The sequence below is a fragment of the Zosterops lateralis genome, assembly GCF_965231275.1.
Source record: "Zosterops lateralis genome assembly, chromosome: 4".
Taxonomy (NCBI): domain Eukaryota; kingdom Metazoa; phylum Chordata; class Aves; order Passeriformes; family Zosteropidae; genus Zosterops; species Zosterops lateralis.
In genome coordinates, this window is record NC_139765.1 from 59,598,787 (window position 1) to 59,873,560 (window position 274,774).

At 41.5% G+C, this 274,774-nt stretch overlaps 8 protein-coding genes across 12 annotated transcripts; 4 read left to right on the forward strand and 4 right to left on the reverse strand.

Moving 5' to 3' along the window:
- Positions 1-1,086: 1,086 nt before the first annotated feature.
- On the forward strand, positions 1,087-63,285 carry LRRK2 (leucine rich repeat kinase 2; the record flags this gene model as incomplete). Of its 2 annotated transcripts, XM_083859673.1 has the most annotated exons (51): positions 1,087-1,246; positions 1,345-1,430; positions 5,617-5,723; positions 8,905-8,993; positions 9,378-9,512; positions 11,167-11,301; positions 14,752-14,883; positions 17,199-17,318; positions 18,439-18,563; positions 19,113-19,192; positions 19,936-20,042; positions 21,648-21,777; positions 22,318-22,442; positions 24,028-24,161; positions 25,825-25,969; positions 26,246-26,385; positions 27,730-27,858; positions 27,945-28,115; positions 29,366-29,621; positions 29,847-30,035; positions 31,435-31,556; positions 32,323-32,392; positions 32,838-33,058; positions 33,594-33,844; positions 34,935-35,083; positions 35,794-35,887; positions 36,897-37,083; positions 37,466-37,647; positions 38,159-38,388; positions 39,372-39,499; positions 40,555-40,773; positions 42,904-43,105; positions 43,727-43,815; positions 44,391-44,578; positions 45,499-45,653; positions 46,008-46,154; positions 46,308-46,499; positions 47,283-47,429; positions 47,761-47,861; positions 48,034-48,224; positions 48,883-49,043; positions 49,858-50,028; positions 51,389-51,489; positions 51,959-52,153; positions 53,142-53,335; positions 53,626-53,698; positions 54,513-54,697; positions 55,475-55,627; positions 56,356-56,564; positions 59,577-59,651; positions 61,590-63,285. In XM_083859673.1, 51 exons carry the CDS (start codon positions 1,087-1,089, stop codon positions 61,709-61,711), a joined length of 7,599 nt encoding a protein of 2,532 aa, XP_083715799.1. In that variant the 3' UTR covers positions 61,712-63,285. The 2 variants fall into 2 exon arrangements, with proteins under 2 accessions (XP_083715799.1, XP_083715800.1); XM_083859674.1 differs by lacking the exons at positions 1,087-1,246; positions 1,345-1,430; positions 5,617-5,723; ... (6 more) ...; positions 19,113-19,192; positions 19,936-20,042 and adding an exon at positions 20,669-20,746.
- Positions 63,286-71,063: 7,778 nt separating this feature from the next.
- Positions 71,064-95,299, reverse strand: ERGIC2 (ERGIC and golgi 2). 3 transcript variants are annotated; one of them, XM_083859841.1, is made up of 14 exons: positions 95,214-95,299; positions 89,811-89,956; positions 86,842-86,950; positions 85,327-85,373; positions 84,245-84,315; positions 83,643-83,683; positions 82,827-82,928; positions 81,235-81,330; positions 80,435-80,490; positions 79,375-79,473; positions 78,168-78,265; positions 74,709-74,871; positions 73,769-73,848; positions 71,064-72,979 (listed from the first exon to the last, which is right to left on the reverse strand). In XM_083859841.1, exons 2-14 carry the CDS (start codon positions 89,914-89,916, stop codon positions 72,914-72,916), a joined length of 1,134 nt encoding a protein of 377 aa, XP_083715967.1. In that variant the 5' UTR covers positions 89,917-89,956; positions 95,214-95,299; the 3' UTR covers positions 71,064-72,913. The 3 variants fall into 3 exon arrangements, with proteins under 3 accessions (XP_083715967.1, XP_083715969.1, XP_083715968.1); XM_083859843.1 differs by having other exon boundaries at positions 95,220-95,291; XM_083859842.1 differs by lacking the exon at positions 95,214-95,299 and adding an exon at positions 92,214-92,353.
- A 5,158-nt stretch (positions 95,300-100,457) lies between these two features.
- On the reverse strand, positions 100,458-103,177 carry LOC310909057 (splicing factor 3B subunit 2-like; the record flags this gene model as incomplete). The annotated part of the gene is made up of 1 exon (XM_083860620.1): positions 100,458-103,177. One exon carries the CDS (start codon positions 103,175-103,177, stop codon positions 101,186-101,188), a length of 1,992 nt encoding a protein of 663 aa, XP_083716746.1. The 3' UTR covers positions 100,458-101,185.
- Positions 103,178-115,670: 12,493 nt separating this feature from the next.
- On the forward strand, positions 115,671-156,897 carry LAMB4 (laminin subunit beta 4). Its single transcript, XM_083860080.1, has 34 exons — positions 115,671-115,857; positions 117,097-117,254; positions 120,230-120,365; positions 121,999-122,072; positions 122,699-122,887; positions 123,035-123,098; positions 123,643-123,857; positions 124,698-124,818; positions 125,453-125,641; positions 126,296-126,475; positions 127,162-127,271; positions 127,756-127,835; positions 128,803-128,953; positions 129,879-130,010; positions 130,727-130,912; positions 132,068-132,189; positions 132,894-133,014; positions 133,938-134,115; positions 135,478-135,621; positions 135,844-136,075; positions 137,686-137,843; positions 139,361-139,585; positions 140,685-140,905; positions 142,074-142,170; positions 142,489-142,864; positions 143,213-143,373; positions 146,469-146,674; positions 147,549-147,752; positions 149,314-149,458; positions 151,249-151,450; positions 152,009-152,147; positions 152,378-152,554; positions 153,532-153,685; positions 155,037-156,897. The coding sequence occupies exons 1-34, from the start codon at positions 115,824-115,826 to the stop codon at positions 155,174-155,176; spliced, it is 5,421 nt and encodes a 1,806-aa protein (XP_083716206.1). The 5' UTR covers positions 115,671-115,823; the 3' UTR covers positions 155,177-156,897.
- A 3,017-nt stretch (positions 156,898-159,914) lies between these two features.
- LAMB1 (laminin subunit beta 1) lies at positions 159,915-201,885 on the forward strand (the record flags this gene model as incomplete). Its single annotated transcript, XM_083860621.1, has 32 exons — positions 159,915-160,175; positions 162,321-162,456; positions 164,442-164,515; positions 166,360-166,548; positions 166,654-166,717; positions 168,264-168,466; positions 169,744-169,864; positions 170,028-170,216; positions 170,492-170,671; positions 171,090-171,202; positions 172,061-172,140; positions 174,651-174,786; positions 176,864-177,022; positions 177,727-177,854; positions 178,304-178,427; positions 178,963-179,167; positions 179,327-179,470; positions 179,562-179,793; positions 180,293-180,456; positions 180,893-181,117; positions 181,965-182,182; positions 182,289-182,385; positions 191,268-191,637; positions 193,284-193,468; positions 194,632-194,873; positions 196,343-196,546; positions 196,906-197,050; positions 197,770-197,977; positions 198,144-198,285; positions 199,125-199,301; positions 200,520-200,679; positions 201,572-201,885. Coding segments are annotated over 32 exons (5,412 nt in total), but the record flags the coding sequence as incomplete, so codon positions are not given.
- A 3,182-nt stretch (positions 201,886-205,067) lies between these two features.
- DLD (dihydrolipoamide dehydrogenase) lies at positions 205,068-220,160 on the reverse strand. Its single transcript, XM_083858756.1, has 14 exons — positions 220,054-220,160; positions 219,060-219,135; positions 218,207-218,286; positions 214,580-214,648; positions 212,702-212,771; positions 212,235-212,335; positions 211,765-211,908; positions 211,501-211,602; positions 210,213-210,403; positions 208,602-208,772; positions 208,041-208,230; positions 207,532-207,669; positions 206,176-206,265; positions 205,068-206,073 (listed from the first exon to the last, which is right to left on the reverse strand). Exons 1-14 carry the CDS (start codon positions 220,090-220,092, stop codon positions 206,008-206,010), a joined length of 1,527 nt encoding a protein of 508 aa, XP_083714882.1. The 5' UTR covers positions 220,093-220,160; the 3' UTR covers positions 205,068-206,007.
- A 26,042-nt stretch (positions 220,161-246,202) lies between these two features.
- Positions 246,203-263,327, forward strand: SLC26A3 (solute carrier family 26 member 3; the record flags this gene model as incomplete). Its single annotated transcript, XM_083860622.1, has 20 exons — positions 246,203-246,333; positions 247,142-247,281; positions 247,394-247,504; positions 247,596-247,753; positions 248,511-248,675; positions 249,368-249,520; positions 250,276-250,358; positions 251,177-251,324; positions 251,456-251,569; positions 251,659-251,736; positions 252,163-252,258; positions 253,171-253,277; positions 253,537-253,606; positions 253,695-253,787; positions 255,185-255,280; positions 255,917-256,150; positions 257,837-257,891; positions 258,379-258,524; positions 259,296-259,361; positions 263,238-263,327. The coding sequence occupies 20 exons, from the start codon at positions 246,203-246,205 to the stop codon at positions 263,325-263,327; spliced, it is 2,334 nt and encodes a 777-aa protein (XP_083716748.1).
- Positions 263,328-266,053: 2,726 nt separating this feature from the next.
- On the reverse strand, positions 266,054-274,403 carry CBLL1 (Cbl proto-oncogene like 1). Of its 2 annotated transcripts, none has more exons than XM_083859283.1 (6): positions 274,365-274,403; positions 271,669-271,836; positions 271,223-271,320; positions 270,899-270,982; positions 270,043-270,116; positions 266,054-269,504 (listed from the first exon to the last, which is right to left on the reverse strand). In XM_083859283.1, exons 1-6 carry the CDS (start codon positions 274,375-274,377, stop codon positions 268,463-268,465), a joined length of 1,479 nt encoding a protein of 492 aa, XP_083715409.1. In that variant the 5' UTR covers positions 274,378-274,403; the 3' UTR covers positions 266,054-268,462. The 2 variants fall into 2 exon arrangements, with proteins under 2 accessions (XP_083715409.1, XP_083715408.1); XM_083859282.1 differs by having other exon boundaries at positions 271,223-271,323.
- Between the last annotated feature and the right edge of the window lie 371 nt (positions 274,404-274,774).

Genomic DNA, 274,774 nt, shown 5'->3' on the forward strand with positions numbered 1-274,774 from the left:
TGGAAAGAAGAGGAAATATTAACTCTGGCTCAAGCTGTCCAGCTCAGGAATCTACAACTGCAAAAAATTATTTACTGAAGGAACTACAAGTGACCCAGGACCTCGAGCCAGCTGGGAGCTGGAACAAGCAAAGAGACTTCAACTACACAATATTTACTATCAAGGCAGGTGGAAGATACACACTGAAGGTTTCAGACATCTGTGGTTTCAGCAAGAGTAACATAGTGGGGGCAAGAAGGACTGTGGTGGGTTGACTCCATCTGGACACAAGCTTCTCAGCAAAGCCACCCTCTAACTCCTCTCCTTATCCAGGGGAGGGAGTGAAAACATAGCGAAAGGCTCAGGGGTCAAGGTAAGGGCAGGGAGAGATCACTCGCCAATCACCATTACAGGCAAAACAGACTCAACTGGGGGAAATCAGTTTATTGCCAAACAAATTAGAGTAGGGCAATTAGAGATGGAAATGAAGTCTTATAACACCTTCACCTCTCTCCTCCCTTCTTCCAAGGCTCAACTCCACACCCTCCCACAGGGCACAGCCTTTCAGGAACAGACTGCCTCAGTGTAGGTGTCCCACAGGGTCACACACCATCACCCCAAAGCCCATCGAGCCCATAAACCAAACCCAGCCACTGCACACCGCCCCCCGGCCGGTGTTTACACCGCGGCGCTGCAGGGCGGACCCGGGCCCAGCTCGGCAGCTCCATTGGGCGGCCCTTCCGTCAGTCACTGAGGGGGAGCTGCCCGCGGCCCTGCTCTGTCCGCCGGGCGCCTGCGCCAGCCCCGGGGCGTTTCCCGGGGGTTACCGGGGCCGCCCTCCCCCCTGTGGGGGCGGTCCTGGGCCGTGTCCATGGAGCGGCGCCGTGGGAGGGGCCGGAGGCCGCGGCGAGGGCGGCTCGGGAGGGCCGGGTGAGGGCGGCACTGCGGGGCCGCAGCGGCGGGACAGGCCCGCCCAGGCAGCCCGGCCCAGCCCAGCTCAGCCCAGCCCAGCCCAGCCCAGCCCAGCTCAGCTCCGCCCGGCCCGGCCCGGCCCTGCGCTCGTCCCGCCGGGCGGCGGATGGGCACGGAGAGGGCGGCGGGTCGGCCATGGCCAGCGGCGGCCCCGAGGACGGGGAGGCGGTGGCGGGGGAGGAACAAGCCCTGAGGAAGCTGGTGGTCCGGCTCCAGAACGTCCAGGAGAGGAAGCGGCTGGAGACGCTGGTGCAGACCCTGAGCGACCTGCTGGAGCTGGCGGCCCGGCAGAGCGGTGAGCGCCCTGCCCTGCCCAGCCTTGCCCAGCCCTGCCCTGCCCGCCCGCCGCCGGCCCCTAACGCTGTGTCTCTGTCTGTCTGTGTCCCCCCACAGCTCCCCGGCTCTTCAGCGGCAAAAACGTCCACGTGCCCCTGCTGCTGGTGGTGGATCTGTACCCGGGAGCGGCGGGCGTGCAGCAGGTCAGGCCCGGCCGGGGATGGGCGAGCGGCCATTCCTGGGATAAAAGTTCTTGTTCCGCTTGTTGATCTCTCCTTGACTTGCTGTCTGTCTCCTGGGCCGCTTCATCAAGTGCTCTGAGCTGTAGAAGGGCGCTGTCACCGCTGGCGCTTAAAGGGACCAAGCGTTCCAGCTTACTGCAGACGCCGCTGGCTGCGTCTGTTTTTACCGGCAGAAGGAGGAGAAATAGAAAATAAAAGTTAAGCCACGTGAATACTGTGTCATGTAGGGTTCTAAATTACCAGTAACGTTGTCTTATATAATTTTGACGTGTCCGTATTGAATTTTCCCATAGTTAGATAAACTTTTGAAAAGCACTGTTCTTACTATGAATTCATATATATGGAGCCATATCCTTGAGACTTGTGCTAGCACAGTTTTTTAAAGGCACGGGGGGGTATTTTAGCTAAGGGTTAGTTCTGCAATTTAAGGTTCTGCCTGCCTGCTCCTGTAATTTTAGCATTGGCCCATTGGGACTAGGTGTGGTGCTTGCACAATTTGATGTTATACTTATGGTACAGCTGCCAGACTTGTCATACGAAACAGGTCCTTCCTGGCAGGCATATATTAAATTTCTGACTATGCTGTGCATAGAGGATGTTTATAAGCTCCAGATTTCTGTGCAACTCACTTTATTATTATTATTATTACTAAGCTCATTTATATAGTTACAATATTTTGGGCATGTTTTGGTTTTTTTTCAATTCAGCTCAAAGGTAAAACATGAATTATACTGCAAATACTTCTTAAATAATAATATATTTTAAGGTTTTGGGGTTGGGGGTTTTTCTGTGTACTAGACCTTAGCTAGAGGTCAAAAGCCCAAAATCCAGATTACATATGAAATTGTATTTCTGCAGTGATTAATCTGAAATAACAATGATCTCAGGTTTTCTTTGAAGACTAAATATTTATGCAGTGTCTCAAGGTTTTATGTATTTTACTGTTTGATTGTCAGGTTGTGAACAAATACAGGAATATAAATCAGCAGTTGTTTTCAAGAAAAAGCACGTTAGATATATAGCAGTTTATAAAACCTCTGCCCAGAAGTCTAAACTTGGAAGTAAAACATCAATCACAACAAGAAGTAGGTGTGAAATGATAGCACAAAACTCCCAGAATTGCATAAGGAAGATAGTGATTAATTTTCATTTTAACTCTCTTAAAATACCTCATTCTAATGCAGAATTTAAAAATTAATTTTAATCTTCTACCTGCCTACATTTGCATTCATCTGGTGTTTCAGTTTAGAAGTTCTGCACCTCCTTTGCACTATGATGTGTTGCAGTGGAAAATTCATAGCCAGTGCAAAGCTCAAATCCTATTCCTCATAAAATCTCTTGGGTAACTCTTCTTTCTCATTCAGTTTTGATGTTTACAAACATTCACACTATGTAAGTAGAGCTCTGTCTTCTTGCTTCATTTACCACTATTTGTTTGTAATCTTTCCAAATAAATTCTCACTTTACAGAGTGACAAAGTAATGTGGTCCTGATTTCAGTGCAGTCTCTTTGCAATATTAATGATCTTTTATTGAATAAGTCATCAACCATCCACCTTTTACTTTTGGCATTGTAAAAAAATTGACTCACATAAGAGAATAAACAGTCAGAGACGTACCTGAAATGAGAATTTTCTTTACCTCCCCTCCTTAACTGGTTACAAAGCTTTATGGGTTGCTGCTGTTCCACTAACTTGTTCAGGGTTCATTTGCTTAGTAGATCAATATTTCAAGTATTGGCCCTAGTCAGACTGCAGGCAAAATCCCTGTGAGCTCCTTCACAAATAGGAAGGCACTAGTGTGGAAAGCCAGTAATTCCTGTAAGTAAAATACATATCTTTACGTAAGTAGGGTAGTTTTCTGCAGTTTCTCTGTCAATGATTGGAGCTGAGAAACTCTATAGCAAAATATGAGTGCACTTGAGTAAAGAGCACTCAGCAGAGCTTTATTGTCTTAAGTAGATGGTGGGACCTGATGTAATATAAATTAATTGCATGCTAGCAACAAAAAAGATCTGATTTAAAAATAATGAGTTTCAGTGCTGCTACTGTTTCTGTATCTAAGTTTAAGTCTTTATAAGGACATCTTTGTTTGCTGTATTTCCTTTCCCTGTAACCTTTAAGATTTCTGTTATTTAAATGACCCTTGCTTTCTTACTTAATTATCAAACAGCTAATACGCTCTCTATTATCTCACGTTGTGATTTTAATATTGTAAAACAGACCATGTATCAGCAGGTCAGATGTTTCCATTGGTCTTCTCTGGATCCACAGTTCTGATAAATGTCAATATTGGAGTCCTAACAATCCAAATAAAAATGTTCAGTGGGAATATAAAAATCATCAGAAACAGTTAATACAGAAAGGAATTTTCTAAAGTAATTAAACAAATTTCCATCAGATTCTAAATTTAATAAGAACAGTTAGGATACTCTTACAAAGTAGGACTTCTAAAATTCATGTTTTCTAAGGAATAAGCAGTTCATCCATTAATAGTCACCTCTACAATGTTTTTGAAATTTGTACCTGATTGACTGTCACCAGTAAACCATATTTTGCTTGGAGTATGGAAATTTAGGGAATTACGTATCCTCTTCTTGGACTGATGGTTACTAAAACTATTCATTGTACCTACACTTAGTTACTCAGTTACACAGACCAGCCTGAATGTCTGTGTAGGTGATTTGTAGTCTTATGCAGGGCAAGGCAGGTTGCTATCCAGGGAAGAGAAGTGCATGGAAGTTGGCTCATAGTCAAGCTCAATCTGCAGACATTAAGGTTCTAATTGGCTTAAAACGTTTGTCTCTGCAAATCTAAACTGAAACAGAAACAAAAGTACTGCAGATATGTGTTCACACTGCAACCAAGTGCATGAAAGACCGAAGTGGAATTCCAGTCCCCAGGGAGCTGCATCACCTTTTGCATGCTCTACAAAGCTGTCAGGAAAGCTGTCTAGATTCAAGCTCATGCTGTTCCTGTGGGTGACTCTACACAACCAGACTTGTAATTCAGTGTCTGTAGTCTTACTGATTACAGGGTTAGGCATCATGCACTGTATATGAACTTTGCTGTTAAACTCTTTGGAGGTAGCCATTTACATTCCTGTTGTTGGCTGTCCCATCTTGACCTCTTTGCTTTATGTAACTCTTCTGTGAAAAAGTGATCCAGTTACTTATTGTCTTCTGCCTTGCCTCTATTCTTAAAGCACAGGGGCCTGCTTCCACTTTTTTTATTTACTTACAGGCTCAAGGAAACTCACATGCCTTGTTATAATTCCTTTTTGTAAAATCTGCTTCATCTTGACTTTTGACATTTCGCAGTTCACAAGTTTTCTTTCAATACAGAGAGCTTTTCTTTCATCACTTATTTCTCTGTACAGATTTTGCTTACTGCTTCCTCACTGCAGCCTATTCAGTCATATCAGCCTGTAAACATTCATAAGAGAGCAGTTTTCTCCAATACAGAAGATCAGAGAGGAGTGTTTTTAGCTTATGGCATTATTTACAGATGTTTGAAAGTCAAAGAATTTGCATAGGACGGAGCAGGTAGTTATTAAGAACAAATACATTGGGTTTAGTTGTCTTTCACTCTGTATGATCTCAAAACTTCTGCTGCCTTCATTTTATTTTGAAAGCACAAAGTACTGAGGGTTGATGGCAAGAATACGAAATGTGTGGTAATTGTTTACATATCTCATCCCCATTTAAAATCTTGAAGTTCTTTAAAAACCTGCACTTTATCCTTACAATTTGCAATTAACTTCTTATGAAAACGCGCATTTTTCATTAAAGCTGAACCTCCTGTAATAGTGCAGGAGTTTTCCCTGGCTAGTGATAACATACTATGGATCACATCATATGTTTCTGTCTGTCAGCAGCTCATTTAACTGTGTGCCCTTTATTCTCAAGCAGTGCTGAAGCAGATTGAGAGTGATGTGTTCCTGCAAGCAATGCAATCAGAATCATTAGCATGTGTTCTACTTCCATCTTTTAACTTTCCATGCCATTTGTCTTGTGTTAATTAATTTTCCCTTAATGATTTAGCTAGGTAACAGAACAGCTGTCTTGGAAAAGCCAAGGATATTAGAAGACAATGTAGAAGTTCCAAGCAGAATATCTATTGTAAAATATCTGCATTTTTGTTTTACAGATGGGCTGGTCGCTTCTTTGCAAATTAATAGAAATTTGTCCAAGTACTCTACAAAACATAGCTCCCAAGGATGTTGGGAAGGACTGGGAAGTACTGGGTGTTCACCAGTAAGTATTTTGTATACGAAGAATCGGCCAGAATGCTTGGTCATTTTGGCAGCATATATATGCAATGAAATATATAAAGTTATTACATCAGCTTTTTTGTGCATTTTTTCAGTCTTCAGAATGTGACACACAAATAGGGATCTTATCTGTGTATTTAAGTACCTCGTGCAGAAAGTAAAGGAGATTGAGTCAGGCCTTTTTTAGTGACACTAAAGGAGAGAACAAGAAGCAAAAGGCCCAAATTGAAATGTAGGAAATTCCACTTACATATGAAAAAAAAAAAACGTCCTAAGTAACCTTTTTGGCAGAGGCAGTATTACCTGGATGTTTGTGTGTGTTTTTTCAAATGTCAGGAATTATATCCACAAGCCTAAAGTAGTGTAAATTGAGAAGAGGAGGTTTTGTCACACCTGTTATTATTGTCTTAAAGGTAAGTATTTACACTGATCGCCTCAACTACCTGTGAATTCACTGGATACAATTACCTTAAGAAGGGATGGTTTGTTCTGTCTTTTTAGTAAATGGAGCAAATTGTGGTTTAGACTTGCTCAGCCCTCATCCGACAGCTGTCAAAGGAAGCCTAAGCAAGTGTTTTCTGGATGTCTGTGGTTGGATGGCATGAACACCCACATAGGTTGGCTGAATTGTTGCCCAGTAGCACAAATGCTAATTGTAGATGTGGGCACGATGCACATGGGAGTTGGTTTGGGGGCTTGGTTGGGTGTTCTCACTCTTGGACAGATTGTTGCTTTTAGGGCTGATAATGACAGCAGCAAGTGCTTACAGCCTTATAACGCCATGAATCTGCCTCCATAGTCCTCACCACACCCTTCCTTGGAAAGGTTGCTATTGAAAAATAGCATGAAGATCTATTTTGATTTTGTGGGGGTTTGTTTATTTCTTTTAGAGTGGCTAGAATACATGATCAATAGGGGAATTCAAGGGGAACTCCCTTGAAAGATATGTTGGCAGCTTTTGTTGGAAAGCAAAAGTGATTTGGGTTGCTTTTCATGAGCAAGAAATAACTGAGCTGAAGCTGCACATGCTAGTTACAATTTCTTTGGCAGCTTAAAAGCTTTTAATTGACAGAAAGTTATCCTGAGAGGTGGAGATATTACTGCTCATTCTCAGGTCCCAGAAGAATTACTTTCTGGGACTGATCTTTCCCACAGCCTCCTCAGCGCCCACGCTGTGTGTGCGGTTAACAAAGCGTCCTTTTCAAACTTCACTTAAGATGTGATGATAGCATTGCTGTACATGATTCTTTCTCAGTACCAATATTCTAGCCAACTGTGTATCCCTCTCTGATGTGTTGACAGTTTTCCTTGCTGGGGAGAGACTTAGTGGGGGAGTGGGCTCAGGCATTTCTGTCAGTGCCAAAGGCACAGCAAGCCAGCTAAATTATGTCTCATGTTCCTGGAGCATGGATTGTACTAGAATTGCAGTGAATCAGCACCATAATGAATACATGCTGTTTACAGAAAGGCAGGAAACAGTTACAATAGAGAAGAAAAGGTCAATTTTTTTGGCAGGAGATCTTCCCTTTTGTGTGTGTAACTATTTTAGGAGAATAGAAATATTAAACTAGAAAAATAATTTCTTTCTTTTGTCTCTCAGCTGTGATCCAACTTGACTACAGTGCAGTTCTATTTACAAATGGTAGTTTGCTATTGATTTAGGTGTTTTTGACAGTGTAATAAATAAATTGTTGCTATCACCCCGAAGAGAATGAGAATTTCCTTCAGTGTATTTGCATTCTTTCCACAAGCTTAAATAGATTTCATGAGATGTTTTGTAATCTCTTTGGTTAAGCTTTCCTAGAGCAGAAGTTTAGAAAGGTTTTTATCCTTCTTCTTGGTTATACTTGAAATGGGAGGATATATGGGAGGGAATTCTCTAAAGGTAAATTTAGAAAATTGATGTTATACCTATAACTGATGTTATCCTCTTATCATATTTTGTGTCTCATGTCTACTTTGATCATCATAGCTACAACACTAGTGCTACAACAGAGAAGAGAGAAACTAGTAGCATCATAGTATAAAGGGAAAACACTGATACATTTATTTCAGCTTATAAATTTAGACTTCAGCAAGGCAAACAACATCACTGCCAAATGTGGGGTATGAAATTTGGATGAAGCTTCAAGTGTTGCTTATGGTTTTCAAGACAGGTCAAGAATATCAATTAAAGTATCACAAATGACTACACAATCTATTTTTATTAGATATTATATATGCAGAAATTCACATTTGAAGATTATAAAAATTACAGAATCAAGCTCTCTAAAATAAGAAAAAGTTAAAAAAAAGTTTCTTTAATTTCTTGTGTGTAAATCTATGCATTTTAATTTGGTTTTTAATTACACTTCTCCCCATTTTGAGAGATGTGCTTCATTCAGTGTGATATCCCTGCTTTAAAAAAATTTTTGAAGAGGTGTTACAGATTTTTAGTCACTATTTTACAGATAGTAGTTTGAGTAAAGTATGTTAAAAATACCTCCTGATTTTTAAGTGCCCAGTTTGATACACAACCTGAATTTTGCAGTACTTGGCATTGTTTGGCTTTCTTTGTTTAACAAGTCAGAACAGACTGACAGAAAGTAGAGTGTGCAACTGGCAGTCTAGAAAATGTTTCCTTTTAGTGATTTGTTCAGCATCATGCAAGTGCTGTAGGGCTGAAAAGCAGTGTAGAGTTCATCAAGATGCTGTTCAAGTTCTTCAGCTGGGAAACCGCTGCTTCTCTTCCACCAAACCCTCAGTTGTTCAGTGTAACTGAGCTCTTGCTGCAAGCAGGGCTGTACTGTCCACACTCCATGGAGCTCCACAGACCAGTGCTCTGGAGTGTAACCGTCTCCTAAATGACTCTGCAGAATTAATTCATATATTAAAATTAATATAATTAAAAATTATACAAATTAAAGTAAATTGGATAAATTATACACCAGTATTTTAATGAACTATGATCATAGTTGAAAGTCCAATATTATTTCAGTGGTAACTTGAAAAAATGTGAACTGAAATAAAAGGAGTTTTTTTTAATTATTTGAGAGCTTTTTAAGGTTTTGCTAATTTCTGTAACTACTTCTGTTTCCAAAGTAAATGTTTGGTAAAAATTTGTGTGTGTCAATATTTCTTTAGCTGTAACTCCTTTTTCCTTTCTTTTTGTCTTTATTTTTTAGGCAGATTCTTAAAATGCTTACAGTCCACAAAGGAAATATAAATCTTTCAGTAATAGGACTAAAAGCATTAAATCTACTCCTCATGTCAGGTATTGTGTGCTTTACTATCCTATTTACTTTCCTATTTTGCCTAAGCCTTTAAAACACAGAGTTGATACAAAGTGTGTGACTGTACATGACAGACTGGATTTTTATTAAGTAATTTTTCATTTGTACTTGTATACAAAATAATAAGAGTACTATTTTGCACCTTTTTTACCAGGTAGGTATAAATTGTCTTTTGGTGGTAAAGTTTTAGAACATCAGTACTATTGTAAACTTAAGAGATAATTTTGTCAAGAGTTATGCAAGGCTGGATTTGAACTGTGAGAGTAAATTTTAAGGATAATATTAAAGAATTCTGGATTTTATGGTGTTTCAATAAAAATGTTGAGAAGTAATCAGTGGAACATGTAATCTCTTTTGCTGTTCAGATATAATTGCTTTCCTGCTCTTGGAAGAAGAGGTGGATGTGTTTTCCTTGGTATTTCATGCCATGCACACCTTCCCTAAAAATGAAGAGATCCAGCAGCATGGATGTAAAGCGTTACACAAACTTTTTGAGAAAGGTATTTTATCTTATAGTTTATGACATTAGAAAAAATTATTAGATTGGGAGAGATGGCAACAAATTTTGATGCAATAAATGAACTTTTCCATTCCACATTGGTTTGTGAATTATGTCTGTTCTTAAGTGAGCTAGTGCAAAACAGATTTTTCCAAGCAATATCATAAATTCTATAAATTAGAGCAATGAATATGACATCTTCAAAAAAATCAAAATGTCCCTTCATTTTTTAACTCCAGAGTTAACTGAAAAGATGGGATTTAACATTGGTCAGTAACAGGAATAAAGAATAGTGATGTTTGATATTAATTCTCAAAAACAGGATTGTGTATTTGAAGACTGGTAAATTTTAGTAACGTGAACAGTTCTAAAATCAAGCAAAATGTTTTTACTTTAGAAAAATACTTGATTCTGCTTTTTACCCTGACAATGCTAAAAGGTGATCATGTGCCCATACTCTATTCCCATTTATTCTGAAAAATGAAGTCTCCATGTGTTGAATTTTTGCAGAAATCTCAGGAACTGTGCATGTAATGGCCAGAGGTCCCCTTGTTGTAGTCCTCTTGCTTTGAACTGAGTTTCTTGATTCAAAATAAATATTGAGAAATGCTATTGCTCTGCTGTACTCCTTTGCTTCAAAAATGGTCTTCAGTTCTTCAGATTAGTCTTTTTGGCACCATTCTATATTGCGTTTTTAAGTATTTCTCCTATGTGTGTGCTTGGAATTATCTTGTCTGTTCCTTTTCCTCTTCCTGTCTCTAAATACTTTTGCCCTGCTATACTTTCTCTTAAGTCTCAACAAAGGTCTGAACTTCTTATGTTTTCTGTGCATGTTTTTTGTAAGTGTCAGATTTTCACAGATCTGGCTGCAGGTACAGACCTGCATACCTTCTTGATGGCAGCACCAATGTGACAAGTTCCTAGGCTGCTCTTGCCTCAATTTCTCTACCTCTGAGCCACCTTGTCAGTTCTTGTTATGTGGGTGTTTGCATGACCTTATCTTGAACCAGATTCAGGAAACACTTCTGCTTGTGAAATTTAAAAGGTGCCCTTTCTCATCCTGGGTCAGTTCCCTTATCTGGTTCACTGCACAGCCACACAGTTATGTCAGTATGAATAACAGAGGCCAGAAAGGGAAAACCTTAAACCATTACGGTAAGATATTATTGAAGTGTGGCTTTATGGGAAAAAGTCCATTATAAAGAAAAAAGAAAGATTGAATAAAATCAGAGTGTGTGAAATGGCATTCCCTATTTTTTTTTTTTCACTGTATGCTTAGCTTTTCCCTCACTTATATACTGTACTGGTTTGGACTATCTGTGGAAACCCGGTTTGGACTATCATTTTCTGAAAAAGACTAACCCTTCTAAAATACAGATTCACAAGGTAGCATCTAAAAGTCAGAACTCTATTACATGAAGTGTAAGCTAGAAAAAGATGTTTATAAAGTAACTCAGTTTTTAGTTTAAAAAGCCATAACCGTTTAGTTAAAAAACTTTAAACTACAATTTTTTAGTTAAAAAGGAGAGTACTTTCTTTGACACATAGAAAATAAATATAAGGAAACTTGATAAAAACAGTTGTCTTTTCTCATGATGTACCAGGATAAGAATTATTTCCTCAAGACATCCTGTATCTCTTGCCTTTCAATTTAGTTCCAGAAGAGCAGCTGACTGAATTTGTTGAAAGCAAAGATCATATGATCATACTGAAAGTATTTAAAGAGTTTCCAGAGAAAGAAGAGGTGATTCTTCCTGCCCTTTATTCATTACATTCCTTAGCTGGTCCACGTAAGTATTAGAAGTTAATTTTGATTCTTCTTCTCTCACAGTGGGCATCAGCTCATGCTTTCTGTGATTGTAAAACGTAATCTTTGCATGATTGCAAAAAAACAGTGAGAACTGGTTGGGAATTACCAGACTGATCACCTTCCTGTTTTCCTTGGGAAATACCTTTTTTTAAAATGGGATATTTTTTATATTTAACCATTAAAGCAGAAATCTCTCCTAAATAACAGAAAAATACTTTCTTCCCCTTGGTGTAAGTAGTAGCAAAGATGCTTATCATGGTTGTAGAGACTCAAGTTCCAGACCCAGCCCTGTTATCTTTTATTACTTGAAAAAATAAGATACATTTATTGACTAAATAAATCTTCAATGAGTTCAGGTTATAGGTAAAGAATATTCTTGGCGAAGTTTGTCCCACAAAGGGAAAATTGCCCATACAAATTCAGTAGCCAGGCCTGGGAAAAGATATCTGAGTTCAGACACCTGCTGTGGTCATTCAGTGGTGGCTGCAATGGCAAACGTAGAACTGTGCACGTGGTAGTTTTACAGTATCCTCAGCTGTTGTGCAGTAAGAAAATGTCTTTGTTATCTCTTGTCTTCCAGTAACAGCATTCCCTGTTATATACCAAATCAGATCCTGAGAAGTGTGTTCGATGATTTGTGTCAATTTGTTGACAGCAATCTGATCTTGTTGACACAGAGGCAGCTTTTGTCAACTTCCTGCTGACAAACTTGGGGAAGCATAGAGCAGGGTTCTGCTCTCCATGGCTTTCATGAGGTGCATAATGTACCTCCTGCAAATGTGTATATTTACAAAGCCTTGCTCATACATCCTGTCTGGCTCTATAGGAACTGTGCTGACCCCATGAATGCCCACTGAACAAAAACTAGATGGCATGTCCCACATTTCATCAGACTCCAAGCTACCTAGTTCCCATTTCTCAAAATTTTTGCTGTTCCAGTTTGTGTTTAAAAAGTTTAGCATTCCTTGAGTTAGAAATAATTTTACCCTAGCCCAGAAGTTACTGCTGCTTTCTTAAGGAAGACGATGCCAGATTTTAAGTCCTTTTCAAAACAGTAAATAGCCATACAAAGTGTAAGAGGAGAAGGCATGAAAAAGACCTGCTCTAAAGTAGGTATTTAATACTCTTATTTCTAATATGAAATATTGAAAATAGCCAGAGGACTGTTTGCACATGAATGTGCAAAGCTGGTATTCATGCTCTTGGTTGTTGACATCCTCCAAGAACTCAATGAAATATATTCCTTTAAGGCCACCACGGAGAAGATAATTCAGTGTAAATACACACTGTAACTTACCAGTAGCAAAATGTCTCCTCATACCCTCAAGTTCAAGTCTCTCTTCTGAATGAGTACCTCACTATGCCTTCTTTCATTAATACATACTTAGACTTGGTTCTGTGTGGTGTCATAAGAAATTGTAGGAGAAGAGTTTATTCCAGTGCCCTACAAGAACTCTTAGATCTCAGTAGTATTTGCAGCAAAATGCTTTGCTGCTGGCTGTCCTCCAAAGTGGAGTGGTGGATCACAGAATGTCGCCCATCTAAACAGCAGGCATAGGGAGCCAGCCAGGCTTGGGCTTTGTTTAGTAGGGAGAAACAGTCGCCTCAAGAGGAAATTTACCTAACCCTAAGCTGGGATGAGTCGCCATACAGAGTGCTCAGGTCTCGTCATCAATTGTTGAGAGAACCCAGTTTTGGTGGTTAAGATTAAATGAGATTTGTTCCACCTCTTTTTCTCTAATTTGTTCTGGGAAATGGCAACTCCCTGCAGGAGTGCCATTGCTTGGATCTTGCAGATTTCAACATGCAGTTCATTATGCTGTCTCCATAGTGGTCAGTTTTGGAATTGTCTGACTGTTTTACTATATTCATAAGTATCACCTTTGAAATCATAATTTACTGTGGAGCGATGCAGTACTATCTTGTGGAATGTGTGCTTTCAGTTGAGAATGACATGATAAATCGCTGTCCTATTAAAGCATTGTGAAAGATACCTTCCTTCACTATCAAATAGAGTGCTTCAGAAATGCTTCCCACTCAGAGCTTGCTTTTTCATCTGGTAGGTAGTCATTATTAAATATTTAGAGATGTATTATTTTAAAGATTTGCTGCTCTTTTAAAAAGGGTAATTATCTTTAATAATATAGTTGTGAATATTTCTGATGTTGTATCCAGGGAAGCCAAGCTGTTGAAAGAACAATTAAGAAGATTTATAGAAGTCAGCAGAGTAATGCTACCTCCTTTGGAGTTGGTGACAGGACTCTTCCTTCATTCATTTGGCCCAGGATTTTGGCCAGGATTTCTTGGGTTCATGTTCTGTCTCATACCCTGGATAGAAATACTACAAGGATGCTTTCATACACCGTGTTTTAACTACCATAATGCTGTTTTGCCTGTAATTACTATATGTGAGATCACTCTGTCCTCAGTTGGAATGGATACATTCTGTCTTTATATGGGCTCACGTGATTGACCTGTTGGATACTATATCTGGCCTGAGTAGTAAACAGTAAACAGGGTGAGAGTGACCAAGCTCTGGCACGGTTTTCTTGGAGGGGCTGTGAAGTTCCCATCCTTGGAAATACTCAGAAGCCATCTGGACAACCTGTTGTAGGGCAGCCCTGCTTGAACATGTGGGTTGGACATGGTGACCTTTTAGCTGTTCCTTCCAACATCAGCCTTCTGTGATTCTGTGAATTACAGGGTGTGCAATGGCTTTCAAAATATTGCAGGAACAGCATGATGAATGTTTCAGTACCCTCAGTACACAACAGGTGTACAGTAAAACTAATTTATATAAGAATAATAACTTCCTAACCTGGCCCCTAAAATAAGAAGGAAAACTTAGAAATACATGGTTAAATCAAATAAATTACTACAAAATAAATTTTATGAAAAAAAAATTCTCAAGTGTTTCCTAATTTTATGCCCCTGGGGATATTATTGAAATACTGTAAAATGTATACTTGATCACAATCACATTAGAAACACCATTTATAAGATTGATATAGTATTTCTAGAACAATTTGTTCACATTTAAGAAAAAAGCTACCTAATATTAGTTTGGGAGGAGGTTTCTGTTACATGGCCTGATACAGAATGGGAGAAAACCAAAAATGTTAATCTGAACTTTGACTGCACTTTGAAAACCACTGGCTAGATAGGAAGAAAAATCCTAGCAGTTAAATTACCATTCTCTAGGTGAGAAACATTGTTTTAATGACTAATTTCCAAATGTACGTTGTCATGTATGTCTTTTATGGCCATATCAAAAAATAAAGTCACTTTTCTTTAAAGATGCAAGGAAAAACTGCAATATAGTCACAGTTCTCTAAATAAATCTATTTAACTAAAGTCTGAATTATAATCCAGTCAACGTTTTTTCCCCTCTCTCCTAATAAGCAGTTTTTGTTTCTGTTTCTTTCTTTAGCCAGCAATGTTGAAGTTCTCATGTCGGGAAATGTGCGCTGCTACAATATTATAGTGGAAATGATGAAAAGTTTCCCCAGTAGTGAAACAGTTCAGGAAGTCAGTTGCTGTTTGTTGCACAAGCTTACATTGGGTAAGTTCACAAAGTTGTTTATGTAAAGTCAGCTTATTCTGACTGTGTAAGAGTTGGAGTTAGCTGGGAGTGTTACAGACAACAGATGCTATTCCAGTAAATCCTCAGGTGCTGCATAGATCCTTGTGTCTAATGATCCAAAACCCCAGCCACAGTCAATATGATGTCTTTATGTGGTAAATATAAGTAACAATGAGAAGCTGTCATAAAAGACTCAAGTTAGGGAGAAGTAATGAGACAAAAAAGGGTGAGAAGCACAATAGGAGAATGGGAAATCAGTAGGTCTGATTCTGTATAAAGTTATCATAGAAAAGAAGAAAATTACTTAGAGATTTTGTTTTTTGATATACCAGTGGTGAATGTGTGAAAAACAACTGGTGCTACAGTATTAGTTGAATAGTGTTCTCTATAACTCTGGCTTTCCTCCTCGCAATGCATTTGCCGTCAGACCTGTGCTGCATTCCTGAGAGCGATGATGCCTGTCACTGTGCTGCAGCTGTGAATGAATCACTGGGTTCTGGACTTGCCTTGCCTTGAACAAAAGTACTTTGGTTGTCTGAGCTAAAATGGGCTGCTGTCACATCAAGAGAAATTATGTCAGTGGCAAAAAGTTGTGCCTTTTAGCAGCTCTGTTCTCACACTTCTGTTTGCACACATAGTAGGAAGTTCAAATAAAAATAAATACATTTTTCCCCCGCTACATTTCCCCACTGTGAGCAGCTGCCTGAGCAGCCCTCACTTGATGGCTGTTTTTTCTTCATTGAGAGTTAGACCTCCCAGTTTTTGCAGGTGGTGGCCTCAAGCTACTGCAAATGCTCGTGTCAGTGCATGACTCACCGTTGTGAACTCAGTCTCATCCTTTCACCACCTGTTTCCACTTCTTTGTGCAGATATGGTAGAAAATACAGATCAGACCTGAGTGCACCCCAGAGCAATTTCCCATTCCCCTTCAGAAATCCAGAAATTATTTTTAAGAAAATATGGTGGCTGCTGAGGTGGTAATTGCAGGGTTTTTTTGACAAGAGGTGATGCTAACCTTGAACAGTTTGCTGTGCAAGGCTAACTGAAGACCGGCAGGGAAATCAAGCACTTGTAGGGACACAGCAACTTGGTTGACAGGCCTTGATCTTGCCATGAGTGCAACCAGCCTGGTTTCAATCAGATGTTTGCCGTGTGTTTATGCTGACCAACAATGAAGAGTGGCAGAAAGATCCACTGACAGCCACAAGACCCATTTCTTCTGGAAATAGTATGGAAGATTTTCATATGTATAGCCAGTGTTGCTTCCAAGATTGTTCTGATGGACACTGTCTTCCTAAACCCATGTTAACTGGCAGTGAAATGCTGAAGTCAGCATCTACTAGCTTCCAAAATCACCATCATGCATTCTTGCTAATCTGGTAATGACTATCCTATGTCTTTGGAATTTTAACAGCCACAAGTCCAACAGAATTACTCATCACATAGCCTAGGTTTATTAATTTCTTTAGGTAAGTAATACATTTACACAAACATACCTTTTCCATTAAAATATGTTCAGAAATGGCAATGCTGATGTAACATGACCACACAACTGATCTTTCATGTTGCTACTCTGATTCTCATTTTTGCTAATCAAGATTTAAATGAAATTGAATATCAAAATAGAAGCCATAGCTTTTAAACCATATTTGACAAAGTGAGTGTTGGTCTATTATTTTCTGCATCATACTTCCAAACAAGGAAATTATTTGAATTTGCTTGATTTTGGAGAGTGCCTTATATTCAGCCTATAATGCAAAATACTGTACAACTTATAATAATTGTTATGCTTTAAACATATTTATTATCCAAAGGCTTTCTTCTGTTCCAGAAGGAATCTATTCTATATTTATAATGCTGGCCTTGATTTATTTATGAGGCGGGCAAAACCAGAGAATAAACTAGGGTTAAATTACTTGTGTCATAGGATAAATCAAATCATTTCAGGAATTCAGGACTAGGACTGCATTTCCTTCCTGGCAGGAAGTATACAAGTGATACACCAACTGTTTTTTTCTGATTTTGATGACAGTGTGTGTTTCATTTTGCATTAAACCTCTGTCTCTTGTAAAAAAACAAAAAAATTAAAAGGCCCACAAAGAATGTAGATCCCAACTGTTTTTTATCCTTAACTTCTCCTTTCCACAAATAAAATTCGGGTGTGTCAAGCCTTGTAATAAGAAAAACAACATTTGGTACAAAGTTTTTGCATTGTGTGCTGGGAAATTTATGTTAAATACATGTAAAGCTCTAGATATGTGTTTGTATTAATTTGATATCTTATCTGGTTTCAGGAAATTTTTTCAATATCCTTGTATTACATAAGGTTCCAGAAGTCATTGTGAAAGCTGTTACAACATATCCTGAAAATGCAAAGTTACAAGCTGCAGCTCTCAGTTGTTTAGCTCTTCTAAGTGAGTAAATCTCTGTCTACTTGTTATTTTTTTCATTCTAGTAATTTCCTGTAATAATATTAAACTCCATTTCTTTAACACAAAAGCCTCAGGCAGGACAGCTTCAACAAAGCTGGATTTCCAACATGATTACAGTTTCACTATGGTGAGACTGGGTTCATATCATATGCCCAACATCTGCACAGTGTTCAGGGCTGGCAAGTTATATTGATAGATCTGAACAGAGCAAACTGTTTATTCACAGACAAATTTTGGAGAATCCCTTCTCAACATCAAGTCTCCAGTGATAACAGCACTGATTTGATGTTACATTGGCCAGGTGTGGCAATACTCACATTGTGGCTGTTGATAGCAACACAAAATCAATGCTTGTACTTGAGTTCTGAAATCAGTTAAAAGATGTACACTTTTCCTCAAGTACAGTTCAGACAGAAATTAGTTAGCTAGTGGGGAAAAGCTAAGAATCTGATCCTCTTTGTCCTTGAGTATTTGTTCCATATAAAAGTCAGTAGAAATGCTGTTTAAGAATCCCCAAAATAGCAAAGATTAAAAATCAGTACACACACCACTTTGCCTCAGATATTATGCTCAGTGTGGGTATCTCTTTCTTTCCCTTAATTGCTGAAAAATCACCGGTAGAAAATTATGTGTTTCGAATTCTGTTGCACTTTCTGGGACCAGATATTTCTCTCTTAGCAACTGCAATTTGCATTTTGTTTTTTAATGGCATTGCTTCAGAGTGTAGATGGCTCTGTAATGAGTGGTTCCATGCAAATGATTCACAGTTATATTTTATGTCTGTGGTATTTTGTATGTAAATACACAACAAAAAGAGGTACATGCAGGTCTTTTCAGAGCCAAAGCCTAGACTGGTTTGTAACTATGTGACTCATTTACTACACTAAGCTTATGTTTTTAACTCCCTTAATAACCTTGAGGACATTTTACCAGTCTGTCTCAGAGTTTATATCAAAAGATTTCTCCCTTCCCAGAAAAGGCTTATCTTCCCACTGATCTTCACACATGGCCAGTGTGAGTGCCTCCATAACTACAGAAAGGTTAAGACATAGATGTTTTGTTTTCACAATAAGAATTTATTGTAAATATTTTATATTTCAAGCTGAAACAATATTCTTAAACCGGGACTTAGAAGAAAGAAAAGAAGAGGAGGAGGAAGAAAAGTTATGCTGGCTGGAAGCATGTTACAGAGCATTAGAACTGCACCGAAAAAATACAGATGTGCTGGTGAGAAATTATGGATGGTGGGGATATGAAAGACTGTATTATGTATTGAATAAAATGTTTAGAAACTTGCTTTTCTCATCTATCTCCTCAGGCAAAAAAAGACCTTGATGTTTGGATTAGATTTAGAATGAATCTTACTTTTCTTGCCTTTCTTTGTTCATCTCCGTAGGTTTTAGTTACTTCTTCAGATCAAATGTAGGTAGTTAAGATGAGGCTTGTACCTGAAACTTTGGCCATGCAAAGATTGTTGTTTATATACCTTCTTTGTATCCAACAGCCAAACACAGGCCCATCAGCAGAAGAATTAATCTTGGCCTAAAATAGATATCAAAATGCAAATCAAATAATGAGATTGTTGTACATGTTTGTAACTTGGGCCTATCTGAGCTATAAAGAATGTTACAGTGTACATTTTATTCTATTTCTGCGTAAAATACTTTGTACGTCTTTTGTGAAATGAAAAGCAGTCAAATTGTTTAAGTTTTTCCATATATTTTTCATCTTCTAGAGGTGTATTTTCTTAATCTTTTTGTCTTGGCTTGTATTTAGGAGGCTGCGTGCTGGGCTTTGAAGAATCTCTTTCTGTATCAACGCAACCTCCATGAGAAGATTGGAGATGGAGATAATCAGTCAGTGTTGTCTTAAACTGGATTTTTGGAAATGAAAAAAAAAAGAGTGCCTGTTATTAAGGCATTTGATGTTTCACTTTGCAGTTATTTTTAGTTTTGTAGTAGATTAAATGCATGATGATCAACCACATCTGGGAAAGTTTCTTCCAAAGTGTGCTAACCTTGACTCTGGAAAATCTGCTAGTGTTTTCATAAAGGGTCAGAATACAGCCTATTAGAGCTAATTTTTACAGTCCATAAGGAATTTTGTCTTCAGTTGCAACAGAGATTAAGAATGTAAGAATTGGGAAAACAGACAAGATTAAGATACCTAGCATGTGGGGAGTGTAGAAAAGCAGTGCTCATTTTCCCACAAATCAGATGATAAGGCACTGTAGAGGAAATGCTGTCTCATTAGGGAAAATCTACTGGGCATGGATAAGACACAAATTTCCATTTTACTTAAACTATTTCTCAGAGTTCCTTAAAATTTTAGTTGCTCAATTTCTAAGCCTGTTCATACCCCTTTCCGGACTGCAGGTCAATTGGAAAGTGTGGTTCCAAGGAATTCAGTGAGATTCAGACTAGACAAAGTTGCATAGGTTACAAAGGGTTTTCTGTCAGCTGTTGCTCTGGAAACATATTAGAAACCAAGAGCAATCACCTGAAATTTTCATTATGATACCTTTTAGGAAACTGAACTGTAGTTATGAAGTAAGTGCTGTAATACAGTCCATGTGCAGTGACTTGTTTCTCTCTGAAAGGTTCCCAATAGACAGAGCAGTGATGCTCTCCATGCTGATGCACTCCTCTTCAAAAGAAGTGTTTCAGGCAGCTGCTAGTACCTTGGCAATTTTGTCACAACAAAATGGTAAGGGACTTTAATTATCTTTTCTTTCTCATTCAGCAGAAAGTTATTGCAAAAATATTAAGGAGAATTTAGTGTACTTTTGAATGAATACAATACTTCCTGTGATTAGAATATTATGTTGTGATAAGTAGGAAGTTTATTCCTTGCTTTGTAAAAGTTACTGTTGGCAAGTATCAAAAAATGAGGAAATAAAGAGCTCTCTTCCAGTTTATGTGTTGCAATTGCTACTTTTTGGAGCAGGAGACATGAAAGAAGTGTGCTCTCTTTGTATGCTTGTTTAAATATTTATCACATGTTTGAATTTCGTCAGGAGCAGCATTTGTTGTAAAATCACATGAATAAGGAACACAGCCCAACAAATACCACTTTCTTGCTTAACACAGTCCTGTTGACTTCAGTGGATCAAATTATCTAGAAGCTTAAGCACGTGCATCACACTTTTCAAGATTGCTTTGCTCCTGATTGTGTCCCTAACATGGTTTCCTAACTTTTTTCAATTTGCAGACCCCTTCAAAATTTTTCAGTGGAGATGTGGACCCCTGTGTAGAGTATTTAAGCCTACTGACAGTTGGCTTGCTTTTATTAGATAACTTTCACAGAATCCTTTGAAATGGTTATGGACCTCAAGTGGTTTGCAGACTGCACATTGAAAACCACTGGCTAGATAGGAAGAAAAATCCTAGCAGTTAATTATCATTCCCTAGGTGAGAAAGCATTGTTTTATCACCAGTTTATTGAGCCATCCAAGTACATAAAACCTAACACAGAAAAGGATTTATAATTGTTTATGAGATCAATATGTATCTATACTGCGAAATAGATCTCATAAATGAATGCATACTATTGTCATACCAGGTACTTTCATAACATGTCATTGACAAGTGGATCTCTTATTCCTTTTGGGAATCTAAAGCAAGTTCTTCTTCTTCTTTTTTTAAATTATTATTCTCTTTATTCTTCCCCTGAATGAATGTTCTTACAGCAGAAATGACATAAAGAAGGTTAGTAAAACCTTCTGGCATAGTGCAGTATTGCTTGAATTAACCATCTGAAATGGATGTACTGAACTGGGAAGAACAAGATTTGGTAGTAGTTACTATAATAATTTTAATAGTGTTCTAATTTTTATTAGTTACAGTTAACTCTACAGCATGTGTTTGGATATTTGAATTTGCAAAAAAATTAATTAAAAACTAAATAGAATGAATAAATGTGAGTTCATTTTTGAAGTTTAATTTTGGAAGTTAGAAGGTTTTTTAAAGTTTTAAGCTCTAGCTTTCCTACATGATCACAGAATGCAATTAGAAGGAATAAGTTTAGGAATAAACATTTCTGAAGTATAAGTAAGGCTATACATTCCTCTTTCCATAGGTTAACTTTATCTAAGTAAAAATAGCGGCTGTATAGAAACTTACTAAAATTATGTGTTTGATTAAGCTATGCAAACAGAAGTCAGCTTCAGCTCAAATTGTTCCCCATTTTAATGTATACTATTATGTCTGTTTGGTGAGGCAAAAGCATTGGAAAAAAAAAGGAGGAAAAAAATGTTTTTGAGAACTACACAGAAAGATTTACTTACAGGATACCTGGTATTTTGTGTTTTAGTAAATATTAGGAAGACACTTCTGGCAAAAGGCATACATATGAATGTTTTGGATATTATGAGGAAACATCCACATTCTCCTGAAGTGGTTGAAAGTGCCTGCAGGATTCTGAATCATGTTTTTGAAGGAAGGTAATAAAATTAGAAATGCACGTCCACTTCCATGGTGAAGGGCTTTGAGATTCTGTGCCATGAGTGATTACATTTAAATTGTTGACTGATAGTAAAATTGACCACAGACTGACAGCCCTGTTTAAGACATGGAATTTTGTAAGCCCTTAAGCCCTGTAGTCAAAAGCCCAAGTGAGTGTTTGTAGGGAGCTGCATGTTCTTCCCTTTGTGGTTCTTGAGCAGAGAGATTCAAATAGACAATCACTGGGTGGTCTCCCCTCCTGTTAGCCACACTTAATTCCACTGAGAGATAAAAAATTTCCCTCAAAATTACCTCTGATTATTAAAATAGCATTTTGTTAATACTACCTTCTTGTTGGCTAGACTGAATTAATGGAATGGCATGAATATAATTTGATATGATGAAGGAAAGTACCACAGTTTAATTTATGTTTCAGATTTAGTGTTCCAAAAGGTTATCACATAGTGTTAATTAAGGACAAACACATGTAAAATTTAGAAATGCATTCTTTTTATTTATTTTATTAAAATTATTTTCAGTTTCCCTCATCTGGATGTAATGACAGTAGCAGTATCAGAAGTTGTAAAAGCCATGAGGAAGCATGAAAAATCACTCCCTGTACAACTGGAAGCTCTTCGAGTCCTTTTACACTTCATGATGCCCAGTAAGTCATCCAAAGGCATACACTAAATCAGAAAATAGAATCAGATAGCTGAATTTTAGTCTTTCTTATCTAATGAGACAACTTTTAATGGGACTTCAAAAAGTTATTGCAGTTCTGTACATAGCAGAGAACAGCTGGAAGTCTTTAGGAATGTACAAGATGGGAGAAAATATTTGAGGTATTGAAGGTAACAAACCAAAATTATCACTGCTGATTTTCTCTTGATTTCATCAGTGAAGAGTTAGCGCCATTACTTCTAAGGAATTCAGGGAATGAGTGTGGAGCTATCAGTGTCACTGTGGTTTGCATCACGAATTCCCTTTAAGTGAGAGCAAACCATGATAATAGCATGAGCATTATTGTGTCACAAAATGCTGTTTTGATAGTATCTCTTGGAAGGAACATAAAAACTGGACAGTGAACTTCATATTTAAAGATATAAAATATACAGTTATATACTACTTTCTAGCAGAAAGGAGAAACCCTCAACCAGGACACTAGTTTAGAAATTCTTTTTCCAAAAAAATGCTCTTTGTCAACAATCCAGAGGGGGCAAAAATGTACTTTAGTAGAATTTTGGAAAAGTTCTAACTCTTTTTGTCAGTGTAGCACTATATATCCTGCTTTCTACCTCTGATATTGAGTGTAGGAGTACAGGCATGGGGTACTGATTTCTTTCTTTAGAACAAGTTTTTGCAAAAATCTCTCCACAGTTTCAGCTGAACATTTACAAAAGTAATAACTCTGAAAATAGTAACATGGTTAATATGCAGACTGATTGCAGATTTTCAGTTTCCTTCTATTATTTGAATTCTAATCCTAATACTCTTTTTTCAATGAAGTGCAAGATTTAGACTTGATATATGTGTTCTAACATGGAGGCAAGGCACTTTGATTGCCAGTATCCTGGAAGTGAGGCCCTTCTAAAGTGTAATCAAACACAAAGAGCACCAACTGGATGTTGAAACTTGAAGGTTATTTAGGGAATAAAAAAGTAATTCATGGGAAAAATAGTAATCACAATAAATATGAATGCTGAAGTGACTTTGAAAGCATCTCTGGGTACTTTCTGTAGTGTCACTTGACTGCAAGTGCCAAAAGCTACAGGAAAGGTAAATCTGAAAGATCTTTCTCTGTTTTTTTTGTACACGCTCACATTCCACTTAATGCCATCTGTGTGTAAAACTTGTTCTATGATGTGCTGCCAAGTGAGCAAGAACAAATAGTTTATAGCTTCTCTAGAGTGTCTCCTTACCAGAAGGAAGAGGCATTCTGAAGTAGGTATCAGAAAATTCCTCACAAAAGTAATATATTGCAATGTACCTTAGAACAGATTCTTTGGCACGTAAGCCATGAGCAAATATGTGGTGAAATTTTCCTTTCAAACACAATGTACTCATATTACAATGTAAATCTGGAGGGATTCCAGTCTCTGCAACACAGTGTTCTTAAAGTACCATAAGGTCTGAAATACACTCTCTGAGTCACCTCAGTGTTCATTTGATTGTTGGATCATATTATTGGGTTGATGGTGGGGAGAATATGAAATTGCTGTTCTGATAAAGGCTGTTTTCCTTTGTTGCAGATACAAAGAATGAACACCAGAATGGTTCTTCCAGAGACATGGGAGATGCTGCTTTTGCACTCACAGGAAAAGTCATTAAAAGCCAGTGTCTGTTGGAGGGAACTCACTCATTGGTGCTTAATGCTTTAAACAGGGTATAGTTAAACCTTTATTCTAATGGATTTTGTCATTATTTTACACTTGAAACAGTGAATCATTTGTAAGTTTTAGTTCTGCGTTGACTTTCCTACTGATTTGGTAGAATTAATCTTATCTCCCAAGTTTCATGAATCTTTTAGGGTTTCTTTTCACTTCCTTTTCTGGAGTGTATTAGATGAATCCTTATACAATAATTCCAAAGGATATTTATTTTTTAAAAAAGCTAGTTTTTCTTTCAGGGATACAATTTATTTGGTATTTCTTTTTTCTTAAAACAGACTAGTGTATTTATGAAAAGTGTCCTCATGCCTACACCTCAGCTACACATTGAACTGAGTGGACAACTCAGTTGTCTGCATTCTTTTCACTGTTCAACTTTTTCCAGCCCCTGTAAAATAGAATGATCACAGTGTCTTGAAGGAGAAGCTGAAAAATGAAAGACTGAAGCAGACTCAGTCTATGCAAAGGAAACTGGGAACTTTGTACAGCAAATTAACCTTAAATCCTAGTGATCAGAAATGTTTAACTTCATGGCCTTCAGAAGAATCTAATCTCTACAAGGTTTTCAAGGTTCTCATGATCACAATCAAAATGTAGCATTTCCTAATTTTTTGGAAGTCCCTCTCAGGAATTTTAAGCTTGCCAGATGGATTCTTTCAAGGCAATTTATGTCTCTTACATTTATTATAGAAGTCAGAGCAAGTAATGTATCAGTGAAATAATTTTAGAGTGTCTAAAGGATATCTTGACCCAAAGATATCAGATATAGGAGCTAACAAAGGAGGTAAAATAATTTTTGCTTCAGAAGGTCTCCAGTATTTCATGATCATCTTGGTTGCATTTTCCAATGCAGTTTGTTTGTGGTTTGGAGTACTACGATATCAGCCAGAGAGGCTAGAAATTGACACCTTTAATTAAAAACTAGAGACAGAATAAGGAGGAAGATGGACATGACTCCATTGAAATAATTTAAATAATTTTGCAGATTTTTGATGGCTGTGACACTCTCAGATCTAGGCCTCATCTAGGTTTCCTCCATCTAAAAGTGGGGGGTGGTAATAGGTATGTTCAGATCTTTTTCTTCTCATATTTTTTTCAGTTGACAGCATGTTTATCACTTGTTCCAGCTCTCCAAAAAACAACAACAACAACAACAACAACAACAACAAACAAAAAACAAAAAACAAAAAAAAACAAAAAAAAAAAAAAAAAAAAAAAAAAACACAAAAAAAAACAAAAACAAAAAACAAAAAAAAAACACCAACCAACCAAAAAACCCCCACTTTTCACTTTTTTTTTTTTTTTAACCTCAAAGGAAGTACACTTTCTCCCTCTGCTTGACTTAGAAAAATGGTGTAAACTTATCAATGAGAATTTGAGGGGAAAAATATACAAATTTTCATCAGAAAAGTAGCTAGGGCATATTTTCAGAATCAAAGATGAAAATCTGAGGAAGTTATGAGCAGCCAAAACTGATGGTTGATCAGAAAATCTTTTTGGATTTGTGATTGTTGTAATTTATTGTCATATCAGCTGTAATTTCACATACTTAAGAACAAAATTCACTTGTTACAGAGCAGCTTTAAGAACAAGCAACTCTTCTGTTGCCATTGTAAACAGAACAACCTTGATCTGATTTTATCTTTCTTTCTCCATTAGTTTATTGGAAATCCTAGCATTCAGAAGTGTGGATTAAAACTACTTGGTTCTGTAGCTGAGTGCACTGGTGCACTAGAAATTTTAACCCAGCAAGGAGCTACTGACACTGTGCTTCACACCCTACAGATGTATCCAGGTGACCAAGGTAGGGAAGGTGGCAGAATGAGAATGGCAAGGCAGGAGGGTTTGTAACAGACTTGTTGCTCTCTTTTGTGCTGGATGTGATGTAGGTTGCATGGCAAGAGAAGGCTGCAGTGCTGCACAGTCCTCAGATTCACCCACATTGTAGTTATGCCTAGCCCTATAATAGCTTGTGCAAGTAACTTTCTGGAATGTTGCTAAAATACTACTTAAATTGTGGGTTTATTCCCTTCGGAATGTCTGAATTATCAGTGTCTGAATATATTTATTTTTCTTTTAGACATACAACGTTTGGGTTTGAGTCTTCTATGCTCTTTGATTACAAGGAAGAGTTTGTGTATTGCAAGTATGCATGTCCTGGCAGCAGTTCTGGTTTCTACTCTGCGACGATTTAAAGAAGTCACTGAAATCCAGATGCATGTATGTGTCACTTCTGTCTGTGAAGATGAAAACAAAACTCACAACTGTAGAAAATTATTTTAATATACCTATATTTGAAGTATAATTCTGTATTTTACTTACTTGATTTTGATTTTATTGAAATTACTAGATTAGTATAAACCTTTGTAATTAAACTGAGACATTTATTGTAGAGATGATTTTCTTGGAGGCATATATTCAATCCAGAATGTGTAAGCATAGGTTGCTTATCTAAAACTTCTGAGATCTGCAAACTAGAACAAATTTCTCATTCATGATCCATTGTTCTGTCAATCTGCAATCATTTCATGAAGTGACCATCATTAGAGTACTGATTGTCCTTTGAGAAGTCATAGAAGATAACTTAGTTCCCAGCCTTGTGGCCAGGAATAAACTTGGTGTAGGAATGCTGTATTTAAGAAAAGATATTACTGGAATACTATCAGACTTTGGACCCACATCTGTATATGGAAGGAAAGTTCTTTGTCTGTTAATACACATTTAATCCATGTGTTAAGTTCTGTTTCCTCCGCTTCAGAAGTTTTCCCTGTTTGTTACCAGTTTCATTTTTCTATTGGGATAGAGTTTGCATGTGACATCAGCTTTCTGTGAGAGTTTCTATGTTTGTCTTTCACATGAATATGAAAATATCACAAATACAGGCTCCCTTCTTTGCTGCTGTCTTCCCCTCAGCCTTTCCACATTTAGCTTTGCAACCAATGTAGAGAGAAATAAAAATAATGTGCTAGAATTAGGAAGTTACTTTAAGTGATGTAGTTTCAGTTGGGTTTGGACAAAGAGCCCATTATTTACTGAGTTCATCCTTCTAGGTTAACTTTACTTGCAGAATCATGGGATAATTTTGTATTTCTTCTTGGTTTTTAGATACACCTGTTAATTTTTTCATTTAGTCTAATAGTTATTTTCAAATTCAGGGATTACAGAGCAACACACTGGAACAGGGGATGTATCTTTATTCCATATCCTTAGAAGGAGATCTTTTCCTCTTTACATTTTCAGGAAATCACAAGTACATTTGTCACTGCCAGGCAGGACATTGCCAGATATTATGATGCATTTTTGACTTTTCAAAATGTCCGTTAATATCTGTTTAAGTGGGTCAGCTAAACAAGCATGAAGCTACAGGTATAAAAACAGAGATAAGTGCTATTTCTGCCTTCTCTCCCAAACTTCTCCTATTTGTTAAGTATTGCATGTTTAAAAGTAAGAAAAAAAAATCAAAGCACAAATCGTGTGGTTAAAATTTGATTTTGTTTTATGACCTGTTTTGAAGTGACACTTTTTAACACTGTACTTCTTTCCATGTTCTTGTTGTGTTCTTAGGGTTTTCATGCAGTCTTGGCAATCCTTGGTTTGTCACCTTGTTTTGCAAAGCTGCTGGTAAATGAATCATTTGACACAGTCATTTTCCACCAGATGTCTATGTGTTTCACAGACCAGCGAGATCAACAGGTATCTTCTTCCTCTGACAGTTCCACAGCTGAAAAATGTTAGTGTGTTGTTTTGTCCTAACTTTTATTGTTTGTCCTCTCATTCAGTTTCAAAGCCTGTGTTGTAAATGTTTTGCTAAAATCACTGAAAATGATGATATAAAAAATACTATGCTGGAAAAAGCATGTATGGAGAACAATAGTATTATGGCTGAATGTTTACTTCTGCTGGGAGCTGATATTAATAAGAAGACAAAGACAAACTCTTTGATCTATCAGGTAATACATGGAAATATATATATAATTTTATTGCTTAAAAATCTGTGCTTTTGGGTTCCTTTCTGTTGTCATTGTAGTATTTATTTGGCAGAACTCAGAGAACAGAGAGGCTGCTCCCACTTGCCCACAAGTGCTTCTTGCTAGCTGTGACCACCTTTAAATTTAGTTCTTTTCTTTTAAGTGATATGCATAAGCACTTCTTCATTTTGGTTCAGTGTCAAAGTTTTAAATAGTGTGAGAGAACCCCACCAATACTGCCTGAAGGGAATTAGGAAGTGTTCAGTTCTGCTGGTAGAACTGTCTGGGTGATAAAGCACAGCTGAGTTTGGAACTGACCATCCATTCATAGAATGTGAGGTAGGCAAATCAGTGTTAGCAAACCACGGTGAACATATTGAAGTAACTGGAAGTATTTGTAGAAAATATTTTTAGTATTCACAATCAACCCTGGTCTGTGTAGCAATGCAGACTTGGAGACTGGGAGGAGCTGACTGAACTGTAGAAATATAAAAGTTGGAAAAGACCTTCATGATAGTGAAGTCCAAGTTTTGGCTGAACAACACCTTGTCAATTAAACCAGAGCACTAAATGCCACATCCAGTTGCTTCTTGGACACTTCCAGGGGTCTCCACCACTTAGGGTTTTAATGCTTAACCACCCTGTCAGTGAAAAAATTCTTCCTGATGTCCAATCTGAACCTACCTTGGAGTAGCTTGAGGCTACTCCTGTTGTCCTGTCACTGGTTGCCTGGGAGAAGTAGCTGATCTCTACCTAGCTACACTCTCCTTTCAGGTAGTTAAAGCCAGTAGAGCTGAGCTCACCATCATTAGGCAAGGCTTGATGAGACTAACTATTGTTTCCTGTTTATTAAATATTCAGATGATAACCCTTAAGTGTCTATTTTCCCCTAAACAGATAAATAAATAGAGTTGCAATAGAGCACATGCAGTAACCAAACTAGATAAATTACTACTCATGTCTGCCTGAAAATTGTGCGTACTTATGACAAAAATTACAATTGCAGTTCTAAAGCATTTGATACAATTGTGCAAAGCCTTCATGAAAGTGGGAATTGATACTCAGATGCCTTAAGGCAGGCATATGCTCCAAGGAGTAAGGAATTGCATAATTGAGTAAGAGGTACAATCCTTAAAATAAGTCACTCTGAATTTGAGACAAGCATCTTAATGCAGTCTGAGCTGTTTAATGCTTCATATTCTTGGTTTGTTTAAATTGCTTTTCTCTATTAGGTTTGTGAGAAAGGAAATAATCCTAAATTGGTGGAATTGTTGTTAGCCAGTGGTGCTCGAGAACAGGATGTTCGGAGTGCTTTGACCATCAGTATAAAGAGAGGAGATAGCCAAATCATCAGCTTGCTTTTGAAGAAGCTTAGCCTTGATGTCACCAACAGCAGTATATGTCTTGGAGGATTTGGTTTTGGCAGATTAGAGCCTTCCTGGCTCATTCCTTTGTTCCCAGATAAACCTACTCAAACAAGAAAACAGAGTGAGTATATATAGAAATTGCTGTACAAAATGTGTCAGTATCTTTTGATGATACTATGAATGTGTTTTAGTTGAAGACTTTCAGTTGAGATTCTCTTCATGGCATTCAACTTGCTATAGAAAGTTTGGGAAAACTTGAAAATAAATCAAGTAATTTCTGTTATTTTTTGAAGCTACTTAGATTTCTTGGAGATTATTCTATCTTTTCCATTTATTGTACATACAGATGCAGGTTCTGCACTGGCAAGGATGGTGCTCAAATTCCAGATGAAGAACATTTCAGAGGACAGATCAAGAGCCTCCTCTGATCCAAACTTGTCTGAAGATGGTGTGGATAGAAACTATGATTGGAATTTCACACCTGACCCATTAGTGGAAAGTATTTTTCCTTTGAGTGATGATATTGATAGTGAAGGTAATTGTTTTCTTTTCTTTTTTGCTTTTTGTAATCCCAATCAAATTTACTAGGGCTAGACTACAGCCATAAATCAGTTGCTTATTTGTATTGGAGATTTAACACCTCCCATGAAGAAAAAGTTTTCTATCTAAAATTTTGTTTGGGGTAACATTAGAAAATAGTTTGTGGTGAGTATGTGCTTCATCTACAAAACTAAGACCTTGAAGAATATTATTCATTTTTACATTTAGAATTAGTTTGTCGTGCATTCAGTTTTTTGTAGAGAGAAAGAGTAAGATTCTTGCAACTGAATTTAGATTTTGACTTTTTCTGTATGCTTCTGAGCTGCCTTTATAGTCTATGACAAAAAGCAAGAGCTTCAAGAGCCTAATTTGTTTCATCATAAAGTCAGGTGTCTTGTGATCTAGAAACTCCTCTGTTCCCTGGGTAGTCTAAATAAAGTTTGTACAACTAGATCTGGTATAAAGGACTATGTTAATAACAAATAAAGTAGGTGAAACAAGCCCTATCCCAAAGATAACTAATTGATCAGAAAGTGTAAATGACAGGTTTATGTTCAGCCCAACACCATTCTTTGTCACCAGGACATTTGAATGACTTTAACTTATAGAAAGGCAGCATTTCTGTCTGTAATACCAGCAACTTAATAATCAGAGTACCCTTATTTTTTAACGTATCTTTTTTGTTGTTCAAATGTTGCTCTTGTTTTAGAACAGCTGGTTACTTAAAATCATCACAGATGAAGAATTTGAATTTTGGAATAAGAGAATCCTAAGGAACTTTTTGATTCTGCTTTGTTCTTTTCCCTATATCATTCAGCACCACTTTTAGTGTCTGTAGGTCTATTTGTTCATATAGAAAACTTGTTGTTATTATTAAAAAATGCAGGAGTGATTTTAGGAGTTTTAAAAGTAGCTTTGAGAAGAGGGACATCAAATGTCTCCAGATAATTACACCAAATGTCTCCTAAATCACCAAATCCAGAGTGGCATTTGATATTTCATTCTCAATAAATGTGGGAGTGCAAATTTATCTATTGAAATACAACCCCTTCCCATTTTAAAAATTTATTTACACTGAAGTAGCAGAAAGATGTGCTATTAAACATGCACAATAATCCCAACCCACTGGAAATTTTGTATCATAAATCATCAGTGCAGGTCCTGTAATCACCTGCAGGTCCTACTTAAAGAATGTCAGGTGAGAATGGCCCCTCTGCTCTAACACACACTGACAACATTCTTGGCCTATTGCACACAGAATTGACTAGTGAGATCCTGCCAGTATTGATGCTTTTGAAATGCATTTCTTTGTATGTCAGCATCTGTATTACAGTTGAATTCTGAGCCTCATCTTTAAATACCTTTTCTTACCTATTTCTGTTCCTGTGTTCAAGGAAGTGAAGGTTCACTTTTTACAAAAAAGAAGTCCAATTCCATTGCAGTTGCTGATTTATATTGTAGGGAAATGGCATGTCAGAGAAGTTCTCCTACTTTAATGCGACATTCCTACTCTGTGGTAAGTCAGATCCGTGCTCCTTCCAGGTTTTTAAGTCCATCTACATAGCCTACTCCAAAATTGTTAATAATCAAGTGTTAGGAAAGATCATGTAACCATATGGGCTTTATCTCACTGTTGCTATTCAGTTTTTCCTTCTGTTGTGGTGTATGGATGAGTTCATGTCAGCAAAAATTGATGATCACTAAAAAGTAGACACCCTTTTGAAGTGTTCAAATTTCCAGTCTGATGTTCAAATGGAAATACAGGGATCATGGGCCCATTTACAAAGGCTTAATTTTCCCTTAGTCAAGCAGATCTTCGGTAATGATCAATGGAGAGAGATTCCCATTGAGATTCCATTGAGATTCACTAAGAAGACATAAGAGGAAAAATTGGTGGAATCCAAGTCAGATTCCTTCAGTAGGAGCTTGTCTCTTTCCACTGACTGTAAAGGGAAAGTGGAGAGACTGGCTTTCCTACAGAAAGTTATATTTTGTAATACTCTGCTCTATCCTATTACTGCACCCTAGTGAAAGTCAATCTGGGTTGCCAGAAATGCACTACTTCCATTGCACTTTAAATTTAACATTCTTTCATATTGCATGGATTCATATGTTTGATAAAGATGTGACCTATTGTTATTTTGAGTTTAAGTGTATAGTTTCTTTGTGTTCTCCCTGTAAGCTCTGATAAAAAGAAATCACAATAAGAAGAGTTTTACTGAATTTAGATTATTTCAGAACATGCATGTGTTTCTAAATGCTTTTTCTCTTGGCTTTTGCAGGGACCTGGCTCAGATTATGAACCATTAATGAAACAAAGACGAAAATTCTTGCTCTCAGATGAATCCCCCAGTAAGTGAACTATACATTTTAAGGTATATAACAGATTTTGCATTCTTTAATGCTTTCACAGGCATAGCATGCGAAGATTTGAGACAGATTATATATTTGTTTAAGGGAGGATGCATTTTGGAAATACTACAGTGAAGTACAAATAATGCATATATAGGGATTTTTATTTCTTGGGCTCCACAAATAATTTATGTAGGCAATGGAATTTCACGAGTGCTCTTATTAGCTTTCAAAAGCTCCTTCTGTTGTGCAGGGCATAAACATTCACCTCTTCTCCTTCCTGTCTTATAAATTTCTGTCTTAATAGAATTCTTCATGAATTTGGATCTTAACCAATATCCAAACAATCACTCTATTCTGCATCTTTAGATCTCAAGTTAAGTGATCATAATTTTACCTAAGCGATAAATAAAATCATGGTATTTTCACATTTTTGTTTTAATAGAAGGCATCTCAAAATTGTCATCACATCTAAGATCATCAGACAGTCTTTCTTCATTGATCTCAGAGAAAGAATATATTAAATCACTAGATCTTTCATCAAATGAGCTGGAGAACATTGATGCCATCAGCCAGAATAGCTGCTTAACTAGTCATCTGGAACACCTTGAGAAACTGGAGCTCCACCAAAATGCTCTTACAAACATTCCAGAACAACTGTGTGAAGTAATTTTGCATAATTTTATATAAGACAAGTTGAAATTTGTTAAAATAAAGTGTAGATCTCTAATAATGTAATCCATATATAGTGTAATAATGTATCCGTAGCAATATTACTTAAGAATATGGGTGTATATTTTGGCATGCCTCATACATTTACTCAACTTTCATTCAGTGGATTCATGTTCATTAGAAATAAAAGTGTTTCCATGGAATTGTTTTAAGTCATTTACTGCAGAGAACTGCTTTAAGATGTGTGATATTAAGTAGCATAATAATGGCATTGGAACAGAAAACTGCAGGCAATTAATATCTTAAATTTTATTAAATGGAGCTAATTGTTTTTGAATAATGCCCTATACTTTATTTTTTCATAGAAATATTATAGGTCACATTGGTATGATTGCTATTTTCTGCTACTTTTCCATGTGAGATAAATATAAATAAATTAATAATTAGTATAAAAATATAACTCAATTAGAAACATATAAATTCATATTTTCTTTTAAATTTTTACAAATAAATTTTCCTTTTCTTTCAGAACTTGAAATGCTTGACTTACTTGGATTTGCACAGTAACCGGTTTACTTCTTTCCCAACTTACTTACTGAAAATGAATTGTATTGCAACTCTTGATATCTCACGAAATGACATTGGGCCTTCCTTTGCTTTGGATCCATGCCTCAGATGTCCAACTCTAAAGCAACTTAACCTTTCATACAACCAGCTGGTGTGCACTCCTGAATTTCTTACAAGTGTTGCTGAAAATCTAGAACAGCTCTTGCTGGAAGGGTGAGTAGCATGAGTGAATGGACTGTAGCAAAACAAACATAATAGGAAAGAACAGATTTGTGATGCAGAATGATGACTCTTAAAGCATGCAAAGGATTGAAACACTGACATTGTCTTCCAAATGTGTAAATTGTTACAATTTTCATAGTTGGATTGTGAAGTACAAGACATGAGAATGACTTTGGACCTTGACAGAATCCAACAGCATTGCTGTTCCAGTAACAGACTAGATATGTTGTAGTTCAGTTTCTTTCTGCTACCACACTATTAATCCACAGGGCTGTGTAGTCTGACATATTGATACACAATGAAGTTTCCACTGTATTTCATATGCATAAAAGCTTCTCTGGAAGTACTAGTAATGTAATTTTAGATATTGGTATGGATATGTTTTAAATGACAAAAACAGATAAAACAACTAGCTTTTTCTTTGCCAGCACTTACTATCATATTTCTTAGTGAGGTAATTTGTACCTATGTGGAATTCTTAAGAATGCAATTGGTCATAGCTCTGTAAACTGCAGAGACTATCTCATTCATTTCCTACAATTTATGCTAAATAAGATAGTGAATTTTGTTAGTAATACTACCCTGGCAAAACAGTGTATTTTTGGGATCTTTCTCTTCCTCTTTCTGGTGTTCTTCTCCCCAGAATACATTGTGTAAAATTATATACTCATCCTGAATTGCATTCCATACAAGAATCCTTTTTAAAAAAAAATTGTTAGGTTGTCATTAATTCTGTTATTATGATATTGAAAACACATATTTTTAGTATGAAGAACCTCTCACAAATGCAACAGTTCTCTTTGTGTGGGATTGAGCTCCAGTATGTAATCAGAAAATTAAACATTGCAATAAATTTTGACACTTGGTCTCCAAATTGATTAAACTGATATTATTATCAGTCATGTTATTCCATGTTGCCATATGTACTAGTGTTTTTGCTGACTGGTCAGTTTTTACTTAGCTGGAGCTTTCTTTTTGTATTACTGGTGTAAAGATGATTTTGTCAGATCAACTCTACTTTCACCTTTTACCTAGTAGTTTCTAAATAAAAAGTGGTTTGTCTTTTTTCTTGTTATCGTAGAAACAAAATTTCACACTTATGTTCACCCCTATGTTTGAAAGACCTGAAAACTTTAAACATTAGTAAGAACAGTATTTCATCCCTTGCTGAGAATGTCTTCATGGGCTGTACAAAACTGGAGCAGTTCAATGCCAGGATGAATGTTCTTGGTAAGTATCTGTGAAAATAGGATTCACCTTCTAGAAACTGTTTTCAAAAATTCACAAAACTCCTCTGCCACCAACATTTGGAATCTTGGGAGGACAGAAAAGAGTAATACCACATGTACTTGTCCTTCTTTATACAGTTTCCTGAGCATCACCTTTCAATCACTGAAGCACAGAGTATGCTTCCAGTCACTTGATCTGACTCACCTAACTCATCTTGTTCCTATATTTGGAGTGCGTGTTGTAAAAATGATTCAGTGTACTTGAGATTGTACGCACTGTTGAGAAAGGTTCAAAGAAGAGAAAATAATTCAGATTTAGCTTGCAAATCCAGCAGTAATACAGGTTTAATACTGTACTGTAGTACATAGAAGCATCCTTGCTTGTACCAGCAATAGTGTGTCCAGCAGGACCAGGGCACTGATTCTCTCCCTGTGTTCAGCACTAGTGAGGCCACACCTCAAATTCTATGTTCAGTTTTGGGCCTCTCACTACAAGAAAGATGTTGAGATGCTGGAGTGAATCCAAAGAAGGGCAGAGGAGCTCGTGAAGGGTCTAGAGCACAAATCTGATGGGAAGCATCAGGGGGAACTTTATCAGTCTCTACAACTGCCTGAAACGAGGCTGACCTTTTAGTCTGTATAAACTCCAGTTTTAAAAATAATTTAAACCATTCTTAAAAATCATAGGATTAACCTCTTTTTCTGCTCTAGAAAAACTACCTGACTTGTCATCCAGCATAACAAGTTTGAAATTATCCCAGAACTGTTTTATTAATGTTCCAGAAGCAATTCTTCTTCTACCACAGTAAGTTACTCTTTTATTCGTTGATGTTAATGTCAAGTTCTTGATAAAGAAAATCTGATGGAAAATTGTTGTTAAGCAGAAAATTCTGCATGTTTTACTGATTTTCAGGGAATCCTCACTGGTTAAATCCAGAACTTGGTTGCTTTTAAATTGAAGACAAATTAGTCACATTTTCTTCATGATTCTGAAAAATTCTGTTCCTCTGATTTGAATCATTATTGTTGAAAATATATTCCTTGACAGCTGAAGCTGACAATTCTTGCTGAGAATACTAGAATTAATCTCATATTTCCATGGAACCAACAATAAAAATATACCAGCAATTTTTCCTTTTTGAGTTCTGCAGACTTTTGCACAAGACTCCTGAGATTAGTTTTTCACTTCCCAAATAACATGAGATACTCATTCTCAAAGAAAAACACTTCCTCTAGAAGGAGTTGTGATAAAGATGCATGTGACATTTATTTTCCTATACCTTCAAAGCATTACTTGTGTGAAAATTTGACTTCTGCTTTTTTAATAGAAATTGCTGACCTTAACAGATCACTAGAATGAGATTGTGGAGGGAGTGCTTGAAAGGGGTGATCCAATAGGTGTGGGGAGATGTGAGTGCTGATGGCACCACAGAGAGAGCAGATCCACAGAATAGGGAATTTATATTAATTAAATTAGCATGATATTGTACAATTTCAGCATGCAAACATTCACAGCAGCAGATTTAATGGATGTGTTGAAAAAAATAATGCAGTTTTTGGGTTCTATATCTTCCAGCTTAAACAAATCAAGAAGGTGTTGAATGCATTTTTTTTTGTCCAAAGGTGTCAGTTAACCAAGTAATTTCTGCACATACATGTATTTGAAAACATATCTATTTGGATTTCACTCAGAAAACCATCTCTTCTGATAGCTAATCCATTTGTTTATTAAAAATTAATACAGCTTTGGTTCCAGTAATCTGGGTTATATTTTTTCATTTGCTAACTTCTCTCTTTCATTTTCATGTTTTTAGTTTGCGATCAGTAGATTTAAGCCAAAACAAGATCGTAAGCCTGCCTGGACCGATGCACTGGAAGTCACTAAATTTAAGAGAGCTGTTATTTAATCATAATCAAATAGGTGTCTTGGACTTGAGTGAAAAGGCATGTGCATGGTCTAGGCTAGAAAAGCTACACCTCTCCCACAACAAGTTAAAAGAGGTAAAGTGTAAGATTCTACCTTAAGAAAATTTAATTGCTTTTCAGTTGAATGCAATTTTTCAATGTTCATTTGATTTTCATGTCACCTCTCATACCATTTTACACTGTATTAGTGAAATGGTATGTAAGTGCAAATAGTACTCTGTGAAGGAAAATCGCTGTATTCTATTCAGTTTTTCTTCCTGGAATGTGTCATATAATCAGTTTGTATACTGAATTACTTATAAGGTCTTTTCTCCCTTACTGTGGGTATTAGGCCTGTTTAGTTAAAAAAAATAACTACAGCAGTAAAAATAATACCTGGTTCTGTTAAATAATTAATATAGTCATGTTCCTCATTTTTTTAAACATTTAATTGTCCATTAAATGTTCTTTTATTTAGATTCCTCCTCAGATTGGCTTCCTAGAGAACTTGACTTCTCTGGATGTAAGTCATAATCCTGATTTGAGATTCTTTCCCGATGAAATGGGAAGACTGTCCAAAGTCTGGGATCTTCCTTTGGAAGGACTCCATCTTAATTTAGACTTCAAGCATGTAGGATGCAAAGCCAGAGACATTATAAGGTTTGTTGCCCCATTGTTCTTGAATATTCCTGGTTTGCTTTCTTGGGATTTGCAGTAAGCATTGAGAAAGTAACATGCTGTTTTGAAAAGACATTCTGGTTTGTCATATGAAATCCAGCATGTTGTTCTGTGGAAGGTTATGATAACAACACACACAGGTAACATAGATAAGAGTGGTTTAGACCATACTAGTATTACCTCTTGAATTTGATGCTTCTATAAACTGTGCAATAAATGGTACTTACCAATTATTTGTAATATGTTTGTTGTGTTCCCCAGTGCACTGCACAGAGCACAATTTTGGGATAATTACAAAACAAAAAAAGACATATTCTGAATTAAATTTTAGCTTTCAAATCAGAAATTAGAGTAGACAGTTAAAAGAACATAATAGCAAAGATATTGAAAATTTGAAGAAAATGGTATGGGTCTAGATTTTTCTTGGTCTTGAGTTTGTTGGTCTTTTTCTCTGTTATACACTTCTGTGAGTTTTGCAAACTTTTTCTACCAGATTTCTTCAACAACGACTGAAGAAGGCTGTGCCTTACAACAGAATGAAGCTCATGATTGTTGGAAACACTGGCAGTGGGAAAACTACCCTGCTACAACAACTAATGAAAAGTAAACGAACAGAATTGAGCTCTCCAAAAGCTACAGTAGGCATTGATGTGAAAGACTGGATCATTCAAGGGAAAGGCAAAATGAAGAAGGAGCTTATATTAAATGTGTGGGACTTTGGAGGTATTTCCTGACTTTATTTTCCTTTACTGTTGTCTTTTCTAACACTTTAATGCATTACTTATTCTTCAAGTCAGCCTGTGGTAATTCAAACTGGGGACAGTAGAATTACAAGCATACACCAGAAGTCCAATGACCAATTAAATGAATTCTGTAATTTAGCAGCTAATCCTTTAAATTTAATATAAAGCCTCAGGAATTTCTTATCACCAAATGTGGTTTGACCACTCATTTCAACTATAATACTTCAGAACAATCATTTCAGAATAGTAAGAAATTGCTTATAATCACCATAAGAATCTTTCATTCAACTCTGTTGCTCCCTTTTGTAGTCCAGGTCTCTCCAGGCTCTGCAGTATCACAGGTTTGTAAGGTCACAGAAACAAAACACTTAGGACGAGTCTTTGAACCTTGTATTTCTGGAAAACTTTCTAAGTTTGGGGGACTACAGAAGCACTTCTAAAATCCAGGGCTGTTTGAGGCTATAGAAAAGTTAAACAGAGATCTATCATCTAAATATAGTCTATCACAATGCATAAGCACAGACCAGCACCATTCAAGCTGGATGTCCAAGTTTAGTTGTAATTTTGAGTGCTTAATTATGTGAATTTTTGGTGTTGGTGAAAGTATAGGAGAAAGGAAAGGAAGAAGGTAGAAGAAGAGGAAAGAGTGAGGGAGAAATTCAGTACTGGAGTTTTAAAAGAATCACAACCTTTTAAGTTGTCTATGCAGCAACCATGTTTATCCAGTTAAATCTTAGACTTGACATAAAACCAGTGTATGTGTTTTAACATCACACTTCAATCAATGAGTTACCACAGAGTGCCTTCCTAAAATTCATAGTTATTATGAATTTATATACATTTCTGCAAACATTAATTTCATCTATGAACTTGTTGTCTGGGGACATGCGTTCTTCTGTCTTTTTGTGATCTGAAGATGTTGAGTCAAGGAAGTACTAAACAGTGGAAATCTTTGATCATTAGGACAAGAAGAGTTCTACAGTACCCATCCTCATTTCATGACCCAGAGGGCTTTATATCTTGCTGTTTATGATCTCAGCAAAGGACAAGCAGAGGTGGATGCTATGAAGCCATGGCTTTTTAACATCAAGGTGAGACATGCAGAATGGAATTCTTTCTGGGAAGCTGAAGGTGAACAGCAAATTAACCATAAATATTTATATAGGGGAAGAAGAAAAAAAATTCTTCAAAAAGTAAGGATAATAATATTAAACAAGAATTGAAACATATCATGTATTGGATATGAAAGTATTTCTAGGCATAAAAAGGCATGATCAGCACCATTTTGGACTTAAAATTGTACAAAGTGATGTGCAAAAGAATAGTTTGTATATTCTGGAAATATTTTGAATTTACTGATAAAAATAAGAAAGGAGTAGTATTAAAGAAATAATGTGTTAAATAATGTGTTTTCTTTTACACCAGTATAAATTTTGGGGAAATCACAATTAGACTAATTTAAAACTGTCTAGATACAATTTTGAAATCATGCTAGTATATGCTTAGTATCTTATTATTAATAGGAATGATTCCAGCACTGAGATAGGGAATTGACCTGAGAATCTTCCTGTGTATTTGTCCTTCTTTTAAAGTGTTTATCTCCATTTATGGATCCATTCCATGGTGAGTGAGCATTACTTGTCTTTTCTTTTGGTAGGATGCTTAGCCATGACTGGGCAATACACTCACAAAGAGAGTTTTTTACTGATCATGTTGATGAACTTGTCTTTTTCACTCTTTTCACCTTAGGCAGTGGTACAGGACACAGCCTTGCAATCAGTTTAGTATTGATGAAAATCACTTCTGATGTGTTCTCCTTTGCTGTGCAGTACTTGCTGATGTTTCACTACTGCCCTGTTCCAATGATGGCTAGAAAAGTACCATTTCTTTTGGCTTTTTTTTTTTTGTTGGATGTTCTTAAGGAATAATGTCCCTCTATTTTACTGCCAATAGTGTTTATCTGCAAAGAATGAAATCCAGATGTACACACCTTCTTTGCAGAAAAAGCTGATTTTTTACATATTTCTCTTTTGAAATAGACAGCTCTCTGAATGTTTGACTAAATTGCTCACATTTTATGTGAATGTAAATTACTAAAATCAACATTGGCTATTGAGGTAATCAACAGTATGGATCTCCCTAACAGGCTCGAGCATCAACATCCCCTGTCATTCTTGTTGGCACTCATTTGGATGTTTCTGATGAAATGCAACGTAGAGCCTGCATGAGTAAAATTACTAGAGAGCTGTTGAACAAGCGAGGCTTCCCAGCAATCCAGGATTACCACTTTGTCAATGCTACAGAAGAATCTGATTCCATTATCAGACTCCGGAAAATCATCATAAAAGAGAGTCTTCACTTCAAGGTAAGCTACACACTGCTTTTAATGTTGAAAAGATCCTTGTTTGACTTAAGGGGATACATTTTTGAACATTAATACACAATTAAATAAATTTCCATGTGATAGCAAAGTCATCTTGCCTCCTATAAAATGTTACATATGGGGAAATAATGAAAAAAAAATTACTAGGTTTGTTTTAATTTGATTTTCTTCCCAAAAAATTAATTCAGTAAAAATCCCAGCTAAGGTGTGTTTTCAAGCACTAGGACCATAAATCAAGTATTTAATTAAAAATGAGCCATATTTGTCTTACAAAGAAATTTAATTAAAACCTTGTTTCTTGGGCAGCATCATGTAATTGCAGTAAGTACTGCAAGATTTCAGGGGACAGGAAATATGATATTGTGGTTTGTGAAAACCAACTGATTTCCCATTTACTGATTTCATTTTACATCATATGAAACTATTTCTATAAAGAGGAAAGTGAATTAAAGCAGGAAAAGGAAATCCTGTGGACTGAGTGATCTTATTAGATTGGAATATCTGCACTTGTGATTCTTTTGTCTCCAAAGTCATCCCAACTCATTCCCTGCTCTATCCTTAGTCACAGCATGAAGCCCTAAGTGTGAATGAAGAGACCAGCCCAGGCATGGAGCTTATAGAAAGACAGGATCTTGTCTGTAATTAAAATAATATACTTTTTAAAAAATTTATGCAACAACAATGCATATTTTTCATTTATGTCATAACATACTGAAGAGAAAAGGTGATGTCCTGTGCTACTTAAATCAATGGCAGATTGTACCAGAACCCAAATTTCTTTTGAATGACTGCTTCAAAGATTTTATAGAGTAAATGATATATTTATGAAACTAGCCTCACACCAGTGGTGTTACAAATGAGTTAAAGTGTACACACCTCTCTTGTTTCTTTTAGGAATTAGGAGCTTAGCCATATCCAAAATCTCCCTAACTTCATTCCACAGTGCAAGAAAACCAGTCCTAAATGGCAAGGAGGTGTCCTCTTCAAGTGAAATGGGTTCATTCCTCTTCTCATACATCCAGTAGGCATTAATAGAGCTGGTGTTTTTTTAATGTGGCTCTGTCTCACCATACTTATTCAACACTCCAGAGAAGTTCTGATTTTTGAAAAATGTTGTTTCTTTAGTGTCTGCATCTTTTGAGACTATGACTTAACTGATGTTTAAACTTCTACACAGATGTAAGGTGGTGAGATAATTACCATAAATGGTGTAGGTAGTTGGTGAAAGGAATGTTACAAGGGATCTGCTTAGAGATTAGACAAAGTGAGTTAAGTATTCAGCATTGTCATCAAGTACTCTGAAGTCTTTGAAATTGCACAAGGTACTAATTTCATCTGCACAAGGTATTTGTGCAGATGAAATTATTATATTTTTGACACATTAAAAACATCACAGTGCATTGGTGAGAGAAAGATTACAGTTAAGAAGCCAGTTTTGTAAACATTGGGAAAGCTGTTTCCCATTTCCTCAAAAAAGTTAGTAGGTCAGCACACATGGAGAAAGGAAGACCTGACTGGTACTAGTGATTACCAAATATCAAAAGGTGTCTGAAGGAAGGAACAGAGGGTCAGGAAACAGGCACAAAGCAGCCATTTGTGTCACTCATGTGGCTAAATTTATTTCATTATATTCTCTGACTGCCAGCAGTGGAGACTTTTAATCAAGCTACTACCCTCTTCCCCCCAGTTTACCTAAAGACATGGCTAGAGGTATTACATATTACAAGAAGTATAGGGTTTTTAAATTAATTTGTCTATGTGTTAACTGAAGGTGTAGATATCATCTGTTTGTACAGTGAATATTTTCCTTTCACTTTGAACCAAACCTTCTCTTTGAAATAGCATCTTCTGAGAGACCTCATTTATTATTTTTAGTGTACAAGTAATATGAAAATATTTTGTTCTCTGAGTATTTATTCATAGAAAGATATTATAATTCTGAAAGAAATATTACTTGCAATTACCTTTCAGTAATCATGTTAGTCAATAAATGCGTGTTCTTGTTCCTTTCTGCTACTATTGAGTGGGCGTACACTTTACATCGTAGTTTTATTTTCTGCATTTCACATGAATGAGTTAATACATTTAAGATTATTATTCCTAATTTTACAGATCAGAGATCAACCAGTGGTTGGTCAGCTAATTCCTGACAGTTACCTGGAGCTGGAAAAGAGAATTTTGCTGGAACGTAAAAACGTCCCAGTGGAATTTCCTGTAATTGATCAGAAACGCTTGCTGGAACTGGTACAAGAAGGCCAGTTACAGCTGGATGAAAATGAACTCCCTCATGCAATTCACTTTCTGAATGAATCAGGTAAAATACTCTCTTAAATGTGTGTTTGCTAGCACTTTGTTGCAAATCTGCAGCTGACAGATCGGTACATGTTTTTAAGTCTTTCACAAGGTTGCCACAAAATGGTAAGCTGAAGTGTCTGAGCTTGGGTAACATTAGTTTGTTAAACCACATTGTTAGGACGGAAATTCCATGACGTGAAGAATCAGTACTGTAACAGTTCATATCTCTTGCTCTCTCTTACCCCTCCTTGAAAACATTCTACTGCTGGTTTGGAAGCACAGTCACTGAAGAAAGATGCAATTGCTCTGATAGCTCAAATAGAATAGTGGTTAGAGGAACACATGTAACAGCTTATCTCAGTGCAGTACTGACTTCCTAAGATTAAATAATAAACTGCACAGAGCTTAGCAAAACAGCAAGTCAGATTGAAAATCAAACAAAAAGTCAGAAAATAAAGGTAAAGCTGAGCAAGCTGTGCATGCACTCTACTCTTCTGAGCTATTGCATAAATATAACTGTATTTATTATTCAAATTGTTTATGTCAAGTCATATAATAAAAACAGCCCAGAGTGGAGTGCTTACTTTGCTTAATATTGATCTTGAGCAATGTATTGCTAATTACAGTATTCTTTGTGCAGGTGTTCTCCTTCATTTTCAAGACCCAGCACTACAGCTAAGAGATCTGTATTTCGTAGACCCAAAGTGGCTGTGTAAAATCATGGCACAGGTCAGACTGATTACTTTTTGTGTATACATTTATGGTATATTTCCCCCTGTCTAAAGCCACTGTAACTCCTCAGTGTTCCTTCTTTGCCATTTCTTTATTGTTTCATGATCTGGAATTTTCTCAAGGCCACATTTTTTTACCCGGTTCTTTCTGTTTCTCTTGCATTGTGGACAACTGACTGAGTCATTGCTTTTCTGTTCTTACATTGTAATGTCCAAAATCATTTAAACTGCAATGGACACAAGAATATATGTAGAATGAAAAACCCCATGTATGCAAGGTAATCCTGCAATATGTTGCCACAGGTTGAGATGAAAGCAGAAACTTTGGGCTAAAGGCTGTAAGAAGATGGAAGAATTGTAATTCTATGCTAGGTACAGATGGCAGAGAAAAGTGAGTGGATATCGAGTTGGAATGGGAGAGCAGCAGACTGACTGCTGAAGTGAAACCATCATTGAAATGTTGATCTAGAAACACTCTCAAAATTTATTTTATATATATCCAGATTTTCTAACATCTGAAACTTTCATCTAGTGATGAATGTATACCTGAAATTGTTTGACTTTTGTTAAAAGATTCTGATGGTGAAAGTGGAAGGCTCTTCTAAATACCCTAAAGGAATTGTAAAGCGTTCAGATGTGGAAAAATTCCTTTTGAAGAAGAGCAAGTTCCCTAAAATCTATATGTCACAATACTTCAAGCTTCTGGAAAAGTTTCAGATTGCTTTGCCATTAGGAGAGGACCAGCTACTTATCCCAAGCAGGTAAGCAAGGAGCTAAACCCACAAATGACAGCCATAGAGATAGATCAAAATAGAAGCCTCCCATCAGGCTAACTAGTTTCACTGATCATCAGAGCAATTCAGTACATGAAAGCATGATGCATTCCTTGTATATTACATTTTAGTAAATGCTTTCAGAAGAGACATGTTAAACTGATCTTGTAGTAGATAAAGCTTATTTTCTATCAACATGGTAGCTAAATGGAAACTATAACTGATAGAGTACTTTATGAGGATAGTACTTCTTTTACAGTTACCATGCTTCAAGACTACAGCAAGGAGATTATAATTTAGCTTCACACAGCAGTGTGCCAGCATTACAGATATTTATTGTAATATAAAAGATAACAAAGCATTTCTGTAACCTATTTGTGTGAACTCAGAACCACAGAGAAGTTACTCAGAGGCAGTATCTCCTTCCAAAAGTGTAGATACTAAATGTGGTGACAAAACAAGTGTTATGACTTTGAATGTAGTTTTTTTGTTTTATCTGAAGCAGATAACTCAGTTTCTCTGCCTCAGTTACAGATTTCCTTATTGTGTTTAGTAATGTTTATGTTGCCAAATGGAGAAAGTGTTGCATGGCTGCATTGATTAGGATTTTTATGTCCTTCAAAGCCCTGGGATAGGAAGATTTTATCTGAATGACTTACCAGCCTTATGTATGTCTCAGATTTTTCTCGTGTTTGCATTAAATATCTAATGATCCATTTGTAAGGTGCTGTTGGGTTTAAATTACAGTCAGAACTTCACTTTGACACAAGCAAACAGAATAAAACACTATCTGTTAGATTCCTGACCATTCATTAATAAATAATGCATTTTACATGATAAAGAATGTATGTCATCAGCTCAGATATATTACATCATCAAATACTGTCTTAATATTTTTATTCTTTCAGCTTGTCTGATCACAGACCTGTTATAGAGCTTCCCCACTGTGAAAATTCGGAAATTATCATCAGGCTTTATGAGATGCCCTACTTTCCTATGGGATTTTGGTCCAGGCTGATCAACAGGTTGCTTGAGATATCACCTTACATGCTATCAGGAAGAGGTACAAATCTTTATCTTCAAAAGGAATAGTCTGCAAGTTTGCTTTGAATGCAAACACCTGTGTGAAGCTTTAGTCCCAACACTGTTTTGCTTTAGCTAAATTCTGGACATTTCACAAATGTAAGAAAAAGACTGTGGTCATTTTTGTAACGTAGAAATATCCAGGAACAGATAGTGCCTGATCTTCAGAGTGGTGAACAAAGAAAGTAAAGGTTGTAAGTGGTCCATTTCTCTCCTTCACATGCTAGATATAGGGGAAATCCTTATGTTAATGCAATATTGCTATTTGCTTAACATTTTAAAATTGATATTCATATTGGAGATCAGACTTTTAATCTAATTTTGTGTTTTCTAGAGCGAGCTCTTCGTCCTAATAGAATGTACTGGAGACAAGGCATCTACTTGAACTGGTCTCCTGAAGCTTATTGTCTAGTGGAATCAGCAGTATTTGACAACAACCCAGACAGTTTTTTGAAAATTACAGCACCTTCTTGCAGAAAAGGTTAATTATTCCTGAGTCTGAATTTTGCTCCAGTTTGATTGCAGCTTGGCATTTTGGTTTGTTGTGCTTTTGCCTTCAGAATATAGAGTTTATCTTTGCAATTAAAAGTATGGCAGGTTGGGTCTGTAATTTCCCTCTTTTTGTTTCTTAAAGGGTGCATCCTTTTGGGGCAAGTTGTGGATCACATAGATTCTCTTATGGAAGAGTGGTTTCCAGGTTTGTTGGAAATAGATGTGTGTGGTGAAGGGGAAACACTGCTGAAGAAGTGGGCTCTGTACAGCTTTCAAGATGGTGAAGAACACCAGAAAATACTACTTGATGACTTGCTTAGGAAGGCTGAAGAAGGTATATATTAATGTTATTTGAGATATATAGAGGTACATTTGTTCTACACAAATACTGTGCAACGTCTGCCTTATAACATTTGGGTACTTCATGTTATTTTAAAATGTATCATTTCCATCAGAAAAAATTACAGTGTAAGTCAAAAGCAACTTGGGTTTTTTATGTAAGAGCTATCTATTATATATAAGTATAGAATATGAGACAGATTGCATCTACTTTGTGCAGTTATATAAAAATAGTAATAATGGAAAGAATACTGATAATGCAGCTTCAATCTTGGAACTGAATCCAGCAGATAGTAAAACTAATACTTGATCTCTTGGTTGGATCACATAGCACAGTAATTTAAAAGACAATATTCAGTATGTCATTCTACATGCTAACAGCATTCTTTCTTTTTACAGACAGAAAAATGATCTCTTGCTTAGTTCCATGGTGTTACATAGCAGCAGATTTTTTCACATATGATTGATACATATATAGAACATTGAAAATACTTAAACATGTATGAGCCAAGAATTTGAATGGCAAAGTTAATTAGTATGTATGTCTGTATTTTTATATATATATATATATATAAGCACATATATGAATCTAATTTTAGATACATTGATCTTACTCATTCTCAGAGATCTTCATGCCTTTCAGTGCTTTTTCAATGATGCCTACCCTTCTTTTTTTTTTTTTCTTTTTTTTTTCTTTTTTTTCTTTTTTTTTTCTTTTTTTTTTTCTTTTTTTTTTTTTTTTTTCTTTTTTTTTTTCTTTTTTTTTTTTTTTTCTTAGGTGACCTTCTGGTAAATCCAGATCAACCAAGACAGACAGTTCCAATTGCTCAGATTGCTCCTGATCTGATACTGGCTGATTTGCCTAGAAATATTATGTTGAACAATGATGATCTGGAATTTGATGAAGCTCCTGAATTTCTCTTGGGTAAGCATTATTTTGTAGAGTGTTTTTTTTACAAAGATTATGTAAACAAATCTATTGAAGTCAGTTCTGCAACATATGAAAAGCATTTTAGAGATTTCTTTTCTAAGATATGTATTATTTTAAGGTATTCCAAATTTCAGGTTATTGAGTTTTGAATTTTCCATTAACTTGTGCACTAGGACACTGGTTTTCATGTGTTCAGTTTACTGATCATGAATCTTAACACAGTAGATGATCCACATATTTTAAAACCAAACCCTTTCAGCTATTATTTTTGAGAAACAGTTGTTATCCTTTTTTTATAATACTCTTCAATTTTATTGTTCCAAAGGTGATGGTGGGTTTGGATCTGTGTACCGGGCATCCTATGGTGGTGAAGAGGTTGCTGTAAAGATTTTCAATAAACATACTTCCCTCAGGCTCCTCAGACAAGTAAGAAATACTGCCTTTTTTCCTGTAGTGCTGTTCTTGGAATACCAACCTTAGTGAAGAGTTTTAAAAGTTTGAATAAATTGCAAGTCCTCACTCCAAAACATTCCTCAGTTTACTTCAGATGTAGAGATTATGCTATCTGCACTATTTGATCTGATTTTACAATTTACAGGAGCTTGCAGTGCTTTGTCACCTCCACCACCCCAGTTTAGTGTCTTTGCTGGCTGCTGCAATCCGTCCCCGGATGCTGGTGATGGAATTGGCCCTCAAAGGATCTCTTGATCGTTTGCTTCAGCAAGACAATGCAAATTTGACTAGAACACTTCAGCACAGGATAGCTCTACATGTAGCAGATGGCTTAAGGTAAATGTGACTTCTGTATCACTGTAAAAACAGGATATTGTTTCAAAGATGATATACTGCAAATGAAAATCTTCTGTTCCGTCACATCTCAAGCAGAATATTTCCTGGGTCAGACAAATCCTTGTATTTTTATGGTTGATTGGCTGATATGTAACACATACTTTCATTACCTGTTTTTTTTCCTGCTAATGAGTGATGCTCATACAAACAGAGAAATTGCAAGACTCTTGGTGCAATTTCCATGTGGCTGTTGATTTTTTACCAAAATGTCAAAGAAATTAATCTAGTGCATTTTCTGAAAGTCCATGAATCACCTCACCCCATTGCAGTGTAACTTTAAAATGATAGAACCTGCAAGAGGGTTAAGCTTAAGGTTCTAAGATGCATTTTTCAAGCTATCAGTGACTCTTCAGATAAAACTTGGTACTAAAATACTGCAATGTAAATAGTAAAGTGGTAAACAGTAAATATATTTCAGACCAATTCTAAAGTCATTATCCAGTAAGGCTGTGTCATGCTGGTGATGTTTGACATTTATAACACAATATTTCATGTTTGACAGTACAATTTACTGTTGTAGGAATAATGCACTCAGTGTGTGTATACAGATGCATCCCTAACTTAGGAATACTTTCAATAAATATTTTTTGATTACTAGGTACCTGCATTCAGCAATGATCATCTACCGCGATTTAAAGCCTCACAATGTGTTGCTTTTTACCTTATATCCCAATTCAGCTGTTATTGCAAAAATAGCTGACTATGGCATTTCCCAATATTGTTGCCGAATGGGAATAAAAACCTCCGAAGGCACACCAGGTAGGAAAATATGATTTGATTTAAAGTCCATTATGTTCAAAAATAGCTAATATATTTTTCATGTAGTCTGTAGGAAGTAACTCAAATCTATATTCTAGTCAAAAATCACAAAAAGTAGTCCTAATCATATTACAAGTTGTGGTGCCAGATTTATACCTCTTGGCCTTTCCTCCTGTTCATGTTTTAACACCTTTTAGAAGAATCAAGGAGTATATTAAAGATTTAAAAAGAAGAAATTAAATTACATGCACTCATAATAATTTTTTGTTGTCTTGTTTAAATATGGTTATTGTGATATTGAAATTATATTGCTAAAATCTTTTACTTTAATTTCCAGTAATGCATACATAAATCTTAATTCTTTTTTAAAGGGAATAAATATCTTCACTGTCCCCCAGCTTTAGAGAGAACCCTATTAGCATCCATTCTAAAGCAGTGAACAATTCAACCACTTTGAAAAGTTCCTTTAGGTCTTTTAAATTGTTCTTGAGGGCGTCACTTCAAGTGTTAAATGTTAGACCTTCAATAAAGACTGCAGACTTGCCCTTGATTTTCAGCATTCATTGATAAAATAATTATTTTATATTAAAAGGAGCAAGAGCTCTGTTACTGATGTACTATTTCTTTTCTTTATACTTACTGCTGGTATTTTTGGACAATTGCCAGATACAAGCTATTGCCAGCCCAGAAATAGCTTGATGTTTTTCCTTGTACTTCCTGTGTCATTTTTATAAATAATTGTTTACTTTTTAAAGTACAAATATGGCTTCATCTTGATATGAAGCGTGCTTATTAATGAATGATTTATTTGTAGGATTTCGAGCACCAGAGGTTGCCAGAGGAAATGTTATTTACAATCAGCAAGCTGATGTTTATTCATTTGGCCTGCTGCTTTATGACATTTTAACAGGAGGAGGAAGAATAATGGAAGGCTTGAAGTTTCCAAATGAATTTGATGAATTAGCAATACAAGGAAAATTACCAGGTATGCTTCGTTTCTAGAAGTTTTAGTGTTTGTTCTGCCTTTTCCAGAAATAAAATATCTTGAGTTATCTTGTATCTAATAGTGATCATAGAAGGAGACTTAGAAAAATATAACATTCTTCATATTCCTTCAGCATTACAATATGTAATTATTGTAATTATTGGAAGGAAGATTAAACAGGATGCCAGGCTGAACATGATGTAATCATTTGGACAATATAACTCAGGACAATGTTACTTGGGCAACTTCTGCCAAAGTGTTGAGAGCTCTTGAATTTTTATAGCACTACGAGATTAATGTCTGGTGTTCTTATTTATTGCCCAGCAATAGTGGGTATACTCATGAAACATTATTTAAAGAATGTTTTGCTCCATTTAGGAAAGAGCAGCATCAGTCAGTCTGGCATAGCTTCTCCATTTTGAGAGTGTTCAAACATTTTCTGCTCCTTAAGGAGAACAGTCCAGTTCTAAGCTCAGACAGTTTCCACCCCCTTCCTGAAGAGGATATCCCAGGAACTGATGACTAAGTATCTCTTAAATGCAGCTGTATTGACTGTATTGTAAGCTCTGTGGAATAATTGAAGTATTCGTTTCTGGAGGCGGTACAGTTCCTTCCACTATGCTCGTAATTTCTGTATTTCCACCAAAAGAGGGGCTGGCTGATCTCTCAAGCAAACATTGCCTGTCTTTTGCTGCACTGAATATGTTCATTTGGAGGTATTCATCACTAATGTTACCTCTGTCTGAGGTAGAACTGGAATATTTGCTGTGGATTATGATGAACTAAAAGGAAAAGCAATACAGGCACCATCATGAATGATTTTTTTCTCAGAGAGTTCAGCGGCTATAGTCATAGGATACATAATCCAAGCACTAAGTGGGAATTTAAACTTCCATGTCTTGTAAATGCTATATGGAATTGTTTATCTCTTTGCTGTATCTTTTATTGGAAGTTCATCTATATTCCATATACTCAGAAGAATAAATGTGGAAAACAGTGTTTACAGGAATTTGAAAGACTGTTGACTGGAGTGACATACCCTTGAATGGTCAGCATTAATGGAAACACAACCCTCCTATATCTGCAATTCAGTCCCAGGGACAGGGACATCAAAGAAAAAGATAAAGCAAAATCCATTTGCTTTAATTGCTATTAATTAAAAGGAGTCTAGTTCTAGCATTTCATCCTCCAACATATAATGGCAGATGAGCAATTCCAAGCTGTTCATGCTGACATTTTAACTAAGAATGTGGTATTTCTTAGAGCAGCTCAGTAAGACATTAGATGAATTCTAAAAATAAGAAGGTTAGTTAGAACTATGGTAAATACTATTAACAAGTTATGTAATTTTACCTTCTAGATCCTGTCAAAGAATATGGATGTTCCCCCTGGCCTGAAGTTGAAAATTTAATTAAAAAGTGTTTGAAGGAAAACCCTCAGGAACGACCAACATCTTGCCAGGTATTACTTAGTTTATTTATTTAATTTTTTTATGATAGACACCAGTACAAAGTTGTGGTTTCTGAAAAGGAATCAGGCATTTGGTTAATGAGAAGCACAGGTTTCTTCCTGTTGTTCTATTCTGAGATGGAAACTGCCATGAAATATTACCTGCTCTTGCCATCCAGAATAAACTGTTTCATTGAAATCTACCAACCACATGTTCTAACTCGTTATTTTCCCCTGTGTTGCTGTGTAGCAATTGTAGTGAAACACAATTCAAGTTACTTCTTGGTCTTGACCAGAGCTATGCAAAAAGGAGTTTTTTAAATAGTATCAGTGCAGTTACACATTATTCTGTGGCAGTACAAAGGACCAGGTCTGCTGAGATACTGTGTCCATATCTAAAAAATGTTGTTATCCATTGCTTGTTATTTATCGCTGTACAAGCCGTTGTTGTCACCATGGGCATGCTGTGGCTGTTTTATAGGTTTATGAGATCCTGAATTCTGCAGAGCTTATCTGTTTGATGAGGTATGTGTCCATACCCAGCACATCTACAGCAGAGTGCATGGTGGCTGCCAATCAAAGCTGCAAGAAGGCAGGAGTCTGGATAGGCAATGGGAACACAGAAAAGGCACAACTTTCATTTGTTAACCTAAACACAGATGGACATACTTGTGAGGTATGTGGGAAAGTTGACATTTATTCTATTTTTTCTGGCAGACAGATGTATTTCAGAAAAATTAATTGCATTTTTACAGCAGGATATTACTTCTGGAAAGCTAAGCTTTGAGAGAACAAATTGCTTGTAAATTAGTCATCATTTTATTCATGAAATGAAGTAGAAAAGCTTTTTACTCTCTTTCCGCTATCCAGCCTGAACTTTCTCATAATACTGCCTTTCCATTACTGGATTACCTTCTTCTACTGAGATGGAAACTATTTCTACCATGGAGACCACAGAAAGGAGTTAATAGTTGGGTAGACCTTCATATCTTTACCTCCTTTTAACAATCCAGGTTGTCTCTTAACAGCTTCTCACTTCCCACAAAAGCCATCTCCTTGTGCCACTTTGGTGATGCCCTCCAGCTCTTTTCATTTGATTTTGGTAGATCTCAGTTCTATCCCATCAGCAAAGGGGAAAGGTTTTACCCAGGACTGATGTGCTGTGATGGACATGTGTGCCAGAACTGAGCATGATTCATCATCAGAGTTGTTTCAGTTCTATTTCCATTTGCCATCTGTTGACCATGATACATCTGAATTGGTAGCTTTGATATAAATTATATGGGTTGTTTTTCTAAAAATAAAATGAGAAAAAGAAATATTGGGCTAATACTTTCATTGTTAGCAATTAGTATTGCAATAGTTGCATTTGTTCAATTTTCTGATGGCTTCGAGACCTCGATTAGAATAAAAAGAATACCTTTTTTGTCAGCATTCAGCTGAGATATTTTCCTGTGTACTTTTTGAGGGGTCCTTCCCAGCACTTTGAAAATAGGTGGCCCTGTTGATGATGTACTCTGCTAATAGGGAATTAGATTTCTTAAAGGGGAAGTTAGGCCAAGGGAGTCCATAAAGATTGTGCTGTATTTTTATCATCAGTAATTTACTAGCATTTACCATTACTGAAATCACGACCAAGTTGTTTTTCTTCTTTTCTGACTCAGGATATTGCAGACAGTAAAATTATAAGTTTGGCCTTAGTGACTCTTCCTACTGAGAAAGAAAACTGGATTGTAGCAGGAACCCAGTCTGGTTCTCTGTGGGCAGTTAACACAGAAGATGAAACAAGAAGGCATCGTCTGCAGAAAATGTCAGATTCTATCACTTGTTTATACTCTAATTCTCTTTCAAAGCAAAGGTATAAATTAATTTTAAATGTTTTGAGTTACATTCTGAAAATATTGCTAAACTGATGTGTTCAGAAGATTACATCTGTATACTCTGCAGTTTGTTCTGACAACTGCTTGTTTTGCCTGTTTCCACTTAATTTTGCACCCAATGCAACTGGGGACTACATTCATGATCACAAGGGTTGTGTTTGCTTTTAATGTTCAGTTGAATACTTGAAATACTAGAGACTTCTCATTTTAATTTTTCTTCTTACCTGATTAAGGCATTTCTAGAATTAATTATTTTATTTTGTTTCAGCAAACAGAAGAATTTCTTCTTGGTAGGCACAGCTGATGGCAGACTGGCAGTTTTTGAAGACAGAGCAGTAAAGGTAGACTTGTTCTTTGCTGTCTGTTCTACAGAGCGTTATCAATAATATCTAAAGCAGCTACCAAGAGTAGCTTTATTTCATGCCATTAATTTTTTAATTGCTTCTTTAAAACTGAAATTAATTTTCTACTGCAGTCTGAGAGGAACTGCACATTTTACAATAACTGCTTCAAACAAAAGAGTTAAGAGGTGGAAATTTCCTTTGAAAGGCCTGGCAAACTGGCTAGAGACTGACATTATTGGTTGTTGTTAAGAATAGTCTAACTATAGGAGTTTTAATCTCCTTTATTTATTGCTGTAATAGCTCCATTTTTCTGTCATCTAGTAAATTTTTATAAAATAGCTATGTTCAAAAATAAAACATGGTTTAGGTTTTTTGTAGATCAGAATTCTGCTCGCAGAACAGAAAAAGAAATACTGGAAGCTGTATTAGGTGGCACCTGAGTGTTTAGTTCCTGACCATACACATTTAGGGCAGTTATGGAGTTGCAGTGCATTTCAGAATTAGAATATGGTCCAGTGTAGGATGTCTTCAAAGACATAGGTGTATCTTCCCAACCAGTTCTTCATTGTGTCAGGGGTTGCAGAGAGTGTCAGTCCCTGCCTTGGCCTGTTCCTGCTCACAGGCTGTCTGCTATGGGACATCTGTAATGGGAATATGGTGCTTTTCAGTCAGTAACATTCTGGGAATGTTCTGAACCATCGGAAAATCTAGATGTGTAAATTTAATTCAGCAGGCTGTGTGACCTTGTTTTAACAAGATTCTGAGTCTGTATCTTCCTTGTTTCTAATGCAGAGTGTATTTTTTCTTGCAGTGTAAGGGTGCTACACCTTTGAAGATAGTGACTATAGGAAATGTTAGTACACCCCTGATGTGCCTAAACGAATCCTCATGCTTATCTGAAAAAAACGTAATCTGGGGAGGCTGTGGAACAAAAATCATTGCCTTAACTAGTGACTTCTGTGTTCAAAAGCTCATTGAAACAAAGACTAGTCAATTGTAAGTTTTTGATTTTTCTAAGTGATGTTACTTGGCTCATTTGTTTTCATTAAAGATTTCTGACAGTACTTTGATGTAATGTCTTGTTCCAGAGCTCATTCTTTGAGTTTGCTTGTTTCTGTTCTTTTCTTTTGGTAATGGAGATGAAGTATCAGTGAGTAACGTTGAAAGTCTTTCTTGCTGCTTTTAAACAAGGAAGATACATTTTTGCTCCATAAAGGATTGATGAAGTCAATGTCTATGCAACTGATCAGTTTTCTTCTCCAGTTGGCCTAGTCCAGGTCCTGTTTAGTTTACTTAGAATTACACATACATATTTATCATAGTATTTGTCCTTCCATGTTTGTCAGTATGATATGTATGCATATCCTTGCCCTATATATATTTAATCACATCAGATTGCTGACTTCTGACTATTTAGAAATTATTGAGTGAGGGTGTGGGAGTTTTTGATGTAATTCTCACATGGGCAAATCCTACTCCGAAGTTAAGGGGCGTTTTTCCTGAGCAGGGAAAACAGTGTTTGATGAGAAAGATTTATTAATAGACTTTGAGCATTAATGTGCCTCCGAGGGTGTCATCAGCCTGTTATTGTGAGAATTTTTGTTGAACTGTAGGAAGATTAAAGCAAAGCCTTTCAGTTGTATCTTAGCCTAGTTTGATTTTAAGACTGAATGGTTTTGCAAGACTCAGAGGGAAACTAATCCCACTCATAGTAGTCAAGTTTTTCTGCTAGGCATTTTCTGCATATCTAACTGGAGTTCTTCTCTCTTCTAGGTTCTGTCATAATGCTTACAGTGATGCAAACATTATTTCAATAGCAATAGACAAATCCATCTACTTGGCAAAGAAAAACAGCCATTTTGTGGAAATCTGGGACAAGAAGACAGAAAAACTTTCTGAATTAATTGACTGCGCACATTTTCTTAAGTAAGTGATTTATTTCAGATTGTTGGCCTGGTGGATAGGAAGCTGAATATCAGATTGCCTTCTCTACCATAGTACCCTAACCTGCCCGAAGTAAGGGATTTGCCTAGTTCATTGGGCAAGTGTGTATTTCCTATTCTGACTTTTGGCCCAGAACTTCAGAATATCCCATGCAGAATCTCACTTTTTAAAGGCCCTTACTGTATTTCCCAATTTCTCTATGATGTCAAGATGACTCATTTAGCTCAAGAAAGAAGAAAGACTTTTGCTGTCCTTCATGTACTAAGGGTAATGCAGCTACTTCCTACATCCCCTGAACAAGAATGACTTTTCAGTGCACAAATTCAGTAGGAAATCAGATTTTTATTAACTGCAATAGCTTTTTCATTTGCATTTAAATTGTTCCTCTGCCTTAACATGCCAAATCCATTTCTTTTTTATGGTGAGGTTAGGAGCAGGTGTAGGTGTGCTCTTCCTACTTTGCTGTGACATCAACCGCCTGCAGACAGGGGCAGAACGGAGAAGTGTTCCTGCCTTCTGTTTAAAGGTCTTCTGAAATAGACTAGATGGCTCTTTAGAGTCCAGTAATTTCCATCCTAGTTTATTTGCTTGAGAATTTTGTGATTTGACTTGGTGAATGATTGCTTAAACATCTGATATTCAGTGTTGTTTTAGCAGCTGCAGAATAGGGTGCCACCGAATTCCAATGCAAATTCTTTCCATACTTGTAGGAACAAAGTGGAAAAATTAAATAAGGAATCAAAACATAAACTGGCTTACTCTGGAAGAGTGAAGACCATTTGTCTGCAGAAAAATACTGCACTGTGGATAGGGACAGGAGGAGGACATATCTTGCTGCTTGATTTGTCAACGCGTCGTCCTGTACGAGTTATAGACAAGTTCTGTGATTCTGTTCGAGTCATGATAACAGCTCAGCTGGGTGAGTAGAACCTTCAAGTGTTGAGTACTTTGAAATCATTGCTAAGTTTAGGTTTTCTCTGTACTGCTTGTTATAGTGTTCCAGGAACAGATTAGCATTATCCAGGATTTGTTCATTCATTCTACTCCACGGCTGTCATCTTCCATCAGTGTCAGGCTCTAGGGTGTAAACTGAATACCAGCAGGCTGAATACCTGTGTCCACATAAAGCAGCAGCTCCTCCCTGACTTGTCACTGGTCTGCACACGAACCCCACACCTTCACTGCACCCCTGTACTGTGTTTCAGCACAGCTCTCACCATGCTCTGTCATGTGGTCTTCTCTGACATGTGTCTGCCTGTGTTCTTTCTCCATCTCAACTGTTACACTTTTGGCTTCTCTCTCTGTGGACCATACTGGATTTTAATAATTTTTCTTTCATTGCTTATTGCCTATTTTTCTTCTCCCATCCTCATTCAGGAATGGTTCTTTTAGATTTGGGTCACAGGTAGATCATAGCAGAGCTGGGAAAGTGCTACACACCTGGAGGTGTGGACTTGTGTAGATGTGCTGCTGCTGTGGTCAGGGACAGTTGCTTTGAGCTGCTGTAGGCAGACAGGAGTTGTGGGGTTTCAGTGGTGCCCATGAATAGCCAGAGGAATGCAGATGAGGAAGGGACACTCCTTGGCTATTGAAACTTCCTTCACCTGTACATTGTCCTGCACCTTTCCCCAAAGTAGTAAAGACCATATCAACTCAAGTTTGTGGTACTGCTGTGGTGAATATATTCAAAATACACATTGCTTCAAAAAGTACTTTGTGGCATGACATGAGGATTCCCATCACTTTCCACTGTGTTTTGGAAAAAACTCGGGAGTTTCCCTGTCAGTGTTATTTAAAGGGTGTTTGCTGTCAAAACAAACAAACAAACAAAAAAACCAAAACCAAACACCCAACACTGATGCTGTTGTGAATTCAGCAGCACACTGTAATTCTGCTAGCAAATACCACAGTTGCAGGCTGTGAGTGTTTTCTCCTTACCATCAGGAACTTATTCTGTGGGCTGTTTCTTCCTTTCTGGCACCAGAAGAATCCATAGATTCCAGTCAGGTCATAGTGCTGGCAACCTTGTATGAGTCAAACATACCTCACCTACCCCTGAGTTGCCTTTGCCTGAAACAGCAAGTGTTACAGTCTGTTCAGAGCCCAGCTGTTAATGGTGCAGCTACAGCTACAATGTTACTATTATAAAGGGACATTTTATTTTTAGTATTTTGTAAAGAATAATTACTATGAAAATGTAATAATTTTTGCCTCGCCGCTGTCATTGATAGGGAAAATACATTGTATAGAGTAGTGTGATTTAAAAAAACCTTGAGGCTCAGTCACTTGAATGTTTTTAATCAAAATTTTATTTCTAGAAAAATTAATATTCAGAAGTTTAGCTGCATTTGAACAAATCTCAGGAATGACAAATAAGATTGATATATGCAGTTTGATGTGTACTTTTTTCTTTTGATCATGTTTTTGCAGCAATTATTTATAAGGGCTAGGGTTTTTTTCCTAAATTCAAGGACTTGGTTTCTACTGGAATCTCTGAAAATGGCACTGAGGCTGCTGAGCAGTTTTACAACAGTACCACATTGCTTATATGAAATAAGAGAAGATAGAGGGAAATACTTTCATGTGAAATAGTTCTGTTTAAGGTTAAAATGTATAATGTCAAGCAGAGGTAAATATTTCATGAAAAAGAGATTTCCAGACTTTGAGACATTAATTTTACCTGTACTTCCTATATGAATGTGGAAATGCAATGTCATTTTCCAATTCTCTCACCTAATACATTGATGTTGAATAGGCATGAGACTTACTATAGAGAATAATTTAGATGTAAATCTGTAGTTTATTTTGCAAGTGCAAATTTAGATTTCTATATAGTAAGACAGGACTTAGGTCTAAATAAGAAACATTATACTTAAGTTCCAGTCACTTTTGTAAGGAGTGTGGATAGGAGTGGCTATAGAAAAAAATCAAATTTATGAAAAATCTGAGCATGGAGGATGTGTATGGTTCCCACCATTCCTCATCTACTCTGACCAGATTTACATCACTCTCAGAGGAGATTATTTTGCTGACCTCCTTGGGGCAGGAAAAACCTCTCTCTACCTCGCAGAGCTCCCGCAGCATGTTAAAAAACTTCCCCACTGCAGCTTTCACAGTTAAGCCACACTCCAGTCTATTTATGCCCCAGAAACTGCTCCTCTCCTCATCTTGGCCCTGGGAGTGTCAGGCTCTGGTGTGAGGTGCAGTACTGCAGTGAGGTGTCTGCACAGTGGGGGCTATTCCTTCCCTGGCCTGCTCCTGACCCAGGGACATAGGCAGGGTCTTCGGCAGTCTGCAAAGTATCTTTGCAAGACATTTATAGACATGTCATGTTGGAAATAAGTAGGAAGTTGATATTGAAACAATGGAATATTCTGATTATCCTTTTGTGATCCAACCACTCCTGTCTTCCAGGCCTTTTTTTGCATTATTCAGTAGGTATCTTCTTACGATCTGTCCCCTATTCCACTTCTCACCCATATGCCATCATAGGTTTAAGACTTCTAGTTCATCATTTTTACTCCTTTTTTTTGTCATATTTGGTTGGATTTGTTTTTTCCTAACTGAGCTGGTACACTTTGCTGTGCACTGGGACTTCACTTGCAGCCTGTCCCTTTGCTGTGACATCTGTTTCCTGTGACTCTGCCGCCTCTGCCTGTGCTGTATAATAGGGGCTTTGTTCTTGGACTTGTTCAGCAGGCTGGTGGGCTGATCCTGTGCTTATGCCTTGGAACCCTGATAAACCCTGACATTAAATGGAGATGGGAACTATATTGTCTGTGTCTGGGTTTTTCATGGTTAATGATTCTGAATAAAGGGTCTGGTTGATTAAACTCAGCTTCCTGTCCTCTTAGTGCCTTCATGTCATCTTCTCTTAAATTACAAAATTCACATTAAAATTAAAATTTGACATTTCATTTCTTTGAAAAAGGGAGCCTCAAGAATGTGGTCCTTGTTTTGGGATATTGCTATAAAAGTGACACCGAAGACAACAAATATCACAAAGGTATCTGAATTGTGTTTTATTAACTTGTATTATTAGTGGAGGAGACACTGTTGTATTTGACTACTCACTGAGAGTGAAGAGTTGATTATCATTTGATACAATTTTATTGAAACACTACTATTAAAAAACTATTAAATAGTTTTAATTAATATTAAAAACTATTAAATAGTTTTTGTTTTCTTTTGCATATCGGGGCTTATACAAACTAAAAGCAACTTCCAGAAATGGATCAGAGGAAGCCACTGTTTGAAGGATATAATACAGTTTGTTGGGAAACTGCATTTGGAGAGTAAATGTCATTGTCTAATTGGAGAATGTATCAAATGGATTTGCAGAGGTGTCTGTGCTAGGTCAGGAATCCCCAATATTTTCATGAGTGATGTGAATAAAAGAATAGTGAATGTACTTTTCAGATTTGCAGACAATTCACAGCTAAGACAAACTCACTGGAGGGCAGGATTAGAGCTCAAAGTGACCCTGACAAACAGAACTAATGGTCTGGAAGGAAACAGGACACAATTCTGTAAGGACAAATGCAAGACCGTTTATTTAATTTGGAATGATCCGCTGTACCAGCATGAGGAAATAAATGATCAGCTTAAACAGCAGTGCTGCAGAAAAAGGTCAGAATTGATCAGAGGCTGGTCATGAATCAGCCATGTCACGTGAGTGCAGATGAGGCAAACACACTCTCACACCATGAAAGTGGTGTCTGTAAGACATGAGTTAATTCTTACACTCTGCTGAGTGCTAATATGGTCTCTGCTGGAGGAGCCTAACCATTTTTTGCCGAATGATCTGGAGTATTAGGAATAGTCTAGAGAAGACAAACGCAACCTGTGAGGAAATGTTGCAGGGAGTTAAATTGATTAATATAAATGAAGCTTAGAGAGGACATGATAATAGGCTTCAAATATGTAAATGAAGAGAAAGAGAATAAAGACTTCTACATATTCCCTGTGGGTAGGATAAGCACTAACAAGTTTCTGTTACAGCAAGGGAGATTTTGGTCAGACATCGGTAAAAGCTTCCTGACAATTAGGATAGCAAAGTGCTGGAAGATGGAAAATCTGCATCTTTAGATTTTTCTAAGAAGAGTTAATGTTGATGCTCTGATCAATGCCCTTCTTCACCTTTATCTCATCCCAATTTCAGTGACTCCTAAAAATGTGGCAATGATAGTATAAAGTTAAGGAGGACAAGTATAGATGAGCTGCCTGAAATGAGTCAAACTTTAGAGCATTGGGTTTACATTGTGGTATTCCCCAATTCCTGTAACCATAAGAACATTTATTGGCTTACTAGCATTTTTATTTTATTTAAGAGTGACATTAACTACAGAGAAGAATCAGAGACTCCAGAATCCTTGGGGCCTTAGTTTGTAAGCCTCAAGTCATATAAGTGTTCTCAATTATCCCTATTCTACCAAAACCAGTGTGAATTCTTAATGAATAAAGAGTTGTTTGCATGAATGGAGATGGAAGAAGTGACCTTTTCTCAGTATATTCACTACCTTGTGAAATCAGTTTTTATTTTACAGTGAACAGGATTTGACTCTCACAGGCATTTAGGTATATCTGCTTGGAAAGATGGAGATGAAATTTTAACAGGCACCTCAGTATTAGCCTTAGTTGTAGGTCAGGTCAGTACCTTAAGGCCCACAGGCACCAGAAATGGTTTTTCAAGTACTTCTAAATGGGATACTCTAAATTTAGGAGCTAGAATCCAAATCATTGTGCAGGTACAAACAGCCTGTAACCCGTAACAGCATCACCTCACACATGAAGTGTCATGGAACTTGTCTTCTGGGTCCTAAAGATCTCACTTCATTGGATAAATTTATGAGTAATTGAGAACAAGCAGATAAGCAAAATCATTTCTAATTATGCAATAATTCATCTCTGTGGCAGTTTTCAAATTTTCTTTTTTTTTCTCCAGAGTTACAATCCTGCGTCTCAGTGTGGGACATTAACCTGCCTCATGAAGTGCAAAACCTGAAAAAACACATAGAAATTAGACAGGAATTAGCAGAAAAAATGAAGAACTTTTCTTTGGACTGAAAAGTCACCCTGCAAGTGCCATTTTTTTCTAGTCTTCCATCCAAAGATACTGTGCAATATTTACAACTTCTTCTTCCTATTGTTTTTAACCTAAAGCAAGAAGAAAATTACCATGAGAGTATTCACGGGATACAAAGAAGAAGTTATTTGTAGTATTTAAAAGGACAGAAAACTGTTGATAATTTCTGATTCTAAAATGGTATCATGTATCTGTTGTTTACCTGTGAAGTTCTGCTCTCTGCAACTATGGCTCAACTTCAATATAACATTGTTCATCCAATTTTTGATCCCAGTTAAACTGGGAATAAGCCAAGAGACTATAAATGGCTCTAATTTACTTCATTATCTCTACTGAGTTGACACTCTAATAAGAAGCAAAATTTAAGCCTCTGTGTGTTTACGGCAGTTTGCATGTATGACTTTGCTCCTATGATTCATGGTTTAGTAATGTCAGAGCTCGTGACCCTATGAAAAAACATCATGTTTTATCTAACAGCAGTGTTTAAAGGAATATATAATTACTCTTTGAAAACAACAGGCAGAATTGTCTGTTTCTTCCATGAATAATTGACTTTATTTTTCATTATGACCAGAAAAACCCCATTGTGCTACAACAATGAAATAGCTCCAAATTAAACACACGGTGAGGCTTCCCCATGTGAGTGTCCTCCTGCAGCTCTGCAGTCTGCCTGCTCCTAGGAGATGCAGTCACACCACTGGGATTGCTGCCAGTCACGTAGCTCTTGTGCAGCTCTCTTGGAAGAGAGAAGAGAAAGCACAGGATGAGTGCTCTGATCTAAATGCTGCTTTGACTTGCTCTTAGCCCAACTTGCTTGTTTGCTTACCTCAGTTTAAAAAAAAAAAGGGAACTTTGGCTTTGATTTTTCTAACATGCAAAGTTTCCACTTATTCATTCTTCTTTGAATTTATGTTGTTTTGGGGGATAATCAGGGCAACCTTGAGGAGTGTAAGAAATGACTGCCTCTTCCAAATTTGTTTCCACACATCATCATTCAAGAGTCACTTTTTGCTGCTTTCTGTCTGTAAGTCCCAGCTGCTGCTTACAGCCCACAGTGACCTGCTCTAAGGAAGTGCCTTATTTCTGTCCACCTGAAGACAGATGCCGTTCTCTTTTTTGGATACCAGAAGAATTCACAGGGTGCTCTCAAAATCTCAAGGAGTAGAGAATCCAGAGCCATTCCTGAGTCCAGGGAGCTGAAAACAAGGTTGAGCAACCAAAAAGTTCTCAGTTTTTTGTTTGGTTGGGTTCGTTTTGGAAAATTACATGCTGGGACAACAGCATTTCTTGTGTCCAACTCTAGCATTGTTCTGTTTTCTGCCAGTCGTGGAATGCATACTCAGGATTTTTTTCAGATATGCATCCCAGTTTCTATGTATTCGTGTAATGTATGTACTGATAAGAATTTGCTATTTATATGGAATTTTATAACTCAGAAAATATATATTATTTTAGAATGAATATGGTTGTTTTTTAAAAAGAAAAGAATATATGCATTGTGATTAAATTTATTTGTAAGTCATTTTGAAATGTAAGCCTAAACATTTCTATTAAAACTGTGCTTTGTTAATAATGTAAGTCTACTTTCTCATCATTGAATTTTTAAGGAGGGGCTTTTCTGTCCAGCTTTTCTGGCATTTAATTCCTTCCAGATGATGAAAAATCCTGGCTCTGCAGGTATTATTGACAGCTGCATTCCTGCTTGTGCTCTGTCTCAGTGTATGTCTTGAGCCCTTTTCCCTTTCCCTGTTTGTCTTCTGCTTGGTGTTCCTGTGGTCTTCCCCAGAGATGGGAGGTGACCTGTAAGGAGTATTGTCCCTATGGTCATTCCTCACCTCTCCAAGATTCTGGATAACATTGATCCAGAGCCTGAATCAGGTCATGTATTCAGCATTACAGGGAAGGTGAAGAATAAAACAAACAGCAGCCAAAAGAGTCAGGAGCTCATTGCAAACTTGACTCAGCTGGCCACTGCTGATTTATCTGTGGTAGAGAGAAAAATTCTGTCATGGTGGTAGCCCAGGGACTGTTTAGCAGTACAGAACTCATTCACACAGAGCACAGTGATCCTGCTGCATCCTCACCAAATACTTTTTTTTAGTACTGCAAGAAAATATTTAGAGAATATCTTGTGTTGGTGCTTCTTTTTAGAAGCGCTCCGGGACTGGCATCCCCTCCCCAGCTGACACCTGCACCAAGGGCAGGAACAGCACCATTGAAACCTGCACTATAAGGAAACCTGTTTCCAGAAATATCTCTACTGACAAACTATAAGGAAAGAGGGGGGGAAAAATGTCCATAACTTTGTGTTCACTCTGGTTTCATTGGAGCTGTTTGAAAACCAGTGGAAGCTGATCAAATAAGAAGACAAGTTCTGTCAGATATAGTTTCTTGCATACTTAAGATAACATCCAACGTGTGACAACAGATAACCCATACTTCAGAAAAGAGCCTGTTTGCTCATGGGAAGCAAGCATGTGGTGTGGTGTGACTGAACACCTCAGCCGGGACAGGTGAGTAACCCCATGTCCCTCAGTGCACTAAAGGGTCACTGGGGTTTAAACATAATGGCAAGGAGACAGAATGTACACAGTGAACTGAATGCTTGATTGAATACTGTTGGGGTTTTTTTGAAGTATCTTTCCCCTCCTGTGCTACTGACTTTAATTAGAGACATTCTTTTTTATTGGGTGCTTGCTCTGATAAATTACATATGCAGATTCACCTGGTCATTAATTTTAACCTCATTTCTTTTACAAGCAGTTCCTGTCAACCCCCTGTAAACAAGCTGCACAGCCTGATTTAATGCACTTTGGGTATTTTGTCCTGGCATTCCTCTGAACTCTCATACTGCCTCTCGTGTCCCATATTATTACCCTATTACTTCTTCAGGCACCACTTCGGGGCAAAACTGGGACACTTTAAGGGAGGAGAGAGAATGAGGCCTCTTAGTTGTGGCTTAACCCCCAAACGTGGGCATTTGCAAGACTAATAATCCATTTTACAATGGATTCAACACTTCAGATACCAGAGACATGAGAAAGTAGTAAGGGAAAACAATGAGTCTAAGTGAATGAGGAAAAGACAGTGACAGTCATGTTTTCCTATTAGTCTTCCAAGTAGAAAAGCATAGGAACAATTTTCTTGCTTACTTTCTGGCTTTTGTCATTAATTAAAAAAAAATCTGGAAAGAGCTTTCTTTACCTGCCTTAAGAGAACCAAATTTCCTGATGAGAACTAGCAAGTGTTTTGTTATTTCTGTCTCAAATCAGTTCTTCATCCATATTATGGACTCATCCCAGGACTGAACTGACCTGCACATTCTCTTTCTTGTATAAAGCCTGCTTCATGGCCTTTGAACAAGTGTAACTCACTGGCTGCCAGCATATTATTTGATAACTTTTCCAATTTTTTTATTTCATTTTTTTGGGTGGGCATGTGTCTTTGCAACAATTAGTTTATAAATACAGAGTAGCATAAGCACATGAAAATGGAGAATCATACTTACTGCATATCTGTATTTTAACATACATTATTTTAAGAGGAAGAAACCACAAGATGTGTTCATTATTGTTTTATTAGCAAAGGGAAACATCATTGAGCAAAAATTTTGAAGTGAAATTTCTAACAGACAGTTTCAGGAATGTTCTTTGCTGCACCTGCGAGATGTGTAGGCACTGTGAGAACAGCTGTGCCTTGAGCTTTAGGCACCTCAGCAAGACTCCTCAATACTTACACTGGTCCTTGTTCAATTAAGTAGCAGAATTACAAGAATTATCAAATGCTGATAGAACTTTATCCCCTGCAGTGACCTCAATGCTGACTGGTACCTACCTTTTTACATGGATTGTTTGGACTGAGCAGTAAACTGGAATTATTTTTTAAGGTCATTAAAATTTATGGTTACACCAATAGATCTATTTAAAAAACAGTAGTTTTTTTAAACCATACCAATATGATTCTAGTAAAAATATTATGAAAGTAAAAAAGCAGGCAAAGACCTTTTCTTTTTTCCCTTTCTACTGTGTTGCTTTGCCTTTCCTGCTGCCAGAAGTTTAAGTGCTGCCGTCAGTCCCTACAAAGGCTGTCACTAATTAGTGAGGAGAGACTTATAAAATCAATGTGCTGTCTCTGGCGTACGTAATTATTTACTTCCCTTCCACCACAGCCCATTAGTGTCACTGACCTGAAAAGTTAAAGCGGACAGAAAAAGGGGAAAGAAATTAACATCTCCTATGACCATTTCAGTGTTTTGCCTTTTCTGAACCATTTTTTCCTGTGCCTTTTTCCGTGTTTTTCCCTGGCCATGTCCTGGCAGTGGCTCCCGAGGCCGCCGCTGTGCCCGGGAGAGGGGCGGGCTCTGCTGGGGGGCCGTGACACCGCTGACACAGCCGAGAACCATTCTAGGGGAAAGTGCCAGGGGAGACAAAGCAAGGGGGGGAAAGAAAGAGAAATAGATAAATATCAAGCAGAAGCTGGCAGCGCCAGTGCTGAGCAGCCGAGGGCAGCGCTGCAGGGCCCGGCTGTGGGGCTGCCAGTGCCGCCTCAGGGATCCCTCAGGGCACAGAACGCGGCCAGACCGTGCCCGGTGCTCAGGAATCCCCGGACAGGAGCGAGCAGGCTGGAATCCCCTCCAGCGGCACTGAGGGGCATCCCACCGGGAGTTTCCAGCCCCTCCCGTGCCAGAGAACATTCTTCTCTCAGCTCACGATCAGTTTTTCCCCCAATGTTCTCTCACCCCGGTTTGGCCCGGCCCCGGCTCCTCTTGGGGCGCCCCAGGCCGGCCGGGCCTGCACCATCTCCCCTCTGCAGACCTGCTCAGCGGGGACAAAGGGGACAAAACCCTTCAGGACAAGCTCTCTTTCTAAGTGCAGGATGAGCTCCAACCAGTCACAGCAGAAGGGGAGGCCCCGGTCAGCCGCAGGCAATGACCGGCAGGGCAGTGCTCAGCCCTCAGAGCTCACCCAGCCCCGGCACAGCGGGCACAGCGGGCACGGCGCCATCGCGCCCTGAGGGCACGGCGGGTCCCTGGGCCACAGAGCGACCCGTGTGCCAGAAACACCTGCCGCTTTTCACTATAAATACATCAGCGTAAGGTCGGTGAGCCTCAGTTCTGCTTTTTCTTGCCACGACACCTCTGCAGCTGCCTTGAAAACATCTGTTTTCTGTGGAGTTACGAGAAACATCCACCCCCACCACCATCTGCCAGGCTCCTGGGCTCTGCAGTTTGGACTTTAATTCAACTGAGCTAAGGCTGAGGCCCAGAAATGACAACTTCATACCAGTATCCTCACGGATCACAATAAATAATTATTTTTTTTAAGCTGCAGAACTGCTCTCAAAGCAATGAGCAGCAGCAGAGGCTGCAGCTTGCACAAAGAGGGTGGGTTTGGGGGCTGCTGATGGAGGACCAAAAGCCAGTCCATTCCACCCGAGGTGATGTTGGCCATGTGAAAATCATTTCCTCTCTCCACAAGCCTCCAGAGACTGCTACAGTAACCACTCCTTTACATTAGTCAAGCACCATTAGGTTCAAGTGAAATTCAAAGCACACTGTTAAACCGCATATGCATAAGTAAAGGTTTAATGAGCTTCCTATAACTCCAATGAAGTTCGACATTCGCAAAGTGAATTTCTAAACTTCAAGGAGAGGTGCCCACTGGAGCCCACACTGGCAGCTGAAGCAGAGCACCAGCAGCACCTGATGCAGGCAGAGCCAAAGGCTGGGGCCACCCTGCCCTGGGCAGGGGCCCTGCTCAGCTTAAATGCCACCGTTGTTCACAGTCACTTCTAATAACCAACCACCAGCCAGGGAACCAAGCTTCAGTAAACAGTAATTTTCAAATATTATCCATGAGTCAAAACTCAGCTCAACCCATTTTTTTTTCTTTTCCAAAATAGTCCTATGTGCTGAGCACTCAACAACTAAAAAATCTCATGGCAAAATACACTCTTACCTTGTAATTACAGGAAAATTTTCAAGGGGTAAAACCCAACAACCCCAAACCCTTTCAGTTCTATTTTTATGGCTATTACAGCTAAATCCAGGAAGAGATACAAACACCTGGGCTCTGCAGGGAGTCAGAAGCAGCTGCTGCAGAGCAACTGTTCCTGCTGAAGGAATCTGAAATCTACTTTGCTGGAGCTGGGGATGGAAGTGGGGCAGGGGAGTGCAGGGCCCAGCTCAGAGCAGTGTTTGTGGCAGCTCCTCTCTGTGTCAGTGCAGGCAGAGACGCAGGCAGAGACACAGGCACAGCAGCCTGGCTGGAGCTCTGCTCATCCTGAGCCTGCCCAGCAGCTGTTTGCCTCGGCCTCTTGCCCCCAGACCACACCAGGGTCCTCCTAACCCCAAACCAGTCTGGCTTTGTGTTTCATTTTTCACAAATCAAATTACTGGTCCTGCAACTCTAAATATTTCCATGTATATATGAAAAAAAAACAAACAAAAAACCCCAAACCAAGCCACAATGAGATTTTGCTTGAATTTTGGTAAGTGGAAGCCCCACAGAGACACGTTTTCAAAGTGTGCCTTCAGCTCTCACCCAGGGAAGGCTGCACTGCCCAGCCTTGAAGGTTCATGTTTTGATGAATTCATGGACCAGCTCTCACAAAACTCCTCTGGAAGGCAGGGAAAGGTGACACTGCCTCTCTCCTGGGCCAGCAGCAACCAGAAATGCTTTGGAAATGATGCTAAGCTACAGCAGAAGGAAAATATGAAGTATTTCATATGCTTTTAACTGGGTCAGCTCAAACGCATGCCAGTGCTCTAGCAAGGTGAGCCAGGGCAGATGGTGGACAGACCTACACCATCAAACCCTTGCCAGTGCACAAAACGGAGTAGGCAAAGTCTCTTAAGGCTCCTTGAAGCATTAATTGCTAAACATTAACTTTATATTGCAAGCATGGACATTTTCTCTAACCAACAGGTCCACTGCCAAGGCCAAATATCAGATACAATTTACATTCACTGAGCATTGGCAGAAAAAAAAGTCTTTACAAGAAGTATCTTTGCACCAATCTGAGTAAGGAAGTCATAAATAAACCCCAACTTCAGAGAGAGAAGAGATCTTTGTAAGTATCCCCAAACAAGCTGTTTTCCTTTCCCATCTTCCCAGAAGAAAGCTGCAGCACTTGGCTGCCTCTAAAGAAATAGGGATCAGAGACCTTTAGTATCATCAGTGACACCAGAGATGTGACAAGGTGATCACATCCTCCTGCTTCAGTGTTACTGCATCATTACACAAGACATCCTTAGCAACAGGTCCTCTCACAGAGAACTCAATAGCAAAAGGGCAAGGCAACAGCTGCCTCCCTGACCTTGGTTTTGTCTGTTCAGTTAATCACAGCTGCATTTATACACCAAATATAATCTGCCTCTGACTCTTCCTAAGCAACTACACCCTCTTCTTAGGGCTTGGTATGTCAAATCAGACCCTGAAAAGCTTCAAAAGATATTGCACAGGGCAGGAAGGAAAGTCGTTGCTCAGTTCCATGCAGGACTGACGCCATCAGCACATGCCCCTGTCCTGCCATGGACCACCCCAAACAGCCACCCAGGCAGAGACAGGGACTGCAGAGAAAGGCCAACCCCCATACCTGCAGTACAGGTCCCCCCCACAGAGCTTTTGAGAGGAAAAAGAGGTGAATTTTCTTTCAAATTACTTACCTGTTTCTAGAATGAGAATTTCAGGGGAAAGCAGCTTGGGTTTACTTTTTAAAAAATGTCTGCCATATCCCTTAACCTAATTCCTTTCCAGCAACAGACAGACGTTTATTTCTTCCCCATCTCTCTACTAGCAAGAGCTCCAGAACATCTGCTAGAAGTCAGGGAAAAGAATGAAAAGGCCTTGAAATAGGAAAAATTCTATTCCTATACCCACTTCACAGTCTTCTTGTGGTGTGTCCTGCAGTAGCACCAATGCACAAAACAGGTGGTAAGAAAGACGGCAGCCATAAAGTCCAGTGACAGCCATGGCAGCCTGACTCTCACAGCCTCCCCACCACACTGCCCACCCACACCCACCACAGCCCCTCATTCACAGCTCAAGAGCACAGCACACTCACCTAGAAGCACTATTATAAGTTACATTAATTTACCTCTTCTCTCAGCTCATGATCAGTTTTCCCCCCGATGTTCTCTCAGAGCTGCAGGTTTTGATCTCAGGCTGTCTCTGCCCTGCCAGTTTGTTTTTTCTGCTCTGCCTTGTCCACAGAGCTGCCCCAACAGCCTCCCTGCCCACTGAAATGTCTCATCCCACCTACTGCTGTACCATAAAGCAGCAACCCCTTACTGAGGGACTCCTGCAGTGCCAGGGCTGGCTATAGCCTTGCCATTTCCTTGCTCTAATCAGAAATCTTTTGTGAAATTCACCCAGGAACACAGTAGTGAAGTGTCATTGTACTCAGAGATTTTATAGCAATTTCTTGTCAGCTGTGTGGTGCTGGCTCGCAGGTGACATGGCCGAACATGGTCTGTTCTGTTAAAAACCCAGACCTGTGTTTCCCCTTGAGCCATAAAACTGCCCCTGGAGCAATATCCATTCCCATCCCCTCCCCACTCCTTGGGGCTGGCACTGGCTTCCCACAACACTGGGGTGAGGCTCAAGGGTCCCAAGGCCCCCCCAGGCACAGCACTCCAGGTGTCAGAGGCAGGCACAGGGACAGGGCCCTGCTAACACATGGGCTGTCCCTGGGGGAGCAGAGCAGCAGCAGGCACAACCCAGACCACACTGCCTGGGAGTGGGGAACAGCTGTTGGCCAGACAGACACTGGTTTGCAAATGGTGGGCTATGAACACACCTGATAAAGGTTAAAACTGTCTTCCCCTGGGCTCTCTCTCTTCATCACTGTGTGTAACAGCAAAGGATAAAAATACATCATTTTGACTATCTTTCCTAACCTGAAAAATGGTATTTTCATCTGCTATCCCCCTTTCAGAAAATACACATCACATCAACATCTGGGCGTCTGTTTCCCTTGGGACACCCATTCCTCCCATTTTTTCATCCTACACTCACTTTTGCACAATGCAAATAAATGTGGTTCAAAAAGTCTCCCTCCAATAAAATATTATTTTCTCCAGGACTTCCCTGCACATGCTGGTTAAGGTACTGACAACACGTGGTGCCAGGGTCAGCAGTACTGCTAGAACTACCAAACCCACTTGGAGAGAAAGCAAACAGCACAGGGTCAACTGATCTTGCATTCACTCTGCAATGCACCTCACATCTGCAAGCTGATCATAAATTTTCTTCCATTAGCAACCAGCCCTCACACAAGCTTTTTTTAGATGAAACAACATGAATATGCCACACAAGGATTTAAGACACATCAAGCTGCTTGGCTCTTTTATGTGAGAATAGAAAATAACATTTAAAGTTTTGCTACAGAAAGTCAATTGAGATCAGTCTCTCCCACCAGTACAGTCTGTTCCAGGCAGATAAGAAACAAGTGTTAGGAAAAGCCCAAAGCAGAACCAGTCTGAGCAGAAGTAGAAAAGAAACCTCAGAAGGAAACACCCAAGAGAAATGGGAACCAAAGAGTTTCTGAAGTTGCTGGAGTTTTAATCAGTGTTAAAAAAACAAAGCACGAAAGAGAAAACCCCAAACCTGGCTGTCATCCCCAAGGACCTGGCTTCCTTGAACTTTTTTCTCAATAGCTAAATTCAACAAAAGTCTTTCCTTATTTCTCACATTTACTATTTCATTTCTTTTCAGGAAGCCCTTCACTTTGCATAGCAAATCAGCTGTGTTATTAACACTATGCTCATCAACAAAGTTCAAGTGCCCTATAAAGTACATTAATGGAAGTCAGCAAAATCTGACACCACCACAGAGATTTTTTTTTTTCTGTAATTAGTCCTTTTAATTAAAATATTAATTCCATGGTGACTAAGGCCAGGATCAGCATCTTCTAACATATTATTTAATCAGTTTTGCTGAGAAGGAATTATATTAATAATTTTTTACACTGGTGGAGTAACTGTTCAACCACAGGTGTACACCAGTAGTTCAGCAGTAACATGATGTTCTGTTTCTCAAAGCACCATTTGCATTAATAACATTCTTTCTCAGCAGCATATTTACAATACGATATTGCTCTCTTCATTTAATTTACAAAAACCTTCATGAACAGCAAGGATTAGTTCTGCAGATCCTCTCATCACCTGTCTGCAGCAATATGATTCAGATTCCCTGGAGTCACCTACCACCAGCTCCACACTCCCTGCCTGGCCAGCAGACTTCCCAACTGCCCTGAACTGGCAGCTTCTTGCCCCCTTCTCCCTTCCTCTCTCCACTTCCTGCACGTGGATGCTTCCATGGCTCCCACATGAGCAGCACCGCTACAACAAAGATTCCATCAAAGCAATTTCTTTACCAAGAAAGAGGCATACAAAGATTTCCTGATTTTCTTACTAGGAAGTCTTGCATTTTATCAAAACTACAGTCAAATGCCTTACTTAAAGGGCTTCTTATTTCAAGTCCAAAAGCTGTGCAGGCTGGAGTGCATTCTTGGAGTCCTTGGGCACTTCCACACCAATGCCAGAAGTGACACTCTCACTTTTGGCACAGTGGCTGTGTGGAAACACAGAGGAACTCCTCTGCTCCACATGTTTCTTCCACTAAGGAATGGTGGAGCTGCAGAAAGGCAATGGCTGTGACCATCATGGCTTGGGCTCCGCCTCTCTTACTCTCCTCTTCTTTAGGATTTTCTAGGATCGCTGCCCCTCAGCATTATAAAAAAACAAGAAAAGCCAATCCCCCATTTGCACACTTAAGAGAAACTCCAGCTCTGTTCATGTCCCTCTGTGGCTGCTGCCAGCCCTTCCACACAGCCCACTTGTACTCTTTTCTCCTTGGGGCCTGCAGCCTTCCCAGGCATCACTAAGATGCTTCAGTGGTCATGGGCAGCCACCACAAAGATGTTCAGCTTGACCACGAATACTGTATTGGCAGCAACACTCCTTCACTCCCCAGAAGATCATCCACCTCACTGGTCTCACAATTTCCTATGTCTCCACATGCACTCAAAGACAAAAAATTACACAAATTGTTTTGTTGGAGGTGGTTTTTTGTAAAGGCTTCATTGTTTTGCTGCCCATCAGCACTGTCTCAGCATATTGCACAGTTTTCTTTATTATAAAAAAGTCTGTATCAGGCAGGAAGAAAAAAATTCTCAGGAGGCTAATGTGTACTATTCTCTGTAATTAGAGGTAAGTGGTTGCTTGTGTGGCCATCAGGAAATGGAACCTGGTGAAACAAGAACAAGGTGTTATTAATGGCTTGACCAGAAACAGAATCTCCACCCTCCCTCCTCAAAAACACACACTTTATTATTCTTGCACATTTCCTGGATGGCTTTTACCTGGCCTCTCATAGAACTATTATACAAATTTGGTTGCCTTCTTTCCTCCCTCCCCACTCACATAACATTGCCAGCTGGCAAACTTCAACCAAATTTGGCAGAAAGGCAGAGGTCTCAAAGGCTATCTACAGGCTTAAATGGGAAAAATAAAAGTAATATAAAACCAAGTAGTTCCTAGAGAAGCAATTCTCTTATTGCCTAATGAAGGGAAAGGTGAAGGCTCTTTGACACTGCTTGGCAGTAGCCTGCAGAGCAACAAGGAGCACCAGTGAACCCCTGCAGCACAGAGTGCCTCTTCCTCAGTGTGCAGGCCAAGCAAAAGGGTGTGTGAAACAAAAACCGGGCCAGGGAGACCGACCAGACCTGGGAAACATGTAATTTTTGGAGAAATATGAAAAAAAAAAAAAAAAGAATACAGTAAGGACAATGAAGGGAATGTAGGACATCTAAGAGACTCAGCTGCATTAATTCAGTTTGTTAGAGAACTCTGCTTATTTACATTTTTGGTTTTCCAACTATTTTTAAAAGCTGTTGAGTCTCTGCTAATATGCATGTCAACGGGAGGGTATATTGCAAATATCTTAAATTCTCCTGGGACCAAGTCCCAAAGTTGTCCTTATCATCCATCCCCAGCTGTACCACTTCGAGAAATACTTAGAGGAAGTTTTCCTTACTGATGTGGATCTGTAAGAGCCCAGTCTGAAACGGCAAAAAATAATTTCTGCTACAAATCTTCCAAAGCCATGTAAAATTCCTGCAATGTCAAACAAGATTTAAATTGTCACCAGTAGCAAATATGTATTATTTATGGAAGCATTGCAACAAAGCTATGCACCATACTTAGACAGGACACAGTGCAGTAAACCCATACATTAAACACTGAGAAATTAACTTTAAGAATGGAAATATCAAGGGCAGGGCAGGGGACAATTCTAACATTCTGAAATCCATTACGAAAGCAAAGCTACCAAATAAATGTAATTCCCTCTGCCAGCTTTCATGGGTGAAAATACACTGTGTGAGACAGAAATACTTATTTTGAAAAGCAGCTCTTAGATTGAAGCCACTTTACTGAACTCTCTTCCAACGAGAGGCAAGGAAAGAAATAACTTGTAATCCAGACATCCTATTATGTCTTGACCAGTAAGTGAATTGTGCCTTTTCAACTCAGTTTATTTTCTTTGATGAAGAAATCCATCAGTATATTCACAAGGAAAATCTTCCCAATTACTTCAGATAGAAATTTTATGTCAACTTTTGTCACTGATTTAATTACTGGATCCCAACAATAGGAAATACACAGAGTATCAGTATGTGTGTGTGTGCACATACATATAGATAGATATCTATATATCTATAGACATACAGCCTTGCTCTTCCAGAAATAAATGAACTTTGCTAGTTACCAAAAAGGAAACAACAGGCCCTCAGAACACCAGAAATGCAATACTGGGGCACCAAAACTGAGCAGCTTTCGTGGCACGTTTCAATGCACACAAACGAGAACTTTGTCTTAAACCTGTTACAAGGACTCCCTGTAACTTATCCATAGCAATCACCATGATTAAAAAAAACCCAACTATATAACTTAAGAAAGAAGGCACTGATAATCACCTGTAGTTGAAAAAATTCCACCAATAATGCCACAGAGCCTCACTAAGAACTGCCAAAAAGGCATGTGTTCTTCTGTCACTGTCACCATCAGTGAACTGATGTCGTATTTCATGAATATTCCTGACACCCCATGGCTGCCAGCTGCATGGTTAATTACTCTTTCCTGAAAGAAAAGACAGAAACACTTGTTATTAGTCACAAGAAAATCAGTCTTACAAGATGAGATGACAAAGAGTTATTTAAGCAGGGTTAGCAATGAACAGAAAAATGGGGAGTATCAAGGTCACTTTGACCAGTACCTTCTAAAAGTCAAACATTGTGATGTAAAAATTTACTTTCCTGGTCACTGGTCTGCTGTGCTGCGTATCAATATTCCCTATTGTGCTTTGGTACTATTCTCTCAAGACTTGCTCACATGGTCCTTTAAACAGGATTTTTTTAACTGCATTGGTGCTGGTACCTACAAGGACAATGCCACAGTCTGGGCCTGGCCTGTGAACTCAGGGGAGTGCACTGGCCTCAATGAGATTCACATTGCCTTAGCAATGGCAGAATCCCCAGAGGATTTATATAAACCATAGAATACCAGGTTGGGAGGCACCTCCAGGAACACCTGGTCCAACCTTTCTTGGCAAAAGCCTCTTTATAAACTTTCAGTCAGTTACATCATATCAGACAAGAATCACACAGCAAGAAATACATCTCGGTAAATAAAAAAACACCCCAAACTCGCTATGACTACCCTGTGCCTCAGCCCCAATTTGAGAAATTTATAGTTTCTTCTTTCTTTCATTTGCCAAATTCTCAAACCAGAAGACACCAAAGAGGAGAGTGTGGCTGCTATAAATAGCTACTTTTTAAGAAAGGTTTCAGGAGAGAACACGCCTCAACACAAGCTTCTTTCAAAGGTTTGCTGTAATTTTGTTGTTATTGAAAGGTGCTGATAAAGACACTGCCAGATAAGTCTGGCTGAAAATATTTAAGGACAGGAGAAAAGAACATAATGGACTGAAGACAAACTCAGCCATGGCTAAGCTAGTAAGAACCCAGAAGACAAGATAAGCAGAACTGAACAGAAAAGCAATATATCACAGCTCCATTTCTCTGTATATTTAACAGTTTGTGCTCAAAAAGCATGCAGAATACGGTACAAAATAAAAAGCAGAATACCACTTTGGAAAATGCAGGTAAAGCAATTTCTTCAGTTAGCTAACATTGTCAAAAACCATACTGCTTTTTATGCTACCACACCAAAACTAAAATAATGTCAAAATAATGTATCAGTAATGATAACAGGTCCCAAAACCTTTGCAATGGTTAAATAAACCAGTAGAAAATGCTCTTCCGTATTTCAAAGCGTGACAACTGCCAGCATTTGGAGATAGATGATCAGTCATACTAAAAAGGAAGAGAAGACTGAAGGTAGTTAAACAGAACCTTGCCACTGGCAAAGGACAGAACTCTGCTTTTGTTTACTTTTCCTCTGTTGTTTCCCTAAGCCTTACTGGTCTTTTGAGGTCAAATGGTGGAAAAAGAATATGAAGTAAAATAGAACACACAAAACTCCACCCTTGAAAGAAACAGAATTCTTTTTCTGCAAACCATTTTGATCTGCTTCCAGCTTCTACTGCTGCAGAAGATTTAAACCTTTTGATTGCTAAAATCTGCTAAAAATTACTAACCTTGCATCAGTGAAGCCTTGCTAGAATTAAATATTTTTAACATAAATAACATAAATAACTACAGTATCTCAACCATCAAGAATAGTGGAGAAGGTCCAGGCCACACCTCTCAAACTCTGCTTCCCCATGTGCCCAGCACTGGCAATTAAACCTCACTGCATTCAGGTTTGAGCCATGGCCATCTGACCACCTTTTTTCACATCTGCATATGTGCCTACTCTTTCAAAATAAATGCACTAAGGTGTTCAGTGAATAGTTGTTCTTAGTAACCTTCTCCAGTTCACCTAATAGGAGTATTTGGTTCCCTAAGATTAAACACAAATAAGCTTTGGAGGCACCAGCATTACCTACTGAGGCAGGAGAGCAAACAGGTACATAATGGACACTTTATCTATTATTCACAGGCCCTTCTCCCAAGCAACCTATGGTTGTAGCTATTTTTATAAAAATACATCCCCACAAAAACTGAAGAGCTAACCTAGACTGGACAGTTAATTGAAAAAACCACTGTTACACAAGAAGAGAGAAAAAGTGAATATAAGATGGAAAAAAAGGAACAAGAATAAGATAAACTGTTGACTGACATCATACAGAAGTTTAAGGAATGCTTTAGTTGTTGCAGATTGTGCAGAGAAAACACAAAGATTGCTAAAACGGCAGGAGGTGGGAGTATACTGCATTATGAAATTCCTTTTCATTGTCTCTTTAGTCCAGAATTTTGGAGTAAACCTTTCCCCTCAGTGGCCTGCATGTCCAAAGTTCAACACCAAAACATCACCTCTATCTTACTTCCCCTACCTCAGTATTTTTCAGAAGCACAACATGGAATTGCTAGAAATAAAAAATTCTTCTCCCTTGGAGAACATCACAAGCTGTAATACAGTGAACTGCCATCCTAATAATAACCATATTTTCTTTCAACCCAAGGCTTTCTCTTCACCTCTCACTTTATCTGTCATTTTTAATTAAACTTTTCACAAAGAATATTTTTTTTTTGCTTTTGAATAAAAGATGAAAACAGAGTTCAGTGTCTGAAAATAAGACATGTAGCCAGTATACCCAAACCTTTTTAGTCTAGTCTTTAACCTAGTCTTTAAATTAGTACTTTATGATGTATACTACGCTGCATTAACTACCCTTATTATGGATTCAGAACTAAAAGCCTCTCAAAACCCAGAAGTGGAAGCTCTCTAGGCCTGATAGCAATTAAATTTGGTGGTTCAACAAAGATTAAACAAGACAGCTGAGACACATACTGTGTGTTCAGTTTTTCATACAAACTACCTGTTTCCATTTCTTACACTCCTCAACCAAGGATATTCAAGTGAGCTGCATCTTTCTTTGCTTCTCACACAGATAAAAAGCTAAAGGTGAATTAAATATCTGTAAAGCTACACACTGGGTTACAGACCTAAAATTTGGAGGATTTCACCACCACCACTATTAGCATCCAGTGAAGTGGAAATTACTGTCTATCATTAATTCTAATATCAGACTCCAGATTTTCAGATGCAGAATTAATAGAAGAAGTTTGCATGTGTCACCAAGAATATATATTTTTATATATATAAAAAAGCATCACTGCTGTATGATTTACAGAAAAATCTCGTGTACTAGAATGATCTACAAAGAGTGTCTTCATGGTTAGAGCATTAGTCTCTTCATGGTGCTAGGGCACTTTTTAAAACCATGGTACCATTTTCACATTTGAACTTTTGTTATGAACAATTACTTTTAGATTTTTTTATCACTGTGTTTTTTTCTTTCTTCTACTTACCCTTTCTGTCACGGAAAATTGATGAGTTTCTGCTGAAATTTTGTACGTATGGAGTTTGGTTGGCACAACTGTGATAAAATATTGGAACATCTGATTGTCTAGAAGAAAAAAAAAATCTTACTGTTGAATAAATCAAAGAAATAATAAATCAGCTAAGCCATTTGCACTAGGGACATTCTTCAAGAAATGCCAGCACTGCCAAAACTACTTCAGTACCATCTGCACAAAGTCAGTTTCCACGGAAAAGACACATATGTCCCATTTATACTCAGAAATTTAAATTTTTCCCATGTAATGAAAAGACTCACTAAAGTCAGGCCACTGACAGCTTCAAATGAAACACACAGGTAGTGTTTTCCAGAGCTCTAGAACAAGTTTCACACTGTCACATGTTTCATGATATATACAAATCTCAGAGTGGTTGGAATAGATTTTGGCCATTAAATTGTATCTACAGTGCTGGAAGTCCTTCTAAACTGGTTACAGATATTCTCCTGATTACACTTCTAGAGAATTCTTCTAGAGACATCAGCATGCTTATGCATTTGACTGCTCTCTGTGCAATTCCCTAAGGGAACAAACACCAATAGATTGAAGCAATTTATTTCAACTATTCTAAACCATTCTGGCTGTAAGAGCCAAGGAACCGACTGGCTTTGAGACAACAGCAGCTGTAGGTGGTTCTGGGTTCACTCTCACAGGGAATGCCAGTGGTGGGATGAGGCAGGTTGCTACTCTCCTTTATTTATACACGAGGAAACAAAGTGCTACACAAACCCATCCTGTTGTAGTCTCGCAAAACACACTGTGGAAGGGACAAACCAAATACAGGAACAGAATCCAACACTCCTGGTGCTATTTTTTAAACCAAATCAGGCTTATTTTTCCCCATTACAACAACAATCAGATCTGTGATTCTCCACTGTAACACACTGCTGCAATATGGTCAGACATAGCGTAACTTCAACATAACAAACCTAGAAAAAACTGCAAATTGCCTTCAAGGAAACAGCACAGAACAGCAATGTACATATTAGAAAGAAATACCCATTTAAGGTGCCATAGATACCTGAACAGGGCATTGCTTGCTACCAAATTTAGCCTGACATGCTGCTTGTCAATCACAACATTTATGAAAAATTATAATACTTTCAATATAACTATTGGGAAAGTCAACAAAACAAGATTTTTTTAAACACACACTTACGATCTGATGCAATTTTTTCTGTTCCATCCAATGGATTAATAATTCCTGGAATAAGCTCACCAAATGACAAATGGTCTATTCTATGGGAGAAGTTATAGGCTGAAAGACAATATAGAGAAATGAAGCATTTTTAAACTAAGAGATTCTGTACTTAGAGAAAAAGATGCACCCATTCTGACAATTAATTTGGTAAATTAATGCATTTACCAAACACCACTGTACACATCACTGGATCTACCCACATTTTAAAGAAAACTCAAATCCAAAATATTTAACAAAAAGTTAAATTTTTCTAGAAAAGAGCTTCTGAACCAAATTGTAGCTATATTTGAATCAATGGTGGAGCTGAACAGAGTTATAATTTTATAACAGAGAATTTCTAGTTGGCCAAATACTTACATTATTCTACAGTTCGCGTTCTTGTAAGCAATTGCACTAAAAAGACTAAAATTTAGTAAATCAAATGCATACAGGAAGTATAAGGCAGCTGCCAAGTTACTACATTGCCTGTTTTGCAGGTACTTAAGATGCATAAAATTATTAAAGTTGTGTTAACATAAATTCATGAGCAGACATTTGGAGGCTTAACCAACTGTTTAATCAAGTTAATTTTTCACAGTAAGTCACCTTTGCCTCACATGTAAGTAAGGCAGCAACACACATTTAATAATATCTCGACTCATAATCCAAAAATTAAATTTCTAAGGAAAAAGCTCAGAAATTTTTAACCTTTTAAAAAAGTCTTTGAGGAAAGAGGTAGTTTGGACTGAAATACAGGAATTTTATATGGTATCTATGTTACAGCAAAGTACATCTGAGATTCCAGCGTTATCATTACTATAGAAGCAACCTAAGATAATCCTAATAGTGTTAAATGTATGAAAGCAAATTGTTATGGAGTCAGATCACTGCAAAGAATATTCTTCACTTTTTTTTTTTTTTTTTTGCAATGCAATTGCACAGCTAGAATATCTTTAAAACAGCAACCTAACATGACCTAGGAGACAGCAGTGTGACTGAAATGAACCACATTGGTACGGAGATGACAGAAGGAACTTACACTCATGGCTTACAAGGGCTGCCAAGTGTGCATGGCCTCGAGGGTGTGGTATTGCCCTGAAAGAAGCAACAAATGTTTTATTAATCCACACAGGACTATGTAGAAAAACTACCTTTCCTCCTCTATTTCAATAAATGCTTTAAAAAATACATACATATCCTCATATGTATAACATAACATATAATGCTTAAATATATGTAGCATATACGTATGCTTTAAAAACTGATACCTATTTTGCATACCTATATAGAACCCAAATATGACATTTTTATTACTGTCAAGTACAGACAGACTGAACAGTAGGGTCAGGAATCTTGGACTCACAAAAACTCTCTTACACAAAACTAGTGTCTTGCATTTTTAGAAATATCAAAAACCCATCAAGCCACTATGTTTTTGGAACAGTCAACAAGTCCTGCTATATGAAAAGCTGCAGAACTGCTCAAGTGGCTAACAAAAGTTTGACCATATTTGTTCCATGAGTAAGCAAGTTAACTGCACTCTGTATTTGCTCTCTGACAAAGCAATTTTCAAGAGTTTCTGTCCTATAAAATACTGAAATTCATAATGACTGCTTTGCATGCAACAATGCACTGCACAATTTTGGTAATTTATGAACAAAATTAACAGTGCAAGAATAGGTATTACATAGAAAAAATATCAAGCATGAGTCACAGGAAGGTCAATAAAACCCAGTCATTAACTGAAGCATAAAAGCACACAACACATATACATACATGCACTATATAGAATGTAGAAGTCAAGAGATTTTTTATTTTCAGGAATTGAACAGAACATACTTGCCCACAGTTATGTGAAAGTTCCCTGCCACTTTATTGACATAGAGATGACCATGAATTCTGCATGCATCTGGAGACTGTAATGAATTATCTTCCCTGTTTAAATAAAAACAACATTGAAAGTTGTCACTGTCTTGCAGAAATAACAGCAGTACAGTTAGAGCTCGTTTTCCTAGCATAAAGATACAGCATTAGTATCTACCTGTCCTGATTGTATTCTTCTGGAATTATAGCAGAGATGGTGGAAGGGAGGGAAACTAGTAAAGGTCAGTTTGATGAAACCAATGAGTTTTCATTCATACTTGTATTCAGAGATCTGGCCTACAAGACTTGGCTTATGATAGCTGAACACATAAACAGAGAACATTAGACTTATATAAGTATATCTGCCCCAGGGATTTTTATTTTCTCACTTCCTTCTACCAAAAATGGCTCAGTGGGAAAATTTTAATGCTACAGTGAACAGAACCAAATACATTTCGTTCACATTAACAACACTGTAGCAAGAAGAGCTTTCAACTTTATTTTTTATAAAAGCTTTCACTCCTCACTCATGTTATGATGTCCACAAAAAAATCTATTTCCAAAATCGGCTCCTTAGGGGGAGATGGAAACCAAATTTTTTTCAACACATCTCAAGCATAAATACCATTTCAAATACTGCACTAACAAGCAACACAAAGGCACAGAAGGACTTAATTAATCTGAAGACATCAAGCAAATGAGAAAAAAAGATTTTTTGAGCCATCTATAGGCTTGCCTTAGGAAGAAAAAAATCTGTTTGATCCCCAGACAGGGAGATTACGACACAGGGAGTGTGTATAGCAGCTTTGGTGCTTGTTTTGTTTTACTCAGTTTTTGTTTTTGTTGTTGGTTTGGGGGGGGGGGGGGGGGGGCGGGGCAGGGGCGGTGTTTGTGCCGTTTCTAAGTGGAGAGATTTTCAGCTTTCATGTAGAAAGTGTTTTTCCCTTGGGGGAAAAAAAATCACACAGCATCTAGATTCAGCAGACCAAACATACTATGCACTAATCTCTTAACATTTCCAAATAGCTGGAATTAAGTGAAAACAGTAAGGTTTGTCTTTACAATCTTAACAGTGCTATCTTAGACACAGGAATTTACTAACAAAACACATTTGTATTCAGAGGTCAATTCTTTTAAAATTATGAAGCATTATGACACAGGTAATAGCAGCACTGCTTTTAAAAGCTGCTGGACAGAAGTAGTTTTAAAAAAAGACACTTGTTTAGTATTGCTCTGGCATTACTAATTCCCATTAAGAAGGAGGCATCAAACCACGTGGAATAAAAAGGTGTGTGCATATGTTTACTCGTGTCTGTGTATGTATGTGTAAGCACACACACAAAACCTGGAAACCTTCTCCAGTTTGGAAACTCCAGAGGTCTTCATAACACAACAGCTCTCCAAATCAAATATCGAGTACACTATTTTAAAATTCATTAAAAAGGAGTGAGATCTTTTCTTACAACTTTGTCTTCTGAGGCTGGGGTGGAATCATAACCACAATAAAATATTAATTCATACGGTTGGAGGAAAGGAGAATAATGACATAAAATTTTAGATTTTCTTACCGTGGTGGTGGTGCTGTAGAAGCACTTTTAAATGCACTTTTGAATATCACATCTTGAAGAGAGTGTTCTTCCTGCAGCCTACTCTGAATTATTTGCAGCATCCTAAAGATTAGAGACAAGTGTAAATGCATGCAACAGTAAAACAAAACCCAGCTTCACAATTCATTATTGGCTTCAATTGCAGGCTGCAAATCAGGAACTTAGCAAAGTTGATGACAGTAATAAAGCATTTCATTAAACTTTGGGAATAATATTTTATACAGAATTTAAAGCTCAGGTGTTCACAGCAGTGTGTTATCTAAATACCAAAACTAGCCAGACCCCCAGATAAGCTTCAGTACTATTACAAAACTATCAGTATAGTGGGCACATAGAACACAAGACATTAACGTGATAAACTGTGTCAATTAAGTTACAGAAAATAATTAATTTGGTTTTGCAAGAATGTGCCAATTTGTTACAATGGCTCATTTTTGACAGTTAGATATCTATTTTACACACTTGATTCCATGATTTTAACTTGTGCTACCAAACATTCATTTGGAAACAGAAGCTGAGTGAGTCCACACATCCTGGCTTGCAACTGCATGACCCCATTGAACAGGTAAGTCCAAAGCAAATTTTCTTTTTCCATAACAGAGATCTTAAATAATGAGGAAAGCAAAGTAACTTAGTATCTTTTCGCCCGATTGCATTCTTAAATTACAAGCAGGAGCCGGTAGACTCAAGACATAGTTGTGTCATGTAGTTTTGGTGTACTTCAAAGTCACTTCCAGCACAAATAATAAACCATAAACATGCTCCTCAGTGCTTTACCTTTGCAATTCTTTTTGTTGTGGGGTGAGCTCAAATGGTACCTGAAACAAAAATAACACATCTAATAAAACATACAGAAAGCATCTCTTCCATGAAACACAGAAGAGAACTGGAGTGTGGGTACAGAGCTATAATCAATTTCACACTTGGTACCACCTAATAGTTTATGAAAGGACTTTGCAGTTTAAATAATACGTTTTGTGCTCAAATATAAAAATTTCTATCCCTTCCCACCCAGAATTGCGAAGGAGCAATCTCTGAAGGACAAGCAGGTGCAGATTGCTTATTTCTAGGCTCATCCCACATGAAGCACTAAAGACAAGCTACCAGACCTGCTATATTTCATCAGCATTAGAGGATCACTAGTAACATCTGTTCACCAAGTTCAAACCTAAATATTTCTTAACACAAATGTACTCAAGTAAGTTCAATTGCAATTAATGCCCAACTGTACCGAGACGCTATGGCCCAAAGGGATCAGCTACAGATGATCAGAATGTTTCTCTAAGAGGTTGGTGGAGAAAAAAAGATGCAAGCAAACCAGCCCAGCTTTGCAGCAAGAGGAATTCAACTTTCAAATAAAAAGGTAAGAATCAACTTACTGGTTCATAGATTAACCCATCTGCAGAGGCGACCATTGTTTCTGCTAAATCCAGAACATCAGCCCCCACATCTATTTTAACACAGAGAAATATTAAGTCACACAGATGATCAAGAACAAGCAAAAAAAAAAAAAAAAAAAAAAATCAAATTGAAATGAAGTTTCACAGTACAGTGATAAACTTTAGTATATGTTATTGTTCCTTCAACCTATTTAACCTTCAGCATCAGCCAATAGACACTGACCAAAAACTCTTCAGATTTGCAGTATTTTCTCATTGATTTAACACCTACAGAGAAGTGGTATGAACCACACATAAAAGCTTTCTAGTATTTGCTATATATAAATATTTTCTCCTGTTCTACAAGCACTGAATAGATATCAAGACTAGTCAAAACAGAGGATAAAAGTTTATGTGCAAAAAAACCCAAACAAACAAGCAAAAAAACAACAAAAGCCCCACTGATGTACTATACAAGTAATGCAAGGTTTAAGCTAGCAAAAAAAAGTGAATCCTGAAAATTTTCTTGTGTTCCTGGTAGAAATAGTATTCTCTCTTCTCAGTCCAGGACAAGCAAGACTGAACACAATAAAGGTTCAGTATCTAAATGATGTCAAAATAATATTAAGTATTGCCTTTAAAAAGGAAGGCATTCTTCTTATGTTCATAAGGGGGATGAACTTATGTGATGGTTTCAGAGCTGTTAAACAGCAGATCAGCTTAATATACCCCAAGATCATAAATAAATAGGAATTGTTATAGATCCCTGCTGCTGAGTTGTGTCTCACAGTGAGCTTTTGAAATATTTCAGCTATTGAGAGACTGAACAACAGATCCTGTTCCTGCTGACAGACAAGGCAAGGTTCAGTGAGATGTGAATGAGATGGCGCAGATATTCTTTACATTTCTTACTAATTCCTTCAATGAGTCATATGCCATCAAAATCACTACATGCCATTAATATCAGAAGAAATGACACTGGTAAAATATTCTGAACAATATCCAACTATATAGTGAGCAATACAGTTGCTCTCTGAAGAGGCTTTAAAGTACTTAAACACTTTCATTGATGGAATACTTACATTGACACCTCATGGCAACTGTAATATCAATATTGATCCTTAATTTACTGGAAAGAAAAAAAAGGCAAAAATCCATTCAGTAACCCTGAGTATATGTATCAAGAAAAAATCTCAGACTACTTGCAGAAATGCAGTCAAGTATCAAAGTTTATATGAATAAATATAAAGCTGTTTAAAATGTGGGTAAAGTAACATGGATTTTTAGAGCACGTTAAAGCACTTTAACTTAAAAGATAACCTCCATCACACCAAAAGTCTGACTGTGTGGCATTCCCCAATATTCCAGACATTTCCTATTGGTTTTCATGTTAGTTTCACAAAAGTCATTTGAACTATAAGGAATAAATCCCCCCACTGTAGTCACAGGGCTCTGTTCTCAGGGAGCTTCCTCTGGGTCTTAGCTGACCACAAACAAATCACATAAGCAAGGGATTCAACACTGGCTCAACTTGGGGTCAGACAGGGTCAGTAGAGAGAAGAAAAGCAGTTAAAATTATACCAGTCTCCATTGGTTCAAATTGCCAAGAACCACAGGCTGAGTGATTAGCCCACATCAAACTGGGGAATCTGTAGTAGGACATACTCCAAATCCCATAACAGTCTCTTAACTGACAGACTACCCTTCCTGTGTGATAGCTTCACTTGGGATATAACCTACTTTAGCAAAGACCTAAATGTGAAATCCCAGCTGTCTGAATAGATTTACTATCATCTGAGCTTTTGATGCATCTCCTTTAAATTTTTCCTTTTTTTTTTTTCACTACAGAAACCTTCATTATTTCTGGTGTACAAGACATCCAATTAATACATGTATCTTTAGCTTGTTACCACAGCAACTACCCAAACAGCTTTTAAAGTTATTTCAGTTCAGTTTGTGGTGCCTGGCGATGGGCCAGTGCCAAACCACAACGCAGATACGCAGCATTTAAAGGGGTTCAGGGCACAAAATCTACATTAACTTCACAGGGACTCATGGGTGCCTGGCCAGCTCTGGAAAAAAGGCAAACACAGTCCTGTCAGGCATGTGAAACCATCAGCAAATCTTCAGAGGGGCTGTATCTGGAGACTAAATCAGTGGCAACCTCTAATAATGCAGTCAAAATTCTGAGCGCTTCAGGTTCACCTGCAGCAGCACAAAGTATGATGGCAACATACTAACTGTATGAACTACAGAAAGCCTCCAGCCAAAATGGCAGGGTTTACCTACCAGATGCTGAGTTACATCTTAAAATGTTCTCTGAATTGTTAGCAAGTAATTCCTAAGGGAGCTCCTCCAATAACAAACCTTTACTATTTTGACTTCTTCATTGCAGAAATCTCAATTTATCTTCATCACAGATTACATAGAAGAAAAAGGCCCAAAACAACCAACGGATGAAAAATCAAATCCCTGTAGTATTTAATTTGTGATTTCAATTATAAATTGCTTTCAAGTCACATGAACATTTTACATCTATTCTTTCCTGAAATGCAGACAAGTAACATTTTAAAAAGAATTCTAATGAATAATGTTACCTAGTAAAATCCTTGTCTACTTCATATTCATATTTCATCCATGTGTCCTGGTACACCATGAACTCCATTATAGTCAGGAAAGCTATTGTTGTAAATGCTATGAGAGAAACTGGCCAGAGGAAAAAAAAAAAAAAAAAAAAAAAGCAGAAATTCAGACTGTGAGAAATATTATTCAAAAACATAAGCAGAACAAAATTCTAACAATTCCAGAAGTTGAGCATTACCAGTACAACACTGGTATCTTTAATGTATAAACCCAAAAGCTGCTCTTAGAGAGCTATTTTCATACTGGCAGTATCTGGTTTTAGACAAGATTGGAAAACAGTAAGTCCTACCTTTGCATCAAGAAAGCACTTTTTAAGTACAGTCAAATAGTGGAATGATTAGGTGGTTGTGAAATCCCCGTACGGAAAATTTAAGAATAGGATAGATCTTCCTCCACATATAAAATGCACACAAATCACTGTCAGGGATGGGCTAGGAAAACACCATCCTAAGTTGTTCCAACATGAAAGAAGGAGGAAGTGCACCTTAAAATCCCTTCGAGCCTCCAGTTGTCTACAAGTTAACTTCTTATAACATTTTTTTTTAATATCAAGTTTTAGACTCAGAAGCTAGCAGATAACAGAAATAAGATACATTATATTACTTGTGTATAGCTGCATAGTCATGACTCCCACCCCAATATTTCAAACAAGTCTCCATCTGGCAACAAGCAACAGGCAGCTATCCATTCTACCAATAAACGAAGAACCTGAAATTATTTTTAGGAGGAAAACTCTGGCAACAAGCAACAGGCAGCTATCCATTCTACCAATAAGTGAAGAACCTGAAATTATTTTTAGGATGAAAACTAATTGGTGTATTTTAGTGGTACATGTGCTGCACTCATCTCCAAGGCAGCCTACTCCTCACACTTGCACAGTTATACAATGCAAGGGGAAGCTCACCCTGCTGCACAGTCAGAAACGCAGTAACAGATGCACAGAAGTACCTGCTATGCCCCTTTTATTGTATCATGGCTTTTATAAGCTTGAAAACACTTCCGTTTTGAAGCACAGTAGCAATTTGCACAGCTTATTGACACTGTAGGTTTTTTTCATTTAGATTCTGTGGAATATCTCTGTGGAATCCATGAAGGGCAACTTGAGACAAAACAAGCTCATTGCTCACAGGCTTCAACTCCCAACACAGTGGTCCCCAAGCCAGAGGTGGGAGCAGAGAATAAAGACACTGCCCTTGGGGATTAAGAAAAAAGCTACAGACTGTTGTATCCATCAGCAATGTTTCCAGTTCTAGCTTCCAGCTGACACTATGTAACAATCACACACATGAAACCCTTCATGTCACCTGCACTAATCAGTTAATTATTCTGGCTCTCAATTTCCTTCTGGAACCAGTAGGCCAAGTGTACCCTGGATGTGCAACAATAGGGAAGCTGGAGCCATATCATCTATCCAGAGCTACACAAACACAATTAGAGCCATGGCTGCTTTCTGAATAATTCTGAGCAAACAAACTTATGTGTGGATCTGAACAGGAAAATAAAGTCTTATAGAATTTTCTTTCCTGAAGGGTGTCCCAGCCCCAGGGCTGGAGTCTCAGACCGTCTGAGAGACCTGCATTTCTTTTGCAATGGGTTTGAAGGTCGTGAAAGTCTGAGAATAGTCTTGGAATGTTTTAGATCCCTATCACATTAGAAAGGAAGCCTGACACTTTAATCCTGAAGGAAACAGGAATACTATATTCAGATTTCATAATGGCACAGAAAGACAATCCTATATTGTCATTTATAAGGTTACTGGGGTAAAACCAAAGAATGTTAAAGTAACTTCTGGTATTGAGAAATCCTTAAGGCATCATTCACCAAAGCAAAGGTCTCATGAAGGATGGTGCTATATTACAAAAAAGGGTTTTTTAAGCATTTGGTGGTTTTATGCAGATTACAACATAGAAACAACACACTTATTTCCTCAGGGACTGGGACTAACATTAGCAAAGAATTATTTAAACACTTCTTAGAGACTGTTTTATATAGGATAATCCTTTAATTATTAACAGTGCACTTGAGGAAACAGCAAAGTAATTTAGAACCTTCTGATATTTACTTCTACACTGTAAGTGGCATAACAACTTCAAAGGTTTATCTGTAAGTTTCAATTGCTTCCTGAAGTTTTTATTCAGCTGAATTTCAGGCATAATCACACATGAGATATTCGTCCTCCACTTCTAAGTGCCAGCAGTTCCCTATCTGCAAATAATTCCAACAGTCCAAGAGATGAAGTCACTATCTTCAGATCAGGCTATCTCTAACTCAGCTCAACTTAAAGACACAATTTGATGATCAGATACATAAAGAAAGGTTTTTTTTACAACTCCAGCTTTTTCAGAGAAGCTCAAGTGACTAACAGGGACAGTACAAGCACATGTACTGGATTAAAGTGTTTAGTTCTTCGAAGGGTTTTCCTTACTCTTAAAATCAAGTACACCTTCAAGAGAAAAGCTTTAGAAAACTGCTCTTAAGCCTGATGCTCAACTTATCTGTCTCTGGAGAATATTTTTTTACTTTTGCAAAAGCAGAGTGTTGAATCCCACCATCATTTCAGGTCATGCCCACTCAGTCTCACTCAGAAACCTGACACTAAAAAAAGAGCTTGGTGAGACAACAAATGAGAAAGTTTTATTACAGCCTTGGTACAATGCACTTCCAGTTGCAACTGGTTAGAGGTTTTTATTTTTAACCTTTACACTGGGTGGAGTCTCACCAGCTCTATACAAAAATCTCCCTTCAGATGAGTGACGGATGCATCTGTTTGGATAAGATACTGTGTCTTTAATTGAAGAGGATGAGCTCAGTCAGTCCACCAAAGAATTCAAGAAACCAATTTTGGCTGGTTTCAAGTGAACACAGATGCCTGTTTTCCTCATGCTGAAGTTCCTATCAAAATCAGCATCTCAACAAGGCCTACCTGTGCCTCCACTGGCTGAAGTCTCCACATAGCTTTCAGGAACCTTTGGAAAGGCATCCAATTCTTTCATCAAATTCAAGGTCTTCTTCCGATTCAGTCGCCTCATCTTCAGCAGACTCCTCCACCTCCTCCTTCATATATTCCCTCTAATTTGAGAATAAATTGTTGTCATTGAAAGACAGAAGCAATACTGCTCAAACTGACTGCCTTTAACATACAGCAATAATTAGGCCATTCAAACCCCAGAAATATGTTTTCAAGAAACACACACTAGACAACTGGATGGTCACTTTTGCTTCAAGCAAACTGTTAAGACTGGCCTGGACACCGCTGCTTTCAGTCCAGCCACAGCCAGCATATTCACCATTTAACTACTATGATTAACTTCTTTCTCAATTAAGTTCTTATTGGTAGTGAATATATCACATTTTAAATTTAAAAAAAAAAATTCAAACTCAGTTCTGGAGTAAATTTGCTAAACAGACCTGACAGAGCATGGAAGTCACTGACTTAGGAGGAAATATCTAATATAAACTGCATAAACTTCAGAGGACACCAGACTGCTCCAGGCTCCTACATTCAGTCAATGTGGGCACAAACTAAATCTTAAAGGAGAAAAATGGTGCATTTCACATTTTTACAGGTGTAGAATATTATGATCATAAAATGACCATTTTTTTCCTCTACAAAAATACCTCTCCAAGCAAGTTAGGCATCAAATCCAAACTCCATCCTTCAGAATCATTTCTGTACACGACATGATCTCTGCTTGGAGTCATGTTAAGCAGCGGGATGAGAAAAGCAGCTTGCCCTGGAAATACTGTCTTAAAGCATTTCCAAACCATGCAAATATGCTCACAGCCTGGTCCTGCCAATACACTGCAAGTTTTAACAAGTTGACACTGTTGTTTTTCTTCTGGGGAACTGCTGAACTTCACCCTGAATTTCTGAAGCTATGAAAACCATCATGCATTTACTGTATTCTGAGAATCTGTCATCTTATTGTTTTCTATTTAAACACTCTAAGGTAGACAAGCTAACCTACCCTGCCAACACATGAGACAGCTCTCATCATCATCTTGTAGAAAAACCTGTGAACTCATCTACCCTGTTTCAAGAGAACATTAAGTCTCTGGCATGTCCTAGCGAAATTAGTCAAGATCTATTCCCTGCTCTGCCTCCTCCTGGTGCTGAGAGGGTTTGTACCATGCAATAACAAAGCAACAGGCTCTACTGGAAACTAAAGTTCACACAAGAAAAATCATCTATGCCTACAACTTTCTCATTACACAAACTGACTTCAGACACAGACTCTGCACTTGGCCAGGCTGCAGAGATCAACAAAATGGTACCACGTGGGTCACACAGGATTGACAGAAATCCCAGAATGGGCAGAGAAGATAAGTGCTGGAACAGGCTTTTGGTTATAGAGCATTAAAAAAAAAAAAATCAGGAAGCAAGGTTCTGTCCTTACTACACCACACAACTGTTTTAAATAATTAACTCAGAGTAGCTCAAGGACAAGGTGTAAAACTTCAGCGCACAGATATGGCAAAGCAGCTGCCTGGACACAAATGAAGCCACAACATTCGTTAGCACAGAGGAAACACCAGCGGGGCTTGCCTGTTATCCTGCACACAGAGCAATGAAGCCAACACAGCAGCCTTTCCTTTTCCCCGTATCTCCCCTGCTATCGCGTGTGTAACAGCACACCGTAAAGAGGCACAAGATAAACACTGGGAATTTGAGAGCACTTTACTAAAAAACTTTCTAAATCACCCTGCATCAGTAAATATGTGGATTTTCGTAATCCAGCTAGAAATATGCAATCTGTCCATCGGTTTCTTTAATCCCATACAGACAGACTCACTTTCAGCTACAAACCCACATGGAGACCTGATCCCTTCACATTTCCCATCCCTGCCCATCTCCACACACATACTACAGACACGCCAACAAATCTGGAGTCCAGTGCTAGGAAAGTAAGGCAATATGAATCCAAGAGCCAACTGCGTTAGGAAACTAGTATTATTATTATTATTCACGATCCGTAAGGGACAAAGGACAGCACAAACAGCACTCCAGACCAGCGGCCCGCTCGCAGCCACGGCAGCTCGGACCCGGCTGAGGGCTCGGGCACTTTTCCCTCCTCAGAAACTCGGCAGCGAAGCCGCTCGGGCGCGTCCCAACACCCGCTCCGGGGGCGCGGAGCAGCCCCACGCCTGAACCCCCTGCCGGGGGCTGGGCCCTCGCCTGAACCCCGAGCCGAGGGAGGCTCGGCCGCCGGCCCGGAGCGCACACACCTGTGCGGGCCGCGGGCGCTCCCCGCCGCCGCCACGCACCGGGAGCCGCGGGACGGGACGGGACAGGCCGCGCCCCCGCCGTCCCGCCGCCCTCCCCTACCTGTCGCTTCTGCCGCCGCTGCCCAGCGCCGCGGGCGAGGCCGGACGGGGGGGACGAGCCGGAACGCGCTGCCCGGCGCCCGCCGCGCTGAGCATGGCCCCGCCGCCCGGGGCGGGCTCGCTCCGCCGCTCCCGTCGGCCCGCGGCTCCCGCCGGGCGTCGGCGGCCCAGCGCCCCGCCCGCCCTGCGCGCATGCGCGCCGCGCCTCGGGCATGCGCCGGCCGCCATGGCCCGGGGCGGGTGAGGCGAGCGGAAGGGAGCGCGTGGAGGGGCTGAGGGCCGGGACCCGCCGGGGCCGGGGAGCGGAGCCGGGAGCAGCCGCGGGCTGACCCTCCAGGGCCGTGTCCCGCCGGAGCCTGCCGGGGAGCGGAGCAGGGACCACCCGCGGGCTGACCCTCCGCAGCCGCGGGCAGTGCGGCCCCGCGCCCCTCGCAGCGCTCCCGGCACAGCCGCGCAGGCCGCCCCGCAGGCGCCCAGCCATGGCAGGGCCACCCCCGCCGGGACTGAAGGGACAGAAACTGCTCCGGGAAATCTGTGACCCTGCGAGGTGTTCAGTGATCTTCTAAAGCGGTGGATGTCGAGTGCTTTCCAAAGCAGACTGATTAGGGCTGTCACGCGGCTCGCAGTGTTAATACTGATTTGGACACTGTGGACATAGAAGCAGGCGGCGTCTGAATGAGGCATCTTGGATTAACTGTGAAGGAAAAGGCTTTAAGACAGTGGCCTCTCATAGAGGGGAAGGAAAGATTTTAAGCTCACAAGTCAGTCTTGAGACTTGAAGTGAAAAAAGTAAGAGGGCTCATGTGTACCCAAAATCTCAGTCCTTTTCCCTGCACTAGTGGAATTAACTAAAAGGCACTGCCTCTCCACAAGCTTTATGCCTGAGTAACTGCAGCATTAGTTCGTCTCCAGATTTTTCTTTACACTCCTAGCAACTCTCATCGTGCTACTGCCACCCTGCCCACAAGTAGCTGACCCAACCTAGACACCTTACAGCCAAAAAGGGAGCTCTCCCAGTATCTACCAGGGAATACTAACATCTTAGATGATCAAAATTATTCAGAAAAAGCTGCTTAATATAAGATTTGTATATATATATATATATATATATATATATATATATATATATATATATATATATATACACCAGACATTTATCTTCATAGATCTGGAAAAAAAAGAGACACTGAAGACTCTAGTATTTTTGATAATGAGGCAAAGCAAATAAAACCCACACCATAGAAGCACAGATAGTGGTGAATTCTGCAGCATTAATTCAGATTTGCTCTTTTTAATGGTTTGGAGGAAAAAGCAGGTCCATGACAAGAGTCTCAATAGCATGCCAAAGTATACACAATTTGAATTAGACAACTCTGGGTATCTACAGCATTTGAGAATAAAAGGAGCCTGAAATAAGAAAGGAGTATGAACAATTCAGAGTATTTTTTACTTTTTAGGGATAGGCAGGAAGGAAACAAACATGCACCAACATGCCAGCGTTCTCACTGAATTGTGATCAGTCTGTTTCCATCATTTTAGCAACTATAATAGCAACTGGATCAGGCATTAAAAAAAAAAAAAAAAAAAAAAAAAAAAAAAAAAAAAAGGGAAGGGAGGGGATGTACGATATTACAAGAGATAAATAACCAGGCTAAAAATATGTTTATTGTACATTTGTTCCCTCATCTCAGAAAGAGCAGGCAGCTGTAGCTCCAGTACATAAAGCTCTTAGTTTGACATGCCTAGGTCCTGGGGTATAATTCAGCAGCCAGGGATTTTTCTGGCTAAGCCCTATTTTCCCTTGAAATGCTCTTGGCACTGAGGCTTGGAAGAAGAAACTGATAGATCTGGTTATTAGCTGTGCAGCAGAGATGCTCAACAGATGTTTTCACAGCAGACAATCTCATCTGCTCACAGACAAACATGGGCTCAGCCTTAGGGCTCAACATCACACTGGGATGGCTCTTACAGAGGAGTGGCACAGGATAAAATTCCTTGCAGCTTTGCACCACCATAGTCTTATTTATAATTACAGATGGCTCCATGAGATTTTATGAAGGAAAACACAGGAGAAAAAAAAAATCAGAATTTAGGAAAATCAGAAAAAAATTATATAGGGAAAACACTGTCCATTACGCTAACATTGTATATTTGCACTGTGCTAAAGAGACACAACAGTGATTGTACTGCACTCATCAAGTACCAGACTCCTCCAATTCAAACCGTGCTCCTTTCCTTATGCCTTATGTTTGTTTTCTGCTCTCCTGATCACACCTAAGTCATGGCAGCCAAAGGTATCTGCCAAATAACCTCAGGGAGCTTGAGGAGGAAGAAATCCAGCTGCCAAGAGCAAACCATGCAGGTAAACCAGCAGCCTGCCCTTCAGCTGCTTCTTTACACCTTTGTTTCAGTTCAGTATTTAACAGGATCCCAAAGCACCCCAAGACTTAAAATGCAGCCACCTATGCAAAATTGCAACTGTGTTCCCAAAAACCACAGCACTTCTTAACACTGGTGGTTTATGAAGTCCCTTGATGTGTGCAAAGAGAGGAAACCACATCTCATATCTGTATGGTTTAGCAAACCACAAATTACATAGGGCGGAAAATAATTCCCACGAGTATGGGCTACAAAGAACATTGATATCAAAGACAATAACAAAGGGGACCGTAGTAGACCAAACAAGAGAAAACAAATGTAAACATGCACAGATACCGCCCCCCTGCGCCTCAACACACTTCAGCATTAGTTACAAAGCTGGAAACCGTGTGCAGGATATACAAACTAAAATAAAAGCCTGGATAAAGTATGTCGAGACTAAACACAAGCCCCCATCGTTTACTACTGCTACAGTCGCCTGCACAGGTGGTTCCCGATAGCTGAAAAAGCATTTTGCTGGGGCGAAAGGGCGAGGAAAGGCTGGAGAGCATGAGCGGGATCGGCCAGGAGCGCCTGCAGGGGATGAGGCAAAGCAGGGATTCAAAGAGAGCAGCTGCTTTACCAGGACCTGGAGGCATCGAGGTGGCATTTAAGGAAGGAGGAAGAGCAGAGGAAACAGGTGCAGAAGAGCGAATATGGAGATGAACGGTGGGAGGGGCTGGAAAGGGGGCGGAGGAGAGGAAAGTCCTGGAGGATGAGAGGTCGGGACTGGGAAGATTGGAAAGGATTTGGCAGGAGGGAGGGGCAGCGAAGGGACGATGGGGGCGGACAGCGGCGACCGTGCTGTCTGAGGACGGCCAAGAGGGGCGGCCCTTGGGGCGGGATGGGGATGGGGATGGGGATGGGGATGGGGCGGGAGCGCCTCCGGCCAATGGGGAGGATCCACGCTCCAGGAACCGGGAGGAACCGACGGGAGCGCCCGGGGCACGCCCGTTCCCTGTTCTCCGTTCCCGTGGCCGGAGGCGCCGAGTGCCCGGAGCCGGCGGGGAGCGGCCCCAGGCGGTACCGCAGGGGGGTCACCGCCGGGTTTGCTCACGGGCTGCCATTCCCTTGTCTGTCTGTAGCTGGGGTCAATAAAAATTAGCTGTTGATGAAAGACTTGGTCTCTCTAATCTTTAACATCAGTTTTCCAACTCAACCCGGCTTCTGGTCCTGAGAGATCCTTTTTAAATTATCCTACGGAAGAGTTCTTGTCATAGGGTCTCAATATAAGAACCATCCTGCTCACTGAAAGGGGGACGATGTTAAAACTACTGAGGCAATCTGAAGCAATCCCATTTCCCATTAATTCATCGTGTAAACAGAATGGTTTGTTCTACATAGTCACCACTGTTTTCATACATAATTACTTAATACTACAATTTTTTGAATGATAAATTAATCCTAATTCTTACATTGAACATTTCTGTGACTTAGCTAACAATTAAGATGCAATTTATAGAGCTGTTTCATGAAGCTGATGGGGAGCTCCCAGGGCAGCTGAGATAAGAACTGTGTTGTGCTGCAGCAAAATACTGTGAAAGCTGTGGTTGAAAAATGTTACAGTGGGTAACATCTTCCTGGGTTTTTTATCCTTTTCCTAAGAGTTTAAATTGTTTGGTGCAGACAGATAACTGACTGGAAGTTGTGTCTTTCATTCAGCAGAGATTTGCTGTATAGAGCAATGTTGATAGATTGTATTGTATCTGTGGGGAAGAAAAGACCATTGCTAACTGAATTCTTGTCCAGATTACAAATGTCAGGTTGGTAATAAAGCCTGCTCTTTCACTGCTTGGCTATTTTTAGTAATTACATCATGATTACAAAACAGAAATATTTTGTTAATCGATCAAGTTACATAAAAACACTAATCCTTCCACATAAAGTTCTTGAATTGTCTAAACATAGCACAAGGCCATATGAGAAGACAAAGACACACTAGCATATGTTGTGACCTTCAGTATTTCTTTTATTTTAATGTTGTTTTCTGTTCTTTGGAACACAGTTTTCCTGAAAAAAAACACATGACTGTTAATAAACAGGTTTCTGACAGTTTCTTTGAAGCTGCATTCACAAATATACTATATATTACTCCTTCGCTTAGAGTCCCAGCATAAAACTCAAAAATATCACTAGCCTTAAAAACATGGATGGTAGGAGTTATTTGGCCTTCTGCAGGATTACCTGGCTGAGAATGGTGTTAGCTGGCATAGTGGAGGGACAAGAACCATTTGCTGTGATAAAGGAAAACACATTGCTATTTGTTACCTGCATTAAAGACATGTAAGCCTTTCTCAGGGTTTGGGAGAGGCCTGGATAAGCTGTATATGAGGTGATGGTGATACTACAATATTCATCAAGAGTATGACATAGCCTTGCTAGTATTTTATTTAAAATATTCAAGTTGTCGTGACCCTTGTGGTGTTAGAATTATACTAGTAGTATGCATATAAGGTGATGTTTAGTCAGCAGAAATTGGCCTATTTCCCCAAAGTTATTGTAAACTCTGTGTAGTACACAGAGTTTGGGCTTTGTACTTGATTGTTTGGGCTCTGTAAATGTCATACACAGGTAGAAGAATTATAGAAGAAAGGCCTTATGAAATCAGGCCTCACTCTGCTAAAACTGCCAAAGCTGGCCTGTTATTTCTTCTAAGTGCAGCTAAGAAGCAATTTGCAAGTTCCCACATGAAGCTGTTTTGAGAATGAGAAGTTCCTTTAATACAACAATCTGTTCCATCCTCCAGGACTTTCTTCTCCTCTGCCCCTGGTTTGGTGAAAACCAAATGGAGTAAGATTTGTCCCATGAGAACCCACAAAGGAAAAATATAAACATACCTAGAGAGAGAAAATCTGATAGACATATACAATAGCCCTTACTGATTAATGAACTTCGAGTTTCGTTTTATTGCTGACCAATTAGGTTTAACACAGTGCCTTCTGATATTTCCTATAAATATGAGCTTTGTGCATAAAGAATTGGCTTTCTGCATGAAGAAAATGGAGTCTCAGCTGATTTATTCCTATATATGGTGACCCTATGGTGACCCTGAGGATGTGATCAATGCAAGATGAACAGCCTGTGATGAAAGAAGGTGAAATGAGCCAAGCTGACCACGGGACTGGATGGTGAAACAGGACTTAGAATGGAATATACAAAGTCATGAAAGGAAGACTGCAGCTGGCTGTTATTACAGCCAAGGTGGTAGCAAACAGCAGCCTGCAGCAAAATGAGACACAGCTGGTGAACACAGCCACCAGCAGCATCGCTGGCCGCAGGAACAAGGGCTGGTGATCCTGAAACATTCTCCAGCTGCTTATAGAGTAAGTTCCTCACCGATCCTGCAGCTGACTGTAGCCATAGCCTTTTGCTACTTTGTATATTCGCTGCTGGAATGTCTTTTCCTTCTGATCCACCATGGTGTCCCTCAGGGGTCTGTGCTGGGGCTGGTTCTGTTCAGTGTTTTTATTGATGATATGGATGAAGGTATTGAGTCTTTCATTAGTAAATTTGCAGATGACACTAAGCTGGGAGTGTGTGTCGATCTATTGGAAGGGGGAAGGGCTCTGCAAAGAGACCTGGAATGGCTGGATGGATGGGCAGAGTCAAATAAAGATGACTTTTAGTAAGTCCAAGTGCTGAGTCCTGCATTTTGGCCACAATAAGCCCCTGCAATGTTATAGGCTGGGGACAGTGTGCCTGGACAGTGCCCAGGTGAAAAAGGACCTGGGGGTGCTGGTGACAGCAGCTGAACATGAGCCAGCAGTGTGCCCAGGTGGCCAAGAGGGCCAGTGACATTCTGGCCTGTATCAGGAATGGTGTGGCCAGCAGGAGCAGGGAGGTCATTCTTCCCCTGTGCTCAGCACTGGTGAGGCCACACCTGGAGTGCTGTGTCCAGTTCTGGGCCCTCAGTTTGGGAAGGACATTGAAATGCTTGAGCCTGTCCAGAGGAGGCAACAAGGCTGGTGAGGGGCTTGGAACACAAACCCTGTGAGGAACAAATGAGGGAGCTGGGGCTGTTTAGCCTGGAGAAAAGGAGACTCAGAGGTGACCTTATCACTCTACACTTCCTGAAAGGTGGTTGTAATCAGGTGGGGATTGGTCTCTTTCTCCAGGCAGCAACTGACAGAATGAGAGGACACAGTCTTAAGCTGGACCAATGGAAATATAGGTTGGATATTAGGAAAAAGTTTTTTTACAGAAAGGGTGATAAAGTACTGGAATGATCTGCCTAGGGAGGTGGTGGAGTCACCATCCCTGGATGTGTTTAAAAAAAGACTGGATCTGGCACTTGGTGCGATGTGGGGTTGGACTCGATGATCTTGGAGTTCTCTTCCAATTGTGAAAAACGAGGTTCACTTTTTGGTAATTTTTTAAGAAATATGTTTAATAAAAAATTAAGACAACTAGGAGAGAAAAAAGCCAAGCACAGCCAGCTGGGTGACTTGGCATTCAGCCAAGTCCACACTTTGCTATCTCAGAGACATTCATTAAATACCCTTTCTATTGTATCAGTTTATGAATATTCATATTTTTCTATAAACTGGTTTCCATATTCCAGGAGCTGTTTTGCATGGCCCCTCCTTGGGTCCGCCTTTTTAGAGCATGTGTGTTTCGTGGCTGTGTCTTTATTATTGCCTCCAGCTTGGGCCTTAGTCTGTGCTTTCTTCAGGTGGTAGATGCTGATAGTTGGTCTATCATTAGCAGGGTCTTCTTTACATGTTCACTGGATGTTATCCTGACCAAACAGACAGTTTAAGCATACTACATCAGTTACTACCACTATGCCTAATTTTCTAAAAGCAGAAATAAAAAACTTATATCCTATATCCTTACCACAACATTATTAACCATATAGCACACATCTTGCGAAAAGCCAACTTTATTATATATATATATATATATATATATATATATAACACAACCTAGTGATTCTGTGTGATGCTGTGTGTGAACAAGCAAAGACAAGAGCCAGCCGGTGAAGCAGAACCCGGGCAGCGAGTGCTCGGGGCCGCAGACGGCGCCAAAAGCATAGAAACGAAACGGAACTCCCGGGAGAAAGCGCGCACCGGGGAGAACAAAACTGCGAATTGCAGAACGCAAACGCGGTCCCGAAGCGCGGAGGATGCGCGGCCGAAAGAGGGTCGCGGAAGGTGAGGCAGCCTAAGAGTGAACGGTCAAGAACAGGAAAATACATTGTGTCTGTTGAGGCGAGGGGAAACAAGCCGCAGAACAGAACCGCGATGTGGGAATGGCACGCGGGAGCGGCCACCGCGCGGAAACGTAAAGAAAGGCGAACTGTGAGTTAAAAGAGGCAAAATACGCTGGGAAAAGGACAGGGAAAGTACGAGAAGAATATGCTGATACCTTCGTTACTGTGTTGTGTGGTGCAGGGGCCGGCCCCGATGCGGCAGATGTATTTAGTGTACCCCGAGCCTGCACTGCCCTGTGTGTGTGTCCCAGCCTGGTGATGCTCGGGAGCGGCCCCCGGGCCGGTCATTGTCCCTTCTATCCCGGGGCCGGGGGTGGCGAGAGTCGAACCGCGTGGAGAAACACAGTACCGGGAGCCCGGAACCGCAACTGTGCGTGCGCTTGCAAAATTACCTCCGCCACGATAAAGTTACCCACCCTCCTCCGATGGCGGGGGCCGCGGTCTCTGCTCTCCGGGAGCCGCGGCGGCTGCGGGGGCGGCGGGGTTGGGGGGCAGTCAGAGCGGGTCTCGTCCTGCAGAAACCCCCCGAGCCCCGAGCGCAGCGGCTCGGTGCGGAAACTGCGGGCCCCGCGGTGCCGGACAGTGCTTTTATAGCAAAGCCTCTGTCTGGCCCCGGCGGCTCCAGCGGGGTTGGGCCCTGGGTCGGCGGGTGTCCCGCGGAACTCAAGATGAGAGCCGGGAGCGCTTTGTGCTTTTCTAGCGTTTTCTACATTTGTCTTTTGGTATTTTTCCCCTTACGGTGTGCAGTTTCTAGGGTTTGTTTTTTATTGCCTATAGAGGTGAGCGGCGCCGGGCGGTCCCGCGGGGTTTTCCCTTCCCTGCCTGGCGGCAGCGGCTCACACACCCCACACCCTCCCCCTCCTCTCTTCGGGGCCACGCCTGCCCGTCGCTTGGACCGGCTGGTCTGTATTTAATGGGTGTTCATCTAAAAGACATGTAGTTATAGTTATGGGGCGGCGCGACGGGCCTTCCCCCGCCCCGACCGCTGCAGATCTGGGTTTTTGTTTGGTTGGGTTTTTTTTTTTTTTTTTTTTTTTTTTTTTTTTTTTTTGTTTTGTTTTTTTTTTTGTTTTGTTTTGTTTTGTTTTGTTTTTTTTGCGGTGGGGACACCACCTTTTATTTACAAAACAACGGGGACAGGCTAGGGACAATGCCGGGGACAAGGGTAGGGGAGAAGGACGGGGACAGTGCCACCACACTGTCCCCAACACCCGGACCGTGGCCCCGGCTGATAGCGGGGGTGACATCCCCCCGATCCCGGGGTGGCACCAGCCCCTGGGGGGTGACAGAGGCCGGTGAAGGGGGGCGACAGAGAGGTGATAGCGAGGGGACAGGGGTTACATCTAAAACTTGAACTCCTTGTACTTCTTGCTCCTGCCGCGGGCGTCCTGGGGCTGCGCCTTCCGCTTCTTTTGCTTCTGCCTGGCGGCGTGCTCCGCCACCATGTCACTGAGATCCTCCTTCTCCGCCCTCTGCTCCTGCATGTGCTGCTCGTACCTGTGCGCCATGGCCCTGGGGTCCAGCTCCAGTTCCTCGGGGGCCAGCGCCACCTCCACGCCCTGGGCATCTGTCACCGGCCCCTTGAGCGCCGTCACCACAGACAGGTCGTAGGTGTGGCTGGAGCCCATCATGGCCGTGCCCACAATTGCCGTGCGTTTTTCGGGGACCACCGTGAACAGCTGGGGGGTCTCGCTCCCATCCATGGCCTCCTCGATTTTCTTCTTGCGGAGCTCGATCAGCTCCGGGGTCTCCATCCCGGCCGGCTCCGAGGAGAAGCCTCCTGGGGTGATGAACCCAGTCTCCTCAGGTTTCTCTTCATCGCTCTCCTCCTCCTCCTCCTCCTCCTCCTCAGACTCCTCATCCGATGGCTCCAGCTCCCCCCAGGGCGTGCGGTCGACCTCCTCCTCCTCCTCCTCTTTCCCCGGGAACTCGGCGGTGCTGGTGCCGAACACGTCCCCGTAGAGCGGCTTTCCCGTCTCATCCACAGGGGCGTGGTACCCGAAGGCGCAGCCCTCGGGGATGGGCGAGTTGAGCCCCGGGATTTGGAGTTTGGGGTACGAGGGGGGCGGCCCGTAGCGCTGCATGGCGATCAGCCACGGCGGGGGCACCCTGTGGGCGTTCGGCCCCAGGGGCATGCCCAGCACCACCCGCAGCTCGTCCGAGAGCTCACCTGGCTTCTTCTCCCTGAGCCGTGTCTCAAACTCCTTCCCCTCGTAGTAGAGGTCCCCGTGGATGGTCAGCCTGGGCTTGGTCTGCCACTTGAAGAAGGCGTCGTGGAGCTTCTGGTAGTCGATGTTGATCTTGCCCATCTTGGGCCGCACCTTCTCCCGCATCTTGGACTTCATCGTCCTCTGCTCCTCCTTCTCCTGCAGGGCCTCGCGCGTCTCCTGGATGCCCGTGCGCCTGATGAACTCGGGCAGCTCCCAGGGCGGCTTCTCGATGCCCCTCTTGCCCTGCAGGTATTTCCTCTTGAAGCACCAGTGCCGAGGCACGGGCACTGAGTTCCGCGTGGCCTTCAGGTGCACCAGCAGCCTGGGGTCCTGGGCGGTGACATCGTGCATCTCCACCACGTCAGGGCGCGCCACCAGCTGCTTCAGCTCAGCCACCGTCAACCTGTTCATGCGCCTCAGTTTCTTCTTGGACAGCTTGGGGACCTCCTGCTTCTTCTCCTGCTCATCCTCGGAGGTGTCCCCATCGCTGCCCCTGGTGCCATCCTTGGGTCCCTTTTTCTGGGGGTCCCTGGTGCTCTCTGCCTGCTCTGGCTCCTTTTCCTTGTCCTTCACTTTGTCCACCAGCTTGAAAGCCTCAAAAATCCTCTTGAAGAACACGAAGTTGGGGTCGTTGATCTCAGGCTCCTCAGTCACATACTCGACCTCCACCTTGGGGGTGTCCCCGGGGATGGGCTCAGGGTCCCCCCGTGGGGAAGTCAGGGTTGGGGGCCCCTCCCGGGCCCTGCCCCTCCCCTGCTTCTTCTTGTGGTTGCAGCGCTTCCGTTTCCGCTCCTTTTTGGATGTCCCCGTGTTGTCCTCAGCCTCAGAGGCTGATGCTGATGCCCAGAGCTCCATCTCCATCTTGTCCTCGTTTGAGACCCCTGGAACCATCAGCAGCTCCTCCTGGCAGCTCTCTTTGAGCTGCAGGACCTTCTCCAGTGCCTGGGGGATCTTGGGGCCCACCCCGGAGTCCTCAGCATCTCTGTTGTTGTTGCCAGGGGGTGGAGGGGGCCCATGGGGCCAGGGGGCTCCCATGGGGCTGCCTTGGGGGGGCAGGGGGGTCCTGGTACCCGTGGGAGCCCCCCCATGAGGGGCACGGGGGGGAGGGGTGGTCAGCTTGGCCATTGCCACCATCTTACCTGGCCCTCTCCGACACCCAGCCAACAGCTCTCCTCCCAAGATTATTTGCAGCAATTAATTTTAAGTTCTCAACTAAGTCCTGTAACCTTGAATTTTATCTGTAGCAGTTCTTTAAAGTTTAGAAATAATTAGCTCACAAAAAAAAATTTACTGCTCAAGCAGACAAAGTTAGGATACAACCTGACACCCTGTTGGTTAGGGTGTTGGTAGCAGTCCAAATAAATAGTGGCTGCAGTCCTCCTGGATCTGTTGAAGCAGTGATGCTGTAGCAGTATGAAGTTTTCCTCTTCAGGTTGAGTGGTGGTGTAGAAGGGTCTGGTCTTCCTCTGGGAATCCAGTGGAAAAAGGCTGCCTGTGGTGTTCCAAGTCTCAGATTATATCCAGGTAGAAATGCTTGTCTCCTCCCCCTGGATAGAGCATCTCCCAATGGGATGATGTGATTTTATCAGTCATGCAGTGAGACTCAATGGCCCATTAACAGAAGATATCTCCTGGAGGGAAGATGGGTCCTGGAAAAGATAAAGGACAATGCCCCACCTGGTTTTAACAGCTGGCCCATTAACAGAAGACACCCTCCCCACCCTGCCCCCCCCACCCAGACTTATGAGGAATGGGTTATACAGGAGATAAAGAACACTGCCCCACCTGGTTTTAACAGATGGTGATAACTACATATTTCTGGTTACATCTTGCATTGCAGGCTAAGAAAACTAAATATTACTTTTCTACATTGTAAGATATATAGTTGTTTTCTTTTAAGAGATAAGAATGACTCTGACTAAAACAGCTGTGATGAAACACTGATAAACACCTCTTGTGAATAAAGAAGATACAGTGTGTTCACCCTTGATTTTGTTAAAGATGCTATTGCTTGTTACAATCTCTGCTGTTTTATCTTCCATAGATAACACAAAAGAGTCTGTGATGATTCTACATTATGGCTGTTACTGATTGCAAGTTGTTTCAGTGTTTTCCTTTGTTTCATTTTACTGTCACAGGTACATGACTGTTTAGAAAGGTGTTATCTCAACTTCCTAAGACAGTTACTGCTGATATATTGATGACCTGATATGAATTTACTGATTTTATAATAAACATTATTCATAAGATGATATTACTGTATTTATAGTCAGCCTCTTATATGCCTGAACATCTCTTTGTGTAATTATCTAAAAGGCACGTGTCATTTCAGGATCCTTCTTTTTTGTTTTCTAGCAGCTTGTGCATTTCTTAGACAAGGTTAGCTCTCTGGCTAGTCCCTGCAGCGTCTCTATGGTTTGACCCAATGCTGTGTCATAATTTTAAGTATTTTTCAGAGTTCCAAGAAAAGATATCTGAGCTTTGTTGAAAGTCTCCTCTGAACTGCTAGTCTTGTGGCTTTTCCCAGTTATTATTACAGAGGCACTCCAGCAGTTTATTGTGTTTGAAGCATCTCTATCCTGAAGGAAACTTCAGAGGGATCCAACTACTAGGTGGTTTGATTAGTCTTTAACCCCAAGGCCTTTACTCATAACTGCTGTTCTTAAGAGCCTTGTTTTAAAATGTGTTTAGGGAATTCCCTCTCAGTTGGGGCTTGGGTGGTGGCCAGGCCCTGGCTCTACCTGGATGGAGAATTTGCCAATAAACCCAGGTGTTTTCTACATCAAAATTAGATTCAAGTCACTTTGATTTGGCAATTTGACCATTTATATATGACAGCTGAACCTATTTATAGAGAGACCTTGGGAATTATTATCTGGAAATAATTATCCAAGCCCTCACTAAATTGAGGTTTGTCAGCTGTTTGAAGATTCTGGGATGATTTTAGAGATACAGTATTTCAGATATTCCTAATTACCTAATTTCACATGTATTATTAATTATGTTTATTATCTGAAGTATTCTTAATTGTCATACCTGACTTATTCTTGATTGCTGGCAGTTTCTTGTTCACTATATGTATTGTTTTGCCTTGATGTTTCTTCATGTTCGTAACCAAAGACATATATCTCATTTCAAAAAAAATGAAAAGAAGGGGAATTTAGTGTCTTAAGAATATCCAAATAATATAATATGTATATTAGAAATTCAGACAACATATGATTTTGAATAATACAATATTTACACTAGAAATTTGGGAAAAAGATCATCAAATCTAAATCCCAATTGAATGTGCAACAGCAAAGCCTAATTGATTAACTGACTTGAAGAGAGGGCGTGTTTGTGTTTTATCATCAGCTGGTTCAAAGCGGTCACCTGTTCATTCAATCCGACATGGATTGCCTCCAAGAGAATGAGGGCCAGTGGAAAGACAAATAACCTAATCACCTTGCAGCCCCTGTGGCCAGAACACAAGAGAAGTAGGACCGCCAAGAAGTAGCTGTGTCTGCAAACTACAGAGGCAATTTGCCAACAAAAGCCTTAGGTCATCATTGTGGTATAATGTTCCCACTAACCTTCTTCAGTTATTCCCTGTTTCAGGATCCAGGAGGACATTCAATGATGTCAAAGATCAACATTTCCAGCTAATGAATTTTCTCCCAAGTCTCAACTATTTGGACTTTAAAACAACGATAATTTATTTCCATTTCCCTAAGAGATTTTGGACGTTATTCTTTTGTTTTCTCATGCTGTGAAACCCTGTGTTAATGATGTGATAGAATTTGATCTGTTTTGTTGATAGTAATTGGTCTTTTATGTATCTTATCCCATATCTAATAGATAACCAGTGATAAGCTTAATGAGATAGTACCCTCACAAGAGCAAGCTGTTTTAACATCAGAACATATGAGCCTTTTTTAAATTAACAAAAAGGGTGAGATGCCGTAGACAGGTAGAAAAATTATAAAAGAAAGGCCTTGTGAAATCAGGCCTCACTCTGCTAAAATTGCCAAAGCAGGCCTGTAATTTCTTCTAAGTACAACTAACAAGCAATTTGCAAGTTCCCAAGTGAAGCTGTTTTGAGAATGAGAAGTTCCTTTAACACAACAATCTGTCCTGAGGGTGAAAAGCAAATGTCCGTGTAAACAATTAGATTTGTCCCATGAGAATGGAAAACTGTAAACATCTAGAGAGAGAAAATTTGATAGACGTGTACAATAGCCCTTACTGACCAATGAACTGAGTTTCACTGTATCACTGACCAGTTAGGTTAAACAGTGCCTTCTGATATTTCCTATAAATATGAGCTTTGCGAATAAAGAATTGGCTCTCTGCATGAAGAAAATGGAGTCTCGGCTGATTTATTTTAACATTTAAGAAATCAGACATTTGAGTTCTTGTTGGGGGTTAAATTTCTTCCTTTTTTATTTATGATTTTTTTTCCCCCCATGAGTTCCCAGGAGACTAACTGCTGGGTACTTGTGGGTGCTTGACCAAAACCAAGAGGTGGCCAAAAGCCGGGAGAGGAGTGCAGTGGTGCAGTGTCGGGCTACACTTCTCTGGTCTGTGAGTTTCCCTGGGAGGGGCAGGTGAGGGTCGGGGCTGGGGCAGCTCCGGGCATCTCGCTCTCAGCATGGGAAGGAGGACAGCCAAGCTGCTGCTTACTGCGGGGAATTCACTGTCACTACCAACTCCGGTCCTAGGAGATCTACCACCATGTGTTTGTGTGCCCAGGAGTTCTGAGCTCGCCGCCTCCTGCCCTGCTGGCCTGGGCCAGTCCTGTCCCGCCACCGCCGCTTCCTTCGGCCCGGGCTGTTCTGGGTCTTTTTGCTGCGCTGTAGCGCCGGTACCCCTTGCCCTGCCGGGACATCCCCACAGCTCCAGCTGCCACCGCTGAGCTTCTGGTGCATCTCATCTGTTAAAAATGGGCAGAGATAATATTTTTCTCCTTAAAATGCCTTTATTAATCAGCTTTTATAAGGGTGGCTCGAGGGAGGTTTTAGCCCTTCCGGGTTTAGCCTTGAGGAGGAGGGTCTTGGTCAGCTTTGCAGTCTGAAGCTCCTGCAAAGCTGGGAACTCCCTCCTCGCTGGGGGTCTAAGGAGTTCTTCAGCGGCTCGGGGTGAGGGGGGCACTCTGGCAGGCATGGGGGCTTTTCTCTCCTCCGGCTGCTTGGGGGGGTGAGGTTTTCAAAGAGCCCCCCTCTTTTTGCTTACCAAGGTGGCTTCTCATTGTTACATTACAAAATAAACATTCAAGATATTAATAACGTATTATACAATAACTAAGGGTCTTAACACTTTAAATTCAACATATATGTACTTAGGAGCCTTCTAATTTTCATTTTCTTCATCATCCACCAGCCTGGGATTCCTGCTCCTTCCTGCCGTTCCAGCTTGGTGCTCCCCAGAGCCCTGCAGGGGCACCGGGGTCAGACCGCCCCGGGCTTTGTGTGGCCAAACCTCCGTCCCCTCCCGTCTGGGCCGAGGCCGCACGAGGTTCCCGGTTCTGTTCTGTTGTTAATGCTGTAGTTGTTGTTTTGTTTGTCTTGTTGTACATACTAGCAAAGAACTCTTATTCGTATCCCCATACCTTTGCCTGAGAGCCCCTTCATTCCAAAATCATAGTAATTCGTGGGGCAGGGGGTTACATTCTCCATTCCAAGAGAGGCTCCAGCTTTTTCCTGACAGACACCTGTCTTTCAAACTAAGACAGATCTCTTGTAAATTATTCCTATGATGTTCCAGCAGGCCAAACAGATTATAAAGGAACTCTTGGCAAATTAGTACAAAGGTTTTGCTTTTATATGAATGTTATTTTGATTTTAATAATAAAGAACATGAACTCCATACATTGCTGAGGGATTAAAAAAATAATCTTATCATGCTTGTACCTTTCTGTAACAATTGGAATATGATTGGTGAGAGCTGAACCTTGCAAAAATAAGAACTGGTTATTAAGCTTTATCTAGTCAAAGTGTAATCTGGCAATCACCAGGGTTTCAATTAATTTTCAGGACACTTCTGCAAGGCAATCAGAAGGATCAGGATACTATTAGGTGAGCACTTCATCATGGGCCTTACTAGGTCCAATGCATTCTAACCCTTCAAACAGCCACTGTATTTCTGACTTGCCCACTCTTGGAACAGAGACCCTGTAGCCATGTGGGTGGATTGCTCTGGTGCATTTTTAGCCTCTGTTCCTGCATGGCAATGCGTTTTTATTAACTGCTAGTACATGGCACTTCTTTTGTGCCCATCTGTCTAAACCACAACTTTCAGCTACAACTTTGGACACATTCTCTGTAATCCCCTGCCCAGCTCTCTTCACATCTTGCTTGCCCAGTCTCTGTCTCTCTGATTACCTGTGGACCTTCTCAAAACATTAAATCTTTTTGCTGCCAGGGTACCTGAATCAGCTGCTTCTCTTCTCTCTCCCCAACTTCAAACTGATCCTCACTTCCCCAAAGCTCTGATCCTTTTCTCTTTTCCATTGCAGGCTACTTACTCTGTGAGATATAGCAGAGACCCTGAAGTGCCATCTGGCTCAGGGTTCACAGACAGCCACTCCCTTGACCCTGCTGCCAGGACCTTGGGTAGTGGTCACAAACTGTCTGGTGAGAAAGGACGGGAAGCATAAGCAAACCAATTGTTCTTGAAATGTCCTCCACACAGGTGGTCAGCAGGGGAAAGATTGCTTCCTGCCTTCTTCTGACCAAAAGGAACTGCCTCAATAATGGCTTTTGAAAGCAAGAGACATTTCCTTCTCCAGCTTTTGCTGGCATTTGCTGTGCTTGGCTGGGTTTCCATCATACCCAGCTGCTCCTTCCTGGTGGTGACAACACTTTCCCTCCATTTGACATGAGAAGATCAGCAAAGTGAAGTAAGACAAATTTTTTCTGCTTTCTTCCATCTGGTGTAATTAAATACTTTAGAGAAAGCAGAGCTTATATATTTTTGATCCTGGAGAAGATATATAAATCTATCCACAAGTTCCCAACTAACTAGCATGCAGTGTTCTGGCTGTGCTACTGTTATGTTGGTTATATCATTAGGATCCATGACAAAATCTAATTATTCTTCTCACTTATGTGTGACTTCTGTGTGATGCTTCCTGTGTTTGTACAGATTCCAGATGTTACAGGATAGACACAGTTAAAACTAAACAGCTGATAGTCAGCCAGCCATCTTTCTGTCAGGCTTTGAGGTAGTCAGCATGCATATAATGGTAGATTTCACAGAATCTCAGAATAGTCTGAGTTGGAAGCCTTCGTATCAAAGTTCATTTGACTGAAAATGAAGAATCTCCAAAATGTAAGTTTAGCTGTTTGTATTGCCAAGAGCTCAGGATCATCAGACTCTTGTCTGCTCTGTTCTCACTGTCTCTGCAGCCAGGAACCTCGTGGGTGATCACAGGAGAGGGGCTGTGTGAGGATGCTGTAGTGGTGCCCAGACAGACACCATGCCTGTCACAGGTGTTGGTAACATCAGATTTATCAGTTATTTCTCCATGCAGACAGATCTTTCTGAAGCTACTGCATTTTTCTGAAGATTTATTAATTTCAGCCTAAATGTGCTTTTTCTGTCTTCTAATGATCTGTGCTACTTTTATTTTTCCAGTTATATGAGAAAGAAACTCTTCCAGCCAATGAAGTAAGGAGAAAGAAAAGTGATTTCAGTCCATTTCACTTTTACTAACCAAAATGAATGTAAATGAACCAAAATTGTTTTATTCCATGTCAATCTGAAACGTAATATTTAATTTTGAAGTCCTTGTAAAAAAATAAAGAGAAACTACGAGGGCAGATTTCTTTCATTTAAGAGACCGTAGTTCAGGTTCTTCCCAGGAGGGTGGAAAAGTTGATTTCACTTTGTGCTTCTGACTGGAGGACTAGAGCCAGTGGCTTCCATGAGAACCCTAACCATTGAGCTCTGGTAGCTCTGCAGTCAATGCTTTTGCTGCGGCTGTCACTGCTGTTGTCCTCCAGTGGACTTGATCTCTCCGCTCTTTGCACTTCTCAAACTGAAATTGTCATCCTTCTCTCTGTCAGGTTCTCCACCTGATGATCTCAATTTCTTAGGGGTTTTTTTGGGGGGAGCTTGTGAAATGGGCTGTTTTTCCTTTGATTCATTTTAAAATTAATTTTAAATTCAATTTAAATTCATTTAAAGCCAAAGGTCTTTTGGCTTCTAATTTTTGTTTATTCACTCCCTCCCCCCACCCCAATAAAACCCTCCAAACATACATCCAACTTCCCAAATGGACTGTAGTACGAAAGTTTTCTGCATTGGTAAGAAAATGTTTCTAAGCCAGTGGGCCAGGGGTTCCTCAGGGGCCAGAAAGATTTTCTGAGCTCAAGATAATTTCTAAACAACATCAACCTTTGCAGAGGAATTTACTTTAACCTAGAGAAAAATACTTAGGACAATTTAGGCTGACATGTATGGAAAATCTAAGAATAGGGACATAAAACAAGACATGGCCACAAATTTGGACAAATTAAAACAGGACAGTCTTTTCTTAGCATTTTCAGCAGTTCAGAGACCATTAGCCCAATAAGAACACTGTTATGCCCTATTAACAGATACTGTGGTGCAAAAAGCTTTCTGGTGAAGAAGCTTCATGTTTAAGGTTGCAGTAGCATATTCCTTTTCTTTTTTCTTTCTAGTTCTCTCTGCTATGCTTTCCTGTGCAATAATCCATTTTTTTTTCTCTTAAATTTAGGGACAATAACTATTTCTGATTAATAGGCCAACAAAGCAAGGAAAAATTAAAAATTTCAAGCCCTTGTTTATAGAGATGAGAAGGTTCCTAGAAAGAGTCTTGTCAGTTGTACTGCATGAACTCACTGAGAAAATTAACATGAGACTGCAACAAGGTATGAGACAGATTTCTCATCCTCCCAGTCCTACTGCCAGCAGGAAAATGTCAGGACCTTAGGAAATAACATGAAACATTGTGTCTTGAATAGATATAGCTTGACTAGCGCTTTTAAAATCACACTGGTATTTTAAAATAAATACACTGTCTTTTTCTTTCTTGTGCTTCAGGAATGTAATTCTCCAGTTTAGTATTCCTGCTAAAACTACACTGCTGCTTCCCCCTCCCCACCCCTCCAATTGGAGGCACAAAAGGCAAGGCTCAGAGTCTGAGATAAGAACAATTTACTGGAAACAGCAATGAGATAAGAAAATCAACAGTAAGAGCAACCATATTAACAACAGAGGTGTACAAAAGAGGGAGTGATTCACCTGCAAAAATGCTCACCATGGACTCCTTGACAAATAAGCGATGCTGGAGGGATTTCCCCTGCCATGCTTTTCCTCCACTGAAGGAAGGAGAGTCCCAACCTCCTGCCCCTGGCAGCGACCTGAGTTGGTATTGAACAGTATCAGGGTCCTGGCCATGTCCTCTCCCAGCTACTGCAAAAAATTAACCTGTTCTGGCTGAAACCAGGACAGTCTTTAGTGTTGATTACTGCTATCAAGACTGTGCCTGCCAGGGAGATAATCTTCGTGTTGAAGCTGCATTTCTGGTTTGGGGTGGAAGAATCAGGCTTGCACACTAAAGGTGAAGGGCACTGTGGAGTGCTGTGACTGTAAGAAAAAACTTCTCATAAATTAAAAATAGACTTGACATCCTTTTGAATTGTGAAAAAGCTCTTTAAAATATTTATTAAATACAAGTTTGAAAGTAGTGTTTGCTTTGGGGGGCACAATGTGGAGGAGCAGCCAGCCAGTGGGATATGGGGGCAAGGAGGCTGAGGGGTAGGGTAGTCTTTCTCTTCTGTCATGTCTGAGTTCTGTAGCCTATCCCTCTGCTGTTGTTAGCTCTCTCCCAATCAGATTTATCAAAAACACTCCTCCTCTTACCTGACAGTAGCTTACAATTCATTCTGGTTTTATTATTCAGTGCTACATTCTCCCAATATGTAAAACCACAAAAAACTCAGTCTTTGCCTTTGAGAAGTTGTACTTTAGGCATAAGATAGTCTTGAAGAAATGAGGGCAGAAACAAAAGAAGGAAGAGAGAATGTAGAAAGGTAATTTTGATTTTCAGACCATTACATTTTGTTGAAGATTTTGGCCATGAATGGGATTCATCTCATTGTAATTGCTTAAAATACAGGCATCTGTTCCAAACTAAGGAGCTGGGCTGCCCATAACCAAAGGAAAGCAGCAGAGACCTCCAAAAGGGAATTCACCCTTTAAGGTGTCAAAAGAAGGTGGTGGGATGAACTCTGTAGGGTTCCCTGTCTTTCTCCATTGACATGAAAGAAGTCCAAGTGATTTGTTTAGATTAAATACTTACTTTTCACACAGCAAGAATAATCCTAGGCTGAAATAATTTTCTTACTGAGAATTTAAACTGATGACTCTACTCCTGCCCCTTCCCTCACTGCTGGTTGGTGTCTGTGAAGGGAATATATGCTGCAGTGCCAGCAATTCCCATCCTTTGTGTGTACTGAGGATATGCCTTGGGCCTAAGCAAATGACAACCCTCAGACCTGTGATGACTTGAAAAATCACACACCAGTGCTATCTACCCTCCAGCCAGCACGGGACGAGTGATGCATTATAAATCCAGATCCTTTACCAGTGCAGAGATTAAAGCAGCAAGAAAGAAGTTTCTTAATCCCTGCCTGAAGCAGTTTAAAACCTCCTTCTTGCTTGGGGTCCTACATAAATCAGAACACAAGACTGGCTATATTCTGCAAATAAATCTTCCTTGATATTTACTTCTCGCATAACTTCTCTGTAACAAATTCTGAATTCTCCATGAAATATGCTAACAAAATGTCAACCATTTTATAATTTAGTAGCATCATAGTAATAATACTTTCTTCAGTTATATGTGTCTCTTTCAGGCAACATTTGACATACTGCTTGCACATAAAAAGTAAAATTAATATCTTAATATATCATTTAATCTTTTCCCTAATACCACAGCCCACTAAGTATAAACCATCTGTACAATAATTAATCATGCATGAGTGCAAACCAAATACAGATTAAATCAGCTGAAAATGTCTCTCCCAAGTAATTTCCACATGCATTTGAGGAAAATAATTTCAAAAAAATTGAGTATAAGAATTATTTCTGCTAGAGTTAACAATCATAATAATGGCAAAGGACACTTAGTACTGAGCATTGGAATAGGATTAAAGAACACACCTCTCTTCTTTTTTTCTGAAAGAGTATGAACAACCAAAATAAAAGGCAGTGATTAATTTATAAAATATATTTTGCTCATATAGAAAACTTTCTGTTTAAGGATGTGTGATGATACTTGACAGACTATCATCAGTTAAGCCTTACAGTCAGAGGAGAACTGATAACAAATCAGTTTTTGATTTGTTAACAACTGTCACCTCTAAAATTGTGTATCAAGGCAACCTGCCATTGTGAAAACTAGAATCATAGTGCCACAGCTTTCAACAAAGACACCAGAAAACAGTGGCCAGTTCTGCACATGAGCTGTTGAGCACCATTTCAGAGCTGCTCCATCACCATGTTGCCTCTGACCAAGCTGTACCCCACACATCAATCCTTGCCCTGTGCTTGCTGCTGGGGACAGTCACAGGCAAAACTTGTGCTGAAATGTAAAGCCATGACTCAAGTTGCCCTGTTGTCTTCAGATTTAAATTGGGAAAAACCTAGTGCTCACACTGATGATCCAGGGTTTGAACTATTTCAGGTTTGGGTCAATATGTCCACACAAGTGCAATCACAGCTGTCTGGCAGGCATGTTTACAGTCATCTCAGAACCCCAAACAGCCCTCCAGACCATTCACACTTCTGCTTAGGAGTAATTCACACTTCTGTGAGGAGTAATCCTTTTTAGCCCATGCTCGCTCAGATAATACAGAGCCACTAGACTTCTGATGTTAACTAGCTAGAAAGACTTTGATGTTTGGTTTCAAACCGGACCAACTGAACAGATGTTTAATTAAACAACAGACAAGCTGTTGTTTGCCAGCACTTTAAGAATCCTAGCCTTCTGTTTTCAGTTGCATGTACTTTTTCTGCCATGAACTTAACCTGTCACAATCGTCTTTCAATGAATATATTTGCTGATGCCAGAAGCAGAAAGAGTTCACAAATCAAGCTTTTGACAGCTTGCAGGCTGGGTCTCATTCTCACCTACACCTTGGTGCCTCGGGGGACGTGCTGTCTTCTCCAGCTGAAGTGCACAGGTATGCCTTTGCTTGCTTCCCTCACTCAGCTCTGTTCATTCCCAGCTGCGACATTTGGCTGCCTGGAACCCAGGTAAGACCTCTTCAGTATTTCATTTTACTGTTAAGCATGGAACCAAAGTATGTTGGGGTATTTCTGGTCCTTGTTTCTCCGTTAAAGGGAGTCAGGTTTAGAGAGTACCACTGGTATTGCATGTCACAGTGTTAGGGTGGGAATTAGATGTGTACCTGCCAAGATTGCTCACCATGGGCACCTCTATTTCACTGCAGTGCTGTCACAGAGCCTGCAGCTTAAATCATCTCTGAGTCTGTCCACTATTCTGACAGAGCAAAGTCCAACACTGGAGGAAAATATTTGCTCAATTTTGCCTCAGACATTGGATCTATGGCCAGGTGTCTCTGTAGCCAGGGAGCCAGGCACAACTGCATGGATGCTCACCAGCATCATCTCCCTGCCACATGCCAGGCTCACTGTGTTGTGGCAGATGAGAGTAGCTGCAGCAGCATGAAAGTGTGGTGACCTTTGCTACCTTTCCCTGCCTGTGGTTGCAGAGTGTTCATCTAGGTACAGCTGTTGTGTTGTAATAGAGCTCTATGCACCCAGCCCACATGGAGCCTGTAACATCTGAAGTGTTTTTGTTTATGTTCCCACTACTCTGGGAGTGTATTTCATTTATGCTCACTCAGCACAGTGGGGCTGTGAGAAGGTGAGGAACGAGAACACAGCTGGGAAGTGGTGCTTGGGGCATGCTCATACAGGGATGTCACAGCAGCTGGAACTGTTTCAGGACACACCAGCCTCACTGGTTCCTACAGGTGGAGAAAGAGGTGGAAGATGCAAAGATGGGGGCAGGTTGGTTTGGGAGTTCTGCTTGGTGGCAGGATGCTGGATTGTCTTTTATACCCATGGCTGCCTTTTGTTTATCCAATGGAAGTTTTGTGTTGGCAAGTCTCACTTTCCTCCAGGTAAATAGGAAGGATCCCACAATGCCACAATTAACCTCTCTTGGACTCATGCTGAGGTTCCCCCGTACAAGTTTTTTGCATTGATGCTGACATTACCTGGTTTCCTTCACTACAGCTTAAGGTGCACTTACTTCTCTGACAAAATTCATAGCACCTGACATCAGGCATTTCTCAGTGGCATCTTCATTAGGATCTCTGACTATGTTTTAAGTTAATGAATACAAACAAGAATCTTCAGAGAAAGAGCTAGACCTCTGCAAATAGCCCTGCTGAATCCACTTAGAATTAAGTTGGTTTTATTTGAATACTCCAGTATTTTAGCTGATAGCATTCTGGTTATATTTTATACTAAGTGTGAATATGTTTTCATGGTATTCTCTGAAAGCCTTTGTGAAGTGCTCCTCTGCTTTCATCCCATTTTCAGTGCCAAAATTTCCATAATGAGATTTCAAAGCCAGAGTTTCCTTTTAGTCTTTATATTTTTATTATGTCTCTGTCACTTTACCAAAGGCTGGTTCTGGGTACACCTGTGTGCCCTGGTAAGAGAGAGCACCAAGTGATGGAGCAGTTTTTATCTTACAGCAGTTCCAGTCAGAGTTTGATGGGGAGGCATGAGGCTGGGACTGGCCATCTTGTTACACCTCAGTAAGTACAGATGCTACAATTACTCAGGCCAATTTTGAAATATTATCATGTGATTTACATACCTCTCGAAGGTTTTGCTAAAGCACTTCTCTTAAGAAAATGCTATTGGGAAACACGTGACAGTGAATCCTTATTCCCCACTCTCCTGCCAGTGAGGCATCTATGAGTGATATGAAATAGTTAAGTGCAAAGAAAACATACATGTTGTCATTGAGTCTGATTCAGGTTCTGAAAAGGGCAATCAACATCTACTAATGAATAATGAGCTAATGAGTAATATAAATTTGTATAACTAAAAAGAGCAGGCTAACTAAACATAGGCACTGCTTTACACCTAAAGAATTGTGTCACTGATCTGAATTATAGCCTAAACCATAGACTGAAATCTGGCTATAAAATGCTCTATTTTTACTGTTGTAGTTGTATTTCTAGTGTTCTGTGGGATCTTCTAGTAACAGTTGTTGGGGTTTTTTAACTGCACCTTCTCTAACAAGTTGAGCCAAGTAAAGCTGAATGGATATAGCCTCCAAGGTACCCATTCCTTTTCAGAGTTTCAGGACAGAACTTGTTTAAAAGGAAAAGCCCTGTAAGGGAAGTCTTAATATAATGGGGAAGATACTGAAAGTTGTTTCAGGCAAAACAAACAAAAAGTCTTGCAATTATTCAGAGAATTCTGAAATACTCTGTTTGTTTATTTATTAATAACTACCTCATGGAGTCTGAGGGAGTTCTGATACTGGACTAGGGATTCATTGCAAATTAAAAGAAAAATCTGAGGGACCCTGATGTCAATCTTGGTCTCAATCCTGGTCTCATTTCCACCATTATAACTGGGAAATCAATAGAAATAAGTGGAATTAATTTAAATCTATCTCTGTTCACTGAGTCAAATTAAATTCTCACTGTTCTTTTGTAGGATTGTTGGCAATGGGTATGTCAGGGCAGGAAGTATAATAAAGTATTGCTCATGGCAGATTGGCATTTTACTAAAAAAAATGGGCTGAAAATATAAGTTTAGCATAGATTTGCAATATGCTAGCTATATATTTTTTAAATTATTTTGCAGCAGGTTTGTTCATTACTGAAGTTCTTTTTAAAATGTATAAGTAAGGACAAAAGGGATACAGGCAAAGGTAATTGAGTTTTCTGCTTGTGTTTGGATTTAACTGATTTTGTCTGGAGAATGCTGCTGGCTATACAAAACAATATAATCTTTCTTTGACCTTCTTTTATGCTCAGTGCTGACAAGACCCCAGCATGCACAGCATGACTGTGATGCTGGGTCCTGCCACCCAGCCCTTGGGGACCTTCTCCAGGGCCGCAGCAAGCAGCTGACAGCCTCATCAACCTGTGGGATGAACAGCCCTCAGAAGTACTGCATTATAGGCTACCTGGAGGTTGGTTTGCTCTTTCTTGTTTAATAAACTGAACTCTTCTTACTAACCATATTCTCCTCTATGTAGGGAATTTGCCCAGACTAGGAAGTTTCTGTGGGAGTTATCTGAATAATTATCAGACAGTGTGACACTAAGTCTGGTGGAAGACTGTGCCTCACTCAGCACATATGGAGGGTTTGGCAGCAAACAGCCTCCGCAGTGATGTGTGTCTTCTCAAGGGGGAGAAACATCCCTGAGATGCACAGGGATTGAGCACAGGGATTTCTGAAGGAGATTTTCTCTTCAAGTCCTCTTCCCACTCAGGCCCCAGAGGTGAAGCCCACGGTCTGTGTGTGTGAGTGCAGGGGGAGTGGGGCCCCACAGGCTGCAGGACCTTCTCTGGAGGACATGTCCCTATGGTGCTGAGACCTGGGGCAGCCTGTTAAGAGATTCACACCATACTCTCCTCTCTTTTGATCTGAAATGAGGCCAATGTTGCTGAAAGCAGAAATCTGCCTCTGAAAAGGAAATGTTGTGGTCCAGGCTTTGACTGTGTGGGTGCGTCAGCAAATCCAAAATGTGTCTGACCAGAGGGATGTCTCTCACTCTCTGGCTGCAGTGATGAGGGGTAGCACTGGGTATATGGAAGGTGTGCAGAAATGAGGATTTCCCCCTTCTACATCCTGGAGGACTTGGCCCCACTGAGCTAATAAATTGTCACAAATAGAAATATTTTCACTAAATAACAGCCTAGGTGAAGAGGAAGTTAAAACACACCTTAATTTATAATCAGTTGAAAATAATTATAGTTTATGACCTTCTAGCTTAATGTTGTGACACATTTGCAGAGTAAGGTATGGACATGGAACCAAGCACTGCGCCAAATTGCACATTGTATCCACAGTTTTCTGCAAAATGTAAATATTTTTTTCCTTTGTTGAAATATCCTGAATCATCTTTCTGACCCTAAAGCTGGATTGCCTTTTATACTTGCTTTTTAGGAGGAGATCAAAGAGCAATAAAAAATTTTAATATTTTAATTTGCCTGTACTTATCCTTTGAATTGTGTAAATACAGATTCATGAAAAGGAGCAGCTGTTCTGCAATAATCCCTGTGATTTAATGCTGCTTCAACATACCTTGACCCCTGGTGGGTGTCTCCTGAAAAGAGTGAAAACTACAAACTCTGCTGCTTTGCAGAGCTTGAGAGAGAGAGAGATGCTCTGGCAATATGTTCTGTTCCATCAGCTTGCCTAAAATATGTCGTCACCCAAAGTGCATCAGAGTCCCACTTCACTTTCAATTTGCTTTCTCACTAGCACATTTTGAATGCTTTGCTGGAGGCAGGCCAGGAAGTTTTGCATCTCGCATCTTGTAAACCAAAGTTCTTCCTCTCCCAGTTCCCCTCCTGATGACCTGTGTCACGTTTCACAAGAGCAAACCTTAATCATGAAAGTGGGTATTAGTCAACATGGCAAGCTACCAAGAGCCAGGATTTAGCTGGAATTCAGATGAAGGAAAAAAGAAAATTCAGCTGCTTTGCATTTGAAAAGAAGCACTACAAATAATTTTTAGTCTTTCATATGTTTTACTGTTTTTAAAACATAGGTTAAGTGGGTTTTAGCTCATTGATTGGATTTACTACTTACACATGTTTTGAAGGGAAAAGACAGGGCATTCAGTGTTGAGGAGAGTATAAAGCTGCACAATTTACAGGCAAATGGGATCTGCCAGACATGTACATGTATGTCTATATAAGCCAGAGTGTGAGTGTGCATGGTCCTTCCAACTGCTTCAACAATCTGAGCTCTCCTTACCAGAGCTTTGTGAAATGAGATGACAGAGTATTTTTTTAATTTCTCTCTCATCTTCTAAACTGTGAATTCATACACTTGTCAAGTGTAGTCATAGAATGACTGAATACAATACATATTTACCAGATGTAAAATACATTAATTATACCATACCTGTAAATCTATATATCTTCATTTATTTAAATGCAAATAATTGCTAGGTGATTTCATATTGCAAAAATTTTAAAACCATTCCCAATTCTTCTCTGTGGATCCTGAGTGTGCCCAGTGGGGTGCCTCTCCACCCATCTTCTTCTGGTTCATTTCCAGCCTCCCAGCCATGGGCACTGAACTCATACCTCCTCCTTCAGCTCCCTCTGGGTGCTGTGTCAGCTCCTCTTCTTCCTGCCACTGTCCCCACCAGCCAGGGACACAGCTTGGGCATTGCCTGTGCTGTGGCTTATTCCCACATCCTCACACTCAGGCTCTGCCCAAATCTCCTGCAATCAGCCTGTGCAGTGCATCCACCTCTGCCCACCCTGCTGAACATCCCCCTGGGACCCTGCTGGCTGTGATGCCTGCTCAGGCTCTCCATATGGCTCAGCACAGGTCATCTCCCGGCCCAGCATGTTAATTTTGTCACCTCTGCTTGGTCTCCTGCCCCATCACCACTTTATCACCTTAAACAGGAACTCCTTGCCCTCACTATCGAAGCCTCTCATTCAGAACTGAGGTAGTGGTTAATCATTACTACCTTCATCTTCTGCTTGTAACATTTTCAAACAAGACCCTTGTATCCTATTGATATCCTGATTTTTCGTCTTTGCATTGGTTTTAAACTTTCCCAGTTTCCCTATGCTTCCAAAGACACTGACAGTGGTCAGGGTGGAGGTGTCATCCCAAAGCAAGTACTTACCTTGTACCTGGTCTTACTGAGATCCCTTTCCCACAACTGAAAAATTGTAATTTTTATAAAGTAACTGGGGAAGACCACAACCAACACTTACTATGTGCATGCTTTGTGCATATGATGGTTCTCTTGGGTTTGTATATGAAAAGCCTGATTGATTAAAAGCACAGGCATCCAAGGCAACTGGCAGATCCAAGCCTTGCAATGGCATAAATGTAGGTACATCCACCTAATTTTTAGTGAAGACTCCAAATTAAGCTTTTATTCTGCTCTTTTTTTTATTTTTTTTCTAGGCTGAAGAGAAGTGCTTTCTCTGTGATTCCAGATACCCATATAATCCCTATACCCAGCACAACAGTCACATGGTGGAAAATGTTATCACAACGTTTGACCCTGAAAGGAAAAAGAAGTGGTGGCAGTCAGAAAACGGTGAGTTTCTTAGAGAAAATATTACTGCAAAATGTTACTGTGAGATTTCTTTATGTAATTTGCTTTCACAAAGTTGCCTTCATGAAGAGATGAAAAAGCCTGCATATGTTCTTTGATTAGGTAACACTGAATGATTTTAACTCATTTGTGTGTAGCAAGATAAGATTTGAGAAAGTCTCTTTTTCTATGGACAAGTTTTAAACTCAGCACCTCCAAGAGCTGACAAGAGGACCTGTGGCAATGCTGGGTTATACATGAAAGCCATGTATTTTCCACAGGGTGTCTGCCCTGTGAATTTTTAGAGAATTTTCATTAGGGGCAAAATATATATTTGCCTACAGATGTTATGTAAATATGGTGTGCAAAACACATATACCTGTTTTAAAAAATATTTTTAAAGCACTAATAGTTTAGGAAAAAATTCAATAAAGCCTGGCTATCAGTTCCCCTATTCTGATACTCCCAAGTTCCTTTTCTGCAGGGCTGTTCTTGATCCATTCATCCCCCAGCCTCTATTGATACTGGGGGTTGTCCTAACCCAGATGCAGAACCCTGGCCTTGAAAAATCTTGTCAGACTCCCAAGGGTGTACATCTCAAGCTTTTCCAGGTCCCTCTGGATGGTCACTGATCCTTCACATGTGTCAACAGCACTATTAGGCTTGGTGTCCTCTGCAACTTGCTGAGGATGTGTGGGATCCCAGAACTGATCAAGACAGTATCCTTACAGCTTCTCTGGGAAGACATGCCAGGAGGAATAATATTTACTCTGTATTATTTGACATACAGTGATTATGTGGAAAAACATTCAACTGAATGGAAATTAAGGCATGGAAAAAAAAAAAGACAGTGTGTTACTTCTATTTTGAATATCCAAGTGAAAATTCATAGGCCTTGTTTTTTCATGGATTTTAGCAAGGGTCTGTCACCAGCTTTGGACACCACTGCCAATAGAGCTGTGGGCCAACTGTAAGAAGAGGTTTCCTTGTTTTCTCTATCTTTCTTCTGGGATGAGATCTTGTGCGCAGCCTGGTCACAGGAATCCTGAGATGGCACATGCAGATGTGAAAAACGGGGATATCAGCTGAGCTCCTGCAATGCTCTACAAAGAATGTGTAACTTCTGGAGGTTTTTTCCCATATTTGTTGCAATTTTGGAAGATGTCTGGTCCAGTAGTTCTGCTCATAAAAAATTTCACATTTGGAAGTATAGAAGGGTTTAACAGTTCTGTTTAGTGTGAAGAAAACACCTGATTTTATTAGTGCTCTTTTTCTTTCTTAGCAATAAGTAAATTATTTGAATGGATTTTAAAAATAAACCTAACCAGATCTAGAAACACACAAACCCAGAATGCTACTGTGACCATAATTTAGAGTCTGAATTGCCTGAGCAGGACCTTCAGCCACCTCCTGCAGTCTCAGTGACATGCAGCATTGCTGGTGACAGTGCCAGGAAGGCAGCACGTTGTATTGCCCCAGAGAGAGCAGTCCAGCTGCACAGGTTTGTGCACAGGGGATGCCATAAAGGGTCTAGCTGCTCTGCTGGAAAAGGCATCTTTAAATCCCCCATGGGAAAACTGTCTCAGCAACCCCTTCAATATACACATTGTACACTTCATTTTCATTCTCTTTTCAGGCATTGACCATGTCAGCATTAGATTGGACCTAGAAACTTTATTCCAGTTCAGCCATCTTATCCTGACCTTTAAGGTACATCTTTTACCAGAGGTTTTATGTAATGTTATACATTAATTACTTAACCACAGGAATAAAATGCTTAGAGAGGCAATGAAAGCTCCATCTTTAGAGGTTTGTAAGAACAGATTAGATAAACACCTGTCAAGTATGGTTAAATTATAGCTGATCCTGCCTTAGGGGAGGAGGATAGACTAAGCAGCTTCCTATTCATGTGCCTTCTGGTCCTATTTTCTATAAATCCGAGAATTAAAACTGAAAAAATACTTTGCAAAATTAAACTCTAAAAACGTAGGACATATCTGAACTGCAGTTGCTCTTTCGACTTAGTTCAGCTTATGTGAATCTATTATGATCCAGATGATTACAAATTTTTTTTTAACAAAATTCCTATTGTTATGGTAAACTTCCTTACTCAGCAAGTAATCACATATCTATATGAAATCTTACCTTTCTTTTTTGCTAGAAAGAGGTTTTAATGAGATTTTCAGCAACCCCGGTAACCATCACAGTGGCTGTAATGAGCCTATAAGCTCTCAAATACAAAATTTTAGCATCCTCCAAAGAGGAATAGCAATATAACAACCCTTGAGGTATCTTATTAATGCCTGCTTAGGCAATTCTTGAAATGTTTCTTGCAGACATTTCGGCCTGCAGCAATGCTGGTTGAGCGCTCTACTGATTTTGGTCAGACCTGGAAAGTGTTTAGATATTTTGCACATGATTGTGCAGCTTCTTTTCCCAACATCTCTTCTGGTCCAGCAAAAAGTGTTGGAGATGTTGTTTGTGATTCAAGATATTCAGACATCGAGCCCTCCACTGAAGGCGAGGTACTGTCAAGTGTCTGTTTGTATGAGTTCAAATGGTATGTGGAATTAAAGAGTCTTGTCTGTGTCTGCTCAAAGCAGAGGCCTCTCCTTTGATCCCTTTGGTGGCCGCTCATCCCATCTCTAGAGCTTTATTGATTTGTTTTGCAGGTTGTTTTAAAAGCTTTGGATCCCAGCTTTGAAATAGAAAATCCATATGTGCCATATATACAAGGTATGGATGCTATGTTTTGTCCAGAGACTCTTCGCTGGTATTGTTTGTTTTGTACACTGAAAGGGTTAACTGCTCAGCTGGTGTACGTCAATGATGTTGAAAATTAGGTACCTAAAGACCTTAGGGAGGCATTGTATTAATAAATGAAATGGGCCAGTCTTGTTCTCTTGTTCTCTAGCCCCGGTGGCAAACAGCAAAGCTCTGCAGAGCACATCCATGAAGCTAAACTGTCTTTCCCTCTGGATTCAGGCCCAATCCACACTCCTTTCTGAGAGCAGTCCCAGAGGTACACATGAACCCACAAACACAGTGGCTGGGGAAATGCAGAGCCATACCAAGCAGGATGCTAACATTTATGCAACTGTGTGCCAGGAGAGAGTCCCTGCACTGCCACTGTAGGCATCACTGATCTTGGCCAATAGTGGGTCATTTTCATTATTTCTTCACAATGGGAAAACTCTTGGATGACTGATTCAAGATGAGGATTTCATACTGTTCATTTTAGACTGAACTTGGGCTCCTGATCTCTCTTCTCTCCATCCAGATCTCATTACAATGACAAACCTGAGGATCAATTTTACTAAACTCCACACCCTTGGAGATGCTCTGCTTGGAAGGAGGCACAGTGATCCCCTTGAGAAGTACTACTATGCCATCTATGAGATGGTTGTGCGGGGCAGCTGCTTTTGCAATGGCCATGCCAGCCAGTGTGATTCCATGCAGAATTTACGGGGAGATGTTTTCCATCAGTCTGGGATGGTGGGTCCTTACTGCTGTCTCCAAGAAGGGGAGTCTCGATTGGTATTTTGTGAGAAGGAAGAGATAGAGGGAGGGAGTGGAAGATCTCTGATAATCTTTGGATTGGCCACTTGCAACTGCTAGTTGTTAAATGTTTCAATGCAGATTCTTCCTTTAAAACCCTGGGTTAGAATGCACAGAAGGTGTCTTTGTTGGCACTACTGTGATGTTTGAAAAGCAACTGGGACAAGACATGCAGATAATAGCAGCAAAATTCCAGAGCTGTAATGGTGCAAATGTAATGCAGTAAGTAGCCTATGGCATGTGCAGACTTGAATGGCCACTTGTTGGGTGCATTCCACACTCCAGCTGGGCCTGGAGGCTCTGCAGTGGGAGAGGAGGCATTGACACAAAGAATAGCTGATAATGCAAAGCTAACCCATGAAAAATGGATTATTAAAAATTACAGGAATGTGATTGCAAGTTCTTTCTCTCTGGGAACAAGAGTTTTTTCTCCTGGAAAAAATGTATCTCAATGTGAAGACATGTAGGGAGAGAGAGGATCTAAAATCTTTGATATCTCTATAAGTAATTTTTTTCTATATGTTGCTCAATGGCTTTAAAACTATTTGGTTAAAGTTTGCAGGTATTCTCCAGACCTTTTATTCAAATAATTGAAAATTATGTCAGCTGAGGGAGCCAAAGAGCTTCAAATTTTCCTGATCTTTCTGACTTACGTTAAGCAGATATTTCTCCTCTCCTGTCCTGTCCTGTCCTGTCCTGTCCTGTCCTGTCCTGTCCTGTCCTGTCCTCTCCTCTCCTCTCCTCTCCTCTCCTCTCCTCTCTGTTCTCACATTACAGGTTCATGGGAGATGTATCTGCCACCATAACACTGAAGGTTTGTCTTGTGAAAGATGTAAAGATTTCTACAATGATGCTCCCTGGAGGCCAGCTGAAGGAACACAAGATAATGCTTGCAAACGTAACTCAAACATATTTTCCTTTTTAATAGCCAGGACTGGGTGTGGCACAATCCCAGTCCAATCCATAATGGGATGGCCAGGTTGTTGGGAGGGAGACTTTTTCATGCCTCATCCATTAAAACAGATTCCTGCATCCATAAGTGCTGTGTTATGCTACAAGAGGAAGAGCTGATTCATGTTCTTATTCTTCAAATAGAGGGGAAAAAAATAAAGAGAGGAAAAAGCAGCTAATGCAAAAAAGATCAATCATTGATTTGGACAGTGTTTTTCATGTGAGTGAAAGAATTTAGACAAGGCTAAATTATTTATTTTCACAATAATGAGTAATGTAGTATTCACAAGCATAATATATTTGGGTCTGCAACAAATATTCAGCTAGAGATTTCTTCAGCAGAGCAGTGTTCCCCACTGCATATCAGGCATAGTCACCTGCATTTCCAAGTTTAGGATACTGTCTGTCTGAAGACTCCAATGTTTTTCCCCCAGCTCTAACACACAAGGCCTGGGAATAATCTTGCTGGGGATTGAAATCATACAAGTAACCAGTAACCCTGTGTTAAGTGTAGACAGCAATGTGGGCAGACCACAATATTTCCATGATGTGGAATTCCCCACTGTTTGCTGTGGTTCCAGGTTGTAACTGCAACAGCCACTCGAGCAGGTGCCACTTTGACATGGCCGTGTACCGCGCCAGCGGCGGCGTCAGCGGCGGCGTCTGCGAGGACTGCCAGGACAACACCACGGGCCAGCACTGCCACCAGTGCAAACCTGCCTTTTACCAGGATCCTCTCAAAGCCATCTCAGACCCTGGGGCCTGCCTCCGTAAGCTTCCCTTTTTAACTTCTCTGAGGATGGCTCAGAGCAGGGCTGTTCTGGTTGCCTTTGCTCTGAGCCCAATGGCCACCCCCTGCTTAAATGTCCACATGGTTGTAAAAAGGTTACAAACCTGTAACATCCAAACTGCCTCACTAAGTATCTGCACGGCAGTATCCTCCAACCAGCACTGTAAAAAGAGCTGTATATTCCAACTCCTTGCTGAACAGAGCTGAGAAACACAGCAAAGCCATAATTTGTCTTGAACAAGGTCAATATGAATATGAATAGCAGTAGTGATGTTGCTTCTGTGACCTTCAGTGATTACAGAAGAGACTCCAAAGTGATGAGAGGAGTAAATAACTTTTGCTAGATACCTCCCATATGCAAGAAAAATAATCTTTCAGACCTGAAAGCTCTTCTTCTGAAAGATGACCTAAATTCATTATTAGGATGAATATATAGGATGGAGAAAATGGAGAAATATATAGGATGAATTATATAGGATGGGGAAAATGCTCTGAGTGTTATTTAGTTGTAGCAATGATTGGATGAAAAGTCCTTCGGGAGCCAAGGGCAGATTACCAGCAGCTCTGTCATTGCATTTTCGTGCTTACATCTACATATGGTTTTTTTAATGTGTCTCCTTGCCCCCGCCTGTAGCGTGCGACTGTGACCCTGCGGGGGCCATGCCCGGGGCCGTGTGCCAGAGCCGCACGGACCCCGCGCTGGGGACGGTCGCGGGTCGCTGTCCCTGCAAGGAGAACGTGGAGGGCGCTCGCTGCGACAAGTGCAGGGCCAACTACTACGGGCTGAGCGCCAGCGACCCCCTGGGCTGCCAGCGTACGTAACCACCTCTTCCAGTCTCCTGCCCAAAGCGTTCTTAGGGCAGGGAGGTGCTGAATGCACAGATCCACACATTGATGCTCTGCTTGAGTCACGAAATACCCAGTTGCCTACTGTAATTTAATGTCAACATAATTCAAGGTTTCTGGTGCAACATCCATGACTGAAACAATGCAAAATCACTTTCAGATTGCATAGTATGATATAACAGATCAGGCTATTGTTAATAGAAGGGTTATTAAATATGCAATTTAATTGAAAAGGGATGTTGAGATAACAGGAGCTGTTGCCTTGCCAAGACAACTTCCAGCCAACCTTTCCTCTGAGAAAGGCTTAGGGAAAACACATTCCATACCTGCCCAGGTGCACTGAGGGTTTGTGAGCACGTTGTGCCCACACCAGGTGCTCAGCCACACGCAAGGGCTGCCCTGCAGATCAGCACACAGCACTTTGCAAACCACTGCAGAGGCCTTCTGCCAGTGCCTCTGCTCCTCCCAGAGAGGAAATTCCCCATTTCCAAGGGCAGTCTGAGGGCTGGAGGGTGCCAGGGCACATTCATCTGCAGAGTGTCTGTGTGGAGGATGGAGACTGCCTGCCATGCTGATGCCACATCTAACCTAAATGCCAGTCCTGCTGCCATCACTGGGGCCTGCAGAGGTAACTGCACTTTTCTGTCTCTGCAGCCTGCAACTGTGATCCCCTGGGCAGTTTGCCCTTCTCCATCTGTGATCCTGCCACAGGAGAGTGCCTCTGCCAGAGGTTCACCACAGGGAAACGCTGTGAAAAATGCCTTGTACGTACTCAGTTTTTGGTTTCACTTCCGCATGTGGTTTTGGAAGTCTCCTCACCCATCTCACACCTTTTCATGGCTAGAAAAGTAAACAATTAGCCAAAATTCAAAACAATTTTAACAATTTTATAGCTGTATGCTCCCATTTCGCATTGACACGTCTGCTTCTCTTTCACTGCTCCCAAATATTTGTGCAGTCAAATTGCAGGGGGAGGAGCACTCCCAGGAAGGAAAGCAAATGTAAAATTATTTCCTTAATCCATCTTTGCTGTTTACAGAGATTTGCTTATACAAGTGGGTATAAGTAAATATCTGTAAATATCCGGCTCTTGCAGTGGCTGAGCACCCCTGCTATCCAGTAAGAGAAGCAATCTCCCATGGCCAAGCACAATAGTGCTCCACAGCATTGTTCATCCAGCAGAACGAGTTTTGTTTTGCTTTGCATACTTAAATATTTGCCATAAAAGAACCTTTCTCTTCATACCAGGCAGGATACTGGGGTCTTGGCAACAGCTTGTATGGCTGTTCTCCATGTGACTGTGACATTGGTGGATCCCAGAATAACTTGTAAGTTAAAGTTCTTCAAGTTTTTTCTTGGTATTAATTTTTATAAACTCTTAGGCTAGATTTTATGGTTAGGTTAATAAAGTCACAGTAAGATAGGAAAATAGAATGTAGCTGGAATTTCATCATATACAAACAATGTAAAGGTAGGTATGGATCTTGGAAATTTATTTGTGGTAAGGGGATTTACCTATTTCCTTTGAAGACAACCTTGAATCAGGTTGAGCCAAGATGTGTTTAATATGAAATATAAAACATATGCCTTGAGAGAACAAGAGGCCCCAATATTATTAGAAATTAGAAATAAGTTAGAGGTGACATTTTTAACCTAGCTTCCTACATCAACCTTAAATGCTAGAATTTTTTCTCTGGCTCCTATTAAAAATGTATAATTTTAGAAACAAGGTTGGTTTCAGTTGGGCTTCTCCAAAAATCTATTGGGCAGGGGTCTTCACTGCTGTTAGACTTCAGACAGAGGAGCACACAGTCCCATGCTGTAGAGCAGCTCCTTGTGAGCAGGTAAATCACCTGGTGTGTTACATATGCATGTAAGTATATGGAAACATTCCATATCACGTCAAAGGTCCTTCTGATGTCATGTCCTGCCTCCATAATTGTGGGTGACAGATTATTAAGATTCATGATATAGTGTGATTCTTATAGAAAAAGATACAAGAAATGATACAGGAATAGACAGTAACAGATGCTCAGGAAAGGATCGGTGCTTCAGGTATGGAACAGACAAAGACAAAGCAGGTTGTGGACTCTGAAGTCATGGAAAAGTAGCATTGAACAAATCCAGCATCAGAAACAGAGGAGGTGGATGATAGGAAGAAGTTTAGTAATGGAGGTAATCCAGAAGTGGGAGAAATTAAGCAAAGGTGGAACGAGAGTGACTCTGAGCTGTCCCCATGTTGTGAGGACCCAGCTGTGCCACATTCCTGTCCTCCCTTACCAACTCCTCCCGTAGGTGCTCGCCGACGGACGGTCAGTGCCAGTGTCTGCCCAACATCGTTGGCCACCAGTGCAACGAGCCAGCCCCAGGATTCTTCTTTCTGCCCCTGGATTATTATATTTATGAAGCTGAGCATGCAAAGCCGCTTCCTGGCTCTGCACCCTTGGTAAGTATTTGGCTTTTTAGGTGTTGGACTGAGAGACGATCATTGTGGTGGTGACACAGGAGCCAAGGATGATATCCCTTGCTTGGGGAGCAGCTCTTTAGCAGGAAAATGCAAAGCAAGTCCCTTGACCATCGTCAGTTTGTCTTTGTTTTTCATGGACATGACTATTCCATGACTGTGGCTGTTAAAAAGGGACAGTCACTACAGCGTGGTATGACCTGCAAAGCTGCCTTGCTGCTTCTAAAGTGCAGGCTGGTCGAGCATGAATTAGAGAAATTATTTTAATTATTTAAATTAGAGGAAAGTGTTTGAGTTGCCAATAGCTCTCATAAAATGTTTTATTTCTGGGAATCTCCAACAAGGGAAGAATCAAATTACTCTCTGCTCCATTGGACTAATTCCTGTTGCCTTATATAAAGGCATTGATTGTAGCCTAATTTCCTCAAGAATTTGGCATCCATCTGTAATGTTTTTAGAAAAATTATTTTTTTTTCCTCTTTCAACATGGGGATAGTTGTTCCCCATGCTGAGTGCAAGCCTGGAATGCATCCCTTCCTCTGTCTATGCTTTTGCTAACATTTTTTTCTCTGGCATGTTATACAGAAACTATAGATAAGGAATATAAAAAAAAATGTTTATTTGCAGGTCACATCCACAAATATTTAGCTATAATCATAATCAGTAATTATCCTACAGTCCAATAATTAAATGGAAAACAGATGTCTGGGGCACAACTTATGAGGGAAAAGTGCAAGTTAATTTTAAGGGAGTGAGGGAAAAACGTTTTCAGCAGCTGCTGGGCCACAGTTTAGAGTTTCTCCCAGCAGAGAATAGATCTTGTTTTAAGAATGTGGATTTTCATTTAGTTGCTTACCACACTTCAACATTGTTGAGACAGTGCTGCTCCTCTTTTATTACTTCATAGGTTCAGCCAAGCACTCTTCCAAGGTGTGACATCTACTTCCAGAAGAAAGGCTATGAGTTCATGATTGAAAATGGAAAGATTGTGTTAAACAGGAACAAGAAACGAACTGTAAGAAAATCTGGACTCGAACAGGTAAATTAGTACTTGAGTAGTTACCTAAGTTTACACTAAATAATGAGATTTTATTTTGTAACAAAGAGCAGGAAAATGCCTGAACACATGGGATTCACAGTCTTAGACATTACAATCCTGACATAAATCAATTTTTTGGTACGCAGTTGGGTAGGGCATTTTCTTATTCACACTGACAGGCTTGCTCTGCTATGTCCCGTGCCTTTGTAGTCTCAAATTCCATGAATTTTTGGAGCAGAAAAGTCCTTATGAAAGGTAATTTTTTTTTTTATTGGGGTCAAGACTTTTCTAGCAAGTTTACCAAGACGTTAGCATGGTACCTCCTGCACTTAAATGCGGCCATTTTAAGTATTGATATTTATGTATCCAGCTTACAATGAAAGGTCCAGCCATGAATGAAATCAGGCTTACTTTGTTTAAGGTTTGCAATGTGAATGTTTGGAGATGCCAGATATTCAGAAGTGAGTGGATTATTCTAGTCCCTCTTATTGCTGTTGCTCCAAAGTTATAGGAAGCTTTTCTTTACATATGACCCTAAATACCCTACCTTTGGGAAAATTCTTAGATTGTCAATCTTGAGCTTGTTCAGAAAATGAGACCGATGGCTTAAATAAGCAAACAACGTGGCAAAAATATTTCCTTTATTTTTTCTGTGTTTGTTTTTCTTTTGTAATTTGGCTCTGTGTGTTGTTGAAGATGTCAGTGTGTCGTTGCAGGGCATGGTGCAGTTTGGGCAGGACTGGGACTCAGCAGTGGTGCTCCGGCAGCCCAGCGCCGGCCGGGCTGTCACCTGGACAGGACACGGCTTCGCCCGCGTCCCCAGCGGGGCTGGGCTGAGGTTTGCCATCACCAATGTCCCCTTTGCCATGGACTTTGATATCACAGTTCGTTACGAACCTGAGGTACTTGTGATGTTTTGTGTGTCTTGTGATGTTGTGGTAGGTGCAGGGTCTATTTCGTGAATAACAGGATGAGCAACTAGTCCTATTCATTATATCTAAAATTAAAATGCTTGTCTTTTCACCCAGTAACAAGTTGCCTTACCGACCAAGTAATATGTCCTCCACTGACCCCCTTTCCACTCAAATATGAAAAATCAGCACTAAAAGTTTTCTAAGCATCAGCTAAGATTTCATCTTCTGAATGTTTCTCTTTTGGACCTTTTCCAAACAAATGGAAAATGCAGTTCCTTTTAGACAAGCATCCTGTATTCCTAGCTGGGATTTTTTGGGCAGTAAAATGTGCACAGGCAGGAGTGATCTGCGTAGATTATTTATCCAGGCCTTTTGCAGGCATCCTTCTTCCCAGTTGTTCCAGCTGGACTCTGAAATGTGTAAAAATTGTAGGAAAATAGCCAAATTACTATTTTTTGCTTGAAGAAGATTTCTTAATGATGATGACATGTCTAGGGAAATCTGTTAATCCAAATCTGATTAAACTCAGGTCCTCACCCATGTCTTCAAAAACACAAGCAAGTGTTTTATTGGTACCAGCTTTTGTATACGCCTTACTCTTTTGCAATTCTCTGGGACTCTCTCACAAGTCAAAATTTTCCTGCTGTCTATTGTATTCTGCTCTCTGACTGTTACTCTGAGGCAAAACAATCTCACAGTGTCCTGAAACATGGGAACAATTTTTCAGTGAGATGGTTTGAGGTAGCTTTTTATATCTAAGGATTGAAGAGTTGGGTTTTAAATACATTTGTTTCAGTCTTTTATGTTTATTATTTCTTATTAGATGTGTGAGAAGGCAGCTAATGAAGGATATCTCCAGAATAACACTGTGCTAAGAAAAGAAACAACTCCAATGACTCTAACAGAGCTGTTTCCATTTGAATCAGCTGAGGTTCCATTTCCGCCTCTGCTTTTCATTAGCCATTGCAAATACAATGAATTTTTCACAAATAACATAGTTTTCAGTGCTGTAAAGAATAAAGAGAAAATCTGTTTTGTCACTGCAGTGTGCAGTCTTTCAGATGGCTTTCATTAATCCTTGCAAAGAGACAGCAGGTTTTTCAGATACAAAATATAGCCATAACTTTTGTCTTTTGTTTATAGTTCTTGGAAGACTGGCTTGCAAGTGTTGCCATCCAGCCTGCTGGTATCTTGTCAGGTCAACACTGCAAAAACAAGGTTCTTTCACAGGAGCCACATGAGTTGCCTCTCCCAGCTACAAAGAGGTCTGACTGTTGCTGTCTTTTTGTCGGTAGATCTTCTATGTACAAATCATTTACTGAAGCACTGCAGGGCAACACATGTGTGGGAGACTGGGAATATCAGAAACACATGTGTGACCTTTTCTGTTGCTGGCACACCACAATGCTACATAGGCTCTAAGGAAGAGTCTGATGCCCCAGTCCTGTCTGGCAAAGGTTTGCCAAACCCAGGAGAGCAGACTGAGATCCAGCTGGGGTTAGTCCTTGCTCTGGTAAAGAACCAACTTCAGCTGCTTCAATATAGAAAGGAAATATTGACTTAAAGTCACTGTCCTAGTCTATTTTCAAAACCAGCTGTTCAGCTTGGACCTGTATAAAGAACAGAGAGAAGCTAAGAGGATGTGACCAATGTCTTGATCAAATAGGGGCAGGAAAGGATGAAAATGAACAGCAAGTTGCAAACCCCTTGCTTGAAGTAGTAAAACCTCTCATTTTCAGTTTAATCTCCCCAGGTTTAAATTGTGCTTGCTGAATCACCCAGCAGACATCTTGCCTCTTTCCCAAAGCCTGCAAGCACGGGGCTGGGTGTGCTCCTCACAGCAGCAGGGCTTGCTCCAGGCTGCAGGCATCAGTTTATAGGCACAGAGGGAAGGGAGAGCTCACAACATCCAGTAAATTTGCCTTGTCTTGACTCCTGGCTATAACTGTGCTTCATTTCTGCTAAACAGGATCTCAATTCTGCAAACTCCAGTCTGCTTGGAGCCAGGAACAGAGTATTTTGTGGATGTGTATTTTTCTCAGCTTTCTGCCTCTGACAAAAAGGCAAAATCATTCATCTTGATTGACTCAGTGAGTAGTTCTGTCACAAGTCCCTTGAGGTTGTATTTATACACAGTAGGTTTTTTTACAGACTTATTAGAAGTGTTTTAGAATAATTTATTGTGTGTTTAAATAGAAATTCAGCTTCTGTTTATCTCCATTGGCACTATTTGCATATTTTTGTATGGAAAGGCAGAATTCTATCAGGTTAAAGTTTCATGGAGCAATACAACAACTTGTTGCATACATGGCACGTATCTCTATCTGTTGTTCATTGATTATGAGCACAGTCCATATATATATATGCTGATAAGATGGTGTGGCTATGGATATAAATTTGTGCAGCTCCTCATCACTTAGGTTTTTAAAAATATCTCTCATTTGTCAGGATCATGGCTATTTTTAAATATGATATTGGAAAAGTAAAACTAGTTGTGTACCTCCTGGGAATCAGGTCCAGATATTTCCCAAGTTTCCATCAAATCAGGAACTGGGTGTTGGTTTTGGGTCCTTCTGTTGAGAAAAATATTTTTAGGTCTATTTCTCTAATTATTCCTGTAGAACTGGGCCTGACAAGGGCTGGCTATACTTGGACATAGAATGTTCATCTGATTTTTCTCTATCACAGTAATACAAGTAAAAATTTTGGCCAGATACTGCTTTTGGAGTCACTAACACAGCACAGCAAGACCAGTTCTGCGCATATATCAGAGAGGTCTTATTATAATTTTATTTTTTTAAACACAGTCTCTTTTATTTGAAGAATGCAGGGAATGTTTAGACCTTCAGAATAAATGTGAACATAGATGACAGAATGGCACAACTGCAGATTTGGAAAACCAGTGCTCCAGGCCTCTGTCAATGCAATGGAAAGCACATTAAGAGATTGTGGGAAATTCTGGTTTTCAATATGTCTAAGCAAAAATGTTTTCTTTTCTCTCTTAACGACAAAGCTTGGACTTATTCCCAGAATCAGCTCTGTGGAGAATTTGTGCAGTGAAAAGGATTTAGATGAGTACCAGAAGTACCACTGCATTGAAATTGCATCTGAAGTTGGGCCTCACGTCCTGCCCGAAGCGTGCGCGCGGCTCATAGCGAGCCTGTCAGCCCGAATCCACAACGGCGCTGTGGGTAAGGACCAGCCTGCACAGGCAGCTCCTTTGGGCAGTTGCTGCTTTTCCCTTGAGTTTGTAGGGTTTGTTGACAGTAGAACTCTCAGCCCACACTGATGCAGAAGTGAAGCTGGTCAGCATGTGATATCCATGGATGCGCAGGGTATATCCCGCTGAACCCTCTGTGTGCTGCAAACACCTCTTGGTGGCATGAATCTTGGAGTTCATCACTCCTGATGGGCTTCATGGAGCAGCATGACAGGGATCATGCCAGTGGTTTGTGTCTTCTGAAAAGTATTTGAATCAGATGGTTTTACTATACGGCCATGGCAGTAACTTTCCTACTTTTCTAGCTACTGTGAAATGACAGAGAAGTTTCTAAGCCTTCTCTCTAGGTGCTGTGGGCCAGTTGAATGTCTTAGTTCAGATTCCAGACATGATGGTATGTAAGTTGGTGTACTGGAAGAGATTCACCAAGAAAGCCTTGATGATATTCCAGCAAGAAGGCAGTGGCAGGTGGGGTTTGAAATTCCTAGGCAGCCTCCTGGACTCACCATGGAAAGATTAGCTGGGCTCAGGGAATTTCCCAGGTATTTGGTGCAGAGAAATAGGACTTCTTTGCACTTCCAGTAATGGGAGAGGCCTTTCTGGACAAATTCAGTGGCCAGCTTCTTTCAGGAAGCCTAGCAGCAATGCCTCCAAAGTGACAGCATCTACTTGGATTCGGCAATTTTTAGAAGGATTGATGCCTCACTCTAACATCTAGTGATGAGGTCATGGCTGTGCAACCAGTGAACCCCTCATGTAGTCTTGGCTGTGCTAGCTCCCTATTGGCCTGATGCCTAAAGTGACAAGATTCTCCCAATGAAATGTGGCACTTTGGTTTTCTAGTGCTTTCCAGAGCATCCTGGGCAAACATCCTCTGTGGGTTAGCAGAGCATCTTCACTCAACAAGTTAGTCCAAGATATCCAGAAGGAAACAAACTGTACATAGAGGCAGAATAAATACAGCTTGTATTGTACAGGTTATGTCCGGTGCTCCAGCTAGATGCAGATTTATAGTAAACCTTTCTAGACTTCAGGATGTCTCTATTTGGATCTGCACTTTGCTACTCCCTTTCTGTCCTACCCCAAATGTGTGCCAAAGGCAATGCTTTGAATGTGGCAACTGCAACACCAAGACTTGTGCTGATGCCTGGTATACCACCACTGATGCTACACCATCAAATGATCTAAACTATGGCCATCAGCAGGTCAGTGAACCCCTGAGAAGAATAATCAAGTTCTTTCTACCTATTTTAAAGTGTGAAACTGCAAGCTGATGAGAGCAGTATGACTCTTTGACAACCAAACTAGTTCTGATTTTCTTTTTCCTTGCCAGCCTGTAAGTGCAATCCCCAAGGGTCGCTGAACGCCAGCTGTAGCAAACTGGGGGGCCAGTGTCAGTGCAAAGCCAACGTCGTGGGGCGCTGCTGTGACACCTGCTCTGCAGGCAGCTACGGCTTCGGCTTCCACGGCTGCTACGGTGAGTGCCCTGCAGCCAGCACCACGACCAGTACCACCAGCTGGCGTTTCACACATACCCCCATTTTTAGGGCTTTGAATACCAGATTATGTGTAAAGCAATATAAGAAACGTTTCCACGAATAACGCATTTTCCATCCCTGCTGCCTTTGAGCAGCGTCAGCCATGAGATGGGTGGGTAGGAACACTTTAAGGACACGGCTCTGCTTTCGGTGTTTTCCAGCCTGTGAGTGCCACCCGCAGGGCTCGCTGAGCGCGCTGTGTGACCAGGTGACGGGGCAGTGCTCCTGCCGGCGGGAGGTGGATGGGCAGCGCTGCAGCCGCTGCCTGCCGGGGTTCTTTGGGTTTCCCCACTGCCGCCCCTGCCCCTGCAATGGCCACGCCGAGCTGTGCGACCCTCGGACCGGGGAGTGCCTCAACTGCCGCGGCTTTACCGCTGGGAGCCACTGCGAAAGGTCAGTCCATGGGCAGGGCTGCAAAGCTCCAGCAGACACTGCGGGTATCCAACATGCCTGTGCAGCTGGGGGCCTGCAGCTCATCAGTGACCTTAACAGGAAACATGTACCTAAACCAGGATGAAACTGGGTCTGGCTGCTGAATGTCAGGTACCTGTTTCTTAGGGAAATGCACGTGGGAATGTGCACGCAATGCCTGTGGGTGGCCTGCAGGCAGGGCATGCACCCAGCACTGCAGCAGGCTGCCTGCAAGAAGGCACTTGAGACGTGGAGCCCCCATAGCACCGTGTACTTGGAGAGATGCACAAAGCGCTGTGTGTGGGATACTGACTCCTGCCAGGTTCCAAATTGCCAGCTTTCAGATTTAAAATTCAGCATGAGGCAAGCCAAGAGGATGAATATTGTGCTGAATACTCATTTTAATACCTGCAATTACCTCTAATGAGTCTACTAAGTAAATGTGCCCACTTTGCTGGTTGTATTAGTTCCGTACCACCAGAAAATTACTTTTCCCACATGTTCCAGCTCCATTCCACTGCTCCACTGCTCCTCTTTTTTATTTTGTACACTGGCAGCAGTAACACAGTTCAACATGGGCATCGAAATTAAGTTTATTTAGTTTGATTTGGCTGGACTGTACCTTGTCATTCATTCTTAAGAGGATTTCCTCATGAAACCTGATGAGTTTTTCCTGCAGTGCTTTTAGACAATACAGTCTTTGGCTGTTCTACTCGTAGATGGCAAACAGATTAAAAATGGAAGACTGAAACACTTTTTGCCCTGTGGCTTTGCAGGATCTCCAGACCCCAGGGGGAGGATAATCAGATAGCCAAGTCTTTTATCCTTGCCTGTATATGTATGGAGAACTGTGCTCCCATTTGCCACAGTGAAGCAGATCAAAGACTGAGGATGGTTCAGAAGCCTCTGTGTTGCTGTTGCTGCAGCTGTAGGACTTTGGGGGGTTGGGATGCAGAGGCAGCAGTGGTGGGTAGGGTGGCTGAGCCACCAGGGAGCCCCAAAAATCCCCACCAGTTCAGGTAACAGCACAGCCACCAGCACCTCCAAAGAGCCATTACCCCACATTTGCAGAACATTTCAAACAGAGCATGGCTCAATACATATGTTGCATCTTAAATATGAAGTATTCTCTGAGTACTCTTAAGGAATCGTTGTTTTTTTTTGCCTGTGCCAGCACTTTTTACTGGCATGCCAACCACTCTGTGTGTGTGTCTGTATGGAAATAGATTAATATATGTGCTGATAAGTAAATATACAGAATTTTTATATGGCAGCTTTTAGCTGCCTATGGAGAGCATGTGTGATATGCCATATCATAATCATTTAGATTAAAATTATTCCAGAGTAGGTGAAAGTTTTCACAAACATTTCTTGAAAGGAAAACATATGTCTTTCTCTTTTTGCTTTGGATTTTGAGAATGCCTCTCTGATTTTCTATTTTAGAACACCTTTGAAGCTTGATATATCTCTACCAATTGATGGAGATAGCATTACAATGAGCTGGAATACTAATTTCAATATATACATATAAATTGATTCACCTGCAAAGAGCACTTGACAATTTGTCCTGTTTGTGTTGACTGCTTTGGCAGGTGCATGGATGGCTATTATGGAAACCCTCTGAATGGAGAACCCTGCCACCCATGCATGTGCCCAGGGACACCTACAAGCAATAGGTATTTTGCACATTCCTGTTACCAGGACTCCCAGTCTGCACAGATTGTCTGTAATTGTCTCGAGGGATATTCAGGTATGAAGCAAAAAAAGGACTGGTTTTGATACTACTAAAATTAATGTAAGAGAAAAAAAATTATCATTCTCCACCTGTCATGTGTTCAGAAATGACAATGAGGTAATGCTAATAAAACAGTTAAGAAGAGTTAGCACTCAAGTTTACTGACATTATGTGGGTACGTTCTGACTAGGAAAATGTGAAATGTGCAGTTAGTGTTTTAAAAAGGGATTAATTTATGTGGATACAGAGAAGTCATTAATTATTCTGATGTCTGACTCTCTGGAAATCCCCTTTTTCAGGAGCATTACATTAATCTGGTGGGGAGAGGGGAGGAGAACTGCAATTGCTTGTTACCTCTGAAAAAGAAGAAATTCAAGCCCAAATGGGAATGATTAGGGCATCAAAAAGAGCTGATAAGATTTCCTAACCCAAGAAAACCTTTCTCCATATAGAGGAAACTCTGACATTATGCCTAGAAGTGACTGTTTCATGGTTCAAATGGTCACCTTAGAAATGGGGTTTCAATTCTCAGCTGTCTCAAATGCAGATATTTTTGCAGCAAACTGATTCCTCATTTCCTCTTGTTGGCTTAGGCTGAATTCCTGAAGGGAAAGCTGAATATATTTCCCTTCCCTTAGGCATTAGAAAGATCTCCTCTGATGAAAACAAAGCTTAATGGGAAGCACTGCTGAAAATTAAACCAATGCTGTCATCTTTACTTAGGCAAGGTTCCTTTATAAGTCAAGAGTGGTTTTACTTAAGTAATTGCTGTAGGACCAAAGTGATTCATTTTGGTGCTCACCCAGGGGGGTTCTGTCCTCACAAATTACTGCACTCCTCAGTTTTGGACTTTATTGCCCCTGCTCCTTTCCAGCAAGACTCTTGGTCACCTTTGTGGCAGTGGTCTCACTTTCTCAGAGACTGAGAAAGGCTCTGGGTCCTGAGGAGCACAGTGAAGGAACAGAGTCCTTGGCTGAGAATGAACCAGTGGGTGGGTCCAGAAACACCAGTCTGGGTTTTCAGTCTCAGCCCAGAATGGTTTCTGAGATGCAGAGGTAGCACCCGAATCAGGGCAGGCATTGAGAGAAAATGCAGAAATAGTTGTAATGCCAGCAAGCAAGGACAGAGCATCAGAGTTCATCTGAATTCCTGGGTACCCCCCCTCCAATGCTTCTGTCAGGGGAAAATTCTGCAAATATGGCTAACCCTCACTACTGCTATTGAATGGACTTCAATGGAAAAAGATCCTTGGAGGTGTTGTATGATGGGGAACCCATTTGATCTCACTGAAAGGAGTTCCTTGGTATAAACAACTTGGGATGAGGAGGGCATATTTCCATCAGATTTCAGCGGGGAAGATATAATTTAAACTGATCAGAGAATTAAAGGGCAATGATCTCAAACAGGTGGATATTTTCCATTGGAAATGTGCATTTGAACAGACAGTCTGAATATTTTAATAATATTACCGGAAATTACATGTTTCACTTGAATTTCCATCAGCCAGCAATATGTTTACCTTCCTCTGGCAGGCAATCAGTGTGACGAGTGTCCTAGTGGGTTCTACAAAAACTCCAGCAGCCCTGGGCTTCACTGTGCACCATGTCCCTGCAATAACAACATTGATTTGACAGACCCAGAGTCCTGTAACAGGGTCACAGGGGAATGCACCAAGTGTTTACACAACACCCACGGAGCAAACTGCCAGTTCTGCAAACCAGGTTATTTTGGCTCAGCCCTCAATCAAAGCTGTCAAAGTAAGTAACAGCATTGCACTGTGTTTTACTACCAAAAAAATGTTTTTAAAAAATAGGCTATAGGGAAAGGCTAGACCTTGGAGGGAGGACAAAACTAAAGCAGATAAATAGAGAAAAATATAAGAATCACAAATATTTACTATTTACTAGATATAAATATATCAGTGATACAAATAAAATGGCATCTAATTAAATTCTTTGTCATCAAAGTCTCACTAGATCTCATACTGAGTATCACTCCTAGGAAATACTCATTTGTGAAATGAAAGCACTACTCTGTTAGAAAAATAAATGTGCATTCAGCTTATTCAGGAAGGAATCAAAAGTAAAGAAATCAGTGATAATTTTTTATCCATGTTGCTGGCTGATGCCAGCTAAGCTCAGTTAGAGCTCAGTTAACCAGATGATCCCTTGCTGAACTTCCTGCCTGACCAGTTGTTTTCATTAAGTGGCTAGAGTGAGAATGTTCAAGCAATTTAATAGATTCCACAAGAACATGTCAGTAACTCAGTACTTTGAGCAGAAGAGTAAGAGTGTAAGAAAAAGCAAGGAAGACTTCTTCCCAATTTTTCTTTATACTCGCTTTTGCAGATGGGCCTGATTGAGGATTTAATTTTTATGCACAATTTAATTATAAGTATAGTCAAGAAACTGTTTTTCTGGGAATCTCTAACATACAGTCCAAGCCCATCCCTAGTTCATTCTTGGAAGATGTCTGTTAGAAATCGTTAAGCAGCAACTTTTGGCTCCTCACAAGGAAGGCTTATCTTACTTGGCTTACTGGGGATTCCCACGCTGGATAATGCCTACTGTAAATCAACTTATCCTTACCCAACATGTTTAACATTGCATTCTAATAAGATTCAAAATTCACTGAGCCTTCATTTTTTGTGCCTGTATTAAAAGAGTTGAACATTCCCAGTAAGTTTTCCCAAAGCCATATATAGGTTATTACAGAAAGACAGGTAATGTGTATGAGATTAAACACATTCAAGGTCACTAAAAGTAAACCTACTTTAAAAAGTGTGGGCTTTATATCCAGCTCTGATGTAGCTGTCTGTATTACTGCCTGCTGTAGTAATTGTCCTTCTTTTTCCAGGCTGCAGGTGCAATCTGGCAGGTGTTCACCCTGCCATGTGCCCGGCAGGGGACGCAGCCTGCCTGTGTGATCCAGCCACAGGAGCTTGTCCCTGCCTGCCCAATGTGCTGGGTGCCACCTGTGACCAGTGTGCCTCTGGCTACTGGGGCCTGGCTACTGGGAAAGGATGTCAGACCTGTGACTGTGATCCAAAAAACTCCCAAAGCAACCAGTGCAACCAGGCAAGAAAATTATTCTGCTTTCCAGGAACCAGGCTGCTAGTGTTTTGACATGGCAAAGTGGGGACCCTCTAATAAATGAGGACTGTTTTTTTGTCACATTCCCTGAAAACAAAAAATTCTTTGGAAGTTTGTAGTTGGTGCAGTCATACTGTAAGTCATTAAATCAAAAGTGTTGTTCTGATTATGTGACTTTGCATGTTGGTCAGCAATTTCTCTTTGCATGTTGTTTCTTTGTCAAATGGATCTTAGAAATACTTTGAAAAGAAAAAAACTGCCTCATAAATATGCATATATGGAATGCAAGCTTGGACTCATGAGTCTGATGAGTATTTTTTAAGTGTTTATTTTCATAACATAGCAGCTGTGGCCATTACATTATGGCTACTTTGGCCATTACATAATGACCATCATCCCTCATGTATCGTACTGCTAGAGTACCTTTTCTCATCTTTAATTCCTGTGCACATTTTTGGGCTGGAATGTAGAAAAACTTAAATAGCATTTCAGAATAGAGAGGTGAAATTGTGGTCCCATGGAGTCAACAGCAATTTTGCCATTGACTTCAGAGCACCAGGAGCTTATCCTAAAGTCTTGCTGATGTATTTGCACATTTTTCTTTCAATGCTCTCTGTTTGTTCCAGTTTATTCAGTAGATTAATTTTTTTATAGCAAATTTAGTTCTTGACCTCAAAGAACTACTAGTGGTTATCAAAATTGTAATTCCCTGGAGTTTAATTTAATAGCTGAATTATAAAATATTTTTTCTAGGGCATTGTGCATCATATACCCTCAAGATTTTCAATTCATATATCACGTAGTTTAAAGTTGAAATGTTAAGATAAGTACTTAGATTAAAAAATAAGTCTGTTTTGCAAAAGAAAAGAATCCTCTTTGATCATAGTGAGAGGATGAGTTCTCAAACAGCATCAGTAGACTAGATCATACAGAATCTCTGACATTAGTAAAGTAATGTAAAGCCATTTCTCAGAGTGCATTTTGTTTTCAGGACATTCAGGAGGAAGACAGGAAAGTTGGGCCAATACTGTGTAAGCCATGGTGTTCAAAGACTGTGGGCAAGCAGTGTTTCTCAGTCCTTGTACAGCTGAAATAATGTATATCCAACCTTATGGCTCTGCTGGAAGTTATTCAACCCTAACTGTCTTTACAGCTTACAGGTCAGTGTCCATGTAAGCCAGGTTACAGTGGAAGATGCTGTAACGAATGTGAAGAAAACTACTTTGGCAATCCTCAGATGCATTGCATTTGTAAGTATTATTAATTGAGACAACTGGCTTGACATAAATGCTTACCTTTTATATTCACAGGGGAGACAGGGCATACATGTAGAGAAACAGCCTTTCATATGTTTGTGTGTATGAGATGGACAAGTGTTTATGTATTTATCTATATTGGTATTTCAATGGTTAAGATGGAAGTCAAAGATGAAGAATTGTCACTACTGTGCACTCCACCTTGTTCCAACTCAAACACTGGTTTGCTTTTATCTTGAAATGCACCTTTTTCATGCACTAATCCCACAGAAAAGGAACAACTGGATGTAACCTGCTGTTCCTTTCTTGCAGCATGTGAGTGTAACCTGGAGGGGACCCGCCAGCCCAGGTGTGACAAAGCCACCGGCGCCTGTAACTGCCGTGCCGGTGTCACCGGCCGCCTCTGTGACCAGTGCGGCCATGGCTTTGAGAAGGACTTTCCCTCCTGCCGTCAGTGTCATCTTTGTTTTGATCAGTGGGACACTGAAATTGCTGCTCTTGCTCAGACTGTGAAGGGGTTAATGAGGTTTGCAGCAAAGCTGGAAGATAAAGGAGGACGGATGCCCAGCTGTGACATGCGCTTCAAAGCCTTTGAAGATGCCATTTCTGAAACTGAACGCATTTTGAGACATCCTGTCCTTTCACTGGAGGCCCTTTCAGGCATCAGGGAGTTTCAGGGCTACCTTCAGTAAGAGCTAGGTTGCTCCTGAAAAAATCTCTTAGCTAAGAAACTGTCTTCCCCAGAGTCAATCAGCCATCCCTACATATCAAGTCCCACAGATGCTGGTCTACTAAGTTACTGTTTTCAATAGATCTGTGAACAAAATCATCCTTAATATATGCCTAACCCATACAGACATACACCTAAATGCTGGAATTTTCCAGTTCATACTAAGAGTTTTCTAAATAAGCCATACAATTAAATGTTTCTGCTTATTTATAAAAGTATCTCTTGCCCTCTAAAATATTATGTAACTCAGTTCTAGTTTAGAAACAGTCTGGTCTGACTTCTGCATAACTGTCTTTTCCCCTTCAGACAAAAATTTGCACAGATGAATCCCCTTCACAGTTTGCCCTTTGACTTTCCTGACTTCAACAAAAACATAGAAGATATTGGAGAAGAAGCCAACCTAGTGTTTGAACTTCTACGACAGAAAATACATCTGCATCAAAATTTTCAGTACTTGAACTTCAAAGGTAAGCCAGCAATGAATTAAAATGGGTGGACATTTTCCCTGAAGTTTCGGAATGCTTTCTCATTAAAACATACAACATTTCAAAGATCCCTAGATTTTAGCTTCCTATGGTAGTACAAAAATGTTGACACTAACAATATTTTATACCAACTTTCCAAATTCTCTTCTGTCTTAAAATGCTGTGATTTCTAGCATTCCAAATTTCAGATGCATGTGCCAGGGTCACATCAGTCAGAAGTCTCATAAATCCAAATGCTTACCTCAGGATATAAAAGAAACAGTTTCAAGTACAGGCTCACATGCAATAGAACAGCAAAGGATTCCCCTCTCCATGTCTGACTCCTCTTGCTCATAGGAATACCTAAAGAATCTTGTACAGCAATGGTTTGTGTAATTAAAGCATAGTGTCATAGTGCAGCTTCTTAGTGTTCCCATGGGAAAATACTTGACTATTTGGGACAGAAGTAGCTCTCCATCATCAAAAATGTGAAAGCAAAACTGAGCTCCTTGGCATTTCTGAAAGAATCACATGCTCTGCACTTAGGCTAAGTATAGTCTCCATCAGCTGCTAATAGCTGTAATGATGATGTCCCACACTGGTTTCTGGAGAAAAATGGGGATGTATCAGGCAGGGATCTTGAACAGATACACTAGACCACCCACAATGGCAGGAGATGGTCAGCAGAAGCCTCTCCAAAGAGATGGCTGCCACGATATGAACCCACAGAAGATAGGGCACTCACCACAGAAGACACAAGCTACAAACAATGCACTCCCATTTACTGTTCCTCTGTGTTTCATTCAGGCAAAAAAAAACCGGCCCAGACAAGTTTGTTTGTTTGTTTGTTTGTTTAAAAAAAAAAAAAAAGTCAACAAAATGCGAAGTGGAGGGAATGGAAGAGGGGAAAAGAGGGATTAACTAAGATTTAGGGCTCCCGTGCTCTGTTGTACTTGGCAGCCCCCTGGGGCAGCTCCTCAGGTCCCTCTGCAAGCAGCCAGCACAGCTCTCCCAGGCTCCATTTCTCAGTTCAACTGAGCCTTGCACAGACTGAGAAAGGCAGAAAGGCAAAGAAACAATAAATCCCAGGGAGGTCAGTGGACGCAGAGCTGAAGCATCCATGGTGCTCCCTGGTCACATTCCAAACCCGCTTCATCTTTTGGCCTCTGGAGACAGATAAACAGCCCTATAAAAAGCACATGGGAGTCTGGGGAGGGGAAGACCTTGAATTTAAGATGAATTTCCTATCAAGGCCACAAATATTCATTGGTTCTGCTACCAAGCATCTAATAGCACAAAAAATAACATTTCCCTCAGGATAACCAGCTTTTCTGTTACCCAGGAGAGAGACTGGCTCCTCACTCCATCTTCCTTTCAGACCAGCAGCATATCCTATATATGGCTCTGTCTGCTTTTTCCTCTCCTTTTTGCTGGGGTAGAGCAGGATATGGCCACATACATCATCTGGGGTGCATCTGGCACTTGTGCCCTAAACACACAAGGAGAATGAGCTCCTGCCTACATCTCTTAGCAGAGGATCAGGAGCTGGAGTTTTCCTCACAGGTATACATTCAGCTAGATGACCTAGAAACATCAATATCTAATGATAAATTAAAACCATTGGAAAAACCAAGACACAAGTCCTTAAAAGAATGTTTGCAGCCTGAGATATCATTAAATTACGGCTTTCCAGCACTGGCCCTCAGCTTTGCAGCTGCTGAGGTACAGTAATGCAGCAAGAGAAGATTCCTAGGCTGTAAATCAAGCCTGGACTAAGACACTGTGTTTAATGTAAAGGAACTTGGAATCTCTACAGCTCCATCAAAAACCAAATGTGGAAAATGCATTTAGGCCAATTAATGGAGAGCTGAACCACTGTGAAATATTCCTGCAATGGAATTGTTGCACAAAAAAAGTATCTGGCTTAGATGAGGAGTTACAGCAGTCCCTTGCCAGGTATTTTGTATTAAGAGCTAACTTTAAACCGTATATTTTTTCCAAGAATTACAAGATAAATAAATAGCCCTGGTTCCACATGATAACTAAACATTGTTCAGCTTCAGTCAGAGCACAGCCAAGGGCTTTAGAGTCTGAATCAAAACACAAAGGACTTGAGTGTCTTGTCTTTGACTTCAACTAGTAACTGAGTTAGTTACCAGCACAAAGAGAGATGTTAACCAGAGACCTCTAATGCATTTTCACTTTCACATCAGTTCTGCTCTGGACATATTTCTGCCTAGGAATGTGGGGACAAATCTGGGCTCTCTGGAGATCTGGGAAACCTCGACAGCAGCAGTAACAGATTTAAATTATGTGTGTTGCAAAGGGCCTGAATCTTTTTCTCAGGCTATTAATCTGCAAAAAATGTAATATTCTCCAACTCTTTTGAGCCTACTTAAGGAAAAGCTTTCGCTAACCAAACAAGACTCTTGCTGGAAAGCATTTTTTGCCTGGCCCATGAGCTTATCGTGGAAGTGCTTTTTTTTTTAATGCATCAGTTCTGAAACTGGATTTTCCAGAAACAAAAAGCCCTCATATATTCCCATTTGTAATGTCAATTTTGGTCTCAGTCTAGCCAACCACTTAATTCTTGGGTGCTATGCTGAACAGAAAGAACAGATGCTTTCCTGACTCACAATCAGGGAGCTGATAATTTCATGACAACTGGCAGAAACAGTTTTCCTGCCTAAAACATAATAAATGTCAGGAGCTTTTATCCAATCAACAATGGCAGCAATGCATGAGCTATTGATGAATACAGATGAGTAGCAGTTAGTGACAATAATGGGATCTCCTTCATACTTTTGTCCATTCTGTTGCCTTCTCAAACACCTTGGCATCCTACGGATGACACAGGATCCACCATATAGTCATCTAGTTTAGCAGGTTTTATGAGCATCGATAACTATTTCTATTTGGCAACTGGATAAGTAAAGGATGAAGAAGCTTGGCTGAGGAAATGACAGTTCCTGTCCTGCCCCACTGTCCCAAATCAAACACCAGTGAATCATCTGTCACTCAGCAATTGTCCAGAATTCAAGTAAATGCCCACACTGAATCAAATGCATTTGGTACTAAACCCTGTTCTGTTGGTACAGAGGCCGTCAGCAACATTAGGAAACACTCTGAAGTATCATTGCTGGCAGAACAGAAGACCAGGGGGACAACCCCTCTCATGGGACACTCAGAGTACACCAGGAACAACACACTCTCTATGTTGGACCATCAGGTCTTAAATGCAACCAGTGTGCTGCAACAGCTCAGAATGATCAAAAGCCCTGACATCCAAAACTTGAATGAAAAGGTAGGTGATGTGGATTTTGAATGAAAACTAAAAAAAAAAAAAAAAAAAAAAAAAAAAAAAAAAAAAATTTTTTTTTTTAATGTTGCAGTAGGTTTAATTTTAAAAGGGTGCTTACATGCATTTTTAAGTCTGGAAAATGGCACTTCCTTGCCACAGCCATGCAATCACACCAAAACCAGCTGCATTTCTCAGTTATTTCCAGTCTTTTGGAAGCCATTGTTCCCAGTACAAGGAACTGTTTAAGCACTCTCTATTTCGGAAAGATTAACGCAAACCTCTTCCATGAGGAAGTTAAACTAAGCAAAGTGATTTTGTCCTGGAGTGGGTAGGGAATGCTTACACATCCTTTGTGTCACCTCTGTCTGGTAAAGAAGGGGGTTTCTCTTCTTCTGCAGGGCAGAAGTAAATACCTGATAGCAGCAATTCATGACAAATCTGGAAGAGATCATCCACCTAAGCCTTTAGGTTCCATATCTGTGTCAAAATACATGGAGGACTAGACATGGCACCTTGTTCTGTTAGAGGTTATCTGACAGAAAAAGCCATTGACCCATGGGCTGGATATAGTTAGAGAACGGTTTCAGCCCTTTTGGTAAAGAAGAGTGAAGCAAGGGTCTTAGTGCAACACATGGAACCTAAAAAATGGCTCCTGCAAGGATGCTCAGAGCCATGGGCTGCCATTGCATCCTTCAAATCAGGGGAGAGGGACCTGTAACTGGCAGTGATATCCATCTTTATAAGGATCAGATGCTGTGTCTTAGGGAAAATCCCATGCTATATTCAATGTTCATATGATGTCAAACATCTTCCTTCCCTCAGGAATGTATCTCAGGCCCCCAGAGAAGTCCTAACACAAATATCTTCCATATTGCAGATCTGTGGTATTCCAGGAGACCAACCATGTGCCACAGCAACCTGTGGAGGAGCTTTGTGCCAGGATACTCATGGACTAAGGCAGTGTGGTGGCCCAGACTGCACTGGAGCTCTTCCTCTCTCCTCTGAGGCCTTCAGGAAAGCTGAGGAGACTGCTGTGTTGCTAAATAACTTGACTACTCAGCTGCAGGAACCTGAGAATCAGGTGTTGTATATCAAACCTACATTTGTTCAGTCAAATGGATGGAGGATGAGATTTGGGAGGTCACAAATCTGAAAAAACTCACCTGCTCTTTGGACAAAGAGCAGTGACATAGTGATGGGCTCTGTCCCAACAACACAGACCTACCATGATTCAGTGCCAGGTGCCAACCCCACCAAGAGATTGGCTTTAGGTAGATCTTCTTCCTCACAGCTGCTAAGATTTCAAAAGTCATGGTGCCCTGTGTCTGTGGGAGCGGGTTTTTTCAGGCTAGTATTGTCTGTATTTTTAGTGGGAAAGATTCAAATGGCACCATTTGTCAGTAGCCCGACATGCTTATTGCAATGGGATTACTGCTGTGCATGGCAGTAAGCTCTATTTATATAACTGCATACTACTCTGTTTGACAATAAATTATTTTTGAAAATAATTTCAAGATGAAGCTTTTCTGCCCCCAGTGATGTTTAGGACGACATCAATTAGTTGACTATACTGCACAGTAGCAGTGAAAAATTCAAGCTAAGTGTGGCCAAATGCAACATATGCCAAGGAAACCAAACAGACAAATCCCAAAGCACTAGTAAAGAGTTTGTTCTTATTAACAGTCAGAGATGATGCCTGTTACAGTTATAGGCAAAGCACATTTTCCAGCAGAAATTACATTCTGCTGTGGCTTTGTCCTGTCCCTGCAGGATGCCTGGGCATCCATTTCCTCTTTTTAAAATACACGAGACGCTGCATCGCAGCCAGCGGGCTTGGAAATGAGCAATTGGGGCACCGCCCTGGGGCCCCAGGACTCGGAGAGGCGGCAGCCAAAGGCAGCGGCGGGGCTGGGGAGCGCCAGCCGGACATCTCCTCTGCTGCCTGCAGCCCCAGGCACCTCCGGGATAATACGAGTGAACTATTTGGAGACATTTCAGAAATAAAAATATCAGCATTTTTCTCATTGCATGGGGAAAGACCAAATCTCTTCCCTCCGCAGGCCACAGATGTACCTGGGCCATTCTTGAAGGCAAAGCCCCTACCAAAATAAAATACTGATGGAATTTGATAATTAATCTAAAATTCTAATTTAAATTATCAAGAATACTAATTTAGTGGCAAAATGTAGCTTTTAGAGGCAAGCCTTGAACTGTACCTTCCTTGTATCCTCTTAAACTGTTTTTAACAGCAAATCCAATATGAAATGACAAATTAAATTACATTTTCTGTAATCAGATCTGAACCTGATAAGATCTGCTTAGATCTGAATCTGATAACTGACATCTACAGTACTGCAATAACCGTCAGTACTCTTTTTTAGAAACAGAAGGGGGGTTTGGTTTATCAGTGGTTGCAGAGAGAAAAAAATGTTTGATTTAGGCTTTTTCTGAGGCCAGATGAAGACCAAGATGTAGCAGCTTCTGAAGTTCCTCAAAGGGGTCTCCTACTACTTTTCAAAGCCACATCAAGTGATTCCAGCTGAGGCTTGGATCAAAATTACCTTTGTGTCAGAGCCCAACTTGCAAAGAAATGACAGATAACCTCCAGAAAATGGCACTGCTGTTTCTAATAATATTTCCAGGTTGAAAGCATTAGAAAGATGGCAGAGGACAGCAAACTGAAAGGCTCACGATTTAATGGGCAACTGGAGAGGGGTATGAATCAAATTGAAGCTGATGGAGAGATCACTAAGGAGTTCATCCAAAAAGTGAAAGACTTCTTGTTAGGTAAGTATGCAATGTTCTTTTTTACTAATTTTTCATAAAAATATTCCAATATAATACAGCATAACAGACAGCCAGAAGATGATGTATCTGTATATGCATAAAATTTCTCATCTATCTCCTGAGCTGTGCAAACTTTTTCATTCCCTTTTTGTAGTGCTTCTTTCTCCCAGGTGACAGTACTTGGTATCAATTTTACAATACATCTGTTACATTCTGATTATCATCTTTTATTACTGTGTTTAATTTGAAGTAACTCCCTCTGTTCCTGGTTTATCTGAGTAAAGGACTACTAAGATAATTTCGTAATATATATAATGGTCAGGCATGTCCAATGCATCCTCAAATTGTTATTCCACCCCCTTCTTCCAGGCCCATAAATAGAGGCTCTCAGTAGGGAGCGTGGGAATTAGGACACATCCCACTCCATCGTCTCCATAAAGCTGTAACTCAAGGAATCAAAGGATTCTGGTAGAACTCCACAGCTCTCATAAAAAAAATAAACAACCATAATATACCCTAAAAATTGTCCACTCTCAGGATTGTAGAAAAATGTTGTAGGAAACAGATCCTAAACTTTTTTACTAGATGCACATCAAAGGGTTCAAATGTGGCAGGATTTTCTTCAATCTCTTCAATGCAGCTTATCTGATAAATTGCTATGGATTGCATTCTTTTGGCATTCATACGTCTACATCCAAACGGGAGCAAGGGCAGAGGACAGAAGACTTCTTTTGTTTGGGAAAACTTACATTATTTTATTGAATTGGAAGATTTAGGTCCATTTAATTCCTTAAGAGTCTCAGATTTTTATTGATAGCCACTGAAAATTCCATCTTTCACTCTTCTTTTATATCTCTTAGTAGACATACACCATTTATTCACAATTATAAAGGAATTTTTTCAAATCTTTGTTTTGTTAATTGAAGTTTAAGGAGAAGCTGAAAAGCATACAGTTACATTAAATCTGCTGTATTCAACATTGATGTTTATGGTAATTTTGGATTAATATATTTCTACAGAAAATAGCTCTCAGGAATGTGCTACTGTTTGCACACTAAATGTCTTACCTAAACTACTTACTATGGAGATTAACACAACCATTTAATATATCTCAACTGCTTTATCACACAAGGTCTTGTCTATAACTGGAAGTGAGCAGAAAACAAAACTGATGATGTGACTTTTCAAGGCATTGACTACTCTGTGTGTGCTTCTGCCTCTTAGCAAAGAGCAAGGACAAGCTTATTAGTAATGGGAATTGTCAAAATATGCTTTTTTTCTATGGTAAATTTCCATTCTATACAAGTCTGACCCAAGTTCCCCCTACAGCTTAGCTTTTCTCATTAACCAGCAAAGGAACCACTTTCTCAATATTGTGGCAACTCTTGGGAAGGGATTACACCCACTGGCCAGCTTGGAAATCTCCATTCACACCCCAGCCTCGCCAGCACCTCTTTGATCTGTGGGCCAAGGGAGAAATGGGCTCTGACACATCTAGCTGTGCTGGGCACTGATTTAAAACCCTTCATGGGCTCTGTCCTACATCAGAATTTTAATAACTCAGTTCAGAGTGGGTTCAAATCCTCATTTCAGCCAGTTCTGACAACACTAACAGCAGTACCTGGAAGCATAATATTAAATTACAAAATGTTGGAGATAATTCTCTTGCCCCCTTGCTGTGCCTGTCAGCTTTATTCTGCCCCCATAACTCAAAGGGTAAGCAGCCGTAATGACCATTTGCTGGAGAAAGGAGCTGCTTGGGGATACTCTCAGCTCCATTTCTGTTGCAGATGAGAGTGCACCTCCAGAAGACATTGAGAAGGTGGCAAATTATGTTCTGCAAATAAACCTTCCACTGACTCCACAAGAGCTCACAGGCATGCTTGGCAAACTCCAAAGCATTATGAACCACTGTGAGAAGTACAAAGTGAATAAGAGAAACACAAAAAGGGAGGATGCTCAGACACTGCTGCTGGAGGCACAAGAAGCTGAGTAAGTACTCTCATACTGGTGTGCCAGCTGGGGTGGCACTGTGCACAGCAGGACTGCTCCATAGCCCTGGCAGTATCCCAGTAACACTGGAAGGAAAGTTCAGATGGAGATTTTACTTTGCCTTTTCCACAGGGCCTCTCCAGCAGGAAGGAGCCATTGCTGCTCAGGAGCCAACATGCTGAAAGGAAGCAGCTCCTGACAGCTCTTGGCTCCTCTGCCTGCTAAGTCAGAGAGGCCAAAGCAGCTACTTAATTCCACTTTGGACCTGGTGGAGCATTACATCTGGCTCACTGGATGGTTTGAATAAGGGTGAAAAAGACCCAGCAAAAGAAAAAAATGTTCACCCATGAGTCCACCCTACTAGCAGTGCACCAGTAGAGCAGCTCAGATGCTCCCCCACAAAGCCCTTTTCTGAGGTTTTGCTTTACCAATTTACCACAATTTTAATGGTTGTTGTTGAGGATACATTCCTGCATGACAGCATGGGTGCATTTGAAACATGTTCTTGCTTTACTCATCCACCATGATACTACACACTCTTCCTTTTTTCCATTTTAGCAAAGCAGCTAAAGCTCTTCTGCCTGTGGATGAAATTAATACTGAACTAAAAAATATTGTGAAGTCCCAAGGGCACTCCAAAAACACCATCACAAAGTTAAATGAAGAGATACGAGGCATCAGAACACAAATCTCTCAGGTATCTTGCTGCAAATATTTTATTTGCTATATTTATTAGAAAGAGATACTTCATTCTGAAGTTTTCTTAACATAAGCTTAAGTAAATAAAACCAGAATGTGGCACAGATGTGACACCAATTCAATATTGGTTGAAGGTCTCTTAATCCACTGACAATCCCTCATTGCCGCGCTCCGCAAGCTGGATGGATGTTACATAAGAAATCACAGCCTTGAATTGCTCTGTTTTAGGCTGAGAACCAAGTGAACAAGACAGAGGATAAACTAAATGACTTGTCAGCCAGACAGACTGAGATGGAAGGTGAAACTGCCACATGGCAGGCAAAAACACTGATGAACAAGAATCAAGCTACAAAGGCAAGAGCGGAGGCAGAAGCAGCTCACAAGCAAGCCCAGAATATTGATAATGTAAGCCTTCTGTCACATGTTAAGGGAAATAAAACCTCCTCCACGTTTAATAGTATTTTTGCTTCAGAAGTATTGCCCAGCTGTCATCAAAATGTAACATTTTCCTTATGCCATGCAGTGTAAAATGTCACAGGTTAAGAAGAATTTGTGTTTTATTTTAGAGTTTCTGGCATCCACTTCTGTTTGCTTGAATGAAAGGAAACATACACATTTCTCTGGTTACTTCATGACATTTTTTCTTGCACTGTGTATAAGACTTGTAGTCACCATGGGCACCAATAAACACAACAGAACAAATCACAAAACCAGATATTAAAATACATGAGTGATGGAAGCACCCTGACAATTCCTCCTGTGCTGTTCTCCTTCAGAGAAAATTGCTGTGGGAGTCACTTGGAGTTTTTGGTTGGTTTAGTGCTTTCCAGTAGTTCAGTTTTTTGAAAATGCAGCTAGGAATTTGCTAAAATGGCAAGAATCAAGTACCCACAAGCTTGGAACAAAGATATACTTCCAAGTTACCAGAGCTGTAGGCAAAATCTAAACTGCAGCCTCAACAGCAACCTAGATCAGCAGGGAACAGATTAGCCACTAAATATTACTGCAATTAAAAATGCAAAAACCCCAGTGTTGCTACAGATAATTCATTAAATTTGAATTAAGCCTTAAGGCAAAATGAATTTACAGAAAAGCTCTATCAACAGAAGCAAAACCAGCATAATCTTAAAATATCTTAGATAATATTTTCTTTATATCTTTACCCTTCCCTCTCTTTTAGATTACTCCACTGCAGTTTGTTTTAATTCATTTATATCATGTTTTGAAAAGAATTTTCTATGTCTACAAATTAAGGATATATTTTTTAGCATTTAGGAGAATAAGAAATCTCAACTTTGATTCAAAGAGGATATGAAAAAGAAGTATTAAAACTTCCTTCTGTACACCAGATTCCTAAACTAAGTCATCGCATTTTGTTACAGGAATTTACTGATGTCAAAAGAAAGTACACCATTCTTCAAGAAAAGCTAAAAACCCAAGGACCTCCAAAAGTAACCCTAGAAAAAGTGAAGCAGTTGAAAGAAGAAGCAGAAAAACTGGCTGAAGAGACTGAAAAGAAGATAAAAAGAATAACAGGTGATGTTTTCACTTCCACAGTGAGTGGTAAACACTGTGATAGTCAAGAATTCAAGGCTGAAGTCCTTGCCCACAGACACTAACACACTAAGTTCACCCAAAACTAGGTTTAAAACAATTTACCTGGTGCAAATCCCTGCCTGAAGCTACTAAAAGTAGTCGAACTGATTAGGCTTATGTACTTTTTCTGATTTAAATAGATTGCTATAAGCAAAGGTTAAGATCTGTCCACATGGGGACTTGCAGCCATTTTCTTCAGTTTAAGAACAGGGCAAGTGCAAAACCTGCATAAAACCTGGCTGCAGATTTAGCTGGAGGCCCTGATTTATGCATTTGCTTTGGGTACTTGGACCTTCAATCCTTCCTCTACACTCTGTCTTTCCCCACATCACCCAAGGGAGGGCTTGTGTGATAGAGCTGTAGGGCAGCTGTTTTCCATCAGCCCATACTTGTTCCCCTTCAGACATTATCTCTGAGCAATGGCAGAACACACCAGGGACAATTACCAGCCTGTGGAGACTGGCGCTGACGTGCCCTGAATCTGTGGGGCCATGACTCTCAGGCAGAGGGGCCATGGGCAGTGGCTCCTGTGGCTCCTGTGGCTGTACCAGCACTGCTGCTCACACAGGCTTAGAGAGGCACCGAAAAGGAAGAGCATATTTCATGTCCCTGCACACAGGAAACCTAATTCTCCTTATAGTGAAGGTCCAGGCATTCCCACTAGGAACCCTTAGGCCTAGGATCTTGCCATGCTCAATATCAGAAAACACCATGGAAGCAGAAACTTATCCCAGGAGAGAACTCTTCAGGACAGGATCCGAATAAATACTTTGAGCACATACCTTGAGGAAAGGCATTAAGATAATCCCAGTCACTTCAAATGCCCGGATGATAAGGACATTAGAAACAGACAGTAAATCCTGTGGATTTAACTCATTACCAATATAAGCTACTCATTACATTGGTGTAGCTTCATAGGAACCAGCAGAAAACAGTTACAGAAGTGAGAGAGACCTAAGGCCATCACACCCCAATTGTCTAGGCTTTACACACATCAGTAGATACACTGTTCCTCTGAGTGTCTGCATTTAAACCAAGTCCTTTAAAAGCTCCATGTCCTGCCCCATCCTAGCTGAGGACAAAAGCACATGGCAAGAAATTAATTTCTTCAAGGCTGTCATGCTCTTCTTGCTATCCAGAAGCCAGACTTTTCCCTCCAGTTGCATATGTAACATTCCCCTCAAAATAGGCTTACTGCCTCTAAAAACTTCTGGGAAAAGAAATGCTGCTAATCCCTGGATTTTACTTACACAACAAATGTGAGCATCGTTGCGTGTCTCTGCTCTTCCAGATTTGGAGAAGAAGCTTCAGGAACTGAATCAAACCAAACAAAATAAGGCAGAGCAACTGAGACAACTTGAGGAACAAGTGATAGCCATTAAAAATGAAATCATGGAGCAGGAAAGTAAGTATGCAACATGCAAGAGTTAGAGGCTGCACAGACCATCAGGTAAAATGAAGCTGAAATCACCATGATTACCACACCCTGAGCATCTTGGCACAGGCCACAGTCCTCTGGAAATATATCTGAAATGGCCAAGTGAATGTTATTTTATCTTTTTTTCTTTTTCTTCTTTTGTCCAGTGGGGTTCATATGGAAATAGGAAATATCTTTAATAAACCATCTGATTTAGTAATGTGTAGTCTTTGAGAGCTGTACAATATATTCCTGTGCACAGTCTAGAGCTTCTTGGGGCTGGGGGGTTGGAAATGCAAAAGAAGGACTGCTCAGAGAGCTGCTAGTAGCTGTCTCAAAGATAGACTCCCAACACCCCATGTCTTCTGCCAAACCCTAAAAAATGTGGTTGTGCCATGACCCTGCACAGGGCTGTCCAGACTCAGATGGGGCAATGCAGATAAAACCCTGATGGCTCCTACAGCCACCCCTGCTGACAACCAACAGCACCCCCGGGCATTGTCACTGCTCCAACCCCATCTCTGCACTGAGGCAGGGCAGGGTTCCCTCACCAGGAGCCCTGACGATGTGAGGGTCCCCCTCTGTCCCCTGGAAATGAGAGGTGCAGCTCCCGGCAGCGCCGGGCCACCAGCGGTGGGCGACAGAGCAGATTCCCCAGCGCCCACTGGATGGCAGTGCTCAGATGCTTAACGCCAAAACCAACTTAAATTTTTGTTTTTAAGGCTCCTGCAGTGCTCATTTTTCTTATGCTTATGTGTTTCACACATTTTTCATTAATGCTACCAGCAACTGGAGAGTAACTCCAGCTCTTAGGTGTAAGCAGTGAGTCCAAAGGGCCAGAAATGTTGAAAACCAGTTTCTCCAGCTCTTCTCCCACAATTCAGCACTTCAAAGAAGTCAGGGTTCATTAAGCAATTTCTTTTTTGCCGTCAAGAACACATGAATTGGCATAAATTTTAGGCTGTAATTCTTTTTTTCTAATATAAATAAAGAAGGATTCTGTGGTTAAGTAAATGTTATAGACATGCCAGAGTTTTAAAAAGACTGAAGTGAGCTACGCCTCAGTTTCAAAGTCCCACCCTTGGTATACACACTCCTGCAGGACACAGAGCAGAGGGTTTTTTGCCAGTCAAAACCAGTTGTGTCATTCCCGGCTGGACTGTTCCCTAGCAAGGGATTTCATTCAGCACGGTGCTGCTTCAGAGCTCGGATGCAGCCCAGACCACACCGGTAAAACGAGGAATGCTCTGCGGGAACACAGGGCTCTTAACATTTACCCATGCCAGCAGCACCCGTGAAACAATCCTTATCGATCCAAGGGAGATAAACACCGCATAGTTATCACCCTGTGTTTACACGAGCTAAAGTTGCACTGGTATGCGCTGGGGGCTTGGGTGGGAATTGCTGGCAGATGAGATTTCAGAGATACTCCTCTAACTCAAACCAGCTGTGCTCCAGGGCAATGTGCAATATGCATTACACTGTGAGACACGTTCTATTGTGAAAATAATGGAATCAAATTATAATCTTGCAAATTATAATCTAACAAAGCCACCTGAACGCAGGAATGCATGGAATTTGTGGGTTAGCATTTTCTGAATTTTAGCACTTTAAAAAAATCATCTGTGAGGTGTGAGGCTTCTAAGTTACTAGGCTGTAATTAGTTGATTGTATTGAGACTGACTTTGACATAATGAAATCAAACATCTCTCTTTTACTCAGAGCACACGCCAAGCTGCTCTGCACCTAGAAGAGGCACACTGAAGCTCTTAGACAGAAATTCCCTATTGCATATAAACCCAAATTATTTAATTCATGGCTTTAAAAAGATGAATTCACAAGCAAAAAGTTGAAAGAGAACTTCCTGCTAAAATCCACCGCTGACTATGAGAATTGCTGTATGGCTTTCCACAAGCTGCATGGATGAGAAATCTGTAAACACAAGGCAGTTAAACAGGCCTGGAGAGGAGATGTATCCATGGGGGGAAACAGAAATCACTGGAAGGAAAGCAGAAGCAGGAACAAGAAAGTCAGCACAGAGCCTAACCTCCCCTGCCTGCCTCCAAGCATGCTCAGACACACAAAGGAAGCAGATCTGATGGGACCAGTGGCCACAGAACCTCAAATCCATCCTGTGACAGCTTCTGAGGTTTACAACTGTGCAGCATTTGTGTCACATTGGAAGTGACACAAAAATTTCCAAAGTGTTTTTTCAAAGTTAATTTGTGGGGGAAATGCTGTCTCTAGATAAAAAATACCTATTTGTAGTTCCCCGTAGACCTTCTCTTCATGAAATGACTTCAGAAAACTGTTTCTTGAAAAAGAGTAAGCTTCTTGCTGTAGAGCATTTTGACTTCAATGGCATTAATCAAAATGCAAACAACACAACTAAACTGACATTAAATCAGAGATATATTTAATCAAATTCATATTATCAACTCTGTCTACCAGGCATTCAACCACTACAGTGTTTTAAGAAAATGGGAGATCAAGTGGGTTCCACTGGGGTCAAATTCTGAAATTTTGTTTTTTGAGAAGACTTCCAACCACACACACAGACGCTCCAGGGCTGTAAAGGTGGTTCACCAACCACAAGGATAGGGCATGACACAAAATGGAATTTTTTATCATTTGAAGAATCAAATTAAAAATACTCCCACTCACTATTTGTCATGAGCACTTCAGAGAGGGACACAAGTTCCCTGTTCCTGATTACTCACACACTGAATGTGGTGGTTTCAGTTATGTCTGAAAGAGTACCACAGTTCTGGTGATGGTGGCCACTCCAGTCTGTGGCTGAAGCTGCAGCTCAATCCCTGATGTCACACGGCAGGGTCACCCCAGGCTGGAACAAAGCCCGTTTTCATGCTGTCTGTGGCAAGGCACAAAAAAGCCTATAGGGGAGGATAGGACTTCTACGAGGCTATGAAACAGGAAAAAAACTAAAGGAGAAAACATCAATAAAGTTGAAAAAATACAGTGGCAATGAAACAGTTGCACTTGGGGTGATGGCGCTGCCCCTCTGCCATGGACCAGAGGAGGCTCTAACAGCAGCAAAGTAAAACATTTTCTATTAGTGAGGAGACAAAAATCTTTATTGTATTGAAGCTTAAAAAATTTAACAGGGTTATGAAACTAAATTTGTTTTGTGAATTTAGAAGGCCACATTGCAGAAGAAGCTTAGAATATTACAATTCCTGCCCTGAAAGTTTAGAAAGTTTAATTTCATGGGTATATTTAATGAAACAGCTTCACAAGTTCTTTAATCCAGAGTCTTGGGTTATGTTTCAAACCTGGTGTTTAACCTTTAGGGCAAGTCATTTGGTATCTCTCTGTTTCTGCTTATCCATCTGTAAAATGAGAATGAACATATTTACCTACCTCGGCAGGGTTTGCAGGGCCAGACAGACCATGGTGTGTTTTCATTCTGGCACTACAAATAGTGAGGGCAAAGTATTCTTGAGGGACACTGGTACCTGGTAAAGATTTACACAAGTACATGTGTTACACGTGCACAAATAAAAACTGGGTATATAAAACCAGGTATTTGTCCCAGCCACATCCATCCTTCAGACTCCTAGGCATTTATTTACCAGTAAACCTTTTCCCTGGGTGGTGAGAGGACTCTGCCCCAGGGAACTGATGTGGGAGGCTGGTGTGCAGGGGCAGCTCCAGCACAGCCATTCATTCCCCGCAGCTGCCCCAGTGCCCCTGGGAAGGCAACAGCACCATGTGCTCCCAGAGAATGAGACACAGCCTGGCAGTGGCTTGTTGGGCCTCTCTGCCTGTGCCAGGGCCAGACCTGGCCATGTATGGCAGCACAGCCACATCCCCAGGAATCCCGAGCCACGTGTGCTGGCACCACAGAACCTGGAAGAGTGGGGATACTGAGCCTTGTGTGTGACAACTGCCAACCCACTGGTTCTTTGCTGGTTTATGGCCTTACCACACAAGTATGTACTACTGTCCCCGTCCGTCCGTCCGTCCGTCCATCCATCCATCCATCCATCCATCCATTCATCCCTTCCTCGCAGGGGCCCAGCTCCATCCACACTAGTGGCAGAAGGCAAGATTAGATCAATAACCAACAACCCCCATTCCTTCATTGCTCTCCACTGACAGTGGCAGGGTGGAGGTGATTCTCCCCCACCCATCCGCCACCCCCTTCCAATTGTCGCACCCTGCCCAGAGCCCGCTCCCGACGCTGGGGAGCAGCGGGGAGAGCACAACCTGCGGGCGGGGGGGCTGGAGTCCCCTGTTCCCCGCTGTGGGCTCCGTGGCTACAGCGGGACAGGAGCTTCCCAGCGCACTCTCCCCTCGCCTCCCACCCCACCGAACCGCCCTTCCTCGACGGCCGCGCCCCTGCCCCGGCTGAGGGCCGGGCTACCCCAGGGCGGGGGCCGGCGGGAGGGGCTCGGCCCGGCCCCGCGGATGCGAGGGGCGGAGGAGGAGGAGGAGGAGGAGGAGGAGGAGGAGGGCCGGGGGGACCCTTCGGCACGGGGCCGCGGTGGGGACCAGCGGCGCCTGCGTGGAGCGGCCGGAGCAGCGGCTTTCGGCGGCGCGTGGAGGGGCAGCCGGGTCCCGTCCCGTCCCGTCCTGTCCCGTTCTGTCCCATCCCGTCCGTCCCGTCCCGCCGCCCGCCATGGGCCGCCTCCCGCTGTACCTCTGCTGCTGCCTGGGTAACTCCCGCTCGCTCCCGTCGGGGCACGGCGGGCTGGACGCGCCTCTGCAGCGCCCGCCGGGGCGGCTCGGGGCGCCCGGCCCGGCCACGCTCCCGCTCCCCTCTCTCACCCTCTGTCCCCCTCTCTCTCTCTCTCTCTCTCTCCCCTCGGCGGCCGCGCAGCGCTGTGGCCCGCGGCGGCACAGGAGCCCGAGTACAGCTACGGCTGCGCCGAGGGCAGCTGCTACCCCGCCACCGGCGACCTGCTCATCGGCCGCGCCGCCCGCCTCTCCGCCTCCTCCACCTGCGGCCTCCGCCAGCCCGAGCCCTACTGCATCGTCAGCCACCTCCAGGTGAGCGCCGGGCGCGGGCGGCGTCGCCTCCTGCCCGGGGGCAGCGATCCCCAATGGGGCGGCACCCGCACCCCGCTCCGTCCAGGGAATCCCGCGGCTTTCGGCTCCAGACCCCCCTATCCTGAGCCAGGCCAATAAGGGAGAATGTGCCGCACTAAGTTCAGTTGATGTTTTATTTCCAGGCTTGCTCGGAGCCGTCTAGACAGCTTCCTAAAGGAGAAGCAGGCTGTCGGGCGGTGTTTTGTTGGCGGTCCCCGTAGTGTAATTACGTGTGTATGGTCTCGGCGTGAAAGGATGCAAATAAGGTGTCTCAGCACATCTGGTGAGCTGGTGCTTTTTAAAGCCAGAAGCCACTCACCAAACTTAAAATCTCTGAGACAGAAAGGATGGTGGAGAAGAATAAACTATCAGTTCTACGTGGAACTCTGTTGAACTGAAAGTAAAGGGATAATCTCCGGACAAATTACTGTGGAGACAATAGGGCCGGATTCTGGCGCTTGGAAGGAAAACCAGGGGAAGCAGGAGGGGCTGTAGCGATTGACCCATTTGTGTCCTGAAGTTACCAAGTCTCCCCTTATCCTTTCCCCACCTTTTGTTTTACCATATAAGTTCTGTCTAATAGAGTTAATACTTTGTTTTTGATGTGGGATTTAGCTTCACGGAACATTTTCAGTGTATGTTGGGATTGACTTCAGCATAAGCACCTCTAGTAGAACAAAATAACAAAAGTACTCTGTTACATTTTCTTGTCTCAAAAAAAATGCTGAAGTGCCGTTGTAAAAAGCATCATTTAAGAAGTTCTCATGTGCCCAGTGTTCCTGATCTCCCAGCCCCGGTTCAGCATTTGGGATGTCCCTGGTTATTCTGAACCACAGTGTGTGGTATTGAAGAAATCATGGAAGGTGCCAGTATCCTCTTAGTAACATGGAGCGTGGCCACACTGGGTGCTTGGCAGAATTGGGTCTTCTACGATTCAGTTTTGGTCAGAGAAGGAGCAAGTTGTGTCATGAAGTTCAGGGGGCGAGCAGCCTGGAGCAGACAGTAGGGAATGTCTTCCCTGGGACCCCTACTCTTGGCATTCTTTCTGCTGTAGGAGTGTTTGAGGGCTCGTGGGAGGTGAAGCCCTGAGCTTGGGAGGAGCCACTGAAGCCAGAGCTGGTGAAATGGAAAGCCTGCGTGGTGCAGACCTGCTAGTACTCACATTCTTGGCTGATAAAGAGTTGCATTTGTCTCCATAAACCTGCTGGAGGAACGATGCCTGTGTAGCTTTCGACAGGGATGAGTTGCTGGTGCCTTGGGGCTCCTTCACTGCCATTCAATGAGGTCCTCTCCCTCATCTGCCCCCTCCCGTTGGTCTGGGCCCCCTCCCTTTTGGTTCAGTTTGCACCCTACCGTGCAATCAGAAAGTGGTGGTTTTAGGCAGAAGGACAGTGCAGAAGGACACTGTTTGTAGTTATCGCCGTGATGGGGTTTTGGCCCCCTGGTGAACAGGTTTCCAGTTTTGCCGAGCAGCACGTGCCAAATTTGTTCCAAGCTGGTTTTGCTTGGGCAAACCTTGTAATGTGTGCAAATGGACTTTATGTACACAGTTTGGGGTTGCAATACCAGCTGAAGGTGCAAGATTTGAGTAGGAGTTTGACAAGCTGAATTCAGAGAAAAGGGCTAAATCACTGAGGGCAACTTGATGTGCGCTGAGCCTCACAGGAGGTATCCCTAATGCAGGCAACTTACATGTCCAAGGCAGCTTCCAAAAGCCAGAGTTACTTCACAGAAGTTGTTGAGGTGCAGTTTTGCACGTGTGCATTTTTACAGAAGCAATTCAGCAATTTTCTGTAGATGCTGCCATTGGTTTTGAATTCCGCTGGAGAATGCGTGCACTGGAAGAGATTTCCTGAAACTCAACTTTCATTGAAATCATGGTTCCCCTAAATATGAAGTTTATTGGATTCCTGGCATATTTTCCATTTGGCAATTTGCATTAATTCATAAAGGTAAAAACACTTAGCATTTCAACAAAAAAATCTTTGATGACTCCCGCAGGCAGAATGAGTGGAATGTGATATGGATGGAAAATACTCTTATCTGCAGGAAGCAACTATTGCCCCGATGATAAAATCAGTAATGCTGATTATCATGTTGTTTCAGGAGGACAAAAAATGTTTCATATGTGACTCGGAGGATCCCTTCCATGATACTCTCAATCCCGACAGTCATCGCATTGAAAATGTCGTCACCACGTTTGCTCCAAACCGTCTGAAGCTCTGGTGGCAGTCGGAAAATGGTATGCAGTTTGTCCAGACCAATTTCCGGGGCTGGGAGCTGTTTTCCCTCCTTTTGTTTAAGGGTACCTGTGGGTTTGCTGTTATCTCTGGCCTGGTGATTACTGCCCTGTGAAGGATCATGCTGTGTGAGGAGCCATGAGTAAAACTGGCTGCTTTTGTGTGCCCTGGAGCGGTCCTTAATCTGTAACAAACCCTCTGAATCCTACAGGAGTGTTGGAAACAGCCATCCAGGCACTCTGCAAGAATCCTTTCCTAAAGAGAAGAGTTTTCCACACTGGGCTCAGCTCTCCCTCATATTTGGGCAGCAGGAATGGAGCAGCCTTCCAGGAGTAAATATCTCAGGGTGGCGCTGCCAAGGCAGCACACCAGGGTTTCCCCACACCGCTGGCTGGAGCCTGTGGAAGGGAGGGGGTTTGGGCACACAGCTGGGGGCTGTTGCCCTGCCTGCAGACCTCCAATTCCCTTTCCCTACCTCAGGACAGTAAAGCCAGGGATCTCTCTTACGCTACAAGCTGCCTTCTCCCTCCTGAGCTCCCTGAATTTCTGTACCATTTGCCAAACAGTAAAATGAACTGCAGAACCGAGCGAGCTAGTTAAAAACAAAAATTGCAAATTAGTTTGGTGGGGTTTTTGTTTTTTCTTTTAATCCTTCCTCCGCCTGTTTTACTTTTTTGATTATGCTTTTGGCGTGCCTTCATACACAAAACAAGGCAGCGAGGGTTTCTCAAACAGCAGTCCTACCCTGAAGCCTTAAAGCCAGCTGGACAGGATGGGATTTCTGCAAATGCATTGGCAGTAGCTGCCTTATTGTATATGAAAATAAAAAAAAAAGGTAATATTTGTAACAGTTTTGCTGCCTATTAAAGAAAGGCTTTCACTAAATCATTTTTAACCATTTAGATCAGCCTATCAAGCTGCTTGCCTTCAGCAGTTCTCTTCCAGCATTCCAGATAGTTCATGTTTTTTGCAACAGGCTTGGCAGCATTCACACAGAAAAGTTTCTTAGCTCATAAGGTCATGAAAATGTCCTTCAACAATAAAAAACAAATGATTCTTTCTGTCCAATTCATGTTTTCATCTATTCAGGCATACAGCATAGGGGACCATTGCTACATGCTTCACAGAAGGTTACAGCTGGTCAGAAATTTAAGTGTCTTATTGTTTTATTATTTTCATTTCTTACCCTTTCTCCTCTCTGTAAATCTTGATTTTATTTTTTATTTCTAACTACAGTATAATTAGTATCCAGCTGTTTTGAGAGCTCTTTTCACAAGGCAAAATAATATTTCTAGCTGTTTTTCTTCCTTTCTGTGTGGGGTCCCTGACCACAGGTAGTCATACAGCAGTTTGGAAAACCTTTTGCCTTTCACCATTTCCTTAACCCTTGGGATTGCAAAGCAGAGCTGTGATAGTTGTTTTAGGACTGTCTGAAAACCAGGTTATAAAGGAGTTGTTCTTGTGGCCAGGAGAGTCCAGTGTGAGTGAAAAATGGTGGGGAATGGCCCCCACCAGACATCAGTGAGACTGGGGGTGTTAGGGCTGCAAAAGCTGCTGCTGCTACCAGAGAGGCTGGGGTGTGGGAGAACAGCCTGTGGCCACCATACAGGTCTGGGCTCAGCATCCCCAGCTGTACTGGTGGCTTTGGTGCCAGGACCCAGGTTGTGGCAGTCCTGTCCTTGCCCCAAATCCAGCGATGCCAGCCCTGGTTCTGTCTCAAATGGCCCTGCAGGCTCACACTCTGGGTGTAGCATGTTTGGTGCTGATCATGTGCAGGAATCCCGTGCCTGACACTCTTCAGCAGGTTCTTGGTGTCTCCCCCTGTACATCAGGCACAGACTAAACCATCATATTCCTTTTTCACAACAGAACCAAGTGGTAAAGAAAATAGTATCATGCCAACAGAGTGAAGAGCTTTGGCAAAATTCAGATGTAGAGACTGACAGGTGTCCTTGGTTTACTGAACACCTTTTCTCTGTCCCTGTAGGTTTGGAAAATGTGACTATCCAGCTGGACCTGGAGGCTGAGTTTCATTTCACTCATCTCATTATGACCTTCAAAGTAAGGAAGCCACAGCCTTGCCCTGAACCCTAAAACATGAGGAAATGAGAAATGTCATAGTCCTTCACATCTATTTCATATTTGGGATTTGGGCTTTGTCTGAACTGTTTGGCCTGAATTTTTTACAGCTGCCAACCATTTACCAGTGCTGAAGTCATCCAGAAAGGCAGAGTTCTGACTTGCATTTGAACTCCAGTGGGGCTGCAGAAGGAGTCATGCTGAAGCTGGGTTTTGTGTTGGTGTGTCTCTGGTGGTTGTATTCTAGAAGACTGTTAGCTAAGTCATATAGTAGCAAGGGTTTTTTTCCTGAAAAATGTTGGTGGTATCAGTTTTTATTTGGCAAATGGAAAGGTCTTCAGGAAGAAAGAACATCTGTACACAAAGTGTCTTTGTTTTTTTACAAACAGATGTCTTGGAATGGTAGCTTATGTCCTGTACATGCTAAATGCTCTTCCCATGTGGACAAATTAATCTCTTCATTTTTACGCATCAGCTTTCTAGGACAGCTGGTTCCTCTTTCCTGTGGTGTAAACTAGGGTTTCTCCCTGTGCCTTAAGATGGTGGCTGAAGTGGAAGGTGGTAATTTCTACTGAAGCCAGCAGTGAGGGACTCCAAAAGACCTCTGACATGATGTGGGTGCTGCAGCCATTGTACCCCAGTGCTGGGGCTTGGTCTGGGGCAGTCAGGAGGAAGACTGCAGCAGAAAGATAGTTTAAATGATGCTTTGTGGACTTTGTGTGGTAGGCAGTTGAGCTGTCTTACTTCTAGGCTGCTAAATTTTTTTGTTGGGTGAGATACTAGTTTCTAAGTTGGGTGATATTTTCAGCCAGGAAGCAGAGAGAAAATTTCTTTCCAGCTGTGACTGAAATGTTTTTGTGCTTGGCTCTGGGAGGTCCTTCTCTGAATACACAAAACTAAGGAAGAGATTGTTGGCGTTTCTTGGTGGTACAAGCCAGGGTTAAATAAATATTCTGTTTTTGAAAGGCAGCACAAAAATTAAAACATTATTTTTTTTAAGATAGAGGGATTAAAAATCTTTTCAAAACTTTATTCATTCATTATTCTAGAGTTGAATACATGTAGGTAAGAAGGGCACTGGTTTGTGTGAAGCAAATACAGCCTACCATAGTCTGGGCAAGGCCAGCTGGAGGAGGGTCTCTGGGAACTGGGGGAATCAAATGTGGCATGGGTGGATGAAGCTGAACCTCTCAATCTCCATAAAGGTTTTCTCAAGGTAGCACAGAGGACAGCTGGCACTGAACTTCAGAGATGCTGCAACAGGTCATATGGTCAGACAAAGAGAGGAAATGCTGGGGCTTCTCTGAGCATCAGAGGTGCCTGCTCAGCAGTAACTTCTGGGCATCAGAGCTGGATGGGAAGCACTGGCACTGGCTTCCTGCTCCCTCAGTAGGAGAGGAGACCCATCGGGTCCTTTGTAAAAGATCAGGTGAAGAAGTACAGCAAGGAAGAAGGCTCTGCTGCTTTCCACAAGCTGTGGGAAAAAAAATCATTTTGTCTCTTTAAAGCCCTACTTTCAACCCCTACTTTCCAGAAAGGGTTTGGAATCAAAAAATCTTACAAGTTTTCTTTAAATATGTTTAAGTACTTGGCCACTGAGTGCCATCTTTTGAAGATGGGTGGTCTATGGTTTGATGTGTATTATTTCATTTGGCCTCTGAGAAGAAGGTGGAATATCGTCATTCTAGTATTTCTACATATTGGAAATAGTTAGTGCAGGGAGAAAGGTTAAAATCCAGACACGTGGATTGCTCACACTAATAAGACTCAATGTAAATGCAAGTAATAATTAACCAATGAAATCTCTTGGTTTTTTTTACTATTAGACATTCCGTCCTGCTGCAATGTTGATTGAAAGATCATCTGACTTTGGACAGACTTGGCAAGTTTACAGGTATTTTGCATATGACTGTGAGAGCTCATTTCCTGGGATTTCAACTGGACCCATGAAGAAAGTGGATGATATAATTTGTGATTCCCGATACTCTGACATTGAACCTTCAACAGAGGGAGAGGTCAGAGGCATTTTTTTCTAATGTGTTTGTTGTGTAGACTTCCTTACAAATTCAAGTTCACTTATTTTTGAAGCTGAATCTTTCGTTGTGTGATTTTTCTGCCAGGTAATATATCGTGTTCTAGATCCTGCTTTTCGAATTGAAGATCCATACAGTCCAAGGATTCAGAGTATGTATGCAGTTACCTTTCAGGTTGATTTGAGAGCATTTCAGTACTTACTTGCTTACAAAACCCAGTAATCCACTAACAAAGTCATGCATTAGCCCCAGTAGCAGTTATGAAGTCATATGAATACCTCTGTGTATGACTCCTTTTCCTGACTCAGTCAGTTGGGAAAATCCATGTTGTGAACTCAAGGGATTGCTCTTGCACACTTCCTTGGAGCTGGTCCTTTTCTTAATTGATCAGGGATTTATTTTCATTAAAGAACCCCTTTCCCCAAAATACTTGCAGTTGCCAAGAGAAACCTTGGAATGTGATCCTGTAATAGTATAGTATTCAGAAAGCAAATAAACAGAGCTACAAAGGTACTTATTTCATTGTGCATTTCTAGCTAAAATCAATGGAGTCGTGTTTTATTTCTCAGAGCAAAGTCGTGACTTTGGAACAGTTGGCCATGGTAGCACTGCATGGCTGGACCACACAGATGTGGTCATAAACCACAACTTGTTCTAGTGTTTGTGCATGGTTGTGGCAATCCATGAATGCAGAGGTAGAGAGATCTGATGTTCAATGTGGTTTAAAGAGAAACCTTGTGGGGCATTTGGCCTGAGGGAACTGCAGTGCTCGGCCTTAAAATGACCTCTGATTTAATATGCATTCTCAGGTTGGGTTCATGTCCCTCAGTGTAAAGCTACCTGGAGCAAAAGGAAATATGTGAAGTAGAGGAGTGTCTGCTGTTTGCTATGAGTTTAATGTTGGTTTCTTTCTTTACTCAACATTTTAAAGGAGAAAACTGCTTTGATGGGCTTAAAGTGCTTTGTCAAGCCTAGTTCAAGGCAGTAAGAAATTACATAGGATTCACAATATCAAAGTAAACATGTGGATGGTACTAATTACTGCAATATTGTATTCCCATGGATAATCCCTCAAGAACTTCTTTGTATTTGGTCAGTTATAGGGTGTTACTTCTTTCCACAAAATGTAACTAATTATATTTGCTAGGAAACTTGGGCATATACAAAAGGAGAATTATTTGTCTTTGTTTCTAGCTAAGACTTTTTCCAAAAGCCTCATAACTCTAATGGCTCCTGGTCCACTTGGCAGCAGTTTCTTGATATCAAGTCCTTACCCATCTTATAGTTTAAAACCCCAAAGAACCAGTGTCTTTGCGGTTGTGCTTTTCTCCTTGCCTTTAACATTTGTATATATGCCTATGCATGTCTATAATATAATAGATCATTATTTTAAATTATGCTTAAACTTAATTATACAGTTGTCAATCTGTAGTAAAATAATGTAATTTCTTTCTTTCCTTTTTTTTTTTTTTTTTTTTTTGTTTTGGTTTGGTTTGTTGTTTTTTTTTGTTTTGTTTTTTTTTTTAATTTGGGGAGTATGAAGTGATGTGTAGGTGCTGAAATTAAATCTGATCTAATCTGTCCATAGGAAACATGCTTAGGAAGTCACTCCTGGCTTCCTCCCATTCAACATATTATCTGGTAAATAATTCCAAAACAGGCTTGCTGGTTAGTTATTTTGTGTGTGTCCCCTGCAGACCTATTAAAGATCACAAATCTGAGAGTCAAATTTGTCAAGCTGCACACGCTGGGAGATAACCTCCTGGACTCCAGGATGGAGATCCGAGAGAAGTATTACTATGCCATCTACGACATGGTGGTTCGCGGGAACTGCTTCTGCTACGGGCACGCCAGTGAGTGTGCACCCGTGGAGGGCTTGGATGAGGAAGTGGAAGGAATGGTAAATATTCACACTACTCTGCATGAAGCTCTTCTTGTCTGTGCCTCTTTTAAGTGATTTGAACACAAATGTAAAGATGACACTGTCCCTCACCTCTGCATGTTTGATTTTCAAACAACAAAACTGTTATAATTATTCCTCTTTGGCAAACATATCTGTCATTGGTATTAATCAAACACAGATCTCAGATTAGGTGATAATTGTTTTAACATTCCGTTTCTAATTATGTTAAAGAGCTGTTGAAACTGAAAGGTAGGAATGAAGAAAGGGAGTGTAACCTTATTAGGTCAGAGACCAATGTCTGAGTTGATTTGGTTACCTTAAAACTGAAGTGGAATAGAGGCATCAAAGGCTGAAACACTGTGAACCAAACATAACCTGTGTTTGTATTAGTCGTTACCAGCTGAGAAGTGGAGGTTGTAGCCCTAATAAACACAGACCCTGAAGGAAAACCCTGATTGCCTCCATGGTATACTGCTGGGCAAGTGCCACATCTCTTCTGGGGTCTTGCTTTTCCCCATGATTTTTGCATGACAAGCAGTAATAGCACCCTGTTAATGGGTGAGTTATTAACTGGTTGGAGATGTGGAAGCATGTGGGGTGGTTGTCCAGGGCTGCAGGATGCCGTCGAGCTGGGTATGCTCCGTTGCCCTGTGTTTGGGTCAGTGTCTCCACCCAAGCTTTGCTTTTAATGTCGTGGCTACAGTGCTGGTAGTGCTGGTGGTCTGTGGCAGCAGCTGTCACACAACCACTGTTGGTCTGCTTGGTGCTTGTTCAGTACACAAGGCAAAGGCAAAGCCTGGGGCTGATGGATAAACACCATCCAAACTGGCTGTTATCTTTGCTTTGAGAACAAAGGCAGGACTGGAAAGAGAGCACTGGGCTAGTGACCTGGTGTTATAAATAGATGCATGTTTATAGCTAATTAACAGCTAATAAAATTTTAGTTGCAAAAGGCTTCTGTCATTATTGGAGCGGAACTGTGCTCTCCTTGTTTATTTCTGAAAGCATTTATTCAGGCACTAGTTCCAGTAAGGAAAGGACAAATTTGTATGAGGACACCCAGGCAAGTGAAGGACATTCCTATGGGCGTTTATGCCTTTTCTAAATGCAGTTACATAGATTAAAGTCTCCAAAAGTATATGTCCATTATGTGCTAGCTTTATTTTGCATTCATTGAAGAATGGTTTGGGTTTTTTTCCTTTTTTGTTTATAACCAACTCATTTTTTATTCTGTTTTTTTTTCTCCTTTTTTTTTTTTTTTTTTCCAATTACAGGTTCATGGTCACTGCATGTGCAGACATAATACCAAAGGATTAAACTGTGAGCAGTGTTTGGATTTCTACCATGACTTACCCTGGCGGCCTGCTGAAGGTCGCAATAGTAACGCATGCAAAAGTGAGTTGAAGTAAAATGCCGAACTGGGTGCCATGAGTGTCACATGCTGTTACTTGGGCTTGTGTGTAAAATCCTTCATGTCCTTTGGTTGACACCGGTGTGTCTTTTCTGCAGAGTTGCATTTCCCCCAGGACTCTTACTCTGCTTTCTGTCTTTGTCACAGAGTGCAACTGCAATGGCCACTCCAGCCAGTGCCACTTCGACATGGCAGTGTACATGACAACAGGGAACACCAGCGGGGGAGTGTGTGATGACTGCCAGCACAACACCATGGGACGCAACTGCGAGCAGTGCAAGCCCTTCTACTTCCAGCACCCCGAGAGAGACCTGCGGGACCCCGACGTCTGTGAGCGTAAGTGCAGCCCCACTCCACACGGTGGGAATGGCCTTGGGATCCGTGGGGAGAGCTGGTTGTCTTGGAGGTCTTGAGTGAGCCTGGGTAGGTTTTGTTTTCTCTTTGAGAATCTGGGAATTTACCTCGTCATTGTGTGTCCAACCCACGTCATGTCTAATACTTGCAGGAGTGACAGTCTTTCTACACAGCAGCTGAGTTTCAGTAATTCAGTGTGAGACTTGGCCTTTAATTTTGTAGCACTTAATAAAACACATGTGATGTTTCCTTCTTAGCTTGCAACTGTGACCCAGCTGGCTCCGAAAATGGTGGGATCTGCGACCGCTACACTGACTTCTCCACCGGCCTCATTGCCGGACAGTGCCGTTGTAAATTGTTTGTGGAGGGGGAGCGATGTGACCTCTGCAAAGAAGGTTTCTATGGCCTGAGTGCTGATGACCCAACAGGATGTCAGTGTAAGTAAAAACATATGTTCCTTTATGTGTGATCAAAAGCTCTTTGAGGAGCTGTTAGTGCCAGGAGAACTTGGTTTGTGGGATGGATTTTTTTTTCCTTTTTTTAATGTTTTGGCTAAAGGGAAAATGTTACTGTAAATTTGATGTAGCTTGGAGTCCACCAGCCCTTAAAATTTAGTTCGCCATTTAATCATTTTAGTGCATTCAGTGGAAATAGCATAATGCTCCCTACTTCTTTCCAATTATAAATCTCTAGGCCAGGGAAGTTATACTGGGATGGGTGGTGGGCAAAGAATGAAATGAATTTCTGTAATGGGGAATTCAGGGGAAACTTTAATGTATATATTTAAGTTGAATACTATCTAAAATATTAATCCAGTCCTGTTTTTGACCTGCCTATTTGTATTTCCCAATCTAGCTTGTGCGTGTAATCCTCTGGGTACCCACCCCGGGGGGAATCCTTGTGATGCAGAGACAGGAAACTGCTATTGTAAGCGTCTGGTGACAGGAAAGCAGTGCAATCAATGTCTGGCAAGTAGTTCACTGTAAAATAAATTTTGTGTGAGGGAGGCTGTAGTGTGGGAAGCATGGAGGAAGGTTCTGGCCACTGTCTCTGACTGCCTAATAGCCCACACTTGGCATTCAGGCTGTAAAGGGCACCTTGGGGTGCCAGGAACCATGAGGTGTTCTGTGTTTTGGGGAGCTGGGATGCATGTCAAGGCAGATAGGAGCATCCAGTCTAATTCCTGGGGCCATAAAGAGTGAGACATTAGGATACCTGTGCTTGCTCTGAAAATGAGGGATCTAGGGCAGTTCTGCTGAAGTCTCTTGCTGGGGTGAAAGACAAAATAGTCAGGGAAACTGTGTTACCAAAAAATTGCTTTCTAAACAGGCCATTATTTTAGACAGGGATTATTTCATACACATACATTTCCGTGTAGTGTTTATGTGTGCTGGAGTGTTATAGAAACACACTGTCAGATAACTGGATGTGTTTGAACAAACACTGAGAAACTCTTATCTAGCAGTGAACTGCATGGAAAAGCCAAACAAGTCTGTCTGTCTCTCTGTCTGTCTGTCTCTCTGTCTGTCTGTCTATCCAGCAAGCAAGTTGCAGAGTAGCAGCCCTCCAAGGGCAGTGCCCTACACAAATACCTACTGCCCCATGTGTGGCTCTCTTGCCCTTGAAATGGTCGCCAAGGTGGGAGGAGAGCAGGTAGGGAGGTGGTGTTGGTGCTTGTTGGGGTAGACCCACAACCAAGGGAAGAGGATTCATGGGCTGTGGGGCAGTCTGGGAGAGCTTGTGCTGAGTGTTTAAAAATGTGCCTTTGGGTTAGATGGAGCTAAGTCTGCAGCAGGTTACAGTGCTGGTGATGTTTTTTCCTGCAGCCTGAGCACTGGGGCCTGAGCAATGACATGGATGGATGTCGGCCGTGCGACTGCGACCAGGGAGGAGCGCTGAACAACAAGTGAGTCTCAGCCCAGTTACTCCCCTCTAATTGTTCACCCAGTTTTGTGCTTTTGCAACCACAGCATCCCAGGCTCAATATGCTCTGGGAGAGGATGTTTGATACCCATCTTTCTGCTTCAGAAGGTGGTAGATTTTGATTTCATCAAGGGCGACTAGGGCATCCAGACCTTTTCTGTGCTGAGCAATCTCTGTTTGTGCCACTGGTGTAAGTGAACATGTACAACTGTTTTTAGTGTAGCTCTGCTTTTGTCAGCCATGGTAGGAACCAGATGTGGATTAAGCTCTGCCTTGGCTGTGACCCGGGGTGTGGTCCATGTCAAAGCTTTGCTGTTACAGGATGAAAGCAGGAATCAGGCAGTGACATGGACAAGCTGGTCTTGCTTTGCTCCCAAATTGCCCTTTGGCCAATCTTTCTACCCACCAGTGCTAAGGGAGGCATGCTAGCTGCACAGTGCTGCTCTGTTGCCCCAGTGGTTCTGCATGAGGTGGGATGTGGACCTAAAAGTGCCCACTGGGGAGATGGACACTTTTTAGAGAAAACTGTAGTTTTTAAATATGCATCCATCAGTATCAGCATGGAAAGTCATGGTTTAGATGCCCTGTCAGTGAGATGCTGGGTAGCCAGATTGCTCTTCTGACCAGAGCAGTTTTCTGTGTGCTAGGTGTGTGTCCAACCCCTGACTTGTCAACAGCAATATGTTCTTTTTTTTTTTTTCCCCTTTCCCCTTCCTTCCACAAGCCCTTTGAAATGTCGTTCTTTTGTCTAAAGCCACAGAAGTTTCCTGAGGGGGTCAAAGAGCTCTTTCCCACTGAAGCCCATGGGACCACACTGGAGGAGTGTGGGACTCATCTTGGTGTGACTCCCATAGGTCGTCACAGCCTACGGACACCCCATCTGCATCAGGGATTGCCGTGGGAATGTCCCACAGGCCGTCTCTCCTGTCTGCTCCCGAGTGAATTATTAGCCCTTGGCAGACAGCAGTGTGGATGTTAGGGATTATTTACTCCCCCGTGCTGTCTCCCTGTGCACAGATGGGTTACACCACACAGCTCATAGCAGCTCCCCCAGCACAGCTGCTCCCAGGGCTTTGGGGTAATAGCCCTGCTATGGCCCAGCCTGTTTCCCATGCACTGAGCCCAGCGATTGCAAAACCATGTGGGGAGGGGACACGCAGCATCCTGGCACGGGCAGGCAGCAGCTGTGCTTTCCTCCAGCCACAGGAGAGCCACAAAGCCCAGTTCTGGCTCCTCACTTTGCTCTCACATCATCAGGAAGGGGGAGCTTTGCCCTCCTTGGGGCTCCTCTCCTCAGCTGCTGAATTGCTGCTTTCTGGCTCCCACTCAGGGTGTGGGATGCTGTGCCTCGCCCAAAATTCATCCCTGTGGTGTAACCCAGGTGGTGGAGTTATTGCCTCCCTGGAGGGGAAACTTCCCAGCTCCTCTCCTGGGACAGCTAAGGCACTTCCGGCATCTCAAGGTGAACATTTGAGTCTCTGCAACTTCAAAAACAGTTTAAGTTAAAAACTACTCTTTATCTGGAGGCTTGAGGAGTCTGAAGATTCTTCATGGGAACCAGAGGCATTTACCTTTAGAAAATGTTTCTAAATCCCATTCAAATTTAAAGAAAGAGGTGTATTTTGGTGGACCAAAACACCTTCCTTTGAAAAAGTGTGATTGGGCGTGTGCAAAATTGCAGTGTGCTCAAGGGTTCTTCATGATGCATGGCAGGCACTCTGATGACAATAAAACAGCTGAAGGCTGTTTGGGGATAGAACTGTACTGAGTAAAGAAAATGGCTCATTACGAAAAAAGGGCATTTGGGTGAAATTTGTGTATCACTCTGGAGAGACCTTCTGGTGATGGCCATGACAACCATGTCACTGGTTGTGTCTGTCCTACTCTAAAGCAGCCAGCGATGGTTTGACCCCCTGTGTAGCTGCTGATGGTGACCTGTCTGGATGCTTTGCAGCAAGTGAGAGCAGTTCAGCACTCTGGGGCATGTAGGGTCATGCATGTTGTTGCTTTGCCTGAGACCATACAAACAGATATGCTGCCTGTGTGGCTTGCAAGCTTGGAGCCAAAGGCTGCCCTCGGCTTCAGGGCAGATGTGCCTGTTGGCTGTGTCTGGTAGCAATTAAAGCTCCCAAAACTTCTGTGTCCCAGGGAACCACTGCATCCGTAGCATGAAATCCTCTTGCCTTCCAAACAGAGGAAACTACTTGCAAACTGCCTACTGGAAATGGTCCTGGAACCATGCTTGCTTCCAGCCTGAGCCTAGATGCTGTTTTGGAGAGTGATAGTTGGATTGAGCCAGGTCTGTACCTGCAGCTGTGCTGCCATGTTAGTAGTGCAGGCGGCCCAGCTGCAGAGCTCAGGAGCTTCTCCTCTCTGCTATGTTCAGAAGTGCTTCTCCTCCTGTGTCATTTAAAATGTCAAACAGAAGATAGCTCCAATACTGTCTCAGCATAGCCAAGGTCTTGTTGTAAACTCATTGTTCTTCCATTTTAGCTGCTCAAGTGAATCTGGCCAATGTGAATGCCGGCCCCACATGTTTGGACGTCAGTGCAACCAGGTGGAACCTGGCTATTACTTCATTTCACTTGATCATTACATCTACGAGGCGGAGGAAGCCAACTTAGGTCCTGTGAGTAGCAGTTTTAGTAGTCTGGAGTGTCTGGAGAGGTGTGGGAAAGTTGTTTCACCAGTTGACTCATGGAAGTGTCTTTTATACCCTGTGTGTTTTACAATTAAAATGTGGAAATCATAGAACTGAAATGTATCAGAAAAACATTACCTGTGGCTTTTCAATCTTAGTATCAACAAATAATGGAGTAATTGAGGGGGGAGGAATTGCAGTTTTTCTTGTAAACCTGTTTTTTGATCATGGCTGTACAGTTAGTTTTCTGTCACCATCCTTTTCTGTATCTCACTGCCTATGTACCAACCACATCCACGTCTCTGATCTCACGAGAGGTGGGACACAGACCTGGGTCTTCTCTTTGCTGCCACTTCACTGGGAGTGAACAAAGCATACATTTAAGCACATTGCCACAGTCTTTATAGTTTCTGTACATCAGTAACATATCTTTTATTAATGACTAAAACCGTATTGATTGTGCAAAAACCTGTTTTTGTAAGTGAGGTTGCCTCTAGCTTGTTTTGCCTGCCGGCATGGTACAACACAGTCTCTGGCTCTTTCTGTTGCCCCATCACACAGCCTTGCTTTCAATTCATTAACAGCAGCTAGGTGATTATATCAATCACTTTTGCCTCCAGCAAGGAGTCAGAGAGATGGAAATAATGGTTTTGCTAAAGCAGCAGATCCTTGTCTGCCTACAATCAGAGCACTTGGTGCGATAATTTATTTATTTTGAGCAAAATGCAGCCATTTTGCAGTTTTGGTCAAGGCAGAGAGTGTTTGCTCTCAGATAACTGCAGAAAGGGAAGACAGGACAGGGCAGAAGTTGTACCACAGCAGAGGGCACATGAGCTGGTACAGGGTTTTTGGTACATTTGTGTCTGCCCAACTGGAGAGGTAGTACCCAAGGCCCTTCCAAGGCTCAGGGATGGAGGAGCCCAGCACAGACATCCACCCTGCCAAACAGAGCAAGGGGATATGCTGCTGGTTTGCCTTTTGAAACCTTCAGAACAAACAATTTAAAAAAACACCAGTATTGAAAAGCTTTTTCACAGATCTGATGATAGAATAAAATCCTGAATTCCCAGGTTGGGGCCCAACACACAACAAAATGCAGTGTGTCAGAGTTGCAGGGATTGACAGGCTTTGCCAAGCCCCTGTGCTTCTGCTGCTGCACACTCTTGCTCACATCCTGCCTGCCATCATTTCTGGAGACCTCTGATCTTTGTGTAAAGCCAAAGGCTAATAATTTACAGCCAGACTCTCTTCAAAGAGTGTGAGAATACATGAGGGGACATCCTGAAGTGATACGTATATATGTAGATATTTCCTTGCATTTTATCCGTTTCTACTGAAGCAGCTTCCTTAGGAATGCACAGGATGTTGTTCTATGAAGAGAACTATTTGTGGATACAGATTCATTTGAAACAGGAAAATTGAGCACCATGTTTCTATTTTGTTACCTTTTTCCTCTTCTTTGCTTTATATAAAAAACAGATCAAAAACCTGACCCCTCAGACTGAAAAGGGTGACCATGTGTTGATTTGGCTATTAAATATCTATCAATGATTAGGATCTCTAGTGACACCCTGCTCATTAAAGTCATGATCTGCTTTTCCAGTGTTATTTTGAGCAGCGGTTTGGTTTGAAACAGCCTGATATAGTCAGGAAGCAATTAGCACTCAGGCTTGGGTGGTTAATGGAACAGTGATGTGCCACTGCCGTAAATCCTACTGCTGCAAGTACAGTGTAGAAATCTGTATGGTGAATGAGATGTCATAGCTGGTGAACTAGTTACTCAAAGCAAGTTTTTAAATTTAATTTGCACCATAGCAGAGAAATAAATGAAGAGTTGTGCAGTCTTGTTTTGCTTTATCTCTCTTGCATTTGTTATGTTGTTAAGTGAAATGGCAATGGTGTGCACACATACGGATTTAAAAGAGAATTTGTGCTGGCTGGGATACAAACAGTGGGTACTGCAATCCTGAAGTCATCCATCAGCAGAACCCTGCACTTTATGTACTCTCATGGGACCTGCAAATTCAATGGATCAGTATTGAAATATCTGTTCCCTGTTTTGTAGGGAGTGAACATAGTAGAGCGCCAGTACACGCCAGACCGCACACCGTCATGGACAGGCATAGGATTTGTGAGAGTCCCTGAGGGGGCCTACCTGGAATTCCACATTGACAACATCCCCTACTCCATGGAGTATGATGTGCTGATCCGCTATGAGCCGCAGGTGAGTCTGTGAGTATGGGCATTGCTGCCTCCCAGCAGTGCACAACTGACATGAGCCTGGCACTGGCACTTTAAGGAGTCATCAGGGCTCAAAGACAAGGACAGGCACTCAGTTAAATGTCTGAGATATGTGAAAATCCAAAATGATGTTGACTATTTCTAGCACTATTTGCTTTAGAGTTTATTTCATTATTGCATTGTTTCAGCACCTGTTTAATGAGCAAATTAAAAAGCAACAAATCCCATCAGGACAGATTAGATGATTTGTTACTGGCCAGATGGGCACATGCACCTTAGGGAGCAAATTACGTATCTTGGATGTTGAATGCCTGCAGCCAAGAGTTTGCAAGCCGTTGGCTTTGATAACATGCAGAGTAAAGAGAAAGAGCAAAATCCTTCCATCTTCTTGCCTAGAGTTTGGCAGCAACTAAGTGCAGTGAATAGTCAAATACAGGACCCAGAGGTGAGGGGAGAGGAGGTCACCAAACCCCCTGGTGATGCCATAATGCTGATGGCCACCTGCCCTTGCTCTCAGCCCACACCTGCAGCTGGTAGATGCCCATTGATGCTGCAGGTGTAGCCCCATCTTCCCTGAAGCACAGTGACCACTCGTTCTGTGCTCAGGCTTTTCCTGGCCTGAGCTCTGGATGCTTCCAGGAGTTTATGATTATTACTTGATACTGATGAGCCTTTTCTTCCCCCTAGTTGCCTGATCAGTGGGAAAAAGCTGTGGTCAATGTCTCACGCCCCGGCAAGGTTTCCACAGGCAGCCGATGTGGCAACACAGTTCCTGATGATGATAATCAAGTGGTCTCACTATCACCTGGATCCAGGTTGGTATAACCAAAGAAGAGGAGGCAAAAGAAGAGGAAAAATAAAAAATTGAAGTACAATAATGTCACATTTTCAGTTTGCTGTATTCTCTATGAAAACAGGTGAAAATTAATTTCCAGTGTGTTATAAAAAACACATTTAGTAGTGTGTCTGTAGACTCAAAGCTTTTAAGTTTATTGTCATTTTCTGATAGAGTTTGTTCATTGAGTAGAGGGAGGGGGAGGTGTTTGCACAGCCTGTGAGTGAACACTGGTTTGACTCTTTACCTTGCTGATAACCTTTTCCGGTTCTGACTTCCACAAGCCTCCAAACCGCCTCTCTCATATCGCAGCTTTTGTTCTGTTAGGTCTTGGCTGCTTTCCGTTATCTTGATTGCTTTATGGGGCACATGAGACGCTTTATGGTGCCATACGTTTGAAGTAAGGAGTGTTTCCTGTTCCTCACTCAGATATGTTGTTCTCCCACGGCCTGTGTGCTTTGAGAAGGGGCTGAATTACACCATCCGCCTGGAGCTGCCCCAGTACTCCTCGGTGGATACGGAGACAGAGAACCCCTACACACTCATTGATTCTGTGAGCAGAATTTATTTCAAGGATGCTCTTAAAAGCCTGGAACTTTGTATCTCCCCTGGCATGTGTCTGTGTAAATTCAAAGTAGTATTTTGCAGCATTGTTCCTTACAGCTGAAGTCAGATTTCAAGTGAACAATGTAATGCAGTGTAGGTTTCTTTGAAAGTTCCTCAAAGTATGTGAGTTATTTTTCTGCCAAGAGGCTTTTGAGGTATTTTGCAGGACTGCAGCTAGTCCACAGACCTACAGTTTCTTTAGGGAGGCTGAAGTGTGTCATGTAAGTCATGAAAATCAATGTCAGTGTCAATCTTCTTCTCTAGAATGGATAGAATTTGGTAGATTTGGTAAGAATTTGTCAGATACCAGAAGTATTCCACCAAAACTAGACAAATACTGTCATTTATCTTCCAAATTCTGTCTGGTTGTTTGCTTTTTAGCCAAAAAAAGGTTAGAAACTGGGATAATACTGAATTTTCACAATTTTGGTGGAGGCTATTTATAAGTAGTGACACTTTCTCATTGCAAAATTGTTTTGTAGCTTGTTCTCATGCCATACTGCAAATCGCTGGACATATTCACAGTGGGAGGCTCAGGCGAAGACGTGGTCACGAACAGTGCTTGGGAAACTTTCCAAAGATACCGGTGTTTGGAAAACAGCAGGAGTGTTGTGAAAACTCCCATGACAGATGTCTGCAAGAACATAATATTCAGTATTTCTGCACTACTGCATGAGACCGCGTTATGTATGTAACCACCTTCTTGTAGGGCAAACTGTGCCTGGGAGCTGCATGGCACTTGCAGGCAGAGCAGTTTGCGTGGGGAAGGCGTGTGCATAGGATGAGGCAGGGGATTCATGTCCTGTGCCACACTGCTCACTCTCTCCAATTTTTTTCTCTGCTCAGCATGCCAGTGTGACCCGCAGGGCTCCCTGAGTTCGGTGTGTGACCCCAATGGAGGACAGTGCCAGTGTCGTCCCAACGTTGTTGGAAGACAGTGTGACAGATGTGCCCCCGGCACCTTTGGGTTTGGGCCAAGTGGATGCCGACGTATGTTAAACCCTTGGCTCTGGGCTGTGGTTGGGGCCCTGAGTTCATGGCTTGTTATGGAAACTCAGCCCCTCTCCTGCTCTCCTTGCAGCATGTGAGTGCCACATCCGAGGCTCTTACAACGCCTTCTGTGACGTGGAGACAGGCCAGTGCCACTGCTTCCCCGGGGTGTACGGGCGGCAGTGCGACCGCTGCCTGCCCAGCTTCTGGGGCTTCCCCAGCTGCCAGCCCTGCCACTGCAATGGCCACGCTGATGACTGCAACCCCTACACCGGGGAGTGCCTGAGCTGCCGGGATCACACAGCTGGACACAACTGTGAGAGGTATGGCACGTGTGCCCTTTCCTTGGCCCCTCTCCTTCCCCACAGCAGAGTGGGCCCAGCAGCTGTTCCCTCTGGTGCTGGAGCTCAGGCAGATGTTAAGCCACAGGGAAAATCCCTGGGCCTGGGGAGTCAGAGAAGCACTTGTGGTCCTGGAGATTGATGCTCCCATCAAGAGTGGGGATCCTCTCTTCCCTGCCCTCAGGCTTGCACCTCGCAGCAGTGCCCGTGTAAGTGACCAAGAGCAAACTGCAGGACTCTTCTGAGGCCTTGCAGTGGCTGGGCTGACATCCAACCTTGGGTCTCCTGTTCCTATGCTAGTGTAAACCAGGCAAATTTGTGACTGTGGACACAGCTGCTAGGAGCGTGAGTGGTAAGGGAGAGCCATAAGGATGTTTCTGCCCTTTGCTTCTTCACAGTGGTAGAAAATCTAAGCTTAGTTACAGCAAGGCTGTAGTGTGTTTGGCTGCAGTCCCTGCATGTTGTGTACCCTGTTGTGCAGGTGCCAGGCTGGCTACTATGGAGACCCTGTCCTGGGATCTGGTGACCACTGCCGCCCCTGCCCTTGCCCTGACGGCCCCGAGAGTGGACGCCAGTTTGCCAGTGGCTGTTACCAGGATCCAATCACACTGCAAGTCGTCTGTGTCTGTAGCGTGGGATACATAGGTACTTGGTGGGAGTATGGAGGGAGGGCTGGTTGGGTTGAACCTCTCAGGGAGAGGGTATGTTCGTGTGGGTTAGATGTGACCACAGTACCAGCGGGTTGTTTCTGGGAGTTGCCTCACTTGGAAGGTGCCAGGGCAGAGTGGCTTGTGTGGGTGATGCCAGCACGACCATGAACCTCATCTCCAGCAGTGTGGTGAGGAATGACTGGTGCTCAGCAAAGGGTGGACAGGACAGCACTGGAACAAAGGGGATGAGCACCACGCCTTGGTGAGCTGGGTGGTACCATCCATGCTCTGCACCAAGTGCTGTCTCTGTTTCTTTAAACATGATCCAGTTAATGTCCCCCCAGTAATGGTCTTTATTGCCTTGCCGATTACGGGGCTGTGCGCTAGGGAGCCACGATGGCAATTCCCACTGTGCCTGTTTGTTCAAACAGGCAGTCGATGTGATGAATGTGCGTCTGGCTTCTTTGGGAGCCCTGATGAGGTCGGCGGCGCCTGCCAGCCGTGCCAGTGCAACAACAACATCGACACCACTGACCCAGAGGCCTGTGACAAGAGGACCGGGGCGTGCCTGAAGTGCCTGTATCACACCGAGGGTGAAAACTGCCACCTCTGCAGAGAGGGCTACTATGGGAGTGCCCTGCAGCAGGACTGCAGAAGTGAGTGGGAGACACGGCTGCAGCCCCAGCACCAGCCTTGTCGGGGGTAGCACTGGACACCTAAACACTTTTTTACCTGGGAGCATTTTGGGTGGAGGAAAAACCTAATTACTTCCAGCTGGAGTTTCCTGCAGCTTCCCTGCAGCAGGGTGGGGCTCCTGGCCAGGAGAGAGGCTCTTTATGTTTGAGTGGGAGGACAGAGACAGCTTTTACATTTGAAAGGAGGAGGATTTTGCAGGAGGGGGGGCTACTTTACCCTCTTGATACTGGTCTCTGTTAATCTCTTTTCCAGAGAAGGTGGTTGGGGGGAGGGTTTGGCTTTTGCTTACACTTGGTCTCTGTAGATGTTGTTGGGCAGTGGGACTGATGGCCATGACAGGAAGCTGAAATGGGTGGGGAGGCAGACCCACCTCTTCTGCAGCATCAGGCACAGCCCAGCAGGACAGGTGGGTCACTGAGCAGGTGAGCTCACTGTTGGCCAGTTGGCCCACTTCAAGCAGATCTGCCACCATAGCTGACTGACAAGAACTGGGCAGAGCTGGGCTTTGGTTGTAGAGGGGGGAATGGAGAAGAACAGGAAGGGTTGCTCTGCTTGACTCAGGGACCCCTGTGGCCTTCTGTGTGCTGGGGCAGAAGCTGTAGAGGTGGCCAGCCATGGGACGTGAGGATGGCTCTTGAGCAGCGCTGGTGTCATTCAGTGGGTCAGCCAGGCCTGGCCACTGGCATTGGGACGTGCCAGCATCTGCCCACACCTCTGCAGACTCAGAGAATAAACTAGGTGTGAAGTCAGGGCAGTCTGGTAGCAGGGTCAGGTTGACTTGGAGGTGCCACGCTCTTTCCCTCACAGAGTGCGTCTGCAACTACCTGGGCACTGTCCGGGAGGACTGCGAGGGCTCGGAGAGCTGCCGCTGCCAGGCGGCCACGGGGCAGTGCCGGTGCCTCCCCAACGTGGTGGGGCTGACCTGTGACCGCTGTGCCCCCCACACCTGGCGGCTGGCCAGCGGCACCGGCTGCGAGCACTGCGACTGCGACCCCGTGCGCTCCCTCGGCCCTGCCTGCAACGAGGTGAGGAGCACGGGCACGTGCCCAAGGCTTGGCCTCTGCTCTGGTGCGGGGTGGAGCTGCTGAGGGGCTCACACCTCCTGACGGGTTTGTTTTTTGGCTTTGGCAGTTCACAGGGCAGTGCCACTGCATGCCAGGTTTCGGAGGTCGGACCTGCCGGGAGTGCCAGGAGCTCTTCTGGGGTGACCCAGCCGTGGAGTGCTTAGGTGAGTCCAACCCTGGTGCCTGATGCACCTGCTCCTTTTGGAAATGTTTGTGTGGCTGGGCACACCATCACACCCCAGTTCACTGGGACACCCCTGCCAGGAGCAGCCCATTAGCACCTTGGAAAAGAAGGAAAAAGGTGTGGTGGGGTCCTGCCCTGGGGTTTTGGTCCCTTGCGGGATGGGACATGTGACAGGAGCCCAGCCCTGTGCTTGTCTGTGTTTTTCTTGTCTGACCTTTATTTAAAACAAACCTCTCTGTTTAGAAGCAACTCTTTCTTAAGGGTAAGGTTGCAATGTTGTCAGGTAAGCCAGCATGATAAGAAAACATCACAAGCTTTGGAGATGGAGAATTGGTCTGGAAAATAGTTTCCTTTGCCTTTCAATTGTATGTAGCTGAAGACCACTGTCTCTTGTGTCTTCTTATGGAGACTGGAGGTTTTTTTATTTAGTAGGAGACTTTCCTTATATTTCAGGTGAAAATAAAGGAGAAAGCAGAGACTATGCAGTGGGTTAGCCATAGCTACATGCTGCAAAACAGAGCACCATGAAGTAGGTTGTTTAGAAAACTGGATGGCCTCTGTCCTTTCATTATAAACAAGTCTGTTCATTAGCTGGAAAAGAAACTTCAAACATTGTCCAGACCAAAACAAACTTGTATCTCTGATCTGTTCAAATAGAAGCCTTTGCCAAGAGGGTTTGCAATAGATTAAGGTATTTTTTCCTGCAGGGAAGAATGTGCTTGCTGTGGTCTTTAATAAATCCCTTACAATAGAGATACCTTAGAGCCCATTATCTTGGTAGATAGGCAGGTCACAGCTACTTGGTTACTGCAGCAGATGAAAGGGCTGGGGAATTGTCCCAGTTCCTGAGTACATATTGGGTTTCTTGGGGGAAAGCTGCCTTTCGAGAAGCTGTGTGTGTTCTGACATGGTAAAGGGGCGTGCTGACCCTGCTGGCTCCAGGGCAGGGATTGTCTCTTGTTATCAGTTGTCTCCATCAGGGTTTATTGATGGAGTCCATCTGCATACCTTATCATCAGGGTTTTGCAGCATACCATAATTTCTGATCTCTTGTTGAGTTTCTGCTGTCTTATGAACATGTGAAAACCTGTTTTAATGTTTCTAAAGTAAAGAGAATATATTATTCAGAGCCTGTTTTTACTGTGAAAGGTCTACGCTCCCTTTCCAGCCCCCCATTCTTTCTGTGCCTCAGTGATAGAGGAGAATCCCTTGGGTGGAAAGGCAGATTTTCATTAATGATTACATCCAACAGGAGATCTGTGTGGCAGGTGGGGAGAGCTGCTGCCCAGGGCTGAGCTGCTGCCCTGGGCAGCCTGTGGCGTGATGCTCTGGACAGGTTCCAAGTGTGTGCTCTCTCGTGGAACACATCCAGCTGGGTGCTGCTGCAGACTCTCCCTGGTGTGGTGGGGTCAGTGCCTCCTGCCTGTCCCCTATCTTTCCTTGGCAAGAAGACAATGGATTTCTCAGCCCTCATTTAGCCCTGGGGAGTGAGTGGTGATGTTCAGGCTGGCAGACCTGCAGCTGCTGCGTGGGCAGGTAGCAGTTCTCAGGGGTAAGCAGGTTGGAAGCGAACTGGAAAACTGTGCCGTTTAAGGAGCAGTGTCCCTGGAAAATAGCTGAGATCTGGCCTGCAGCCAAAGTGAAGCTGGAACTGAGACAAGGCTTTGTCACAAAGACATCTGCTCCAGTTGTAGGGAACATGTGGACTCCTGCCATGGCATTTGCCACCTGGCGTGTTCTTGCTGGCTCAAGCAGCCAGTATGGCCACATTTTGTGCTGCATTCAGGAGCGAAATAGAAACCATGGAGAAGAGTGAAAACTCTGAACCATGTGAGTGTGGACACAATCTTCACCAAGCTGATGCAGAGGTGTGGACATTGATCCCAAGGACTCCAGTGTGGGATCCTCCACTCTCTAGGGCAAGTGCCTTCTGCTCAGTTGAAAACCACAGGGTGAATCAATTACTCCAAGGACAGTGATGTGTGTTCTCTTCATGAGAGGTCTTCAGGTTTTTGGCACCAAGAAACACAAGCACTTGATGAGAAATGGGGACCATACTGCTCGTGTAGCTTTGACAACTTTTACAATACTAAAAAATCCCCAGTGCCTGCACATAAGCTCTGGACATAGCTGTGTGGAGGTGTGCAAAATGGCCCATTTAGTACAGGCTGAGGGCTGCAGCTCTCCATGGCTTCTCAGGCACTTGCAGCAGCAGTGAGTTGTGGATGTGGCCCAGGGTTCCAGTACACTACTGGAAACCAGGCTCTAGGGCACTCTTCCCTGCCATTCCCATTGCCAGCTGCTGCCTGTGACATCTTTTCTAGAAACCTTGGTAAGATCACACATGGTGAAGCAGAAGCCAGGGAAGGCAGGTTTTTGTACCTGGTCTGGGTGCTTTGATTTACAGTCTGTGCCCCCTGCTGTGGAGAGAAAGTGTCATCCAATGTCTCCTCTCTGTGTCCACAGAGATCACACTGGCACCACACCACTGGGCCAAGCTGAGGTGAGTGCCTGTATTTGGACAGCATCTTCAACCCACAGCACTGGGTGCACTTCAGCACCCACAAATGTCTACTGGGGATTACACAGAGACGCTGTGGGCTGCGTCTACAGAGACTGCTTACTCCCTGTGCTTTGAAAAAACACAACATTCTCTCACTGAATTTAACATAATGTCTGAAACAAGCACAGCAGAGGCGTAGAGGATGGGGAAGAGCGCAGCATTTCTCTCTTGGCCTCATGCAGGTCCCTGGGAGGATTACAGTGGGCAGGAGCTGTGCCGTGAGCATCACCTGCTCCAGGGGCAGTGCCAGCCCCTTGGCAGGACTCTTCTGTCATTGCTCCAGCCTCGAGCTGTCTGCAGCTCTGCATGAGCCTGTGCATGAACATGTGTATGTGCATAAAAATCCTTCCTAAGGCAGTAAATAATAGCACTACAGAGTTCATCAGATTCAGGTCTCCCAGGCATACTGCTGGATCTTTTCCAAAGCCTGGCAACTAAAGTAAGCTGAAGTGCAGGACTCGGCATGCTGAGTTCTGCACCAGCTTCAACCCACAAAGCACATCTCCAGCAGAAGGCTCCAGGCTCCTGGGAGGCCTGAGATGTGGAGTGTCTGCAGATGCAGCTCAAAAAATGCCTTTGCACAGTAGATACTTAAAGTTTATGTTTCATCTGATACAAAGGAAATGACAATTTTACTGTCATTACTGTTGTAATAAATTTAACAAGCAGAGCAGAGTGCAGTTAATAGGAGGTACTGTGTGAGTTTGGAAGTTGGGTGGTGTTGTTGTAGCCCCTTCATGAGAAGCATGTCCTGTATTGGACATGAGTATCAAGTCCTATTGTAAAATCATAGAATTTAATTGAACTACAATGAAAAAAAGTCGTGTTTTTTGTCAAATACACACTGCACACATTGACAAGAATGTTGTTTTTTTCAGTTTTTAGTCTTTTTTATGTGGCTGGTGCAGAAACAGCTGTTAACTGAAAATTACCCTATTGCCATTTAAGAATAAGTTTTCTAGTCTTAAAATTTAACACCTGGGTTCTTAGACTAGTCACATATGCTGCTTTTATAGAAGGTGTTTTTGGTGTTGAGAGAGAAGACTACCAGATGTCTTGTTTCCTTCTGTGGGAAGTGTCTAAAGGAAGTCAGAGAGATTCTACACTAAAGAAAATATAATTTTCACTTTGAGTTTTGTAATTTTACTTGACCTAAGGTCATAAAATATTGCAATGTGTATTGATTGTTTCCAGAAAACTATCCTTTTGGCATGGTCTGCTAGCATGTTAAGATGTAGCAAAACTCCAGCAATTTTAGGCTGGGACCTTATCTTAACATTCCTACTGAAAATCATAATGCTGAGGAGTTAGCACTATGCCTGCAGGGTAACTTGAATCAATAGCTGATTATTCAGAAGAAATTTGCTAGCTCTGCAAAACTTTCCACCTTACAAATTGTTGAATGGTTTCCTTATCATAGTGCCTCACTACCATTGGAAATGATGCCAGGAAATCATGTTTGAACAAAACCTTTGTGTTTTTTCTGTGGAGGAGTTAAACATTTGATGCTTGCCGCCCTCAGTCTCAAACAGTAAAAAAATATTTCTGGAAAAATTATTTCTATTCAGTGTAGGATGATGTATAACACCTGTTTTATTCCTGGCATCCCCCAGTAAGGAATTGAACACTGATACTGCTCTTCATACAGCCCATTCAGTATCCATTCTATCACCTCTGCTGTAGTATCAAGTGCTCTGACACACCTGAGTTTAAATTATGTCATGTGCAAATATACTGCATATTGAATTACAGTAGTTTAAATGGAAGTGAGTTCTAAATATTTAAAATATTTAGAGGAAAAGATAGCAGAGCTGTCAGAGTAGGTGAAAGACAAAGCAATTCTCATAGATCCTTTTGAGCTGAAAGCAAACCTCTCAAGCTAGTTATTTGCTTCATTTGGATTTCTCCTCTTAGGTTTTTACATGACTGCATTTGGTATACCATGTTTGAGAGTTACTTCTACCTTTAGGGTCAGGGAAAAGGAGGAAGAGAAATGCACTGATGAAGGCGATACAAAAATTACCCATGGATATTCAGTGTGTGCATGCACATACATGCACATGCATTTGTAAACAAATACAGCTAAAATCCTTTATACTCATAATCTGCTAATCAGCAGATCCTGACTAAAGAATTTGGCTAAAACCTTTCCTGTCAAAAATACGATTTCCTTGAAGTTGAAGTATGCCACAGAAAAATCGCTCATTGAGTTACACACTCAATTAAAGAAAACAATACGCCCAGTTCCAAAATGACATTTCAAAACAGAAGCCTATTGTTTAGTTTAGTAAATGCTCCTTTGAAAACCCTTAAATCTTAGGCCAATGATTTCAAAAGACTTCTTTTTCTCCACTGTTTTCCATGGGAGTACTGCAATGTCCTGCTCTGCTTGCAGATTTGAAGCCTGTCTAACACTGATCTTCAATGCAAGCAGCCATATCTGCATTAACTTTCAGCCCTTCACTTTGGCTTTGGGCCATCTGTCTGCATGAAGGGAGACTAATCAACCATTTGTGTTGAAGGCATTTCCAACTCAAAGTGGTCAAGGCATCCAAGTATCTTGCAGTAAACTCAACATCTGTTTGATTTTGCAGTGCAAAATGAACTACTTTCCCAGTTTCTTGTCATGTAAGCATAGGGAAGCCACACAAAAGGAGTTTACAGGACTTTGTCTTTCCCTATACCACATAGTCTAATGTAAGAGTATAAAGCTGTTGGTAGCTACTGAGCCACATCTGAAAAATTTCTGCATCCCTAGATATGCCTATGTGTTTCTCGTTCTTGAAAAAGTTCATATTAACCAGACATACACTAACACTGGATGTGTTGCATTACTCAGGTCTTACATCAGACTTAGGAGTGTGCTGATTCAAGCCAAAATCTCCTGAGCAAAGCAATACTTAGAAGGTTGTGTTTGGGTACAGCAGAAGCAAAACTGCTGTAACGGCAGTCTCTGTACTGGACTGCTTCTGTGTCACACAGTGGCCATAGCAATAGCTGGATATAACAAAGGAGGTGTTGTTGGAGGAACAAGAACTCTGCTGTGGCTAGAAGTGATGGTGGGGTACTTTGGTCAAACACAATACTGGACATGATGTGCTGGATCATTCTGACATAGTGTTTGTTCTGTTTCTAGCAGGTGATAGGAATCAAGGTATCTCTGGTGTTCACATCCCAGTTCATTGGCAGTGATAATTGAATGTCACAGGAATTTTTTTGGTGCATGTGCAGCCACCATCATGAATGATGGATGCATAACTCAGTTGTTCTTCCATGAGCTTTGCCAATCCTGTGCCAGTCTTTTCCAGTCTGTCCCTGCTTGGAGATCCTCCTTTCCTTTCACATACATCCTGCCACTGTCACTATGCTTTTGTTCCTTTAGGATGAAGTCATGCCCTTCAGTCAAAGAGACTGAAGCCAGTGGGTTCTTGGCAGGCAGGCATTTCCTGAGGCAGAGGTGAGAGCTGGCACTGGGCTACTTGCCTGGTGGACTGCAGTGTTCAAGGTGCTCCTCACTACCTAGAAGGCTTTCCATGGTGTTGGCTTGGGCTTGCTTTTCTTCTTTTGAGAACCAGCCACAACTGAAGTGAGTTGAGGGTTTGATCCCCACCATGGCATAAAGGGAAGGGGCTGTTCTTCAGTGGCCTTCAATGTGCTCCTTGCTGGGGTGTAAAATGCCTGGTGGTGGTGTCCAGGGCACAAAGTACAGGACTCATCCACTAGAGGTGTTAGAAATAGTTAGGGGTGAATGCTGGCGTGGTCCTGTATATGGTTAATGTTTTGGGAAGATAAGAAGAGGAAGAGCAGTATGAAACCAACACTTTTGAAAGCCATTTTATATACATTTCATTCAGGGGGCTGAGGTAATTCAGAGCCAGGATTGCCTGCTTCTGGGCTTTATAAAAAATCTTAAAATGGAGAAATAACACACACTAATGTTTCTAGCTGCCTTGTACAATTTTCTCATGGTCCTGCAAAGCTCAGTTTGGGAGTTTTGTGGGACTGGATTCTTCCAACTGCTGTGCTGCATTTAGAACAAATTACTGCTTTGCTCTTATCACCCCCCAACAGGCAACTGTGGAGTTTGGGTTTTCACTTTGCAAACAGTATGTTAGTAACTAAATTATTTTCTCTTCTTCCCTAATATTTTCTGGTTCCAGAGATTTTGGAATCCACTTTACCATGTAACTGCTACTAAAGCCATGTCATCTGCTTTTCCTGAACACGCAGGTATTCAGGAGTAGAATTACGAACATGGAGTTAAGTTGGGTTTTTCTTTTTTTCACATTAAGCCTTTTAAATCCGCAAGTAAATACAGTGATCTGATTTGCCAGCAGCAAGTATTCAGGTAACTTGATCAGACCCTCAGGATCTTTGAGGAAAACCACATGCCATTTAGCCTCTTTCTATACAGAGGAATTCAGACAATTCATCATTATACCAAGGGCCTTATTAGTTGACAGAAGGGTTAACTGACCTTCAAATAGGACCTCAACAGTTTGCCTGCAGGGAACATATTCCATGGTGAGTTGACTACTTAAGCACTTTTGATGTAAAGTAAAAACAATCTCTTGTGTCAGGGTATAATTCAAAGAACAAAGGACCGTTTTGCTCAATTGTGCAGGCACCAGAAGTTATTTTTGTCTCTTGCCTATCATATTCCCATTGTACAAGAAAGTAGTTTTGTTGTGGAGCGATTTGTTCTGCTGAGGCTCTTTGTATAATTTTTGAACTGAAGACCACCACTGTGTTCTGGCATTGAAGGAAACAATGCAGAGTCTTGAAAACAGCTTTGTGTTTTGCCCTGTTTTTAAGGGGGCATTTGCTTTGGGTGTGTGAATTGATTTATGGGCCCTTTTAAGCCATTTAGCCTCCTTCGAGAATGCCTGGTAAATGGATGTGTAAGTGAGGGGTTTTATCAGGTTTGCCAGCCTTTTTCCTGTTTAAGGAACATGGATGCTTCAAGGACGCTTGACCTGCTCTGGGTGCACTCTGCCATAATGATAGGTGGATGATGTTCATATTTTCAAAGCCTCTCTTTTTGCTGCTTGCTGCCATCTCTTTATTAAAAGCTTTGCATGTCGGTGGTGTTCTCTGCTGCTGCCTCCTGTGTAATTAAGGAGGTCAAGTGGCAGCCTCACTGCATGGAAACGCTTCTCCTGATAGTGTTATTGTGTACAAAGTGTGTCTGTGCTTTCGGCAGTGACAGTGCATCATTAAGTTAATTGAGTAGCTTATCTCTGTGGTGGGCTAGTGCCAGAGAAGTGCAGTTCATGAAGGTGTGAATACTAACTCCAAAGTTGGTACTCAAAGTGTGAAATAATAATTAAAAAAATATATAAATCTGTTAAGTATCCTCATTTCCACCGAGGGTGACATTAAGGTGACGAACAACATGTAGGCTCTTGGTTGTTAAGATCTCAAACACTACAGGGCTGCCCATGACCACATTCTTTGTTCTATTCTACTTCTCACTGCCAGATTTTTTTCTGATTTTCTGTATACCCAAAATGTCATCCCAGTGCCAGCCTCCTCAATGTGTGCTGTGAATGTTTTCCCACTATCCATAGCAGGAGCATGTTCTGAGCCAGTCCCTGTACCTCTGCCTAGATCTCACAAGGGCTTTTGCTCCATGGATTTGTCCTGTTCTTGGAAGCCAGTTCAGCTTTTAGCACTCACAGTGTCTTACAGAAGAGAGCTCCTCCACTTAACCAAGTGCTATGTAATCAGTTATCCTTTTAGTGTGCTGTTTGTGGGAGGTGCAGGGGAAGGTGGTTGGGTTTTGCTCTGCAGGATTCCTCACTTGACTGTTACTCCTCTGCTGGAGGAGACAGTAAATGGTTGTTCCTAGTTAAATTTTCCTTTTTCACTCATGGTTTGCTCTTAAACCCTCTGCTATGTGCCTGCTTGCCATTTCTTTTCCTATCCCAAGAGACTTGCTCTACTCACTTTTCATTGCAGGAGAGAAACTGAGATCTTTGTTTTCAGTTGCTATCCAGTGGACATCTGAACTTTGCAAAAAGTGGTGTCCATCCTTGCTCTGTTATTGTTCCTGTTTACAAGATGTGTAAATCCTGGTCTCCCCTAGAGTTATTTCCCCATCTCTCTCCCCTTTTTCACTCACACTTGCTTCCTCCATACACAAGTGATACATCCATAATTAGCTTTTTGTAATTCAGACACTGATTACATCTGTATTTATTTCACCACTTTCTTATAACTGATGTTTTTTCTACCTTGCCAATATCACAGTCATTTCCCTCTCCGTGGCCTTCACATTTGCCTTTTTCTCCTCCCAGCATGTGATTGCAACCCTCGTGGCATTCAGACCCCGCAGTGTGACCGTGCCACCGGGCAGTGCATCTGCAATGAAGGGGTGGAAGGGCTGCACTGTGACAGGTGCTCCCGGGGCTACTCAGGCTTCTTCCCTGACTGCGTGCCCTGCCACCAGTGCTTTGCCCTCTGGGATGTGATCATCAGCGAGCTGGCTAATAGGACCCAGCAGTTCTTGGACAGGGCTAATACCCTCAAAATCACTGGAGTCACTGGCCCATACCAGAAGACACTCAACACTCTGGAGGAGAAGCTCACTGAAATTAAAACCATCATCGCTCAAAATCCAGCAGCCGAGCCCCTGAAGAACATTGGGAATCTCTTCGAGGAGGCAGAGTGAGTACAGTTGTAGTTACACGAATAAATCTGTCATGGGAAGGAGTGGGAGTTCCCTTGATTTACTTGAGTGACTGATGTCCCCATGCTGGGCTGAGGCCAGTCCACCTCCTCTGGCTGGGCGAGGGTGCTGTGGCTGCTGGAGCACCTCACCATGCTCAGCCCTGGCAGTGAGTGCCCATCCTGGGGGCAGAAACCTGGCCAAGGCAGACAGGAGCACTGCAGCTGCCAGTGTTGGGCTGGGGTTGTCCTGCTCCCCTTGCTCTTCAGGCAGCTAATTACCAGGGAGCCACTCATGCTTGCCTTGTGCTGCCCCAGGGCAAAGGACAAACGCTGCTATTATGTGAGAGAATGAAGAGGGAGAGAGATTAAATTCCTGGATTTCCGGGTGTAGCTGATGAGTTGGAAACTTGGGCTCTTTTCCACACTCTGAGCACGTGTGGGGGGAAGCACCAGGTTTATAACAAGGATTGTTTCCATTTTTCTCAGGGTAGAAGTCTTGTATTTTCTTTTAGGGCTAAGCATACAAAAGATGGTAGTCTGGAGATGGGGCAGTCTAAAATTCAGTAGGATTACAGAGGCTTTCTAGCCCTGTCTACAACGGCTCCAACTTGCTTGTGCATTGTAAAGGGAACTGCACAAAGCAAAGGGGTGAGGATTAAAGCACAGATGTCTCAATTAGGAATAGTTTGTGTCTTACAGCTCCCCTCCCTCCTGCTGGAGAGCTGGGGGTTGCTGCTGCTTCTGGACTCAGTGTGTATTGATTGAGGGAGGTCAGAGCAGCGGAGGAGCAGCTTTTCTCTAACATACATTATGTGTATCTGTTCTTGCTCCTCTCTGGCTCTATAGAAAAGTACTGGGCTTTGGGGGAGTCCTGGAAAACAGCAGGCTGTCAGGCTATTGAGAGAGCTGTAAATTGATGTTAGATCTTACATACTGCCTTGATTCTTTCAGAATGAGGAAATGCTGGGCTTGATGGGATCACCATGGATGGGAATAGATTCCTATGCCCACTTCTGTTCCACAGCAGCCTTGACATGTAATACTCACTTTTCCTTTTAGGGTTATCCCATTAGCTAAAGGCTGCTGCATGGCTTACTTTAGTGAATGCTTAGAGCAGGAGGTTTTCCTTCAAAAACCCTGGTGAGGAGGGATCTTTACAGAGGAGTTTAAAGAATCCATTGTGTTAAAATTAAGGCTCCCCCTCCGTGCTTCCTCAAATTCAAATCTGTCCGATGAGCTCGTAGTAATCAAAACTACATTTGAGCTGTGTGGGATGGGAAGCAAATTATGTATGGATCATAGTAGTCAACTCTGACCTATTGCAGTTGCCATGATACTAGAGCATTACACCAGTCCTCTGGAATCTGCCTCCAGTTAATCTTACACAAAGCAGCTGTTTTCTGAGCAATTTGGTGCTTTGGGTTTATAAATGTGCTGTAGATTAAAAAGTAGTTTTGTACAATAAAGGAAACAAAACAGTATTCTAGGTAGGCATGTTGTTACAAATAATTTGAAGCTCCACTGGGGGAGGACAGGCCCTGCCATGGGAGAAGCTGGATACATCTCTAGCCACCACGCTCCAGTGAAGTATGAGGTGTTTAACCCTTCTTCCTCCCCTGTTGAGTCCTGTGCCTGTTTTACAGAAAGCTGACAGCAGATGTTACAGTTAAGATAGCTGACATAGAAGAGAACCTATCAGCCTTAGCAGCAAAGAGCAATAGCACAGACATGGACCTGAGCATGCTGGAGACAGATGCCAAAAGTCTGGACAATGTTGTGAAAGAACTTGCAGAACAGCTAGAGTTCATCAAGATCTCTGATGTTCGGGGTAAGTTTCACAGGGAGGGGGAGAAAGCAGCAGGGTGGCCAAAGATTTAATTAGTGCATGGCTTTAAGTACCAAATTAATCTTCTAACTTGTAATAAAACACAATTCCTCAGGGACATGTTCTTTCTGTGCATTAGCAGAGTTGCTGATGCAGCAGGAATTTTTGCCCCCTCACCCTGTCTTTCTTCCTCTGCACATTGCAAAGCTGGCTCAAATTCTTGAGGCACAGAATCGTCTTAAGGTGTAATGCTGGACACATTGTGGATGAGACACAACAGAAGAAAGTGCACCACAGATTTCAAGATATGTCTAGACATCCCCCTTGCATCCCTCAGTCTGTTAAATTGCTTTTTCTGGGTGGGGAAAAAAGCTCATGGTAAAGGGCCCAGTTCTTCTGAGCCACCCAAGCCTTGCATGTCCATTGGTACACTGAAATGGGCCAAGAATCAATATTTGCTGGAGGAAGAGGAATATCACCAAATTATTTGGAAAGCTGACTTCAAAGAAAGTATTTTTAAATTTCTTATAAATGTTCTGGTTTGCAGAAAGTCTGAGATTGTTTCCAGTGAACATGGGAGATTTCAGAGTGAGGCGAGTAGCATGTGGAACAGGGGAGTCCCTGACTTTTGGCATTTTGCAAAGGAAAGCTGCCCAGAGGTGCAGAGTATAGCCACCCCCATAGGGTCCCTCACACCAACGCAAGGCCTCTCCAGGAGTTATCCAAAATCAACAGTTCCATAAATCAGCATCTTTTGTCAAGCAGTTGTTTCTTAGGAAAGCTCTGACCAGTTTCCAAGCAGTGACTCCATAAGCCAGACATCCCTAAACAGCCAGACTGTTCCCCTAAAAACCTTAAAAAGGGATGTATCTCCTTTTGCCCTTAGGGCAAGAAGAATTCAGTCACTAGGGTCAAAGAAAAGCTTAACTTCAAAGTCCAGCTTGACACATTGTCCACCAAGCAAAAAAGCATACCTTTTTTTCTACAAGAGGCCAAATTCTGTCATCCTTGCAATAGCACTGAACACAGCTGCCAAGGCCAGCGTGTTATTTAATGTGATGGGATATGTCACTAACCCCTATCTGTCATCTGCTAACATCTATAATATACATTACTTTGGGTTGCTTAACAGAGTTCTCATCAGAAATCTCATCTGATTTCTGCAGGAGCCTTGGATAGTATCACCAAGTATTTCCAGATGTCCCTGGAGGCAGAGGAGAGGGTCAATGCCTCCACTGTTGATCCTGATAGTGCCGTGGAGATGTCAGCACGAACGCGGCAGGAAGTGGAAGACTTAATCAATGAGAAGGAGGCCCAGTTCAAGGCTAAACAAGAGGAGCAGTCGCGCCTTCTGGATGAACTCGCTGGAAAACTGCAGAGCCTGGATCTCTCTGAGGTGGCTGAGAAGGTACACAGCTGGGAATCTCTGGGATAAAACCCTTAGCAAAAACAGAGCTCGGTTTATGATGAAGCGATGGGCACGGAGGAAGTGTAGAGTGTGAGAGTGTGAGATGTGTGGTTGGTTCATGAAAAGTGCACCTTGCTTGGTTGAGCAGCCCCTCGGTTTTGTGGGCTAGAACTGGGTTGTTTAACTGGTGGGCTCTGACACTACTGGCTTTCAAAGACCAGCCTTTCATGTTGGTCTTCCTCCTACTGTTCCCAGCCCCAACAGAGCACCTGTTGTTGCATCACCCTTCTTCTAATCCAAAGTTCTTTGCTAGGGATGGAGTTCCCACGTGCAGCAAAGCATGGCAAATCTCCTGGGCTGAGAGCCATCCTCTTAAGCCTATCCCAAGTTCAGTGCTTGTTTTCCCTAGGCTCCCCTCTTCCCTTATACAGCTCCATTGGGTACACTCTGTGCCTGTACAGTGCCTGGCCAGGCTGTGTTTCTGCTCACACCTACGGGCCTCAGCATCACCCCAGGCTCAACCTCCTGCTTGAGACAAAAGCAGAATTTACAGGGAGCTGGAGTCAAAAGGGCATTTTCTCTGTTGAAGGTGCCTGCTCATCTGTAAATATGATTAAGGATGGCTTTTTCTTGGGAGAGGCTGGGTGTTCCCTTAGTTTCTCTTTGAAGTTGGCCAGCTGCATTCAGTGAACAATTCCTGAGCAACCCGGGGTGAAGGCAGACTGCAGGGCATCGCTCATTAACTCCCCTGGGCAAGCCAGGCCTGGGATGGAGAGTTCTTCACAAGTTGATTGTCCCTTGTCCTTTACAACTAGTCATCCCTCCCACTCCCTCAGCCCTCCTTTTTTCTCTGGAGGGAAGAAAGAGGCATCTTTTTGTTTAGTCTCCCTTCCCCTACATTCCTGCCCTGACTGTTAAGAACTGAAATCTTGGGTAGATGTTTATCAAGGCAGTAAATACTGAGTTGCTTGGAGGTGTAATCATCACACACACACATGCACACACACATCTCTTTCTGCTTTCTAGCTACTGCTGGGTTACATGCCAAACAGGTAAGAGGGACTCATTTACACTTCACAGGAGACAGCTGCAGCTAACTTGGCTCAGCCCCTAGGTTTTCCCAGGGAGGTTTTTTGGCTGCAAAACCTGAGTTAGTGACTATCATTTGGCAAAAAGAGAGTGGGGGGGGGCGGAGTGGGCATGAAAAGGTAAAAGAACCTCACAAGAACAGGGAATTTTCTAATTTTCCCTCTGGTAAACCAACTCCTGCGTTATTTCATTACCAAACAATTGACCAAGTAGTGGATAATTCTCAGCACAATGTTGCTGATAAAAATAGTTTCACTTCTTAAAAAAAAAAAGTTTACTCTGAAATTTTGTGGTAGAATAGTGTCCTACTCCAGCCCCCATGCAGCCTAGCAATGGAGATCAGTCAGTGACTGCTTCCCTTGTGTCCTGTGTCCCTGCAGACGTGTGGCACAGCTCCGGGAGCCTCCTGTGCCGAGTCCGAGTGCGGGGGCCTGAACTGTCGGACTGACGAAGGGAAGAAGAAGTGCGGAGGCCCTGGGTGTGATGGGCTGGTGACTGTAGCTCACAATGCCTGGCAGAAGGCTATGGATTTTGACAGAGACATCCTCAGTGCATTAGCAGAAGTTGAGCAACTCTCCAAAATGGTAAGATAGTAAAAAAGAAAAAAAAACAACTGTCTGTTGTAGCATACACACTAATTGACAAAGTATGTGCTGGTTTTCTGCAGAAAATACTTCTTTTGAGTTGTGTAACTTCATCATGCTTGTAAATACCTCAGAAAGGGAGCTTGCTAAAGTGAAGCTTCATGGATAACTAAACATCAGCCTGAGTTGTTTAAACTAGCACTGGTGGTATGGATCAGGGCCAGCTTCCAAGTGTTCTGAGTTTTATGAGAAAAAGCATTCCTTGTTACTATTACTTCTGACTCCAGATGAATTGTTTTAAAACAAGCCCTAAAGCATAAGAAGATAAGCAAGCAAGCCTTCCATTTTCCTCTCTTTAGGTTTCTGAGGCAAAACAGAGAGCAGATGAAGCAAAACAAAATGCACAAGCAGTTTTGCTCAAAACCAATGCTACGAAAGAACAAGTGGACAGAAGCAATGAAGATCTGAGAAATCTTATTAAACAGATTAGAGACTTCCTAATGCGTAAGAACATTACATTTTAATTATATTTTAATTCTGGGTTTGTGAAAACTAGCTTTACATCTGTATTGCCTTCCAAGGGTTAGTACAACAGTTGTCATCATTCCCCCCACCTCCCCTAGACAGACAGCGTGTATGGTGAAATCTGGAAACACAAGAAAAACTAAGAGAAAACCAAGATAAAAAGAAAGTGAGAGCAAACTGTGACATGTTCTGGTGTGTGTTTCAGCTGAGGCTGTTGTACTGCTCTACTTTGCCAAGTATGTTCTGGCTAGAACGACAAAGTAGTATTAAAGGGGAAGGAAGTCAGAAACTGCATTTCACTCTCTGTAAGAAAGCAGGTAAAGGTAAAATGAGAGCCTTGCTTGCCAGCAGCCCATTCCTTGCCTTTTTGCTCAGGGCTGACTACGCTGGGAGCACAAATACATCTATGTGCAGCTGTTGGTTTTGTTTCCTGTGGGCTCAGGTCCCCCGAGAGTGGTGCAGCTAAGCACCAAGATCCTCAAATGGCTTCCAAGAGAGCTGTGCCAGCTGGGCCTCTCCTGAGAGAGAAGTTTCATCTTGGGAAGTAGTTTTAACACCTTGATTTTCTATAAATCTGAGGAAGGAGGTTTTCCCATGATTTTCCTTCTTAAGGAAGCAGCTGAATAAGAATTTGAATACTGAGACATGACAGAGGGAAGCTTTTACTCACATCTTTGTCATTTGTGTCCATCTGCTAGAAGACAGTGCTGACCTGGATAGCATTGAGGCAGTAGCTAATGAAGTGCTGAACATGGAGATGCCAAGCACTCCCCAGCAGCTGCAGGCCCTGACAGAAGATATTCGTGAGCGTGTAGAAAGCCTTTCTGATGTTGAGGTCATTCTGCAGCAGAGTGCTGGAGACATTGCCAGAGCAGAAATGCTACTGGAGGAAGCCAAAAGAGCGAGGTATGCAACCCTGTTTCATCTCATTGTATCAGAAAATGCAGTTTAGCTTTCCCTGATGTAAATTCTCATTCCTTCAGTAAGGGGCAAAACTAGCCCCTTGCAGCACATGTTCTTTTTCCACTTCCAAAGTAAGAGCATTTTTAGCATTAACAGTCTTGCTCCACAGCAAAGGTGCAACAGATGTTAAAGTCACTGCAGACATGGTAAAAGCCGCACTAGAAGAAGCTGAAAAAGCTCAAAATGCAGCTGAAAAAGCCATCAAACAAGCTGATGAAGATATTAAAGGAACCCAAGACCTGCTGACTTCAGTGAGTCCTTTATGAGTATTTCTTAAGATAATAGAAACAGCACCAAGTCTGATGCTTAGAAACTGATGTAAGCCTGTCTTGGGAAAGCCCTTGGGTACTGCAGAGCAAAGGCTGCAGTTAAAGTGCATCTAAATCATTCCTGCCTTCACAGCAATTTTTGAGTGAGTGGGACAGATGCTAGGGGAACTATTTGCTCATGAACAAACCCAACTAGACGACAACAAAAAACACCAAAAGGCTTTTCTCACCCCATATCCTGCACCAGCCAAGTTAAATGAGCAGGACTGTAGCCCTCTAACACAGCAGGTCTGACAAGACCCCTGGCAAGACACACCTGTCAGCCACACTGGTTGTATATTGGTGTGCACAGTGTCATCCACCACTGCAAGCACCAGACTAAAATAAACAAATGCTGGATTGAAGTGCCAAGTTCTGCAATCTTGTCAGATAAAATATTTGCAGACTTCATCTCAAAACCCTCATGAGACCATAGTGCTATCTATACTTATGAAGCTTGGCCAGTTTAGAAGCTTGTCAAGTCCATTATCACATGATGGAGTCAAATGTCTGAAGTAGTCAAATGTCTGAAGTTTTGTCAGCAGATTAGTCAACTCTTGCGTGTATAATGCAATCAAATACTTTTTAACCTTAATACTTTTGCAGCCCCATATGTTCCATTCTCAAGCATTGAACAATGGGCCATTTTTAGCAAAACTAAAACACTGTTTTTAACTCAGATCTATGGACACAAACTAGTTGAGCAGAGGTAATGGAGAAAGTTTAGTGTTGTATGCTCCACTGTATTTTGAAAGTCAAACTCTCATTCTTCTTTCTCTTAGATTGAATCTGAAAATGCAGCATCTGCAGAGACGTTGAACAATGCTACCTTACGTCTGTTTGAGCTAGAGAAGAGTGTTGAAGACCTTAGGCAAAAGGCTGCTACAAATTCAGGGAATGTGGGAAATATAGAAGACAAAATTATTAGTGCAAAACAAAATGCTGAAGAAGTTAAAAAGGTGAGAAGCTCAGGAACAATCCTAAGGAGAAGCTAGCAAAACTCCCCCAGGTTTGGCTAAAGGGAGATCAATGAATACATGTGATCCGTCACATTTATTGTTCATATTCTGTGGGTAGAAAATACTCCAACATTTATGCTCTTACCAAAGATCGCTACTTTTTACTTGTTCTGAAATAGATGGAGAAAACCTGTCAGCCTTTCACACATAGGTTTCTGTTCCTCACCTTTACTAAAGGTCTGTCACAGGAGAACTGGAATTTTTTTTCCACTTTGATAGAGTATGGTTCTATGACAATGATAGATTCAGGACAAACAAACCAGAATTTGGCATATACAGAATCAAGGAACAGGAAAAATAATTATCTTAACATAAAACTGAAGTAACTGCTAAATACCGGAGATGCAAGATTTTCTCTGTGAACATATATGGCATTATTCCCAATGTTTGCTACACACTTTTGTAATAGCCGAAGATTGTTCATTAACAAAACAATTGACCAATCTGCCAAAGGAAGTTTCATTGCTCCCATCTCTTGTCTGTAGTTAGCATACCAATCTCAAGAGAGCCATTTTCTGGCAACAGAGCTGCATTATCCATCAACTCAACAATATCCAAACACTAAGTAGTATTTCAGGTGCTGTCAAGTAAACACAAGAGAATTCCAGTGCTGCTATGGTTTGTTATCTTGCTCAATGGTTGAATTTAGTTGGGCCATAAGACTTCTTAATCTTAACCCCACAAAAAAAAGCACAGCTGAGAAACCAACCTCACAACTTTCCCAACACCTTCACCAACACCAACAGGGCAGCTAGTTCAGTTCTTGTTGCTGACAGGGTAACAAGGGTGTTCCTCCTCAGATGCACCCACTCAGCCAGGAGCAGTGCCAGGTGTAGCTTTCCAGTGGTTCTCTAGGAGCCATGGCTTCCATTAGTTCCAGAACCCTGTAACTGCATCCCATTAATCTCTGCCAAGTGCCAGTATTGAAACTGTAAAACAGCCACAGCTCTGCAAAAGAGCAACTGATGAGTCTTCACCACGGCTCTTCATCGTGGACAGGAAGTAGGAAATACCGTGACACTGTTTCTGCTTTTGTTAACTGAGCTCCCAGCGTAGTCTGTCCTTGCAGCCGGATTAGTGAAGGACAGGGGGAGGAAAAGCCAGCTCCCGCTGTATTGGCTTCGCGTGAGCTCCCTCTTGTGCTTGCCTTGGGAACAGGTCCTCAACGACGAGCTGAGCGGCAAGTACAGAACTGTGGAGGAGCTCATTGCCAAGAAGACAGAGGAGTCGGCCGAGGCCAGGAGAAAAGCAGGCGTGTTGCAGGATGAGGCTAAAGCCTTGTTGGCTCAAGCAAACAGCAAACTCCAGCTGCTCAAAGGTAAGGCTGTTCTGAGGAGGTTATTTGACACCTTAGAACATGAAGCAATTTCACACTATTAAACCAGCTATTCATCAGTAGAAGGGGAAAAGAAAAGGTCCTTATTGTTACTGAGGCTTGATCTGCTTTCCTTATTTTTATGGACATAATACAGTCTTTTGAAGCAAAGATTTCTATACAATAAGCTGAAACTTACAGGTGAGACACAACTTCTGGTATGGCACCTCTCACTGCCTCCAGAACCACCACAGGGAAGGAACAAACCTACTCTGCTCAGAATGAATACTTACCTGTTTCCAGCAAGACTCCCATCTCCCAACAATACTGCCCTCACTCCACCCTGGAAAGCTCTTAAAACAAAAGCTAATCAGGACACAGGAGTTCCAGTTTACAGATTAATTTAACTTTTACTGTTGACAAAGTTGAGTAAGACCCATGACGAGGTGCTCTGCCCCTTGCTACCAGAGACAGAATTAAATTTTCCTTCTGGTTTTGCCAGGCCAAGAACTCATTCTTCCCCTCTTTGCTACTCCTACACAGTTACTGTGACTTGCTGAGTAGTCTTAATCATGACAAGCTAAAACATTTCACTGTTCTGTAAACATAAAGCAAAAAATGACGATTATTTTAACCCTCAAAATGTACTTTTGGATTTTCACCTCTGTTAAATAACTTCCCTGTTCCTTTACATCCCTATGTTAAGGAAGCAAAATGGTGTCATTTCAGCCTTTGTTGATTTTTTGGGGTTTGTTTGTTTTTAGTTTTTTTCCCCATCAGAATATCTTCCACAAGAGAAATCAGTTCGAATAGTAGTTTGTCTGTAACTACAACAATTTACAGGCATTAAAACACCACCAATTAAGCTGGGTTTTTTGCCTTTCTTTGCCTACAGATTTAGAAGATACATATGAAAACAATCAAAAAGTTCTGGAAGACAAAGCCAAGCAGTTGGTGGAGCTGGAAGAGACAGTTCGCTCCCTCTTACAGACAATCAGCCAGAAGGTTGCTGTTTACAGCACTTGCTTATAAACAGGAGCGGGAAGTGCTTGTGTTCAGGGTGGGTTTTACAAGTATTATACTCGTTCTTTTTGACTTTACACTAAGACCTGATAAAGTGAACAGGTTTTATATTGACTTTAAAGCCACAGAACCAAAGAAAAGTAACTTTTTGATGTTGAAAATAAACAGTACTTTTGTATCACTGTATGTACCTAGTATGAGTCATTAAGTTCCTTCCTATTTTCAGTAGCTGCAATGGTACATCAATTAATCCTTTAGCAAGTCTTGTTCTTAAACGGGTTAGAGCTCTAATAAAATCCTTGTTCTTAAACTGGTTAGAGCTCTAATATCATTCTAAAGAAGGGTTCCTATTACTATGAAATATAGTATGGTGACTCAGACCAAATTACCAGTGAATGAAGAAATACCATCCACGTGTAGTTAGTTATGCCACAGTACTCAAAAAGGATTGTGTGCTCCCTGCATGAAGACATCAGCAGCTCCCTGAGGATTCTTGGATGAATTCCATCAGGCCCCATAGATTTTTTTAGGGATGCAGCTGGAGCACATCCTGCACAATTCATAGTCCTCTAGCTCAGAGCACTGAGATCCCCTTGGTCCATCATCTGAGTTGAAGACAGAGGCAAAGATTATGTTGAACACCTCTGCCTTGTCCCTGACCCTGTTTGTGACATGACCATACTCATCCTGTAATGGAACAATATGTGTTTTGCTCTTAACATATTTGGAAAAACTCTTTTTATTGTCCCCCACAGTTCTCGCAACTTCAATTCCAGTTGAGCTTTGGCCACATGAATTTTCTTCCTAGTGGCCAGCAGCATCTCTGTATTCTTTCCCTGGCACCTGACCATGCTTCCACACAGCATGCACCTTCCTTTTTTATCTTTTTTCCAAGAGAAGATTCCTGTTCAGTCAAGCCAGCCTTCTGCCTCACCTGCTTGACTTCCAGCACTTGGGATTTGCCAGTTCTGGTGCCCTTAGGAGGGGATGTTTAAAAAGTGACCAGCACTGATAGACCTCAGCACCTCAGAAAGCATTGTCTCAGGGAACCTTGCTAATTCCCTGAGCAGCTGAATTTCTGCTCTCTGCATGTCCAGAGCTGAGGTTTTGCTGGCACTTTTCCTCATGTCACCAGGGATTTTAAACTCAATCCCACTGTAGTTGCTGTGGCCAAGAGAGCCGCCACTCTCAGCTTCTCTTATGAGATCCACTCTGTTGACATGCAGTAGATCAAGGAGAGCATTTTTCCAAGTCACCTCCCTTAGAACCTGTCCCATACAGTTGTTACCCAGGTTTTTAGGAATCTTCTGGCCCAGGTGTGATACTCCCAGTTAATTTCTGGCAAGCTGGAGTTCCCCACAAAGTCAAGAAGAGTTGATTTGGAAGCATCCCTTTAGTTCCTCAAAGAGTAATTTGTCTGCATCATCATCCTGGCTGGGAAGTTTATAGTAGGCTCCCACAATGACATCTGTACTATTCGTTTGCATCTTGATTCTTACCCAGAAGCTCTTAACAGTGCCATGGCCATCATTCTAACCTTCTATTACACACAGTGCCACCCCTCTGCCTCTTCTGCCTTCCCTATCCTTCCTGACCATCCAACAGGCACCATTGGTGTAACTCACAGGACTTACACCAATGACATCAAATTTATGGGACTGGGACAAAGCCTCAAGCTCCTCTTGTTGGTTCCTCATGCTGCATGCATTAGTGTAGAAACACTTCAGGAACATTAGACCTTTCTGGGAAAGAACTACAAAAGTTTGTTCACATGGCACGCAATTTGAATCAGTTAAGGAGCTGCACATAGACAACTCTAACAACAGCCTGTACTTAACACAAAAGATGTGCAAGAGCAGCATCCAGTTCACCATAGCTTCAGCTCAAAGTTACCTGCATTACAGTGCATCTTCAGAGAGCTGTACAGTACAGCACAAACTGATTTACAGCTACAAACATTCATCAGCTACACAAGTCAGCAGCCAAAACTGCAATGTGTTTGCACATCCTGACTGCTAACTCTGACCCCAGGATTCTATCTGTGTATGTTTTTTGATTGACACCTTACCTAACCTTGACTAACATCATCAAAATCAGGACAACTATGGCAGGATACAGCACCAGCTAAGCAAACTGAAGGGCATTATGTTAAATAAATAATTACTCCTAAGCTCCAGAGGTTATAAACACCACAACAACAAAAAAATCCTTTGAAGGAATGGATCATCACAGCAGCATCATGCACTGTTCACTGCCACTACAGTCAGCAGCTGCTATAAAGTGCCAATGTGGCAGCACTCGGGCCTAAGTGCCATGAGACCATTAACAGATGGCTCAGCAGCTCATTTTACTTTTACAAACAATTTTTGTACACTTAACTAGAATGCAAATGACAGCGAGAGAAAAAAAAATAATTTTAAGGCCTTGATTTTTATTTTTAAGTGTCTGGAAAACTGTAGCCTCTAGTACAGACTTAATAGTATTATTGGTTAAAAGTTTTCCTGGTTTTTCAAACTTCATTTAACATGAAATGAGATACAAACTTTTGTAACTGCGAACCTCAAGAATGAACTGTGAAAAGACTGCTACAAGTATTCAGGAGTGGACACAAAACTATTTCTGAAAGATCAAGGCTTCTGGGAAGAACTTGCAATTCACATGATTAACACTTACCATTTACCTGTGTTAAGCTAGAAGTGATTCTGAAATACCAAGACCTACTGGAAGAATCAAGCTTTTCTGCCCAGTAGTCTCACCTTTGCTTTCCATTCAGCAGCTTCCTACTAACACCTGAAAGCAGATCCACATTAATTCACTAACCCAGCACATCCATGAATCAGATAGTGATAACCTTAATGAGGTGTCATGGTTTAACCCCATCTACATTTAGAGTAGGAGTTAAGAAAATAAACCACAATGAAGAAGAGTATCACTGGTGTTTTGCTGATTAACTGGTATGGCAATGCTGGCATCCATCTCCATCACTCACTATGGATAATGGATCAGTACTTGAATAAGAAGCCATAAAGCGAGCTAGAAAAATATAACCATCTTATCTGTACACAAAACCAAGTAGCTGTAGCACCACTTTCTAATGTGCACTTCTCATTCCGTTGGCATAATGAAAAAGGACATGCCCAATACCAGCAGATATTAAGGTTTTCTTCAAGGAAGAAGAGCTTGGCAAAAAAGAAGAAAAAACAGCACCTTGGAAAAGAAGTTAAAATGAACTACTGGATTTGGGCATGCTCCATATACATGTTAAAGATCTTCCAAAGATGCCATCTGTTTGTGAGTTTCCTCACATGATCAACAACCTAGACACTACAAGGATCCAATCAGCAAACAAAATCCAAGAAGACCCTCCATCCATGTCAAATATTTATTAAGCTCTCTTGCTACAGAAGAGACAGAAAGAGAGAACAAAATAGAAAACAGAAGAGAAGAAATTATGTCTTAATTGTGTGGAGCTGACACTGCAGCCCTTATGTGTGGAAGGTGCAGAATAACCCTCATGTCATTACCATTTAACAGCAAATGCTGCTTCACTACCCAGTTTTAGCATTTTAAGTTCAAGAGAGCTGGACAATGGAAGCTTTAAAACCAAAAAAGATTAGGTAGCAGTACACTGAATTTGTCTTCAATCTTTCATTTCTCAATCAGCACTCAATTTTTCCCCTTATGAGTTTTCAATATGAAAACATGACGTGGAGAATCACAGAGAGTAATTTTCTCTTTAAAAAGTGAATATAATTTTAATTGATCTACAAGAGCCCCTCTTCTCCTAACATCCCAACACTACTAGGTCAAAACAAGTTTTGGTACTCATATGTAAGAAGTAAGTTAAATACCAGAGTAAATCCCTTCAGAAGGAAACACATTTTTGTGCGGAAGTGACAGTGGCATTTTAAGTGCCAGTGGCATTTTTAGTGCCAGCATTCAACTGGTTTATTGTATCACTACTTCAAATAAGAAAAGACAAGGTATGCTGGACAATTATCCAGAGTTCTGACCAGCACACCTGATAATCCCATGCAGCAGCAAAATGTTTGGTTTCAGAAAAGAAAAGAATTCTGTCAGGCTGCTTTTCTGCAACATTCATTGTGTAAATAAACATGTAATTTTAAGTATTTAATTTACAGAGACTGGATAATTCCACTTGTTCCAAACTCTACTTGTTTAAATATCTGATGTTTAAAATTAAGATATTGACTTCAGTCCTAAAATCCTCAGACTCAGCCTTCCATAAGGGCCCACAGTCCATTTTCAGAGACGTACTCTATATGTACAAAGATCTGCTCTTTCATTTTAGAAGTTGATAGCTTTGCCAAAGGATGCTGCAAGGTTTGCTTCCCTGAAGGCTTCTGACACCGTCTGTAGAGAGCAAACACAAAAAGTTACAAGTCATTAATAGCTACAGGGAGTAACAGCATGTCTGTGCCATGGTGTTCAACAGTCCCTTTAGGAAACACTTACTGGATGGGCATGGCAAACCCTGGCTACATCTTCACATGATGCTCCATATTCCATAGCAAGGGCAGCTTCATTCACCATTTCACCAGCACCCTGTAATTTAATGGTACTTGCAATTAGCACAAATCCTTATGCAGTTGTCCAGGTTCTACTGAATCAGTAATAGCTTATAAATAAGCATTTTCTGCTAAAAAAGAAAAGTTATGCTTTAACCAGCACTTCATCTGTGTTCTAATATAAGTACTTAATCTATTTGGTGACTGTGGTCAAATCTAGCGTAAATCTAAACATTGAGAGTATTTGTTCTCTCATTCCTGAGAGTTGTGCAAAAGCTGGGCATTTTTCCATGAAAGGAAACCTACCCAAAACTTCAACGCTTCCCTGAAAAGTTGAATAGGTAACCAGATTTAAAAAAAAGCATGTTACTACACCTACACCCTCGTTTTTATTTGCTGTGTTTATGCATATTTACTATGAGAATATATCTGTGAGGAGTCAAAAATAGTTAAATCTCCTCTCACAATTTTAGCACTCAGATCCACAGCCACAAGATTTCCCTCCAGTGCCCTTCTCAATGAAGAAAATTAGATTTGCTGGTATGAGACAAAGTTGTGCTTCCTTTAAGTCATGCTAGTTTCTAACTTACTGCAATTGCAAGAGAAAGTAACCTGCATAGAATCTTACTGAGAGTAGTTTGATGTTTCTCTTAAAGAAAGCTGTACACAAAAATGTATGGAAGTGTTTCTGCAAACACATTTTGAAAAAGAAAAATATTTACAGCTAAGAAACAAAAACCGAGAAAATTAGGGTCTAACTGTGACCAAAACAAACCCAAAACTCCCTAAACAGCAGAAATCCCAAAGGTTTTTTTTACTCTAAGTTGCATATATTACTGACCCCACAGCATAAGATTACTACCTTTGCTGAAGTCTTTAGTTGAAGGGAAAAAAGAAAACACCAGTGAAAAAGCCACAGTCTTTTCAGCTCCCTCAACTTTCAAAAGTTGAATAAACCATTTCTGCTGTTCTCTCAAGTATTTGACAGTATTCATAAAAGCAAAACAAAAAAAAAACTCACAACAAACACCACGACCAAAAAACCTCACCACACAAAACTGGTCAAAACCCCCAAATAATCATAGCAATTCAAGAGGAATAAAAACAGCTAGGCTTTTTTTTTTTGTTACACCAAAGTACCTAAGAAGTGGGAAGGTGGGCAGGTGTGCAGAACCAAACCATAAAAAAAAATTGGTGAACTCAAACCTTCCTGTTTACAAACACTAATTCTAACTCAACAACTATGCAACACTAAATAAAAATAACATTACAAGACCAAGAAAGCACAATTGATCATACTTACTGGGCCTAAAATGTGAGCACCCAACATCCTGTCTGTTGACTTTTGACTAAGTATCTTCACCATGCCATCTGTGTCAGCATTTGTCTTTGCTCTACTGTTCGCAGCAAAAGGAAATTTCCCAATTTTGTATTCAACGCCCTGCAAGACAGATGTTACTGAGTTAATGACCAACAAGAACAATGTAACCAACTGTTAAACACATGAGGAGAAGCAATATAGAACTAAAAACAGGAGACACAGAGGAATGTACATAAACAATCACAGAAAGTGGACTAAGAGTGTACTAAAAAGGATTAATTTGCAAACACAACATTAATGTCACAAAATGCAAGTCATGAAAGAGAACTGTGGCTCTTGGGAGAGTGGCATGCACAAGAGCATCATTCACTCACACTCCCCAAGCAATAAATTCAAATGCAGAAGTTTTGGATAAAGTAGCTAGATAAACAACTAGAGAGTGAAACCGAGGTGGAAAACCAGTTTTTGTTGGAAAAGAAAACTAACAGTACCTCTTCTTTCAGCTGTTCTTCTGACTTGCCAACCCAGGCCACTTCAGGGTGAGTGTAGATCACAGAGGGAACACAGTTGTAGTCAATGTGAACTGCTCCTCCAGCCATGCCTTCTACACAAAGAATGCCTTCATCCTCAGCTTTGTGGGCCAGCATAGGTCCAGCAACTACATCACCAATAGCATAGATGCTATCAGACCAATGAAACAGAATAAGACACTGTTTAAAAACATCCTGGGCTACCTTACATAACAGTCTGAAACATGTCACTGAAAACTCTAATCAAAACAGATTATAATACTTTATTTTAGCAGTTTCCACAGAATTGCCACACTTCAAGAGGTACTTAGTGACATGAAATAGACAGTGACTTTTAAATTACAAAACTTTAAAGTCTGACTAAAAATTTTTAGCTACTGAAATGATACAGATATCTTGAGTTTTCTTTTCAGAAAAGGAAAATACATTCTGTTATTAAAAGCCAGAAGTGCTTTAGTAAGTTAAACTTTAAAAATAAGTGTTCTGCATTTAAAAAAAAAGGAAAAGAAAAAAAAGTCTTACTTTGGAATCTTGGTTTGGAATCTGTTGTTGACTGGAATTCTTCCCCTCTTATCAAGTTCAATTCCAATTTCCTCAAGACCTAGATTTTTTGTAAAGGGACGCCTACCGATGCAAACTAGGAGCACATCACAGGTTATTACTTCTGCCTTGCCACCAGCAGCAGCTTCAACACTACAGGAAAACAAGAAGTAAAAATTCAAACTGTAAACTTGCAGCCTTATCTCTTTCTGGCTAGTAACTAATATGACCCAAGATGGTGAGCTCCTGGCTGGGTCTGGCACCCAAAGCACTTCATTCAGCTTGCCCCATGCTTCCTCCTTGCAAGAGTTCAGCAGTAGAAGAGGGAGGAGGGGGCAACATCTTTTACTACATATCTTAACAATTGTTAGAGAGAAATTCAGGGCGTATTTTCAATAGCAAGCAGCATGTAATCCTCACTTTTCCAAGGCAAGGCAGCTGGAAGTTCCTTTAAGGGCACAGGGGACTCCACAAGCTTATAGCATCAAAACTGTGCAGCAAAGTTATTGCTGCTACTTGTCACCCAAAGTATTTATACTTGGGGGTGGGGCAGGGCCATGTACTCTGAGCAAGCTCTCTTCTGGTTCAGGAACCAAACAACTGTTAGTGGCTGCCATGCATCCCATGCATCCTGCAAGTGCATCTTGTGTTTTACTGTACCCAGAAAAAGTTCAGTTCACATACTCTGAGAGCACAAGCACCAAAGCATGGGAAATGAAGATAATTGGAAGTGTATTTCAAAAGCATCTCTGAACCAAAATGATACTCTAAAAGTAGATACGGACTATATGAGGGATCCAACCAGCCTCAGCATGGCATGTAAAAGCTCAAATGGGGCATGTTCCAAGCCCAAATCCTCAACCTTTACAGTGATGGATGACAGACTATCCCAAGCTACAGTGATACAGCAAGTAAAAGTCACCATTTTAAGTCTCCAGTGAAAAAACATTTAAGCTTAATTTTGTGAAGTAACATCAAGCATTTTTTTGAACTAGTTTCTGCATAGAGAGTCCATTAACACAAACAGAACTAGAACATACTTATGGGTTTTTACAAAGCAAAATTGATTTATGTGTTTCTGTATTAACTTTTCATGTATAAAACTTCAAAGGTCTTGAGTATGACCAAGAAAATAGACTCTTCAGATAATTTCATTTACTTCTGTTCAAGAACAATAATATCTCTGCCACGGCTACCCTAAGACAAGACGACCTTCCAGTACATAGTTAAGAATTAACAGCTTGGAAATGACTGTATGAACAATCATGTATTTATGCTAATTAGACCAGAAGCAAATATCTTCCATGAAAAGAATGATTTAGAGATGGTTTTTATTACTGATCTCATAACAGTGGTTTTATGCCTGCAAGCTCTCAACTCAAGTCAATAGAACCTCTCCTGTATAAGCAACTTAGGACTTAATAAACCCAAAATTATGAGCTAAGTAACAAAGGAGGATAAACATCTAACTGCACTAAAGAATTGATTTTCATTCCTTTTAAAAAATAGTATCAGACAGTATTTTTAAATAGGTTTGATGGATTGGGAGGAGAATGTATTTTGCACTCCTTTAGTTTTACATTAAACACTTACGCTACATCTATTTTTCCATCTGGTCTCTTGGTAGCACCGGTAACTTTGGTGTTCAGTTTAAACTTGAATCCCTGTTTCTGAAGAATACGTTGGAAGTTTTTAGAGATCTCCATGTCAATTCCCATTCCACCAACATGGCCCATGAACTCAACAGCTGTCACATCTGCACCGAGGCGCTGCCAAACTGAACCCTGCAGTCACAACAATACAGGTAAAAAGAGTTTTTGAAAAGCAAACTTCAGATACTTTCACTCTAATATTTACAGCAGACTGTAAACTCTTCTAAAGCAGGACAACATGTAACAGCAAACTGATCAGTTTCTACAAACATGACAGCATAAAATAAAACAAGTTCAACTTTCCCCAGCCTTTCCATGAAAAGTTTTATCATCGTTTATTTGCAGACCCAAAACTTCCAGGACCAAATGCAGAGAATAAACCTTTTAAAGAAATAGTTAATGACATAACGAAATATAACTCATGTATGTTTTATACTATAGGTCTAGAAGAAATTCAAAATCAAAGAATCTGAAGGGAAAACCCGAAGGGAATTGCTTGTGGTGCTCTAATACCACCACTAATCAATCAAAACAGTACCACATTAAGGAAATTTTGCCCAGCAAAATGGAGCTGCTCCTGGTCCTGTGTGTACTGATAACCTTAACCATGATCATCAGCCTCTCCAACAAAACCATGTGCACCCCATTTACCTGCAGTTACCCACATCCACCCAATACAGAATTTCACTTTGCTTACTCTTTCCCAGCCTAATGGTCAGCAGACTAAGCAACCCCTTGGCAGATGGGTATAGCTTCAAGCAGCTGCGAGACCAAGAAATACAAATTCTTTTTGAAATGTGTAGGTGTGAGGCAAAAGGACTCAGATCATGATGAACTACAAAGCCTCCACTCTTTTGGTTGATAGAATATTTACTATCAGATCACATTAAACACCTCTTAAGATTAACTACTAAACACAAGAATTTATCCTGACTATCCTGGCATTCCCTCACATGCCTACTCCTCCAAAAGAGAAAAATAAATATGCAAGGCCCTGTATGTTCCTCTCTCACTTCTCTGTTTATCTAATCAGCTGCAGAAGTACTGACCCAACAAACACTTATCTCAGCTTTTCTGGTAAAAAATGGAGCTAGCAGGCTATGAAGACTGAACAGATTCACTACAACTCACTCAACTGTTAAATCACAGCAAAAACATCAAATATAACAGAAAAAAAGCACCTTTTTCCTTTAAAAATTAAAGGTCAAGTAGTTTAAATAGCCTCTCACCAGTTCCACACCAATGACTCCTGCACCAATGACAACCATCTTTTCAGGAACTTTTTTCAGTGACAGTGCACCAGTGGATGATACAATGTTATCTTCATCAATCTAATGACAAAGAAATGCACAAAGGGAGCTTTACAATCTCTCGCATATTATATACAAAACACACAGAATGTGAAGTGCAATCAGGTGCAAACCATTACTACACATTAAATTGAGTGCCTATGAGATACTGAAAAGGAAGTACAATTAAGTTCAAATACTTACAGTAATGCCAGGGAAGGGAGCAACTTCTGAGCCTGTGGCTATGAGGATGTTCTTGGTATTGATAACTTGTGTGCTGCCATCCTCTTTAGTTGCAGTGACTTGGTTTTTGCCCGTTATTTTTCCAAACCCAGACACATGTACAACCTTTAGTAATCAGAACACAGTGAAGTCAGGTTCAAATATGTAAGTTAGGCTACATTTCACCTACATCTCACTAATGCTTAGAGATGCTGCTAAAACATCTCTCTGCATCACTGTCTGGTACAAATCACAAAGTAACTGTATACTATTCCTTTAAGTAGATTAAGAAATGAAGGCACTGGGCATTTACAAGTTCTCTGGAAGAGAAGCATTCAAATTCTGCCCTTGTCTTATCAGTCACTCTAATGTACATGGCAATATGGAAATGTAAAAAGTAAGAAATTCGTATCAGAAAAATGGATATAGCTCAGTATATAATCCAAACTAACCTTGTTCTGTTTAAATAAATGAGCAATTCCACCTGTTAGGGCCTTCACTGCACTACTCTTCTGTTCCATCATCTTCTCTAGATTCAAACGGATTCCTGAAACTAAGATTAAAACAAAACAACTTGCATCAGGCATTGCAGTGTCTTAATGTTAAAGGAGGAACCTCAACACAGTTAATAGCTGGCACAGAAAGATGTGTTGAATGGCCCTACTAAATGCTAAAGGTTACATTCAACAACTGCTATGCTGAAAATCAGTACTGCACTTTTCAACTGTAACTTACCTATCCATTATTCAGAGTTCAAAGAGCACACACATCCCTAAGCCTCTAAATGACAGATAAAGGATATTATTTATAACTATAAAATTTTTCTGGCCAGAAAACCATACGAATCAGATTTGAAAGATTAAATTTACTTCTTGGTAGAAACTACTTATGTAAGAGGCACTGATAACTTTTCACTCACTTTCAATTCCTCTATTAGCAAAATCTTTTCCATGGGCCAAGTGATACAGATGTGAGTTGTTCAGCAAGGCCTAAAACAGACACACAAAAACATGAATTTGGACATATATGCACAAGAATAAGTTATTTATGATATGGAAAAAGAATTGTAATATTTGCAAAATGTTCTAACTAATAAGTTTGACATATATCTATTTGAAAAGCTGTATTTCAATCACAGAAATTGTACACAGTAGCTCCTACTGAAAAATTCAATAAAGTTATATATTTTACATAGAAATGGAGAACAGTTAAATCCATGCCTATCCTTTTTGCTCATTTTATCACAGAAATTGATAATTACTCCACAGAGATTAAAAAAAAACAAAAAAAGGAACAGACCAAGTAGAGGAAAAGAATTGATAATTCTGACTGATGGCCAAAGAGAAGATACAGAAAAACTGGATGAGGAAAATCTACACTAAAAAACCTGTTCAGATTTTAGCTTGTGTAGACATATATGAGTTAAATTTTGAGGTCTTGTGCTGAAATTTCTGTAACTGCATAACCAGCTGAGCTGAAGCTGGATAGCTTGGAGCTAGCTCAGGTACATGGATCTTCCAAATTCATAGATACAATTAGAATAGTTTTTATATGGATGGCTATAAATTAGTAGCTTCAAATTCAGAACCTCGATAATTGTATTTTGATTAGAAATAACTATAGTTATAGTTAAGGCAGGATCTGCCTAAGAATATTGATTCTTTCGTTATAGCCACCGCAAATATGAAATTATCTGTATCTTTGCAAGAACAACAGTGTGAGTTTGCACAGACTCAAATCTAAAGCAGGCAAGGTAAAATATTCAAGCGCATTTTGAAACACTTGCCTTATCTATATATGTTTGAGTAAAACTAATACTGTCAAAAAAAGCTAATTCCATTTTTGTAATTTTTATCAACTGTCTTCAAAAGTAATTTGTCTACTTCATGTAACTGTCACAGACTTGAATCTGTAACATCCACATTACTTAAAAGATGCAATCATGGCTTAAGACTTCAGCAACTAGAAAGGAAAAACAAAATCCATGCCCAATGTATTATTTTGGGTGGTTTTCTGGAAAGGAATATTTAAATCATTTGTTATTGCCTTGGTGTATGCAACCTACATATCAACTTCTTAAGTTTATTGCCATTCAAACAAATTCTAGATAGCATTCAAGTTTAGCCAATAGTATTTTCATAGGAACTGTAAAGGATAAAAAAATAAAAAGGGAGTTGAGAAGTTAGTTAAATAGATCCTAGCAGAGTTTCAAACTTTCAACGTAATACTGTGTGGATTAGCATTTTTGAGTGATGCTTCAATATATTAAGATACTCTGAACTTCATTAAAACAATTACTAAATGTTTAGAAAAATTAATATAAAATTTTTAAAAATTCTAGTATTTATACTGTATTTTCTTCTCCCATGCTGATAGAACCTCTTGAGCAAAAGGATTAGAAACAGGAATACAGTTAGGAGGGAGCTTATTAAGAATATTATGTCTATTACTACAGCCATCACAAACCTGGCATTGGCAGCGTCTCCCTTCACCTGCTGGGGGTGCTATTGAGGCAGATCCCCCAGCAACAGCACTGTTCTTACAAAGCTCAAGGTCTGAAACTACTTTAAACTAGATTGGCAATGTCAAGTATGAAGTTCTTAATTTCTTCTTTCTTCTCCTTTCCTTCAGAGTGCATGCATTGGACTCAGCTCTTTCTCCACACAAGCACCACCAGCCTCACCCTCCAGGCCATTTTGGACACACATCTTGAGAAACTCCTTCCTACTCTCCTTCCAAGTGAAGTGCATCATGTCAGCTGTTTTTAATGAAGCTATGACAAACTACACACACTTACCTTGGATGGAATACACCCAACATTCAAACAGGTTCCCCCTAACGTTGCATTTTTTTCTACACAGACGGTCTGAGCAAAAAAGAACAGAGGAAAAAAAAAAAGAATTTCTTAGTAACACTATGCCATTATTTCCTTATAGGCTATCTCACAATTTAGAATTTATGACAAAGACATTTGTCCATTTGTCTAGTAATTCTACTTCTACAAATGTCCCATTAATTTCATTCCTAGATTTATTTTACAGCTCATTTTTACCTGCCCTCATTTTTTTGTTAACTTGAAGCTGATAAAATAGCTCTTTGCAACCAAATTTTCCACCAAAAGAGAGTCACACATTCATACTTTTATACAAGTGCTGTGCTACTATGAAAATCTACAAAGTAAATAATAAATACAACACTCAGTCCAGTGAAAGACGTTCCCCTAACAATTACAGAAAAAAAAAACTGCAAAAAGCAAAACATGTAAATCATGTGAAGATTTATAAAAACAAGAAAACAACTGGTAAGTGAATTGGAATAGATTAAAATCCCATGAAGCAATCTTTTCTTCAAAGAAAACAAAACAGAACAGAACCCCCAAGCCACAAACAATATTTGCTCCCACTGCTATAAAGTTATACCAACATCTATAAAGAAAGAAAAAACAAAAATCAAGTAAAGCAAAACCAAACAAAAATAAGGTCAATACCAACAGGGATGGAAAACATTTCATCTCCTTCTCATTAAGCTGACAACATCGAAGGGTGCAAAGGACAAAATCAACTGCCAAAATTTCATATAAAAACAGATTACTGGGAGAGAGAGTGGGGGAGAGAGTCTCCTAAACCATTTTTCTAGAAGCAAAGGAATTGGCATCTCCTTCTTCAAAGTCACACATATTCAAAATAATTGTTCCTTGGTTTACACTCTTGAGAATTCCAGTCCACTGAGAGGCAACTATCTAGGTGAAAGCCTTTCACCATTTCTTTAAATTGCTGCTTTTCTGCTAAGGTAGGGGTGATGGTAACATGAAGAACAGAATTCACCAAAATCACATCACAGGAACATTCTGAGACATGCTTATCCCCTACCTCCCCTTCCTCTTGTTTTAAGCACATGAAAACGTGAAGCACAACACAAGGGCTTTAAAAGCTGCACCATGGATCAAACAGCACCAGACTGCTCCTACTTTTACCCAGTAAAGATGTTCTGCCTCATCCATTTTACATTAACTTCACTGACAAGGCCAAGCAAAGCTTTTGGAAAGCCAATACCCAGAAAACACTATTGGCAGTAATACGAGATGCTGTGGTGGTGATACAAGGACTCAATGCTTGTGCTAGCAGAAATAGCACTAAAATTGAAATTTAAGTAATTCAGTAGAGCAGAAACAGGTTCTTCCATGGATGGTGTAACTATACAAGATTTTTGCCAGTCTGATAAAAACATCTCCTTACATTCTTTAAGGACACCAAAAACATGTTTATCCAACGATAATGGTGACATACATAAGTATGCCCGAGCATTTTCCCCCTCTCTAACTAGCTGTGAAACAGTGTAACAAAATTATTTTTTACTATGATGAAAAAGAGAATCCAGGGCACTTTTTAAACCCCTTGTGTATGGTATCCTATTGTTAATCACAGATATGAAGGACTCAAGGACAGTACTGTTCCAAGAAAAGCTGCCTTATAGCCAGCCACAAGAATAGCTTTAGAATAACCAAACATGAACTCACATGGCAGAAGGCCACAGTCTTAATTAAAACCTGCAGCACTGAGCACCTTTTCTCCTCAGGTTACTAGTTAAGTAACCACATACATCCAGAAGCAAGAGTACTTATATCATGAACAAAATAGTAATTCACAAAGATGTGTAAAGACAACTCAATTATTTTGCACTAGGTCACAGGCAGATGTGATGACAGAATCTCAAACATTTATATTTTGGTACGGTTACATATTAGAAGGTTAAAAGATATCCAGAAAGGTGTTACTGACACCCAGTTGTGGGAGTACTGACCAATAAGGAACAACACTCAGAATTACAGACAAATTCAGTTTGTAGGGACCTCCTTTGGAGGCCATCTAGTCAAACCTCCTTCTCCAAACACAGTCAACATCACAAACATCAAGGGAGGCGATTGTCCCCCTTTACTCTGCTCTCATTAGGCCTCACCTGGAGTACTGTGCCCAGCTCTGGGGCCCCAACACAAGACAGATGTGGGCCTTCTGGAGTGAGGCCAGAGGAGGCCATCAAGTTGATCACAGTGCTGGAGCAGCTCTCCTGTGATGACAGGCTGAGAAGGCTCTGGGGAGACCTTACAGCAGCCTTCCAGTATCTAAAGGCAGCTTTCAAGAAGGCTGGAGAGGACATTTATTGACAGAAACAGCCTTAAGCTGAAGGGTGTAGATTTGGGTCAGCTCTTAGGAAGGAATTCTTTACTGTGAAGGTGGTGAGGCACAGGAACAGGTTGCCCAGAGAAGCTGTGGATGCCCAACCCCTGAATGCTCGAGGCCAGGCTGGATGGGTCCCTGAGAGACGTGGTCTAGTGGAAGGTGTCCCTGCCCATGGCAGGGGAGTTGGAACAAGGCCAGCTTTAACATCCCTCCCAACCAATCCATTCTGGGATTCTATGATGTATCAGGTGGCTCAGGGCCTTGTACAGCCAAGTTCTAGAAATACTGAAAAATGAGGACTCCATGGGCCCCCATTCCTGTGCTCCACTGGAACTCATGACCAGGAGTTCTCATCCTTACCAGGTAGTAAAAAACCAGCTCGTTCTGGTCTTGAAGTCTATTTTTGATAATTCAGAAACACTGTGACACATCAAACAGCAGAAACATGCTCAAGATTGCTAGCACCACCTTCTCAGAGTCCCAGATAATTACAAGAACAATAATGCAGTACCAAGAGTGTCAGTTGGTCTCATATTAAGAAGTAAAGGCAAAAAAAAAAAAATTATTTAGTCACATTCTATATTTTTGTAAGTTTAAAAACATCTGAAATATATTATACACACACAACTCTCACAATACTTAATTAAATGACACACCACTACTACACATCAGACACAAACTGCCTCTTCTGAAAGGTGTTCAAAGACAACAGGTAGAACAACAGAGATGAACGTAAATAAATATAACTAAGATGCTACACTATTTCTAGACACATATTTTTGCCTCTAAAATTCTACATGGCAGAATTCAACCAATCACATCCAAACAGCATATGAGCTGAATATGGCTTTTTCCCTTTCTGAGTTCCCTCAGTCTGGTCTTCAGAATAGTTTTCCAGTGGTCGTTTTGTCATTATCTCTTTATTTTCCACTTTTGTTAAGAGAAAACTTCCTTCCTAGCCCTGTTTTCCCACTTTCTCTTTCACAAAAGTATAAGCCCCCCTCAATTGTCAGTTCTAACCAAAAAGTAAGCTGTCCTAAGCAGCTCTGTCAGCAGCAGGGCTATAGAGAGCAATATAATCAGATCTCCATTTCAAATTCTGCATAACGTGGGTAAGCAAGGTAAGGAAAGATTAACCAAAGATGTCAACAGCATCTGGTGGCCCGAGATGTGTCAGAAGAATTACAGTATCACACAGACACCTTCCAATTTCACCTGGATGAGTATTCTGCCAAGTGAGGTCTCACCTTAAATCCAAGCTGAGCTGCTTTGATAGCAGCAACATATCCTCCAGGCCCAGAGCCAATAACTGTAACATCAGCATCAACTGAAACACAGAACAGCTGAGTTACTGTTTCTTCAGCAAAATAATTGCATATTAAGAATTATGCAAGGTAATGAAATAGAATCAGATAAGGAAACTACACCTCATTTATCTGAAAATAACTTTCTGGACACAGAGAAAGGTTGTGTAAAGGCATTCATTCCACAAGAAAAATAACCAGTCTTAAATTTCACAAGGAAAATAATTTAAAATGACATCAAGAAACTGAATTTCCAATCCCTCTTGTTCTAAAGCCTTTAAGAACTTAACCCAAGATGTCTCACTAGTTTACTGTAACATTTTTTTCCAACATAGCTTCTATTCATGTTTAGCACAAAACATTAATGCTTACTGAATGCCCCAAACTTATAAAGGGTGGGGGTTTTTTTGGTTTTTTTGTTTGTTTGTTTGTTGGTTTTTTGGTTTTTTTTTTTTTTTTTGCATGGCTGCAATAGGTATCTGTGCAACCTCTATTGACTGTAAGGCAGTGGGAGCTATGAACTTTGTACCTAGTTCGTATCTTGTAACCACAATCTCTTTTAGAATATTAATTAACATAATATCAGCGATGGTGAAGTTCAACTTTCATTTACATCTTTAGCTTGAAATCAAATTATGCAAATACAGTACAATTTTCATCTAAATCTCCTGACATGAAACCTGACATGGTTTCATCTGGAAGACTGATTTCTGAGTTTGAAGTATTGGTTTGTTTTTTGTGGGGGTTTGGGTTAGTGGGTTATTTGGTCCAAAAAAGGTTTCTCAGGAGACATTACCCTGATCAGCATAGGACCTTTGTGGCACTGCACAAACTCCCTGAAGACCATGATGAATCCGATCAAACCGGCTTCTCTAGAAAGGAAAAGAGAATAAAAAGAACCCCTTAGTTTTACAAGTTTATGTCTGTCCTTGAGGGAAAATAAGCATTCTGTCACACACAGAGGAACACACAGTTACTGTCACCAGTTAACCAGAACAGGAACCGCAGGACTGAACCACCCTGGGCACTGACTGGAACAAGAGGCAGAAGTTGCTCTGTCACCTCAGTCTGTCACCACACCTGTCCTCAGGTCAGTCTCACCTCAGGCTGCCTCTAACTACAAAACTTTCAACTCTTTATATGGGGCTCTCAAAACCACATGACATAAATCAGACATCCACAGGAGTCTAATAAAAGAGTCTTGTTCTATAACCAACCCCTTCAGCCAACCCCTATGGACAGGCAGCTGTATCTCATAGGAGGTTCGGGAGGGCAAGTTTTTTTAACCTTTATGAAAAAGTAATGGGACAGCACAGAACAGCTGCTACAAACACATCGAGGGCCGATCGCCCTGTAACCGGTTACAGGATGACCCTGGAAGCATTTGCGGTCTCAGCCCCGCAGCCCAAACCCGGGCCCGGCTGACGGCGGCGCTTTTTGAAGCCACCACGGCCGCGGCCTCCGCCGGGCCGGGACACCGGGGACAAGCACCGACAGCGCTTACGGCAGCGGGGAGGCTGGTCCCTGCCGCTCACGGACCCTCAGGGCCACCGCAGCCGCCGTGTCCCCTCCGTCCGGCCGAGCGGCGAGGGAAGGGAACAGCGGGGCAGGGAGGGAACGCGGCCAAGGCCCGCGCCTGCCTCAAGGCGCCGCTCCGGCCCCGCCCGCCCCCACGCACGCCCCCGGCAGGCTGAGGGGTCTGAAGAAGGCCCAGGCCCGAGCTGCCCGGCGCGGCTTCCGCCCCTTGTCCCCTCCCCTGCCCTCGCCTCGCCGCCCCGGCGGTGCCGTACCCGAGCGAGCGCGCAGGAGACGCGGCCCCAGCGCTGCATGTCCGCGGTGCCGCCGCGCCCCGGCCGCTCAAGGACTCCGCGGACGCGCGCAGGCGCAGGCGCAGTGCCGGGCGGGCTGGGCGGGGCCAGGCGGCACCGGGGCCTCAGCGCCGGGGCGGGCTGTGGGCGCTGCCGGCCCCGCCTGGGCTGGGACACCTGCGGCCGGGGACACGGGACCGCATCCAGCGGGTTGGGAATGTCTCCAGACAGGGACTGCCCTGTTACAGTGCTCCGCTACGCTCAACGTAAAGAAGTTCTTCCTCATGTTGAGGTGGAACTTCTTGTGTTTCAGTTCATGGCCATTGCTCCTCTTCCTGTCGCCGGCACCACGGAAAAGAGTCTGGCACATCCTCTTGGCACCAGTCTTTGAGCTATTTATAGAATCAGAGAATCATAGAATATGCTGAGTTGGAAGGGGCCCACCAGGATCCAGCTCCTGGCCCTGCACAGGACACCCCAAGAGTCACACCCTGTGCCTGAGAGCATTGTCCAAACACTTCTAGAACTCTGTAAGGCTGGTGCTGTGCCTGCTTCCAGTGCCCAAACACCCTCTGGGTGAAGAACCTTTTTCTGATATCCAATCTAAACCTCCCCTGACTCAGCTTCATGGTGTTTCCTTGAGTCGTGTGACTGATCACAAGAATAAAGAGATTGGCACCTGCCTGTCTACTTCCCCTTGTGAGGATGTTCAAGACCACAATAAGGTTTCCCCTCAGTCTCCTCCAGGCTGGACAGACCAAGTGACATCATAAGGCCTCATAAATCTTCTCCTCATAAGGCTTCTCCCTCAGACCCCTCACCATCCTCACGGCCTCCTTTGAGTGCTCTCCAATAACTCGTCTCTTTTATATTGTGGTGCCCAAAACTGCCCCCTGGATTTGGAGTGAGTCTGGCCTAGTGTATGGCAGGGTGGGACAGTCCCCTCCCTTTCCCAGCTGGCAATGCCCCCAGGACGTGGTTGGCCCTCCTGGCTGCCAGGGCACTGCTGATTCATATTCAATTTCCCCTTTGTATGTACTGGTGACATCCCTTCTCAGTCTTCTCCTGACTAAGCAGGCCCAGCTCCCTCAGCCTCTCACCTTAAGACAGATGTTGCATCCCATAATCATCTTTGTTGGCTTCCACTGGACCTTCTCCAGCAGCTCCTTCTTTTTCTTGTACTGAATAAGTACAAGAGGAGTCTGGACACGGCACTCCAGATGTGGCCTCAGTAGGGCCAAATAGAGGAGGAGGGCCACCTCCCTGGACCTGCTGACTACCCTGTTCCTGATGCACTCCAGGATACCATTGGGCCACAGGATACCATCCTGGACACAAGGGCACCATCCTGGCCACAAGGGCACACTGCCCCTTCATAATCAACTTGTCACCCACCAAAATTCACAAGTCCTTCTCAGTAGAGCTGCTCTCAAGCAGGTCAGACCCCAATCTGTGCTGGTACTTGGGAGGTCATGGACCCACCTGGCATCAAAGTGAACCCTGGGGTGAGGAAAGCAGCCCCCAGACCCAGACTGACTGCATCAGAACAAAAACCTGGGCACAAGAAGAAAGAGAAATTACATGTTTCAGATGGAAACCTCTTCCATCTAATGGACAGTGAAATAACCATACATTTTTTGAAAATGTAAAATCTAATATAATTTCAGAAAGACTTGGAATAATTGTTTTCAATTTATTTAACCAGGAAAAAATTGAACTAGAATATTATTGTGAATATTCTCAAGCTAGAACATTCTCTAGAAGAAAATTCTTCTCAAGAAGAGGTGACTAAGAGAGGACCTTATTAATGTATATAAGTATCTAAAGGGGGGTGATGAGAAATTGGAGCCAGTCTCCAATAGGACAGTGGGCAGAAAGTGATGCACAAGAAGTTCCACTTAAATATGAGGAAGAACATCTTTACTGTGCAAGTGACTGTGCACTGTAACAGAGTGCCCAGAGGGGTTTTGGAGTTCTCCCTCACTGGAGATATTTGAGAACCTTCTGGATGCAATCCTGTGCAATGTGCTCTGGGATGACCCTGCTTGAGTGGGGACTTTGGACTTGATGACTCAGTGGTCCCTTCCAATCTGACCAATTCTATGACTCTGTGGCAGTGAAATGCACATAAACTCAATTTTTAAAACGTAAAAATATAAAATATTAAAAAATATAAAACCTATAAAATCTAAAATATTTAATTTTGGAAAGATTTTTAAGTGTCTTGGTATAATTGTTCCCGATTTATTTAACCAAGAAAATAATTGTACTAGAATATTCACACATTTTTATAATTAGCATGGTTTAATTTAATGCTCTGTATATTTTTCCAGAACTTAGACTTTTTTCTGGAAAATACATGGTATTTTCTTCTAGGATAATAGGTTGCACATCCTGCATTCCTCTATTGTTTGCACTTCAGCACATCAGTATTTTAAAACTTAAATCCTTCGTTGCCTGTGGGAGAACAGCAATGGGCCAAGATAATTTTCCTTCTATAGTGAATTCTACCTAATTTAGGGTATACATAATATTCTGTTCAATTTACGCTAAAAACACCTAAATGTGGCTTTAGGTAAGTGATATGCAACATAGATCATACTACTGATTTCCCACCTTGCCTGAAATTGAAAATATTTTCTGTCAAAAACGGTTCTCAAGTTTTCTTGATGTACTAATTTCTTGCATATGTCAGTACTTCCATCAGGGTTGGCGTTTTGCTATTTCCCACACAGCCAGGGAAAAAGGAAAGGCCCCATTCAGCAGGCAGAATTCCTCTTCTATCTTTTTGCATAAGGATTTCTCTGATTGGCCCTTCAGCAATGCTGGAGCCTGTATGTGTCCAATATTTTTGTATTTAAACCCCTGTCGGTTAGAGCATGGTGCTAAAAATGCCAAGGTTGCGGATTTGATCCCTGTATGGACCATTCACTCAAGGTAGACTTGATGATCCTTGTGGGTCCCTTCCAACTTAGAATATTCTGTGCTTTTAATGATAACACATCCCAGAATCCTGGTGGTTGCAGGGATAGTATCATGTCCCCATCATTTCCTACACCCTCACTGATGAGCCAGCCAAAAAGAATGAAACCCAAAACTGCTCCAGCTGTAACTGACTGAAAGTACTCAGCCAACATATTTTAATTCTCCATGGCCTCCCAGGCTTGGTGCATGTTGGGGTACTGGAGCTCTCCCCTTTGCACAGGATTACATGAGTATTTCTAGAGAAATTATAGGGTTTTTCAGACACAAATCTGAATGCCATGAGAATGTTGTTACTGAAAGCAATGAACAAGACCATCTCCTGCAACAAGAGGCTCTGAATGATGCCTCCAGTTATTATGGCCACCAAAGGGAAGGCAGCTTGTGTAATTATTGCTTCAGCATCCAGGCAAGAGGGTGTAGGGGGCCTGGGGAAATGTAGGAAGCATTAAAGTGTGTATTAGTGGATGGGGACAGTGGGAAGGCAAAGGGGCACACAAGGAATGCAGGGTTAGATCCCTGCATCCCATTCACCTCAACCCTGATGGTCACCTCTGAACAGCCTTGCCCATTAACTGCATGTCCCTTGGGGTCATGGTGGATGGCACAAATATTCTGAGCTTTCCTGGGTATTCTGCTGAGGTTTGGAGATGGTTAAAGTTCTTTTTTGAGATTTTACATCTCTGAGTAATAAAGATCATAAAGACAGTGTATTGCCTGTAGAATTGTGGTACTTGTAAACCATGGACATCTGAGTACTTTTTGTTCCCTTTCTCCTGCCATGACTCTACCTCACCTCGCTTTGGTTGTGACACTCCTTTCATGAGGAGTAACTGAGGTTACAGTACTGTAACTGAGGTTATAGTACCTGTTTACATTCCCACTTTTTATTGCATCCATGAGTTCTCATGAAATGTCCCCTCACATCAAAGCAGGCTCCCAGGATTCCAGATGCATGAGGAGGAATTTTGCCAGTAAGAGGAGGCAGAGGATCCTTCCCTTTTGCTCAGCACTGGGGAAACATAGCTGGGGTTCTATGTCTAGCTCTGGGTTCTCTCTTCTTACAGGGGAGACACAGACATACTGGAGATATTCTAGCAAAGAGCCATGGAGATGATGAAGAGGCTGGAGCACCTCTCCTGGGGTGCTGAAAGGCTGAGTGAGCTGGGACTGTTCAGCCTGGAGAAGACTCGACTCAGGGGAATCTCATCAGGGTATACAAATAGCTGGAGGGAGGGTGCACAGAGGATGGAGCTGGGCTCTTCTCAGTGGTGCCCAGTGACAGAACCAGAAATAGTGAGCACAAAGTAAAACACAGGAGGGTCCTTCCAAACACTTAATTTCCTGTGAGGGTGACTGAGCACTGGTACAGGCTGCCCAGAGAGGTTGTGGACCTTCTCAAAAGTCATCCAGACATGATGCTATGACACCGTCTCTAGGCAGCCCTGCTTGAGAAGAGGGTTGGATCAGGTACCTCCAGAGGTCCCTTCCAACCTCAACCATTCTGCAATTCTGTGTCAGAAAAAAAAACTGCATCATGGTTATTTGCTCCGAGAATAAGAGTCGACTCTGACTTGGAGCCAGAGGAAAGCTGCTGGCACAGGGTGAAGTCAGCAGAGGGCAATATGGCTGCATAGAGTAACAGAGCTGCAGGGATGTATTAGAGAGAAGTGAGCATTCTATTTCTTTGAAATACTGAGTATTTTCTTGCATTAAACATTGAAATTTTACATATCTACCTATGCACACATGTTTATTTATTATTATCAATCTAGACAGACTATAACACTGGATCTGACTTGAGAAAACAGAACTAAAATACCTACCACATGCCATTCAAGGATTAAATGGCAGCCATCAGTGTCTTGTACCTTTGCAAAGCTGTAATTAGGAAAACACATTTTCAGATTATTGCTCCTCTCTTTGGTTAATCCTTTTGGTAAACTTTTCTCTTTATGAGAGGCAGGGCAAAGTGTATCCAGAAAGAGACAGGGGTGGCATTTTGTTTTACATCCTTGTTCAAAGCAGAGCACTGTGCTGCTTTCCAGACTGCTCAGCTTACTGCTCTTCATAGAAAACTTCCTGTCACTCAAGCAGTAAAGCAAGATGAGAAGTGCAGAGAAAGCTACAGCAAGTCAATGATCTCTGCTTGAGCTTCTGCATAAATATGTAGGATAAATAGGAAAGAAGGTGAGTGAAACTGGGCCAGATGCAAAATAGCAGCATACCTTAGATTCATTGAAAAGGCAGGACAAAGCATATCAGGAGACCTGGTATGTGCTCTGTTGTGCAGGTATTTTAAAAGATCTGTGGCTCCCAGATGTTAGCAGGAGAGTTAAGCGGTCAGGACATTCCTCTGCCTGTTGGAGCTCAAAAGGAGAACACGTAGTCAAGAAGGGATTGGGGAGCTAGTGACAGGACACATTTAGGTTCTCTCATACCACCTGGTGAGCCCAGGAAAGGACACTGGTTCAAGCTGAACCATTATATACTGAAGACATTGCCACATACCATGGTTAAACACCCAGCAACCTGCTCCTGGCAGTGGCTTGTGTGTGAGGTGGAATCCATCTGCCTCACCTGAGGGAGTGATACTGCTTTGCATTTAAATGTTAGCCACCTAGAGAAGCCATCCTCCTAAAGCAAGTATCCAAATTCCCTGCGTGGTCAGCAGGTGTCTTTGAAAATAACCATCCAGGAGATTCTATCTGCCTGTCTTACGTGCATTCACCAAGGCCAAGGCAATCTTCCTTGGAGCCTTCAAGGATTCCTGTCTCTACTTTTACTACACAGAGAAAGAAAGCAAGCAATCACTGCAGGATTTACTGCAGCTGTCAAGGTTGGACACCTGGTTTAGCAGATCTAATAGAAAACTTGTCTTCTGGGCTCCTACGAGACATGCAGAAAGAGTGGCAAATTGAGAGGGTCACTCATCCTATCGCAAGGTGAGCGTCAAGGATTGCCCTCCAATGGCCAGCTCTAGTGCTGCCATATGCTGCGCAGAGAGGGGACACAGGTGACCTACGCTGAACATCTCATTTTGATACAGTCAAAACTTATGAGAAAAAAGCTCACCCCATTAATGAAGGAGGGCCTCCAGAGGCCTGGAGAATTTGGGCATCTCAAGCTGTTCGACTGGCTCCTGCCCTTGGCGTCCTGGGGATACAGCTATGTTGCTGCCACTCAAAGGAGGCAGAGATGAACCTCTCTTTAGTCAGCAGTTTGCTTAACTTGATATATCAAGTTTATATTGCAGAAAGATAGTGGGAGGTCTGTGTCTGATGTCCTTCCCTCCAATCTCCTTCCATGTGACTTGCTTCTGGGTAACAATAATTTTGCAATAGCAATGAGTGGCTTTGCATATCAGTAACTTGTACCCTGTAAAATTCTGTTCCCTGCACATTACGCTTGTGAAAATCCGTGGCTTAATTACAAAGGAAATTATGGATGAGGCCAATGCAGTATATGAAAGCCTGGTTTGTTCACAGGAAACAGTCAGTGTTCTTTCTAGAAGGCTATGCAAAAAATGATTCATTGCAGGATAAAATTGCTCAGTGCCCATAATTCAAGGTCTTTGCAATGAGAATTAGAAAGATATATGATTGTTGTTTCCCTTTTTCTGTGCTCAGTATGTCATGCCAATTTAAAGTTCTTAATAAGCATTCATGCCAGAGCTGATCATAAAGTGCCAGTTAATTTTCACATGTAAAGCAAAACCACCCCACTTTCATTTGTTTTAAGCTCCCAGTTACATTTTCAGTTTTGCAACAAAAAACCAAACCAAAAACGACAAATATTTTCCATTTCTTAGACAGCTGTAAAATCAATTTATTCTATTGTTGGAAAACATGTAAATGAAAATGGAGGTGGAAAGTTTCCACACAAGTTTTTCATTTTAACTAAAATCTCAACTTATCCTCAAACAAGGCCATTGAAAATGCAGCAACTGTGCAGTATTCAATTTTCTTCAATTTCAAAAGCTCTGTCAGACATGCAATTCACTCACAGACATCCCTCAAGAGATATGTATTACATCAAACAAATGGTACACCTCCTCTGGGGGTAGGTTTTCTCATGCTCTGCTCTCCTAATTCAGAACCTGACCTTTAGACTCCCTGAGCAAGCAGGGGGAAGTGTGGCTAACAAGAAATTTTTCACCAGAAAGCAGTAATAATTTCTTTGCTCCTACAGAAAATCTCTGGAGTAATACATTCCCATTGTTATGTCATCTTGGCTTTATGAAAGTCAAAGTTCTCCCTGAAACATAACGACATTGTGCAGTGTGGAAGTTTCTCAGTGATAAGGGGACAATAAACACAGTTTAATTCCTGCACCCTAGTTCACTGCAGTGTTGAGGTTGTAGGCTCTGTACAGGATGGGAGAATGTCCTGATCTAGCACAGGAAAATAACTGACACTGTGAAAACCAAAGTGCATGCCCCATGCAGTTTGCCCTTTAAGAACTGCAGTTGATAAAGATTAGTCATATTAACATTATTGTTTGTTTGTGATCCCGTATGCCAATCTGTTAATATAGAACATTAGAACAAGGCTGCGCTCCTGGGAAGCACCAACCCCCTGCCACAGTGTGGGCTGAGTTCCAGCTGGAGAGAAAGTGATCTTGCTCTGGAGAAATGGGGCTGGTGGACACCAAGGTGACAATGAGCCAGCAGTGTGCTCTGGCAGCAATGAAGGCCAACAGCTGCAAGAGCCAGCAGGACAAGAGGGAATGACTTCCCTATGTTCCATGTTTGTAGGTTTGGATCTAAATGCCTGCATCCAGTATTGGCTCCCCAAAGAATATATGGGGATAAATGGAACAGGCACAAGTTGGAGCACAGATGCTGTGCCCTTTTCTGGACACTGGTCCAGCCATCCACTATATATAAGACTATATAACCTGCTCTTTAGGAGTCCCAAAGATTTTAGAATGCTGTTGGCTACCTATTCTTCCACCCTAGTATCGTTATCATTAGAAAATATCATACATCTACTTTGGGCCTACCCTGGGCTAATTACTCTGTCAAAGAGAACATTTTATCAGTTGGGTACAATTTGTTCCTATAAAATGTCTAGTTCAACCTTGCTTATCTATTTATTGTCTTTAATGTGCTAAAATTTACATAGAGGTGTTAAATTAGTCTCATATTCCCTTGGTTCCCTTTCTGTTTCAGTTAAAAATAAAGTAAATCCTTTCACACTCACCAAGACTGAGTCCAGGTCTGAAAATGTTCAGAGAGTCAGAGGTTGCTTCTCTGAATCCAGGATGTATTTCATCAAGTCCTGCCAACCTAGCAGCCTTTACCTGCAGTTTATAAGCAGAAACTTTATATACACATTTTTGTAAGGTTATATAGGATAGAGAAAGAAGAGTCTAAATAATATTCAGACAATCTAGTATGATTTATGACCATTCCCTATCCTAAGGGTTGGTGTTTTAGTAATGAAGAAATGTAAGTTTCAGGCAGTAAAACAACATCAAGCCAGATGTTGCCTGAAACTATTTGTGCATAAGTATGAGAAAAGGAAGTATAGAAAAAGAAAGATGCAGGAAAAAAAAGAAAAAAAGAAAAAAAAAAAAAGAAAAAAAAAAAAAAAAAAAAAAAAAAAAGGTTAGACCAAATCAAACCAGTATGATTTGCTTCACAAAGTGAACAACAGCAGAGGCAAGAGGTATCTTTTCTCTAGCATGTAGTACTGCATTGCAGTGGTTTTTGCTGGAAAATAGTTTCTTCATAGTAGCTTGTACTGGGGCTATGTTTTGGATTTCTGCTCAAAACAGTGCTGATAACACAAGGATGTTTTCTTCATCCAGTTCAGGTATGCCTACATGACTGTGAGTGAAGTGTTACCATACTCCTAAACATTGCTTTAGGATGATAGAAATGCCTGGATGAGTTCAGCATAGCTCAGCTTGTATAGGAAGAGAATGTCTGTGAGTCTTTGAGGATCTTTGGTGCTCATTTCAAGTAGAATCCAAGAAGCAGTACAAGAAAGGCAATGCTCCTGGGCCAGCTGCTGGGCAGACTTGTCCTCAGTGCCCTCCTGGGATACCGGATACTTCTATATCTCAATATCACCAAGCAGTAGTCTAAAGTACACTGTAAGATCGTGTGAGGACTCAAGATCTACTGCTTCTGTAGGCTTAAGGAATCTATTTCTGAGATTTTTTTTTCTCCCTCTAATGCCCTTATAAACATGGAAATATTCAGACATTAATTCAACATGGGTTAAAAAATGGGTTGAAATCAATCCACCTTCTCTACCCATTTGTTCTAGAGGGATGTTTTTCATGGCTCACTGGAAGTATTACTACAACCACTTCTCTTGCTGCAGCAGCATTTAAGGTGACTTGCCTCTTTTTGCATTTAGAACTAAATTTAGAGTAACTACACTATAGCTCAGTACCAGATTGCCCATGCCCATGGTTGAAATGTAGTTACTCTGCTTCTTTCTAAAATTATTTCTCTCACTCCAGTGGAAGCTGAGAGAACTTGAAAACCCTGAAAAGCACCAGGGCAAGGGAAGGTTTGGGGTTATGGGCTGTGCACTGTGTTGCCCCCACAAACGCCATGTACGGTGCTTTTGGGGGAAGCCTTGTAGCAGAGATCCACTTCAAACTTTTGCTTTGCTATTGTTCCTCCAACCTGATTTATGCTGTAAAACTCTGATCTGACTATGCTAAGGGGAGAGCTAGCAGATTTACTTGGAAAATTCAGAGCAGATTCATAGTGTCTATCTTCACTGGTAATTGCCAAATTTTCACTATTTCCCCTCTCCTTACGGTTCCTTTTCCAGCTGTTCCTCAGTCAAGCTATGCATTAGCACCTCTGCTGCAAGGCACAAAACAGACATGCAACGCACAGCAGAGATGTCAGGGTGGAGGGGGGAGCAGGACCTTCCTGTGGGCACCCACGGCCCCTTGGACCACCACAGCTTCCCTAACTGAGCTGATCTAGGACCTACTTTCAGCTCAGCAAAACCTGTGTCCAAATTCACAGTGCTCTGTCACAACCCAAAGTAGACACATTAGAAATTTTTCATCTGGTCCTGAAGCCCTCTGATTTTTTCAAACTTCCCGGTAGTGGTACCTACCATTACACACCAAGGATAGGAGTAAAATCACTGGACTTTGAATGTCTGCAAAGGCAACACCTGCAGCTGTGAGACTTCAGTGGAGTGGCTTTGCAGATTGTCAGAGCGACAGATACTCACAAGGCACCTCCAGTAGACAGCTCCATGGGAAGATGGGCTCTTTACAGCCTGGAACTTGTTCATAAAGGCATCTCTTTTGTAAAGACAGCTGACTGTGACCAGTTCAGCTATGGGCATTCACATCAGCTTTCTTCCATGAGCCACCCAATCCATCTCTCTTTTGATCTGCAAGAGGCCAGGCTCCCATGGGGCACAGACATGAGATTGTGCAGTTACTGTCTATATCAAATACATATGCACATAAAACATCATGTCCTGATTTGGGATGCTTTATTTTGCAATCTTAACTGTATGCTTAAACTAGTGTTTGCCTCTGTGTGCTTTCAAAAAGTGATTATAAGAAATCAGGAGATCAAATACCTGACTTCTTTTTGGTTTCTCCTCAGCAGGTCTGCAGCCTTGAGGCTCACAGCATGGAATAAGTGGGATACGTTGAATTATGGACATTTCACACATAAAATCTGGCAAAAAAGGAAGGCACTTTTCCTTTGTCATACTCTTAGAAATACCCCAACCATTTAGTTTGAAACCACCCCAGAGTTCATCCTGAAGCAGATTTTATGCATTGGATTTTATTGCAAAGACCTGCAGCACAGCATGGAGCAGTGCAGCTGTGAAGTGTGATAGTCAATATTTGCTTGCTAAATTCCTGTTGGGCTACTGGCCTCAATGGCATTGTAGGGCAGGAACATCAGCTTGTATTGGGCACTCAGACAAAAAGGACTCCCTTTTTGATTTTGAATTTTGTTCTATCTAGTAGTTTAATTTACTTTTTTTGTGTTTCTAATATTGAGAGCCCAGGAGACCAGGAACTGCTCCTCAAAGTGTCCTTTGCACAGAGATACATGAGCCTTTTGTTTGGCTGCATTCTTAACATATTTGTGGAGCACAGTCATATTAATGTCTAACAAGATAATAACCAATACCTGCAATGCCCCTCACAGGCCTCCCAAACCACAGTGTCAACTACAGCTGTCAACCACAGTTCTTGAAGTTCTGGTATTCTTACTGGTGGCCTAGTCAATAACTAAAATGGATTAAAGAGACATTGTTGGGAAACAATTAAGGAAGACATGTGACAAGACATCCTTGGGAACAGCAGCACACAAACAATAGGACCTGAACTCTCAGGTCACCCAGGTGAGGCACAACCCACACAAGGACACAGCTGCCTGCCCTGTGCCAGCTAATCAGTCACAGAGCAAATCAGTGTGGACTCCTGAGGGACACAGTGGTGATTTTGAGCTGGTTGGTAGCAAGGAAGATGGAAAATCATGTCAGTAATCCAGTCCCACTATGACTGTGACACCAGAGCAATAGCTCTTAGGCCAGCAAGAACCAGCAACATCCCCATTCTTCTTTTCACAGTTGGCTTCCCTGCCTGAAGGCAGGAGCAGATTTCTAAAACAAGGCTTTTCAATCCAGATTTTCAGACCTAGAATAATCTCAAGGATCTGCCACAGACTCAAAGCAGAAGTAAGAGAAAATATAAGGACACTATTTTTCCCCTTGAAATAATGTGAAGTTTGGTTGGCCTTTCAGAAGACTTCTCCAGTCCAGGTCATTTTAATTCCAGAACAATGAAGAATGTTAATTGCCATGAGCTGGTATCTGCCTTTAACAAGAGCTACAGTGGGCTGTCATAGGACTAGATATTCTTGCAAAGGAAGTTTAAAAAATATCTATCAATATAACATCTTTTGATATGGCATGGAGTAAATTTTACATGTGTCAGCTTGTTTTAAGTTAGGCAAATATCAGATGTTTGTCTGCAAAGGAAAGGGTCACACTAACAGTCATAAAACAATTCAAGAATCTTGAGAGGAAGGTCCTAAAAAGTGACAAGTGTTCTTACATAATTAATACATTAACAGTGAGATACCTCAGGTAATTATTAACTGTAGAATGAGGCTTTAGTAATAAAAATGCCACTTAAATAAGCATTAATTATTCTTCTAGTCAAGTTACTGTTCCTCTAATTGAAGTATTATCTTCAAAAATCGGAGTGATTAAATAAGGGGCATATTTACAAACACTTTCTGTTTTCAGACAGAGTCTAAGGGTTATCAGCATAGATATACATTAACAAATAATGCTTGAGTAAAAATTGTATTTTGGATCAGTTTTCAAATGCTAACCAAGAGTAAAGGAGTTTAATGGCATTTCATATGATATATTCTTAGACTGTCAGGGGAAATACTATCTCTCTTATATAGCACTATCATAAAATGTCAATTTATATTAAAAAAATGGTTTATAGTGGTTGCAAGAGCCCCAACTCATTTTTCCTGTATGACCAGGCCAGTCTAATCATTGTGTTTGCATTGTTGTTAATTTTGTTTAATGGTTGAATTGGAATTATTTTTAGTATTCATTTGCATACACATAAATACTCTGGCATAGGCAGATATGTGTGTCTAGGAACTGAGCGAGAGCGTTTTATATTCATTCCTAAGAAAAACTGGGGTTTGTAGCTGCATCAGTCAGAGTAGGGTGCCTGAAGTACTCATTCTCAATTTCTCCTGCTGAAAATTAAGTCATGAATTTCTTGGTGCCTTGTGGAGACAGCCCTACTCTGCATGTCATTTATCCTTTCTACACATTTTGCTGGCACCTCATTCTTCTGCCACAGACATCAGGCTCTCATCCTCTCCGACCTGCCTTGAGAATGCTAAAACTATAGAAATCATTTGGGGCTTTTTTGAGTACAAGGTACATGAGGGTATAGGACGTCACACGTGGTCTTCCACAACCATGTGTGATCTTAGCAATCCACCCTTAGCACTCCTTCAAAGCTGCTCCCCTCTGCACCCCCAGCTAAGTCTCTGTCCCCCTATCCTATTCCCTGTGCTCTCTCATTGTGGACACAAAGACAAGCAGGTTGCAGCCATGGTACAGCATGTGCTAGGCTCCTGTTTGCACCCCAGTGCTCCTTCCTGGCAAAGCTCTCCTCACTCTCCTGGGGAAGCTGTGAAGGTCAGTTCTCATGTGACAGCTTCACCATACTGCTGTGCTGACTGCAGCTCCTTGGGACATGCCCCCTTCACCTGCTGTGACTTCACCCTGTGGACCTTCTGAGCTCCTGGCTGGCAGGAGTGTGCAAGTGCTGCCATTCAACAGCTCAGACCCACCAGGGTCTTGCTTACACAACCTGCCTAAACCCCAAACCCTTACCACAGCTTCTGGGATAAGACTCAAAAGTCTGAGTTTAAATATTAACAAAATGCTCTGTGGTGCACCAGGCAGTCAAGGCTGAGCACAGTGTTCTGCAATTGGGTTACACCAGTTTGGAAAACTCTTGTCTTTCAATGGCCTCGTGTATACACAAGAAAGTTTCATTTTCCAATGTATAAGCAGTTAGCCAGAGAAGACATCTGCTGTCCTGCAGATTTTTTTTTTAAAGCTCATAAATGAGGCTCAGAATAATCTCTTCCCAGCCCAGAACAAGTGCTCAGCTGTTTCTGCTCACCTTTGGGTTGACAGGAGGAGGGGAAAGACTGGGAGTAGGGTGGTGGGGACATTTCCCTGCTCTTTGTCCTCAGCAAGGCTGATTGCTGAGCCCTCCAAAGGAGGCTTGCAGAATGGTCACCCTTCCACGAGAGCACACAGGCAACCCTCTCTGCCAGGGTGAGACCTCCAAAGATGAATTTGTATTTTCTTGTATCCTATCAGTCTCCCCAGCAAGCTAGCTCTCCTGGTTACTTCAGCCATCTCACCCTTCTGCAGTTGGGCATTTCCACCTGCACTATCCTAAACATGCCCTGACTGTCTCATTTGCGTCATCCTGATAATTTCCATCAATTGCTGGTATGTCTCACTATAGAGAGTTGGAGTTTAGTCATTGGAGCAAAGCCCAGTTGCATAGAATAAACTAATACTTACTTTCAGGTGGAAGAAAATTGTTCTAGAAACTTAAAGACCGTCTTAAAGTACATGAAGAAGACAGAGTGGTTCTCGTGGAGGTGGAAATCCTTTTGGCAAAGCCTCACTTCACACCCAGGAGATGAGGCAGGATGCTTTTCAGGCTTCCCAGCACTAACAGCAGGAGGTCTCTTCCCACCCTGGGCTGCTCAGAGCCCATTGGGACCCAGGGTGTCTGCAGCCTTTGCAACCCAAACTGCAGCAATGCAGTACTTCAGAATATCATGAGTGTCTGCAAAATTTTGTGTGTATCATTTATTTATTGTGCTTGTTAATTAGAAGTTTGAACTAATGGGACCAATAGTGCTGCACCATACCTTGCATCCATAACTCGGGCAGTAGTCCCTGCCCACCTTGTCCTGACGGTGAATCCTGCCGATCCAAAACAAGCTGTAATCTGACTCCCCACTGCTGTTTCAACCAGGCTCTGGGAACATAGTTAAGTAAATAAAGGGCCGGATTGGCTAATGAAAGAGAATGATTCAACAAAAGGAGGGAATGCACGCATTTGAGTGGTTGTTTTTCTAGGACAGAGGATATTTAATTGAGGTTGTCCTGATTATGACTTAGACTGCAACCAACTCATCTTTATCAGATGTACTTAGATACATGGGTTTTATTTTAGGCCCATCCCAAGTTATAAATTAAAAAGCCTTTCCAGAAGACCTTGGAAAATATTACAAGTGCAGCCAATAAGTTAAAGATAATTAACTTTTGATCATAAAGGCCAATAATAAAAAGAATACTACATTTGAAAGCATTTTCTATGAAAGCCACTATGATATGAAACCATACTACAGTATTTGAAATGATAAAGCTTTAAAAGTTAGTCGTAATTATCATCGTAAACTTACAGTGACTTTGTAAGGGATATGACAGGAATATCCTCAGAATCCTCAGACTTGGTGGTAACTTGTAATATGGTTTCAGGACTGAGCTCTAAGTCCCAGAAACACAAAAGTTTATGACATTATGATAATCAAGTATTAAACTTCCATTGACAACTAGACTGGACCATTCAATACACTCTCCCCGAACACGTGGACTGCATGACTTTTTTTTCATACAAACATCTTGAGAAAGGAGACAGGCAAGATATTTTCAAGATATGAAGGAGAGTTTGATAAGGATTGTTTACTTGTCTGTCCTTTCTTTGCAAAAGAACCTCCCCAGAGCTCCAGCTACAGGTTTCCACCCAAGAGACTCCATTTGTCCCAGCTGGGATAACCACACAGTTGTGCATATGGAGACTGCCAGGTGCTGCTGGTTCCCATCTCAAGCAGCCTTTGCCTCCTTGCCCTTAGAGCCCTGCTGGAACTCCTGCTCTTATTTTATCCTCCTTTTATTTGCTCTAAATTACCTTCCTCGTAGACTTTGATAACTGTCTGGTAAGAATGGGCAGCTTTCCTTTCCCCTCTTCCAATCTCTCAAATTATTGCTCATTTTCAAGGGACTTGTGTTCAGGATTATGGTTGTTTTCCCCAATCCTAGTGCTGCCCTTCAGGCTGTTTTTGCATGAAGCTCAGCATGGGAGAGATTCCTTCTTTATTTTCACCCAAAGGACTCTTCACTCTGTAGCTCAGCCCTCAGAGCCCTGTTGGTGGTTCACTGGGAATGATGCCAGCTATTGAGAAAGAAGCTCATTTCCTGGAGCAACTACCTTTTCCAAGATGGCCTTTATCCTAAACTGATTAATCACAGTATTTTTGGCTTGTTTGATCTGGCATGGTTACAGCCTGAAGCAGCTTTTTGAGGAGCCAAGGGGAGCACCAGCCCTGGCAGCCAGTGCTGTGGCCAGGATCTGTTCCCCAGAGGCTGCTGCAAAAGAAGGTGCCAACACCAAGCACTGGAGGGTTTTCCCATTGCTCTTACTGCCTGTTGTTTGCAAAATGACTTTGCACACATGGCTTTGGGATTTGTGCCTTTACATATTTTTATCCCAGCTGGAGTAAGTGCAGCTCCTTTTATTAATAATGCTGTAGGTAAAGCTACAGTAGTGGCCTCTCTGGGGAGAAGAAACTGTGGGCCTGATTACAATTCTAAGTGGCCACATTTCCTTCAGATTTGGAAAAATGAGCAAATAAACATCTTTATTTACGGAAGAAAAACAGCTAAAAAATAAGAAATAGGCTGAAACCATTGTCTGTATGCAAGTCAGAGCTAAGCCCCATGAGCACTGAGGCTTCCCCTCACACAAGCAGAGGCCAAAGTATGAGCTGCAAGCATTGTAGCTCAAGTAGGGCAAGAAAAAACTGGGGGTCAAGGCTGGATTGAATGAGAGATGTTGTGGATGCGGCCAGGAGCCCCAGAGCTGGTGGGTTTAGGACAGTGAGCACAGAAATACAGAAATTGCTTCAACAAATGATAAATGAAAATTCATTCAAATGCTGCGTTTGTGATTGGTTGTTTCATTGTGTTCGTTTTTTTCCCCTGCATCTTGTAAAGCTCCTCAAATTAGCACTGTTAATAAGGATTGCTACAGCTGGGATTAGAATATATTTAACCACTTTCCTACTTCTGCCTTCTCCTGAGCAGACAGAATGCCAGGTCAGGTCACCTGCTGATCTGCATAAATATTTTGTCATCTTTCTGTGTCAATCTGCAAACAAGCAGATAGGAAGAATATTCAGGAGTGTGAATGCAACAGAGGGTACTGTGGGGCTTTTCAACAGCATGAGAGAGATCTCATTTGTAGATTGAGAATAAGAGGGACAAACAGAAATATGTTTAACTGTTTCTTGTAACTGAACTCAGCTGTTGAATTTTACCCTTAATTTGTCCTACTTGTATTTATTATAATAGTATTTAAAAATATATATTTAAGATTTTATTTACTGCTTAATGTATTTTAATGTGGTTTTAAAGAATGTGGTAGCTGTTTGACATAGGGAAGCAAACTTTAAAAAAGTGGGAGTTTGCTAGCACTAATCTGAAAATTAAACTAAACTACTAATCTTCAGTGTGTGGTCTTTGAACCTAGTATTTTACTTCTAAGGATCCTTGTGACATGAGTAAGAAAAACAGGCTTCTCTATGATAGACTTCAATGTATGCTTGAAAGATGTGTATGAAAATGTTTATGAGCCCACAAGTGGAAGAAGTTAAGTATGTAAACAGTAAATTGCAAAGTAACAAGAATTTCAAAGAATGTCAGTGACAAGTCATTTCAATGTAGAAACTGGGATTCCCTCTCTTAACAATTACCAAAATATTCAGGTAAGTGAGGCTCCTTAAATAATCTGAAACTATCCTGATGTAAGATCAAAAGACAAAATACTCCATATCCCATGGCAACTTGTACAATTCCAGGGGAAGAGCAGGCTGTTAATAAAAGTGAGTTCAGCTTAAAATTCCCGAATCCAGATGTGATTTCTAAGGGGCTTTGCACACATGGATAGCTCTGGGACCAATACTTGGCGATAAAGTGGGGGATTGTAGACCCCAGACCTGTGGAGCCTTGGAACCTGCAGGTAGGTGAATCCCTCTGCTAGATGAACACAGCAATGTTGCTCCATGAGCAAAACCCCAGATCATTTCATTTTGCACATTCTTGCAAAACAAGCTGACGCTGATAGGAATGCAGGAACTGATAAGAGACGTGGTGAAATATTGGGAAAGACATTTTTCCATGTCACTGTTACCTGAGGAAAACTCCAGGCATAATTCACACGGTTTAAGGAATGGCACAGTCTAAAGTATCTGGAGATAGTGGAGTATTTTATTGCAGTGGTATCTGCAAAGGTACATCACACACTAGACCACAAACATAAATGATTGCTAGGAGATGTCTTTGACAGTGTTTGAATGTATTCTAATGTTCCACCAGCTACCAGAAATATACTATTTGTTTAGGTTATTTTTAACAGTTTATTTTAAGGTTATTTCAAAATGGATAAGCAAGTAAAAGTCTACTCAGCTGGACTTTAGGAAAGAAACTGGAAACAGTGTCCAGGGCTCACCTGCAAACAAGGAGCTGACACCCCTTCATGGAAGTTCCTTGTCATATTCTGCCAAGCAGCATTTTGGCCATTTATAATTATTTTGGTTTTGCTTTCATGAAAATTTGACTTTGATCCTATTTAACAGAAACATTTTGGAATTAATTGAAATTCAGGTAACTGCTGTTGTGGTCTTCAAGAATCATTATCTTGACCCTGGCTTCCCAGAGATGGGATGTACTTAGAGGAAGAACATACATAGACACTGCAAGCCTGAGTGGACAGGACACCCTGCAATGCTTCTCCTTTGGCCTGGTGAAACATAGGATGTTTTTACATTCTCACATGGCTGAAAACCCCTTGCAAATGGGGGTCCCACAAGCATCTCTGGGGCAGGTGTCCCTGTAGCCAGCAGACAGGACATCAGGGTGGAGTGACAAGGCTGAGCCTCCCATTCCAGCAGAGCACAAAATGAGGCAATCTACGTCTCTGCTTTATTTCAGATATCTGAACACTCATTGCAGTCTGTGATGAACATGCTCCATGCTCGTGTAGCAGTCCCTGTACCAGTATCTGGCTGTGACACTGCAGATTCCCTGACTCACCCATCACCAGCTCTGTGATTGTGCTTCTTCCTATCCCTGTGATTCCCAGCCTGGTTGAGTCTCAATGTATTGCTAGATTCAGCAACTGTGAAAGTAGAGTCAAATGCTGACTCAACAAGTCTAATTGGTTGTTTGTCTCTGATGTGAGAAAATGCTTAATTTATTTTCTACACGAAATTAAAAGAGAAAGCTTACAATGAAAACAAATTACTTACATTGGAAGAGAAGGATGTTAAAACTTTCCTTGTTCTGAAAAGCAATGTCAGGACTTTGTGTTTGTGCTCTTCATTATGGTGTAATGGAATCCTATAAATACCCAATACTGAGGCCATGATTGCTAGCTTTCAGGGCACAATAACTGTAAAGTCCATAAAAAAAGAGAATAAAACTGCAGAAGTGTAATAAAAGAAGTGTGAATAAAAAGTGAGAGGTATGTGAATATGGTACCAATCTTTCATTGTAAATTTCCGGTTCCATTTTGTCATGCACAGCAATAACAGCACTGGGTGCTCCTGCTTATAGTGTGCTCTATACAAAGGAATGATAACTTTCAGTGACTCACATGCTAGCAGGGTGTCAGCTCTTCCTGAGGCACTCAGCAAAATTCCAGCCCTCTTTTTGTGCAGGTCTTAATAAACTTGAGCAATCAAGAAATATCATTGTTAATGGAACTGATCTATTCCCACCCAACCTCACTGCCCTCTCCTTTCTAATGTTGTTTGCCTGATATTTGCATCTTGTCTAAACTTACTCATCCTCATCCTAGTTTTAGGTGTCACCATTAAATTTGACACAGTAACGTGACTGATTTGAGTTGGGCTTCAGGGTGCTAGTAAAAGAAATTTGCTGGAAAAACCCAAGGTACTAGAGACTATAAGAAGTGGAAAGCGAAATGACATTATGCTTCCTTCTGGCATCAGTGTCCTGAGTCTGTGAGTACAAGGGATACCTCTGCTTTCTTTGAAGACCTCTCAGGGCAAAGTGTTTTTCCATTTCTTCCTTGGATGTTCCCAGTGGGGGCTTCAAATCTTCCTAAGGATGCCATTCAGAGACTGTGTCTCTGTCTTTCCTCCAAAAGAGGAGAGTGGAACTGGCACCGACAAGAGGTGCATGCCCAAACTGCCTGCTGCACTTACCACTGAGCAAAAAACCTTTACATGCTAAACTGCCCAAGTAGAACAAAGTGTCATTTTTTAAATGGTAGGAAGAACTAGTTTTCCACCTCTAGCATCTCATCACAGCAGATGGTATTGTGGCAAACTTTGCTTCAAGGTTTTGGGTAGAACCTGGGCAGAAGACAGGATGTTGCCAGAAAGCTACACAGGAGAACAGAAGATTTATACAGCACACGGTGAAGGAAAACATTGGGAAACACTAGAAATCTGCATGGGCTGATGCCGTTATCCATGTTCTCAGCCAGCTAATCTCCCAGTGTTGATACTGGTGTTTATTTAACACTGAAGAAAGAAGTGGAGCTCTTCACAAGACAAATTCTGTGTCTCCAGCAGAATTGTTTTCTTCTTTCTCTGTGAAAAACAGCTTTTTTATGCAGTAAGTCACTGAATTCGTTGCTGCTTCATCTCCCTCCAGTCACTTGTTCTTCCCTCTCCATCCTGGCCAGGATGGGAGGCAGCACACGTTAAGCCCTTTAGAGCTCAGCTCAATAAGGGGCTCTCAAGACCTGTGGGTAGTTTTGAGCTCCCATGAAAACAAAGGGAAGCTGAGAGTGCTTGAGGCTTGGCAAAGGATCAGTCTGTGACTGATTTAAATCTCTGAACTCTCTGCGTTTATGGGGCTGCCTGAGACAGAACAATCAGGAATTTTCATTTCCTCCTCCTCTACTCTGCCTAGGTAGAAAAGACCACACTTTCCCAGTTAGTTAGTTTAGCTGTTTTTTGAGCATCTGGTATAAAGACATAAAGGGTTTGTACAGCTGAGCTTCTGCAGTGTGGGACACAGGTGACCAGGCTCCTGTGTGGCCCTTGTGCATGAAACCTCTTCTGCACCATCAGGGAAAAAACCATGTTTTTAACAGTACTGCTGCAAACAGAAAAGCCAAAGTGTTTGTTCCCTTTGTCACTCCTCATACCACCTTATTGCTTCAGTGAATTAGTGGAAATAATCCAAGAGTAAAACACTTATAGGTTGATGTGATGAAGCCCCTCCTGACTTGTTTAGAGCCAAGGGTCCCTCCTGCATTTAAACTTCATCTTTAAAAAGCTGTTCTCTGGTTTATGTTGCAGATTCTTGTGATGTATCCTAAACATAAAGAATTTAAAATTTTAAAGCACTTCTATGATCACACCATGTGAGGAGGGAAACCAAGAGCTGTTAAACTGTTTTATAGTTTTTAAGAGGTTCTTTAAATTTATGGTTCTACAGCTTTTAAAATGTTTATTATTTTAATGGTAATAAGTAAAAAAACCCAACAAACTGACCAACTGTGTCAGTTTCACAGACTGCAGTTAATCCTTCAAGCCAATAGCAGATACCAAAACAGGGTCTTACTGATGCAGAGAAGGTACTCACAACAGTTCGGGAAGTGACCTTGGATCTCAACTGACTAGACGAGTTTATGGTCTTGGCTAGAAGTGTAGCTCTAACTTTCAAAAGAACCTGATGTCTCTAACAACTCTCAGAGGGCTAAACCGCAAGAAAGAAATCTTGCTGAATGGTCTAATAGAGGTCTCACCTTGTGTGATTGGATATTGGGTCCTGCCTCCTTCATAATTTCTTGGTCTAATAGTTGACTGAAATGTGGGCAAACTACCTGAGGACAGAATCCCAAGCTTCTCCTAGACCCAATTATGTGGCTGATCCTGCAGGGCACGAAGGGTGTCCATCCTCATGTTGTGACCTTTCATCAGATGAAGAAAACTTTCTTCCGGGGCAGAGTCTGCAACTTCAAATATGCAGAGGCTAAGCCAAGCTCTGACTTCCAGAGCAGAGGAGGAAGCCAAACCATGGTCTTCCTGATAGCATGGGTAACAGCTGAAGCACTGCTAGGCATTCTTGTCAGTGTGGCCTAAGCAAAGGGTTGTGAGAATGGTTTTCATCAGACTTCAATGCTGGAGTGTCCTCAGCACCTCAGCTCTGAAGGTTCACTGCTGTCATGAACACAGGCACCTGGAACTGAAATTGCAACCTGAGGCCTCAAAATGCTATTTCATGTATCTCCTTAGGTGGTTTAAGTATTTCAGGGAAATGTTTATCAAAGGTTCACTTTGGTCTAGGGGATCTATGGGCAGTGCAGGGCAGCAGGAACCTGCAGGTGAGTCCAACCCACCAGTGCCACAGCACATGGCCAGACACATGGTTTGTGCCTTTCCATTGTGTGTCATGGGCTGCCACTGCTGTCAGCTCCAGCAAGTCACAGCTGCCCTTTGGAAATCCCTGAAAAGATTATTTTGGCAATAATCTGAGAATCCAGAACTTGCTTCTGGAAAGACAATTTAGGGACAATTAAAGATGCTTTGGAGGAAGGTCCAGGGAGGTGAGCTTTGCTCAGAATTGGCATGGCCAGTGACTCATTTCTCTCATCAATGACTTAGGCTCCTTCAGAAATGAAGGGTACCATAGCTGAGCTCTGTCCACCACTTCCCACTTTAGCTCAGCAATAACATGGCATTGCAACAGACAGTCCTTCTTATTCATCTCTATTTTCCCATATGATCTCTGCAGACCAATCAGAAACAGTTCACCAAACAAAGTTAAGCAATATCACAGAGAACTTTAAGAAATTACTCCTTATCACCCCTCCTGAGGATAGGCTCAATGGTCAAGGCCACAGTTAAATCTTCCTTTTCTTGTAAAAGTTAACTGAAGTTAGTTATTAAAGTGCTGGCAGTATTTAGGGAGGTTCTGAAGTGAAGAAGAGCGCAAGATACCTGCACTGCCTGTAAAAATTTCAGGGATATCTTTATCCAAAAAATCTTGGTGTAGTTTCTTCTGAAAAGCTTCCTGGAAGATATACAAGGTACCACTTTAAATTGTCATTTTAGCTATGGGATATGTGAAGTAATGCTTATAAATTAAATGCTTCTAGTCATGTGTTTTATTCTTTGTAAAATGTAAAAGTTTCCTTTGTGGAATTTTTTTGTATTTTTCAATTGTTTATATAGCAGAGAAGTTCAATTTGTAATTGGGTATACATAGATTTAAAAGTGGGATGGACAATGTTAATATTTAATTATTTAATTTAAATTGCATTTTTTATGTACTTCTTAGTCAATATTTAGGATAACTCAATAAAGGGAAAAAAATATCCCTTTGTTAATCCTCTCAACAAAATGGCACACATGAAAATATGCATTTCCATGATTTCACAGAGCTGAGGGATTAGCAGTGGAGTTGGAGATTTTTACGTATGAGAAATGGCAATGCTGTTAATTCCTGACCATGAGAACAGGATCAGAGGCTATATAGATTAAAACTGAACCCGAATGTTGTCTCTGGAGTTTCATTTCAGATCTAGTCTTGGTCAATAGTGACTGAAAGTTGCAACCACTCAATATCTATGCAATTTAAGCTTGGTCTGTGCTGGTGTTCCTCATGTGTGAGTAGACAAATTATAGAAGTCATCAGAAGAATTGGTCTTGTCCCCCAAGGGGCCCAAGGCACTCTAGAGAGGCAGTGTGGGTTACAGTAGTACAGACTTCTCTTTTAGAGAATTTGTAAGGACATTGGCCTTCACCATGCTGTTACTTTTCACAATATCCTCCTTTTCTTTAGAACACCCAAAAATATGTAATATCTCTGATTGATAAGAAACCTCCCTATATTGAGGGCATTCCATCTTTTTAAAGATCTATGGGAAGAAAATGAGAGTGAGCAAGAGGAAGGCAGTTCTGGCTGCAGTCGTGGTATCTGACAGCTGCTGACAGAGCCTTGGGAGAGGGAATGAGACAGGGGAAGCTTGCCTAGCAGCAGTGGTATCTACCTGCAGCAAGGTGCTGCTCCGTGTGGTCCTGTTTACCTGACAGCGAACAGGCTGAAGGCATCTTCCGCTGCCCTGTAGGTGCTTGGGCTGCCTTGGTTAAACCTCACTGGAGCACAGTGGTGTTTAATGCAGACTTCAGCTTGGCGAGGCTCCTGGTCTCCCCCTGCAGCTCTAAGCCATCGGCCCGCAAGGGACTCTGTAAATTAAGGGTCCAATCAGGAGGTTAAAAACACATGCAAACATTTACACCTTCAATAAGCCCAGCACTAATAAACCAAAGGAAGTTTAGAGAGTTGTAAAGACGTTATTTTATGCTCCCTGAGATTGGGGCAGTAAATTTAGCCTGAAGAAAGAATGACTGGGCAAGGAGGAGGAGGGACGACTGAATTACTCTCAAAAGCTACAGCAGCTGCAGCACTGAGGAAAATCTGAAATGAAAGAGTCCCTCATACACTTTTTTTCGGCTTATGAACTTTTCAAAGGGTAAAAATAGTACATCTGGTGCCCTATAATGTAATGGACAAAACTATTCCACAGGACTTTCAGCAATATTCCTCTTTGTGCCATGAAGTCTAAAAGGCAGACACACAGCCTAGGAAACAGAACAATTTTAAAACCTTTAATAGATAAAACGACTTCTTGCAAATCTAAGTAACCCCAATTTATCAGGGAATATACTGAACTATTTTTTTTTTCATTGAAATTTTATCAGACTCACTTTTGGAGCTCTGATCCCAACAGAGGGAGGGACAGTAGTGTAAAATTACAGTTCAGAGTATGATTTTAACTGGCTTTGCAAAAGCTGCTGTTTTGAATGAGCTTAGATTTTGAGCATTTGCCTCCTAGAATAATTGCTTGCCAGTTTTTGGAAAATATTACAGATCTATTTTTTTATGTTAAAACAGAGAGTAAAAGTGTTTAACCCATTGCCAAAATAGTGAATCCTTTGTGCAAGAATAGTATGTCAACAAAATATCTAAGAGGTTCATTGTCATGGTTTGGACTTACGGACACATGTCTATGAATTTCCACAGAATGAACAATAAGGAAACTAAAAAGAAAGCACTTTAAATAGGTCAATGATAGGCTCTGAGCTGTAGCAAAGTTTCAAGATGAGATTCACATGTTAATGCCAAAATTGTCTTAGATTAAAAACTTTTCATCTGTTCATAACTATGCAAACAACTTTGTACCATATTAAAATCTGTGCTGTGCTATCTCCAAATGTTGAGTACTCACAGATCTGAATTAGAAATGCACGTAGGGTATTTCAGCAAGAGTCAGATGATAGACATGGGCAAGAGACCACCAGCCAGCACCAAGGCACCATGGACCATTTTCATTGAGGGAGAGAAAATAAATAAAAACCCTCTATTATGAGGGTCCCAAAAGACTACTTGCTTACCTGCTTCCTACAGTTCTTCTTCATCACTGAGTCAAAACAAAATAGAACAGGATCGAACAGATTAGTTCCAGTTGGAAGGATCTTACAGCAATCGTCTAGTCCAACTGTTGCTACAAAGAACAAGTTCCACAGCTTCTGTCTGGGACTAGTACTATATTAAATATTTAATGGTGGCTTGAACTGAGAGAAATATTTTTAGATAGTACAGATTTTAGGTGAATATAATGTGGGAAGAATGTGTGGCGTAATGAGAAACATAACAGCACAGTGAGCAGCACAGTGATGGCATCAATTAATTGCTGCAAAATACCCAGTGGTATTGATTGACTGAAGTGAGTGACAAGCAGACTCATTCTCATGTGTAATGTGGGTTCCAGGGGTCATTTCTGGAGTGACCCAAGACAGTTTCTTTCCAGCACAAATATATAAATGTGGGCTGGGGCAAGGCAGAAAATAGCACTCAGGTAACATTGCAACAACTGTTCATGAACATGAAACAGATGAGAAGCAGTCCAGACAATCTGTGGAAATAAATCTTACAAATAATAGGCAGCAATATCATGCTTTTTTACTACAGAGCCTGATCTCCTTCTCACACAAACACAACCCAATACATTCAGCCTTGTCTCTGAATCCAGGAGAGGATGGCTGAACCCTGCCTGGACTCTGCCTTTCACCTCGTGAGCTCCCAGCCCTCCCAGCAGTGCCACAAAGAGAAACTGCTTGGGATCTGCTTGTTTGTTCTTTAGGAAATTAATCTCCTTTGGGGGAGGAAGTTTCTGATTGTACACAGCTGAGTCAGAGATAAATTAACTCAAAAACCATCTTGTCCACTTTTTGCCTGCATCTTTAGAAAGAAATACTTCATGCTCCAGTGAAACACTGCTCTGCAGTGGGAGGAGGAGCAGGGCAGGAGATCACTTTGGCAAAGTGAAGCAGGTGTCTCAACCATCCCTCTTTTGATCTTCAAAGGTGGTAACGCTCAGTTTGGAGCTCACTCAGCTATGCTATGGCTGCCCGCCCCACAGTACATAAAGACCTAACCCTGTTCTTCATTTCAGGTTTTTAAGTGCCTGAGGCAGAGTGGAGCACACACAATAACCATCCTATACTGACATTTCAGGAGAAATGGTTGAACCTGTGGGTAACCAATATGTTGTAGCCAGACGTGTCTACTCAGAGAATGCATTCAACGAAGAGCACGAGAAATTGCACAGATACCATAAAACCTTTTGGGATCACCTGAAACTCTATTTTAGGTAAGGAGATGTATTTTTTTTTTTAAGATTAGATCTAAGAAACAGTGCTGACTGCTCTTGGAAAGCATGAACTCCATATAGACAGTGTCCATCTCCCATTCCAATGTAGCAAGTGAAAATTCATTAACTGAATTCAATGTCAGATATTTCTAATGGATTTTGACTGCTGTTACCCCTAGAAGCCTCCCTACAGCTGTATGTAAGGTAGCTTCTCTTTTCTGGGCCCTTGGCAGCACAGACTCTGGGAAGACCTTACTGCACCCTTTCAGTTCTTGAGGAGGTTTTATAAAAAAGACGTACTTGGGCTTTTTACCATGGCCTGCTGCAGCAGGACAAGGGATGATGGTTTTAAACTAACAGAGGGTAGATTTGGACTGGATACCAGGAAGTATTTTTTTATGATGAGGGTGGTAAGATACTGACAGAGGTTGCCCAGAGATGTGGTGGATGCCCTGTCCCTGGAAATCTTCAAGGTCATTTTGGGCAGGGCTCTGAGAAACGTGACCCAGTGGATGGCATGCCTGCTTACTGAGGTGGGAGTTTGGATTAGATGTCCACAGAGATTCCTTTCCAACCCAAGCCATTCTGGGGTTCTATGAGAATTTGGGTTGGAAAGGACCTCTGAAGGCCACTGGATATACCCTGAAGCACAAATGACAGGGCAGTTTGATCAGGGCTGTGTCTGGGTGAGATTTTGTCTTCTGGCAGCCAAACCCTGAATTCTTCCCCTTTCCTCACCTCTCTGAAACAGGCTGCAATTCAGCCAATCTGTTCACTGACAAAATTTTGTTCCCTTGTGCCTTTGCAGCTGCTCCCGACAAAGGGTCAAAAAAATTGCTTTGAGTTTGTTTCCAGTGGCTTCCTGGCTGCCAGCATACCGCTTCAGGGAGTGGATCCTGAGTGACATCATCTCTGGCATCAACACAGGGCTTGTGGCTGTGCTGCAAGGTACCTTTGGGAAATGTGTGTCCTGATACAGCCTGCTCAGCCAGGTGCTAAGGCACTGATGGCTTCAGCCCACAACACACACTCCACCTTCCCTGACCCTCTGTCTTTACAGGTCTGGCCTTTGCTTTGCTGGTGAATGTCCCCCCTAGCTATGGACTCTATGCAGCATTCTTCCCTATCCTGGTCTATTTTATCTTTGGCACATCGAGACATATCGCAGTGGGTAAGTTCAGGCACACCACTTACCCTCCTCACTGATGAAGAAGTACATGCTGCCTCTTCAGATCTTTTAACAAGTGCCTTGTGCTGCTCAGGTCCCTTCCCCGTCCTGAGCCTTATGGTGGGAGGAGTCGTCACCAGGCTGGTCCCTGATGACAGCATTGGAAATGGCAATTCCACAAATACCTCAGCAATAAACGATGAGAGGGTGATGGTGGCTGCATCTGTAACCTTCCTTTCTGGGGTTATTCAGGTTGGTAAATGTATGTGTGTGTGCACCTATGTGAATAGATGGAGGGTGGCCTGACCTTCCTCTCTGGTTTCTGCTGTTGTGGTCACCAAAGTAATCCTCTTCTACTTGCCATGTAACTGACCCTGGCTCACTGATTAGGAGACATCTGTTCTCTCCAGTGACCAGACACTCACATGTGCTGTGAAATCCTTGGTTTTGCACAGCCCTGACCCCACAGCCCACACAGCTGCAACCGACACCTACAGCAAAAAAGATTATCTGCTGGATAGGAAAAATGTAGCTGTGAAAGTAATGTGAACAATGCAGATGCACCTAGGGGAGTAAAAGCTCTGCCTTGAAGTAGTAAAATATTTGGATTTGGGGTTTTTTTTTAAAAAAACTTTTATTTTTACTTCCTAATAAATAATTCCTACAGTTCCCACCTTCCTAACATACGAATACATTTGTTGCTTTGTGAAACAGTTGTACCATGTGAAAATATAGGAACTGAAAACCTTCCAAATAAGGATGTATATTTTAGCTATAAAATAAAAATAAGAGGGTTTAATTGCTGTAGCAATTACTCTTACTAGTATTATGCCCTCTGTTGCTAAATTTTAACTTTTGTTGCAAGTCTGATGACAGTACATTCCTTAATCTCTGGATGGATGAGATTAGATGAAAATATTTGCTTTCATTATTTATGGCTGTCTTTCTTTCAAAGATTCCTTAAAAACACAAGTGAATCCCACCGACCTATTCTTATTTTGTGTTTCAGTTGCTTCTGGGAATTTTCCAGTTTGGATTCATCGTTATTTATCTATCACAATCATTGATCAGTGGTTTCACAACTGCTGCAGCTGTCCATGTTTTGGTATCTCAACTGAAATTCATGTTTCAGCTACCTGTCCCCGGATTTAATGTACCACTTGGCATCATCTATGTAAGTGCTAGGTGTTCATTATTTGCTATTGATCTACCTGTGATGTATTTCTGACAGTGTATCACAAAGCAGTAATAACAACTCAGCATAAATACTGTAAAGCAGGAGGAAAAATGAGAGAAAAATGAGAGATATGTTATTAGTATTTGACCAATCTTTAAATTTATTACCAAGCACCAAGTTATCTATTGGGATAATTAGATAATATTTACTATTTTGTGTTGGCATATTTCAATTAAGCACTCAACTCTGCCTTAAGGATTTAATTATTCATTTTTACTGGACTGATATTGTACATATTTAATTTGCGTATGACTCTGTGAGGGTTATTGGATGAGAAAGGAGGGAGAAGAAGGACAGGAAGGAAGGAGTGGAGAAAGGCACCTGCCCCGCAATGCCATTGCTTGTGCTTCCTATCATGGACATGCCTGTTGTTCCAACCCTCCCTCAGGGGCAAATCTGGAGAAGAGGGTCACAAGTTAGTGGAAAGGGTTTTTCGCAGATGCTTCATCATTTGGCAGATGCAAATACATTCATGGGGGCTTGCAGTCCACGTCATGCCACAGGAAATAAATCCCAAACAGCACAATCCTTGGAGCCATTGAGATACAGGTTCTTCTGGAAGGGATAATGCTACTGTGCCAGGGCACGACTATTTCTAAAGCAGCACATGTTTCTTCCTGATTCTGCAGACTCTGGAGAGCTTTTTCAGCCAGATCAGAGACACAAATGTTGCTGACCTTGTCACATCACTGATTGTCCTGCTTATCGTGTTTGTGGTTAAAGAAATGAACGATCGATACAAGGAAAAGTTACCAACTCCCTTCCCGATCGAACTCCTTGTGGTGAGTCACTTCCTTTGATTTTGCAATTGCTCCATATTACAACATAGGAAGCAGAGGTTTAACTGTTTATTGTCCTGTAATCCATTAAATGATGCGTTATCATTTTTCCTATAAAGAAAAATTTACAGCATTCAGGAGCTGTTGTGAGATCTTTTACTTCCACATAGCTGTTCTTAACTGAACATATCTGAGGTGTTATAAACTATGACTTTTTTCCTTGGGCAGAATTGGCTCTGACACCAGCCATCTGCAGTCTCACAGCTGAGGCACTTCTGCACCACACCTGCAAGCAGCCACTGAAGTCCTGGACATCTATGGCCAGACAAAATTATCTTGCCCTCCAGCAGCAGAAGGTTTTGCCCACTCTGAGTAGCAGAGGGGTGGAGAAAGCCTCACAGGGGCATCAAGCCCCTAAAAATCCTGGAGGATGTTGTATAGACTCAAATAGTACTTGTTTTCCCCCAGAGTATTACAGCACCTTGTTAGAATATACCTGGTTTACTGGGTGGCATGATCTCCGTTGTTAGTAAGATATTCTGTTACAATCTGTGTGATTTGTGAATGTAAACCCATGCCTGTAAGGTCATTCAGGAATGACATCTGAACAGCAAAGGGATGTGAAAACTTGGGGCAGAATTCTGCCACTAGTGATGAGGCTGGACAATGTGTAAGAGAAGGAAAGTAATGGTATTTAATACATTCTTCACACTCTTGCTTTAATGTGCCTAATGGAGGCGTGGTTTATTATCTTTCAGACAGTCTTAGCAGCACTGCTTTCCTATTTTGTCAACTTTGAAGAAAAATTTGGAGTAGCTGTTGTAGGAAAACTAGAGGAAGGGTAAGTGACTTACAATTCACCAGTGGAGCAAAATGTTCTCTTTAGTTCAGCAGTGTTAAATGGGTTCAGCTATGCTGATTAAAATTATCTGCTTTATCTTCTTTCAGTAGATAAACAAACATTTTTCACTCAATGATACAACACACTTTCAGTACACAAAAGTTACACCCTAGAGCACATCTCCTACTCATCAAGAAGTACACAGAGACATGAAATAATTGTGTCCTTCACTTTCTGAGGCAGCTGGTGAGCAGGAGGTTGATGTTTGTTTTTCTTATTGAACTACTTACTCCTGAACTCCTCTGTTTCTCTCACAGTACATGCACAGTTCAGCAACCACCACCAGCCCTGGGAAGCCACCAGGACCCTGCACAATTCTCCTGCCTGGTCCCATGACCAGCCATCAGCATCTCCTCAGCACCATTATTCTCCAGAGGCCTCAACATCTGCCTGTCCAGGACTATAGCCACATAAAGATTATTTATCCACTTATAGAATATACATCTATACATAGACTTCATCTGACTATGCCAGAATTTTGCCGTAAAGAATCAGGAGGCACATGTTAAGTTAAAAAGAGGGAGGAAGACATTTACTAGGACAGCAGAATGAGTCTAGGGTGGTCTCTGTAGCCCCAGGGGTGTTAGTAGGTGAAGTTTGCAGAGGAACAACTATTTCTTCTCAACAGTCTCCTTTCTTCAGATTTCACTTCACTGGGCAAAAAATAAGGGGAAAAAAAGTCCAGAGAGGAATTTTCCCTGGGATCTGCAAAAGACCCTTAGGCATCCCCTTAATGAGCAGATTTTTTTGTCTTTCAGGTTTCAAGTGCCTGTTGCACCTGATGTAGGCATCCTCCAGAAGTGTATTGGTGATGGCTTTTCCATCGCACTCGTTGGGTTTGCAGTGGCCTTCTCTGTGGCTAAGGTGTATTCCATCAAGCATGACTACCCAATAGATGGCAACCAGGTAGGCAAATAACACAGAGATCAATATACTGCATTCATTAATGGGAAATAAGTCATTTTAGGACAGCTTTGCCATGTGAATAACTGTCACGAACCAGCTCCTAAGAACAATCTCTTTTATTTTTATTTCAGGACCTAATTGCTTTTGGGCTGGGTAATATAGTTGGTGGATCATTCAAGGGATTTGCCTCCAGCACTGCTCTGTCAAGATCAGGTGTGCAGGAGAGCACAGGAGGCAAAACACAGGTATGGAAGACAACAGGTCATGATGGCATTTAATGATGGCTCTTTTAACTGTGGGCACTTATTCATTGTGGAATTGTTCTCTCATGCAGATTGCTGGCATTATCTCATCTGTCATTATTTTGATTGTGATCTTGGCCATTGGGTTTCTCCTGGCACCATTACAGAAGGTATTCACTGGTTTCATCTAATGCTTCCTCCTGCTTCCCAAAGACAGGACTGCTCTGTGAGAACACTGTGAGTGTTCATAGACTTCAGTGGGAGCCAAATAGAGTTTGAGAAGCTTGGTTCTTCTGCCCACATTATGCCAGAGAGGACCACTACATCTGGTCCTTCAACGGGAACACAAATACCCAAAGACCAAAAACCACAGCACCAACTTTCAGGTGCCAAAAATAAGTGGGATTTACAGCCTCAAGTCAGACACCTGCACTGCACCATAGCTGAGGATGTTCCAGCAGCAGTGATACATCGGGAGCAGCTTCCTGGCCTTTCAGCTGCACTCTGAGCCTATTTGTATGATCTTTTAATTCCTAATCTTCTACATTTTCTTTGCTTGCTTAAACATGGAACATGTGTTTTGGTCTTTTTAACAGTCAGTCCTTGCATCTTTGGCTCTTGGCAATTTGAAAGGAATGCTCATGCAGTTCAAGGAAGTGAGCATCCTCTGGAGAAAGGACAAGTATGACTGTGTAAGTTGAGTTTCACAAGCATGAGAAGTGCTCTGCAAAAGTAATCTATCATACAAATTTTCTTTTTTTTATCCCTGTTTTACTTCACTAAACAGAAAGTTCAATAGTTGCATGCTTTTATTACTGGTATACCACTTGCTTATGTTTTCCATTTTGTCTCATTTATTTTGAGTCAATTCTCACTCTTAACTTAGTTTTCATCCATTTCATCAAAATCTATTAAAATACTGCATTTTATAAAGTCAGATAGGACAGTTACAGAAAATGCCTAAATAACAGAAAATATCCAAATATCTACTGCCTTAACTAAGCATGCAGGGACACTTTCTCACAATCACTCAGGATGTTATATGGATAATGCACAGCAAGATAAATGAAAACTGGGACTTGAAGGGTTTACTCCAAATGGCAAAGTTTGTGGCTAGAGGGCAGGACTTGTTACCTCTCAGAAAATTTAGGCTCACAAATGGTTCCAGGCCTCAGTTTTCCCAGCAATCAAGCAGTTATGTGGCCCATGAAAATGCTTTGAGCTCTGTGGCTAAAAGTTCTTCAGTATTATCTAGTCACTTATCAGTCGTGTACGCTCACAGCACCTATATTTGCACATTTACAATTCAGCTTTACCAGATTTCTGATTTACCTCTAATCTTGCCTTTCTGCTGGATTTTCATTGAGCTTTTAGTGAACTACCTATCCCATTCTAAGCCTTTATTGTCTAGAAAATGTTGTCCCTATAAACACTCCCTGGTGCTCTGGTTAGTGACTTTGGCCCTGTTTTACAAGAAAAAAATCCTTACCAAAAGCAGATGGACATCCTGGGCCACATCTGAGATCTATTCCTGCTCCCACCCTGAGCACATGACCCAGGTACTTGTCAGGCTTATAATGTTGCCATCCACTGTCTCATTACAGGTTATATGGGTGTTTACTTTCTTATCTGCTGTCTTTCTTGGCCTGGACTTTGGACTAGTAGCAGCTGTGGCATTCCAGCTGCTGACAGTGGTGATCCGCTCCCAGATGTGAGTACTTGTTGAATGCAGTGATATCCCAGGGCCTTCTCTTATGAGTTATCTCCCTCTGTACAGAGAAGGGCAACAGCCCTGTCTGGGCCTTGGTCTGTCCAGCAACTATGCATGGAAAAATAATTTGCAGGCGTAAACCTTTGGACGTGGGGTTTGCTTCAGTGCGCCACCCCAGCTGAGATGGTTTCATTTGATCCTTCCCATCCCTCAAGTTTTGATGTGGGATACCAATAATTGTGTGTATGTTTGTTCACAGTCCAAGCTGCACTGTTTTGGCCAATGTTGGGAGAAGTAACATCTACAGAAACAGGAAGGATTACTCTGATGTAAGAAATGTCTCATTTCTTTTACCATCTGCTGCACTTGTGCTTCTATAGCAAACATTGCTACTGACACTTTTGCTTCATTTTACAGATTTATGAGCCAGAGGGAGTGAAGATTTTCAGATGCTCCTCTCCAATCTTCTTCGCTAATATTGAATTCTTCAGAGAGAAACTCATCACTGCTGTAAGTGTCTGGGGCTGTTCTGAACGTATGAATTGCATGACACATTAAGCTGGATACAGTTTCTCAATAGCTACTATATATGCAGTCATTTCACAGTTCAAGGGTGAATTTTCATTATACTGTTGCCACTACTGTAGTGTCACATGTATGCACACATCTCTGAGAAAGAGAACAGCCTGACTCATGCTGAGCTGAACTTACACCATAGCAATGTTTATACCATATTTATACTTATACCATAACAATACATATTTGAAGGAGTGCAAACATATATAATATAAATGGATTTTAATTTAATTTAACTTTATTTTATTTTATTTTAGTTGCTCTCATATTATTTACACACAATAAATTCTAGTTTACTCATCTTGCCCCAAGAACCACAACAGTCAGAAGAATGCCAAATGGAATCAATCTATCAAAGAGGTCTTAACATCTTTCATAACAAACTGGTGAATGCAGACAGACTTTCATAACCAGCACAACCAGCACAGAGGTCCAGGACCCCTGAGCCCCCACAGTGTGAATGATGCCCACCACCCCCAGCCCAAACACAACTTGCACCATAAGCTCCCCTTCCTGCTGCTCTTAGTGGGGAGTTGATAAGCAGTGACTCCCCTGAGCACTTGTAATGAACAGTTCATTCTTCACATGAAGGACTGAAACTGGCTGAGGAATGAGGGAATCTGACACATTTGGTTCTCCACATGCTTGGCTTTCCCCTCGGAAGACCCTCAAGTTTTTTCTGTGATTGCAGATGTTCATACCACTCTTTCTCTATAAATACAGATACTTCTAACACCTTTGTCCTGTACACACTAGATGGATGAGGTAGAAGACTTGCAGGAATTTAGTATTTTAGTCTAATTTTATTATTAGCCTAATTTATCTGCCATCTAATTCCGTTCAGAGGAATTAAATTAAATTAAAACCAGCTCAGAGGTTCAAGCAACATAGGCAGCCAACATGATAAAATCTGGTTTTTTTCTTCAGGAAAAAGAGTGGGCGAATGACCCACAAAGCAGATACAAACCATGAGCTCTCTGATCTTAGTCACCTGGGTGACCACCTCATAATGCAGGTGAGCAGGACATGCCAGCACTGTGCCAGCCTGCTGGAGTTACTGGCTCATGCTAAGCATTGTCACTGCTATAATGCTGTCCATGCTGGTGTCCTAAAGCAGGACAGAGAGCTCTGCCTCATTTGTTGCCATTCCTGTAGACATCCATCCAACCTAGATAGAGCCCTTGTTTGAATTTGTGAGAAGTGGTAGACAACATCAAGTTCAAACTATGGTCATCATGACTGTAAAGAAAAACTATGTGAGATGCTTTGTCCTTCCCGTGGTGTCACAGAGGTGTTTTTTTATATAATCATTCAAAATGCTGTTTTTGCAGGTTGGCTTCAACCCACTGAGAGTCCTGAGGAAACGCAATAAAGCTCTGAGGAAGATTAAGAAGATGCTGAAGAAAGGAGAGCTGCAAGTGACACCGGTATGTAAGGCAACCTCCCAGGGGTGAGGGGGGAGTTAAGCAACCAAGCTCCCTGGTTTTACATGGCAGAGAAAGGTCTCATAGCCTCTCTTCTTAATTAGATACACTATTCCCCAAGTTGCCACTTCATGACATAAACACATAAACACATTTTAAAACAAAGATTTTAGATGGCTCCCACAGTTAGAGGCCTACAGATTTACCATGGGCAGAGCTTGTACATGTTCACCTTGTCTAAGCTTTGCTTGGCAACAAATAGCAGGATCAGATCCCACAGAGGAGAACATCTTTCTGCATTAATGGTAGGATAAAGCTGGTTTTCTTCTAGCTTAAATCCTGCATGCTTTGTGTTGACTTATTCCAAACTTACTGAATTAAAATGTATCTGACAGCTGGCTTCAGGAAACAATAAAATGCCATCATTAAGTGATTATGATTAAATAATTTCCATACTTCTCCAGACAAGGGAGAGACAGCATTTTCCAGATGGGTCCTGTTCTGTCTCATGGGAAGATCTCATGATCTCATGGGAAGTTGTGCATTGCAATTATTCTTGCCCTTGTGTAAGAAGTACCACTACCCTGGCTGGGTATTAAAGAAGAGAATTAATTATGACATTTTTCTGTGTCAACACAGAAAGGCTTGATTTGCATGGCTAACCCTACATATGAGTCAGATGAAGAGTTAGACAACAACCAGATAGAGGAGCTGGACCAGCCCACCGTCATGACAGACTTGCCCATTCGGATCAACTGGGACTCTGACCTTCCCCCTGGCATCACTGTGCCCCAGGTCAACCTCCACAGCATCATTCTGGATTTCTCATCAGTGTCCTTCCTTGATTTTTCTGCCATGACAATCCTCCGAAAGGTAATCACAATTCACAAGACAAACAGCGATCATGTAAAAGAAAAACTTACAAATGCAGTTACATTTGAGGGATATACATGAGTGATGGGATGGTGCCCAGAGGGACCTGGACAGGAGTGGGCCCATCTGAACCTCATGGAGTTCAACAAGGCCAAGAGCAAAGTACTGCATGTGGATCAGGGCAGTCCCCAGTATCAATACAGACCAGGGAGTAAATGGATTGAGAACAGTCCTGGAGAGGAGGAGGAGATGGGAATACTGGTGGATGAAAAGTTGGACGTGACCCAGCAATGTGCACTCACAGGCCAGAAAGCCAATCATATCCTGGGCTGCATAAAAAGAAGTGTGACCAGCAGGTGATTCTTCCTCACTCTTATCAAAGATTCTATTCCACTCTCATGAGACCTCACCTGAGGTACTGTGACCCCCTGTGGGGTCCCCAACACAGGAAAGACATGGACATCTTAGAGCAGGTCCAGATGAGAGCCATGGAAAGGATCAGAGGGCTGGAGCATCTCTCCTATGAGGAAAGGCTGAGAGAGTTGGAATTGTTCAGCCTAGAAAAGAGAAGGCTATGAGGCCTCCATATGGCCTTTCCATACTTTAAGGTAGCCTATAAAAAAAGCATGGAGAGGGACTTCTTACAGGGGTATACAGTGACAGGACAGGAGACAATGGCTTTAAAATGAAAGAGGGGGGGTTGTGATTTGAAGAAATCTTTTGCTGTGAGGGTGGTGAAATACAGGAATAGGTTGCCCAGAGAAGCTGTGGATGCTCCACCCCTGAAAGTGTTCAATGACAAGTTGGATGATGCTCTGAGAAACCTGCTCCAGTGTAAAGTGTCCCTGTCCAGGGCAGGGGTTTGGAACAAGATGATCTTTTAGGTCCCTTCCAACTGAAACCATTCTATGATTCTATTCCGTGTTTGTAGTCTGCTTCTTAAAGGCATTGCTACATGGACTGGAAGGCCAGTGGCAAACTTTGAGTTGATGTGAATTTGAATGTACATTTTCTATAGAAAATGTTTAGAAAATGGTCTAAATAATCAATATAAATTGTCTTGGAATTAAAGTGTTGGCTGTGGTACCCTTCACCTGAAAAGATTTTGGGAAACTTTACAGAAATATAGATATGAAATATGGCTTTAAACACCCAGTTGGAGTTGGAACATTGGAGTTCAATTTCTGCTTCCCCAGATGACCTTGAACAAAGCAAAAAGCACAACATTTTCAACAGTAGCAGCTACAATTAACTGTCTAGAGACACAGAGGGTTCTTATGGTTATTTCCATAGGAACTAAAGACCCACCATGAGAGTGGGAGCTGTAGTTCTGCTCAAGTTCCCAGTTACAAAAATCTCTCTCCGAAGATTGTGAAGTAATTATTTTAGCTTCATCACATATCATGTAGATACAACAAAGCCATACAGCTACTGAAAGATCACGTACTTCTCTGTGAGCTAAACATTTTCAGTACTGCCTCTTTTCAAAATGCTTGGCCATCCCTGTCTGCAGCCATGTGGAGAGATTGTCCTGCCTCTATGTGAACAGAATTTGAGTCTAGAGCCACTTACCATCATAGATCTTAAATGCCATAGAGTGGTTGGTGTATGTGCTCTGGCTAATCACTATAATGGTAATCAGCAAGCCCAGCAGAATCTAAATGATTCTTCCTTCTGGTTTAACAGACTTTGAAAGAATTTGTCCGGCTCGACATTGACATTTACATTGCTGGGGCACCTGGTGAGTACTTCCCTTTGCATCGGCATCACCACAGACACCTTGTCCCACTGCCTCCCCTGTTGACCACTGAGTATGGCTGTGGAGGATCACCCAGTTTTACCTTCCAGTCTTGGATAGCAAACAGGTCCCACTAAGTGGAGGTGTTGTTGCTCCCATGCTGTCCCCAAAAGGCTGGGACTGTGTGTGATGGCTCCTTTTACCTACAGCCACTGCTGTGCAGTACAGCTCTGGGCTGCAGGACCCTGGGCTAGGCATTAAATAAGAAAAGGGGCTCAAATTCCTTCCTGCTTGGCATAGAGCAGGAAACTACTGATAGGCATTTATGTTCCATCCTCTTGATATCTGTGAAGCCATCCGCTCTAATAAATAAAAAAGTGCATTATAGCAGCAACTCCCATGTTCACTCAGTGGGCATGCTCAGGATACACAATTTCCTCCTTCTTAAGGCCTGTGGGTCACCTCATGCTTTGATTTTGTTCCCTCACAGAGGGCCTCCTGGAAAAACTGGAGAGAAGTGCATTTTTTGATGAAGAGATTAAGTCATCCATGTTTTTCCTCACCATTCATGATGCAGTTTTACACATTTTGCTGAAGAAGGACACAGCTAACTCCCCCAAATTAAAGATTGCTGAGGTAACACTACAGTCTTCACCTTTCATTACTTTAGTGCCTTTCTAGTATTGCCAGGCTTCCAGCAGCACCCTGCACAGTTATAGCTCTGTGTGCTACACTGTCTCTATTTTCAAGAAGACAGTCATTAAAACTCAGCTGGTCTCCAATCAAATTGAAAAGCAAGAGTGGTTCCTGGTTCAGGTGTGTGGAAAACCATTTATGAAAGGAGTGAATAATTTCCACTGGTGGCTGGCCTGGCTGTGGACTTCAAATTACCTCTTTGGGAAGAACACAGTGCCCATCCACCAGTAGTCCTCTGTGGTCACCCATCCGGCAGAGACTCCTCCATTTGCAGCAGTGCCTCTTGAAAGGCAGACTTTATGCTGCTTGCATATAGCCTTTCCAGCCCTGTCTGTCTTCAAAGGGAGTGCTAAAGTAGTGTAGTAGTACTGCCAGATTTGGTGATGGCTTTTTTGGGAGTGTTCTTAAAACAAGAGCAAGAAAGGATCCTGCATACAATAAATGTGTTTCAATGTACCAGACCCAGAATGCTGCTCATGTGGAAACTGTCTAATCCCACTTAGCTGAACTGGTCCAGATCTTCTGCACTGACCCAGAGATGTGGTGGGGGTCATAAAAACCTGACCCCCAAAAGTGAGAGCCTCCTTTCTTCTATGTCAATTTCCCAGGCATGTTCCAAAGATTTGAAAATCAAAACCTTCTTTAATGTGAAAAAGGAAAAACAGAAAAGCATTCCATTTCCTAACCCACAACATCTTGTGCTTGTTGCAGGAGAAGGGTGGAAGCAGTGACTGTGTCATCATCCCCAGGGACGGACTGCGCAGTCGGGAGTGCACGGTAAGGCTCTGGCTATGACCTCTATGAGCTGTAGAAAATGCAGCCCAAAAAAGCTGCTTATGGGAACAGCTAGGTCAAGTAACAAAAGCATCTTCATACCCGAGCTCTTGTGTCAGCCCAGGGCAGAAAGGCACCAGACAGTTTATTGATGGGATTTGAATTACGACAAAGCCTTACGGGAGTAGGAGGGATGGGGCTCAGCTCATGAGCCTTGAGGTGTGCATGGGGCAGAGGGAAGGCAGGCAGAGGCTGCCTCACCTGTCCACCACAGCTTCTCCATGATAAAGTCACTGGTAGAATGCCCCTGTGGAAGAGAAGTCAGCATTAGTCCAGAGTCTAAATGTCTCAGGCAGAAGGAGAGTCTGGAGACAGTGATAAGGAAGGGACACAAACAACCTTTCATCACAGAGAGAAGGGCAGTATCCAGCACAGGGCAATGCTGTAAGGAGGAAATGCAAGACCCCAGTCTTCCCATCCAAATGCTTTAGGGGATCAAACACACATCATTTACCAGATTACACTTACCCTGGCTATTCCTTACAGAATATGGAATTTATTTTTTTTTTCATTCCCTACAGATTCCAACAGAAACAAAATTTTAGACTTCCTAAGTGTAATATCGTCCAGCAACACAGTATCACAGAAGATGAATATGGATGCTGTGATGAGCATGAAGACAGAAAGATACTTTTAAATAAGATGAATTTACTACATATGGTTATGTTCCAGGTTTTGGAATGGGCTTGTTAGTCTTCATGTATCTCTGTATATATAAATGTATTTATGTACATATATGGAGGCTAAAATCACACAGATTTTCTTATTTCGTACCACAGTTTGTAGACAACCTGTACAGTTACTTGAGAATCTATAAATATTTGAAATCTTATATTGGATACCACAGAATAATAGTTAGGACTGATATTTTATCTTCAGCATGTATATAACTTGTATAAAATTTTCTTGATGACTTGTAAGATATTTAGTAGACTGAGTTAAATTTGCTCTCAGCTTACTATCACAAGCATAAGCACAGTATACATAGTGACTAATGTATGTAATTATGAAGATCGTTCAAGAAAGACACAGGAATTTTCACAACAAAACATGATTCATTCATTTGGATTGGGCTTGTGTAAAGTGCACAAGGGAGGATACATTTACAGTGAACCATTGTACATACATGTATAGTGAACCACCATGGTTTCAGTGACTGCATGGCTGCATTTGTCCATGCACCACCAGGGTAGCTCATGGTCAGTGAGACCCAGCCTGTGGACAGACACTGGCCCAGAACTTGGCTGGAGGACTGTGGTGTGAGGCTGCCAGGTGGGCAGGGTGAATTGCCTGGATCTATGGACAGATGGGCAGAGGGCTTCAGTTCAAAGAGTCTACTCTATTACTCTGCACAACCCAGTCTGCACAACTGCTGTCAATTCACCCCTGCTGGAAGTCCAAGGCTTAAAGATGAGCTACATCACAACTTTCAGAGAACACTCAATGCCTAAAGGGACAGAACTTTTAATTTCACATAACAAGTGCTAGAGGTATAAAAATCTTCAGCTAGGAACCATTCCTGGAGTCTTAAAGAAATAACACTCTGAAATCAGAAGAATTTTTAGTTTTCAAAGCCTAGTTTTGACTTTCAATCAAGCTGGGGTGGCCAGAAATGTTCTTTTGGACTTGAAGAAGGGTTGAAGGGAAGGAGATATTGTTCTGTGCACACCAGAACTACATTTTTTACTTTTTTTTATCTTCAGAGTATGCAGGTGTTAAAAAGAAAACCTGTTAAATATATATATATATATTTAAATCTGGAGTTATCTGATGAACTCTGCTAATGAACCAAGGTGTAAGTCAGTTTTAAATTGAAGCAATTTGAATATAGAAAGAATTAGGTGAACTTGAAGACAGAAGTAGACAAGTTCAGCTTTCAGAAAACACTCATGCATTTGCAGATAAATAACAAGCTGTGGTTCTGTGGTGGGTGATCATGTGTCTGACCTGGTGTGGGAGATGTGGCCCTTGGTGGCATCACAGAGATGCTGCTTCCTGCAGACACCAGATGGATGGTGAGCAGCTGTACCAACCCACTGCTCTTCTGAGCATGCCACAGCAGATTCACTTCAAGTACCTGTCGTGTGCCAGATAATCAGCACAGCAGTACCAGAAGACAGATACAATTAGCACACTGCCAAATTGCCCTTCTAATGCAGTCTTCCAAAAAACACAGACTATAACACAATAGATCTTTCTAGAATGAGAAAATTATTTGGTCACCACAACATAAGAAAGGTATTAAACTATTACAGAGTCCAAAGCAGGGCAATGATGATGGTGATGAAGCTGTATGAGGAGTGGCTGAAGTCACTTGGTCTGTTTAGCCTGGAGGAGATGGAGGGGAGACCTCACTGCAATTACAACTTCCTCATGAAGGGAAGAGGAGGGGCTGACACTGATTTCTTCTCTGTGGTGACCAGTGACAGGACCTGAGAGAGTGGCCTGAAGTTGTGCCAGGGGAGGTTTAGGTTGGATATTAGAAAAAAAGGTTTTTCCTCCAGAAGGTGTTTGGGCACTGGAAGAGGCTCCCCAGGGCAGTGGGCACAGCACCAGCCTGACAGAGTTCAAGAGGTGTTTGGGCAATGCTCTGAGGCACATGGGGTGACTTGCAGGGATGGTGCTGTGCAGGGCCAGGCATTGGACTTAATGATCTTTGCGAGTCTCTTCCAACTCAGCACATTCATTGATTCTGTGATACTGTGCCATGCACAGGGGAAATTTCACTCTAAACACTCTGAACTTCAGGACTGAGCTCTCCAGTTCAAGAAAGATGAAATCAAATGTTAATGAAGAAAACTGTTATGAGGATCTTTGTAAAATGGAGAGCTTGGAGCTAAGGACTGGCAAAAAGAGGAATAGATACAGGGATTCAACCTAGGAGAGGAACAGTTATGCAAGATTAAAAAAAAAAAAATATTGTCCTGTAAGGGCAAAAAAATTAACTGGCCAAACTTAAACATGAACAAGATATTAGAAAATTGTTCCTTATTTTTACAATGGTGAGATCCTTTCCAGCTAGAAAAAGAGGAGTGAAAAACTGAACTGGTTTTAAGATGAGACTTAAACATGTTCATGGAACAGATTACACATCATACCAGTGTAATCTGAACTGTCAGACTCAATCTGCTCTTTTCAGTCCTGTGCTCATAGGTACCTACACTGACACAGGCAAACATCTCTATCAAAAGCAATATATGAAGTGCAGTATCTGGTGGAATACCACATACTGCACTTCAAAACCATATGGGATTTCTTTGACAGGCTTCAGGTTAATAAAAAAATACTCTTTCCTAAATTGCACATCTCCGAACAATTAATTTCTATACTAATGACTCTTCTGTCACAGCCCAGTGCCACAGAGGATAAATTCCCCTTCCAAGACTATTCACCATTTCTTAAATGGACATGGCATATAGACAGCCTTGCCCAGAGTGCTTTGCACTCCCACATCACATGTCTCTGCCAGCTACTTGCCACGTTCTTAGATCACCCTACTCCTTATTTTCCAATGTTGACACCAGCAGCAATTTTACTTCTGATGCTTTATGAGAGATTCCCTCCAGGTACTGGTTATTTCTGCAACTCTCTGTTATTCCAATACTAGCATTTTTCTGGGCAGTTTACCCTCATGCAGATTGTAACATCTTGTGTGATACTCTGGTGATGCTGATTTACTGCTGTATGTTTGAGACAGGGATCTTCAGAAATCTGGCTATTTTGGTTTCTAAACATCATATTAATTCCTCATCATATATCCTGAGCCAATCTCTCTTCAGCACAGTGCAGACACTTTGTAACTAAATAACAATTTTACAGCCAGCAAGCGGGATGGAAAATGGAGAAGCCACAGAGCCAGTGATGCTCAAGCCTACTCTCAAGCCTGATTATCACTTTGGTGGAGTGTGAAATACAAAAACCAAAAAATTAAAAGTGTTTATTCAAGTCTTAGGCCCAATGGAGAGAGGATTATAACATGCAAACTTCTATTTTTTTCAATTTCAAACTCAGTTCCTATTAAGGAAGAAGTATCCGTTAAGCACTTCTTTACTGAAATGCTACTTGCAGTTTTCTATTCCTCATCCCTGTGCTGAATGTGGAGAATTTCTTTTCTCAGTCTGTAGGCATTTTTCCCTTCTGCTTCCTAAGAAGATGCCTGAAAGTTTACCTGACCCAAAAATTGCAAACAAGCTGAATAACAATCATCAGCACTTATGTGATTTTATTTAGTGGAGGAAATAATTCACTATAAATTATCTTGGAGTGTGTGTTCAAGCATTGGTTTTCACAAATTAAACAGAAGAAAACTCCTGACGAGACACATACTTACTTCTATTTAGTTACTCATTTGTTTTGATTTTTTTCTAAGCAGTTATGCTGAAGTTCTTTTGTGAAATATTGCTACATAAAAATGGAAACATTCCTGCCCGCCTGCAGACATTATCACTCTTCCCATTACCAGAAGTGTATTACAATGAGTTCTACTGACACTCAAGAAACACTTGAATTGTATTATCAAAATTACTCACTAAAGTTTCATAATGACTGAGCTAATTTACCAGCTTCCTGCTGCTATTCCACCCACACATTTCTGGATGTATGCTGCATTTTTAAATATTTTAATCTCTTGCACTCATGAACTGAGTCTACACTGAAAATAAATTTTTAAAAAGAAGAAAAAAGCATCAACAAATTAATGCCTCATACTCAAGAGAATAAAGAAATCCCATTTAGAGTATGCAAAGTTTCTAAAGTTGGTGTCTTATTGCTAAGGCAAGACTAAAAGGGGATTTAAACATCATTATTTTCACTCACATTGCCCAAAAAAATGCAGCTAGTTCAGTCTGCAACGTGATCAGTGTGAGTCACTAGTGTGAGTGTAGTACATCTGAACACAGTGCAAAAGTTCACAAGTGTGAAGGGACATTTACTGTATCAAGATGATTTATGAGTTGCTAAGAATTGTTTTTAACACCATAAAATAAATATGAAGGGAAATACAACCTGTATAATACTGATATTTACTTTAGAAATGTAATCAGGATGAAAATTAATCCAAACTCTGCACATTTCTCTGCTGGACTCTGTGTCATACATACGAAGAGGAAAAGTTCAAACTTATTTCCCATACATTCAATATTCCATTGCAGCTCCAAATCCACTGTGCTCCTCCAGTTTCCCAGGCTTGACCTTCTGCTGTGAACCTGTGCCTGCTTTTGTCAGCAGCCCAGCAATGCACACAGAGAGAAACAACTCAATACCAGACACAAGTTTTACAGAGCAGAAAACAGTTTAAGAAGAGCGAGGTGTGCTCAGACTTGATCCACAGGGAAAGCATATCCACAAATGTGTTTTTGAGAACACCTGACTTCCACTAAGAGGAAGACAGTTTTTCTGTCTTGCTATGTGTGCAAATTTGAAAGTGGAGTTAGGTAATAGTGGAGTGACTTCCACTTCAGTTTTTAACAAACAGCTTTTGACAGTCTTTGAGAGCAGAAAGTGAAAAGAAGTGGAAAATTCATCCAGTAAGATTTTATAATTCTCTTGGATCAGTTCTAAAAAAAAGTATTTCACAGGGGTTTTTTTTAAGGCATGAAAAATATGATATCACAAGTAGGTAACCAGTTGTTATGTTAAAAGCATTTAAAAAAAACCACCACAAACAGAAAGTATAGTTCACACAACCGGCCCCGTGGTTATAAAGTATGCATGGCTGCAGGCAACTCTTTAAGCCAAGTCAGAGATGGAATCAAGGATAAAGTGTAAGGAGACAAACATCTAAAGCACAGAGGTTTTCAGGCCACCTGCTGGTGCCCTTTAATTCTTTCCACGGTGAACACAAACCATCATCAAACTGTTTTTCATTGCTTGTGTGAAATTGTTAGAGGAACTTGCAATGGCTGACAAATTTCAATGTCAGAGTTCTCTTTAAAACCTGAGGTCTGCTTGGCAATGCTTTGGGAAGATCACTGCCACAGACAGACATTTATTCAAAATAAACAATTAATTAAATTAAAATGTTTGTCTTTACAGTAAGAAGGAACCCAAAGAAATCACAGCTCGCCATTTCTAACACTGTCAATTACACAATTAAATACAACACATGAATTCTGTAACTTCTCAGTAAAAATACCAGATATTTAAAAAAAACCCAAACCAACCCAACCAACAAATCAAGGAAAAAAACACCCTAAAACATACACCAAACTCATAAACAAATTAAAAAGACAGTTAACACAGGGTTTCACTGGACAAATCATTTTTAAACTTTGTAAATATGAAAACATCGACAGTGCCCTTAGTTACATAGGTAATAGATTTATATATATAATCTAATCCAGATTTAATAATTAAAAAAATATATTAAGTCTCCTTTTTACAAGACTACATAGAAATTTGACCCAAGTCCAAGACCTGCCTATATAGGATAACTTTTCAGTTAAGATCTCTATCACAGACTTTCAGTCCATGGCACTAATCATCTCAAGGGATTCCAGATTTTTTGGGAAATACATCATTGTCCATATGATATGTCACCATTGTTGCAAATACAGAGAAAAAAGTTCTCACGCACTGTCTACCTACACTGACAATGACAGAGATACATTCATCTTTTGTGCTTCTTGATAGAGCAGAAACTGCTGTTTTCCCTTAATCCATTTATCTGCCTCAGCATTTTCAGGAAAGCACTTTAACAGTAACTTCAAGAATAGCTCTGGACACAGAAATATTTTGAATTCTTCATCTGGGTCAAGAGATGGGAGACAATGTAACCAAAGTTGGCAACCTGACTTACTTCAAACGTGCAGCACAACGGGAAGAGTTGCCTCATTTCCTCATCACCTGTGACTGACAGGTAGTAGCTCATTCCAGAATGTCCCATTTTCCCAAACACAGAGCACTGGTGCAGTGGCTGCACAGCCCTCCCTTGGGAAGCCGTGCATGTCCGAGCACAGTGAGCTGGCACCTGGAGCCCTCACAGCTGTGTCGGGCCCCAGCTTGGCTTGGCAGAGTCAAAGGACAAGAACCAGAGGTGCAGATTTCCTCCCAGATGAAGTCATGTGCTGTAACATAAATGTGTCTCCTCCCAGTCAACTTCACCGTGACAGAAGGGGTCCTCAAAAGTTTCTCATGTGTTTGTTAGTTACTGAAAGAAAAGAATGCTGGCAGAGCCATTTTTGCCTTCACACGTATAGAAGCAGTAAATTTTCAACCCACCCATTTCACAGCACACTATCACAATCAGCCTCTTTTTCTTCACCACTGTATTTTATTTAAAATTACTTAGTTTTCAGAGCAACCAAACCAAATAACTCTCTCTTAGAAAGAAGTATGTTACAGCTAAGCAGATTTTCAAGCAGTTGACACTTACTGGCCATTTGCATACCCCAGAATTTATTTGTATTCCATCTCTAAAGAAGTATTTCCTTGAAAGGCAGTCTAAAAGATTTGGCTGTGGTCACAAGGAAATCAATGGCAGTCAAGAACAGAATAAATCTAAAGAGCCCTTGCTCGACAAATTAAAAATATGAAGTTTAGACATAAAAATACAAAATTTGGAATGTTGCACTGTCACAGCTCTTTCATAAATTTAACATTTATGATTCTGGAAAAGAATGTTTACAAAATAAAAAGTAACACTGAGGTTTTAAGATGGCTCAGATTATTTGAGAACAGTAGGAAACTACAAACTTTAGAAAAATCCCAAAGGACTTCATCTAAAAGCACCACTGCCAGAAACGTGGCATTTGGAAAAAAACAATGGCTCAGTGCAAATACTGATCAGAAATGCAAAGACAAGCAAAGACAAGACTCCAACCAACAGACAGTACTGTCTTGTTAGTGTCTGCTTCTGCTACCAGCTGCACTAAAAAGGAACCTTCTCATTTTATATTATGTTTCTCTTTAAAAGTATTCTTATAAAACATAAATTCTTGACAAAAGCAGACCTAAAAGCCTGCCTATATTGCTAGTTTTTGAGAAAAGCAAAACACCTAGACTGTTCAATTAAACCTGAATCACAAAATCAAAACAGATAAATAATGTGTACCTTTTTATTTCTATACATGGGATTTCAGACCACTTCTCTCTTATTATCCAAATGGGAAGTTTTCCTACTGTACACATTATATAAAGTGAGAGAGGCAAACACGACTTCCCTACCTAAAAGAAGCTGCTTTTCATGGACATGGCAAGCCAGTTCACAGCCACTTCCACACAAACACAGCCATAGGTAAACACAGCAGTTTGAATTCAACTCCATTGAGCAGCTTACATGTAAACAGAACCTTCTGAATCAAAACTACCTTTAAAACAAACTCCAAAAACCCAAACAAAAAAAACCCCACAACACATGGTCTCATGTTATGTCCAAAGCCATATCTTTGATAGATTCATTTTGATGCATAAAGAAAAAACCAGAAAAGCTGGAATGTGGTAAAAGCAGAATTCTGCACGTCTGATGTTTAGTGTCAAGAATTCATTACAGCCTGAAATCCTTATGAGTAATGGTAAATGGCAGTAGGAGAAATATTAAAGTTCCTTTAATATTTCACTACACTGCTGTTTGGAAGGTATACGTGTTGAAATGGTGTCCCAGAACTACATGTATGTTAACTTCATATAAAAACTCACCACATTTACAACCATATTTCAATTTAATTATTGTACACAGGTTAACAAAAACACTGTATTTAACAAAAACAATATTCAGAATGGTACAACACGTGTTCATCTTCTCCAGGAAATAATATTACAAGTGATCATCTTAGGACAATTTAGCCACACTAGCAACAGAAGTTCTGTTAAAATGCAACTGTGGTCTACTAAGCCACTTATTTTAGCACTACAGAGTATTTGAAGTTAAGAGTCCTACGGCCAAGGCTTAAAAATCATTTAAGATTCAAACCTCAAAATGTCTTACAGTCAAAATGACAGTATTCTTAAAAAACCACAACAAAATAACCCCAAAACAATTAATTAAAAGGCTTCTGTATTTAATTTTATTCTCTTCATGGCATTCTCTATTTATATAGTTGCTCGTATCATTGGTAATAGGGTCTGTATCTGGCTTGATCAGGGTGATGTGGTCCAGGAAGGGGGGCCTGAGCAGGAGGCCCTTGCATCCTCGGAGGTGGAGGTGGCCCTCTTGGAGCTGGCCATATCCCTGGACTCATTCCCCCAGGCTGTGTGAAAGGGGGACTAAGAGTTCCTTGATCTTCACTGAACTGTGGCAAAGAGTTGGGATTATAGTGATGGGGAGGGGGCGCGCTGACATTTACGGGCGGGCCCCCGTGCTGAGGAGGGGGAGGTCCCGGAGGAGGGTGGTTCATGTAGGGCGGCATCTGGGCAATGATGTGTCCGGGCGGGGGCGTTATGGGCGGCGGGGCCGAGGTCATGGGGGGCGGAGGAGCCTGGCTGTACACCATGTGCGGGGTGCCCGCCGCCTGCGGGGGGTGCTGCAGCGGGTGGCTGATGGGCGGCGGCGGCGGCGGGGGCGGCGCGTAGTGCTGCTGGGGAGGCATTATGTGGTGGGGGTGGGACACCACCGGCTGGCCCTGGTACTCGGGATGATGGTGGGCGGGCGCGGGCGCCGGCGGAGGCGGTTCTCGAGCGCCGGAATTGGAATCATCCTGGATGGGGACAGTTATTAAGTTGCTGTGTTTCCTCGTGGAGATGCGGAAGGTGTCCTGACTGACCGGGCGGGGCGGCGGCGGAGCCATGGACATCTCTGCGGGAGGAGCACGGATGTCTTCGTGGGGCTGGTTGTAGTGCTCGTGGGGCACGTGCTGCAGAGGAGGCGGGGGCATCATGATGTGCTGCTTTGGCGGAATGTGGCTCAGGTGGTGTTTCTCGGGGGGCATTATGAAACGCTCGGGAATCTCGGCCGGAGGTGGGGCAATAGGAGGGTGCACAGGTTCAATGGGAGGACGAGTAACAGGCTTCCCAGCTCTCATGTGACGGTGGTTGATGTGAGCCTGTAAGTCCCTCTGTGACAGGTAAGTTCTCTTGCATCCTTGAACAATGCTACACATGAAGAGAGACCCTCGTACACATTGCTCAATTCGCTGCACAGGCTCGTTACAGCTGAATAAAAAGAGAATATTGATTCATTATCATCACGGAGAGCTCAACATGCATTCTCCCTTGTTAACATAATTAGATAAATTAGAACTGACAATTTTGCCCCACTGTAGCAATGAAAGAAACTTTTCAATGATTTTGAAGTTTACCTAGTTTTTAAATTTCAAAATTTAACTATGAAAAAAGGTTAAAATTTCATGACATAGAATTTTTTAAGTAGCATCTCTCACACAAATTTCTTCTGTGCATTAAGTCATAACATTTATTTTCACCAAGTAAATCAAACTGCTATTAATTCCTTTTCAAATTAGAGCAATAACAGGTTATCTACCCAAAAACAATGAAGTAAACACTGATCTCTTACAATCCCAAAATATGGAATAGGAACTAGAAAGTTCAGAGTACTCTACTGCCTCTGGTAAATGTACATACATAAGAGCCATGTTAACAGAGTATCTGAAATAAGATATTTGTTATAGATATATAAGATATAAGTTACTTTCTTACATTTCCTTTAATAACAAATCTTGAGATAACCTACCCTGGACACATCTTGTCTCCCTTTTTCTCATGTAGTATAGCACAGTCATAGCAGAAAACATGCTTGCAAGGTATCTAGAGATAAAAAATTGCTGTTAAGACATCGTGTATAAATATCTATGTCATTTTGCAGAATACAGTTCCTCCCTCCAGTACATAGTTTATAATAAAGTAACTAAGTTACCTATGAGGTGAACAAGCATAGCAGTGGTTAACAATTTACAGCATCTTCGCACAGAAACCTTCTAGAACAGTTTATGCTGTGTTTGTCTGGAGTTAAGCGTTGGTAAAAAACACTGGCAGAAGTTTGAGTCTTGCACTATTACCAACACTGAACTTTCACAAAAGCTGCATAAGCAATCTGATTACATTTGTCTTGCTGGCAAGGAAGGAAAGTTTTAAAAGCATTAACTGTCATTAAGTCAGATGCTGAAGCCTGTTACATCACACTTAAAAATCTAAATTAATCTCAGGGATTTTTAAAGGTACATGAAAGTGAACAGTATTTTCTAACTTCACTGCATGTTTTCAATTGAGATAAAAAGCTTATATTCAAACCTATGTAGTGCAAGGTCTAAACCCCAGAAGGTTTTTTCCTTCATGATGGTGTCCTGTTTTTTGTTTAACATTTGCAGGCTTATTTTATTGAATCAGGGGGTAAAAGAGAATCAGTCAGACAGATGGAACAAAAACACTTGAGCAGTGAGGGCCTCCAGGTCCATCCTCATACTAGCCTGCTGTTTATTCAGATGCCTGTTGAAATCAGTAATCTCTAGAAGCCTCATACAGATACAGTAAAACCTAATTTTATCAAAAGGGAAACCATGGCTGCATCTTCCACTGGTAATTTCACTCACCATGCGTCCATACATTTTGATGGGCAATCCACACTTATCACAGAAATGGACTGGTGTATCATCCTTTTCCCCCAGCAAGTTTATCTGTAGGACAGAGAAGGGGTGAGAAAACAAACCCCAACATCACTAAAGCATCTCATTTCAATCATTATACCCATTATTCTGGAATTAGTTGAAAAGGAAGTAAGAACGCCACAAACAGGAGAAAGCTGAGGGTGTATTTTTGGTCAGACAAAAATAACTGAAAAACTTTTAATTAACAAAGTATCTACCAGGACTACTTACAGCTTGGAATGAAACACAGGCAAAGATTCATGACTTTACCTTATAATCCCAAAAAATGGGTCCAGGAAATCTCCTCTGATTGCCAAACATTTCACCTCCTTTACATTCGTATCGCTCCTCTTTGTTATAATCAAATTCTTCTGTGGAAAGGAGAAAGAGAAGAAAGACACAAGCCAACCACAACACTTCCTTAATTGACACCAGCTGCTTTTCAGAACATGGGCCATTTATAATGAAATCATCAAATAATGCCACAGCACTTCCAGCCTGCTGAGCCCACTCTACAGAAAGGTAGAGCCAAAACAGTAAGAGAGCCCAGTTTGGAAACAGGCACTACTGAAGCCCAACAGTGCAGCAGTTCTTGGAGATTTGAAACTTGTTTTGGATTTAGACAGAACTCTGGACTCTTAAGTCTCTGAGTAAAGTCTCAAATAATGCTGTAGAATAATACACTTCCCTACTAAAGGGAATTTATATGAATTTACCTTCATCACCAGTTTGTGTCTTTGAAGGCATCCTGTTCATAGTTCTTGGAGTTCGAGGTGCAGGTTTGGTTTTATTGGTCTGTTTTGAAATAAGCTTTATGGGGATTCTTCTACGGACATCAAGACCACCCAATGATCCTGAACTATTTGTTCCTTGTAAATCATTGTCTGTGAAAGAAAATAAAAACAAACTTATCTAATTTTTTACTTATCTAATAGTCTCTAAAGAGGCTAAATATTAACAGAAAAGTTTTAAGAAAAATAATTTTCAAAGCTTGCTTAAGACTCATACAACATGTCAAAATTTAATCACTAGAACAAAGGTATCTTCACATACAATTTATTCCAGATGTCAAGTCACAATGCTGTATTGGGAACAGCAACTGTTTTAGGAAATCTAGCTTAAAAATAAAGCTATTTAAATAACCTAGCCAGTCACACATTTTTCCACAACAGAAACATTAACCTTATAGCTCTTCACAGTGAAGAGCACTGGAGAGTCAGTACCTTGTACAACCTTGACTACACAGAATTTCTTAAGTGAGAAGATAATTTTTACTCTTTATGTATATTTTTATTCAAGTAGGAAGGAAACTAGTTTACATATTAACTCAACATCGTGATGTATCACTTAGAAGTTTATTATAAAGTATCACAAAAGTATGGCTACTTAGGAATATGTAGTTGTATCCTTCCTAAATGGAAAATTATTGTTCCTGGCTACATTCAAAATTCTCCTTAACCAGATATAAATCTAAGTACCAGGACAAATAAAGCAAGAAATAGCCTGATGCATGCATCAGCAGGTACAGGCTCCAAGAGGTAACACAGACCAGGTAATGCAACAAGCAACACCAGTGAGGAGACATAACTCCCTCAACCTCCAGCGAGTTTATCTGACACCACCACACAGCATCTCATTCACACAAAAATGAAGGTATGTCCTTCACTAATCTTCCCAGCCCACTGGGATTTTAGCTGAAAATGCCACAGAGCACGCGCAGGCTGGAAGGGGTGAGCCTCGAGCAGTTACAGCCCTGTGGTTCCGCAGGGTACGGCACTGCAGCCCTGGAATGACCCAAAGGATTGCAGTGCAGGAGCACAGACACTGAAATTAGAGTCCATTTGTGTAATTCTGCACAATGCCTCACCAACTACTGTCTCTCAAAACCTGTAACCACCACACACAATGCAACAAGTAGAAGAAAAAACGGGATTGCTTTGTTTTTCAGCAGCTACCACCAAAGCTAGGAAATGTGTCAGTTTCAAACTGGGACTGTGCCCTGACAGTCCTGTACCTCCAAATCAAAAGCCCTCAATTTCCTCAGATAGATCAAACTCCTCTTAGCACTATGGTTAAGAGTTTCACTCTAAAAGGCAATATACAAAAAGGCAAAAGTGATAAAGCTCGTTTTTATTTCTTTTGGCTGTCCAGATGATCCTGCAAACACTCAAGTATGTCATCAGGCTTCCCCAGGGAGTGCTGGACCAAGACATCAGAGGCAAAGCTGCTTGTTTTCCATGTGTTGGCAAATTCTGTTTTCTACCAGGATACACAAAACCACAGCACCAAACCACAAACTGTCTCTGCAGCAACTCAGTCCATTTGCAAATAGGAATAATTAAAACAAATTTTAAAAATCAAAAACTTATGTAGTAGCTAGTCCACCAAACTGCCAATACGTTCTGTCACCTTTTCCTCCTTATACCCTTTCACACCAGGAATATTTACATGAGTTACCTGCCCAACTAACCCAAACTAGCAAGTTTATTAGTCACTCATGCTTCACGGAAGGATAATAAATTCCTGTTTGCATGAAAACAACTTGCAGGATTATGTCCAGAAAAAAATACGACAAACATAGCAAACTTGTTAAGACTACTTCAAGAAGCTCTAATTGGACGTGATGCAATCTACTGTCACCTTCATCAACTTAAGTTTTATTTCTGCATTTCAAGCTTTATTAAAATTCACAAACACAGCTCAAATACTTTAAACAGATAGAGTCATAACGCAATCTTTTTTAAGGGAAAGGAAAAAAACCTCCAAACCCACCCTAGCAAAAAGCCCACGTCCATTCATTTATTCACTGCACTACGCCAGCGCATTAACCAGCAACGGATCACAGCTACGCCAGCGCGCCCATCGGCGAACGACATTTAAACAGCGAAATCAAATTTAAGCACACGAAGAAGTTTCCTCTCGGGCCACAACCACGGAATCAGGAAACACATTACGGGCACCGATGCCGGGAAACGCCGCGGGCAAACGAAGTCCCTGCCCCACCTCCGGGAGGCCACAGGCGGCATCCGGTGCTCCGGGCCCGGGCCCCCCGGCCCTGCCGGGGCACTCAGCGCCCGCCGCTGCGCTCCGCTCCGCTCCGCCCGGTTCGGGGCGTCCCTCCGGCCGCGGCCCCTCAGCCCGGCCCAGCGCCCTCGGGGCGGGGGCAGCGCCGGGCGCCGCCGAGCCCAGGGTGGCAGCGGGGCCGCCGCGCCGGCCCGGGCAGGGCAGGGCAGGGAGCAGGCCCCGCCGCGCCCCGAGCCCCGCCGGCGCTCCCGGGGGCCGCCTCGGGCCCGCCGCCGCCGCCCCCGCGCCGCCCCGCGCCCGCTGGCCCCGCTGGGCCGCTCCCCGTCCGGCGGCGGGCGCGGGCCCGGCGAGCCGGGCACGGAGGAGTCCCCGGCCTCCCCCTGCTCACCATTGTGGTCCATGATGCGGCGCGGGGCGCTCTGGGAGCGGAAGGGCGCGGCCGGAAGCGGCGGCGGCGGGGGCGGGGCGGGGACGGCGGGGCCGCCATCGGGGTGTCCCGGCACAGCGCTCCGGCCCGGACCGGGAGGGGAACGGGGAAACCGGGGCCGCCCCACACCGCGCCAGGAGGGGAACGGGGGAAGCGGGGCCGCCTCACACCGCGGCCGGAGCGGAACGGGAAAGCGGGGCCGCCTCACACCGCGCCGGGAGGGGAATGCGGCGGCCCCGCGGTGCACACTGACTGGCTGGGATTGGGAGACATCCCCCTTTGGTTCTGGAGGGACGGGTGGAGTGAAAACATGAGCGGGGCCGCGGAGTTTGAAGCCGTGGAGGCCCCGTCCGGCCCCTGTGCGATGCGGC

Coding starts and splice junctions, on each gene's coding strand:
- DLD (XM_083858756.1), bottom strand. CDS start 220,092: ATGCAGCGCTGGGGCCGCGTCTCCTGCGCGCTCGCTCGG. Junction 211,603..211,764: donor CTCCCTTCCCTGGCATTACT/GTAAGTATTTGA, acceptor CTTTGTCATTAG/ATTGATGAAGATAACATTGT. Junction 207,670..208,040: donor AAGAACAGCTGAAAGAAGAG/GTACTGTTAGTT, acceptor TCTGTCTTGCAG/GGCGTTGAATACAAAATTGG.
- LAMB4 (XM_083860080.1), top strand. CDS start 115,824: ATGAGGCTGGGACTGGCCATCTTGTTACACCTCA. Junction 127,836..128,802: donor GGTGGATCCCAGAATAACTT/GTAAGTTAAAGT, acceptor CTCCTCCCGTAG/GTGCTCGCCGACGGACGGTC. Junction 128,954..129,878: donor TTCCTGGCTCTGCACCCTTG/GTAAGTATTTGG, acceptor ATTACTTCATAG/GTTCAGCCAAGCACTCTTCC.
- CBLL1 (XM_083859282.1), bottom strand. Junction 270,117..270,898: donor TCAAAATGTATGGACGCATG/GTGAGTGAAATT, acceptor TTTTATCTCTAG/ATACCTTGCAAGCATGTTTT. Junction 269,505..270,042: donor GGAGACAAGATGTGTCCAGG/GTAGGTTATCTC, acceptor CTTTTTATTCAG/CTGTAACGAGCCTGTGCAGC.
- ERGIC2 (XM_083859841.1), bottom strand. CDS start 89,916: ATGAGGCGACTGAATCGGAAGAAGACCTTGAATTTGATGAAAGAATTG. Junction 80,491..81,234: donor TTTCACATAACTGTGGGCAA/GTATGTTCTGTT, acceptor TGCTTCTTTCAG/GGCAATACCACACCCTCGAG. Junction 79,474..80,434: donor AGCCCTTGTAAGCCATGAGT/GTAAGTTCCTTC, acceptor ATTGTCTTTCAG/CCTATAACTTCTCCCATAGA.